Source organism: Triturus cristatus, chromosome 12 (assembly GCF_964204655.1).
Source record: "Triturus cristatus chromosome 12, aTriCri1.1, whole genome shotgun sequence".
Classification (NCBI taxonomy): domain Eukaryota; kingdom Metazoa; phylum Chordata; class Amphibia; order Caudata; family Salamandridae; genus Triturus; species Triturus cristatus.
Genome location: NC_140595.1, coordinates 50003038 through 50291395, shown reverse-complemented (window position 1 = coordinate 50291395; position 288358 = coordinate 50003038). Strand labels below are relative to the sequence as shown.

The 288358-nt window shown below is 44.9% G+C and overlaps 3 protein-coding genes and 1 long non-coding RNA gene across 4 annotated transcripts in view; 2 read left to right on the top strand and 2 right to left on the bottom strand.

Moving 5' to 3' along the window:
- The window catches only part of ZFR2 (zinc finger RNA binding protein 2), a 701383-nt gene extending 614747 nt beyond the window's left edge, over positions 1-86636 (bottom strand). Inside the window, exon 1 of the mRNA XM_085639486.1 lies at positions 86430-86636. Within this exon, the coding sequence (XP_085495612.1) occupies positions 86430-86485 (56 nt within the window). The 5' untranslated portion in view covers positions 86486-86636. The remainder of the gene's footprint in view (positions 1-86429) is intronic.
- A 17957-nt stretch (positions 86637-104593) lies between these two features.
- On the top strand, positions 104594-256005 carry ATCAY (ATCAY kinesin light chain interacting caytaxin). The gene is made up of 12 exons (XM_085639488.1): positions 104594-104957; positions 111760-111926; positions 152096-152160; positions 179698-179922; positions 185366-185551; positions 188806-188908; positions 191520-191651; positions 194440-194526; positions 197867-197965; positions 238063-238098; positions 241182-241217; positions 251520-256005. The coding sequence occupies exons 2-12, from the start codon at positions 111844-111846 to the stop codon at positions 251533-251535; spliced, it is 1068 nt and encodes a 355-aa protein (XP_085495614.1). The 5' UTR covers positions 104594-104957; positions 111760-111843; the 3' UTR covers positions 251536-256005.
- Positions 194420-280305, bottom strand: LOC146772422 (uncharacterized). Its single transcript, XR_014972351.1, has 3 exons — positions 280217-280305; positions 271745-271790; positions 194420-194576 (listed from the first exon to the last, which is right to left on the bottom strand). It is a non-coding gene; the product is annotated as an uncharacterized LOC146772422 (long non-coding RNA).
- Positions 279121-286043, top strand: NMRK2 (nicotinamide riboside kinase 2). The gene is made up of 8 exons (XM_085639491.1): positions 279121-279269; positions 281487-281577; positions 283531-283579; positions 283791-283962; positions 284304-284375; positions 284761-284867; positions 285574-285681; positions 285767-286043. Exons 1-7 carry the CDS (start codon positions 279244-279246, stop codon positions 285678-285680), a joined length of 624 nt encoding a protein of 207 aa, XP_085495617.1. The 5' UTR covers positions 279121-279243; the 3' UTR covers position 285681; positions 285767-286043.
- Positions 286044-288358: the final 2315 nt, after the last annotated feature.

Sequence of the window (288358 nt, the reverse complement as noted above, 5' to 3'; positions counted from 1 at the left end):
ACCCCGACTCGAGCCCTGCCTAAGGTCAGCACGATATTAGAAAGATACCACTTTGAAAGAAGAGTACAACATGCACAGGAGTCAGTTGAGACCTACATTAAACACTTAAGGAATGTGGCATCCACTTGCAAATTTGAGGGTAGTGTGGAAGAATGAATCAGGGACCAATTTATGCTGGGGTGTAGCATAGAGAGGTTAAGAGTTGAAATATGGCAAATGGATGAGCACAAGTTAGACGAAGTAATACTCATTGCGAAGAAGATAGAACATTCATTAGCATGAGTGGACATAATTAAGATAGATAACCACAAGGAAGAGGTCCACACACCAAGGGAACTGGTACACAGTAATGTAAAAAACAAAAAATAAGAGCGCTCTTAAGAAAAGGTTCATGGAAAAATGCTTCTGGGGTGGGGCGGTTAGTCACATGGCCAATAACAGGAAGTGTCCTGCTTTGGGGGTTGTGTGCAAGTCATGTGGAGTCCAAGGCTGTTACACCAAGGTGTGTAGGTCAAAAAACGGGAAGGAGGCGGGCATTGACAAGGAAAATCTTGACAAATTAAAAGTATGATGAGTTGCAGGTAGGAGAAATCATTCTGCAAGTGAGTGAGAAGAGTAAAGGGTGTGGCCCAGAGGACACAGAATATGTCAATGGTCAAGTAGTGAAAATGTTATTTGACTCCGGGACAAAGATTACGTTGATCACTAAAGGATTCTTCAATAAGAAGTAGTTGGGAAAGGTCAAGCTATACTAACAAGACATTAGGCCGTTAGCGTACGGGAGCCAACCCACTAAGTTGGTAGGTTATTTTGTAGGAGACCTAGAATCCAAAGGAAGGTTCACAGCGGGTAAAATCTATGTGTCTTACAGAGGAGACAGTATAATCAGTTAACAGCAACAGGCAGATTTAGAAGAAAAGTTGGATCTCCAATTCTGTTAAAGGAAAGAAGAAACCAGAACTCACAGAAAGGAGGTGAGAAAGTTCCAGAGGAACTTAGCACAGTGGAGGTAGAATTGGAAGATGACAAGGGGAAAAGAGGAAACAGGTGGCGGAAAGAGTTTTCGGAGGTATTTAGTGATCGGTTAGCACGCCTCATACAGTATACGCATGATTGTTTTTTTTTAAAGATGCCAAACCTGTTGGAAGCAAGGTGTGGAGAGTCCCTTGTACTATGAGACAACCCATGAAGGATGAGCTGGAGAGATTAAGAAAAGAGGGGATAATTGAAGAAGCAGAAGTATCAGAGTGGGTGTTTCCAGTAGTCTTAGCAAAGAAGGCGTCGGTGAGATTAGGTTTTGTGTGGAGCTGAGGGGGTTGAATAGAGGTTGTGGTGGATATACTCCCCTTGTTCAACCTTACAGATATGCTTACACAACTCAATGGAGAAAAAATATTCTCCACCTTAGATCTGCTGGCGGCGTACCTCCAAAAAGAACTGGCAGAACAATTCAAAGATGTTACAACCTTTACCACACCATTTGGCCTATTTAGGTTTACCAGGATACAATTTGGTTTGATTTCAGCAGCTTTGTTTTTTTCAAAGAATAAAGAAGAGTGTGTTGGAAGGGCTAGAAGGAGTAAAGATTTATCAAGATGATGTGTTGGTCTATGGTGGTACCAAAGAGGAAAATTATTTACGTCTATGGGATGTATTTGAAAGATTTAGACAGAGAGGTCTTATTCTGAAGGAATGTAAATGAAAGATTGGAAGTGAAAAATACATTTTTTGTGACATAGATTGACTACAGATGGCGTTTCCCCAACAAGAAATTAGTAAACATCATAGGAAACTTTGCCATTCCTGAGAAGAAGGAGAATTTAATCACGTTCCTAGGCATGGTAGAATATTAACATTAATTTATGCCCCAGTTTGCATCAGGGGCTTATAAAATGGGGAAATTATTGAAAAGTGGGGTGAAGTAAGAGTGGACAAATCTATGTAATGAGGAATTTAACGATCTCAAGTAGGCTCTGTCAAGAGCGCTGTCCTTAGGTAGTTTTAACACAAAGGGTACACCAGTACTGATCATAGACACCAGTGCTAAAGGACTATATGCAGTCTTAAAACAGGGCAAAGAAAGTGAGGCACGATACTATAACGTTTGTATCACAGAGCTTGAGGGGATCAGAGAATCGTCATTCGGTGATCAAAAGGGTAGCCTTAGGCAAAGTTTGGGCCATTAAAAAACTAAAAGATTTCCTGTGGCGAATCGAGTTCCAGTCAGAACAGATCATATAATATCATAAACCTCTACGAGACGTTTTTGGGGGAAACGGTTTGGATGCAATATCCAGCAGGATCTGCAAGTGGGTTATTTCTCTAAAAAACAATTTCAAGGTAAAATAAACCCCACGTGTGGGAAATAGGATACTTGACTATCAAGGTTGGTGGAGAAAAAAATAGTGTCAAGGGAGTTAGAAACTCAACAGGAAATGATGGCTGGATTTAAAGTTTGTGAAATCACAGAAGGTATGGTGAGTAAAGATGAATGGAAGAAACAGAGTGAAGATAAGGAATTAACAGAGGTCAGCAAACTGATCAAGGATAGTTGGGTTGAACACAAAATATTGGATTCATCATACCAAGGGTACTTGAATATTCAGTATACAATGGCCTGGTGAGCAGAGGTTCAAAATTGATTCCCCCGGTAAGCCTGATGGGTAAGGTGATGGAATTAGTACACCAAGGGAATTTGGGTATTACCAAAACAAAGGAAAGGATTTGGTTACACTTCTGGTGGCTAGGTTTAGACACTCAGGTTGAGCGGGTGATCAGAGAATGTTTGGAGTGTAAGAATAGTGATAACGTGTGCAAGACAAGGACGCAGCCTATGAAAATAAGAGAACCAGCAGAGAAACCATGGGAACAGTAGCATTAGATATTTTGGGACCTGTAAGCATTAAGGCTGGACAATTCTATGTTGTAGCTTTGATTAACCTGTACTCCAGGTGGCCTGAGATTAGGATCACCCTGGTAGTGGAAACTAAAAGTGGTGAGATTCCTTGAGGAGGTTTTTTCCAGGGAAGGCATACAGGAAGGAGTCATTGTTAACAGACAATGCAGTAGTTATTATCGCAAGAGCTGGAAGAATTTCTAGCATTTGGAGGCATACTTTATTTTTATTTGCAGTTACCTAAACCGTTGCAATATAGTAAACAGCCAATAAAACCAATAATACACACAATAAAATGCAGAACGCATGCATATCTGAAAATGGCACCTTGCAGACGTGAAGCAGCTAAAAGGTATATCAGCATAAACCATCTTGTGGTTGCTTAGATTTGATTAAAAAAGAACCGCATTACAGGTAAAAACCAGACTCTGCACATTCAGCCTAGTGACAGATCGGTTACAAGGTGCTCGCTGTGCAGAAAGTGCTTAAAATGTTTTTAAAGTGCAAATCTCGGTTTCTCCCCCAGCATGATTTGCTCAGCCTAGGTGAAGTCAGTCGAAGCTGGGTGTAGTGTTTGGGGCTGCCACCCACTAAAGTGCAAACTGACCAGTAAATAGATTAGGTAAAGTAGTAAAATAGATTTGAAGCATGATTAGTAGAACCCAGCGTCTTTTAAACAAACAATTAAAACCATAAAAGTACGTGAGGTTGAAATTTGCATGTTTGAAATATCGGTTAGGACATCTTACTTGTTAGGTGAAGGGTGCGGAGTTCACAAGTACAAGTGTGTGCTGCTATTAGGCCTTGGATCGAATTTTGAGTAGGTTCAGTTTCCAAAGTCCCCGCAGTAGTTGGCCTAACGTGGTTTTGGCTAGCGACCAGGCTTCTTCAACGGTCGGAGACTAGTTGCATTTTTTGTTCAGCCAGCATAAGGAATCTTATCAATCTATAGTTCAGTTGTGGGTCCACCGGATCAAAGCAGGCCAGCACTGCTTGCCTGCGTGAGCAAATTCCCCTCTGATTAAAGGGAGCCTTTAGAAGTTGTCTCCTTTCCTTCAGCAGCTCCTTGCAGATACAAAGTAAATGCAAAATGTCTTCTGTTCCATTGTCGCAGAGGCGGCAAGATGTTTGAGTCAGCACCCTCAGCCAGGGTAGAAGGTTCAGGGCGCACGGAAGTAGACCCAGGCGGTGCCTCAAGAATTTTGTTTTTACTGACTTGGGATAGCCCTGGTTAAAATATATTTGTGGTGCAAGTGATTTGTAATTGTTCAAGGTCATACAGGCATGAGCTCTAGCTGAGAAAGAGGCTTTGTCCTCCCCAGTGAAAGTTGTTTTAGTAATTTCCAAACCAGTTTCTTAAAGGTTGAGTGGGGAATCTGGGTGTTCCAGAGTTCAGATAGCCCGGTAATCGCCAAGGAATCCTGAAGATAGCTTCTTGCAGGAGGTGTATCTCTCTGCTAGAGTTCTTGCCATAGTAGTTGGTTTAAGATATTTGGAATGGCGGTCCTAATATTATTCCAGCAGATGATGTAGACGCCGTGCCTGGCCAGAGATTGTTTTAATAGGCCGAAATCCAGCATCGAGGCATACATCATAAGAAATGGGCACTCTATCACCCTAAATCAAATGGAGTGGTAGAAAGATTTACCAGGGTACTTAAACCATACAAATTGCCAAACAACAGTCAAGGGACTGGAGAGAGGAAATTCGCCTTACACCAATTGCAATCACGGGAAGGGTTCCTTTTGAGCTATTTAGAGGGAGGGAACCCAATTCATTGTTCTGTCTAGCTTGGATCAATCATTTTAAAGATGGGACCAAGAAGGTGAACGAAAATTGGAGGGCTAAACAATAACGAAGGGTAAATCAAATGAAGGAAAGATATGATGGAAGAATATTTGTAAGGTGAATGGTGGTTGCAGTAGATAATTGGGTCCAACTGGACTGGTACGATTCTTCAAGAATGGATATCCACAAAAAGTCATTAAAGACCCGTATCATATTTCAATGAAGTGAATTTGTGTAAAATGCTACAAATCATCACTACCATTGTTGAGAATAAAAGTTAAGTATGTTCTTATTTTTCTGTATTTTCTTGTGATAGCTGTGAATGTGAAGCTCTAGCTTAAGTTAAAAGTTAGAAAGTAAAACCTATTCTTGCACTTTACAGACTACCAATGATCATGGATGCATAAAAGAAAACTGTTGCTGGTTCACATTAAAAGGAGCGACCAACTCCATTCAGTTCATTTGCCTTTTACATTGATAATGGCCGCTACGTTTTCAAGCCGAGGTACAGATCAGATTAAGTGCATTCTCCTTTAAGCCTTGTGTTGTGACATAGTGTGTGACTATTTAACTTTATATAAATATATCAATTTTAACAATAATTATATTAGATATTAAATAATTAGGTAACGGGTAGTGCATAGCAAAACAGCAGTAAATTATGGGGTACAGGTGAAACCATTTTCTCCAGTTGTGCAGTAGTTTTCTCGCATAGAAACCAAAGCCTACATTCTAAAAATCACTTTGTGGCACCTTTAAGAGTGTGCCTCGCTTACTAAACAGAACACAAACAAAAACAGGGCAGGTAATGGAATTAAAGAGGAACGCTTCACCAGTTAAATTGCAGACAGCAAGGAGCAGTGAGAGACAGCATGGCCCTTAGGCATATTCTTAGCCCAAATCCAAAGGGGAAAACATCCCTAATCCCACATGAAGCAAAGTGTCTGTGTTAAGAGGCGCATGCTAAGTATATCTACAGAACTCTGCATTCAGGAACTCAATCTCAAAAGTATACAACTTTCTATACATCTGCATTCATTAAAGCCGAACACCTACGTTGGATTGGCTCAATCCTTGAAATGGGGTGGGATTTACATCATTACGTCAGCAATATCATATTTGGACTTTTCTGAGCGGGAGACACCATGTTTTGTCTCGGAAAAGTAATGTAGCTAACAGTGACCAATTATTTAAATTGCTCCCAGCAGAGGATTTAAATAAGACGATAGGCTCTCTACTTTTTTAACATGGACTCACCATTCCATCAGAAGTTTCCGCACACTTTTGCCCCTTCCAGGGTAACAAATTGGCTAGACATGATTCTAAAATCTAAGAGGTGGAAACAGTCGTTGCTAGTAAGCAATCATTTCTGAGTTGAAAGTCAGTGAAAGTTTACAAAGGATCAGGAAGCTTCTCCCATTACAACCGCTGTATGGAAAGGTTGGGTGCAGGAGGAAGTTTACACTGTGCACCACAATGGCTTCTTCAACAGCACTGGCATGAAAGCAGAACTGAAGCATGAATGCCAAGGAGATCTAATGTTTGACTGAGTGAGCTGAGAGAGAATGAAACAAAGGAGTTGAATGTGCCAGTGCTTCTGATTGCTGCCAGTTACAGTTGTGAGTAGAGTGACTAGCTCAGCAGCATGAGGAAGCATTTGTGCAGACTTCTGTATGAGCAGGCTAATGCCACAGTAAAAGGTTTCTGGAAAATAATGAACTCTGTGTTTAACTCACAGCCAGTCACTGAATGCGAAAAGGCTTCTGGATGTTCAGTGGTCACGGAGAGGCACTAATACAAACATTAGGGGTAAACAAGACATAAGGAACCTATTTCCATCAATTTACCGCTGCATGAAAAGAGAGGGCAACAATTCGGTGTCATCCCCATCCACCAGGGTGCTCTTCTTGCATCTGCATCAGTGGTGGGGTGTGGGGTGAGAGGGGTTCAGAAAATAATCATCCAGCTAAACACAATAATTGGCTAGACTTTACCTTTAACGATGGAAGAGACACCATAAAAGGCAGAGTCAAAAAGGCATCAAAACAACACATAACCTGAAGCACAGCAAACCAGAGGTGGCCATGGAGCAAGAGCAGTCTTACCGATTCTACCTGATCTCCCCTTTCCTGGATGGGTAGTAAGAACGGATTTTTGTGACATCACTTGTTACCGGGGAGCGGACAGACAACTATTCACATCCTTCTGGAGACATCTCCAGGACAACTCTGTCAGACCACCTCACTCTCTGAAACTCAACAAACTCATAACAGCCCTGGTCAATAAACCTATTGGGATCCCACCTAATGGCTGAATAGATTCCTGTGCAAGCAAGAACCAAAGCGTAATGTTTATATTGCCTCCTCCTACAAGTGTACCAAGCTAATCAATGACCCATAGAAACTCTTTCCCAAACTAACAGTATGACTGCAAACATCAACACATTGTAATGACAGGAATTGCCCTCACAACTGGAATACAGCTTTCAGCTAAGAGTACGATAGTCTTTTTACCATTACACACATTACAATAACCCTCCCAGGGATACCTTTGAGGCTGTTGCAAGGATGTAATTCTGCAAAGCTGGCATCAAGAGAGTGATACTCTGACAATATGACCTGCATGAGCTCTAAAATGGCAATCAGGTGTTTAGAGAAGAGGGGCTAAAAAATACAAATTAGCTCCGAAGAAGTTGAATAGACAAATTCTTCTACTCAAAGGTGCACCAAAGTTATGGGATATAAAGAAAAACAATTTAAGCTAAAAGTCATCGAGATGCAGCCATAAACCAAACTTCCTTTGGTTCTAATGTCGCTCTTTAGAACAGTTTCCAAGAATAACTGACCTTGACTTGGTTAGCAAACAAGGACCACTGTGAAATGTGATGCTGCTAATGAGGAAAAACATGTTTTGTTCTCTACTACCATATATTATCCAAATAATTATGCAAATTCTATCACCAAATTAAAGCTCTACAATTATACACAGGGGGTAGCATACGACTAATTGTTACTGATCCAAGTTCTAAATAATTCAAAAGAAATGTGATTGGCATTAAATATGAGCAATGTCATTTTATATAGAGCCACTTGCATCTACAATGTGAAGTTGAGACAATGGTATGGGGCATTCTAGTATATGCAGTTCATGCAAAAGTCAAATTACCTGAACAAATCTTTGACACTAGGAATTCCTAGGGGTAGCATTGTATTCCATCATTTTGTTTACCTTGTCAAAGCAATTCTATAAAAATGTGAGCAATAAGATTTGGCCCTGCTACAAAAAAAAACCATTCTAAACTGCCAGGTTGAAATCCATCTCGAGTTTAATGTGTTGCTGTTCAGAGGACACTTGGATTAGCAGTTTCAGATGGGCCTTCCCTTTTGAGAAGGATCTAAGATTGCTTTGAAAACTTTGCTTCTGATTGCGGCTGGCCCCGACTGGGCAGTACTGGATGTACTGGCCCTTTTGGATTCAGCATAAGTTTGAATTTAAGCACTCCAAAATTTCGGGGTCAATGGTGGGAATACTTTGGGATAGACATTACTCAATCATAGGTCAAAACAAAGACAGCAACCTTTCAACCACACACCCTACACGGTGTACTGTGCTACTTATGTAGGCAAGCACTTCGGCACCCCACATAGGGGTAATTAAGCGCTATATAAATGCTACAATACAATACAATCTCCAATGACTTGAAATGTGTGCTTTATTTTGTTTCAACTGTTTATGTTATGTATCAGAACCACACTAACAATGGGGTTACGCTACAATAAATATACAGGTTGTTTATATCTCATGTACAAAAAAAAGTGTTTATAAAGAAAAAGACTGAATTTCATATTCAGCACTCCAAAGGCACAGTCAAGCTACTTTCATCAATCACTTTATCATGTTAGTGTCAGGAGCATGATCAAGATGTGCGTTTCTTAAAGTCATTCAGAGCAAACTTTGTCCAATCAAATGTGTCAGTAAGGCTCATATAAAGCCTTGCGATCCAAAAACGCAGCATAGGCTATTGTGCATCAATACGCAACAACAGAAGAGGTGAGTAGCTCCAGTGAAAATCTCAGAGCCCTACCATTGGTCACTGATTTTATCTATATAACAAATACCTATCGTGAGCTAAAGTCAATGTCATTAAAACCATCCACCTCATATCACACACTTTTTAATTCCACACACAAGCTCAGAAAACATGTTGTACCCAAAACGGGTATCATACCACTACCCTTCAGAAAAATGTATTTAAATCCATTAAAGAACACTTACAAATTCAACTTCCTTCCAAGATGGTTTCTTAAAAGAACAACATGCACTGCTAAATATCTAGGCTAAATCTAAGAATCTTTGTCTCAAACTCAATATTCTAGATGTTTCTCTTGAAAAATATAACCCCCTAAAGCAAGTGGATGAGTTCAAGTCTGCTCTATAGTACGGCTTTACAAATGACAAATAAAAAAATAATATTTTAGCTGGGCTAGGCATTGTTAATCCTTCAGTCTGGTTTAACTACTGAGCCTGAAGAATGGACAATGTAGCCACAACATCAAATATGTAGAGAGAGCTGTTGATGGCAAGATGGAGCTTTGAAGACGATAACAGTAACCAGAGCTAGCAAATAATTCCATACGCAGGCACACTGAGTCAGGGTAGTTGTGAATATATCAACTGGGGAAAAAATTATAACACCTATCTGATATTATTACTTTAAAAGGTTACTGACTGGCTGAGCTCCCACTGTTGAGAGGTATGCCTTAAGTGACATTGACAATCACTGCCCTGTCTTTCCCCAGATGTTGTAGTCACTGACCAAAATGGCAATCATAGGCATTTTGAGACAAATAACCAATCTCTGAGAGGGTGCGAAGCAGAATACATGTTGTTGCCTAAATAATTCTGATGGGTGACAAAAGGATCCATGGACATCAGTATACTGATCCCACTTACTAATTTGGATTTGTCCTGAAGTCGAATGCAGGAGAATATCTTGTGTTACACCTCTGCCCTGCATTTGCTGTTGATTATGTCTGAATGCATATTAAGAGACAAGAAACAGCTTGACGAATGGCTAAGCTGGTGAGAATGATCTTATTTCTATCAGCTGCCATGAGGAGCATGCTACACAGAAAGCATGGTAGTAAGCATCAATGGAGTGGTATACATGAAGTGGACAACCTATAAAAAACTAAACATTACATGAAGTAAAGAAACTAGAAATCCCAGGACCTGATCCTGCATGAACAGTAAAAAGGGCAAAAAAACGTACTTAGTTTAAAGACTAAGAACCCAAAAGCTTTCAGGTGACGTGTTCATTCCCAAAATGATAAGAGATCAAGATACGACCTCATGAGCTCCATCACACCCGGCCTTGCGATTTATTCACCTGCTCAGTTCCAACACCATTAAAAAAATATTTATCAGCAATTTTCTGCTTAGTTCTCAAAAACCCGACACCCTGGCCCATCTTAGCCCTACAAACGTTCAAGTCTTCTTTTCCAACACAGAAGAACCAATTGTGTTTGATCAAAGTTCCCACTTTATCTCCACATATAAACTACTAAAGCCAGTAAAATCAAGCCTTGTCATTTTGAAATCACCATCACAAATGTATCTCACTCGATCACCTCTGGTCACCCTAAACCTTATTAATCCATATATTCCATATATTCTTTAGCCTCCCTGAGCACAGTCAAAATACTGCTTTCACCTCTCGTTGCTCTTGCCAGCGCTCTATGCTAAACTCATCTGAAAAAAAAAACATTTATCCCAGTACGTGATATGTGCTGGATTGGAACTGTTTCATTAAATTAATCAATCAGTATTTCATAGGCTTATGTACCTCCTTTCTGCGGCAATGGGTGTGATGTTAATTAAAGACTTCCTCACTAGGTTTGTTTAGCAGTTAATGTAACTGTATTGCTATTATTTAAAACACTGATGAGATTTCAGCTGGCAGCTCTGATTTCAGATGTTGGTAACTTCAATGGCCAAAGAGCCCACCTCCTCCCCTAACTAGGAGAATCACCCTTAGTTCTTAGTGCTGATATTTGTTTAAGTACTTCTCTTCCCAATAGCTACTTTATTTGTTATTTTTGGGTTTCAAAATTCCTCTTCATGTCCTATATCTCAACCCATTCCTTTTTTACCACCCTTCCTCCACTTCCTGTTTACATCTTCATTTCCTAAATCCAGCTTCCTTCAACCTTCAGCCACACCCGCCAAGTTTCCTCATTTGTTCAGTTCTCATCAAATCTGCATTTAGCACTGAGTTTCCCTTAGACACTTTCCTAATAAATTATTCATTTGATTTCTTCTGAAGGGTCGTCTAGTGTCAGCCATCCTATTTATTCTTAGCACCAGATTAAATTTTGGCAGGTTTCTGCCAAACAACTTCTCACCCAATATGCTTGAAATGCTTTGGAATACTTCCTTTAATTTCTTCTCCATTTTTCATGTTCTTTGTCCGTCATTTCTAGTTATTAATGCTCCTATTATTGTCTCCAGAAAACTTGGTCTTATTTTGCACTGAACCATTTGCTTTAAAATGAATCTGAAGTTTACTAAAATAGCCCTCAGTCTTCTCTCTTTTGATTTTCTTCTTGAAAGGCAACACATGGGCCCTGTTTATCACTTACATCTAGTACTAGTCTAATATATATTTGAGTGTTTCGCTAAAGCGTGACGCCATACATGCGGCACGATCTATACCTTTTTCTCCAACTCTTATGCTAACCACTTTCAAATTATCGCAGGAGAGATTTTCGCTTCTGTTTTTGCCCAGTTGTGATATTACCAATTCACAGTTCTGGAATCTTTAAGCAGTTCTGACCACCGTTTTTGCTATCTATTTTGGACTCTTCTCCAATGTAGTTTGTTGTGTCAACATCAGGAGTTGTCAGTCTAGTTCCGCTATAGCATTCATTCTTTGTTTAAACTTTCTTTTGGTTTAACTACTTTCCTCAGTGACGACTGATGAATAGCTAATGGAAAACTGGGCTCGCACATGGGCTTCTGGCTCAATTTTGTATCCATTTTCAACCACCATGCCTCTTTCCTCTTCAAGTACAGTACATATGTTGGAAAGCCTAACATATGGAGGTATCCCTTGTTGAAAATCATTATTTTGACTTATTTCTGCCTGGTAGATTTCCTGAGGTTGTAGTAGTCCTTCGGAGTAGTTGGATAGCTCCCGTGTTGTCATTTTATTTTGCACACAGCGAGGGCCAGCTGGAAAATCATTCACATTTTTGGGGGTTTGAAGTACAAAGCACATATTTGGTCTTATGTATTCCCTCCACCTTGGAAAGCCACACACCGCAACTTCTCAAACAAAATCAATGTAGAAGAAGTGTTCTGATGGAATAGCTCTTATCTTCGTTCACCCAGCTCTTGGCCAGGTTCTCACTCCTCCATTTCAATTAATTGGGGAGCATGACCTGCAGCATTTAAGAGTAAGAGTTTCAGCATTTAGTGGGTCTCTTTTGTCATAGGATAGCATCGTAAGTAACCGTGCTTGTAGATAGTCATCTCCCTCCTCAGATAAAACTCGATTTTATCGATTTTCAATGCAATGCAATGCATGGGCAATTTAAAAACTTATATTTTTGCACGCCTAATTTTTAGCATTGTTAATATTGAACATGTACTCACTTATGGTGTTTTTGCCAAGCCTACGTATGTATGTATAAAAACCCAACTCTGACATTTCATCTGCAGTAAATCTCTGAAAATGCCTCTCAGTCTTGCTCTCCTCAGAAATGAAGCAGCATGCAAATAAACAGAAAAAGGTGAGGCACAGCTAGAATTGGATACAGTTGGACCTATACATTTCTCAACATATGACAACGTACCACACTACAAAAAGGGCTTTCAACGTATTGTCTAAAAATTGATTTAGGGCTCTGCAGTGCATTTGCGGAAAGGTAAAAATGTTCTTGGATAGAAAAGGCTTCTGGTGTGGCCTAACCATGCAATATTATAGTGGTGTGCAGAGTGACTAGTTTTGTGCTGTATAATGTTGTTGCTGCTGTGACTCGGAGTTATTTGAGAAAGGTGGGTAGTGCTTATATAAGCAATGAATTCCACATTTGTACTATTTCTGCACTTACAATGGTGCCTTGAGTCTACAATGTGAGTCTACCTATTAAAATCCATTGAATATTTAATTTGTGATGGGAATACAGAATAAATAGAATACCTTTCTGAAGGATGTTGGCAATTCAAGATGTTTCTTGCCATCAGACCTTTAGGAATAAAGCCAACTTTTTGCATTTTCAGTAATAGTTTGTGGAAAACACAATTGCAAACCCATCGCTGGTGTGGCCTTAGTGGGTCAAATAGTCTCTGTGAAGATATTAAAAAAATATCAGAGAAAATTTGAGGAAACCAAGTTGCTGAACAGCAAATGATGTATTATGCAGCATGTAATCTCTCCTGTTCCACCTCTAGGAGATGATGAGAAAGACCAGCTACATTCCAGCTTAACAAGTCATGACAACTACCAGAGACAATCCATAAAATGTTTATAAATCAGTAGATGTAATACTGAAGTCTGCCATCTGAAGTTTCAAAGATAAAACTGGGAAATACAAAAAAAACCTCAGAATAAATTGAACTATTCATTTTCATTCTACTAAGTGTGCCAAAATTGGCTTTGCAACTAATGTAGTTTATGTGTGTAAATTGAAATGAGGAGAGTATCATGATACAAGGCACCATTACCTTTAAATACTTGCCTTGGCGGACAGGGTTCTGCTCTGCAACAAAATAGTCCTTCTAAATATTTAGTCAAACATTCATATATCAAATCATTGATTCCTGAAGAACAAAGCACATCTCCAAACTGGTTAATGAGAACGTATGTGATGCCTGTAATGTATCTAATGAACTGCCATTACAGAAAGTTCTAAATGACTACCTCCATTTCCAGACGTCTGTACCCTAAACATATCTGCATGTGAACGCACATTCAAACTAGGTATGCAATGTACTCTGTCTAATACCTTAGAACAATTTAAGGGAATTCATTATTTTGTTAAAAAACAGGTCATGGAGTATTAGCAGGAAACAATCAATTTCAATGGTCACTTTAACAATGGAGGAGTATTTCCTCAATAACAGTGCATCTATGGTGTTATGATCAGTATTTATTTGCTTTACTACCAAAGTCTTCTATGATAGGGTCATTGACAAGAATTGGGATTCGATATACTGACTTGAGAAATTACTCTACAACTATTTATTAATACAAATTAAATCCTCTAGATTCCCATCAGTTCTGCTCCTTTCAAGATTCCAAATGGTACTATGGACTGTGACCATGATTAACCTTTAAATGGAGTCACTAGAAATAGGACTCAGCCAACAATACACACAAAACTCCAATAAAGGGATAGCAACTTAACTACACCTTAGTCTGTCATCACCAACAGCATCCTTAAACTCAGAACTCAAATGACATTCATTCAAACCTGGATTCCTCTAGTGTATTTAAAATTCAAAAAAATAAAGATTTGATTTCTCCTCAGAAAATTAGGACATGCAAAAAAAGTTGAAGAAATGTGACACAATAAATTCATTTTCTTGAAAAAGTCTCACCAATCATAATGGCTCTGTGCTTCCATCCTGCTGAAAAGACTGTCTTTTGAGTAGAAACCAGAGCATTTGCAAAAATTCCATAGATGGTTAAAGTAGAAGTTTTTTTATATAAACCACTTTTCCTCCATTACCGATCTCAGTAAGTCTCTCGCTCTTATTAACTTGCAGAGGAAATATGCATGTATACTTGAAACACAAAGATATGCAAAGCAGCAGAGAGAGAGCGAAAGAGAGGTGGCCAGTCAGCAAGATATACAGATAGATAAATAAAAATCTTCTTTTGGTACAACAAAATCATGCTACCTAGATTTGCCATTGTAAAATTAGGGCATGTCCCGTGGAAGGGCACAGAGAGAAAATATGTTTTTTTCAAGAAATACAAAAATGTAGAAATTCTGGAGAACTTGTTTCTGGAGATAATCTCCAGCAGTAATTCCTAAAGGATTGTACAAAGTTGTAAGAACTCACAGCCGTCATGGAAAGTAAAAATAAAGAATTTTAAAAAACACCCACAATCGCAGGTAAAAAACACACCTCTATCTGAAAGGAGGTGATAGAAGGAAAAAAATTAGAATAGAACCTCTTGACCCTTAGACAGGGGCAAAACAGAAGAGTGTTGGCCAGTCTTACCATGGGCTCAAGATGCTGGAGAAAAGAAAGTTGAAAACTTGTCATGGTTGAAATCTCAGAAAACACGCAAGCAGTGGGCTATCATTAATATAGGTACGCCCTAAAATTGTTGAAAATAATAAAAAATGCTTTCCCATAGTTTTTGTAGTTTGAGCTCCAATACCTAATAATCAAGACATGCCTAATATATGACCGGACATTGGAGAAAACAAATTACTGTCAAAGGTTTACACAATTTTATAATAACAGAGGTGCTGATTCTGCGTGTAATCTAGACTGTCTGAATTGATGAAACACATACATATGGTGTATTAATGTCCTCTTAGGCTTATAAGATTCACATGAAGATCCAAAAATACTGAAATTAGCAAATGCAATAGCTGAAATGAACTCTTATTATGTGATCTGCCCCATTCAGTCATGACTTAAGAGCCCCTATCCCTGGACCAACATGCTGCAGAGGCTCTGCTCCAATATGGGAAAGGTTTCAGAGGCCCAAAAGTGGGCTAGAAAATACCCAAGACCAACAAAGGCATTCAACATGTTCCCCTCACTGACGACTTGAATGAAACCTTGCAAAAAAGAACCTTCTCAATACTGCAATAATAAGGCCCAAAAACGTTGCTGACTGTCGATTTTCCACAATATTCGACTTATTGTCAAAAAAGGCTTACTGGACTGTAAACAGGCTATAAAAAAAATACAGACATACATATATTTTAGGTGACAAGAAAGGAATTGTGGTGGAACTTTTGAGAGAAATAAAAAAACAAAAAATATGCTTAAGAAAAAATATTCACAGCATACTAATAAGTAAAGATAATAATGCCAATTACAAAAATGAAGACTGCAGAGTTCAGGTAAAAAGGGGAGGATTGTCATTTGCAACACAGAATGGAAATATTAACTTTATACAATGGATACTGTTGTGAGTGAAGATTGTCAGATCATAACATGAACATGGGTAATACTCCTTACTCCTCTTTACTGAGACTGCTATTTTCTTGCCTGCATTTTTCAATTAAAAAGAAAAGATGTAAAGAGAAATTGTCATGACTTACGACATTTTTATTTCGATTTGAATAATCTTTTGCTGAAATTTCACCAATTTAGAGATGTTCTGTGTTTACATATATTAATAAGGAAAAAAATACAGTGAACTGGCGTGAGGGGACTTTTTGACGGGTGTTTTGCCCATCGGGCGGTTCCCCCACCTGATAGGCCTCTGAACGGCATTAAAAAGCAGGTCTACAGATCTGGGGGGCCCTGTGCCTGTGGGACTATCCGAGCACAGCACAGGCCAAAGACTGGCATGCTGAGCAAAAAAAAGGCACTTAATAGTCCTCGAGAGCTGGTTATCTTTCAAAGATTCTGATGCTTGAATATTTCACATCATCAGACAGGCGAGGCCCCAGCAGTTAATGTTAGCGCAGAAGGCTCTATATGCACTTAAATAGTATTGAAGCTCGCATGACATTGATGGAGTGAACCCTTATTGTTTCGGAGACACATGTTGGTCTTGGCAAGGCATAAGTGGAGGCATGCCATGAAGGATTTGGCAATACCTTGCTACAAAAGTCGACAGCCTTTATTGGAACTGCAGAAAGAAATGAAGAGTTGATTTCACTTACGAAAGTCAACTGTCTCGCACACTTGCCGCCCTGGACTAATCCCTTATGCGGGTGTGTACAACTCATCTATCAAACCCCTTGATTTGAACCGTTTTTGAGAAAGAATTTATCCACCTACCAAGTGAGTTTATCAGTTTATCTTCGTTAATGCGATCATTTTGACAGCCATTTCAGGGCCATGTCTTACAAAGTCTCATTCTCTCGAATAGATTCCTAGCCAGGCCGTACAGGATACAACTGCTCCTGTTTGCCTATCTTTGCACACCGCCCCACAAATTACATTGGGCCTCCTTTTGGTGAGTCTTCACCTTGCATGCACCAATTTATACGGCATTCAGTTTCTTGAACGCACCTGACCATATTCCTTACTATTTCATAGGCTGTCACTCCCTGTCCTGATGAAGACCCGTATTGACTAGCGAATAACGCTACCTTGGGTTGAAACGTCGACATTTGTTCAAGGATCAGTTGGGAATACTCTGCATAAAAGACTCATTCAATCCATCTGCAGACTGTTTCAAATATTCGTTTAACTGGCCTCTGTAAATTATCAATACCTCCATAAGTCACACTGTATATATTACGCACTTTTCACCACAGCACTGAGCACTATATGTCACTTTGTCACAAATATGTTTCACATTTAATTTTCGACAGCCATTGCAAATGGTTATCTATGAATGATGCAATTCGTAAAGCCGTTTTGAAAACTATTTATGGTCTCTATGTGTGTTCGTATAAGCAAACAAATGAAGGTTTTTTCTAGAAGTAATATTGTTTACCCGACAGAACCGTTTGTATCATTTTGATAATCTGCCCAGGTTCTGAGGGATACTGGGTTACCCCATTGTGATATTATTAAGTGGGACTATCCGAGCACAGCACAGGCCAAAGACTGGCATGCTGAGCAAAAAAAAGGCACGTAATAGTCCTCGAGAGCTGGTTATCTTTCAAAGATTCTGATGCTTGAATATTTCACATCATCAGACAGGCGAGGCCCCAGCAGTTAATGTTAGTGCAGAAGGCTCTATATGCACTTAAATAGTATTGAAGCTCGCATGACATTGATGGAGTGAACCCTTATTGTTTCGGAGACACATGTTGGTCTTGGCAAGGCATAAGTGGAGGCATGCCATGAAGGATTTGGCAATACCTTGCTACAAAAGTCGACAGCCTTTATTGGAACTGCAGAAAGAAATGAAGAGTTGATTTCACTTACGAAAGTCAACTGTCTCGTTGTAGAACTGGACGCACCAAATAATGTGAAAAGAATATAGCATTCTCTCTGCTACAGAAGAGTGTTGAGAAAAGAAAATTAGTTTTGGATATGAAAGGAAGTTAGATGCAGGATTACCCTGTTCCGCTCAAACCTAATCTAAGGAAACTAAATGGAAACCACTTATTCTATTTATTTGCTAGTTTTATATAGCGCAAACTTGACCCCTGCGCGTATCAGAGCACTTTACAAATTTACAGAGAGCAGCATAGTGACAACAATAAAATCATACAGGAAGGAGAAAGATACAGGATATAGGTAGCATCCATACAAAGCAGGGTAAGGTTTACAAAGATCCATGGTAGAGGCGATAATTCAATAAAAGCCAATAAATCATAGACAATAAAACTTTCAGATCCGGAGTGATAAGAAACTGGAGGGTAGAGTCAGGAGCGCTAAGTTTAGAACACTATAGTTGCCGACGAGAGTATTCATGACTGTGAATGAAGGAAGAAGGGCATCAGAGTATCTAGGGAAGAAATGTGTTCATAAGGAGTGCTTTGACTTCATTCTTGAAAAAAATAGTTGAGGGATTCATTCGGACTTTAGTGGGCAAGGTGCTCCAAATTCTTGGGACCATCACAGAGAAAGAGCGGTTTTAAGTTTCCTTCTTGTAGAATCTTTGTGGTTTCAGAAGAAGGGTGTTGGAGCGTCTTGAAGTACAGGCGCCACCAGAAAATTTGAGGTTCTCAGCAAGATACCTAGGGGTTTTGAAGTAGAGGGCTTTATGTGTCAGCCAGGAAATATTTTGCTGGATTCTTGCTTCATATGGGAGCCAGTTGAGGGATTTCAGATTGGGGTGATGTGGTTATTTCTTTACGAGCCGGTGATAAGCCTTGTAGAAGCGTTGAGCGAAGCCCTTAAAGGAGCCAATTTGGATCTGGGCAATCAAGAGAGTTGCACTTCCATAGTCCAACATGGGAATGATATGGGCTTGCACTGCGTGGGGTGGGGGGGGAGGGTTTTACTTATTTACGTATCTAGCTGAGGTTATGTCAAGAAGAAAGGCTGCCTTCCAGGATAGCCCCCAGAGAGAAGCTTTATGAATAGGTTCAAAAGGGCTTTCATTGAGGATACTTACAACGATGTTGAGCTGGAGGACTTGCGACTGAGGATAGGTAAAAAAAAAAAGTCCTCTCAAATGTTTTCACCGCTATTTTAGCAAATAAAGAAGTCAAGCGAGGTGTTCTTGGGCATCGTGAGACATCAGCCACATGAAGACAAACTGAAGAATATCTAATGTCAGATTCTTCCAGATCTTGTATGTAAGGACATGTTTTACATAGATACACAGCCTGTAGATCTATGTGGTGGTCAGTCTCCTAGAAGCAAAAATGATTCCACTTCAGTGAAACGTCTTAATTGTAAATGTTACTGCTGCTGCGAGCAGGATCTCTTGACATGCTTCAAACTGTAAGTTTGAAGCATTGCGACAGTTAAGTGTAGAGACTGCCACATCATGGAGCAGAACTTGCCCAAGGCTTTGCGTGTGATGACAGGCCTCCACTTTGAAACAAATCAGTGTGTTCACTTGATAGATCTCAGTGATAGTTTACCAGCACTGTTCTGGCAAGGCTGATGATATGAGGATCAGCTTGTCTGACTCCCTCAAGTTTGCACAGGACCCTTGGAATTGGTGGAAGGCTTGAAAAAGCGAAGGCATACATATTTGACCAGCAAATCACACATGCTTCCTCCCACACCACACCCTTTACCCGTCCCACAAGTCTGCGGACACCTCCAGCTGCTTGTTGGTTTTCTGCTATATAACATTTCTGTTCTTACCTGCCTTTCATACCTGGAGAAACGGTGCTAACATTTGCAAATCTTAATGGATGTAAAAGAAACGTACAAAACAGTTTTCCCAAGATTTCTAGCCAACTGCCATCAAGAACAGTAGAAATCAAACATACGGATGCTGGATGCCAAGACTTCCTCTGCACAATATCAGACAGGGGACTTTTTTTGCCTTAACTGACAAAACAGCAAAGGCATACCCTTCACTGAGCCAGCATCTGGAGAATCAGCATTGAAGTCTCAAACAAGCCAAACTGTCATTAGCAAACTGAAAGTGTGGCAAATGCCAGAGTTCTAAGCTATATGGACAGCTTTATGTAGGCAATAAATATTTTATGTAAGGATCTTCTAAGCAGATCCTCTTGGCCCCACATAAGGGATGGGCCTGAAGAGAGATCTTAATAGGGTCTCACAACTCAGCCACACCAATGTATGAAAAAGTTGAGAAACTGCTTCCCCCCCTGCACCTTGATGGGAGAAATGCACCAGATAATTCTACTGAAGACCAGAGCTCTGAATGCTCATTTTAATCAGCTTGATGTGCAGCTGAAAATCTGACATATGGTACTTCTCTGGACAAGTTGGACATGTAATAAGGTTGATATTCAATCTATTAGTGTTTCAATGCGGAGTATTGGTATACACCGTGTTAGCATTGGCTATTGAGGGGGTCATAATCTGATAACAGTGATATATTCAAAGATGTGATTCTATAAAAGATTCAGTGCTGGAGAAGTGAGGGAGCACAATGACTAGTTGAGTGTGTGCCTAAAAGCAGATCCCACTCGTTTGCAGTATCACAATAATTTAGGCTCCTTAATGTTGATGTGGGCATCTTTCATTATATCTGGAGACAAAACAAATTTTACATCATTCCCAGACTGGCTTTAGACCAAGAAGCAACACAGAAACGGCCTTACATGCACATACGGAGGAACTAAGAGCTTTTTTGGATCAAGACGGATCTGCGGCCCTAATTCTATTGAATCTAAGAGCTGTCTCGGATACCGTCTCCCACCGGGTACTGGTTAAAATGCCGGAAGAAGCAGACATTGCTGGGACAGTGTTCAAATGGCTTACCTCCTTCCTCCAAAAGAGAACTTTTCAAGTGTGTGAATGGGCCACACAGTCCAAAATTCACTCGCTAAAATGCGGGGTTCATCATTAAGTCCCACTCTGTTCATTTTGGTATGTCCTTCCGTTAGCAGAGATTGTTAAGGCATACAGTTTTTCTACTATATCCTACACTGATGATACACAAATTGTAATCTCCCTCTCTCATCAAACAGAAACCACGCCCATCCAACTCAATAACTACTTAAAGCATATAGTAGATTGGATGGCTGCAAGCAGTCTGAAATTAAATGGGAGAAATACAGAAATGCTAGTGGTAGGAAACAACCATGCCAGGTGGATGAAGTTGAATTGGCCAGACTTTCTTGGCATTCAACCTACCCCTGAATTGGAGGACAAGAGTTTGGGCTTTTGGCTTGATAGCAAGCTTTCGATGGAAGTCCATGACAAGAAATGTGCATCGAACTGTTTCACCCTTCTCAGGACACCGAGAAAGCTACCGAGATGGCTGCCTCAATCCTCACGTAGAGTGGTGATGCAAGGTTTAGTTATCTCACGAGTAGACTATGAAAACTCCCAAAATTTAGGGAGTCCCAAGTCTGTTGTAAAAAGACTCCACGTAATACAAAATGCCTCAGCCCGAATTTTATTAAACATTCCTAAGCATCAACGGACTACTGTGGCCCTGACAACCTTGCACTGGCTCCCAGTGCCTAAAATAATTCAGTTTAAGTCATTATGCCTTGCTCATCGAGCAAAGTACAAAAAAGGACCCAGGCTGATACAAAGATTGCTAACGTCATGCACTCCTATAAGAACATTGCGCTCCACAAACCACCAACTGTTCACAGTCCCCAGAATAAAGAAAACTAGGGGTTTAGTAAGCTCATTCACCTTCCTTGCTCCCATGCTCTGGAATGCTTTTCCACCAGAACTAAGAAGAACCGAGTCTGAATTCAAATTCTGAAAATTGTTAAAAACTGCCCTTTTCAGCTAGTGTGTTTACCCTAGGCTATGTAACCTGAATGCTGTCTTAGCGCAGGAAGACCCTTCTGGGTAGCCATGCACTTTAGAAATCTACATGAATAGAATAGGTTCATAAAACAAAGGCATAGAGCAGAGTGGTCTAGCAGTAAAAACCTCTTAATATGTTGATCTGTAACCCCATGTGTAAAAGAAAAACTGCAAATGAACTCTGGGAAACTTATGACAACTTCCTTTATATAAAAGTAAGCTGCAATGATACACATTCATGCAGGATTCATAAAAGGGGCTTGCAGTAACCTGTGAAAATAGTTGCAAATGGAAAAGTGTGCAATACTGTCCGGCACCTGGATCTCAAGTACAGGTCATGGTGAAACACAAACTAAAAACAGACACATACAAAACGCATTGTTTAGTTTTACTTTATAAAATTATTTTCCTACCCACTGAAGGAAACTTCTTGCATGACAAATTACTTGTCAAAACCAGATTATGTGGAATATAATGAAGAAGTGCCAATACATTCTACAAATACTCCATTATCAGTTATTTTCCTGCACATTCCCACAGGCTGACAATATCAAGTTTAGGTTTTATACGTTTGCTAACTCAATTTGAGTCTCTTCTTAAGAACTTAGGGCCAGATGTATAAACATTAAGACTACAGATTTCCTAATAGCAATTCTCTCCGAATCGCAATTAGGGAATAGGTATTCCTAATGCGTGAAACTCACTGAGTTTCATTTAGGGATTCCTGGTAGGTGGCAAATCGACCTACCTCATGAATATTAATATGATAGGTCGCAGTTTGCGACCCATTATTAGGAATCACAGCAATCACAGGGATGTTAGGTGGCCTGCTTAGACAGACCACTAAGTCTGTGATTGCTTTTTAATAAAGTAACTTTTTTTTTTTTTTTTAAATGCAGCCCGTTTTCCTTAAAGGTATTCAGGAAGCGTTATGAACCTTCAAGTTTCAGTTGTTAAGATTAGGCAGTTGTCTGTGGGACCACTGCCAGCTCTTAAATATTATTCTCTACATTCTCATAGGAGAAGCGGTCCCTCTGGAACCCCTTCCTTCCCCCTTTGTGAATGGGTTACCACCAGTTTTAAACTGGTGGTAAAATATTACAGTTTGCGACCGGAATTCGGTCTCAAAACAGTAATACATACCATACCGATTCATTATTTGGAGAAGGGACGCCCTAAACACATCCCTTCTAAATATCAAATTGCAAATGCAAAATGTGATTCGGTAACAAGTTCCCAAATAGCATTTTGTACATTTGAAACAAAAACTTTCTGATGCAAAAGGCCCGGATTCTGTGAATTAGGTCTTTTTAACCAGAAAAATGCTTTGTACATCTGGCCCATAATTTCTTTACATTCCCTATCCGGAATGTAAAAACAGTACATTTTCAGTGTTCAAATTCCTTTGTCAGACGTGATGACAGTCTTTATTTTTGAGCAAAGCTGCACTTTAACTAAAAGTTTGAACAAACAAATAACATTTTAGTTTCTATCAGCTTAGGTTGTTTTTGGAAAGTAAGAAAGTAGCAATCCAATTGGTCAAATTGAAAAGCTAATTTCTAACTGTAACGCCCAGGGTCTGTGCAGTGATGTTTGGGGAACGAAAGGACATCACAACACATTTCAGAAAGGTTAACGCTTCCTAATAGAGCCACAGTTGCTGCCTTTCCTCTAGCAGATGCGGTCTTTACAAGTAAACAGTTACTGTTTAATATTAGAAAACTGCAATAACGTATCTGGCTATGACTTTTTGGACACAGAAACCTGCAGTAGACTCCTAAGACAGTGAGATCTACTGAAGTGAGCTTGGATAATGGTAGACGGTGGGGGAGGCAAACAACAAGTTTATTCCTTTAAGGACAAACATCAAACAGAGGGCACTGGAGAAAATTGTTCCAGTAACTCAACATTTCAGAATCTATTCCTCAAAACATATTAGCTACAGAATGCTAAAACAGATGACGGATACATAAAGTAAACAACCCAACACAATTTCACAATTTTTTAATGCAATTTTTAATCTAAATAATACCATAGTGTAGTATGCAATTAATAAATGCAGGAATTGTTCTGCTGAGAGCTTATGGGTTAGAAAAGAAAGCAGGCAAATGAACATCCTCAGTAGGAAAGACAAAATGAAATAAACCCTATAATGTTCATCCCTAGAAAAACCTGTATGTCACAGACTGTCCTAGCATGGCTTCTTAGTTAATAATACCAAGCACTGGCAAAGCCAATTGTCCAGTCTTTGGGACCTACTGGCCTTGGCGTGCTGTGCAGCATTGCTAAAGAAAAAGGTTTGTTACGGCCCGCATTGTCACTGTAGGCGCGTGCGCCACACATGCCTAAAAAATGACGCAGCCATTTTTTCCTTCTTTTTAGGTGAATATACAAAAAAAAGAAAAACACGTAAGCAGATGAGGAGACTGGATGGAAACAACATGGGAGGATGCAAAAGTAACGGGGATGGAAGCAACATGGGGGCATGGGTGAGAACGGAAGCAACACAGGGGCATGGGTATAAGGCAGAAACAAACCAGGGGACACGAGTGGGGGAAGCAAAACAAGTGTGTGGGTGGGGAAAAACAACATGGAAGTTGCAGGTGGAGGAGTAAAAGGGTGAAAGAGCAACATGAAGCTGGCAAAGAAAATCACACGGGCGGGAAAGCAAAACGGGCTAGAGTCAGGAAGAATGATAAATTTTCTAGCTTTCGTAATGGAAAGTTTCAATTATATTAAAGACTCGGAGGCGAGGATTAGGCTTTTCTTTCTTCTATTTTATTCACCAGCAGCCTTAGAAAACATTCATAAACAATAGGACTTCATTTCCCATGAAGTCTAAGACAAAATGTAACACTGTTATGTAATAGTCCATTGTCTAATCAGGTACCTCCTGGTACGATAACAGCCCATGAACCCTGCTGGAAGTCCTTTTTCTTCCTCCGACAAAGCAGGCCGTTATAATTCTTAGTCTTGTTTCGACGACTCTGTCCCTGCAGGTAGAAAATAAAGGAGTCGTAAGCTCTGCTAGAACCTAAGTTTAATCAGCATCTAAGTAAAGCCACAGTCACAACCTAACAGGAAAACGCTTTACTTACCCCAGACACCACATCCTGATCAACCCGGGAGGGTCCAGGAGTATCCTGAGGGCGGACTAATCCTCGCCTCCGAGTCCTTAATAGAATTGAAACTTTCCGTTACGAAAGCTAGGAAATTTTTCATTCTATGTCAGGACCTGGAGGATTAAGCTAGTTCAAAGCTTATCCACCACTAGACGCTATGGAGGTGACTGGTTTAAAGTAAAACATCTTAAAGGTTGAATCAGAAGACCATTCTGCTGCATTCAAGATATCCTCCAAGCGAGCTCCCAGCATGAAAGCCTTGGATGCCATAGCACCTCTTGCGGAGTGTGCTCCAAATATTTTAGTATCAATACCGGCCTCAACCATCACCCATCGTGCAATCGTCGGGGAGGAGACCGCTCTAAAAGGCTTCCGTAAAGCAATCAGGAGCTGATGCTCCCCATGCGGGCGAACGTCCTCGGTCATGGCTTTGTAAGCATTGATGCATCTGACCACACAGAGTTTGGGACAGTCAGGAAAGGATGGATAAGAAATAATCCAAGACTGGGTTTTGGTGCGACGAGACACAAGGAAGGTGGCCCCATCCGGAGTAAAGGATCTCCCGGAAACATCCAGAGCTCGTACATCCGAGAATCGTCTACAAGACACTAAGCACAACAACATTGCAAGTTTTGACGACAACTGCTTCTGCGTCAGGTATTTATTGCTCGGCCATTCTTTTAGCAAGTTTAAGACCTTATTGACATCCCAGAGCACCGAGTATCTCGGCTCTAGAGGAAGGGAAAGACGAATACCTCGTAGAAGCTTCCTTACTAGGAGGTGGTCGCCCACAGGATGATCCGCCACCACCAAGTGTCCCGCCGAGATGGCAGAATGGAAGGTGTTAATCGTTCTGTAGGAGAAGCCTTCCGAAGCTAGAGAGGCTAGGAAATTCAGACTGTGAACGACATCTGCCCCCACAGGATCCAGACACCGTTGCAGGCACCAACCCATCCATTGAGACCAGGCTGACCGGTAGCACTTGACTGTACCGCCTGCCCATGCCTTCGAAAGGAGCTTGGCACCGTGGCTCCAAAGCCCCGGGACCTGCCATCAAGACCTGTATTCCGCCATGCCATCAGCGGAAGTGACTTGTTCACTATCAGGGGATGAGGGGTGCCCAATGGATTGAGAAGGCGATGAGGGAGACGGGGTAGTCGGATTGGAAAAGCCCAGGAACGTTCTATCAGAACTGGAAACCAGGCTTGCGCTCTCCAGACCGGGGTAATCACCACCAGATCCGACCCTTGCTGATGGACCTGCGTCGTCAGCCGCATTATCATGGCGAAGGGGGGGAAAGGCATAACCCTTCTCTAAAGTCCAATCCTAAAGGAATGCATCGGTGGCCGTTGCCCCGGGATCCGGCCTCCAGCTGAAGTACCTGGGAAGCTGGTGATCCAGACGAGAGGCAAAGAGGTCGACAGAAAAAGGACCCTACTGTTCCTGCAACCTCAGGAATACCGGAGGAAACAGTTTCCAGAGGCTCGAGTCCCGAAGGTGTCTGAATTGCCAATCGGCCACCTGGTTGGCCTCTCCCGGAAGATGTTCCGCAATCACTGACACCTGATGGGACAGGCAGTACTCCCAAAAGTCCTTGGCTACATCCGCCAAGGCCTTGGAGCTTGTCCCTCCCAGATGATTGATGTAGCGCACTGCCACCACATTGTCCATCTTGAGCAGGACGCACGAGCGAGCCTTGTCTCTGGTCCAACAACGGACCGTGAACGAGCTCCGCCATGAGCTCTAAGCAGTTGATGCGGAGGATACGTTCCGTGGCAGACCAACCTCCTCCTGTGGTGAACTCTCCACAACGCGCACCCCAACCTGAGCCGCTGGCATCGGACTCTATCACCATGTCCGGAAGGGAACCAAAAATGGCTCGACCGTTCCACGCCTCCATGTGGGAGAGCCACCACTGAAGTTCGTCCCTGACCTCTTCGGACAGAGGAACTGACTGGGCATAAGACAAGCCCCTGCGCAAATGGAACGCTTTGAGTCTCTGAAGCGCTCTGAAATGTAGCGGACCAGGAAAAATGGCTTGGATCGAGGCTGACAACAGGCCAACCACTCTGGAGATACTTCTCAGGGACGTCAGCCGCTTCCGAAGCAGTTGTCGAATCTCGTGACGAATCTTCGCCATTTTCCTGGAAGGGAGACTCAGGGTCGCTTCCACCGAGTTGATCACAAAGTCCAGGAACGTGATCGAACGAGAGGGGTGGAGACAAGACTTCGCTTGGTCTATAACAAAACCCAAGGACTGAAGGAGAAGCACCGCCGATCACAGCTGGTTCGTCAAAGTCTGGGGACACTGATGCATAAAGAGCATGTCGTCTAGGTAGACAATCATTCTCATACCCTGTGCCTGCAGAGCCTCCACCACCGGATGCAAGACCTTGGTAAAACACCAGGGGGCCGATGACAGGCCAAAGGGAAGGGAGGTGAACTCGAAGGTTTGGCCTTCCCATTGGAACTGTAGGAACGGGGTGGAAAGATTGGGACCGTCAGGTAGGCGTCCTTGAGGTCCAAACGGACCATCCAATCGTTGGAACGCAACAGGTCTCGAAGGGGGTGAATCCCCTCCATTTTGAAGTGCCGGTAGACAAGCCAATTGTTGAATTCTAGAAGGTTTATCACCGGACGTTGGCCGCCATCTTGTTTCTGGACCAGAAAAATGTTGCTTAGAAAGGACCCGGGATGGGGCCTAGCATGGCACATCGCCCCTTTTCCCAGGAGTTCCTGGACCTCGTGGTGTACCAAGGCCGCCTCCCTGCCTGAGAATCGTATTGGAGCTGGAGGAGAGACCTGGACTGGGAAACCAAAGAAACCCCTGCACCGTCTGAAGCACCCAAGCGTCGGATGTCAGGGACCTCCAATTGTCTACAAAAAGGACTAGCCTGCCCCTCCAAGCAATGACATGATACGATGATAGAACTCACCATGATTGGGGGGGGGGGGGGGGGGGGCACCACCGCCTCTTCCTCCATTACACTGGCCTCGGAGACGGGAGCGACATCTGGTAGGGTAGTACCCCCCGAAGCGGGAGGAATTCTGATATTGTCCTCTCTGGGAGGGTTGTCCTCTGCTGGAGGCTGTCTGAGAACTGGCCAGCTGAGCGCCCCCTGCCACGACCGGCCTGCCGAAAACCTGTGCGTTAAAAATGCACTTTACAGTAGACTGCGCCTTGTTCAAGGAATTGAAGGTGGACGCGAACTTGTCCAGTTCTTTAACAAATGGATTGCCGAAAAGGCCGCCCTGAGCCACCTGGCCTGCCTCAGAAGTGGCCAGTTCGCCCAATTTCGGGTCCAACTTAATGAGAAGCAACCTGCGCCTCTCAGTCAAGATGGTGCAGTTCGCATTCCCTAAACAAGTGATGGCGCGCTGGACCCAACTAGAACGGACCTCAGGGGAGATGAGGGCCCCCAACGCTTTGGCATCTTCGGCCATATCAAACATTTTTATCAAAGGACCAGTGATGTCAAGTAGCTTGTCCTGGCAAGCTCTCCAGGACCTATCGATGCCCTTCTTCGGGCATCGATAGGCCGCTAACTGACGCCATCTCCGCCTGCGTCTCTCTGAGGAAACCAACGCGCCTGGAACGGAGAAAGGGAGGCACGCCCTCTAGCGGCCGGCGGACCGCCGCGTACTCCCACCGGCAACACAACAAAATACACGGCCATGTAGGAGCGGGCAGAACGTTCCCACGGCCGCTCCCAAAACAGAAATGAAACAACTGGTGCCCTGGAAAGGGAAAAAACACGAAGCACACAACAGGGAGCGGACGCTCCGAAGCACAATATTACACCAGATTAATATCGTGAAAAACAGCTAAGGACACTGAAACCAATGCAAATACAATCCCACAGTAAACCGGGGCATAGAAACACGAGTACAGTGCTAATGAAACAAAGACAATAAGATAAACAGTCCCAAAACCACCCAGCCAAGACGGAAGGAAGAGGAACACTTAACTGAAGGAGGCTGCTTGCACCAAAGAAAGAGGACTTCCAGCAGGGTTCATGGGCTGCTATCGTACCAGGAGACGCCTGATTGGACAATGGACTATTACATAACAACGTTACCTTTTGTCTTAGGCTTCATGGGAAATGAAGTCCTATTGTTGTATATGGTTGTTTTCTAAGGCTGCTGGTGAATAAAATAGAAGAAGGAATATGCTACTTACCAGTATGCATCTGTTCTTGGCATGTAGAGCTGCAGAGTTGTACACTTAGCATAGATCGCCATCTGGTGTTGGGCCCGGATGTTTGCAGTTTGTTTTTGTTCTTTGGACAGTCTTTGGAAGTCACGAGTTCGGTGACTCCTCCTTCGGTCCGTACTGCGCATGGGCTTCGGCTCCATCCTCAGATTGTTTTTCGCCAACAGGGAAATGATGGAGCGTAGTAATAACAGTGAGAAACCCATGTGTTGTTGTATCTAAATAAGATGGACTGGAACGGATACAGGTAGCCGGGGAGGCGGGTGGGCGTGTACAACTCTGCAGCTCTACATGCCAAGAACAGATGCATACTGGTAAGTAGCATATTCCGTTCGAGGCATGTGAGCTGCAGATTGTACACTTAGCATAGATTATATAGCAGTACCCAACCTTAGCGGCGACCACCGGTATCCGTTGCAGTGGTTTGAAAAAGTGTCTTTAGTACAGCCTGGCCCACACTAGCTTGCTGCTTGGAATGCACATCTACACAGTAATGTTTTGTGAAGGTGTGCGGTGTTGACCATGTGGCTGCTTTGCAGATGTCATCTAAGGGTATGTTACCTAGAAAAGCCGTAGAAGCCCCTAACTTTCTAGTAGAGTGGGCTTTAGGTGGAACAGATAATGTTCTTTTTGCCTTTTGATAGCAAATTTGTATACACTTTACAATCCACCTAGCTATCCCTGATTTAGAGATGGGGTTGCCTTTATGTGGTGGAGAGAAGGAAACGAACAATTGTTTAGTCTTCCTGAAGGGTTGCGTTCTTTGCATGTAGTACAGCAAAGCCCTTTTAACATCGAGTGTGTGTAAGGCCCTCTCTGCAACAGATTGAGGTTGCGAGAAAAAAACAGGTAATTCCACCGATTGATTGAGATGGAAGGGGGAAATGACCTTGGGCAGAAACTTCGGATTTGTGCGAAGTATGACCTTGCTGTGGTGTATTTGTAGGAAGGGTTCCTGTATAGTGAACGCTTGTATTTCACCAACCCTTCTAAGGGAAGTGATAGCTACGAGGAAAGCTGTTTTCCAGGTGAGGAACTGTAGCTCACATTTATGCATTGGTTCAAAGGGTGGACCCATTAGCCGTGTAAGAACTACATTTAGATTCCATACAGGGGAAGGTGGTGCCCTGGGAGGAATTACTCGTTTAAGGCCTTCCATAAAGGCCTTAATAGCGGGCACTCTGAAGAGTGATAAATGCTGTCTGTTTTGTAGATAAGCAGCAATCGCTGCCAGGTGTAGGCGTATGGATGAATATGCCAGGTTACACCTGTGAAGATGGAGCAGATAGCATATGATGTGCTGTATGGATGCATCTAAAGGGTTGATTGTATTGTTACGGCAGTAAATTACAAATCTTTTCCACTTTGCGGCATAGCATGCTCTAATGGTAGGACGTCTGGCTTCCATGATAATGTTCATACAATCAGGGGGAAGGTTAAGGTAACCAAATTCTAAGATTTCAGGAGCCAGATCGCAAGGTTGAGCTGAGCTGGGTCCGGGTGCCTGATTTCTCCATGGTTCTGGGTTAGGAGGCATGGGGACAGGTGCAGTTTTTGATGTGGTACCACTGATAGCTGTAGTAGTGTGGTGTACCACGGTTGCCTGGCCCATGTTGGGGCTACCAGAATGAGTGTGAGGGAGTGCTGCTGTAGCTTCCTTACCACTAATGGAATTAGTGGGAGAGGTGGAAAGGCGTATGCAAATCTGCCTGACCAGTTCATCCATATCGCATTGCCTTTGGACAATGGGTGTGGGTATCTGGCGGCGAAGCTTGGGCATTTTATGTTTTCGTGGGTGGCGAAGAGGTCTATCTGAGGATGACCCCACATTTGGAAGAATGGGTGAAGAACTTGTGGATGCAGTTCCCATTCGTGTAGTTGTTGCGTTTGTCTGCTGAGCAGATCTGCCATGGTGTTTTGTACGCCTGGAACGTGCTGCGCCAGGAGAAAGATGTTTTGGGGAATTGCCCATCTCCATATGCTCTGGGCTAAGCGGGAGAGCTGGGGAGAGTGTGTCCCCCCCTGTTTTTGGATACAATACATTGCAGTCATGTTGTCTGTGCGAATGAGAACTGCTTTGCCTGAAATCTGTTTTTGAAAAGATTTTAGGGCTAGAAAGATCGCCAAGAGCTCCAGATGGTTGATGTGGAGCGATTTTTGCTGTGGCGTCCATAGACCTTGCATTGTGAGGTGTAAGAGGTGCGCTCCCCAGCCGGAGAGCGATGCGTCCGCTGTTAGAATCACCTGAGGAACCGGGTCCAGGAACGGCCGCCCTTTGGAAAGGTTTGTGGTGTTCCACCACTGCAGAGAGTGATGGGTGCGGCCGTCCACCAACACCAGATCCGTCAGCTGACCCTGGGCCTGGTTCCACTGTCGTGCTAGGCACTCTTGAAGTGGACGCATGTGGAGTCTTGCATGGGGCACTATAAAAATGCAGGACGCCATCATTCCTATGAGCTTCATAAACACTCTTGCTGGAAGAGAGTGTTGAGGAAGGAATGTTTTGCGCAAGGCTTGCATGCTTGCGATTCTGGCTGAGTTTGGATAGGCAATACCTTTGGAGGTGTCTATAGTGGCCCCGAGATATTGCTTTGTGTGAGATGGTAGGAGGTGGGACTTTTGGTAGTTCACCGTGAAGCCTAGCTGGTGGAGCAGTTGAATGGTGCTGTTGGTATGTTGCACACATTGGTTGTAGGACGCGGCTTTTATGAGCCAGTCGTCTAAGTAAGGGAAGACGTGAATATGTTGACGTCTGAGGTGTGCTGCTACAACTGCTAGGCATTTGGTAAACACCCGTGGTGCGGTGGTGACCCCGAAGGGGAGAACTGTGAACTGGTAATGTTGACCGTCCACCACAAACCTGAGGTACTTTCTGTGAGAAGGGTGTATTGGAATGTGAAAGTATGCGTCTTTCAGATCCAAGGTAGTAAGAAAGTCTCCCTGACAAAGGAGCGGGAGGACTTGTTGTAGGGTGACCATGTGGAAATGGTCTGAATGTATGTATGCATTTAGAGGCCGGAGGTCCAGAATGGGCCTCAAGGTCCCGTCTTTTTTCGGTATTAGGAAATTCAGAGAGTAGACCCCTAGATTCTGCTGATTGACGGGGACCTGCTCTATAGCGTGTTTTTGGAGGAGGGAGAGCACCTCCTGTTTGAGCAATGTTGAATATTCTTGAGACATTGGACGGTGCCTTGGTGGGATATTGGGTGGGGTAGATGTTAACTCGAGACAGTACCCTGACCGAATAATTTTGGTCACCCATTTGTCCGATGTTATGGACTCCCATGCGTGTATAAAGTTTTGTAGTCTGCCCCCGACTGGAGTGGAATGGTCTGGGGGGAGCGAAGGGAAGTCATTGTGCGGGCGGGGTGGCAGAACGGGTGGTGTTAGTTTTGCCCCTGCCCTTATTGTTGTTGCCTCTGTAACCACCCCTTTGGTTGCCCTTTGAAAAGGTATTTTGAGGAGGGGACTTGTAGGAGGTAGAGGCGCTATCAGTGGAGTAGCCTCTGCCTGTGCTACGAAAGGATGAGCGTCGAAAGGAGCGTTTGGGGGCTTGTGATTGTAGTGCCCCCATAGACTTTGCTGTGTCTGTGTCCTTTTTCATCTTTTCTAATGCTTCGTCCACCTTTGGCCCAAAGAGAGTTTGTTGGTCAAAGGGGTGATTTAGTATGGACGCCTGGACTTCAGGCTTGAACCCTGAGATCCTGAGCCAGGCATGACGACGAAGCAGGACACTAGTGTTTATGGCTCTAGAAGCAGTGTCAGCTGCATCGAGGGCACACTTAATAGAGGTGTTAGTAATTAGTTTACCCTCCTGTATTAGGTCATGAGCCTTGCGTTTGTGTTTTTCGGGGAGGTGCTGCATAAGAGCCTCAAGCTCGTCGTAGTGTGCTCTGTCATAGCGCGCAAGTAGCGCTTGTGTATTTGCAATGCGCCACATGTTTGCAGCTTGGGAGGCGGTGCGTTTGCCAGACGCGTCTAGAAGTTTGGATTCTTTATCTGGCGGTGGGGCTTCTCCTGAGGACTGGGAGTTAGCCCGCTTTCTAGCTGTGGACACAACTAGGGAATCTAAGGGAGCAGGGCCCTTGATGTATGCAGGGTCTGTGGGTGCCGCCTTGTACTTTTTTTCTATTCTAGGGTTCAATACCCTGGGCCTGACAGGGTCTTTGAACACTTCTGCAGCATGCTTGGTGACGCCTTTAAGCATGGGCAAGATAGACGTGGACTTGTCCTGAATGTCAAATGTGTCCAGTAGGAAGTCGTCTTCCACTGGTTCACTATGCATTTGCACCCCATGGTAGTGTGCTGCTCTCTGCAGTAAGTGGTGAAAACCTAAGGAGTCCTCTGGAGGAGACGGCCTGGATGGGTATAGGTCGTCCTGAGGCATATCAGGTATGTCAGGGTTATGGTAGTCTTCCCATGGGTCTGGGGTCCCCGGTGGAGTGGGGTCCATTGGGGTGTCCGCTGGGTCATAATGTGGATCCCCGAAATCCGGATCTGGGGACGGGGTCGGGGAGTGATAAGGTAAGGGTGGCGGAGACCTGGGAGGGGGAGGGGGTGGAGGAGGTGGAGGAGGAGGTAGTGGGGAGGGCACTCTGAGAGGAGAAGTAGCAGAGTCCTTCCGCTTGGGCGGTGGAGGAGGAGCCGGGGTGTCAAGTCGTCTTTTCTTGACAACTAAAGTCAATAGCCCAGTCTTTGGATCTTTAAATAGAGTCTTTTGCAAAGGGTCTGGTGTAAAGAGATCCAGTGGCGCCGAATCGTCCGCTGGCGCCGATGTTTTCGGAGCCGAGGGTTTCGACGGTTTCTGTGCGCCATGCTTTTTTGGAACCTCCGGTTTTTTCGGAGTCTAAGGAGTTTTCGGTGCCGGAGCGTCGGTGCCGACAGATTTGTGTTTGTGTTTGTGTTTTGTCGGCACCGAGAGTCCAGGCTTCGGAGTCGAGCTGGGTATCACTTTCTTCGGTGCCGGATGGCGTTTTTCGGCACCAGGCGTCGGCTGGCTCGAGCCCGAGCTGCCGTGAGACTTCTGAGGCTTCGACACCGGGCCCGAAGGTGGGGTGATAGAAGCTGTGTGCTTGGTTTTGCCCAGGCCTGCAGGCGAGGGTGTAACCGGAGTCTCTTTGGTTTTGGGCGCGGGGGTGGGAGGGGGTACAGTACTCACGACCCGCTGCGCCGGTGTGATGTCCTCCACGTCGGAGTCGTCGGCCTCGGAAGCGCTGACGACGTCGTCCTCCTGCTCGGTGTGTAGTTGCCCCGAAGCTTCGGCGTCGTCTCCGAAGATGTCCGGTGGAGCTGCGGACGATGAGTGCGCCATGGTGCGTCGAGCTCTTCGATCCCGGATGGTCTTCTTTGATCGAAAAGACTTACAGGCGGGGCAGTCTCTAGCCTCGTGTTCTGGAGAGAGGCAAAGGTTACACACCTGATGGAGGTCGGTGTGGGGAAATTTAGACCCACATTTTGGGCACTTTTTGAACGGAGTCCTTTCCATCGGCTGGGACCGGAGTCGAGGAGGGCCCGAAGGCTGGTGCCGATGTACGGGATGGAGAAAAGTGCTGCTTCGTGAGATGAAGATGATGATGAAGAAACTCGAAGAAACAAGGATTTTCCGTCGAGGCTGGAACCGTAGAAGTTCGAAGCCGGAGCACGAAGTATCACATCCGAGCCCAATGGCGGAAAAAAACAATCTGAGGATGGAGCCGAAGCCCATGCGCAGTACGGACCGAAGGAGGAGTCACCGAACTCGTGACTTCCAAAGACTGTCCAAAGAACAAAAACAAACTGCAAACATCCGGGCCCAACACCAGATGGCGATCTATGCTAAGTGTACAATCTGCAGCTCATATGCCTCGAACAGTAAAGCCTAATCCTCGCCTCCGGGTCCTGACATAGAATCACAAAGGCAAGAAAGAGGAAAGCAATGTGCAGCATAGTGAAAGAGAAGTACAGGAGGAAGATAAATGGAAAACACATGAACTCTCATGGAGTGCTTAAACAAAAAGAAAAAAAGCAGCACCTGAAATGTGAGCAGTGGAAGAACACAAGTAATGCATCCATGCTCAAGGGGAGGGGGAAACGCACAAAGAGGCAGGATAATCAAACAATCATGCAAATAAGAAGTAAGCTAATAAGAGCGACAATAAAGACAACTAATAGTAATCAATAAGCATACTATAAGCCCACAGTAAGCTAACAACATGTCTCACAACAGACAGCACATGCACTGTCTAGGAGGAGAGATTTAAAAAAAGGCTTTATTCCTTATAAGACACAATGTTCTGCACTCTTTTCAAAACCCATGTATAAATGTAATTAGAGGGCTAGAACAAGAGAGAGAAACTCCTCCTATTGAAGGTCTAAAGTTTCAAATATAACAGTTCATTTGGAGATGCAGAAACCAGAACATTGAGCAAGTCCATAGCACTTCTAGTAAAATCGGCAAAAAAATGTGACACATCATTAGGCAGTGAAGGTCTCAGTGGACTTTGATCCTCACAGGAGGAGGCATAGAAAAAAGATTCCAAGTCAGTCTAAACGGAAGAGCCGAGACTTGTTGAAATAGAGTTATCAGTACCTACTGTGTTAGCATCAAGTTCATAGACCTGGCCAGGACCCTCGCGAAATGACAAATAGCCATGAACTGTTGAGCTTCTTCTGCCTCTGAGATGGAGCAGTGACGAATGCACCCATAAAAACATGCTACGGCAGAGTCGGACGCAAACCCTCACCTTCCTGGCACCACATCCACAATGATAATCAACATACTTAGTGGCCATCAACCCGAATTCTGAGGACAAGGCACCCTAAAGGGACACTTCTGAAAACCAATTTGGCAAAGATGGAGCAACTATACTTCATGCATGTATGTCTGGCACTCGTTTTATGTCTTTTCACACAGCAGAGCGCAATCATTGATCTCGTAGTGCACCATAAATCTTCTGCTGTAGTCATGTTGCTCCAACTCTGCTGAGACACGAGATTGTATATGTCTGTACACACCTCCACGGAGCGAGATGACTATTTTGCGGAGATTGCGATGGTATAAATGGATAAATATATGCAAGACTTCCTTGCTGAGCCATTCTCAAAGGACGAAATAGTTGACGCGATCGATGCATTAAACGGTGCATCCGCCCCTGGCCTAGATGGCTTCACGGGTGATATCTATAAAAGATACAAAGATATACTGGCTCCTAAGCTCCTGGAAGTCTATCATGAATCCCTGGAACGGAATCAGTTGCCACCAACTTTGAGAGAAGCGGTGATCGTTTTACTACCCAAACCTGGCAAGGATCCCTTACAATGTGCGTCGTAAGGACCGCTATCACTGTTAAATTTTGATTATAAAATGTTGGCGAAAACGATCTCAGTTCGCCTTGCCCTGCTACTAGATAAAATAATATCCCCAGTTCAGTCGGGGTTCGTACCCCATAGATCTACCTCCCTAAACCTGCGCACTCTCTTCACAGTCCTGCACCGAATTGATCCGGCCGCAGCGGCAGTGTTGTTGGACGCGGAGAAAGCATTTGATTCTTTTGAGTGGCCATTTCTATGGACATTTATGCGAGGGCTAGGCATGCCCTTTGGGTTCGTCAATCTCACTGCACTGCTGTATTTGGCCCCCACTGCTAGGCCGCGCTTAAATGACACGCTTTCCCGCTTTTATACTAACCCGAGGATCGAGACAGGGCTGTCCCTTGTCTCCACTGCTATTTATTCAAGCAATGGATACACTCATTAGACACTTTCAGGAACGTCATCTACACAGGGGGATCCAATTTAACACTGGGCCATTACTGGTGTCACTCTACGCAGATGACATTATGATGCTTGGGAGTCCCTAATTTTCAGTTATATTATTTAATCGCGCAGTGCAGTTATGCTCACTCCTGGTTCCATCCTGATGCCAGAATCCCCTATCTGATACCTGAGGCAGATTTGGTCCTGCCGGACACATTGAGCACGGTGTTGCCGTTGGGCTACCTACCCGACCCTCTAGACATCCAGACGGTCTCCACCACCAGCTGGGCCTGGCAAAATTAGATCAGGGTGCTGGGATCGCCAATTATGTATTCCCCAAGCTTACCGCTTCCCAACCAACGCTGGATACCAATAACTGGGGAAAGAATAGTGCAGGGCACTCTTACTCGGTTTGGCATGACCAAAATAGGGGACCTTTACATAGAGGGCCGGGCCTTCGCAGTCTCCGATGGGGACAATTTTGAAGAGGCATCTTTTATGGACAAATTTGTGCTTACCCGTCTGCGAGCAGACTTAAGAGCTAAGTTTCCTGGCTTTCCAGTTGAACCGGACCCTCTCATCCCTTTATCCACAGTTCTAGATAGCAACACGGGGGACCATTTGGTTTCGAAGTTGTACAGGGCCTGTGTGGAGATAATTCCAGTCCAAGACGCCAAAATACAGGCCGCTTGGGAGGCAGATCTAGGTCACCCTATAACTGATGAACAGTGGGCTGCATGCTGTTTACAAACTAAGGAGGGTTCATTGAACAGCCGCCATAAGCTTCTGCACTTCAAATTGTTACGTAGAATTTACATTACACCAGAGATGTCAACATAATAGACCCGGATAGACCGCACTGCTGCCTCAAATGCAAGGCCCCACATGCAGATTTTGCGCATCTTGCTTGGACTTGTCAAAAGATTGGCAGATTTTGGACTGACATATTTCATACACTGGGGGCCATGATTGAATCGGACACAGACCCTACATCTGCCATAGCTCTGTTGGGGTACGTGAACAACATCCCCAAATCGGTTCGGAAATTCACGGCCTTGGGGTTGCTGTTGGCAAAAAGGGAGATTGCACTCAAATGGGGGCGGAGGGCAGTGCCGCAGTGCAAAGACTGGTTAAATAGTCTGGCATATTGCAACCTCAACTATGATTTATACGCTACCACGCTGCCCAGTACATCCCGACCGCAGGATATTTGGGGCCCTTTTAAATGATACACGGCTACAACACAATCACAACTTAACCCACAGTGCAATAATGGGCTAATGCCTGCGGGTATTGGCTGACTTCGGCAACACTGATTTATGAGCTCACTACTTGGATATTACAATTTAGCATGTGCATGTTTCTAGCACTATGATTTGACGGTGGTACAGAAGTTCATTGTTAGAAACGAAATTCGTTCGGGATTTGCATTATGTAAGTGAAACTCTGTTTGTCACAGGCGCACACAGTTAAGTGGAGCCAGATACCATGCACTGCAGTTACATCTGTAATACAACAAGAAATGTCGTATTGTATTTGTATTGGAGCTGGAAATGTAAATATGTTAATTCTGAAACTGGTAATTAAAGTTAATTAAAAAAAAGATAGGTCATCAGTCGATGCCACAGCAAAAATACCCACCAGGATGCATTGACCCTAGGATTTGTCTAATCATAAAGTGGCCCTTTAAAAGCTTTCACATTAAAGTTCAGTGTCTTTACAAGATAATTTAGGTCAGTATTCAGTACCGCCAGTGCTTAATTTGAGCCGGAGCTTTCCGGTGCTGAGCACCGGCACTTAATTGGTTTCCGGTGCTCGGCACCGGGACCTAATTGTCAACACCACATTTAGGGCAGTCTGCCACAAGGTGGTGCTGCTCATGTAATTTAGAGATCAGCAGATTAACAGTTGTTTAGGAAAACAATATACATAAAGAAATTACTAATACCTGCCTCCCCAGCCATTCCTTTAGCTTTGGGGACCTAGAATAATCTCAACTGTCGCATTTACATGCGAGAGAGATGGTTAGTGGTTGTTTTGGCAGCGATGACAGGGGTCATGGGTGGTGCAAGCTGCTGTGGCCTCCTGGTCAGAGCCCTGGCACTTAATATTTTACAAATTAAGCACTGAGTACCGCAAATAATAAAAATAATGTTGATAATGGCTACCAAGTTAATGCCAGCATGCTCTACTCCAGAAAGTGAGTGATGGAAGCATTCTGCTCAACATATAGCATATAAAGAGTAAAACATGTATTCCCGCATTCTAGTGTCTCATGAAAGGATTTATGACAGAATTTATATTTACAGAGTACCACGCTCATGATAACATGTTGGTTGTACTCAATGAGGTGAAGTTATTTTGGAACAAAATAACGTAATGCTGAGAGTGAAAAAAGTAACTATAATTGTGGCATTTCGCGTGGCAACAGTTTGCCCAAGATTTCGGACACCTTATTGGAGAATGTCTCACAGTCATTGGAGATTTCTGAACAAAGTGTTTCCCACTCCGTGCTGCATCTATGAGATGTTATGACCTTCGGGTTTGGGGAAAAGCTATACCAGGATTGTCTCTAAGAGGCCAAGAACAGCCTGTTCCTTTGTAAATGGTTCTATAATGAAAAGGCCCAACCTTACGTTTGTAATTAGTCTTGATCAGGACTTTGCAGTATGAATGGCATAAACTACCATTTAAACCATCACGTAAGCATACTCAGTACCTGTTCGAAAAGTTCCTTGAGAACTCACAATTGTTTTTTCTCTGTCATTAGGAGAAAATGAAGAGAATAAAGATAGGCTATAATCACTAGCGATAACTTAAATTTTATCAGAAAACAGAATCCAGCAGCTGCTATGCCACTACTGCCAATAAGGATTTAACGCATACTCTTCAAAAGACAGGGTGACATCTTCCCAAACGCACATCCTTCAGGCAGAGGTCGATATGGTAGCTATTTGCTACCTGCAATGTAGCTGTTTGCACCCATATGGAATGCTTTGAAAACCATGTAATTTAACCAATCTGGACTATGAGACTTTTAGTCCAAGGACAAAGGATAAAGTGTGGCACATCATGTGATGTCTTTGGGGGTCAAAAAGCAGGTGATGTCACCTCTGCTACCTATAGGATTTTGACAGAATTAAACAAATTCTCCCTAACTAGTAACTGTGCCATACTTTGAATGGAAAAAGGTTTTCGGAATACATAAGAACGGATGGCAATGACAGTACAGATGGGTTTTATGTATCTGTACAATCATTTGACCTCTGCATATGGTGGAATTTTGAATATCCGTTGGATTATATTCTATTTTAATTGTAAGAGGAACTATTTATTACCACCTCAGAATGGTTATTTTTGCTAGGGTCCGTTTGGAGCATAAATAATTAATTACCGTGAAGATTCTGACCCCAGGACTCGTGCAAGGTTTGGCAGTGCAGTCCTTCAGAATCACTCAGCTGTGTTGTCTTCCTCCTCAGCACACCATCACGCAGGAACCTATGGGAGACAGTCAAAATAGATAAACCCTATTTGAAGAACAGAATGAATATGATCAAGTTACATGTACCTGTATGTTAGATCTCAGAGCTCTGTTCTTCTTCTAAGGTTCCGTCATGCCCTCTGAGCCATCTCTTTGCTTTAGTCACCAAGTGATAGCAAATGAGGAAGTTGTAGCAGATTCTGCAAACGAAATCGCCTTAAGGCTGTCCATTTCAAGGGCACAAGTCATGAGAAATGGGTTCCGTTGATCGATATGGCATACTAGGAAGGGGCTTTGGGGGATTTTTGCTTTCCACGCCGAGGGCTCTTTTGAAGTTAGGGGGAAATTAAAAGTGATAGTGGCAGAATTGGTAAAAAAAAACAGAATGTGGTGATCTAACATTACAGGTACGCAACTTCTTTCTGAATTCACGTTTTAAAAAGTTAAAAAGACGAGAAGGAAAATGCTGTGAGAGAGGACAAAGGCATGCAAACTGCTACCTTCCGGTATTATTAACAGTATCCAGGATGTATTTTCTGCATTTTATAATGCCCCTCTATAGCTAGCATTACTTTGACTCGCTACTTAGAATATTCTATAGCCTACGTTGTTTATTGCCACTTTAACCGGTGACAAGTGAATCTGCATTGGCTCTATCATGTCAAGCTAGGTAAAGATTAGAGTACACCTGCCAGAGTAAAGGAGAATATCTTTAATATATATCCTAATCCACAAAATTTAGGCCCGCACCAGCATAAACATGAATGTAACTTGTGTGTTAATTTTACTCAAGTTCAGCAGGAGAAGCATTTACATAAGACAGCGGCCAAATTAATTTTAGGAATTGAAGATGTATCTTGACTCTATTTGCTGGGTTCACAAGGGTCCTAGGAATACTATGCATAGATGCAAAGCTTTCACAATAAGGACTACTAAGCAACTGTCGTTGAAAACCAATTTACAGAGGGATTAGCTTCACACTGAGGAAACTAACTCGCAACACATGCTCCAGTGCTTCAGATTTTAGAGGGTGACTGCAAGGCTGAAGAATCTGGAACCAGGAAGCTCAGTAAAGCAAATATGTTAACAAATAATAAACATTGCAGCCAGGTCTAGCACTGATCAGATTATCTCAAAGACAACATGATAATATGTGGGCGGAAGAACGGCTGACTATGAACAGTCGCAATAGCTTTGCACTGACTGAGAAAATACAAATAAAAGTAAAATCTGTACTTATGGAAAAAAACTAAGAGGGACTACGGTGGCCACTACGTCCCATTTTGGTCTGCAGTTGCAAGAACATGCTACTGTGTGGCAAACGGAAAAAGATAACATTTCGTCTGGTGACACTAGTATTCTGAATGAAATACTGGCCAGGTATCAAAACTGGCAAACTAGTTCCAATTGTTAAGCAACTTCTCCAAAACCATTTTCAGTAACAAACAATCAGTGAACCTAGAGGCAATCTTATTACCCCTTGCTGGACTGTAAAAACATTTATCCTATATGCCATTATTTTTCCTATTACAGCGTTTCAGTGGATCGAGTCATCCTGTCAGAGGGTAAACATCTTCTTGTGATCTTAAAATGGCTAGAGCACCTTGACACAATTACTTCATTGCTACAATTCACGGGCATAGGTCAGTAAGTAGCCAAAAAAGATTAAAGCGGTTTTAAAACAATTGCAGAAAATGTGAAAGACTTTAAAATAACCAGGACCATAAGAATGATAATTTTTGCAAAGAAGCAATAGCTTGCCATCCATATAAGAAGGCATGGATAACACAAATAATCTTTCATCTGTTCTGGCAATTTATTTACACAATTCATATTTAGTTAGCTTTGGGGCTCTGGATATATCTACTAAAATGTCAGGCAAGGAGTTATTTTTCAGGAAGAGGGTGTAACTGATACCAACAATTAATTGTTAACAATTTCACCAGAAATACCTTAAATATTCAGTTGCCTCTCTCTCTAGTACAGCAATTGTGTTGACTCATGCATAAACACAATTACACACTTTGAAAAAGTTTAGACTTTCCTAATTGAAGTCACACTAAACTCTTTTTAGTCCCAATCATAGACAATTCAGCCTCAACAAAAGATAAGGGCTCAAAATTCAGTAACAATGTCTTCAAACCTATTGAAGCTTACAATATTCATACGCGTTGACATATCATCAGGAGTACACTATGCGTTATTAGATTTTCTTAAACCCATCCACTGTATTAAAACAATTGCCTCTATGGGTCTATCCACACCAATTTTAGCTCCTAATCTGGAATTTTTTATGGACTCTACTCGCCCTTTCTTAGGCTACCTTGTGTGAGCATATTTTGAACCATTATGTTAATATTCAGAACAGAAAGTGTACTACTTTAAGTGTTATTACCATAAAGGCAATCCAAATCTTGCATTAAAGGAATTCTAAAACCAACATAAGATTTACTTTGTACCCAAATAAATCTGTATGACAATTTTATCTTAGGCATCCAGCCAAGCTAAGATAAATATACAACACCATGCTCCTATGTATTATATAAAGCAACACAGCAAAACAATTTGAGAGATAATATAATATAAGCTACACTGGCAGGCAAAAGTATTGTTTTACGATAATCAATAATGAGGTTGGTCTAATTAAGGTTTCACATAAATCAGGTATTTACTATAGGTCATTGGACACAGTTTAAAAGATTGAAAAATACAAGCTGTGCCACCTCAAACGTTTAAAATTGATTGAAGCATATTCATGTGAGAAAAAAAGATCGCTGCTCATTGAATTCCTGGAACTAGAAGCAGTGAGCAGTTATTTGCAAATTTTAGCCATTCAAAGTAGGTAAGTGCAACTCATATCAAATTTACCTACTTATAAGTTATAAGTAAATATAGGTTACTTTGAGGCAGGCTCCTAAGAGAATATAGACTGCTTCTAGACATAGAGACGCTCAATAGTTATGCTGACATTTGAGCACAGAAAGTAGAGTTTTTAAGCATGGGTCACAACATAATACACAAATTTAATAACATTAAGAAAATATTAGAATGCCCGGGGCTTGTCCATAACCACCAATTATATTACATTGCGTTAAACCCAAGACTGCATCAAGTGTAAAGATGGCAAACATAGTCATTGCTTCACCCGCATTATGAGAAACAACAACAGAATGAAAAAGAGCTCCACAAATGGGAAATATTAAACTTCAAGGCTTTTGGCAATTAAATCAGGAGGGGGGGGGGGGGGGGCAGGTGTATCTGACAAGTTTTATGCGTAGATGACAAAAACATGAAGGTTGAAGTCTGCAATTTGCGGGATTTTCAAGGTAAACATTTGGGGTTGTTTGATGAGAAACTTGAGGGGCTTGAGCAAGCTATAAACATGAAAGAGGGAAACATTCCAGTAACACAGAAATTTAGGTGCATACTAATGAGCATTAAAGAGAGGCTGGACAAACTACTTAGTTTACTGTGTAATGTGGGCGTGATCAAACTTGTAGAGTCATCTTAGTTGTTGTCCCCTATAGTTGTTGCAAAGAAGAATTGAGCTCAGAATGTGCATTGACCTCAGAAGTCTTAATAATGCCATTTAAGTAGATGGTTCTCCACTACCCAAAATTGAAGAAATGATTGTCACCGTACCTGGAGCCAACTACCTTTCTTGATATGCGCTCAGCGTACCATCAAGTATTTTTGGCGAAAGACTGAAGGCACCTGACTGCTTTCGTTACACCAAGTGGAATATTTCAATTCTGTCTTTTGGGCTCACTTCGGCAGCCGCTGTGTTTCAGCATGTAAAGACTGATGTTTTGCATGGGCTATGTAGAAAACTTGTGATCCAAGACAACATTTTGTTCTACAGAGGAGTTATAAAGAACATCTAGAGAGGTTGGAAGCAGTTCTTAAAGCCCTTAGTTGGAAAGGTTTGAAGTGAATTTGGAGTGCATGAGGTAGAGTATCTGGGACATATAGTGTTGAGTAGAAGCATTGGCACACTACCTGGATTACTGAAGTCCACTGAAGAAGTGCCTGGCCCCAAGAATCGCTAACAACTTCAAACATTCTTAGGAATGTGAAAAGGTTGTCACTGAGGCAGAACTTCTCCATGGAGAACTGTAGAAGAATGTAATATTTTACTAGGGACAAGCCCAAGAACTAGCCTTTAATGAAAAAAGACATATATTTCCTATAAGCTCCTATAATTAAAAGTCCTCAAAAAAATCATTAAACTTTTACTAGGCCTGCAGGTCTAGTAACTTAAATAATCTACTCGACCTAACTGTAATGTACTTGACCCATAAACTGGTCTCATTATATCATCCTAAGCAAATATTTTATTTTGCAGAGCCACCTTTCTTCATTATCACATATGAGAGCACCTTCCAATATTTGAGTTCAGCATTCTTGCTGTACAAAAAAAACTATTTTGTTTCATTTAATAGACTAAACGTTTGCTTCATGCATAATAAAAATCTAGCCAACATCCAAGGTGCCTCTTAGTTCACTAATTCCATTGCCATCGGAGCAGGAATGTTTTTCAGTTCATCTCTAAAAACTTACTTTTAATAAATATAGCACTGTCATTAACAGACAGCACATTTTCAATTTAAATAGCCAAAAACGTTCCCATAAAGATGAAGTTTTACTATATTGTGTATAAACAATAATCTGAGGAATTTGGGTTTTAGTAAACATATTTCTCATTTGCACCTAACAACGTAAAGTGCTCTGATTTGTTTTCATCCAATTAAAATATTGTTTTCCATCACACAGAATTACAAAACAAGGGCTTTATAACTACTGACATTTATTTTGAAATGTTTGTACAGTTCACCTTTTAGCTATTTAAATGTGTTAAGAGTAAATTATGACATCCTACAGCCTGCCATTTCACACTTTTTGCACAGCACGTTTGTCATACAGTTCTCTTTACAAGATCCTCAAACTTTGCAGTCAGAGAAAGCAAAGTAAATGTAGACATGAACTGACTTATGACCTCTGAACACAGAATAAATGTAATGAGATAAAAATAAGATCTTTAATGCTCATTTACTTTGTAAATGAACAAAACACGTGTTGTTTGTCAGTTCGCCAGAAGGGGTGAGTAGGCCCTACATATAGCTCGCCCTGTTAAAATCTGACTCGCTATAGCAAGTGGGCGAGTAGATTTGTCAGAGGCCTGTTTAGCCCTTGCATACCTGGTAAACCACTGTTTATGCCAGTGGAGTGAGTATTAGGACTGTCCTTTCCTAGGGCAGTGGTGAATATGAACGCTTTGTTGCGTTCGCGTCTTGCACTATGAGGCCACAGGAACAATCTTATTCTGTCACTGAGCAAGAAACGTGTGCCTGCACCAGGGCTGTTGAATGATTCAATGCGTCTGTTTAGGGAACAAAGTTTTTTTTACGAATGGATAACAACCCTCTTGTTCTTATTCTGTGCGGAACCAACGTCCATTCATCTAAGGCTACAGACAAGTTAATAGGGTTGAGTGTCAAACTTTTAGAATATCAGTTTGATGGGGAGTATTTGCCAGGTTGCAAAAATAAAGAGGCTGACTGTCTTGATACCTTTATTTCAAGGTGTGAATTTATGCATAATCACTAGGGCCCATTTCAGTAAATGGGACAGACATGTTAACACCAAAATTGAGCTTGAAGATTCAGCTTGGATCAGAGTAGATATGTTCTGTGGTTTGGTGTAAAACGGCATATCAGCAAAATGTATTTTATATGCATCAGCGGTACAGTTTAACTAAATTTTCTAAAGGAAAAAATACATCCAAATCGTAAACAAGTTATGAGGGTCGGGACTCCCCTCTGCGTTCCAAATGATTTGGACTGGCCAAAGGCGCTGCTAAGGATTTCTGTACCAACCACCATTATATAAGTGTTCACAGGAAACTGAAATTGGGTCTGTGCAGCCAGTTCTCCAAACACTTTGACAGTTGGGACCAGGCTTAAGATGTCTAAGCCCCAAATGAAATGCAGTTCCCCTGAGAAGAGCGTAAAATGTCCTCATTACCTATAAAAAATAAATACTCAACGAAACAGCACTTAGTCCACAAATTTGCCAACCCAAGTTCACCAATCATGTATAGTGGGCTATACAAATGGTAATTAACAATAAGCGAACTGCCGCAGAGAAATGGAGACTCGATGGGTCCACCTAATAAATGGGGTGGAGGGTACCCTGTATGCCACCGAAAGGCAGACAGCGGAGGAATTTGCTAAATTTTACGAGACCCTTTATAAAGACCGCCCCCTAGCGGACTGTGTCCAGATAGAAGGCTACGTAACTGACATAAACTTACCGACTCCCTCTAGTAACGACTGCATGGCCTTGGAAACTGATATCATCCTTGCTGAAGTCCAGGCCGCAATATCCCACATAAACGCGGGCAAAACTCTGGGACCCAACAGTCTACCGGCCGAATTCTTTAAAAAGCAGGCAGACATCCTGGCTCCTCACTTGTTAAGCTCTACCTAGCAGCTCAAGAAAATGGCATCCTCCCACCTGACTTGTGCAGAGCCACAATCGTGGTCATACATAAGACCAGAAAGCCACCTACCGACTGCAGTTCTTACCGGCGGATTCCATTAATCAATACAGAAACAAAGGTATTGACCACCAGCATGACTACTAGACTTATAGGTGTTATTTCTCCCTTGGTCCACAAAGACCAGTCTAGCTTTATGCCCACATGTTCCACCATAGGAAATGTTCGAAGACTTTCATAATCGGATGGCGGAAGTCCAGTCTAGACAAGATCCCCACGTGTTTGTTTCCCTCAATGCCGAAAAGGCCTGTGAGGTCATACACTGGCCTTTTATGACACATACTCTGAGGAAAATGAGGTTTGGACCACAGTTCATGGACTGGGTCAGTCTTCCCTACAAGGAGAATTTATGTCACTTTCAGCAAGCTATGCCTGTATTTGCTTGTTTTTCCTCAATACTTTTGGACAAATTAGCTCACTTGCACCACCAATAACAGTATAACAGCTCTTATGAAAAATGTATCTGAGACCTGATTTAATTCTCCCTTTTCCCCTTGTTACCTCTACAGGTGTTACCTTGAGATAATTTCTGTATATGAGTTATGCAATGAGGCATATAATTCTGTTGTCCTGATTATTATGATCATGGTTTAACAAATGGATTAAAACGTCGACCTAAAAAACACTCTGACCTTTTTCAATTTGTATATATGACTCTTCGGTGCAGTAGTGTTTTGCTCTGCAAATAAGTGACCTTTTATTGTGTACATTATTGATGGTCAGTTAATGTTCTTTGCCTGTTTGCTCCATGGTTTAAACACTTGTTGAGGATTACCCCAGTGGGGTTGATCTCCCATATTTTATTGTTAAATTGGGAATAAAATGTTTGCTAAATATCAAATTGGATAATTCCTGGGCACTGCTCGCATTGTCAAGCAAGATTTATTCAGGAAGAGCTATTTTTAGGGACTACTAGCCCTTTCTGGCAAGTTGAAAATCCTCTAACTTCAAAGAAGACATACTGACTTTTGACCTCTGTCACTGAAAGCAGAGCAAATGTGACAAGAGAACAAGATTTAAAGGCATCTTTATTGCTTACAAAGTGACAGAGTAATAAAAATACCATTTAATCTTGTTATCTTGTCACATTTGCTGGCTTTCAGAGACAGAGGTCAAAAGTCAGTTTATCTTAATACATTTATTTTTAGGTCTCGGCTGTCCAAAGCAGCGCACGAGCTGCTCTCGGCATTCAAGAGCTTCTTGGAATCAATACAGATTCCGAAGCTCTCGGAGGCGGAGTTGAAGCCCCGCCCATCTTTGTTATTGGCCAGCGTCATCTTTAATGCGAAACGCTGGCTTTTGATTGTAAAGGAGGCTTCTTAGTCCCTCCTTGTTGCCGCCTTGTCTCCTTTTGGCCACGCCCACTGGGATTTGATCTTTTACCGGCGGCGTGACACTCTCCCCTTTATTACTCCCGACGCACTTTTTTTTTTGCATCCCGCTTTGGGAAAGTCAGCCGCGAGTTTACTTTCGCATCGCGCCCCCCCCCCCCCTCCCTGCTCGCTACCAGATCTTGGTGAAATCTAGGACACTGGCTGGAGAATCGGCCTACCAGCTCTCCATGTCCCCGGTATTTCACACTCTGGGGATCGCGGAATCGGAGCCGGCGTGGCTTGCAGTGTGGCCAATGAAGGATGAGGCAGCTGCGCCTCTGTGGCTGTGCCTGGTGCTACTTCTTGCCCTGAAGCCCCCCATTCCTAAAATGATGTCCTGTTGCCGGCGCAGGACCTGGTGCGCCGCTTGTGCCCCTGCTGAGACCCATCAAGAGTTGATATCTGCTGCCTAGGAAGTGCCTGAACCCAGAACGAACTGTCTGCGCTGGTGATACGTTGGTGAGCTCAGGAAAACAGTAAGCGATGAGTGCCTACTTTCTATTTTCACATCGCCCTGAAACATGACTTGGCGCTATTTGATCTCCAGGTTTACTGTTGCATACTGTCGAAAAGCTGTTGTCGAATTAAGTTAAATCCATTTGCTTTGCTATACAATACCATTAGCAAAGCAAATGGCTTTAACTTAATGAAAGGCGAGACCTATTACATTTTCAATGCTTGTTCTTTCTGTGACGTAAGTTAGAGGATTTTGTAAAATGAACTGTGTGACAATTAAACTGTGCTACAATGAAACTGTGCAAAGCATGTTAAATTAAAGGATGTAAGATGTCAGGCTTTTCTTTAAACACAACACTGAAATAGCTACGTGAATTGTTCAAACATTTCAAATATATTTCACTAGTTATGAAGAGCCATTTTTGTAATTCTGCAGTGGAAAAAATATTTTTATAGGATCAAAACAAATTAGAACACTTTACTTGGTGATATGCAAATTCTAAATATTTTTGCTGAAACCCAATTTCCAATAATTGTTTATGCGCTATGATCAGTAAAACTACATTACCACTTCATGCTTTGGTAATATATTTATGAAAAGTGAGTTTTTAAACATGTACTGGGAATTATTACTGCTCCTGCCCATATGACGGTGCTATTAGTGAACTGAGAGGCAAGCCAGGAATCATGTGTACCCTATATATAGGATCGATTCTGGTTATACATGGAGCAAACATTTAGTCTAGTAAATAAAAATAGTTTTTTGTATAGCAGAAATAGTAAATTTGTATATTTGAAAGTGCTCTCTTATGTGAGAATAAAGAAAAAGGCGGCTCCATAAGACAAAATATCTGCCTAGGATCAAACAATTTGAGACCAGTTCACGGGTCAAGTACATTACAGTTAGGTTGAGTAGATTATTAAAGTTACTAGACCTGCAGGTCTAGTAAATGTTTTCTGTTTTTTTAAGCCCTGATTGGTTCTTATCTATTTACTTAGGGACCTTTGTTCCAAGGAGCCCACAGCAGCCTTAAGAGTCAATGGAATGTTGTGGTCAGAGTTTCCTATCAGAAGAGGGACTCATCAGGGCTGCCCCCTGTCTCCCCTCCTGTTTGCCTTGACTCTGGAACCACTGGCAAGAAGAGTTCACGCACACCGAAACATCAGGGGTTTTGAACTGAATGGTTCCTTGATCAAAGAAGAAAAGATATCACTATATGCAGGCAATATCCTGCTATATCTGACCCAACCGGCCGAGTCCATTCGAATAATCCTACAGACCTTTGAGCATTATGGGGCCCACTCCAGGTAAACAATAAACTGCCACAAATCCATTCTCTTCCCAGTCTGAGGGTACCTAGACTTGACAGATCTTTCTGGGAGGTTACCGGTGAATCAGGAGGGATTCTATTCTCTAAGGATTCATGCCACAATCAAACAGGAGAGGTGCATAGAACGTAATGTCAGGAAGGTGCTTGTCGAATTTAATACAAACGCTGAACCCGGAAAGAAACTTGCCCTAACGATAATAGGCAGGGCAGCAATGTTTAAAATGATCACTCTCACAAATTTTTTTATAGGCCCTACAAAACACATATTACAAAATCCCTATCGACGTTTTCATCAAAATTGACGGTGAACTTAGGAAACTACAGTGGAATAACAGGCACCTTAGAATAGCTCTCTGAACTCTACAACACAATCCATTCAATGGAGGACTAGCTCTTCCAGATATCCCGGCTTACTACTAGGCATCCCATGAATAGCCATATATGACTGGAGACATATAGAAGGCGATCATCCCACCAACAGGTTGGAAAGGATCCAATTTTAAACTCGCTCCTAACACCGTTATCTTTATGGGGGGAAGGATCAAGAGGCCTACAACTGCCTACCTTAGTGATTCTTGAAGCATGATGCGGAGCTAGTAAATGTCTGGGATGGATACCACATATCACCTGGGAAACTCCACTACGGGTGGGACGATATCTTAAAGAAATTGGTAAGCTGAAGGGGTTTGAAGCCTGTGACCATATTGGTATCTCCAAGGTGGGTGGCCTGATTGAAAGGGGTGCCATGATGCCCTTTCCCTCCCTCCAGAGGGAATGTCAACTTCATGATAGGCAAAACTATAAATATTTGCAGCTCGCCCATGCCTGGAAAGCGGAAAACATCCCCACAGATCTCCCAGAGCATGCACCCCTAGAAGATATGCTTCTGATGAGAGAGATACAAGAGAAAGAAGTCTCTTCCATATATAAAACCATTAACAATAATAAGCCCGACAACCTATCGAACTAAGAACCAAATGGGAAATCATTGTTGGTGAATTAGATTGTCTAAATTGGGAAGCAGCGCTAATGGTACCATGGGAGGTATCAATTGAATCGAGACTGAAGCTCAGCCAGCTCAAAATCCTACATAGAACCTACTATGATAGAGTTTACCTCCAGAAAATAAGTAGAACAGCCACTCCGAAGTACCTGAGATGCGGGGGCAACGAGGGGACTTTATCCATACTATGGACATGCCCAGCCACTCACTCATTTTGGCAAAACATACTCCTGGAACTTCACTACCTGAAGACCCTAAATATGTACTTTTAGGCATACAGAATGACCCAGACCTCCCACGGATGAAACTAATATTGTGTAATTTGGACTTAGTGATAGCAGAAAGAGACATGGCCAAACACTGGGGGGGCCCTGGCACACCTATCATGGCTGAATGGAAAAGGGGAATGTACCTGTATATGGCAGCGGAAAGAGTAACATACAAGAGTATGGGATGTCTGGTACGTTTCACAAAGTGTGGGGATGCTGGTTCCACCACAATGGACTAGATATACAAGATGACGCTGATGCTGTGCCTTTATCCCAAAACCTTTCAAGTGGATAATTTGATTTGCCATGCCTGCCAATTTGTTGATACGCCAATATTTTTTCCTTCACTGTCCTCATTCATTATTGTGGAAATACCGGATGTACTGATGTCCTGCCAATTTGTATATTTGATCGTAATGGGCACCCGTTTGTGCCCCTCTTGCTGTGATCTCCAAAACCTAATAAAAATGTTTGTTTTTTTAAACAATAGGCGAAATGCAAGTTATGAAAAAATGCACAAGGGACAAAAGCCAGAAAAACTGAGTGAACAAAATGCACATTAACAGACATTATGATAGCAACTAAAGCCCATTTACACTGCGGGAATAATGACAATAACCCTGAATGGCCAATCTGAGTTTGTCTTGTTTTTTTTTTGTCTCATCCGTAAAAAGCTTCATGTAATATTTTTCATACACACACAGACGTTTAGTAAAGAGTGCGTTCAAGGTTCCATAAAATATGTTACAAAGTCTAATTAAAGACTATGAATAATGTAACTGCTAGACCAACAGTGCATCTCCTGTGAAATATTTTTAGATGCAAACATAAAATTTTAAGGAAACACCTACAGCATAGGTCTGATAACGATTTCCACAATGGTATAACAAGACTCGCCTCTTCCTAACTGTCCTCTTTATTAACTACGGATATGGTTGAAAGTTGGACTCTGCTCTGCATGATCTGAGCTTTTCATTGATTGGCACAACTTGGCTCCTCAAGCAAAGTAGGCATTTCGAGACGCAGAAATCCTCGGTCTAAAACTGCCTCCTTAAAAGAAACCTGGAATGAAATGTTCCATTTTGTCAGACCTTCATTATCAAGGGACACTTATGAAACAACTGGCACTAGCTTCTCCAAACCGAGAGGTACAATATACCCAGTTACAAATGGCAGACAAATAAGGCACACAGTAGAATTGGGGCAGACTCTGCGTTCTGCAACAGGTAATGTTGCTAAATTATCTGACGCCCAAAAGTGTGTTTCTGCACAACAATGTGGCACAGGCTAGAAAAAGGCACAGTATACTAACAATCTGCATTTATGCAGCAACTTCTGCTGCCCATTCCACCATGCTTTTTGCTAAAGAAGACCAAGACCAAACTGATCAAAAGTGCTAGAGGCTGGAACCCAAGAACTCACAGAAAACTTCCATTTGAATATCTACATTAGCTCCTAAGACAACTGGATATCTTTTAAGCTAGTTCATATCTCAAAGACCTAGATCATGGTCACCTGGTCTTTGTAATAAACTGGGAGGGGGGGGGGGGCGCTAAGATTTCTGCAGGAGCACTAAGTGCATGGAGAAGCCACGTCCAACAAGATTAAACTAAAACATCCATAGACTACATAAATTGACTATTGAGTGAGTCAACCACATACCAAAAATACAAAAAAGCACAAAGTTATTCACAGCTATCATGAACATCAACCTACTGAGACCCCAAACATCCATGTGCTGAAAAAGCACTGTGTGTGCCGCAAAATATACTTAAAAAAAAAAAAGAACTTTACTCTGGACGGTCTTCTATTTTTCCTAACCAGGTTCCACTTTTTGCTAGATTTGCTAGATTAGGGAGGAAATGCTAAGTAGAAATTAAAAAAAAATTTTTTAACCATGCTCCAAACTCGTAGTGTTATCCAAGCCCTTTAACCGGGGATCATTCTATTACCCAACTGGATTGATCCAAGAGTGAAAGACCTGTCCACCTAACTAGAGTAAACCTGTCATATTTAAATTAGAATTAAGAAGAAGGCATATTAACCCAAGGCGCTCATTCAATTGCGATTCAAATACTTGACTTCAGGAGGCGTTATGCCAGTGACTGCTTCATATCGTGGATGTTACAGGTCGATAAAGGTGTGGCATCTACGGGTAAGCAAGTCCAGTTGAAATCAATTCAGTACTATGGAACATGTCAACCAAACTTTCAAAACCCCAAAAAAACCTCCCAAGAGTAATACAATAGACTACTACAACCACAAAGCACAGTACAATATGATGAATGGGTCGTAGTACATAGATAATTTTTCTGAAAATTACTCTAATTGCTTTAGAGTGCGAAATAGGCTGGGAGATGTTAGACAAGCATTCATTTTGACAGCATTTCATAAAAAAATTGGAAAAACAGTTTTAATATTAGTTTGTGACATATAATAACTAGAGGTTTTACATTGTATTCCGATCTGCTTTGTATAGCGTGCAAATTACTAATTGCTAATCTCAATATATTTTGGCCTTTTGGACACAGATGCTCTACATGGCCACTTTAGCATTCACACATTTTCCACAATGGGCTCTGGTTAAAATAAAAGGACCTTTGTTAGAAACACTAGTACAACAAAAACCTCAAATGTTCACATGCTAAAGTCAGAAGAGAACTTGTTTTCAGCAACACCTCTGTCTCAGGATACTACAAACACATAGTATATCATTTATTGGAATTTGAGTGAGTTCTATGCAACAAACAAGCAAGCACTGCCAAACCTTGGGTCATGACTAAAACATCAAAAACACCCCATAGCAAAAAAATGGAAAAAAAGATTGCTTTCTGTATACAATACATCTTTAAGATACATAATTTAATTTGTGATTAGTTAATGTACTTTTGAGATTTCAAATAGTCCCTCTTGCATTGCAACGCAGGAATTCCGTAGAAGGTGGAATGATACACCAAACAGATAAAAGCATTAGGTGAAATAGAAATATGCCTCTGGACAGAAATAAAGCACACTTTGTGTATATTTTAAAGAATTGGCAAAAAGGTCAGAGTTCCCTGTCAATACAATAGACTAAAAGTCACCAAGGACCATGAGGAGAGACTACAAATAACCAACAAAAAAATACATTGGCAAATCTCATAGTTCTCACCTCTTGGATTGGCAGCAGTCCAGCATGATCACGTAAAACAAGAGTATGTATCATCACACATACACCAGCAGTTATCATGGGGCAGCCGTTATTTTGCTTTTTTTTATTTTTAATTTGCCAGTTTAAGTTTGCGGACAGCCATCATGGAGAGGCTTTTTTTTTTTAAATGTGGGAAAACACATTTTCTCAAAGGAGTAGCACAGTAGCCAACTGCAGCTGCTAAGCCAGCCTCATAAGTTATAAAAAACTAAATATATAAAATAAATGAGGCTGGATAGAAGAACAGGGGCGGAATATCAAGTAAGCGCCCAAACGACAGAGTGGTAGCATTAGTGAGCAGGGAGGTGGGGGGTTATTGAAAAAATTAGTCGATCTGGAAGGGGAGGAATATGAAAGCAACAGAGTGTGGAGGTGGAGACCAACATGGACAGCACAGTGAAGCAGAGGTGTGAAGGGGGCTGCAGCATACAGGCAGGAGGCCAGAGTAAGAAAACTCATGTACTCCCATTGAGTACTAAATGTAAGCAGATATATAGATCCCTATCCATTAATGTAGGCAGTGAACATGCTATCCATCAAGAAGGATGCAAAAGAAGCGAAGCTACAGGACAAGGGACCAATAACAAACAGGAAGGAAAGCCATCAAATAAGAAGCAAGCAAAACAGATGTATCAGAAAGACAACCAATTAGAAGCAATAGGCTGACCCAAAGCCCTCAATATGAATTGATATTGTGCACAATAGGTCTTTCGACAACAGGCAGCTAAAGCTTTCTGAAAGCAAAGATGTACCTTAGAATAGTCTGATCTTCAAGGCACATAAAGTAAACACAGCAGCAGAAAGACAATAGTTCAAAACTGTGACAAAACAAGTAACTAAACATGATTGCAAATTATATAATTTTAACATCAGCTGATGAAAAAAAATGATATTACAACAAAAGAGCAGTCCAGAGAGTCTGAAACAAAGATAATTCAATCACTGCTCCTTTCTGTGAATTTAGAGGAAGAATGTAAGTTATATAACTGAATGTAACTTCTAGGAGATATTCAATGATCATCGGGTGCTTGTTTACTCGCCATCACACTCCAAAATGCCCAGAAATATTTGGGGAGTTCAATCACTAAGAGCTAAGGGTGTTACTCTCCCACCAGAAAAGCTGACAAAAGTCCTTAGTAAAACCCATCTGGGGGGGGGAATGTGAAGACTGGCTTAACCCCATTTTGTAGATCGGGTTGAATTAGGCCTGTAGTAGAGGAACACGTCACATGGAAATAAAAATTATAATAAACAGATTTTAGAGGGTGCAACGTAAAAGCTGGCAAATATTATTTTTTTCCTTTCTGGGCAGGGCGTAGGCAGACTAAAGACAAAAGAAGAGAACTAATTTAATATTGATTAGGAAAATCAGGGGACTTGTTTGAACATGCAAGGAATGTAGAGGTAACCAGACAGCCGCATTCTGGATAATTTCAAGGGTGAGCAAATAGATAAGTTCTGTGCATAATACCCAAGAGGATGGCTGTCTTGTCTATGCAGCCACTGCAGGGAATTGCTTTGGTGTGTGCACTAGTCACTCCCTCAGCTAACCCATTCTGGCATGAAGAGGAAGACCTTCCACTGTCATCCAGGGCCACTCCAAGTGTAATCCCATGACGTTAGACTGCAAAGTGGGTGCCAAAGTCAAGTGGGACACACTGCTTATACTACATACACAAGCAGCATGCCCGTTCTGGCAGAACCCCTGCTTGCAGATGGGCCTGCAGCAGGAGGATCGATGCTGAGGGCAGGCACTGGAGGAGAGTTAATTGTTGTCCCAGTGCCTCTCCAATGTGGATTCATGCTGACGATTGTGTGATCTTCCAACAAGAATCCACAGTAGACACCAGGGACTGGCAGAATATCATGGAAGCAGACCCCCCCCCCCCCCCAAGGAACAGGGCCACCTAGTACCCCTAATTAGAAATTGACTAGACACCAGGGATTGTTTTTTTCATGGCTGTATCAATATTTTGATTAGAATTCTATGTCACGGCCTGAGGCAAGGATTATGTTCATCTTTCTCCACTTACTGCATTCAGCAGCCTTAAAACAAACCTTTCCCAGAAGACCATAAGGAAAAGAGAAAACATCAAAACCAATCAGTCTATGTATTATAGTCCATTGTCACTGTTAATGCCCTCAATTTCTTTGCTACTCAGCAGCCATAAGTCAAGTATTTTCATCGTCTCCTAGTATTGAGGTGCATATTTAATGTGTTTTTTCATGGTTTATATGTTGTTTTTGATGTTTTCATGGTAATTCTGTCATCTAGTACTTTTGCACACTTAAAGCTGGTTTCTTTTGCTTGTTGCAACAGGAGCGTTTTCAGCGCTCCTCACACAGCTAAGATTAGCGTTTATGGGGCTCGTATGCTAGCGGTTCCACAGGCCAGCCACTAGAGGACGCTCGTAAAAGAAAACGCGCCACTCCTCTGGCTCCACGAGCATCGCACGCAGTTTCTGCAGTTGCAGTGCCGCCGCCTCGCATAGCGCAGCCTTGGCCCATAAGCGCGTGCTCTCAACAGCCTGTAAACCTCTAGCCCTCGCAAGTTGAATTGTGCACCACCACGCCCGCGGGGTCGGATCTGTACAAAAAGTTAATCCCACGCTGCCTGAGAATTACCATGGAGGTTCTACCAGAGTCAATTTGACAGGCCCAGTAGCAATAGTTTTGGGCTTGTTGATTCATTGGGGGCCAGATCTTAACCTTGCAGGCAGTGCTGTCCACTCAGGGCTGATAAGCCCATTTGGAGTTTCTATTGGTGTTCTGGGCCAGAGGCCTGTTGCGGCCTACTGTTAAGCCACTAAGCCCCTATCCGGCACCGCATAGCCCGGCCCAGACTGTCTGCCCTTTGTATCTTATAGGGTGTGGTCCCATTTGTCACTGAGTCCTTGACTCTCCATACCAGCTTGGTTCCCTAGGGCAACAGTGATTCCTAGCATGCAAGAATCGGAAGCTGAGTTGTCGGAGGAGATATCTGCCTCTCCCCTGCCTCTAGATAAGGAGTTTTGTCAGGAAGTGGATGCCTCAATACAACATGCTGTGTCCCTAGACTTAGCAACCTCAGAAGAAAAGATTGAGAGGGTGGCACAGGTGCACCAAAAACCCAGTGTGGGGACAGGGCGTCCGACAACCCCGCAAAACGCACCCTGGGTGTCGATTAAGAAGCTTTTGAGTGCCTCAAGAAGGCCTTCCTGCAAGCCCAGCCACAGGTGTCAGTGCCTGAAAACCCCCGCCCCATGGACTGTCCCCATGGCCCCACAGAGGATGACGATTCCCAAGGAGATTCCGATGGTGACCCGGGCCCTTCTAGGTCATGGTGCCCCTCTTCAGACGAGGCTCCCCTGCCTCGCTCCATTCCAGCCACCTCGCTGGATACTTTGGTTGCGAACATGCTAGACCCAGACGATTTGCTTAAACCGAAGGTCCTCCATGTGGTCTCAGAGAGAGAAAGTAGCCACCTACACGGCTGGGAGGCGTCTCAAGCCACTAGAAAAAGAAGCTAGTGCCTGTTTGCTGGCTGAGTGTCAACACTCATCTATGGAGGCCAAGGTGGCCCTCACTACCGAGATAGACGAACACATGGCTACATTTTTGACTAAGTATGTTAGGGATACCAAAAAGGACATTAACCGCTTCTGGTGGTCATGCCAGGACAAGCTTTCGGACATTATGGGACCACATACAAAAACTTTAGATATGGCCGAGGAGGCCAAGCAGTCTGTGGCCTTCATATCTCCTGAAATCCTATCTAGATGGGCCCTGAGAGTGGTCACACTGCTGGGTAATGCAAATTGTGCGCTCTCAGCGGAGAGGAGGGGTTCCCTTTTAATTAAGGTGGACCTAAAACTAGGGACCTGGCAGCTTCAGAAGCAGGCCCCACAGCACAAGGGGGGTTGTTTTGGGACCCCTTTATAAAAGACCTTAGCAAATTTGTTGCCAAATTCAACTCACTTGATAAGGCAGAGACCTCTATCAAGAAAATGTTCTCACCCAAGACTTGTGTCGGGCCGGATATGGCAGGGAGCGCTTATTTGGCAGCTCCCAAAAAAAACAAGGCTCCTGCCAAGGGCAATATCAAGACTGCGAGGTTTGACATCTTTTACCCCTCCCGCTGTTTCTAGCACACCCGTGGGGGCAAAAGAGATGGATGTGGCCGTGCCCAAGGATTTGCCCATGGTAAGGACTTTCCTTTCTTTCCAGTTAAAAGTGGGAGGCTCTATTCAAAGAGAATTGGAGGGAGGTCACGTCTGACGCTTGGGTTCTACAGACAATCCAGGGTTTCCGGTTAGAATTCTTGGGGACTCCCATTCAGAGTTCCAAACCACGTCCTTTAGTTTTTACCAAGTCAATCTTCCCTCATCAGTCAAGAGGTAACCGAGCTGGTGAGGAAAGGGGCGATCGTGCCTTCAATACTCCACCCATCCGGATTTGTGAGCAACATCTTTCTGGTGGAGAAGAGGGATGGGGGCCAGCGTCTCGTGATCAACCTCAAAGAATTCAACGAATGGCTGGTATATCGGCATTTCAAAATAGAGGGGATCCATCCCCTTCCGGACCTTCTACGTCTAGGGGATTGGTTGGTACTGTCTTCCCGACTCACTGCAATTTTATTGGGGTCATCAGGTGTTCGAGTTTCGGACCTTACACTTCGGTCTGTCGTTCGCTCCTTGGTGTTTCACCAAGGTACTCAAATCGATGGTAGAGTTCCTCTGCGTCAGGGGAGAATGATTAATTGTTTATCACAACGATATTCTGTTGATGGATCAATACCCTCGTAAAATGCCCACTCATCTCCAAGTGACTGTAGATTTGCTGGAACATCTGGGATTTGCGATAAACCAACGGAAATCCTTAATGGTCCTTTCTCAGCAGACAACCTTTTTGGGTTTTGTAATCAACTCTCGGGAGTCCACTTTGTCTGTCCTCAAAGAAAATGGCGAAGATTTGTCACAAACTCAGAAAGACCATGGCCAGGTCACACACGTGCCGCAGGTCCGGTGACAGAAGGTGAATCTGGTGGTGATCACAATGCTTTAGAGATCGTAAGCATGGTTTCCAGTGATGATGGAACTTTCTAGGGATTTTCCAATCAGTCTATCCCAGAGAAAAGACCCTCTGAAGAATCCTTACCATCTAGTCTAGGAGAGGAAACTGTCCCTTATGGTGTGGAGGATTACAGGTCTAGGTGGAGAGTCAGAGGACTTGGGAGGACAGAACCAATAGGAGATACAAGTCTGTCTAGGGCAGATGGTTGCGTTGGTGTGTGCAGAGGGATGCTGATCCAGTGGAATCAGGAGTTGTTCCTATAGTAACATTTTTATCCTCCTTTTGCCAATGATGGTATGGTTTACAGGTCAGTAAATACTTTCTGCTCAGCCATTTCGGAAGGTCAATGGCCAACAGAAGGTTTCCAGGTGGGTGACCCATTAGTTAGGAAATTGATGAGGGGAGTGAGATAGTCATTTCCTCCTGCGCACGGGTACTCCACCCTGTGGATGTTAATACGGTCCTCACCTTGTTTCTCTCTTGGCCAAGCAATGGATATCTCTATAGGAAATCAGTTATCAGGTAAGTTGGCCATGTTATTGACTTTAATCTCTTGTAAAAGTTTCAGATGTACGAGCCCTGGATATCACAGGTAGGTTATTCACCCTGGAAAGGGTTAACTTTCATATCTCACAACAAACTAAATGTAATTCCAGGATTGTTTCTTATCCATCGATTTGTGGGTGTCCCAAAATTGTGTACGCCACTGCCTTAAGGCATACGAAGCATCGATAGAAGTTTGCCCGGCTTGAAAACGTCATTTTCTGATTGCTCTAGTTACGTAAACTGTTCAAGGCAGTTTCTTCCCCCATCATAGCACGATGGCTGAGGGGTGTCATGCAAGAGGCAGGAATTGACACTTCTGTGTATGTCACACACTCGGTGAGAGGTGCTATGGCATCTAAAGCTTTTTCTTTAGGGGAAGACATATTGAATACGGCCAATTTGTCGTCAGATTTTATGTTTAAGTCGCTCTACTTTAAACCGGTAGTAGATATGCCTACCCTTGTAGTGAATCAGTTTTGAACAAGCATAATCTTCGCCTCCGGTCCTAACACAGAATATAACATTTCCTAACTGTCATAACAGAAAGTTTCAATACTATTAAGGACGCGGAGGTGAGGATTATACCCAACCGTATCAAGGCGGATTGTTCACTCCCTTGAGAGTCTGCATCATTGTAAAGTTCCAGATTTAGCAGGGTATAGGTATACTTAAGGTTTTGTTGTGATGAAGAAGTTATATCGATAATAAAAGGGTATGGTGTACTGTTGTATAAACATGATGTAGTATATGATTTTCATGATAATGTTTCATGCAAATTGGCTTTTTGTGCTGTCTCATAAGGTATGGTATCTTAATAAATTTAGTGGAAAGGAGTTACAAGATCGTTTATTCTTTTAGGAAATTAAGCCTCCAAACAAGATTGAGCCAATGTTAGAAAGGTAGAATCTTTACGTTGTGAAGCAGCTCTTGCATGACGAGGGACCATAAACTGGGACAAGGGACCATAATACATGGACTAACTGGTTCTGATGTTTTCTCTTTCCCTTATGGTTTTTTAGGAAAGGTAGTCTGTTTTATGGCTGGTCTATGCAATAAAGTAGAGAAGAGGATCATAATCCTCACCTCTACATCCTTATTAGAATTGAAACTTTCCATTATGACAGCTGGGAAATTTTATATTTCACACTGAATGCTTCGTGAAAGCATGGACCACGTGCATGGAGTCTAGTTCCCACTATCCCAATTAGAAATTGGCTCCCCTGGGCAGATCACAGACTTCCCCAGTAGACACCAGGAATTTTTTTTTTATGGTTGAGTTGACTATTGAACGGAATTGGACTCTGAATGCTTTGAGGGCGCAGACCACATACCCCCAGGCATGGGGCCTAGCTCCCACTGCCCCCAATTTAAAATAGGCTCTCCTGGGGGCAGATCACCTCAATCTGCCTCCCAGGGGAGCCAATTTCCCCGCAAAACACCAGGGATTGGCAGTACCTCGAAGAAGGTCCCGACCCAGGCATGGGGGCTCGAAAAATAAAAAATAAAGCACTAGACCTGGTCTAGTAACTTAAAAAAATCTACTCGACCTAACTGAAATGCACTTGACCTTTGTGAGCAAATGTGACAAGTTAACAAGTATTAAAGGCATTTTTATTGCTCATTCACTTTGTGAGCAATAAAGATACCTTTAGATCTTGCTATCTTGTCACCTTTGCTATGCTTTCAGAGACAGTGGACAAAAGTCAGTTTGTCTTCCTACTCGCCAGAAAGGGCGAGTAGGACCTGATAATTCCTTGCCCTAATTAAATCTGACTCGCAAATATGAGCAGGCAAGTGGATTTTTTCAGCTCCGAGCTCCCACTTCTCCCAATAAAATATCACCTAACTGGGTTGGTGGGGGGGGGGGGGGGTCAGAGCACACCGATCTTCTCCCTAAGTGAGCGGATTACACCTCCCACTCCTTAGACGAATCACACTAGTCTGCCTCCCCATGAGATCCAATTGAAGCACTAGGCACCAGGGATTGTTTTGTTGGCTAAATACTTTGTGGGGCAGGCCAACATAATGCTCCCATTAGCCCCAATGTATAAGTCCGCTCCTCTGGATGTAGATCACATCGATTTGCCCCAAGGGGGATTTAAAAATAAAGCACTGGCCAGTGGCTCACCAGGTTGAATGTTGGTATGAGCATTATGGAATTTTTAAGTCTAAATTTATAGGGCTAATTGACATTCTAACAATGAGGAGTTGGTATCCTCTAACAAATCTACGTGATTAGGTTTTGTTGAATATTCTATGATTGTTTCCTTGTTTGCGAAGATCTCAGGGACGTGCCTCCCAAAAGAGATTTCTGTGACAAAATGGGTATAGCTGTCCTGCATACCTAATGATCACATTTCAGATGCAATGCTGTAACAGCTAGACTACACGAGAATAAAAGGAAGAAAGAGTATTTTTCAATGTACCAATCAGGATTCAAATTAGTTTCCTTTCGATCAGTCTAGTGTTTTCTTAGAGTCCCATTGGAGCTGACTGGTATCATCTAGCCGAAGTTCTGAACCCTGGGGAATTAAAATAGCAACAAGAGCTCCAGTATTTATTATTTTGCATATATTTATTCAACTGTGTGTGGCAGGTGGGAAAGGTCTCCACCCTCACAGGAGCTCACCCCCATTTGTGCAAATAGCCACAAATTGTATATGTTCCCAAAAAAAAAAGGTTTGTCTCTTTTGGAGGCATATTGTTTGGGTTTTTCCATCATTTTGTCATTTGGTGTGGTAAATGATTGATATGTGGGCTTTTTATCAGGAAATCTTTCACTGTGTGGCTTGTATGGATTGTTGCATGAGAATTCTAACATCCTCAATTATTTTCTCTCTCTCCTCTGAAATTCAATGTGGTTTTTGAAAGTGCTATTGTTGGTTGGTCTTGGCAAGAAATGTCTTCTGTGGATTTTTTGTGGAAGGTAAGAGCTTCTATTTTTATCGTATTTTATGGTAAATGTGTGCTGTGTGTTGGTGGGACCTGTCTGTTACTGGTATTTGACCACTGCTCTATTTGATGGCCAAGGGAGCCTACAGAGGCATAGTGATTGCTCTTTAGCTGTCTCCAGTGAGTGGAATGTACATTTCCACTGGCACATTTTTTTTCTGCTAATGCCTTTGTAAGAATTGTTTTGTTTACATTTTTCTCTTTGTCATGTAGGTCTCTGTAACTGTGGTGGTGTTAATGCCTGGATTTCTTTCAGTGTCTGTCTACTTTTTATTGCATGCAAGTCATTTGTGTGTGCAGTTTGTTTTAAACTATGGCAATAGTGTAATTTCACAAATGTATTCGCAGAATGTGCGTGGATGCACCCATTGGCTTTCCCGGTGATCGTGGGATGGTGCTAGATAGACATATTTTTACCGATGGTGGTTTCATGATCTAGTTCTACACTGGTCATGATCATTTTCTACTGTCAGCTGTCCTCAATCAAAGAGGAAATGTTTGGGTTTTTACTTGGCTTCAATGTTGTATTCCTATGGATAATATTTGCTGGCTTCTTTCTCATAGATGTTTGCTGATTTGTTTACTGTAGCGATACTTCACGGTTACAGGCAAGCCCGAGCTCGCCACCACCCTTATCAGGCGACTTCCAACCAAGAAATAGACGGGAGCGGGGCACAACCCAAAACTACAACTCCCAGAACACCATGGGGCCTGGCCGGGAAACGCGCGGGAACAGGAAACAACCCGCCCCTATATAAGCTCCACCTCAAGTCAAGGTGAGTGCTGGACAATCCTACCGGAACCTGAGACTGCCCGAGGCTTCGCGGCAGTTGACCCTCGTACGTCTATCCGCGGTGCGCGGACGCTTGCCTTCCCGCTAGGACCCACCGGAGATCCATAACATCCCCGACGCCTCCGCGGTGCGCGGACGCTTGCCTTCCCGCTTGGATCTGCCCCAGAGCCCTGTTTCAACCCCGACGCCTCCTCAGAGCGCGGACGCTTTCTTTCCCGCTGGAGCTGCAGGGGGCGTGACCATGGTATTCAGAGGGCGGACGCTTTCCTTCCCGCCTCAGAATACGGATCAGGTAAGGGGCGCGCGGAGAGCGTGATACATAACGCTCTTTCAGACGCTCACCATCTTGTTACTTTACAAACCCCCCGTTGCACGTTGTGCGCTGTACTTTTGTATCATCAGAGATACAACTCCGTGACTTATAGGTGGTGGTTGGGTACACGCGGATCGAACAATCGCTTCCCATTCATCGGCTGTGCATGAACAAAACGATGGTCTACCTTATATCACGCCTGAACTACAGTCTCACACCGTGGCGCTCAAGTCATCCCTGACATTTGGCGCATGCAAACCAGAGAGGGATTGGAACCCCCTACGCCCAAGTGATTCCATACTTAGGCCTTGTGAGTAGTTTGGGAACAACCCTATCAGAGATGTCTTGGTCTAGTACATGCCCTGTTCGGTATTAATGCTTATGTTCTCACCCTTCTGCAGCCTACTCCAAGCCGTGTGGGACGGAACCATCGCCCTGCACACACATCAGCTATTCCCGATCGGATACTCTCTTCCCTGTTCCCCGAGGTGCTTCCCTCCATACCAGATTACATTGCTGGGTGGGAGGCAGTGACTGGGCGAATAGGGAGGTCTCTCTACACTGCTGTCGTCCCTGCTGGCTGTTTCATAAGGTTAGTGGCTCGCCTGTTTACCTTGTGCTGCTGACACCCTGACAGATTGTCAAGCCCAAGTTAAAAGACCGGCCTGGACGATGGACACCAATGTGGTCTTGTCCTCTCTGCTGGAGAGTCTAACGGCACTCCAGCAAGAAGTACATACCTCCCGGTTAGAAAACCAGGAACTGAGAAAGGAAATGAATACATTGCGGAGAGAGGTGGCAGGACTGTCTCGTAAGGGCCCTGGGATAGGTTCCTATATTCGTGAGGCCACCCTTCCTCCACCAGGGGCGGTGCCCCCCCCCCCCCCCCCAGTGACAACCACTGCGAGTGAGGGTGGGTTTTTTGTGGTACCTCCTGTCTCATCCACCTCCTCAGGCCCAAACCCTACGGTGCACGTGATACAAAATACCGGGATTCCACTGGCACCTCCCGAACGCTTCCATGGAGACCCGAAGAAATTTGAAACCTTCCTCAATCAATGCAGGCTCCATTTCCTATGCAAACCCGCAGTCTTTCAAACTGATGTAGCGAAAACAGCATTTATGATGTCGTACATGGGAGGCAATGCGGCCAGTTGGACCATACCGTTAATGGAAAGAAATGATCCAGTGCTGCATTTCTTCCCTGACTTTTGTGTGGCAATGAGGAAATTGTTTGATCGCAAATCGCACATGTTATCCCTGGACCGGGAATTGCTGACCCTGCGACAAGGATCGCAGGATTTACTGTCCTATATTACATCCTTTAATAGATTGATAGTGGAAACAGATTGGCCGCTAGAGAAAAGGACCACTCTGTTCTATCAGGGTTTGAGAGGGGAACTAAAGGACGTACTGGCACAGGTGGTGCAGCTCCCTGACACCTGTGAGGAAATGATTGACCTCACCGTCCAGTTGGACCATCGATTGCAGGAAAGAAGAGGAGATAAGGGTAGAAGTGATCCCCGAGGTTGGTACCCTAAACCTAAACAAAACACGGAAGACCAGCCTAAGGCAGGGGATGGAACTGAACCCATGCAGATAGGAGGCATTGGTGGGCCCCTCACCACCGAAGAGAAGGAAAAGAGACGCAAGATGAAGTTGTGTCTTTACTGTGGGAAAGGGGGACACTTCATCCGGGAATGTAGAGCCAGAGCCCAGCTGCCCGAAAGGGCGTCCACTCGCCGACAACAATCCGTGATGGGGATACAAGACCCGGCGGAAAACTGAAGAGCCCGAGCCAGAGGGAGATCGCTGGTTCGTGTGAACGCCGGAATTCGATCTCTTCAGTTATAGCTAATACCTTGCAGCCAGCGGTTGCTCATATCTGTGTCAATGTTACCTTGTGGGTCTCCCTTGACGAGCCCCGTGAGGTGGATGCACTATTGGATTCGGGTGCAACAGGCAATTACATGGATCAAGGGTATGCCTTGAGCATTGGAGTACCATGGGAGACGAAGAAAAAACCCGAATTCGTGAAGGCGGTCGACGGATCCGCGCTGACTTCAGGACCAGTGACATCACATACTGTACCCCTACTAATGCATTTTAACGCCTGGCACCAAGAATACATTCAGTTTGATCTCATAGACGCACCACAATTCCGCCTCATCCTTGGCATGCCATGGTTGACTCTCCATGATCCCACAGTGAGATGGGGGGAAAGAACAGTGACCCTGGTCTCTGCGTACTGCGCCAAGAACTGCCATGAAAACCCAACCTCGGGGACCAGGTCCACCGATACCCAAGCCTGCCTGCTGGCTATAGCCAACACCCAAGATCGGATCTCTGTCACCCGAACATTGCCACAGGAGTATGAAGAATACCGATCTCTCTTCGATAAGCAGACAGCTACACGGCTTCCGCCCCACAGGGAATACGATTGCCGTATTGACTTAATACCAGGAGCACACATCCCTTGTAGTAGAGTGTATGCTCTTACAGAACCAGAGACACTGTATCTAAAAAATTACCTGGAGGAGAACCTGGCTTCCGGATTCATCGTCCCTTCCTCTTCCCCAACTTCTTCCCCACTTTTTTTTATACCGAAGAAGGACTGTGACGAGCTGAGACCCTGCATAGACTACCGAGCGATCAATAGCATAACAGTGAAGAACAGATACCCGCTACCTTTGATTCCTGTTTTGCTGGATCAGCTCAAGGGAGCTCGTTACTTTACAAAGTTAGATCTCCGTGGCGCATATCATTTAGTCAGAGTCAAAAGTGGGGATGAGTGGAAGACAGCCTTCCGAACGAAGTTTGGACTCTTCGAGTATAAAGTAATGCCCTTTGGGCTATGTAACACCCCGGCAGCCTTCCAATATTTTATGGACGAAGTGCTGAGGGGATTGCTGGATACTATTTGTGTGGTCTACATAGATGACATTCTCATTTATTCTACTTGTCTCCAAGATCACGTGAACCATGTGAAAAAAGTCCTCAACAGACTGCGTCATCACGAGCTCTATGCAAAATTGGAGAAATGCTTTTTTCATGTGCAAGAGGTAGCCTTTTTAGGGTATATCATCAACGCCCAGGGCTTCCAAATGGAAACGGGAAAGATCGAGGCCATCACTCAGTGGCAAACCCCCCAACATGTCAAATCAGTGCAAAGCTTTTTGGGGTTTGCAAATTACTACCGTCGGTTCATTAAAGATTTCTCCAAGATAATACATCCAATTTCCTGTCTTTTGAGAAAAAATACGCCATTCAACTGGAGCGAGGAGGCAGAAACGGCCTTCCAACTGCTTAAGGCTCGATTCACACAAGCCCCCATCCTTAGACACCCAGACCCGCAACACCCATTCATAGTGGAAACCGATGCATCCCATCACGCACTAGGAGGGGTGTTGTCCCAGAGACATCCACAAACCGGACACATACATCCTGTGGCGTATTTCTCGAAAAAACTCACCCCCAGTGAGGTAAATTACGCCATAACAGACAAAGAATTACTGGCGATAAAAAGGGCGTGCGAGGAATGGAGGCACTATCTGTTAGGGGCCCATCATACAGTCGCAATTTACACAGATCACAGAAACCTGCTGTTCTTGAAAACCGCCAAGGCCCTCACCCCACGCCAGTTGCGATGGACGCTCTTCTTCGCGGATTATGACTTTGTAATAAAGTACCGCCCAGGGCCGCAAAATGGCAAGGCCGATGCCCTTTCACGAAGTATGAACACAGAGAGCGAAACACCTACGAACGGCCCCGAGACACCTTTGATTTTGGCGGAAGGAGTGTTCAGGCAACAGTCCCTCGCCCTGCTAACAACGACCGACTTTGTAGACAAAATTAGATCCGCTGTAAAAGACATAGACGAACAAGACTGGCTTAAAGAAAACCCCAATCATAGGACCATGAACCTTGGACTACTATACCACTTCGATGCCTTATACGTACCCATCCCTGACCTACAGCTCCAGGTATTGCAGTGGGCACACGATTCCAGCCTTGGAGGACATCAGAGATACAACTCCGTGACTTATAGGTGGTGGTTGGGTACACGCGGATCGAACAATCACTTCCCATTCATCGGCTGTGCATGAACAGAACGATGGTCTACCTTATATCACGCCTGAACTACAGTCTCACACCGCGGCGCTCAAGTCACCCCTGACATTTGGCGCATGCAAACCAGGGAGGGATTGGAACCCCCTACGCCCAAGTGATTCCATACTTAGGCCTTGTGAGTAGTTTGGGAACAACCCTATCAGAGATGTCTTGGTCTAGTACATGCCCTGTTCGGTATTAATGCTTATGTTCTCACCCTTCTGCAGCCTACTCCAAGCCGTGTGGGACGGAACCATCGCCCTGCACACACATCAGCTATTCCCGATCGGATACTCTCTTCCCTGTTCCCCGAGGTGCTTCCCTCCATACCAGATTACATTGCTGGGTGGGAGGCAGTGACTAAGCGAATAGGGAGGTCTCTCTACACTGCTGTCGTCCCTGCTGGCTGTTTCATAAGGTTAGTGGCTCGCCTGTTTACCTTGTGCTGCTGACACCCTGACATTTACATGGTCTTTAGGAGTTCCAATTGTGATGTGCTCATTTTCCCCTTCCACATGGTTACTGACACCTCCAGTATTAGTCACTCTGAGTGGGTTAGGACTGTAGTTGCATTATGAGGATGTTTACAATGGTGCTCATAGAAGGAGTAAAACACTTTTTAAAACTTGTAATTATTTTGTTTGTGGGCTTTCCTCCAGGGTCGTTTTTTTTTCATGGAGCCAATTTAATTTGGAGTCTGGAGATTGTTTTTTCATATACGTTGATTGTGAGGAGGCATTACTGGTTGGTGGGCTCACCAGGAAAAGGTTTTTACTGGTGGAAACCATTTGCAAATATAATGGCTCTGTTTGAGGGTGATTTTTCATGGATGGTAGAGTCTATTTGGTGGCTACCTCTTGGTTTTTCAGGTTGTTAAATTATACAGTGTAATGGTATCAGAAGGAGTTTGTGGGGAAGATGTACATACTTCGTGTTTTTAAATTTCAAGATGTTAGAATTTTTTATTCCAGATATGTCAGCTGACAGCTGAGCTCCGTGTGTTGTGCTGGAGCTTTGTTACTGGTGGGATTAGTTACACTTTATTGCAGACTCCTTTACTATAGTGTTCTGATACGGTATGACTGCTGCTGAGATGGCCAGCATGCTATGGGAGTCCTCCTCAGATGCTGAGTCTGACACAGAGCCTGCATCAGAAGTAGGTGATCTTACAAAAGATTCCAAAGTGACTATATTGTACACAAATAACCTTCTGATGGGGTGTCTACTTCAAGTGCAAAGGAAGTAGCTCACGTACAGCAAGTGTCTCCAATTAGTGTTCAGATGTAAGAAGGTGCTGTGATGCTAACCGTTCAGGGACCACATCAGTAGGCCAGCATGCCAGGTCTTGTGGTTCTGCCACCCATTGTGACAGATGAAGGCTAGCTTGCCCCAATACATTCCAGCCTGTGCTACCACTGCATATTGGTGCTACATGCACACCAAACACAGACAATTCTTTGCCCGTACAGTTTTTTGAGCTTTTCATGTATGATGTTTTCCTAGAAGAAACAGTTCAGCAGACCGGTTTGTATGCTGAACAATTTTTGAGAGATCACAGTGCTAACCTAGATCCACATTTTCAAGCTGCTTGATGGACTCCAACAATGATGTTGAGATGAAAAATATGTTGCATTTTTCCTTTCCTGAAGAAGCGATCCCTGGCTTCATATTGCCACAGAAAATCCAAAACGTTATACTGTATTTTACAAGCATTATGTCAAGAAACCATTTTCAGCTCCTACAGAAAATGCTGCATTTCACTGACAACAAAGCACATTGCCCAGAGACCACCCAGATCATAATAGGCTCTTTAAAATTCGGCCACTGCTGAATCACTTAATTGAGCATTTTTCTACCACATATATTCCTTGGCAGAATATATCTGTGGAAGAGTTTATGGTGATGTATAGGGGTGACTGATAATTTGACAGTATCTACCCAGCAAAAGGGATCTATATGATATTAAACTGTGCATGCTATGTGACAATACCATTGGATACACTTATAAATTCAGAGTGTACACTGAAAAGATTATAACATCAAACAAGCATTGGCATAGCCAATAGGTCTCGCCTTTGTGACCTTATAAGTGTTAGCCATGCAGCACATTATCCTGGTTACTGTGCCACCTGGTATTGAGAGCTGTGCAATAGAACATACCTGCTGGCATCTGTGGTCATAACATGGTCTAGATTGTGGCATGTTGCTGATGCGTCCATTTACGCTGATGCTCCGGTTCCCGTAGTGCGTGTTTACGCTATGGTACACAGTGTGACCCTTACAGGAACATGCTGGAGAAGCGTTCCTGGTGCTATATGTTCCTGACATATGCAGAAAGAGGATGGGTATTCACATTCATATATTAGAATGTGCCAGACACAGCAGCTCCGAGTGCTATGTGTGCTTGTGGGCGGGGGATCCTATGCATTAGTCCATGTAAGATATAACAGTTAGACCTAACCGACCCCCCACCACACACCCCACCCAAATGGAGATCAGGAGTTCAAGAGAACATACAATACCAGGGCTTTGGGGAGAGGAACATTGTCTTGCGTGGTGCTGTGCATTTCTGCCGCTTGGGCTCTCTGTGTCCTAGGGAAAGTGGCATCCCTGTCTGAAATCAGGTGCTGGAATTAGACAAGCAACCTGGTGATCAGAACCTAGAGAGCTCAGGCAGGACAAATGGGTGAGGCGGGGATGAGGGGGCAGCATAGAATAGGCGCTGGCAAGAGAGAGCAGAGTCCAGTGACTGCGAGAAAACAACACAAGGAGAATGGGAGCGCTTGTATAGTACCTCACACCTTTGAGGCGATGGAGCGCTCCAAGTCAATGGGGCACAGTGCAACTGTTAAGCTGATTCGGAAAATGGCGACAGATCTTCCAGCCAGAGGTGCACGGTGCAGCCGATCAAGCACCATATAGGACAGGATCAGCATCACCATCGGGTGCCCTAGCCAGGGGAATGGGGGCAGTGAGAGCCACGCTCAACACCGGACCAAATGAGCAGGCACAGTGCAGCGTGGCAACACTGAACGTCTGTGTAGGACACAGTGTTGGACTGCAGCCAGCAACGGAAATCGAGCCACAAGACGCAGGGCGTGCCATATAGCGCCGTAATTACTAGAAGTCACATCCGCTATCTTAAAAAACTAAAGAATTACACGCCCGCACGTAGGCTTGGGTGAGCCACTGTACTCCTGGAGGCAACCGGGACGAGAAGGGAGAAATTAACACTTCAGCCTGCCGCACCACAGGCAAGTGAGCAACCCAAGGCCCTCCGACCCTGTACTCACCGCAAGCAGGCTTCTCGCAACACTCCAATGGACTGCCACAAATACTTTTTTTTTTAAAACAGCCCCCGAACATTCCTAAAGCCGGGAGACAGGGCTATGCAACCACCAGTCCCGCTGGGGCAGTGAAGGGGGCGCAAAATGGTGGAGCACGACGCCTGCCCAAGGGTTTGAATCACACGGCGCAGCGTTCGTGAATAGGGGCCACGCTCACCTTGAAAGTAAAAAAAAAAAAAGCACGCGCAGCGCTAATTACAAACAGATGGTCCCTGCTCGTAACCGCAAGCATAGGCCGTGGGCAGATACATGCAGACGCCTCTGACCAATTGCGTGATGTCTTTTTCAGAAAGACAAAGACGTATAGACCAATGGAAAAAAAAACACACGCACGAGTGTGTAGAAGGCCCAGAGCGATTCCATGAAGTCATTTTCCTAGTGCAGCTCATGCGCACTGCATTAGGCTCGACCTAAAAACCTGATTGCCAACCATTTAAAGGAGTGTCTGAGAAAATTGTGTGGGAATTAGATGATCTCTTTTTCACCCAGGTCACCCTTTGTAATGGGACAATTTTTACAGTGTACTGCAGTTGTTCAAGGAATTAATTATGCAGAGATGAAACTGTGGCTTGCAGTACCATAAGAAGCAACTGTAAAGTATTTCCCAGACAACGTATTTGCAAAATACCGTGCAACTGTTGAATACATTGCCCTGCTGTGAAAGAGCTGCTTGCTCTCAAATAACATAACTCACATGATGGCCTTATGCTCGCCACTATACATGATGAGAGTATGTCACCTATTACTGTTTGGTGTCATGTTGATGAAGTCTACAAACTAACTTGGATCTTGGACTACAACAAGTACATGGGGGTGCAGCCAGGGTGGATCAAAGGCTGCAGCCTTACAATGCTGCATGTAGGGCTACTATGTGATATAAAACGTTGGTGATGCACTTGATGCATTTCGCTACTAAACACTTCTGTGATGTACCAAGTCAATTCTCCAGAGAACAAGCTGTGTTTCCTAAATTTGAACTGTCTTTGATAGAAAGCCTTACTGCTGTTGATGCACGTGTGTCTGAGCAGAGCACTGATGTTTTAGGTTTGTTAGATTGTGTGACGAGCTCTTGGCAGACTGTGTTCCTCCAACACCTAAAAAGGCATTTCCAACTCAGAGATGCCAAGTATGAGCACAAACCGTGGTACATAAGAAGAGTCGATATTGCTGTCTGGAGTGTACCTCAAAGGCAGGCCTGTGTCTCTGGCCTTGTTATAGGTTGTACCATACATTGTTGTTTTATTGGGAACAGCCTTCAATGCTATCTGGCTTTCTTTTTGCCCATGGTTTGGTGGACAAAAGGAGAATGTAAGTAAAATGTGTGTTTTAAGCCTAAAGTTTGAGGTTTGTAAAGGCTTCTGGGTTTGTGAGGTCTACACAAGTCACACCACCGCAGACTCCCCAGGGTGTCTAGTTTCTAGAAATGTCTGGATTCTGTAGGTTTCCCTGGGTGCCAGCTGAGCTAGTGCACACCCACTAACATCCCCAAAAAATGTTTAACCAGAAGATGTGTGGAAACACAAAATAGAAAATATTTGTCATTAACGTTTGGAATTTTTGCAATGCTGTTTTGTAAAATGACCTCTGAATCATGATAGAATGGGTAACCACAAATTCAGAGGTGTGCAAATAACCACTATTCCCAAACTCCGTATATTCTATACATTTCAGAAACACGCACATTTACTTCACATCCATTTTTTATTCCTTATATTTTACTATATGAATTGAAGTAGAGTTGATAGACAATGAAATATAGTTGTAAGGCGCAGCTTAGTTGACAGTATTTTCAAGTAGAGGATATCCCCTTTGTGAAAGCATGATGTAATATTAAGTTTTGCTTTTGTTGTGAATGAATATGATGGGATTGGCATGTGTGACTAGAGGCCTGTGAGAAAGAGCATAAACCTGGATACTGTGTGTCTGGGTAGGCTGGTATGAAGTGTTGCAGCTTTTTGTGAATGAGTGTGATGGGAATGGCATGCGTGACTCGAGGAATGTGAAAATGAGCATAGAACTGGGTGCTGTGATAGTGCAGTAAAAATACAAGTGATTGCGAAGATCTGTGGTGACTGGTCGCAAGAGAGAATGTTCTTTATAGATGGGAGAGTTGAGTGTATGTAGATTGCGATGGTGAATACATTTTAGATGAAGTTGTTGTTTGCCTGCATAGGAGTGTATTCGTTTCCTGTGGATACTAGTCTGACAAGCGAGTTTCACTGCAAATGACTGATGCTAGAGATTGTGGAGTCTTGCTAAATGATATGGTTGTGCAATGAGTGGACAGGGAAACGGTTGGTGCCTTGACGTGGCTTCACTGTTCACAGCTAAGTGTTGATACCCTACTTTTCTCATCATGTATTCCATTTCCAATTTCCTTAATAAATGCTGGTCTTTTCAGTTTGGGGAGAGCCAAGGTATACAGTAGCCATTTTTACTATCCTCTTTCTTCATGTCGGATCATGCATCATAAGTACTTTTTAACTTTTATGACCAGAGAGTTCCTGTTTTTTATTTTTTTTAAGTACGCTTGACCCCATCTTCTCCGCAAGCCCCCACATCTCCTTCATCCACACCACCGAACTCCACTGGACCGAACATCGCTGTCTCCAATTCACCTTCCGGAAACCGACCACGCACCACCGCACCCAACAGATCCCTCGCCGCTGCTGGAGCAAAGTCACCGAAAACCAGCTAACCACCACCATCGCCCGGAGCCCACCCGCCGACCCAACCGACCCCGCCGCCCGCAACCTCAGACGGGTCGGGTTGAACGATTGTATTGAGTGGAACAGAATCTCTGCATGAAATGGACAGCTGTCCCTTTGTGTCAAGCAAGTGTTTGGGAGTTTCTGAATAGAAGTATTTTACCTGAGAGGAAACCATGGATGGTGGGGTACCATGAAGGGCAACATACACTGTGAAATACCAATTGGATTCAAAGTATGCTTAGCGGGATAGACGTCCTGTATAATGTTAGAGACAACGTTTGTGATCAACTGAGGTATAAGTGTCTCAAGGAAATTGCCCTCGAGTTGTTCTGAAAAGTTGAAAGCAAAATGGCGAAATGCAGGTTAGGGGCTGGTCTTTACCAACTCATAGTAATAGATGGGAGTCTTGTTTTCCCGATTTTTCTTTCTCCCCCTCCGTTTTTATAAAACTGGGTTAATTGTTGACAGGAATAAACACTAGTCGTGTTTTTGTAAATGCCTATTAGAGATATGAAATTTGTTACCCGTTTTTTTTAGAAAAACAGGTTGAATTGGGATGATATAAGTTGAAAGGCAATGAGTTGTTGCCCGTTTAAAGATGGCGCTGATGCTCTTTCGGGTGTCACGTGACATGGAAGAAAACGTGACCCGCATAAGAGCTAGCCTTTAAATATCCGGGCGCGTGGAAGGCGCTGCGCGGTTGAGACAAAGCTTGGGACGCGACTGATATGCGGTAAGATCTGGGAAATTAAGGATGGTGGTGTAGGAGTAAATATTTTCGCACTTTATATGAAGTTGGGTCTGAGCCGGCAGGTTTGTGAGCCGAGCAGCTGCGAAGCTCTGGCTGAAGACCGAGGCAGTTGGGTGCTCGCTATGGCCAGTGAGGTGCCGACTTATATTGTAAATATTCACGAGTGAAATTTGAGAAAAGGAAAAAAAAGGGGGTTCAAAGAATGACTCGTAGTAAAGTACAATAATAGATTTTAACACTCAATAGAAGATTTAAACAACTCATAGAAGTAAAGGGTTGTGGAATGGTGGAAATGATCACTTTGTAATCAACATACGAAGTCATCTCGATGATAGTGCTATTTGGGTAAACTTTGATTTGAATTGTTTCCCTGCAGAACGATCATATTGCAAAGGTTTTGAGAGACAGGATCACTGAAAGATTACAGTGCCTGTGTGACGCGGCGTCGAGCTGGTAAGAGAGACCTTGGCTGACATCGGGTAATAATGGAGTTTTAGGTATTTTCAATTTAAGAGAGAATGAATGCAGTGTTTGTTGGTGCACCAAACACCCTCGCCCTGTTCAAGAAACCCTCCAACAGCCACACCAGCAAGAAAGCGAGCTGGTTCACGGAGGACCTCCAGACCTCCAAGCAAACCTGCCGAAAGCTAGAGAAGAACTGGCACCGTGAACGAACACCAGACAGCTACGCAGCCCACAAGAACGCCACCCGCAGACACCATCACCTCATCAGATCCGCCAAAAGGGTCTCCTTCAAAGACCGCCAAGACAACAACGCACACAAGAGCAAAGAGCTCTTCAACATCGTGAAGGAACTCTCCAACCCCAGCTCCAACACCAACGACATCCCACCTTCGCAAGACCTGTGCAACTCGCTTGCCACCTTTTCCATCGCAAGATCGCAGACATCCATGACAGCTTCAACGCCACAACCGCCCTTACAACCACTGAGACCCCTGCCCCCACGACCACCATCTGCACCAACCGCCTGCTCTCCTGGACCAACATAAACGACGAAAACACCATCAAAATCATGAACACCATCCACTCCGGATCTCTGTCAGACCTATGCCCACACCACATCTTCAACAAAGCCAGCACCGCCATCGCACCCCATCTCCGGAAAGCCGTCAACATTTCCTTCGAGACAGCAACCTTCCCGGAGAGCTGGAAGCACGCAGAGATCAACGCCATACTCAAGAAACCCAAGGCGGTCGCCAAGGACCTCAAGAACTTCCAGCCCATCTCCCTGCTCCCGTTCCCGGCAAAGGTCATCGAGAAGACCGTCAACAAACAACTGACCCGCTACCTCGAGGAGAACAGCATCCTTGACCCGTCCCAGTTTGCGTTCCACAGCAACCACAGCACCGAGACTGCCCTCATCGCCACCACCGATGACATCAGGGCCCTGCAGGACAACAGAGAAAACGCGGCCCTCATCCTCCTGGACCAATCAGCTGCCTTTGACACGGTCTGCCACCACACACTACGCACACGCCTACACGACGCCGGGATCCAAGAGAAGGCCCTGGACTGGACCACCTCCTTCCTCTCCGGCAGAACACAGAGCGTCCGCCTTCCCACCTTCCATTCGAAAGCCACCGAGATCATCTGCGGCGTACCCCAGGGCTCATCCCTCAGCCCAACATTGTTCAACATCTACATGGCACCGCTCGCCCATGTCACCCGACTGCACGACCTCAACATCATCTCTTACGCCGATGACACCCAGCTGATCCTCTCTCTCACCAAGGACCCCCACACCGCCAAAACCTACCTCCACGAAGGAATGAAAGCAGTCGCCGAGTGGATGAAGAACAGCCGTCTGAAGCTGAACTCACTCAAGACAGAGGTTCTCATCCTCGGATCCACCCCCTCGGCCTGGGACAACTCCTGGTGGCCGACCGTACTGGGAACAGCTCCAACACCCACCGACCATGTACGCAACCTAGGGGTCATCCTGAACTACACCCTCTCCAACCTCTCCATGACAAAACAGGTCAATGCCATCTCTTCCTCCTGCTTCAACACCCTCCGAATGCTCCGCAAGATCTACAAGTGGACCTACACCGAAAAGAGAAGAACGGTCAGGCCCTCGTCAGCAGCCGGTTGGACTACGGAAACGCCCTCTACGCAGGAGCCTCGGCCAAACACCTGAGACGACGTCAACGCAATTCAGAACGCCTCTGCACGCCTGATCCTCGACATCCCCCGCCGCAGCCACATCACACCCCACCTGAGAGACCTAAACTGTCTCACCGTCAACAAGAGGATAACTTTCAAGCTCCTCACCCACGCACACAAGGCACTCCACAACACCGGACCAGCGTACCTCAACAGACGACTCTACACCCCCACCCGCCAGTTTCGCTCCGCCGACCTCGCCACAGTCCCCCGCATCCGAAGAGTGACCTCCGGCAGCAGATCGTTCTCCCACCTCGCCGCCAAGACCTGAACACCCTCCCCATCCACCTACGGCAGGCCCAAGACCTGCTGACCTTCAGAAGACTCCTCAAGACCTGGCTTTTTGAGCAGTAGCAGCTTCCCCCCCCCCCCCCAGCGCCTTGAGACCCTCACGGGTATGTAGTGTGCTTTACAAATGCGATTGATTGATTGAAGTACTCTTTTTGTCAGGCTCCACCCGTTACTGCAACGGTGTTGTGTGGAACTCATTATGGTCACTTGCTTTCATATTTTGGAACCAACATCTTCCCTTGAGCAAAACTATCCTGTATGAATGTAACTGTTGCATGTCATTGCGTAATTTACTTGTTTGTGCCTGATGAGTCTTTCAAATGTGAGATCGCTGTTGACTGGTATAAATTTTTGGAGTATACTCGCAGATCCTGTAATTTTCTAGCACAGAAAATGGCTGCAATTGAATGTTTATAGTCAAAGACTGAGGTTTGCAGGGCAAGATCATAACAAAATTTCATGGGATCCACAGAAGTCACACCCCTCTAAAATCCCCTTGGTGTCTAGTTTTCAGAAATATTTGAGTTTGGTAGGTTTCCCTAGGTGGCAGTCACACTCAGCCGAACTACGCACGTGGGATACCATTTTTGTTCAGAACGTGGGAACAGGGATGGTAGAATTTTGTGGAACTCCGCATATTCCAGAACTTTCCCTTACATAAATGTGAAGGAAATGCTTATTTTCAGCTAAAGTTGGAGGTTTCCAATGCCTTGCCATGCCTTCTGACGGTTGGAGAAAACTGGATTATTATTTGGGCTGGGTGGCGACCCACCTCATGGAATATTCACAACCTTTGTCAGGGTCAACCCTCAAAGTCACTAAATTAACATGAGCAAATCCCCCTGCTAGTTATGGCACAAAGAGGACAAGCTTAACTTATAGCAATGTTTAAGTATTTATGGAGTTTCAAAACACAAATTAAGTTAAAATGCAAAACAATATAAACCCCAAACCCAATTAGAAAGGAAGAGTAAAATGTGATAAACAAAATGACAAAAATACGATGAGAGTAACCGCAAATATCAATGTTTAAAGTTTTAAGTAGGAATGGTGCCAAAAAGCACAACGTCAATGGTCACAGTAGACCGGAACCAAGGCACAATTTGAGGCTGACCATGAGTGGGATACACCAACCAGGTTCTTCCAGGCCAAAGATTTTACTTTCTGACTTTAGTCCTTTAAGTCCCAATCCACCACAGGAGTACCCTTGTAAAAGCTTCCCAGGACCTCAGGAGAGGCACTTAGAGACTCATAGGGTGTCAGGCAGAGGCCAACAGTAGGGTCCAGCTCAGATTCATTTACCACTGGGCAGTTGCAGGAAAGGCCTCTTTGCTGCTGGTTGTGTCCCTGTAGCTTTAACTCTTAGTCAAACTTATGACCCTTGGAGTCCATTTCTTTGTCCGGGGTACAAGATGGAGTAGGTTCAGTGCTTCAGGGTTGTTCTCTGGTCACAGACAGCAGGTCCAGTCCTCTTCCATTCTTCCTCTGTCCAGTAGTGGTCTTAGGGTTTTCCTAGGTGGTAGCTGAGCATGGGCCAAAACTCCACAACTATACACACTGAAATTAGACATCTCCATGTTGTGATTTGGGACGTTTCCTTTTGTAAGCACTAGGTCCACCCACACAAGTGAGGTAACATTTTTACCTATTGGGAGTTGTGTGGTAGGAAACTTGTGAATCCTCGCAGATTTAGGAACTTTCTCTTACAGAAATATAAGGAAAATATGTGTTTTAGCCAAAGATTGAGGTTTGCAAGGGCTTTTTGGTAAAACAAAGCAAAAAACAATTGTGATATCCACACCAGTCACACCACTTTTGACTACCCAGGGTGTCTAGTTTTCAAAAAAGTCTGGGATTTATAGGTTCATGTTGCGTTTTGGGGCTTTTCCTGTTGCGTGCACTAGGCCCACCCACACAAGTGGGGTCATGTTGTTTTAATCAGAAGATATGCAGGTACACAGAATAGTAGAATATTATTATTTCCACGTGGATTTATCTGCATTGCATTTCATAGCTTACAAATGACAGCCAGTTTGCGAAAAAAGAAGATAATTTGCAAAATGCCCTCTGAATCACAACGTGTGAAACCACAAATTCAGAAGTGTGCAAATAACTACTGTTCCTAAACTCAGTATCTTGTGTACACTTCAGAAATACATAGGTTTATTTCATATCCATTTGTAATTCCTTCTGTTTTACCATATGGATTGCTGTATAGTCTGTAGATAATAATTGTAAGTTGCAGCTCCTTGATGGCTCTGGGTAGCCAATGTTTTTTTTGAGAACCCACAAGCCATATATATCCCCATAATCGGAAAGGATTATTACAGGAAAAAGTAAATTGGGTTTGTAGATCAGCCATTGTGGCAAAAATTACTAGCGAAAACGGCGTCACAGATGGCTTTTTTCTTACTCACTTTCTTGAGTTTTTATTTCAACAGTTAATTTCTTCGAGATAACTTGAGGAATTTACACAAACAATCCCCTCTTGAATTCACGTTTGTCTACTTTTCAGAAAAGTATAACTTTCATAAATCACATTTGGGGTTGGCACGTGTCTAACACAAATTCAAAGTAGGCTGAAACTACAAAAATTAGGAAAAAGGGACCACCATTTTGAAAAATGCAAAACATCGTCATAAATTGTTTTTAATATAACTCTTCGTTTTGCTGACAGCAGCAAAGATGGTGATCCTAGCACAACAAACCTTTTATTGAAGCTATTTTTAGAAGAAAAAAAACCATAGGCTTTCTTACACACAACTTTTTCCCACATTTTCCCACCAAACAAAACCCAACAAAATGTGGCTATAGTTTTTTAGGTCTCGCCTGACCCAGCGCATGCGCTGGTCTGGCGAGACTTATTGAGAGGGCTCCAAAAAGTGCTACCAGGCCAGCCTAGAGCTACAGTGCATGTGCGCGGGCGCGCGCGCCACACTTTACCGCAATTACTTACACTTTCACGGCTGCTTTGACGTTTGATCGTGATCGCGGTCACTTTCACTTTCGCGGCCGCTTTGCATAGCCAATAGGTCTCGCTTTTGGTACCTTATAAGTATTTAGTTATGCAACTGTTGCATGGCTACACTTATAAGGTCCCAAATGCGAGACCTATTGGCTATGCCAATGCTTGTTTTTTTACTCAGTTTGTTCCACTGGAATCCACAAACCCTGAACACCTTTAGAATCCCCAGGATGTTGGCAAAAAAAGTATGCAAGTTTGGTGGGTACCTTACGTGGAAAAAAAGTTATGAAGACTTAAGCACAAAGTGCCCCAAACATTAAAAAAAACTGCTTAGCACTGAAGTGAAACAGGCCTGGCAGTCAAGTGGTTAAAAGGCAATAGTGGAATAGATTTCAGATTTAAATCAGACTAATAGGATTTCTTCACCCCCCCCCCAGACTTTATTTATTTTAAACGTTAACAGTTTTTGCTTAAGTAGTACTACACTTAAGGAATACATGTAAAAAGAGATCCGTTGCAGTCTTACACTCAACACCACCCATCTCAAGTATACTGTTGTCTCAAAGCAGACTTGAGTCAAGCAACACAATACCAAAGGAGAGCTAATCGTTCTCCTTCAATCAAGGGCTTGGTGTTAGCGGGAGGTAATTTAACTATTATCACTGTACACAATACTTCACCAAATTTAAACCAGGGTCTCCAAATTTTGACAACTTTCTTTAGGCAACACCAGCTAGTATCTATGGAGTTCGATGCCGCCATACATCAATGTGATAAAAATCCATGAACCTAACAGAATTATTTTAGTGTTAGTTCCTATAGCAATAGTGTTTAATTAGGAGAAAATTAACTTTCACCCAGTTCCATAACAGCTGAATCTTACATGCATGGTGATGTGACAAAATTGCCCATCTGACCAGTGCCGCTCAAGCACTAATCATTCTGTTTTCCCAAACTGCATCTACTCTGTATGGGTATAATAGATCCCATGCAAAGCATTAAATGTCACTTATCTGAAACTCAGGCCTGACTGGCCCCTCCCTATGAATTTGATGTACCTCTTCCCATTTCATATCATCTTATCCAGGTCACTAGATAAGTTACATCAGACTATTGAACTTACCCAGTTGGATCTCAGACAGTCCAACAACTCTGCAGTATTGTTATTTACATTTTATAAATTAGGGGCATTGAATTTTTGATAAACAGAGCAGTCAGTACTCTATTCTCCACTGGATAACAGTCCTTGATTGATTTACTTAGTCAAAGTGCTTAGTCAAAACATTAATCGTTGTAATATATAAAATCTTTAGTTTTAACTAGTGCAACCAAGAGTGTAATTGTACAAATGTCTTTACAACCTCCTGACCCCACACATTATCCAGTTTGGAGATTCCTCCCCCATCCCTTTTACCCAACTCCTTGACATGTTTCAGTTCTAGCAAACTGTCACAGGTCCAAATGAAGGTAGCACTGGTCAAAATACCTTTACAACCCAGTTTTTTTTTTGCCGGATTTTCCAAGCTTTAATTACTGGTTGAAGGGCTATGGCAGTTTGTGTGAAACACCTCCTTGTAAAAAAGAAATACTAGGGTAACCCCCAACCACTGAGCATGGAGGTTGGTCTTTAAAGAAGGTTCCAGTTACAACAAGCAATCACTCAGTCACTAGCACCATTTACGTAGGTATGAGAGATAATATATTAGTCATTAAGGTAGCACTTCTCAACCCTGAAAGGTCAGAGAGCTTTAAAACTGATGGTTCAGAGTAGGGGCAGATATATTATTTCACAAAGCTAACAGTGGATATAACACAATTTATTTACAACAGTACAGAAACAAATAAGATGTCTACAACTGTGGTCAGGAAGATAATTAATGGAGAGTGTATACAAAGAGATGTAATAGAGTTCAGAAAAAAGAAAAATCATCTCATATTTTCAGATCAGAGACAAAAGAATCAAATATGATTATACAACGTTTCTCGAGAAAATCATTATTGCTTATGCTGCACTCACTTTGAATAGTTGGAAAATATCTGTGTATTTACACTTAAGGCAAAGCAGGGTCAGGACATTCATCCATTTATAAGCAAGTCGTGCGATTTTAAAGACTACCCGGTCTCCCACTGGAAGAAAATGAAGGGGTTTTCTAATATCAAAACCACTATCAAATATGTTAGGGCGGCGTTAGCTCGGACTGCCACAAATGTATTTTTTTACAATGTGGTTGAGGTGGAATCATGTAAAAAAATACAGTAGTCAGTCCTTGGGCTGTATTCTGATCACTATTTCCCCTTATCGATTTCAAGAAGTGTAGGGGTTCTACATGTATATAGTTATCAGTGTCTATGGTGAACTGTTACCAAAAAAGTGTTGACAGTTATACTCAACGACTCCTATTTCAGATTTTAATATGCTTTATTACCCATGACCAGGCCACATTATTGCCTTCATCCGTTAGAGAGATGGATTATACGTATAAGCAGGACTACATCTTCCTATCTGCATTTGAATCTGAATCTCAAAATAGTGCTTTTTTATCAGAAAACTTAGTTGTACAGTCCTTTACATGTACCTACTACTCTTCTGGTACAGGATGAAGATTTTATGTTCTTGCAAAACCACTTCAGGGCTCTGGTAGAGACATTTTCAACAAGTTCTGATAGTCTCCTGTGAAACCTGCTGTTGTCCGTGTGAGTAGGTTCTGTATGGCTTCATGCCCCTCATCTGCTGAGTTTCATCTCACATCCACACTATTGCTGTTGCAGCATCTGTTTTAGTACTAGAATATATTTTCTCTATGCAAGTATATAATGGATTTAGAGCGACTTTTTCCAGTAATTCTGCTATAATAAAGCTTTAGGAATAAGCCTATAGATCAAGTTCCGAAGAGTGTATTAAGAGGGTAATCTAATCCATTTTTCCTGTTACTTGGTACAAGGAGTAATTGATTACTGCTGTTCAGAGTCTGATGGGTGTATAAACGACATCTTTAATTGAAGAATTTGGTGAAAAACAGCAGAAAAAAAATTGGATAACGAAATGAAAAATCTAATGGGTTAAAGAAGAGAGTCAACAATGAACCTACATTAAGAACTTTTAAAAATGTAGCTAATATAAGAGGAGTAAGAGAAAGCCCTAGTTAACAGGAAGATACAAATGCAAGGCAAACTGTTGAATTTCGATTTCCTGTGATTGCAGCAGCAACAGACTGTCACCCAAGCCTAAAGTTCTGAGAATAAGAAACAATAAATTAATTAAAGGAGCCAAATGACCTAAAAAAGCAAGGCTCCGTGGGATTGAGCAATAAGCGTTTATAACAGCTTCAACTTATCAAAGTGAAGAACAAAATAAATTAAGGGAAGAAGAAAAAGCCTTAAAGAAGTGAGCCAAGTGTGTACTGATTCAGCAGAGACACAAAATGCAAAGGGAAATGAGATGATGTTTAGGAAGAATATCGCACAATGAAAACAGAATCGTCTGTAGACACACACAAAAAGCGTATTTCATTTGAATATCAAGGTGCTGAACCCTTCCTAAACAGGTATGGAGACTGAAGCCCTGACAACATCGGGTTCATAAATAACGATGTACTGTTTACTCACACTCTAAAAAAACGGCAAAAGGAGTTGAAACTTACAAAGAGGAGTATAAACCCCCTTGAAGGTATGCATTAAGCACTTGATACGAATTGCCCAGCCCCTATGTGCTCTAGGCAAGGAAAGCAGCATTAGATTAAATCCAAAATGACTCACAGGGTATGCAGTCTCACTCAGGAGCTGTCAATTGTTTCCTCTGAGGAGCAGGGTAACCCAGATACTGACTGCCATGGGACGGGATTATTTCTATATGATAACATTTCTCTTCTCGGATCCCAGAGTGGCAAAGGGACACTTTGGACCAGGCATCTCCAACGATTAGCTTCTGAGCTACCAGTAGCTCTCCAGCTACATGTGAGTTGCTCTCCTGCATGCAGCCTACTAATATAGAAGCTTTTGCTTGGCTGAATTATTATTTGTATACAAAAACTAAAAACCATGTATTCGAGATGAAATTATGTAGATTTTTAGAACTCATAAACTGATGTTTAGGAAATTTTCAAAATGTATTTAAAGCTATTATTTGAATTGGAGAGATGTATTAATCATACTATTACATTGGTGCCAGGGGGCTGCAGCTATGATAGTTATGTATTGCCCATGTAGATGCATTCAAAATTGATAGTACTTTTGTATCTTTACTGCTGGCAACCCCGCCTAATGCACTGATATGATCAATATTGACAATCCTGGATGGGGTGGTCACCATCACATCACTAACAGTAGTTCGGAATGATTTTTATTGAACCCAAGTAGCCCTTATTACAGAAACGGTTGGAGACCCCTGCTTTGGACTGCTGAGGTGGGCTGGGGGGCACCAGGTTCTGCCTGAATTATCCTGCTCCCATAAGAGGGGTTCTAAGTTAATACTGGGCCCCGTGGATACTGCCTCATCACCATGAAGTTGAGTACACCTTTGGATGACCACAACAAGAAATGAATAGTTAGTGCCATCTGTCTATGCACCAAAGCAGGCCATTAAGCCCTTGAGGTGCTGATTCCACAGAAGTATGCTCATATCCCCAAGGTCGAGTACGTTAGAGGCACATTATAAACTCAGAACTTATTCCACAAGTCAGCATCCACTATATTTGAGAGTACTGGGATCAATGAGGAAGTAAAGTCGGCAAAAGGTTTCTGGAACACCATCCCTTCACAAGTGTACTGTGTGACTATCAATGCCCCCCGAACAGTGTCTAAGATTCGTAATGTTATGCTTAGGTGCTGAACCAACCACTGAATGAGCCAGTTCATGCCCTAGGCGTTTCCCATGTTATATTTGCTTTGGCGACCTCCAAGTTGCCAACATCTTTGAATGACTTAATGACCCTACAGGTGATGAGCTGTAATGTGAACGTAGTGATTTCCCCCCCCCCCCCCCCGGTGCTAACGTTCACAGTTAGACTCAGTGGCCCTTAGAAGCTGCTACTATATGACACATTGTGAGGCTAAGTGGGAAACCAATAAAGGATTCTCTATAATCTCCTACATTTTAGGCCCCCCAAACAGGGCATTAATGCATCCAAGGTACGTGCAGTATAAAGTTACCGATTACTTCTGTTTACTGAGACAACTCGTCTACAACGCTTTATATAATTTAACAAATGACCGCATACTTGGTGTGGTGGTCTGAGTTCAGATCACCGAATGAATGGAATGAACACTTAATAATAGTTAAAAGAGAGCCCAGGATGCAAAAGTTGTATTCCAAGGACAATGAATTTTCTAGAAATCCCAATTCAGTGAAGACTAAGCACCAACTATCCTTTAAATGGACAGGTACTCAGGTACTGAGTACCTGCACTTCACTAATTTGAAAGGTAAAGTGCCTGCACTTGTGGAATACTTTTAATGAGACTACCAGCACTTCTACGTAGCAAGCAGGTACTGAGATGTGAGGACTACCTGCACATTTAGATTTCCGTTTATTGAACTAGCCATCTAGAATGAAACTCAGTGCCCCCTTGATTGAAGTGGTGAGACCCCTACTACTTGTGCTGGGTCGTTCCTAGCAGCACATACGGGAGGGTAGGATCATCATGACATGTAAGGCTCTCCCCGAGAAGGTTAGAGTCCAAAGTACTAACCCCACAGGCTACACTCAGTGACCATCGCTACCACCCTCTCTTCTTGCATATGGTCGGGGTAATGATTGATAACTGAACCCCGCCGCCATTTTACAACTGCCAGTCGGGTCCGCACCGACTGTCACAGCCCCTTCATTCACTCCATTAAGGCCCCCTCCTCCCTTCTAAATCCGCTATCTCCAAAATCCAGACTGCCAACGGAGGAGGCTTTAGAACTGTGCAGCCCCTCCCTCCCAGGGGCGGACACCACCAAGGGAAACGCCCCCGCTCTGCTCGCCAGCCGGTACCTGTACGGTGGTGCCACGGCGGCATGCGGGAAACCGTAATAATTACTCGCCGCCATCTTGGTGTCTTCTCAAAACCAAACCCGGCCGGTGAAAAAGGAGGGAGGAGCTCCGAGCAGGTCACGTGCCGGACTGACGGCCGGCACGAGAGCGGAGCAGACACCGGCGTCGCTTGTCAAACCCCCTAAGCGCGCGCCGAATCTCGGAAACACTGCGCATGCTCAGTGTGCAGTAAAGTGAGAGCGAAGCTCTTGGCTCGTGCCTGTTTTGGGGCGCATGCGCTTTGTCTGGGTGGCAAGGTACCGATAACACAGCCACGACACGTACCTATACATTTGAGGAAGAACACGTGTTTTTTAAAAACATTTTTTTTAATTGTTTCGCCTTTGTTATAAGTAATGTATTTAAGTGGGAATTTTGAAAATGCATTTTTTTCTTGTGTCCCTATCATGGACCTTTTATTCATTGCTGTACTTTAAGATCTGTTGACAGTTAATGTCTCACCGAAGGGTCTCATATCTGCCAAGGGTTCAGGTTTATTATGTGTGACATTTTCACAGTTTCAGTGTACTTATGAGCGACATTCAATGATTAAATGTGTGTCACTTACAGTGACTCATTCTGGCGACCAACAACAATATGCAATGAATTCCATGGAACATACAAATATCAGAAATTACACCCATTTGAGCAACGAGCAACTATAAGGAACACAACAACAGGTGCTTTGAAACCAATTATTTCTATATTCACAGCAACACTGAGCTATCTACATAAACTACAGTTCTGTGATATGCTAGTACACTTTCTTTGCAGCAGGCATATTAACCTTCTGCACTGCTTTATGGTGAGAGTCAAAATTGCCAGTAGACAAAACTCTGACCCCTCTCTAGCAGGCACATCAATCACCAGCGTTATCTTTGACTTACCAAGTCTCACACTGCTGGGAAAATAAAACCTGCTGCTTCAGACTGCCACTGTCGCTGAACTGCCTGTGGACTCACACTCACTGACTGCAAACAGCTGCTAAGACAGTGTCGCTGTGATGTGGAGACAGAAGTCAGTTGCCGGTTCGGAGAGGGCAGCCTGGCACAGTGACAGATAACACTACCCTCTGCAGACTGTACAGCACTGTGTTCATCTGCCATAAATTGAAGTCACGGTGTGAGCCTATGGCATGGCACCGGTGTCTTGAAAGCTGTGCAGTATGCCTTTTAAGGACACGCTGTTCCTTCTCTCACTGTGACTGGACACAAGGGAGGACACGTCTTGTCCTATAATTTAACTCCCTTGGGCAGCAGCAGCAATTCCTGAGGGCCTTGACCGGCAGGACCTGAGAGGTGCCAGTGGCCCCACGGTTGCCAAAGATGGAAAAATAGATCATGCCCATTAATCTGCATCAGAAGGTCCACGGCCACTAAAAGGTCAGTGTCAGTGACACTATACCTGTGGAGTTGTGCAAGTTTGCCAAAAAAACAACAGGCAATGTGCCATCCCCTGGATTCACCTAGAGGCTGGGCACTGCTGATATAGATAGCAGGATGTAACTACAGGCCACGTGGAATCATGGTACCATCTCTGAGGTAGCCAAGGTGGGGTCTCAGCTGTTTGCTAATCAGTACAGGAAGACAAAAGAGGTATGGTGTTCCTGGGTGGCAAGTTGGCCACCTGGTGAGTACTCAGAGTGGTGGGGAGGTGGGAAATACCTCTTTTCGGAACTAGGACCCTCACACACCCAGCAGGCTAGGTGTCATGCTTCATCATATGGGTCTGCTCCTCGTCGAGCTGCCGCTGCAATGCTCGACGGGCACCCATAAAGGGGCTCTTTATCGGAGATCTTTTGTTCCTTGCCGTATAGGTGCCGTGGGTGTGAGGGGCCTGGTAAGATGTAGATGTGGTGTGTGGGTTAAAACAGGTAAGGGAATCCTCTATAATTATTTTTATTCTGGAGAGGTCACAACCTGATTAAAAAGTAAAAAGAAGAAGGAGGGCGACTATTTTGTTTTAATCTGACAAAAATTACGCTCTACCCCTTAGTGGTCAACATGTTTCTTGCCTATAAAATGTCTCTAATAGATCAGTTGGCAATTCCTCAGGACCTAGTGACTAAATGAAAACTATCTACAGTGTGTGGTGTGGTTCTACATACCACTTCTTCTCTCTGTAGGATGTTGCCACGGAGAAAAGCAGCCAACCTCTTAAGGATTCAAGTGCTGCTTCATCAGACCGCAGCAGAGTATATGGACACTCAACGTAGTGTCGCTGCTCCCGCTCAGAGCAATCCGGCTCACCTACCCGCTCCGCTGCATCAGGATCAGTAATCCTGCTGCTAATCAGTACAGTCAGCTGAGCCCAGCCTTCGGAACTCCACCCGAGGTGAGAGCAGTTGCAGGCTACTTAAATAAATTAATGTTCAATGTCAGTCAATTTATTAATTCTACTGACACACGGGACCTGACTGAGGTGAGTATGAGTCTCGCAGCACAGTCTGAACAGCACTCGTTGCACATGGACGTCATTTAGGGGTCATCCAGGGGTCGCAGCTACGACGGCTGGCTTGCCTCGTGCTACTCCTGGCACTGCTTTTGCGACCCCTGGCCTCAGAGGTGGCAAAATCAGTGTCTGGAATGCAGGGGCAGCTCTTAATAATTGGACACTGTTTGGAACTCCACTTGCCTGGATTCCTGTCAATGTCCTTATTATACAAATAGTGAATAATATTATTCACTATTAGTGTAATACAAAATGGAGCATATTAGCTGTAATATGACTATCTGGCAGCTAAGGTAAGTAAAAAATGCTCTTAAATGTATGTTGTATTCATGCTTGCTGGTGAGAGTGTGTTTATGTGCACAATAGTGAGTGAATGTCTAAGCATATGTGTGAGTCAAAGTAAGGATCAAATGGCATGAGATGTAATTTCAGCTACCCCAGGCAATTTGGTGAATTGACGTGGGTGAGCCAGATAATTAAGAGGGCGAGCCAAGTGTCTGGCTTGGCTCTTAGAGCCTGTGCACAAGCTCTGAAAATGTTTGCCATATAAATCATACACAAATATCATATAAAATATGATGAAGTCCCTTCAAGAGTAAAAAAAACAGTATTTCTTTAACACATGGAAGCACTGACATTAAATGTCACATTATAGCACTGTACTGAAAAGTACTTATTAAAAGTGATAGTTTTTAAACATCAAGTTTAGAATCATTTCTGTTCCCAACTCCACCCTGACATCAGAGCTATTAAAGAGTTAGGAGGCAAGACTGTTGTCATGTGAACCCTGTATGTAGCCCAGATTTGTTATAGATAACATAGCATTATAGTCTATTAATTTAAACCCAATAGGTTTTTGCACAGCTGATATTCTGAACACAGCTATTTGAAGGTACTTTCATATGCAATAGTGAAAAAAAGGAGGATCGTTAAAATAAAGAACACCAACAGTGGTTAAGCAGAGAAGTGGCAATTAATGCAGATTTTCTGGTTTCACTTTGTATAAATCAGCCTCTAAATGGGTATCTGTTTATCTCTCCTTTTTATTTCAAACATTAATGCTTTGTTTTTACCTCTTTGTGCATGATGGTAGAGCAAGGGTAGCGGGCAGAAGCCATATGAAAGCTTGGCTCGTTATGGCTTGAGGTCTCAACATGTCTCAAGCTGAGCCTGGTGTGAGCTTCCAATGGCTCCCGCACCTCTACTACCCAAGGCGGTGGTGTGGGTTAGAAATACTGATATAAATAACCAGGCTTGTAATTATTAATACTTTTGGGTCTAGACAGTGCTTTGACTTAAGCAAAAGTGCTTTCATCTCTATATACAGAAAATAACTACATACAAAGACTAATATCAGACTCTAGACAGTGGCATTGCTGAATGATTAGTACTTGGTATTTGTGCAGGAACGTCTTAATTGTCCTAGCAGGGTTTTTGTGGATTGTTTTCTACACTTAAGGACTGGCACAGTGCAGCTTTTAGTCACTCATGCACATTTATCTTGAGTTTTCAGTTAGTTCTCACAATGAGTTACTGTGCTACCTTCTGCGGCCTTCAGCAGCTCTTGGGAGCTATGCCCAGTCTTTGCATCTGCAAATTCAGCTGCCCTTGGAGGTAGCTGTAACAAAGAAGAGGAGAGGGCTTAAACCTTGTTTTTGGGTGATGACAAGTTCACCTAATGGAGTGTTAGGTGGGGCAATCATGGCCAGAACTCTAAACCAGCTAGTAATATAGGCAGCAAGAGTTACTCTTGCCACACCTGCGCCCTATCCTCCCCAGCCTCATATACAACCCTCCTGACACCTGCCCCTACTATCTCCACTCCCTACCATGTCCGCCCCAATACTCTCCCATGCAAGGCTGTTCTCACTCAGTTCTCCCTACACACCTACATTATCCAGCCATCCGCATATTCATCTTTGGATACTTATCAGATGCCTCTTAGGGTGCTAAATCTCCTCACCGATCACTGCTCCTCGTTGCTTTTGAGATCCCTGGGAGAGAAATCGGGGTTAAAGGAAAGCGGAGGACTGTAATAGGTCCTCGCCCTGCAACAGACTCCCTCACCAAAATCCACTACAGGCCATGTGGTTAATTCACAATAAAACAAAAGTTCAACTCACACATCAATTGCGGTTCTCTTAGTTCCAGGAAGTGAGCTGGTCAGACTGCTTTTGAGGATTTATTTTTAGATATCTCATTACTTAGTTTCTGGCCAGGTTATATTGTCTAAGCATGTTGTTTAGGGACACTTTGTGGCAGTTCGGGTTAGCATTTTGGCTATCCATGGCACATTAGTGGCTCATACTTTTATTTTTTAGCCAGAGATAAAGAGCGTACAATCAAATACATTATAATGACACAGACATAAGAAGATAGGAACATACCTTTGAGAATAAATACGTAACATCATCCATAAATTTCATATGTGGTTATATGATAAAAGGTTGGGTATAGAAGGTCAGCATAAATGTACAAATGTATATAATAACCCTATGTTTCATATCTAAACCCGTAGCTACAGAGATATTGGGTATAACAAATAAAAAAGGAGAGAGGCTAAACTCCTCACTTAAATAATAGAGCATATAAATATTTAAGAGCTAATAAGAACTGAAGGCGAGCCAATCAGGTCGCCACTCAACCAATCTGACATAGGGGACCAGATCTTTAGTCCCCACTCCCTATCCTGTCTACCCTCACAATTATATAAAGTTCTTTCTTGGTTGTATATGCCTATCAATCGACCAAGGCACACCTGGAACGAGGGGGGTTGTGGATTTTTCCATCTTGCTGCGACCGATATGAAGACAAAATTAATGAGTTGTGTCTAATCTGCTGTTATTATACCGAAGTAACATCATAAGTGGGCTGAGACAGATCTTTCTCCCAAATAATTTCTCCCAAAATGTCTCTAGCCCATTTTTCATGGGTAGTAGCTTATTGCAGCTGTGAAACATATGAACCAAATCAGCAGGGCCAACACCACACCTAGGACACTTATCATCTTCCCTTTTCCCCACCCAAAAAGCTTAGCTGAGGTGAAGTATAAATTAAATAGTGTCTTATAATGTTGAGCCTTCAAATTGGCTGAGAAGAAGATCTCTGAAGCTAATCCAAGTGACATACCTAGGTCGGGTCTGCCACCTCCACTTTCCTAGCCCAGTTTGTTTTAGTCTTCTCAAGATCATCTGAGATACCTACCAATAATATATAGTAAATATGTCTTATTTTACAGTCAGTATAGTTGATTGCCTCCAGCAGGGGAATTTTATCCAAATAAAGATCCACCCTATGTTGATTGAAGTATTCCTTTACTTGTAGATACTTAAAGTAGGAACCATCAGGTATATCAAGTCCTGCTGTAGGTCTTAAAATGCGTTACAACAAACAAATGATGGACGGAATGCTGACAATGCAGACATTCTCCCCCAGTCAAGAGATCTGGGTTAAATCCATCGTTCTTTTGCCCACTACGCCACCCCAGTTCAGACATGGCCATATGCAAATCAGTCTTGACCCTATGCCTCATGGGAACAGTCCAGCCCGAACTGCCAAGCCATGTCTTCCCTGGACCGGAATCAAGCATCCTAGGACCGGTTTCTGGCTATCAGCCGTCATCAGCCAGGTTAGCTTGACTCCAGTAGCGTAGTGAGCACGGGTCCCACGTCTGGGAATACCCATCCCACTTAGGGCAAAAAGCGTTACAACAAACAAATGATGGACGGAATGCTGACAATGCAGACATTCTCCCCCAGTCAAGAGATCTGGGTTAAATCCATCGTTCTTTTGCCCACTACACCACCCCAGTTCAGACATGGCCATATGCAAATCAGTCTTGACCCTGTGCCTCATGGGAACAGTCCAGCCCGAACTGCCAAGCCATGTCTTCCCTGGACCGGAATCAAGCATCCTAGGACCGGTTTCTGGCTATCAGCCATCATCAGCCAGGATAGCTTGACTCCAGTAGCGTAGTGAGCACGGGTCCCACGTCTGGGAATACCCATCCCACTTAGGGCGAAAAGCGTTACAACAAACAAATGATGGACGGAATGCTGACAATGCAGACATTCTCCCCCAGTCAAGAGATCTGGGTTAAATCCATCGTTCTTTTGCCCACTACGCCACCCCAGTTCAGACATGGCCATATGCAAATCAGTCTTGACCCTGTGCCTCATGGGAACAGTCCATCCCGAACTGCCAAGCCATGTCTTCCCTGGACCGGAATCAAGCATCCTAGGACCGGTTTCTGGCTATCAGCCGTCATCAGCCAGGATAGCTTGACTCCAGTAGCGTAGTGAGCACGGGTCCCACGTCTGGGAATACCCATCCCACTTAGGGCGAAAAGCGTTACAACAAACAAATGATGGACGGAATGCTGACAATGCAGACATTCTCCCCCAGTCAAGAGATCTGGGTTAAATCCATCGTTCTTTTGCCCACTACGCCACCCCAGTTCAGACATGGCCATATGCAAATCAGTCTTGACCCTGTGCCTCATGGGAACAGTCCAGCCCGAACTGCCAAGCCATATCTTCCCTGGACCGGAATCAAGCATCCTAGGACCGGTTTCTGGCTATCAGCCGTCATCAGCCAGGATAGCTTGACTCCAGTAGCGTAGTGAGCACGGGTCCCACGTCTGGGAATACCCATCCCACTTAGGGTGAAAAGCGTTACAACAAACAAATGATGGACGGAATGCTGACAATGCAGACATTCTCCCCCAGTCAAGAGATCTGGGTTAAATCCATCGTTCTTTTGCCCACTATGCCACCCCAGTTCAGACATGGCCATATGCAAATCAGTCTTGACCCTGTGCCTCATGGGAACAGTCCAGCCCGAACTGCCAAGCCATGTCTTCCCTGGACCGGAATCAAGCATCCTAGGACCGGTTTCTGGCTATCAGCCGTCATCAGCCAGGATAGCTTGACTCCAGTAGCGTAGTGAGCACGGGTCCCACGTCTGGGAATACCCATCCCACTTAGGGCGAAAAGCGTTACAACAAACAAATGATGGACGGAATGCTGACAATGCAGCATTCCGTCCATCAATTGTTTGTTGTAACGCTTTTCGCCCTAAGTGGGATGGGTATTCCCAGACGTGGGACCCGTGCTCACTACTCCACTGGAGTCAAGCTATCCTGGCTGATGACGGCTGATAGCCAGAAACCGGTCCTAGGATGCTTGATTCCGGTCCAGGGAAGACATGGCTTGGCAGTTCGGGCTGGACTGTTCCCATGAGGCACAGGGTCAAGACTGATTTGCATATGGCCATGTCTAAACTGGGGTGGTGTAGTGGGCAAAAGAACGATGGATTTAACCCAGATCTCTTGACTGGGGGAGAATGTCTGCATTGTCAGCATTCCGTCCATCAATTGTTTGTTGTAACGCTTTTCGCCCTAAGTGGGATGGGTATTCCCAGACGTGGGACCCGTGCTCACTACTCCACTGGAGTCAAGCTATCCTGGCTGATAACGGCTGATAGCCAGAAACCGGTCCTAGGATGCTTGATTCCGGTCCAGGGAAGACATGGCTTGGCAGTTCGGGCTGGACTGTTCCCATGAGGCACAGGGTCAAGACTGATTTGCATATGGCCATGTCTAAACTGGGGTGGTGTAGTGGGCAAAAGAACGATGGATTTAACCCAGATCTCTTGACTGGGGGAGAATGTCTGCATTGTCAGCATTCCGTCCATCAATTGTTTGTTGTAACGCTTTTCTCCCTAAGTGGGATGGGTATTCCCAGACGTGGGACCCGTGCTCACTACTCCACTGGAGTCAAGCTATCCTGGCTGATGACGGCTGATAGCCAGAAACCGGTCCTAGGATGCTTGATTCCGGTCCAGGGAAGACATGGCTTGGCAGTTCGGGCTGGACTGTTCCCATGAGGCACAGGGTCAAGACTGATTTGCATATGGCCATGTCTAAACTGGGGTGGTGTAGTGGGCAAAAGAACGATGGATTTAACCCAGATCTCTTGACTGGGGGAGAATGTCTGCATTGTCAGCATTCCGTCCATCAATTGTTTGTTGTAACGCTTTTCTCCCTAAGTGGGATGGGTATTCCCAGACGTGGGACCCGTGCTCACTACTCCACTGGAGTCAAGCTATCTTGGCTGATGACGGCTGATAGCCAGAAACCGGTCCTAGGATGCTTGATTCCGGTCCAGGGAAGACATGGCTTGGCAGTTCGGGCTGGACTTTTCCCATGAGGCACAGGGTCAAGACTGATTTACATATGGCCATGTCTAAACTGGGGTGGTGTAGTGGGCAAAAGAACGATGGATTTAACCCAGATCTCTTGACTGGGGGAGAATGTCTGCATTGTCAGCATTCCGTCCATCAATTGTTTGTTGTAACGCTTTTCGCCCTAAGTGGGATGGGTATTCCCAGACGTGGGACCCGTGCTCACTACTCCACTGGAGTCAAGCTATCCTGGCTGATGACGGCTGATAGCCAGAAACCGGTCCTAGGATGCTTGATTCCGGTCCAGGGAAGACATGGCTTGGCAGTTCGGGCTGGACTGTTCCCATGAGGCACAGGGTCAAGACTGATTTGCATATGGCCATGTCTAAACTGGGGTGGTGTAGTGGGCAAAAGAACGATGGATTTAACCCAGATCTCTTGACTGGGGGAGAATGTCTGCATTGTCAGCATTCCGTCCATCAATTGTTTGTTGTAACGCTTTTCTCCCTAAGTGGGATGGGTATTCCCAGACGTGGGACCCGTGCTCACTACTCCACTGGAGTCAAGCTATCCTGGCTGATGACGGCTGATAGCCAGAAACCGGTCCTAGGATGCTTGATTCCGGTCCAGGGAAGACATGGCTTGGCAGTTCGGGCTGGACTGTTCCCATGAGGCACAGGGTCAAGACTGATTTGCATATGGCCATGTCTAAACTGGGGTGGTGTAGTGGGCAAAAGAACGATGGATTTAACCCAGATCTCTTGACTGGGGGAGAATGTCTGCATTGTCAGCATTCCGTCCATCAATTGTTTGTTGTAACGCTTTTCTCCCTAAGTGGGATGGGTATTCCCAGACGTGGGACCCGTGCTCACTACTCCACTGGAGTCAAGCTATCCTGGCTGATGACGGCTGATAGCCAGAAACCGGTCCTAGGATGCTTGATTCCGGTCCAGGGAAGACATGGCTTGGCAGTTCGGGCTGGACTGTTCCCATGAGGCACAGGGTCAAGACTGATTTGCATATGGCCATGTCTAAACTGGGGTGGTGTAGTGGGCAAAAGAACGATGGATTTAACCCAGATCTCTTGACTGGGGGAGAATGTCTGCATTGTCAGCATTCCGTCCATCAATTGTTTGTTGTAACGCTTTTCGCCCTAAGTGGGATGGGTATTCCCAGACGTGGGACCCGTGCTCACTACTCCACTGGAGTCAAGCTATCCTGGCTGATGACGGCTGATAGCCAGAAACCGGTCCTAGGATGCTTGATTCCGGTCCAGGGAAGACATGGCTTGGCAGTTCGGGCTGGACTGTTCCCATGAGGCACAGGGTCAAGACTGATTTGCATATGGCCATGTCTAAACTGGGGTGGTGTAGTGGGCAAAAGAACGATGGATTTAACCCAGATCTCTTGACTGGGGGAGAATGTCTGCATTGTCAGCATTCCGTCCATCAATTGTTTGTTGTAACGCTTTTCGCCCTAAGTGGGATGGGTATTCCCAGACGTGGGACCCGTGCTCACTACTCCACTGGAGTCAAGCTATCCTGGCTGATGACAGCTGATAGCCAGAAACCGGTCCTAGGATGCTTGATTCCGGTCCAGGGAAGACATGGCTTGGCAGTTCGGGTTGGACTGTTCCCATGAGGCACAGGGTCAAGACTGATTTGCATATGGCCATGTCTAAACTGGGGTGGTGTAGTGGGCAAAAGAACGATGGATTTAACCCAGATCTCTTGACTGGGGGAGAATATCTGCATTGTCAGCATTCCATCCATCAATTGTTTGTTGTAACGCTTTTCGCCCTAAGTGGGATGGGTATTCACAGACGTGGGACCCGTGCTCACTACTCCACTGGAGTCAAGCTATCCTGGCTGATGACGGCTGATAGCCAGAAACCGATCCTAGGATGCTTGATTCCGGTCCAGGGAAGACATGGCTTGGCAGTTCGGGCTGGACTGTTCCCATGAGGCACAGGGTCAAGACTGATTTGCATATGGCCATGTCTAAACTGGGGTGGTGTAGTGGGCAAAAGAACGATGGATTTAACCCAGATCTCTTGACTGGGGGAGAATGTCTGCATTGTCAGCATTCCGTCCATCAATTGTTTGTTGTAACGTAGGTCTTAAAATGAGCACTGTAGGAAAGTAGGATCTGCTTTCATGGTTACCCCCAATTTTTTGCCTGGTGTTATGCTGTTTCTGACTAGTCTGACTGGGATCCTGTTAATCAGGCTCACAGTCTCTGCACTGTCTCCCCTAAATTGGTTATGGTGAGTACTTAGGCACATCCCAGATTGGCTACTGGTGTACCCTTGTAAGTCCCTAGTACATGGTACTGAGGTACCCAAGGCATAGATACACCAGGGGTCGCCCATGGGCTGAAGCTTGTATTATGCCAACGATGGGAGACCACTCAAACTGTTACTACAGACCTGACATTGCAGTCTGTGTAAGCTGGTGTTAGCACTACTTACAACAGATATAAGTTTGCCTATATGTAAGGTCACTGCACTTAAAATCTATAAGTCACCCCTAAGGCAGGCCTTTCAATCCTGAAGGCAGGGTGCTCGGTTCTAAGTGTGAGGATGCCCCTACATGAGCGGGACCTCCCTACAACCTTCGGAGTACAATCTCCTGGGTTGTAAGTGCATCAGCCATTACAACATACAGAGTGGCCATGCGTCATTACGCGATGACCATCTCTAATCTGGCTAGAAACACCTTGTTGTGTTTGGTATCAAACATGACAGTGTGGGAGGTATGATTCCATGCACTGTAAAGGTCCTCCGGGAGGCCCTCAGTGCTCCTGGTATCAGACCTTCTAGACCCGAACAGCAAACCATGGCTGCTGCCGACCAGAGACATGATTCTGCCCTGCTGCTGCCGAGCCAAGCTCATTCAGAGGAAGGCAGGACAATAGGTATCCTGTCACAGGGAGTTGTGACCAGCTCCCAGATAGGACATAGTGTATTAGGACCAGAGGGGGTGCTTGCAAGCACCACTCAGTCTGCTTGAAGGGCACATTTTGTACCCTTTTCGTATACTCATGTTCAAACCAGCTCAGGGAGCTGTTGGCTCCCGCTCTGGCATGAAACTGGACAAAGGACATGGGAGTATACCATCCACTGTCCAGCCCCTCCTCTGGGAGAAACCCCTGAATCGTCCCAACCCTTTCTTTAGGGTACTTAAGGTCTTACCTGTGGGTGGGTCCCTAGATTCGTTGTGGGACAAGATTCATATGAAGACACCACTTCATGTTCAACCGTCTGGGCAGTCTGGACTTCGCTGGACTTTGCTCTGGGCACCAAGACTGCAACTGGGAAGACTCCTGCTGCTCCTGGTCTCGTCATCCTGCAAGTCTGCTGCAACATCTGTGCCTGTGCTCCATACAGGATCCTTCCAAGGCCCGTGGACATCCTAGACACCTGAAGGAATCTCCCTTGAAGTGAAGGAGTCACTTCCCTCCATCTGCAGGCACCGCAACGCACCTGACCAGTCTGCTGATCCTGGGCTCCCACGGACTCTGAAAGGCTCAGCAACACAGGTGGGGGTTCTTCAACTCCCCCGAGGCCTGCACTGTCTTCTCACCGAGTTTGAGGCCAGTATCCCTCGTCGGAACCGCAGGAACCGAACCCCTGTGCACAGCGTCGACTTGCTGTTGCAAAGGCTTGTTGGCTAGCTTCCTCAGAGATCTTCATGCTTCAAGTAGCCCCAACCTCAAGCATCTCCTGTGCCTAAGATCTTTGTCCTCACCGCATCTCTTGCATCATGAGCCCGCATCTTTGGAGGGCTGCTCGAGGTCCTCTTGCGACCCCTGTGCCTCCGGCCTGTGGGTCCTCTTGAGGGTCTTCTTTTACTTCAGTGGACTCCCCTAATCACTCGAGGCCTGTTCTGACTCCCCTGCTTGTGGTGAGTCACCTGGACTTTGTTGGTCCCGACACTGCACCTTTTTTGCTTGCCACGTTGTTTGCAGTTGCCAAGGCTTGTTGGTGTTCCCGGCAGACACTGACCCCTCAACTCTCAACATCCAACATGGGACAGCTTGTGAAGGGCTTCTAGTCTTCCACAGCATCGCCTGGTTCACACAGCTGCAGCTCCAAGGTCACGTCAACTCTACTGCAACACCTGACATTGGTGGGCATTCATCTTCTGTGCCTTCTGGTCACTCCTGAGTGGCATAGACTCCGTCCCCTCTGCTTGCAGGTACTTCTCATCTTGAATCCACCTTTGGGTTCCACCGGACACTTTTCTCTTCTTCACCAGCCGCGTCTTTCTGAAGTCCTTCATTGAGTGCGATGGCGGTTTCCGACACCACTTCACACCTATGAACCCGGCTTCCCTGGTGTAGGTATCCTGGTTTCTAGGGTATCCTCGGGTGGCTCTCCAACCTTCTGTCTTCCACTGGGTTTCTTCAGGGACAAAAGGGAAGGGTCCTTCTTCTTTAAAATTGCAACCGCGACTTACCCATTGACTTGAATTGAGGTCGTATTCCCACTCTGCACACGACCTCTGTGGAGTTCCTTGTTACTTACCTCAGGTGGTTCCTTGGGTCCCCAGCACTTCGACATCTCCTGGGTATTGTCTTGACTTGATTCGTGGTTCGCACCCCACTATTTTAGTATATATTTTTGGTTTGGTCTCCGCCTGGCGACCACTGTGTATTTGTGCTACTTATCTGTTTTCTTTGCAAAGTATTGTGTGCATTGTGTGTATCTCCGGGTAGGAGATATTTGAATGTGTTAGTGAGTGTCTTATAATAAACAGATATTTTTATAACTACACTGTGTGGTTCTTTTTCACTAAATCTATACCAATAAGATTACGTTCTGGTAAAAAAGCTGCTCACACTTCTTCTGGATTAACCGGAAGGCTGCTCTCCACAGCTACCACTTAGAGAGCTTTCTAAGGTTGTCTAAGACCACTAAAATCACCATAAGGGTTGTCTGGATTAATGCAGGGTGCTACGCTTACATAAGTGAGCACCAAATACTAAGCCAGCCTCCTACAAGCACAATTGCCCTGATAAAAACATATCGCCAGTCCTAGTGAGGCCATTTTGCTCCTATTGCCTTCCAATTACATCATAGAAGAGAGGAGGAAAGAATGGAGATCGCCACAAAGGTGTGTATTTGTTATAATTTGGAATCTTCATTAATGTTCAAACCTTACTCCAAACTTTCCAGGCGTTAATTATGCTCTTAAATCGTACTTTCTTAAAATAACTCGCCTCCAGGTGTCGGAGCAGCATGCCACACGCCGCTCTCCCAACTGCGAGTTCATAGATAGTTGGTGCAACCATGGTGCACCCTTGATCTTCCCTATCCTTATTCTCAGCTGAGAACAATATACCCATCTGCTGTAGAAGAGCCGACCAGTAATAGAATAGGCTGGGAGCTGCCCAGCCACCACGTTTCTGCCGGAGAATGAAGAATTTCAGAGAGCACCTACCTTTGCCGTATTGCCATATGAAGTTTATAAAAATGGAATCCAATTTCTTCAGGATGGATCCATCATTCTCGAAGGGGATAGATCTAAACAAGTGTAGTATCTTTGGTAACATTACCATCTTAAGAATATTACTTCTACCGATTATTGACAGGTGTAGCCCATTCATATGCCTTAAGTCGGTAGATATTTTATGACCAAAGGGTTAAAGTTAATCTAACTGATTGTATCTACCTTAGGATTGATCCTGACCCGAGATACGTGGCAGTATCCACTCGTTGAATGTCAGAATAGCCGAAATTCTCTGTACAAATTATCTGCGTCTTCTCCTTATTTAATAAGTACCCTGAACCTTGACCATATTCCCCGGCCACAGCTTCAACCTCCTTCATTGTGCTCCCAAGATCAATTTGAACTATAGCGATGTTGTCTGCATATGCCAGTACCTTCATTCATAACCATTTGTAATAACCGGTTTTATTGCCTGATTTTGTAAGATTTGCTCAACAAATGGGTTAATGTAGAGGGCGAATAAGATTGGAGAGCAGGGACACCCCAGTCTTGTCCACTCTAGCCACCTCTATTCTTCCAGATTCATCACCCATTAATTTAAGTCAGGCATATGGATCTACGTACATTGCCTTGATAGTGGTGATCATTTGGGGGGGCAAATCCCTTTACCTCTAATACACCCCATGCATTTTTCCATGCCACCCGATCAATTGCTTTTTCAGTATAGCCATCTGGCTCCTGGTCACTTCAGAAATATCAAAAAAAGATATGACATGCCTTATATGATCAGTTGTTCCCCTTCCTGGTATAAAACTATGCTGCCATGGTATGACCAGATGAGCTATGATCCTCCCTAAGTGTACCGCCAAGATTTTAGAATACAATTTGGCATCCAAATTTATAAAGGATATTGGTTGGTACGAGGTGGGGTTTTCTGAGGGTTTTCCCTTTTTAGGAAAGATAGCGATGTCCGTACCTTTTCAAGATTCCGGAGAAAGCCCACTCTGTTGTACTCCTGGGAACAAATCTAAGAGAAGGGGAGCTAATTCAATTTGAAGCACCTTGTATAGCTCCAGCGGTACTTTGCCAGGGCCCGACGATTTCCCTGAAGCAAGTTGGTGTAGTGCATTTAATACCTCTTCGAGTGAGATATCCGCTTCCAATTCCTGCCTGGCAGCTTGATCTATTTTTCCACCCAGGTCCACCCCCTGAACTAGCCAAGCGCAGCCGCCTGACAATCATCCTTATATAGATCTTGATAAAATTCTTCAAATATACATACAATATCGCTGACATCAGTTGCAATTGACCCATCATTTCTTTTAATTGAGGCAATATTATTCCTAGTTGCTTTCTGTATGTATGTAGAGCTAGGCGTTTCCCGACTAACTCACCATATTCATAGCTCTCATTCTTATAAGTCTGATTTCCTACCGCAACTTTCTGAGTATAGTAGCTATTTATCTCTGCTTTTACCATTGTGACTTTAAGCTGAGTTTGTACTACGTCTAACCCTGACTGATCCTTACCACGAGCTCTTTTTCCAATTCAGCTAGCTTTTCTAACAGACTCCTACTCTCAGCCTCCTGCTGTTTCCTGCTATGCACCACAAAGCTGATGATCTCTCCCCTCAACCCTGCTTTAAAAGCATCCCATACAATACCCCATGGGGCACTATACCTATTAATGTCAAAAAAGCTGACTACCCAACTTCTTATATGCTCTATGAATACTGCATTTACCAGTAGTTTTCTATCGAAGGTCCATTTATAATAGCGCAAATTCCCTTGGACCACACATCAAGAATCAAGGGATTATGATCTGACATAATCTTTGGCAGTTTCCTAATCCCTACTTTATCCAACATTCTACCAGAAACCAAAATATAATCCAACCTGGCATACTTTTTATGTGGGCAAGAAAAATATGTGTAGCCAGGGTCAGAAGCGTATTTAGTGTTCCAAAAATCAGCTAGGCCGTGGCTGGCCATGAGTGAGGTCAATGCCCTGCAAAATCATGTTTTTTTCTCTGATAGTTACTCGTTTGGAACCTATCCACTGCCTGTTGTATATTCGGATCCCCACAAATGTTATCAGTGAATCTAACCAGGACGCTAATTCCATCCGCCAAGGCTTCCAGCACTTTAGGATCATCCTGGTTTGAGCCATAGATAGTACATACTGTCAATCCCATATCCAGCTCAACCAATGCCCATCTACCATATTTGTCCACCAGATTACGTCTCACCTGCCCCATTTTATTCTTAGCTATTGTGTCTCAAATCCTGATGTATTGATCATTTAAGGGTCCAACTTTTCATAATATAATAAGCATACCTTGAGTATTCTTGGCAACATTTTGGGCATCTGTAGCATAATAGTGGTCCTTCGTTGACATATTGTGGATGAGTTTTCTTATATTCTGCGTGTCTTTATCCTAATCGTGGCCCATCCTTGGCATATTGTGGTAGTTCCTGGTTATATTTGGTGGTCCATGACATAGCTGTATCTCCTACATCAGGCCCAAATCCTGATGATCACAATAAACACATTGGAATCAGCAAAGACCATTTGAACATTTATTCCCAAAAATAACTATACATTTTAGGTACAGCCTGTCTACTCTAACTCGCTTGTGGGTTATTTGGTGGAATCTAGGGGCGTATCCACCCTATAGACTGTCCAACCTTGGATCAACACAAAAAGGTCCTGTCTTATGTATGTAAAAAAACAAACTGAGCTTCACCCCTACTTACAATGAAACTATAGTTCTGCATCTGCCTGCCTAGCTACCCTGCATCTGTTGCCCATGCGGCAAAGAGCAAAGTTGAAACTTCTCTGCCATGCGCACAAAGCACTTTAGAAAAACAGGTCCAAAAATACTACAAGCTAGAGTAAAATTCTATACTCCTGCACGTGATCTGAGATCAGGCAACCTTGCACTGGCTAAAACAAGGCAAATTAAATAAGTCAGAGCAGGGGGACGTTCGTATTCTATCTGGCGGCTGTTCAGTGGAGCATGCTAAACCGGCCCCCAGTGACTAAACCAGCCACCACGGCCACAAAACTGGCTACCACCCCTCCGCCCCACCGAGGAAACGCACAGTGCCTGTCTACAGCCAGTCCGGCCCTGCTACCATTAGATCTCTGCCTCACTGAAGAAAATCTTAGTTTCAGGGAAAAATGAAAAACCTGGTTGTTTAGGACTTTAGGATTTTTTTGTATGATCCAGTGAACCTCCACAACGATAGGGAGTAACTCAGCGCCGTGATATCCACTTGGGGATGATTGTCGCGCTCTACAAAAACCATAAATAAATATTTCTTCAACGAGGTGATCATTGCATTTCCTGACCTGTGAAATAGAAGACAGACAAGACATTTTGCGCTATGTATATTAGATTTAATAGCGTGTGGGAAAAATAAGTGTTCTTCCAGGGTGAGAAAAAAGCGTTTGGGGGGGGAAATTCTTCTAAGTCTTGCCCCAACTTCCGTCACTCTTACTTCCACCACAACCTCTCTCCTGGCCCCTTTCGCCTCTGTCTCCTTTGCAGCATAACATACAATAATGCTGTCTGAAGAAGAGACGTGTGGTCTGAAAAATCCGTGCTGCGGCGCTAGTTTTTCATGCCAGTCTGAGCAACTATATTTATTTTCTTCTCCAGACCGCCTGTAAAAAAAAAAAAAGAAGGCTACTGTGTAGAACTGCTGTCTTTTCACTTGGTTTCAGGGTTCCAATATGCTCTACACCTGCATGTTAGAACGAAATAAAAGATGACTCCCTTCTGTGCAGTAAAATCAGGATTGCCGCCGATGGAGAAACAGAATGCTCCCGCGGTTTCTGGCTCAGATAGCCCGATCCATCGACCCTTCCCTCCCCATCAGCATCTCTGAATCTGAGCAGACTTTGGATAAATGCTTCCAGTCCCCCATCCAATGGGGTGAGGCGCAGCAGCAGCAGGTGGGGGGGGGGGGGGCAAAGGAGGGGCTCTCATATGTGATGGATGCTCCCTCCCAGCGCACACACACATACACAACACACAAGCAGCGCCATTGGCTGTCTGAGCAGGGCTAAGCCTCGGCCAGCTGTGAGCCGGAGAAGCCCTGGTACCCCCGAAGGAGGCTGGCATCGCAGGCGGGGCTAGAGTCCATCCGAAGGGGATGCTGAGGAGCTGCGCGTACACAGAGGGAAATGGGCATGGATGGGCACCGGGGCGCTACGACCAGGCGGCGCTGAGGGGCTTCACCCACAAAGCCTGCGGCGCCAATGCCAGAGTGGCGCTGCTCCTGTGAATGGTGTGTCGGTGGCAAGGGCCCTGCCAGGGCGAAGGATGCTCCGCGGGCAGGAGGCAGGGGCACCCACCTGTGAGTCGCCCTAGGACGAAGGGGCAGGCGGGCAGCACGGTGAGTACCGGGGTCTTGATTATTTACAGCACGAGCAGGGCGCTTTCATCCTCGTTCAGCATGACACCTTATAATTCACACGGATGACGTCATCCAATTGTCTAACGATGTCTAACCCCCCAGAGGGGGAGTTCTAGCCCGGAAGAGTGTACGCCAAAAAAAATGCAGTTGATGATTAATATAAAACACCTGTAATTGCTAATTAAAATGCCACGAACTGAATAGGGCACCTGACATTGCTGCCAAGAGGGAGACAAGAAAAAAACGCAAAAGACTTTTGTACACTTGCGTGCTCGTCGACTTGTTGACAGTGAGTAAATGCAAGGGTCGGTATCTCGAGTGAGTATGCTATTAGTAAGTTACATAAGGGACGCATAGCGTTAAACCCTCTTGGGCCTGGTGGACTCTCTCCCTGTGTGGGGTACAAGAGGGAAGAGTCTCACCTGGTGTGTGAGATGCTGGCTGTTTAGAAGCAGGTGCGTTGTTTCCTTACATACAAGGCATCTTTGTGGCGCTGCCTAAGGATGAGCGGGAGACTGGACACTGAGACATGATTGGCGCAGAGGGATTGGTCTTGCGATTGGAGGGAGTTGGTCATGGCCGAAGGGCATGGGGCTCTTCTCCAGACAGCCACTGTTTTAAGCATTATAAAGCAAACTGATGGGGGCCCCCCGTGCAGGTTATGAAGAGTGGCCCCCGAGTCTCCCATATCTCAAATATATTCATCGGTCCTGTGGCTGAATGGGCCCCCTGAAGAGTTGGGGGCCCTGAAGGGTTGCCCTCCCCCTGCAGGAGCAGGCCTTGCACCCCAGATTGTGTTCGGTTAAGGCAATCAAAGTTTTCACAGATCCTGATAAGTAGGTTCTTAAGGTTTCTACGAGGCCAGCGAGTGAAAATGGTCCATTCCTATACCACCAACACCCCTGCCCATGAAAGCTCCACAACGGCTCCTTTTAATGGTGTCTGGCTAGTTTTTCTGGGGCCCTGTATTGTGGTTTGCTAGATGAGATCACTCTGACGCAGTAACTCAGTAGATGATACCTGTTATGATATCTTTCACTTCCTGGGATGTATTATAGCACAATTCACACAATGCGATATATTATGACATCGTTCAAGGTAAGAGACATATATTGACACCATTCCCAGGACAAGAAAAATAGTGACATCATTGATTGAATGAGAGCTATTGTGATACCGTTCAACGGATGATACTCTTTTGTGACATTATCCACCAGAGAAGATCTACTGTGACATCATTCACTTGAATGAGACTCATCGTGACATCATTCATTGGATGAAACCTTTTGTGGCTTCATTCACTTTAGTTGACTAATTGTGACATCAATCACTGGATGAAGTCCATTGACATATCATTCACTAGATGATCTCTACTGTATTATAAGGACTCGTTAGAAATCCAAACGGTGGAAAATACCTTTTTTCGCAAACTGCTGTCTCTTCCCCCATCTGCTCCAACTTTTAATATGCATGAAGATCTGGGGGCAGGTTACCTTATTGACGAAATTACTGTGGCGCCTTTATTGGGCTGGCTTAGACTGTGGGCTCAGCAACCTCCAAACCTGAGCCAGATTATTGCACAGGACTGCTTATCCCTTGATGAAGCTTTGTCTATCCCATGGCTTCGTTATATTAAAAATAACCTGAAGTCACTTGGCTGTTCTGAAATGTTTGATAGACCTTGTGCTTTAAGTAAAACAAAAATAAAGGCCTTTAAAAATCAATTTCTGAGTAAAGCCATGTCACTGAGGGAAGAAGTAGAATTGAATAAACCGGCAGTCAGGAGGTTTGTCATGTTAAGCACAGGCAGCAGGATTCAGTTTTACCTGACCCTTATAAACAAACCATTTCACTTGTTTTTGTTGATAAGGTTTAAACACGGCATGCTGCCCTGGCTTCTGGCTTACCCCAAGGGATTCTTCAAAGAGGGAACCCTGGGTCCATGCCCATGCGATAACACTTCCGAACAAGATATGTTGCACATGGTTTTCTTTTGTAAATTTTATTCTTTGCTTCGGAGAAAATATATCGTGCCTATTGTCAAACCGCATAATTTTGTGCAAGTGAGGCCTGCACTGGTCTACCTGCAAATGCTTGAGACGCCATTGGTATGCTTTGGGGTGGCAAGTTTCATCACTGGGGCGATTAGGCGCAGAAATAAGGTTTAATATTATCATCAGTAATCCCCCAGCCACCATGTATTTAATCTTTTAAGCAGTGAAGCATGGAAATGTTGAAATAGTAATGGTTTTATGGATGAGTAATTGATTAGCACTTTTATACTGACATACTTTTATTGTGTCTATATGCCAATGTATTGTATTATACTTTTTGTGAATTCTTTGTATCTATCTGTACCATGAATTATTGGATTGTGCTTTGATGGTTTTAAATTTTAACCGAATAAAGCAAACTTTTGACTTTGACTTTGACACTTGAATGAGACGCATCGTGACATCATTTATTGGATGAAACCTTTTGTGGCTTCATTCACTTTAGTTGACTAATTGTGACATCAATCACTGGATGAAGTCCATTGACATATCATTCACTAGATGATCTCTACTGTAGCACCCTTCACCATTGAGACATTGTTCTCTGGAGACACCGACTGTGGAATCATTTATTGGAGGAGACCTTTGATTACATAATTCGTCAGAGGATTCATAGATTGACATCAGTTTGTTGATGTGAGCAGTTGTGATATTTTTCACTGTATGGGGCATATTGTGAAATCATTTATTCATTGACCTATTGGGATATTATTTACCAGCTGTGATCAACATTTGTCATTGTTGAGACCTATGGTGACATCATTCACCAGATGAGTTATAGTATGACATCATGTTATCGAATAAGACTTACACAACATCATTTCATCAGATAAAACCTATTACAACATCATTCATTGTTGAGTCCTACGGTACAATATTGAATGGATGAAACCCATTGTGACTTCATTCACCAGATCAGACCCACTGTTGTATCACTCACTGGATATGATCTATTCTGAGCATCTTTCACTGAATGAGATCAATTGTGACATCATCACCAGCTGAAGCATACTGCTCCATCATTCACTGGATCAGATCAATTGTGACATCATCACCAGCTGAAGCATACTGCTCCATCATTCACTGGATCAGATCTATTGTGACATCATCACCAGCTGAAGCATACTGCTCCATCATTCACTGGATCAGATCTATTGTGACATCATCACCAGCTGAAGCATACTGCTCCATCATTCACTGGATCAGATCTATTGTGACATCATCACCAGCTGAAGCATACTGCTCCATCATTCACCGAATCAGATCTTTAGAGATAATATTATTTTATGGAGACATATTTTGACATGATTCACTAGGTGAGACCTGATGTGGCATCATTCAGTTGATGAAATCGATTATGAATTCATTCATTGGCTGGTCAGTTGGAGATACTCTGGATATTAGTTTTTAGCACAAACATAAACAGACAGATCCATGGTAAAACCTCCATCACTTCTCAAGAATCCAATATCCCTGAAATTCTATCATGGGTGGTTCAGAGTAACTCGCGCCAGGACATGAAAAAGAGCGTTTTAGACGGTGAGTATAACAGATACAGATGTGAGAAACTGGCACACAGAGTTACTAAACATGACACGCAAGTGGTGAGAAAATAGGAGAGGAAGAGAAAGGTTCTTTCATGTTTCTGTTTCTTTCTGTGCTCTTGGGGGCTACACTACAGGCATTTGTCATTGAAATAAACAGTACAGTACAAGTTAATGTGTACAACTTTTCTGTTTGTGTAATACAGAATGGAGCAAAGCAGGCAAGATTTGGATCAGGGCATGAGGGCAATACTGTCAAAGACTCATTTCGCACCACTTTTGTGTTTTTTACATCATGAAAAGAGGAAAATCCATTCATTCCACTTTTAAAATTTGAAAGACAACATCGAGACATTTATTTGTTCCGTTTAAAAGCATAATTAGCAAACATCATGCATTAATAAGTGGGGTCTAGTTTTTGAAGTGGTAACCGTGTGGTAGGATTTCCTTGTTAGAATCTGCCTGCAGCATTTTGTATTACTGAAGTAGTAAACATTGGGTCAATTGAGTTGCATGTTTAATTTCACCAGTTCACATTTTCTTTAATACGGCTTTTAGTGCTTTTCACACAGTGGTGCTGACGCATCTTTGATTGCATATTATAGAGATACAGTTTATTAAAACATCACATTTTCTCATAGCAAAAAATGACATTCAGTGTTTTGTATTCATTTTTCATTTTCACACTCAAATATGAAGAATGGGGAACATCCTTAACATCGCGGTTAGTACACCGCGATGCAGTTACATCGCAATCGTTACAACGACTGCATGTTACCACGCCATGCCATTACAACGCAAGTCTTTACATCGACTTGCGCTAGATGGCGTGCTAACATTACAAATAGTGTAGTTTACTATCCCAACACCTTCCCTACTGTTAAGTGGACTGGAGTTGGAATAGTAAATTACGCTTTTCTAATGTTAGCACGCCATCTAGTGCAAGTCGATGTAAAGACTTGCGTTGTAAAGGCATGGCATGGTAACATCGCAGTCATTGTAACGACCGCGATGTAACGGTACGCGTTGTAAAAACTCGCGTTGTAACATCGTACATCCATGAAGAATGGGTGGGAAAGTAATGGGAGGGGGCAACTGGTGCAGATTGGGGTGTACAAATTGTCCCTACTTCCACGGATAGAGTAAATTCACAGATACACGCACATACACTCATCATACGCTTGGGCCCATTTCACTAACATACACTCAGATTACTCTAACAGCACTGAACCTGTGGAAAAAAACCTTCTAAACACCCTGCATCTACACTATGGTCGATAAGACCTAATTGACACTGTCTTGAGTCATGATTTAACCAATAATAATCAACAATAATCAAAATAGAGTACTCAATAATTGACAAGAAATAACCACCAACACAGTATTTCAAATAATGGTAATTTATCTAAAATTAGTTCAAAGAAAATCAATTCAAAAGCAAAATCATTATTCTCATAATTACCTATTCTAGCTAAATGTCATAAACGAGTCAGGACAGGTCTCTCGATAGAAGTCTCTTAGGTCCTCACCAACGCAAGTTCGGAAAGAAGTGGCCTCAAAATCCAAAATGCAATGACCAAACCCTCTCTAAGCTAACAATATTTATAATAAATTTAACAAAAGAAGGCAACATAAAATGTTTTAGATATCCGCTGAACCGCTGAGCAAAGCGAGCAGGAAAGGATGTAGCATCGCTACATTTGGAAAAATCTCCGCTCAGAAAAAACCACAAAAATAAAAAGACGGAAGACGGAACTAAATCTTGAAAATGTTTCTTTTTCATGTTCATATTTCCTCGGAACCAGCATGGTGATCACAATTTCATTGTGGCTCCTTTGTCTTCCAAGGACATTTGGATGTCCGCCCAGAGCTGCTGTCCTCACGGAAAACTTTTAACCAGGCGAAGACTGTGGTCAGATGACTCTCGACCATGTTCAGCAAGGCCTTCTCATCAAAATCTCAGCACTCGAATGTAGGCTTTAAACGGTAGCCATTTTTCACTAGGCCAAAACGTACCATCTTAATTAAAAGAGACAAAAACAACGTTACCACAGCATAGTGATTAAACAGTGTTAACCCCACTAATACCCTTATGTGTATGTAATTATCTAGCCTTTGCAACACAAGAAAAGCATTAGTACACGACATTTCAAAAGCGTTTTTGTGCTTTAAAATAAACAGCACTCAGCAACATTTATTAATAAAACATGCACATTATTAGTAAGCAACACAAACGCATCCCCACGTGTAGTTTCTATTGTTAATTCGTATTGGTTAATCAGAACATTTACACAAAACATAATAATTAGTAATTATAAATTAATAATTTTAATTTCTTTCGACAATAGACAAACCAGAGCTTTAAAAACCCAATAGATTTTCAACAGAAACTCTGCTACAGCACAACAAGGAAGATATTGGTGATAAAAGGGTTTTCCCCATTAAAAACATTGTACTTTAAGCAGTAGTTAGAGGCGTTTTTATTACGTGGGGGAGCATCGAGGAGAGAGAGGGTCGACTGGAGTGGGCGTGGAGACAAGGAATATCCCCAGTAAAGTGAAAAACCAAATCTGATATGTTTTAGAAGTTTTGGACATTGCTGTTTTCTGCAATAGGCATCTTGGGTATGGGCTGGGAATATCAAAGCCATAAAATCAATGGGTCACAACATCGTGACCAGAATATCAAGGGACGCCATATCGAAAGGTACATTTGTATAGATGTTATATATATAATACACATATTTGTACCTTGGTGACATATATACGTTCAAGGTACGTAGATATAGAGTTAATAATAGTACATCCATACCTCCTTCTCTGCACTTAGCTTTTAGATATTTTATCCCCCAATAATCTGGTAACGATATGGTGATCTATCGATATTTCGGCCTGGATATTCCTACACAAATCCCATTTTGGGATTACCTATTTTGGGAGAAATCTTTGAGCAGTCAGGCAACTGTATTCAAGGAATGGGCACGTGATGTAGAAATATCACTGTCAGGGTCTGACCCTAAGAGAGGTATCTCTGAACAATCTTGGGGGACAGTTTAGTGAATATAAACACCCCTTTCTGACTAAAGTACTAAGAGGAGAAGAAAGATAGATTCTGTGATAATTCTAGTGATGTTTGAACATTCGTCCACCTCGACCTTAACATGTGTCGTGTTTTCAACTCCAGGAGAAGCTGCTGCTCCTCAGAAGACTGTACACTCAGCTGCCCACGCTGGTTCAGGCCCTGTACAGTACCGCACTCTGAGTACCAATGGGGACCACGGAGGCCACGTTGCGAATGGAGAACGTGGATGTGGAAGTGAAAGAAGAATGGCAGGACGAGGATTTCCCCAAGTACGTTCTACTCAATTTTGTAGCGTTGCAAGGGCATCAGACTACGAGCATGCAAAGGGCCATGCAACTTCTCCTTCATTGCAACATTTTTATTAGGATTAAAGTTAAAAATTACTGTCTATCCAAATTTCCCAAACTGTTTAATGGGTTCCAAAGCTTTGTAAGATATCTTTTTGTATGTTCAGCTAATTAAGCAGGCAGGTCGTAAAGAGAGAAAATGTGCAGAATGCGGGCGCAGTACATTTTTTATAAAATCTTTCATTTTGATCTGAAAAAAAAGGTTTGACAAAGATTGCAAGCGTCTTTTTTACAATCTTAACCTGGTCATAACTTCGACTTCCTCAATCGCTTTATTTTTCATTGATTCCATTGAGCAGATTTACTATCTAACCCCAGTCCTTGTAAATTTGAACGCTAAAATCAATTTGAGATTATGCAAATTGTTGCAGAACTTTTTTTAAAGTAAATGTTTTTTAACTACAGCTTCAAATGAAATGCTTTTCAATCTAAATCTTTCAAAAATGTTTCTATATACCATCTGGCAGGCTGGCAGTGGTCCCTTTTTAGGTCGAGCCTAGAGTCAGTGCGCATGCGCTGCTCTGCGAGACTTGGAGTGGAGTATGGAATAGAAGCCCTGCCCTCTCTCCGCCCATATTTGTCATTAGCTTGTGTCATTATCCTTCGTAAATGCTGACTTCTGATTCGTAAATAGACTTGTTAGTCCCTCCTTGGTATCGCCTTGTCTTCATTTGTAACCTGCCATGGCGTCTGGCCCTTTTACTTCAGTTGTTACACTGTACATGTTCTTAAGTCTGTAAGCCCTATTTTCTTTATTGAGTTTCTCTTACTGCAAGCACAACTTGCTTTGCTTACATTCAGCGTGCCATGCACACTTTCTCTTTTCAAGCAGCCGGGACAATCTCGGCCACTTATTTCCAATGCCAGAGGTCTCGCATTTAAATGCGAGACCTATTGCATAGCAAATATTTTTTTATTAAGAGGGGCATCCTCGAGCAGTGTGTGGTGTAGGCTTGTGTTGAGAGAGCTTGTGATTTTTTTCCATTTTATTTATAAATCTGTTTCTGAACAGTTCTGTTTGTGTGGTGTTCAAGCAGTAACCACTGGGATCTGAAAGGGGGCTCTGCGCTCCGCGTTAGGGCCTTGTTTCTGCTCGCAGTGACTCAACACAACACGCTGATGCCGCAGCGTCATCTGTTGTCCGTCTTCACAGGCCTTCAACATACTTAAAGAGCCTGTTACCGATGGCGGCCCTCCCATTCCACGAAAAGCGAGGACCCATCTCGCTATATGTAGACAGCTGGCTGCTGAGCTTTCCGGTGCACGCTACAATGCATCATATTCCGCGGTCCGGTAAAAACACCTGTCCTCTGCAGTCCAACTCCTTTTCAGCCATTGGATGGGCATGTATTTCCATGCTAAAGCGCCAAAAGAACTTTTTCCGTATAAACATGACTTTCCCCTTCCCCTTCACAGCCGGGTTTGCGCTCACCTGCACGAGCCTTGGCAGTACATGCCATCAAGTTAAGTTTATTTTATTTAGCACAGTTACTTAAAACCATTGCTACAAAATGTCTCATTACATATCATCAATTTATAAAATATTAAAACCAGTTAAAAGTCAATACAACTAATTGATGTTTGCAATACATTGAGAATAAAAGAAGAAAATAAGCAGTTATTTAGCAATGTCCAACCTTTCCTTATCAGCTGCATTGATGTTCTGTCTAGGCATTTTCTTCTCCACTATTTTCAAAACTTTTACAAAGCGGCAATTAAGCTGCGTGTCCTCGGGTGCAAAACACGCCAGCATAGCCTGTCTCCGTGTGCGGATACCTCTCTGATTAAAAAATGGTTTTAAAAGCTGTTTCCTTTCCTTTGTTAGTTCTTTGCATGTACAGATAAGGTGCGGCATATCTTCTTGCGATATACCGCATAGGCGACAGGTAAAGTCAGCCACCATATACAACTAGATTTTTTAGCACGAGTTCTTAAAGTACCATTGTTACCTTCCACGTTAAGAAGAGCTGCATCAGCTTTTTAATTCTAGTTCACAATTGGTTTACTTCAAGGCCCTTTATTCTCAAGAACCACTGCTTGGAGTTACAGAATATATCTCACACACATTCCTTTTCTGTTTCAAGTTCTCCAAGTTTGTTTTTCATGTGCCGGGGTACTTTTTACATTTTTCAGATAACTTATATTTTTTTCCCTCAAGAAACATCCCAGCAATATTCATCAGAATGTAGGCATCCAAGACATGTTTTTTTACCCTGGTCTGGCATTTAGAAAGACCTTTCTGCTTTGACTGATATAGACTTATATTTATAAGTTATTATAATAGTTTTACTTACAATGTCTATCAGTCAGACCTCGTCATTCGTTGGTTTGTGGTCATTCACATTTTCTTCTGCCCACTACAGTATGGGGCAATGAGTCAGCACACTTGAGCCACTGGCTAACTGCAGTGTAAGTGACCCCATTCTGCCTTCTTATAAGGCGCACATGCAAAATTTCCTTAAGCGCCAGTGACTGTTATGGGAAAGTGTACGTTTTCATACCAAAAACATGTTAGCCTTTTTTATTTTAAGATTGACATGGATCTGACAACCAAAGTCAAAATATATTCATTTCAGTTCCAAAAAAAACATTACATTTTCTACATGGATGCTAGAGTTGAAATGTTAAACATCATTAACAAATATTGAAAAAGGAACATCATGTTATTTCAGCCATACTTCTAGATTAAAGTGCAAGGTATTAGTGCAAATTTTGCTAAAAAGTGCAATACAGTAAAATTGTAAACTAGTCCAAGCAAGATCTCCACATCCATATAGCCTTGTTTGCTTGGTCAGCAGTAGTAAAGATGAACAATTGTTACTTACCTGTAAACAGGTGGTTCTCCAGTATTGGTGTCTTTCATAGATTCACATGCTTGAATATTCCCCGTCGTCGGAGTGGGAGTCCCACGGTAAATAATATAGCAATATATACAGCCATAATATATATATATATATACATAAGTAATCATATAAAACAGAGATATAAGTAAGTAATAACATCAAGAATGTCCCTATATGAAATTTCCATAGAGATACATGGAAAGAGAAAAAAAGACATTCGTAGTCTATCTCTGTCATTATGTTAGTCCGAACTCCGGCCAATCAGGCGCCAGCTCCTCTCTAGAACCTTCTCCTCAGAGCTCCTCACCTCAGATTTTCGTAGCACCATAGTGACTCAGAGTGTATGAGGAGAAGAGAGCCTCTGAAGGGAGGAGGGAGGGTCGCATGTGAATCTATGAAAGACACCAATACTGGAGAACCACCTGTTTACAGGTAAGTAACAATTGTTCTTCTCCAGTATTGGGGTGTCTTTCATAGATTCACATGCTTGAATATAGAATAGCTAGCAGTAACAATATCATTGTTTCCATGATCACACAGCTTCGAAATTGTAATGACAATCAATCTTCTTATGCATATGACAGTACTGAATAACTGTAACAGTATAAATGCATCATTATGTCAATTATAAATGGAAACAATATGGAGGAGGGAAGGAAGAGGCTCATCTTATTTAAAAAGATTGCGAAGCACTGCCTGCCCAACTGCAGCATCCTCCTCGTTTAAAGTTGTCAAGCAATAGTGTCTTGTAAACGTGTGTCTGCTCGACCACGTAGCTGCTCTGCAGCTCTGATGCAAAGGCACTCCAGCAAATAAAGCAGTTGAGGAAGACATTGCTCTGGTGGAGTGAGCCCTCACTGGTGACTGCAATGGCTTGTTTGCCTTTTGATGGCAGAAGACGATGGCAGCTGAAACTTAACGTGCAATAGTTGGTTTCGTCACTGGACGACCTTTGTGAAAGCGTCCATAAACTATGAATAGTTGATCAATCCTTCGTAAAGCAGCCGTTCTGCTGATGTAGAATGTTAAACCTAGTTTCACATCCAGGGAATGTAATCTCTGCTCCGTAGGAGTTTGCGGATAGCAAAGAAAGTTCTTAAAATCACTGGTTCGTTAATATGAACGTCTGAAGGCACCTTCAGCAAGAAATTTGGATCTGTACGCACTACTACAGAATCTGGTTTGAACTGTAGGAAAAAGGTGGATTTATTGTAAATGCATGAATGTCACGGACGCGACGTGAAGACGTTAGCGCCCGAAGAAAAGCCACCTTCCATGTTAGATACTACAACTCGACCTTGTGAATCGGTTCGTACGGTGGTCTCATTAGTTGAGCCAATACGATGTTCAGATGCCACAATGGAGGAGATTTACAAAATAACCCCTAGACGAATTGATGGATAATCCTTGAAGAAACAAAAGGGAAGTTGAACCATCCTGACGGAAACGGAAAATTGCCGCCAGAAAAAACCCCTAAAGGTTGCATGAGAGAAACCCGGAGTTAGCTAAATGCAAGAAGAACGGTAAAAATTGTTCTGGTGTGGAGTGAAAACGGGTGCACCCCATTAGATGCACACCAGTGGGGAACACTTTTCCACTTTAATTTGTACGTTTTCACCGTAGAAGGAGCCCTCGCCTGAGCTAAAATGTCTCTACAGTCCTGTGGAGTATCCAAATGGGCAAATTCACAGTGCTCAGGTTCCAAGCTGATAAGCTCAGTGAGGAGGGATTCGGATGACCAATTTTCCCCTTGTCCATCGTGAGTAGATCTGCACGAGGCTGTAGAATGATTGGTTCGGATTGAGACAATAGGAGTAGTTCTGAGAACCATGCCTGCCGAGGCCAACGGGGGGCTATAGAAGTAGATGGCAAGGTTGCCTCCGCATCTACCACAGAAACTCGAGGTACGAGTGGGATTGGGGAAAGAAAAAACGTAGTCAAACAGATCGTACCAGTCCATCAAAAGGCATTGCCCAGAGATCTTTTGTGGGGAAGCCAGCTTGCGTAATCACGGCATTTCCGGTTCTCTAGTGTGGCAAAGAGATCCAGCTGTGGGCGACCCCATCGTTGAAATATCCTCTCTAGAGTTGGTTGATGCAACTCCCATTCATGGGTCGATGAGGAGGACCCGCTCAGGGAATCCGCCAGGATATTGGATACCCCCGGTCGATTAACTGCTGCATATCGTGATGCGATGGTTGATAGACCAATCCCAAATCGACTGAGCTAGTCGAGACAGTTTCGGAGATTTTATCCTGCCCTGCTTGTTTATATAGTGCATGCAGGTTGTATAGTCTGTCTGTATCAGGACTGATTCTCCTTGGATTAAAGGATGAAAAGCTTTGAGAGCCAGCAATATATAGCCATGAGATCCAACCTGTAGAAGTGCCAGGTTTTTTTTTTTTTTTTTTTTTTTGACATATTGACCATTTTCCTTTTATTGATAAAAACCTCCAAATGAGCACCCCATCCTTCCAGAGAGGCGTCTGTTATTGTCATGTCTGGTACCATTGTCAGAAGAGAAATGCCTTCCGTTAGATTTAACAGTTGCGTCCACCACCTTTGCGCCAACTTCATCCGATCTGTGACGTTTACAACATCGTTCAAAGAACCTGTAACCTGGCGTTCTTGGACATCCAGTACTCCTTGGATGGGGCGTGTCTGTAATCTGTAATGAGGGATCAATGCAATGCATGATGACGCCATTTTCAGAAAGGACTTCAATATTCTTACAGAAACGGGTCTTTTTGATCTGATAAGGGTTACCAGTCGGAGAATTTTTTGAAGACGGTCTTGGGAGAGAAGTGCCCTTGCTGACACTGTGTCTAAAGTTGCTCCCAGAAAATCCGTGCGATGAGAAGGCAGTAGATGGGACTTTGTGGTATTTATGGAGAGCCCTAAGGCGCGAAACCACCGCCTGTCAAAGATGTGTGTGTTGTAGAAGTTGAACTTTCGATTGTGATTTTAGGAGATAGTCGTCCAGAAATGGAAAGATCTGAACACCCTGGAACGTAGGACGCTACCACAGGGGCTAGCACCCTTGTAAACCCTCGAGGGGCCGAGCGCAGTCCGAATGGTAAACTTTGAACTGGAAAATCCCCTCGACCCACTCGAAAACGAAGAAATTTCCGATGTTGTCGTAGTATGGAGATATGTAAATATGCATCTTGGAGGTTGATTGTTTCCATGAAATCTCCTTGTGAAAATAATCGCAAGATCTCTACATGCGTTCGCCTACGAAAAGAATGTTTCTTTAGATACCTGCTGAGAGCCCTCCGATCTAGAATGGGCTTCCATTCCCCCTTCCTTTTGGTGATAAGGAAGAATCGGGAATAAATCCTTTCCCTCTTTTGAAATCTTGGTACTACTCCTATGGCTCCCTTGTGTTATAGAAATTGAACTTGTAACAGTTCTTTGATATGAGCCGGTGGCAGTCCGGTAGGTGGTGTGGGTGGAGGGAATTCGATGAACTCCAAAGTGTGACCTCTTGCTATAATTTCCAAAACCCAACGGTTCCTTGTATGGAGGACCATTGAAAATAGTACCGATAGATTCGATCTCCAATTTTCTGGGACTGATGGAAGTCATGTCTCTTAGGAGTGTAACCCTTGTAAGAGGATTTTCCTCTGTAAGTCTTGGAAGACTGCTGTCGAGAAGTTTGCTGTTGGTTAGAGGAATATCGGTTTGAACCCTGGTTATAAGGTCGATATTGATTGATTCCTCTTCGAAAATAGAGGTGCCGCGTCCGCGTGCACCCCGAAAGGGTTGTTATCAAAATTGCAATGTGCCCAGAGAGCGAGCAGTATCTGTATCTTTCTTTATCGATTGGAGAGCTTCATCCACCTGATCTCCGAATAAAACCTCTTCTTCGTCATATGCCATGGTCTTTGACGGTTCCGGCAGTTGCTCAACTAGTGTTGACATATCCGCCCATACTTGACGGTCCTAACGACCCAGGATGGCCAAAGCATTAGCCGCTCTCACCATGGTGGAAGCCATCGAAGAGAATTTTCACCCTATGGCATCCAAACGACGTCGACCACGATCAGGTGGTGCAGTGATCGTAGATGCAGGGTTTCTAGCCCGGCGTTGCTCTGCCTGTGTGACTACAGAATCTGGCTTCGCTTGACCAGTGAGGCACGCTGGTGCTCCTAATGGTGATTTGTACCTTTTTCTCCAATCAAGGCACCCGTGCTGGAAGACTATGAGGCCTCCATAATCTTTTTGCCTTCCTCCCCAATAAATTCGATTATAGGGATTGTATGTGTTTGTTTAACAGGCTGATCTTTGAAATCGTACAGGAAATAATCCTTCGTTAATTTGAACGTTAGTGCTGTCCTATCCCTTAACTGGTGGAACTTGCATATCAACAGGTGGTGAGTCACCAGGTAGCACCGGAGAGGGAGATGGTGTTTGGGCATGATAGTTATCCCACTCCGCCATACCATCATCATCATCATCAGCATCGCCACCATCATCGAGAATCTCACCATCCTCCCTGTCCTGAGGAATTTCTTCTTCTTCTTCAGTATCATGAGGAGGTACTGTCCGAGTTGAAGAATGTCTCAGCGGTACTGTAGGTATTACCACAGAAAGTATTGGAGCCGGTACCGGTTCCGATATAGTTGTTGGCACCACTGGAGTAAGCGGAACCACAGACACTTGTGGTGATAAAGGAAAAACCGCCGATTATAGTTGTCACAACCGATTCAGCTAAACCTTCTTCTGAATCTTGATCTGAGTCAGTGGTAAAACAATGGTTAAGGAAGGCGGGAATCCTCCACCGATATAACTTCACCCGACCTTTGTCAAGTACTCGGTGGTAATGGTAATAAAGGAACAGCAGCAAAGGACGAAGTAGTCGCTGTATATGTCGAAGAGATTTGGATTTTTAATGACCTCTGTGCAGAAGTCGTCTTTTTTAAACCCTTATTTTTACCGATGAGACTGCAGTCAACGGGCTCTGAGGCATAGAAGGCTATTGAAGAGATCTTTGTAGACGGAATCGTCTACGGAACCATCGTCGACGGAAACCACCATCGAAAGATTCATTGCCGATGGAACCATAGTCGACGGAACCATCGTCGACGGAATCACCGTAGACGGAATCACCGTAGACGGAACCACCGTAGACGGAACCACCGTAGACGGAACCACCGTAGACGGAACCACCGTAGACGGAACCACCGTAGACGGAATCACCGTAGACGGAATCACCGTAGACGGAATCATCGTAGACGGAATCATCGTAGACGGAGCCACCGTCGACGGAGCCATCGTCGACGGAGCCATCGTCGACGGAGCCATCGTCGACGGAGCCATCGTCGACGGAGCCATCGTCGACGGAGCCATCGTCGACGGAACCACCGTAGACGGAACCACCGTCGACGGAGCCCTCGTAGACGGAGCCCCCGTCGACGGAGCCCCCGTCGACGGAGCCCTCGTAGACGGAGCCCTCGTAGACGGAGCCCTCGTAGACGGAGCCCTCGTAGACGGAGCCCTCGTAGACGGAGCCCTCGTAGACGGAGCCCTCGTAGACGGAGCCATCGTAGACGGAGCCCTCGTAGACGGAGCCCTCGTAGACGGAGCCCTCGTAGACGGAGCCATCGTAGACGGAGCCATCGTAGACGGAGCCATCGTAGACGGAGCCATCGTAGACGATGAAGCCATCTTTGAAAAAACTGGAAAGTTGAAAACCTCACTAGCCTGAGAACTATGTCTCGTGGGCGACACAGCAGTATTCAAAGAAGAAGAAGTGGCAGATGTCATAGTCAGAGACATTTTCTTCTTTTAAGGAAGGAGTAGGTAACTCCTGTACACTACTGCGTTTTGAGGCTGTGTGGGAACGGCCAGAAGTAAAGTTTTCTACCTCAGAAAATTACTTCATATTTATCCTTAAGTCTCTGGAGCCACAACAAGAGACGGCCTTCCCTGTCTTTCAGAGTTTTTGTAGAAAAAATTCTACAGAATTTATATTCACCCACTTCATGGTAGGGTAAAGACAGTAAATACACTTACTGTGTGGATCTTCTGAGAATAACGTAGCTTTCCACAAAAGAACAAGGTCTAAACAAAGACTTCTTACTTGAAGTCATCCTGAAGAGAAAAAACTGAGCAGAGCTCAGGGAGACTCCCTTTCACACGACGTGCGGTAGAAAATCTGAGGTGAGGAGCTCTGAGGAGAAGGTTCTAGAGAGGAGCTGGCGCCTGATTGGCCGGAGTTCGGACTAACATAATGACAGAGATAGACTACGAATGTCTTTTTTTCTCTTTCCATGTATCTCTATGGAAATTTCATATAGGGACATTCTTGATGTTATTACTTACTTATATCTCTGTTTTATATGATTACTTATGTATATATATATATATATTATGGCTGTATATATTGCTATATTATTTACCGTGGGACTCCCACTCCGACGACGGGGAATATTCAAGCATGTGAATCTATGAAAGACACCCCAATACTGGAGAAACAAATATTTGTGCAAATTTCGCTAGCGAGTGCAAAAGCAGTAAAATTATACAGTAATGGAGATAATATCATTGTCTCTCATAATGCCTCGAGTTATTACAGCCATGTTCTCGAATTAAAGTGCAAAGCTGTTAGTGCAAATCTCGCTGAAAGTGCAGTAAAGCTGCAAACATAATACAAATAAAATCTCTACGTCAAAATGTTCTTGTTTCCTTCAGTCAACCAAAGTAAGGGATAGGGATAATAGTGCAAATGTCACTAAAAGTGTGGCATTAAAATCGTAAACATGTACAGATAGTATCGCCACATCCATATGTTCTTTATAGAGTGAACAATGATACAGCCTCATTAATGTAGCTTGCAATATTTATTGTGCCTGTTGTGCCAATAACCTGTCCGCAATTGTGATAAATTTGATAAAGGCTACAATCGCTTGAGGAAATTCGCCCTTCAAACAAAAAATAAGTGCAACAAACCCTTGTGTTCAGTTAGCAGCATGGGCAGATCGGAATGTTAATCAAGCTTTCTTCTTGTAAATGACAAAGCCGGCAGCCATTTAGAACGGTCAATTGTTTGACACAAGCTAAAGCGCAAGTAGTGCAGCTTATTTTTAGGTCAAGCCTGAGCAGCACATGCGCTGCTCTGCGTGGCATGTTGTATTTGAGTAGGGATATGAAGCTCTGCCTACTCTCCCTCCATATTTTTCATTGGCTTGTGTCATTGTCCTTTGTAAATGCTGGCTTCTGATTCGTTAATAGGCTTGTTAGTCACTCCTTAGTACCGCCTTGTCTTTATATGTAACCTCCCATGAGGACTGGCCCTTTTACTTCTGTTGATAGTATGTCTTGTTTAGTCTGTCAGCACTATTTTCTTTATTAAGTTTCTCCAACGGCAGGCATGACATGCTTTCCTGTAACATTTAGTGCGTCATGCGTGCTTTCCCTTTCCAAACAGCCCGGGACTATGGCGGCCGCTCCCCTGAAATGAAATGGGTCTCGCATTTACAAGAATTTCAGCTATTGGCATTGTAAATGACAATGCCTTTTATTTATGTGTTAATTATCAAAACAGATAAATAAAATATGTTGTAATTTACAATGCCAATGGCCTAAACTCTCTTAAATGCAAAACCTATTGCATTGCAAATGCTTGATTACACTAGTCACTTGTTTCTAATTAGTCAGATTTCTAATGGCTGAGCATTCGTGCTTTGAGGCCAGTGTTTGTCGAACAAAGAAAAAAAGAGGTTTTATAGGTGAGTTAATGTCAGCCGGTGATTTGTGGCCTCTATCTTGGTAGATGTCCTTATTTATAAAGACTCCGTCCCCCAGAACTCTCACACTCGCAACCACACATTCTGTGAAAACACAGCCATCTGTTTACTAGCTACAGTTTCCCTGAAGCCCAAACAAGATTTCTCAAGTTCAGGCCTTTTTATCATGGCTTCTTGAGTGGCCAACCAGTGGCTTTAACCAATGGACAACTGTTTAGCAAATTCCCTTTCTCAGTGGTTGTGAAAGAAAGAGCACTTCAGCATCTGATAGCATTGTGGTGTAAAGATGAATATACAGTCAACAGAATGTGTCTACCACAATGTCTTGCCTTACTTAGGACATGTAAGTAAGAAGAAAATACAAGAAATGTACATAGATTAAGCACAGGATTCTCTGAGAAAATAGTCTTCGAAACTGTTTAAAGACACTGCTGTTATTTATAGGTGGTCTGCAATAGACAGAAATGAAAGAAAAAAGGACCGAGTATTCAAAAGTAATCGCTGACTATATATTGGCTAGACAAACACAGTTGTTTGCTCCTGTGAAACTTTGCGAAAAGGCTCAAATGTTCTGGATTAGAAAGGACACGCCAAGTAAGCCAAAACTTTTTTGATATGCTGGTCTAGTGATTTGGTTCGTCTATGTGAACTGGATCTGGTCAGAGTACACGTGTTCCTTGTTTCGTTCTCAATCTTCATTTAACATTACAATACTGATCAGTTTGTAAAAGAGTTAATCTTTCAGTTAGTAAAGTTTAGTTTTCAGCATTCAAAGTCAGCGCCGCCTTCCAAGGTACTTCACCTGAAGACCTTTGACGGCATCAGAACGACGCAATGTCAGGAGATTTTCTTGGTGAGATTGGAACTGTTCTGATTGTTCAAGTGAAAGGGCAACTGACTAGAGTTTTACTGCTAAATGAAAATAGAAAACCTTCTCAACCACCTGCAGAATATATTGGGATGCTGACTGGGACAAAGGTGCCTGGATGAGACCAGCATTGACAAAAGGAACAAGTGATGGACAGAATGCAGAAGAATGTCATACATTCACTCCAGTACAGAGATCTAGGCCTAAATCCATCGTTTATTTGCTCACCATGCCATTCCAGTTTGGACCCAGACATATGCAAATCAGTCTTAACCCTGCACCCAGTGGGAACAGTCCAGCCCGGACTGCCAAGCCAGGTCCTCCCTGGACTGGAAACAAGCATACTAGGACCGGTTTCGGGCTTTCAGCCCTCATCAGCCAGGATATCTTGACTCCAGTGGCATGGAGAGCACGGGACCCATGTCTGGGCATGCCCGTCCCACTCGGGGTGACAAATGCAAAAAGAACGATTGATGAACAGAATGCAGAACAATGTCATACATTCACCCCAGTACAGAGATCTGGGCTAAATCCATCGTTTTTGTGCTCACCATGCCATTCCAGTTTGGACCCAGCCACATGCAAATCAGTCTTGACCCTGTGCCCCATGGGAACAGTCCAGCCCGAACTGCCAGGCCAGGTCCTCCCTGGACTGGAAACAAGCATCCTAGGACCGGTTTCGGGCTTTCTGCCCTCATCAGCCAGGATAGCTTGACTCCAGTGGCATGGAGAGCACGGGACCCACGTCTGAGCACCTGTCCCACTCGGGGTGACAAATGCAAAAAGAACATTAGGGCACAGCATCTTGACTATCATGAGGATCCACGTATCAGTGGTTACCTGGCTTCCGGGATGGTAGTCTTAAGGGCACCTTTCCCCACAACAGTGTAGTGAGACTTCTAAAATGATGCCAAGGAGGGCAGAAGATTCCCTTAGTAAATTAATAGGAATTTATTTGCCACTGTTGAGACTGGGGGATAGGCTTGTTCGGTCCTTGAGGCATCTTCTCCTTGACTGCTGGTTAGAATCTGAGGAGGAGGCTTCTGCAGGAGCTTTGGGGCTAAAGATGTTCATGAAAAGCTTTCATCGACTCAGAGGGAGGTTTGGTATTGCTTGGATGTGCACTAAGGGATTTGGCTGTTACTGCGTCCATTGTTAGTTGAAGGATTAAGAAACTTCTTCTTGTGAAAGGGAAGTTTAATTACTTTTTGACATGCCCGTGGATTGTTGTTGATCTAAGATTCTTGTCACGTGTAACAACTAGAATCCATGTTCCTCGTAGCAGCACTGATGAGGTATCAGGACAGCATCAGTTCCAGTTCTGCTGCCTTCCTGTCCCGGAACGCATTAACGTTTACTTCTCCCGGACATATTTGGGGAGCAAGGAGGTACAACCTTCAAACTCGGCCCGTATCAGACCATAATGGAGTTGGCATTGGTCTCTTCAAAGGAAAGACCATGAGATTTGAACATTTTCAAGACATTTGACCTTCTTGTCCATGTGAGGATTATGCTTCGTCCTTGAGGGAAGTGACCATCACATACTGATCTTCATCGTTCCAAAGATGACAATTTCATGATTTTGGGGACCAGTACTTGATGTACATAGACGTTGCCAAAACTAGCTAGGAGAAAAGCTTCATCCGGATCTCCTGAGAGCCTTGGTTTTACTTGGTGTGAGGGAGTGGGATTTTGGCCACCACCGAGCCATAAATGTCTTTTCTCATGTGTAATCGCCAGAGATTTAGTCATATATGCTAACAGTTGGGAATACCTGGGAAGGAAATTTAGAGGCATACATGGGGGAAGGGAAAGGTTTGATTTCTCCATAAACGTGCATTGGAGTGGATGAAGTTTTAGGTAGGAGAAAACTAAACATAACATCATTTTTTTGCTTAAAATCTGAATTTGGGAGCATTGACATCTATGCTTTAATGGTTAGTAATTGAGCCTTGGCAAGGATTTGCAAGCATCACCTATCACTGATGGTCCATCAAGAGTGGTCAGGAGCGGGTCAGATACCAGTTACTGTGTCGGGCTTGGCGGCACCATTACAGACAAGAATCTGCAGCTTGAGTTTGTCCCTGGGAGATACACAGAAGTTGCTGGGAACTGCACTAGTAATGCCAGGAGCTGATCAAGTTTAAGGGGAGCTGTTCTCTGCTAGGAGTTGAGTAGAAGAGAGTCATCCCTGACTTTCATCTTGACAATAGCATCAAAAAGAACGTTCATGCTGAGGATGGAGGACAGCGCTGAAGCAAAGCTTGCTCTTTGATAAGAGAGTGGTAAAAGGGAGGGGTTTAGTATGCCCAATCCAGCTCCTTCTGGTTGGATGGGCCAGGCACACCTGACCTGTCTGTCAGGTCAGCTCAAGTGAAAGGCGGCCAGCTATGGAAGAATGCTGAGGATACGGTCCACCAGTACTGACGGAGATGCCTGAGAGTCTTGAGTCTGTGGTTGACAGGGGAGACTGGTGCCAGGTTCTTCTGTTAAAAGATCGAGCGGACCCTCAGTATGTCAGCGATGGAGACTACCCCTTCTCCGATTTACTCCTCCATCGGCCAGATGGAGAAATGGCCTTCAGAGGTTTGGCCATTTGACTACCTGGCCGATTTAGAGTGGATGGTCAAATGGGCAGTTTTTACTTTCCCATACCGACATCAAAAATGTGGCGGGGAAACTTTTTAATGACCCCCAAACCATGGGAGAAAACTTCTATTGTGAGTGCCTCATTCGTTTTTGTTTATTTTCAAAACGAAAATCCCACTTTGGGAAAAACATATTGGACGTGGACCAGACGGCAATGACATGTTGATGGAGCAGTACGGCACACTTTCTATACACTGACAGGAAACACCATGACGATGGTTCCAGCCTATTGTGAGGGATGTCCGCTGGGCCAGCGAACATCTCTTCATTCGGAGAGCGGTAACTCCATCAGGTCAATGGAGTTTTTTACTCCGCCGCCTTGATGTAGTAGGGACTGTACTCAGACCACTAAATCAGGTCATAGTGTAGCATAGCACCACACATCTGCATTCCCTAAAACTTGTACTCCTTTGGAGTTTTGCTGAAGAGTTCACAAGTCAAAGACTTGTGCGAATGCTGTCTCTGTATTCTCAGCATTCAGTTACACATGATAAGACCCTGTTTTTCTGGCCTTACATGTCCTAGCGGTAACACCCTTTATGTTTACTGATCAGGTGACGCTTCAGGGAACCCCAAATGACTAGAAACACCCCTTTGACTAATTATGCGGGGGCAAGTAATCAGACATGCACATATACTTTTGTCAGCACAACAGAAGAAACAAATGTCATTTTTCGGTCTCGGCTAGCGAAGGCTGCGCTTGCGCAGTCTCGCTCGCGAGATTTAATGTTTTCTAGTACGGGGCTTGAACCCGCCCCTCTTCTCCATTGGCTGGCTTCCTAAACGGAGGCCAGCCATTGGAGGAGAGGGGCGTCTGTCCGTTTAAGCCCCGTCTTTTTCGGATTCGGGGGCGTGTTTTTTACTTTCTTTCTCTCCTCTGGAATGTAAACATTCCAGCCAATGGGAAGAGGAGAGAAAGAAAAACACGCCCCCGAATCCGAACATGACGCTGCGTTTCTCTGAGGCATTTCTGCTTGACCTCGGAGAAAGACGTCACTATCTCCCTTTCCTCCCCGCCATGTTTCCCCACGGACGTTCTGCAGAGCGCGCTTCTGCCGCGTCAGTTTCATTATGCCGTCAGTCTTCGAGCTGTGACCTTTCCAACGGCCGCCCTCCTCTGTATATCTGGAGCTGTGGCTCTGGGTTACGAGTGAATTATTCCTCATTATCTGTCGCCGCCAAAGCCTCTAATTGTTTGCATGTAAGGTCGTTCCCCATTCTCAGCCCTCTGCTGTGAGTCTTTCTGTGGAGGCATTCCTCATTCCCGACAGCACTTCCGTTATCGCAGCTAGTAGGAAGTTGCTGCGATCCGGCGGAGGAGGAGCGCTTCCTGGACGCTTTTATTTTTATTGCTCCCTCAGGCCGACTGCTGTGCTCTCGGTTCTGCTCTCAGTGCCGCTGGCCCCCGACCTCCAAACCTTCCTGCCTATGACACTTCCACGTGTCTGCCTGCTATGATGAAGATCCCCACGCCTCTTCTGTGCCGAGTACGGGCTGCAGATTACTGCACCAGCCACTGCTTTGTGTCAGCAGCAGTGATGCACAATAGCTCATTCAGTTTTTAGCAGCACCATAGCTGGCAAATTCATGTGTCCTGGTTAATACAGCTTCAGCGCTGTAGCTGGCATGAGGCATCGCAGCCCCTCCCACTCCTCCTTCTGCTTGGTTTTATTCAGTGGGCCTTCATGGCTGCCTCTGATGCATACATGGCAGCGCACACTATGAACTAGCCTTGCACATGGCCATAATATCGGCAATGTCCCTGTTCCACTGGATATTGCAACGTGTTGGCAGTAATGAATTTCAGCGATATGGATGTTCTCGCCTGTAAGTACCTTTATTGAACTTGCACTGCGTGTTACGTCACAGGTCTGAATAATTGGGCGCGCTTGTTGCACTTTTTCAGTGCAGCGGTAATAATGATTGACGGGTAGATGTTGGTAAACAGTGTGCATAAGTGAATTGATTGATTACGTTTCGATTGCCTTGCGCTTTTTAGTTATACTAGAATCCCCCCCCCCCCCCTTTTCTTCATAATAATTATGCACATGTTGTACTGGATATCTTTTGAAATAGTTCGCATCTAGAAGCCTTAATTCTGTAAACTATGACCCCACCACAATTTTGAAAGTCATTTAAAACTGGCCTAGTGTCTAGCAAATGCAGGTGTGTGTGTGTGTAAATTATTTACTCCTTCTTTAGTCCACACTTGCCCTATCCACATTTCTTAATCCAGTTGAAGCATCGTGCGGGAGGGCCCTAGGCATGCATGATGCTTTGGCCAGACGCCCGTGTTAAACGGTTTCCTTTTGGTAGCTGTTTCTGGACCAATGTTGCCTCTGTGTTCAGCACGAGGCGGAGCAGGTATCTGGTGCCCTAATCTCAAAATTTTTGACACAGTGTTTAGCAACTTTGTTTGTTAAAACTCTTTAAAAACTGTAGCAGAAGGTTAGTCCGGCAACAGATTTGGAAACTTTTAAGAAAGAGAAGGAAAGGTATTTTCTTTGCTTGCTGAATGTATGAAAATGCTTCCTTTTTTTCAAATTCGGTGATTGGTGGCCTAAAACTACTCCTTTGCTATTTTCGAACGTTTAGGTGATTTGTCATTAGGAGAAAGTACTGAGTATACATAGGGTGTTGTTATAGTTGAGTGATCACTTCTATTTTAGACCTTTCACCGTTATACATTAGAGACAGTAGTATTTCAGACCACAGTTGCTTGATGCATTGCCATACCATACCATAAGTCTGCTTGTGCCACCTGGCATCGTTGGCTAGCATTAGATGCACTTCGATATATACAGGTGATCTTGGTAGGAGACAAGTGAGTGTAGGGCAAATAAATTATGTATATTTAAATGTGTGTGTGTAGGTGGTTCTGTGTGGGTGGCTCTATTTGTATGTGGGTTGCTCTATGTGAATAACTGTGTAGGTGGCTCTGTGTGTGTGGGTGGCTTTGTGTGTGTGTGGCTGTGTGTGGGTGCAAATGCAATAGGTCTTGCATTTGAGAGAGATTAAGCTATTGACATCGTAAATAACAATGCCGTTTTTTTAACCCCTTGTGTGCTCAGGACGGAACCACGCCGTCATGAGCAACGGCGGCGGGTGCTCATGACAGCGTGGTTCCGTCATGCTGCGGCCGTTGGCGGCCGCTCCTCCCACGCGGCACTAATTCCCCGCCTGTGCGGGCGAAATAGAGAGTGGGCGGAGTCGTGACAGGAACCACGCCGTCATGAGCACAGCTCGCCCGTGACTCATGATGGCGTGGTTCCGTCATGAGCATGGCGGCGCTGCGCTCACCCCTCACCCCCCCAGCGCTGCGGCGGAATTCGCGCCGCAGCGAAGGGGTTAAATGTTTTAAAAACAAAAACATAAATAAAAATAATGTCATGAGAAATGCCAATAGCTCTAACTTTAACAATGCCGAGACCATTGCATTGTAAATGCTTGTTTTGTCTAGCGCCCTTCTGTCAGCTGATATGGCTTCTGTGCGTCTTTGAAAATGGGAGCTGGACGCAGAGGTTAGGGTCAGGTGCATGATGCAGATGGGGTGGGGTGGGGGGAGGCTGTGATGCAGCTGCGGTGGAACCCACCCTTCCACGCACGAGCTCCACAGACCTCCTGTGTGTCTCCGGCCCAGAAAGGTCGCTGTGCGCCGGATTCTCGGCCTTGCCAAGGGGGGCCATGCCTGTGCTGTTTCTATCACGCCTTTGTTCGCTTTCTACACATCACGGAAGCCCGGCCTGCCAGATGCACCGTAAAAGGGGCCCTCACTGCCATCTGCCCGCCCCGCTCTTCCAGATGAACCGCCTGCCGCGTGCGCGCAGGGCTCTGCAGCCTGACGTCATGAACTCAAATGTCACTGCGCCTCGAAGTACCCACTGGACAGATTAAAAACCCATTACATAGCTTTAAAATCTATTGTAATTGTTTTATATTATAGCGCTTACTACCCCTCAAGAGGAGTCGGAGCGCTTTTGCGGCGAGTAGAGCACCTGTTATGTACACAACCCTCTGCCAAGTACAGACGTTTACCCGGGGGGAAGGGGGTGAACGTTTTGTGGTCCGTCCTAGTGTCAGCTGGGGGTTAGCAGTTCCTTAGCCACCATTGGCGCTGTACTGTGGGCTGCCATTTTAATTGTAAGTAATAGAGCATAAAAATGGCCCGAAGGTGGCTGGCGCATGGAAGCTTTTGTGGTGGTGTGCGGCGCTATTAATTTGAGTGATAGGTTGGTCATGTGAATCCTTCCTATAAATCCCTTTCCAAATCAATAGGGTTGAATGAAGAAAACCTTTAAAGGTATGCACGTGAAAGCCTTAGTTTTATCATACTTGGTAATTACTGGGTGCAATAAAGTCCAAACCGCGGAATCCTATTTCAGCAGGTCAAACTTGTCAGAGTTTAACTCTGGAAAAAGGGCCGGTAATTACTAGAAAATGTGGATTTAGTTGTGGTAAGCACCAAAATCCGCATGCCAGTCCTCTAGTATTAGGTGAGAATTATCACACCTGATAAATGCTGAACCCTACCAAGCAAGTACTGGCACACTTGTCACCAGGGCTTGTTGCTGCACTTGCCGGAATTTATTTAGGAACTTTTACTGAAGAGAAGCTCTTACATTGAAACAGAGACGTTTTAAGGCTTGGGCAAAGAGGGCAACTGCCCAGGGTCCCCATCTTCAAAGCCCCCCCCCCCCGGGGAAAGGGGAAAGTGATCTTAAGTTTCTAACTCCAATCTGTCTGTTTCTTCTTCTCAGCCTTTAACATATTATTCAATATTGTTTACCATCATGGAGTTTGAATTAGCAGAAAATATAAATTAAAATACAAACTTGTTGCAAACAGGGGCCCTTAAAGTATGTCCTGCCCAGGGCCCCCACAAACCTTAACACAACACTGCATTGAAACAACGGGGGATGTTGCAGAACTGAGGACACCCTTAAGTGTAAGATGCACTCAGGGAAGGAACAAGACAGCCAGACTGACGAGTAAGGTTGACATAGTGCTCCGCAAGATTCTCGCTGTGCACAGGCATAGTTCTTCTGAAAACCCCCGAGGGTAGCCGGTAATCCTTTTAAAAGAACTCTTAAGGGAAGTGAACAAGCTTTTCCAGATGCAGTGAGAGGAATTAGCATTGTTCTAAATAAATCACTTGAGAGATAAAGGTCCTGTTTCCATCCATCCATGGGGGATGCTGTTAAAAAGTTTCAGATGATTCTCAAATTATCTTGGTATAGCTCTGTAGGAAATTCTCTCAGAGTACATTTCAGCAGACGACCCTTCAGGGGTGCGGAATGCCCGTCCACAAGGTCCCCACAGCTTCTGTATATCCTTTTGCACGGGGTCCCTCTAGAGACAGCCCCTTTGGAAAGTTGATCTAATTGTACAGAACATCACCGCATTTTGCTGCCAAATTTTTTAACAAGATCATTAAGAGTTTTAGGTATAGTTCCACGCAAGACCACCAAGTGATGCTCATGGACATATCTCCAAGATCATCAATCGATTCTGGTCTACATATCAGATCAGACCCAGTACAGGTGCTGAAAGTTTTAGTTTACAGATGATTAACAGGTGACGGGATGATGCCACAGATGATCCTCTGATGATGTGTACAAGACATCTATACAGTTCCTCCGGAGAGCCTGAAATTGTGTTGTTATAGTTCTTCTGTAGACGAGCTAGCGACGCTGGAAGTTCTTCTTTAGACATATGGTTCCATACCGCTCCTGGATTATCCAGTGAGCTTACATTAGTTGTGAATAAGTCAAACAGAGTCTGTCAAATAAGAGCCTGTATTGTATCCTGCCTTTTGGCATGTATTTACATTTTTGCCAGTAGGATTGTGGTTTATTACAGGAACTGGTCTGCCCACTGATGGTCCGGCTGTTTTCTATCAAGTAGTAGCTTGGGTAGTAACGTCCCATATTACCCTTAAACTCTCCTTGATCAGTGATAAGGAGTAGTTTCCAGTTATCCTAGTTATGTGTCACTGGTATTCTCTTTTAATCCATAAACAGTAGAATATCTCTGACCAGTGCTTTAAATGGGAAAAAATAAGTGCAGGTACTCATTAAAATAGAGGCGTGGCAGGTGGGCGGGGCGAAGGGCAAGATATGTTCATACCTAATGACTTCTGTACCAGTTGCAGCACATGTCAAAACACAAGAGAAATGCGTTTATGGAAATAAAACAGATTAGCACATTACACGTAATTACATGCTCCTCGGAAGCAGTGCGGAATCTGCCCTGCACTGGAGGAGAAACCTAACCTGCGCCTGCCGTGCTGAGGATCAGGGCACCGGTACTCTCCCTAGGCTACAGGGAAGTGCCGGTACTGACGGCAAAAAAAATCTGAAAGTGCCGGTACTCAGTACCGGTGAGTACCGGCCCATTTAAAGCACTGTCTCTGACCCCAGAACACCATTTTTTCAAAAGTTTTTAAGTACACAAAACATGCGTCTAGGTGGCAACATTTTCGACATTTTATTTTTTTCTGCTTTAAAAAGAATTTCAATTAGCTTAATTCAATATATAGCGTATTTGGATAAATCACCACTGAGGTTAACAGTTTTAAAAACCTTAGGTAAAGGCAAAAAGGATAGGCTGAGTACATATAATGCTAACTTGACTGCATCTTTAAGGAACTATAAGGCTGCCAACCTTCCCATCATGCAGTGCAGGGTCAGTGAAACACTTCATTTTGGAGGAAATACAGAGAAAGGCTCGTCATTTACAGACTTTTCACCAAGGGGAAAAGCCTGAGAGGCGGCCACATTGTTTATAGATACAGAAAGAGTCCCCATAGCTGAGAAATAGCTAAGTTACTTTTCCTTGTATGTCACGGGATTCATTCCGACATCCATAAATAGTAGAATAGAATAGCAAGCCACAATAAGCACAACCCTGGGGGTGGTTTGCAAAGGCTCAGAGCCAAAAATACATTTCCTAGGCAAATAAATTGCGTAAGAAGCCTGACTTACCCGGGTATCAGTACTAGAAACAGAGTCAATGTAGTAATGTTTGGTGAAAGTATGTTCTGCTTTCCAGGTTGCTGTTTTGCAAATTCCTGGAAGTACTATATTTCGCCTCAAGACAGCTTTCCTCTATCTATAATGCTCTTTAGGTGTGCCGGAAGGCGTAGGTTAGCCTTTTAGTTCCACAATATCATGCAGGACACTCTGCATCTAGCTGGGGTTTGCTTAGAGGAAGCTAGCTGCCCCAGTATGGACCACTCCATCATTTACAAACAAATCTTTTGTTTTCTAATTATTTTGCTTTTGTCGAAGTAGTATTTTAAAGCCCTCTTCACATTTAGGGTATGGAGAGATATTATGTCGGAGAGACATGATTCGGAAAGAAAGTTGGAAGTCAGATTGTCTGGTTGATATAAAAATCTAATATTGCCTTGGGTTGGATCGAGGGGAGGTTCCATAGGGATGAAGGTCATGTTAAAATCAGGAAGGATTGACTTTGAGGTTATAAGGTGTGGAGGTGAGCGGCATATGGAGTGCATTAGGGGTCACAAGGCTGCTGAGTACTTCACTAACACCCTAGTTCTAGGCAATGAAGAAAGACTGTTATGGCAAAGCACCTTCCGCCTTGGATTTTGGAAAGGAGCAGCTCTCTTTCCACAATAGTGAAATAGCAGTTTCCGTAAAAGAAGAAAGTCTGTCTCCATCACACCATGGTGTACCTTTGACATGCATGCAAATGTAGCTGTTTAGTAAATGTTTTGAAATGCATCACTCAGCTAGAGCCGTCTCAAAGCACAAAGAGGGACAGAGGAGGGAAGACTGCGGACACAAGCGATGCCTGTGGACGGATGAGGCGGGAGTCTGTTCATTTCGGTGAGACGGCAATTCTCCAGTCTGCCGCAGTAGCTAGGACGGTAAATGCTTGTAAGTCATCCTGAAAATGTGCACCAAGCATGGGATGGGCACTGATTGTATTCCTATAGCCCATTTCCAGTGGTGGAAGCGTTTCCATCCACCATCACTACGCCAACATTTCAAAGGGAATGACAGGAACGTTTAAACCTTTTTAACTCTCCCCAACCCTGGATGGCAGTGTCTTTTCATCTCTATTGTAAATTGTTTTTCACCTGCAGCAGAATACTCTTCACAAATTCAGGGAAGAAAAGGAAATGAATGAATAGGTACAAAGCGGGGGCATGGAGGGAATGCTTCTGCTGGCTTCCTTCCGCCGGATATAAATAGTTCCTTGTGGTTCTTTGACTAGAGATTGACAGCCAGGGGGGACGTGGTGCTAAGTGGAGCAGGGAGAGAGCCCTTTAGCCCGCCCCTCCTCCCCATCTGAGCCCAGGCTGTCGTTCCTTGCAAATGGGTTGTCTGTGGGTGTTTCTGCGGCAAGGTCTTTTCTCCATGAGCTTACAGGTCGCTCCAGCAATGTGAGTGTGCATCAATGTGAGTGTGCATCAATGTGAGTGTGCATCAATGTGAGTGTGCATCAATGTGAATATGCATCAATGTGAATATGCATCAATGTGAGTGTGCCAGCAATGTGAGTGTTCATCAATGTGAGTGTGCCAGCAATGTGAGTGTGCATCAATGTGAGTGTGCATCAATGTGAGTGTGCATCAATGTGAATATGCATCAATGTGAGTGTGCCAGCAATGTGAGTGTGCATCAATGTGAGTGTGCCAGCTATGTGAGTGTGCATCAATGTGAGTGTGCATCAATGTGAGTGTGCATCAATGTGAATATGCATCAATGTGAATATGCATCAATGTGAGTGTGCCAGCAATGTGAGTGTGCATCAATGTGAGTGTGCCAGCAATGTGAGTGTGCATCAACTGTGAGTGTGCATCAATGTGAGTGTGCATCAATGTGAGTGTGCATCAATGTGAATATGCATCAATGTGAGTGTGCTAGCAATGTGAGTGTGCATCAATGTGAGTGTGCATCAATGTGAGTGTGCATCAATGTGAATATGCATCAATGTGAGTGTGCCAGCAATGTGAGTGTGCATCAATGTGAGTGTGCATCAATGTGAGTGTGCATCAATGTGAGTGTGCATCAATGTGAGTGTGCATCAATGTGAGTATGCATCAATGTGAGTGTGCCAGCAATGTGAGTATGCATCAATGTGAGTGTGCCGGCAATGTGAGTGGGTCAGCAATGTGAGTGTGTCAGCAATGTGAGTGTGTCAGCAATGTGAGTGTGCATCAATGTGAGTGTGCATCAATGTGAGTGTGCATCAATGTGAGTATGCATCAATGTGAGTATGCATCAATGTGAGTGTGCCAGCAATGTGAGTATGCATCAATGTGAGTGTGCCGGCAATGTGAGTGTGTCAGCAATGTGAGTGTGTCAGCAATGTGAGTGTGCCAGCAATGTGAGTGTGCATCTGTGAGCTGCCTCTTTTGTTTTATAGATATCTGAGCCTTGTCCCATGGCCTTGTCTCTACATGCCTGTTTACCTGCCTCTCGGGTCCTTGGAGTGCCTTAGCCCGGTATGTACATCTGCTTAGCTGCGAGAATGAACAAGGCAGTGTGGTTGTCCTGTCCCTCATAGCTTCCCCCCTTCCCAGGCCTGTGCACATCGTCTGTAGTACACATATATCTGCCCCATGTGTGTTTGTCTGTTTACCTGCCTCTCGTCCTTCATGGATGTTTCATCCCTGATGCGAGTCTGTGTTGCTGACTGCTGCCCTTTGGTTGTGATGGGTAAATACTTCATTGGGTGGGCCCCTCTTGCCCACTGCAGTTCACACAAATAACATGCACACTTTCAACCTTATTTACTAGTGAAAGAGGATTCTTATTGGAAGTGCTTAAATTTTAAAAGAAATAAGTGTCAGGGCTCTCGTTAGGAGGTCTCTCCAGCTTACACCACCCATTGCCATCGCCGGTGTTGCCAGCGACAGTACCTACAATACTACTAAACAGCACACTGCTACAAGTGTGACAATTCAGACTATTCATGCCCCCCAAACCTATCAAGATAGCTGGGGCAGCAGTTATTAGTTGTTTTAATATATACTGACTGAATGAACAATTGCTGTTCTGTTCATCTTTAAACTATGCAAACAGCACCACCATGTGGCAGCTGTCATAAGTGCCAGCGTTGACAATTAAGTGCTGGTGCACCAGAAACCACCGGCTCAAATTAAGCACTGCTTATTGGTTTAAGAGTGATGTATGAGTATACATTGGCCTCTATCGATCAAGTCAGAATGTTCTAAAGAACATTTGATGACCTGGAGTTATATACATCCAACTAAATTACGCACATTGTTGGGATAACAACACCTACCTTCATTCTCCACCCAGGTACCATTGGCCAGTTTGCCCTGACTTGTTCAGTTCAAGGGAACTGATTCTCTGCTCTGCATATAACTAGACCGCCCATATGGAACCACCTAGCTCTTTCTAGTTTGCCCACACAAGAACTAATAATATGGTATGAATTAATATTATATATGGAGGTGAGCAGGATTCGACAAGTGTGCAGAACGTTCCCAAGCAGTGGAAAAGGCCTAATGCTGCGTTTAGATGTTCGCCGAGTATTGATATTGTTGGAGTTGTCCATGATGTATCTGTCTGGTTAGCCCCTCTTCTAGCCTGTCGAACTGTGGATGGTTAAGCACATGCATCAGTCTGCTGTATTCTCCCATTCCCTCTTCTTCTCCACTAGGTAGTTTTGGAAGCTTGGATGTCGTTAGCTGCTTCTCCTATTGTTAGTCCAAGGAACGGGCTGTATGGGGGTATGCGTAGCTGTTTTACCATCCTCTTGTGTTCCATGATTTTGTCAGCCCTATACATCTCTTTAGCCATCTCTCTATTCACAAAAGTCCCAGTGCATTGGCGAACCGCCCGTCAGCGTAGGCCCTGCCCTGCACTCAAATGGCAGAGGACAGCCTTCCATAATTAACCACCTCTGCATTCTTGGTGTGGGCTTCTGTGATTAAAATGTATTCACTAGTACTAATACAGCGGATGATCTTTTCTAACTGCTAAAGCCGAGCAGACCATCATGTTTTTGGCTTGTTCTGCATTTTTAGGTCTCGGCTAGCGAAGGCTGCGTTTGCGCAGTCTCGCTCGCGAGATGTAATGACTTGGAGAAGAGGGGCTTGAACCCGCCTCTCTTCTCTCCTCTTCTCCATTGGCTGGCCTCTTAAATGCTGGTCAGCCATTGGAGAAGAGGCTTGTCGCTCCAAACAATCCCCGTCTTTTTGCGATTCGGGGGTGCGTTTTTTCGATTCTTTCTCTGGGCGTGTTTGAGAAAGAAAAACACGCCCCCGAATCCCAAAACGACGCTGCCTTTCTCTGAGGCATTAACCTCGGAGAAAGGCAGTGGTGTGCTCGTCCTCTCCACCTGCTCTCGGCTCCCGTGTTCGCGATTAACATTTTCCAGAATGTTGTTTTCCGATTTGGAAGAAATATATAAGCCATTCTGACAAACCAAAGGTGCAAAAAAACAAGGACTGGCCCTTTAACGTGCATGTGCCGTAGGGGCTACATTTCCCATGGTGCCCACGCTAGGCGCATGCTCAGTGAGGCGCCCGCTGAGTGGCAAGTTGTTTGTTGCACTGAAACAGCAGCTGCTTTCTGCACTCTGGAGCCTGCTCTGCCTCTGAACTCAGCTCTCACCCCTGTCCCCTATCTCCTGACCTCTCTGCAGCTGTCCGCTGGCAGCCCCCTGTCTTGATCCGCAGACACGATCCTCCGTAAAAAATATAATATCCCACGCAGATGATCTCCAAATGAGAAAAAAGAAAAAAATGGAGCTGCACATATTAGAACACAGGCTAAAAGTCGCGAGCATAGCCAAGGAAAACTTCCAGCTGTTTACCTATGGATTAATAAAACTTGCCTTCCTTTCATCGAAAACCCGGTAAGTGCACGGGGCGAATGGAACGCGGTGGGGGCAGGAGGAGGCGCGAGCCCATGTCATCACTTGCACCGGTTGATTCCATTGCAGGGGCGAGGAAAAACAACTTCTCATTGCATGTCACCTCCTCGCCTGTTAGGTTCGCGATGTAACCTGACATTTCAGTGTGGATTTAAAACCGGCCGGCTGGGGAGTTTGCAAAGAATGCATGCACGGGATTCTGCAGAAAAAGGGGGAACACAAAGATGATAAACAGTCTCCGGCCGAACAAAGGCACAGGGAGCCGGAGCAGCAGAGTGACAAACTGCAGTAATTTTTAATAAGAGAATGCGCTTTTCTTTTCTTTTTTGTCAATGGATGTTTACTTCGCCCTGCGCACAGGAACCCCCGGGCACTGTGGCAGTGTTTTTCTACTTTCGTGTTTGTCGATCTGTAATAATAATAATGTATGGATGTCGGGCTGGAACGGTTCCCGGTGGATGCTGTGGGGAGGGAGGCGGGATTCAGTTCTGTTTGAGTGGTTTTGGCTTGCAGAAACAAATCTTTGGGAACGGGAAGACAGCTAAAAAATGTAAAAGAGGTCGCCTTAAGAGGCAGAGCGTTGAGCTCCGGGGGCTCAGTCACACAATTCTCTGGGTGCCTTCACAGTGTCATCCACTCTGCTGTTGTGGAGTTTCTTTTTTCTTCCTATTGACATTGTTTTGTGCACAATTCAGACCCACACCCACCGCCGAAGGTGTGTGTTTATTTGGGGTGTCTTCGAGGCCGACGTTGGGAGATCTCCTGCTGAGAAAATACAAAACCCCAGCGGAGTGCAAACACCGGCTGGTTGAGAGTCTTTTGGGGGGTGGGGGCGTTTACACACAATGGACAGATATGGCCGGACAGGGCAGTGTGTTTGCATAGTCCATGCTCCCTGCTGTGCCTCGAAAAGTTTATTTATTTGACGTTTTCCTCGGATGTGTTGGCTTTCGATGGCTCAGCAGTGCCATGTTTGCAGAGCAATTTATTCGCAGCCTCGTGTTTACTTTGTATCTGAGCACCTGGAGGAGGGTGGTGGGGGCGAGGCTGTCCCCTTGCTGTCTTGTTGAGTGATGATAAAAGTGAGGTATTGTGAATAGGCTTACCTCTTTCTTTTCTAAGTGGCTCCTTGGTACTTTCCATAGGTTAGGCGTGCACCAGTACTACTCGAATGGGGTTTTAGGAGACAAGGGTACCCCGATATGTGAACCTGGGGTGATAATGAAGAGTTAAGAACAATGGTTCAAGTATGGCCCAAAAGGGTTTTGCGATTTAATTATAATTGAATTTGACTCTCTGGTGGTTGTGAAGAATTATAACAGATGGGAAGTCTCATCTTAGCTGATTTAACTCTAACTTCACTTCCATTATTTCTGATCCAACCCAGCGCTCTGAAGTAAATATAAGCCAACAAACAGAGCTCTACCAAACTCCTTAATAAAGACATATGTCTGGTGCTCAAGCATCGGTGTATGTGCCTCTATTCTGTAGGTTTGTGTACGGTTTCTGAACCAAGTGGAGTCACAGATGTATATATCCCTGATTTCCATTCGTCATTTGGGTCCCAGTGTGGTTGTACCCTTCATTCACATGTAAATCTCGTACACACATCCCACGAAGGAAAAGTCCTGTAAGCCATGCACAGGTGATCATTAGCGGGCTACAAGTTTCCCATATGAGTGAGGAATGGAGGTACTTGTAACTAGGATGGACCAAACGCACTGACTGACCTGATCCCTTCGCTGTGCCCGCGACTGGGATGCTCAAAAGATGCTGCCGAAACCCTGCTGCGTTTCGTCTGAAGCGCAGGCTTCACCTGTGAAGTTCCCTGCGCCTGTAACTGGATTGCAGAGCGCTATCTTCATTCACTACGAGTAACTAAGCGGCTCACAAGAAACTGGTCTCTCCTTGCACAAGCCTGAAGTGACAGCCAACCCGCGTGGGGATGGGGAGGTCTTTTCCGGGGTAGCCGAATAATCATTTCCAGGGCGGATGTTTCTCCCCCCCCCCCTCCACCCCCAACCTATTGTAATTCATATTTCGACTCCCTTACCCGTCAATCACGGTACAATTAGCGTTCCCGTCGAGCAGGGAGTCTGGGGGACGCAGGTGACCGCATGCCAGGTATGTACCCATCTTGATGTCCTCGCTTCGGAGTAGGAGCCAATAGCTCCAGACCCAGCCGCACAAGAGGTCCAGTCTGCCTGGGCCGACGCCCCCAGCAGTCCTCGGGCCCAGAGAGTGCCAGTCAGCCTGGTAGAGCCCAAATCCCTCCAGGTTTCTCTCAAGGCACCAGGTACTCAGCATGAGTCACAGTTCAATGTCCCAGGGGGCTGCCACGATGCCCGAGCAGTCTTCTTCAGGACTGCGTGTACCATAATCTCCACAGGGGGCCTGTGTCCCTCCGGCCTTGTCAGTTGAGGGGCCCTCCAAGCCCCACATGGTACTCAGGCAGTCTACCACCCCGTGGTCCTCAGCAGGGGCTGCAGGTTGTGCGCCAAGGCCACGGTGTGGATGTCAGGCTGCCCAGCTCCACAGGCACCAGGGCCCACCTCTGCGCTGCTCCCCGTCTTCAACTACTCACCATGTGGAACAGTTTTTCCAGGTGTCACTCTGCACGTTTTGTCTGGAGCTCGTTTTTTGGCGATAGGGCAGGTCCGGAGCACAGCACCCGTCAGGCTCCCCAGTTCGCTGCTCCTCCCGGCTCCCAGTGCAGCCGTTGGAACCAGCAGGGTCGCCAGGCTCTCTCTCATTGCTCCCGACCTCGCCCGATGCCCCATCTGCCCTGGTGACATCCATGTTGTCAGGATTCAAAGATCTTAACGCCTTCAAATGTTACCAATATAAACTACTTCCATGTAAAGGTTAACATGGAAGTAACTGTGTATTCTGGTCTGTACGAGATCAGTTTGAAAGGACTACAAGTTCCATGATGCTTAGGGAGGACATGGGTAGTTAAGAAGGATCATGGGGGGCCTGCACGCCGTTCGGTGTGCATAATTTATTTGTGATATGGTTGCGGAGGATGATACTTTTGAGAGAGACACATTTGTCTCTCATTTGGATTTCGCAGCTGTTATTTGGAAACGCTGTCTTTTGGAAAGATAAAGAAGGTATTCGAAGTATATGTAACAAGCATTTACAATGCAACGGTCTCGGCATTGTTAAAGTTAAAGCTATTGGCATTGCTCATGACATTATTTTTGTTTATGTTTTTGTTTTTAAAACATTTAAAGAAACAGCATTGTTATTTACAATGTCAATAGCTTAATCACTCTCAAATTAGTATGGACACTCCCTTGAACAAAAAATGTGCAGAAAGAGCCCATTTTGGAACTGCCCAAGACCCGAATGTGTATTTGTCCGAAGAAATATGGTTTGGATTTGGTAGTAAACATCTGATGCCAATATGCAGTCTGAGTTCAAAATGTACAACTGGCAGGCAGTGGCGGGCATTTGTGAAATCACTCAGCTTTTATGCGTCAGATTGAGCATCCATGAATCCGATGACTACATCAGAATGCTTGATAATATGCCGCCTCTTTTTTTGGTAAAACGCACAATAATTCTCTCTTTGCAGATTTTTCGTGTATACACAAACCTGCATATGCACAGACACGCACCCCAACGGTACGCACATGTATGCATCACGCACACACTGCTCAAGCTCTACGAAACGTTGGAGGGTACTTCAGCGCTCCAGCTCTGGGGCCAGAGAGTATCTGAATTAGGAGGGAGGGGAAAACAAAAACAAACAAAAATAATGTCATGAGCAATGCCAATAGCTCTAACTTTAACAATGCCGAGACCGTTGCATTGTAAATGCTTGTTTATTATTTTTCAGAAAATGAACCCAGTAGAAAAACTAAATGCCCCTAACACACAGGGTATTTTCTTCTTGTGCATCAGGGCCAACCGCCCAGGTCTCAAGCAGGGAATTCAGTAACAGGCACCCCTCAAAGTCTGCAGGCTCTATGGGTTCCTTTGCAGGATTTTGCTGAACCGGTTGTCGGAAAGACGCCTTTTCAGGATCTATATTTATTGGGTTTGCTTGCTTCCTTTGTCTCATTCGTCACCACCTGCTACGGGGATCAAGGCTTCAGTCTCATGAAACAGCACTTGTAGAATTCTCAGTAAGGAGCATGTTGCAGTATCACATTTAATGTAAAAAAAAAAATCGTAAGCACTAGATCTAACAAATACAGGGGTGTCCTTCTTCCCTGTGATTTATTGGCCCCAGTGGTTGCACCCTGTTCTTTCCTTAAGAGCTGTGGGGAAGGTCTTGTCCTTCCTGTTTGGACAGAAGGTCCTGGTGATTACTGAAGGTGATTTGTGGGTGGGCTTCAAGGCAGGCGTAAGAAGTCTGGGTGCTACCACTGGCTCTTTCACCCTGGGGCAGTTAGGACGACCTTAGACACTTCTGCCTTGATTTCTCAGGGATGAGTGAAAAGCAAAGGCAGATGTCGCATACCAATTCATCAAAAGATATATCCCTTCGTTCCGGGTTGCCACTGCCTTCTTCAAAGAACCAGCATTTCTTGCTCTCCTTTCTTGCAACCATATCCAGTTTTCTTTCTCCTTAGCCCTGAAAACCCTTTTGTAGCTGGCGAGGATGTGATTCTTTTATTGAAATGTCCTCTTTGCCCATGCTCTCAATCCATTCCCTGTTTGCACCTGTTCCACTAATAGTCTGATATTGCGGGTGGAGATTCAGTATCAGAGTGTCTGAGCTCTCTCTGAAAGTATGAAATACCTTGTCCCCCCCTGACCTTGATCCGAAGAGGAGAAGGAGTCTGCACCCCCTGGAGTAAGGCTCTTAGTTCTAGCCTGCAGATGTGCAAGGCTTTCTTCTTTGCTAACCATAAACTTCAGGATGGCCACTTTCCCAGATGTGCGCCCCATCCTTCAGAGGGGGAGTCATTTGTCATGACAAACAGGGGCACCGGTTGCCTGAATTTAATACCTTCTGTGATATTATACAGTCGCTGTACCCACTGCAGCACTTTTTTTCAAAACTCAAATCACCTTCATACGGTTTCATCCAAAGACCTCATAACTTCCTGAACCAGATGCACCTGTGGTCAACAGAATGGTATCTTGGGAGTGTTTGATTCATAAGAGGAACTTGAACAGATGGAGCATGAATCTTCTATGTTTGTTCGTCCCTCGAGTGGAAATTCTCTGACCAGGAATTTCAGTGAGTGGTTGAAGTTGGTGATGAGTTGTCTTGATTTAACTTAAGACCTAGAATAATAAACAATGAAAGACATGCTGTGTTTGAATTTCCCCTCTGCAAGTCAACTAGGCAGCTATAGAATCACTTTAAGACTCTGTCTTTTTAAGTGGGTTGCCATTAGTAGTAGGGAATTTGTGAAATTTCTGAGGCTGGATTTGAATGCAAAGGGTAGGCCTTTGAATTGATACTGTTAGCCAGCCACTGAGAAATGTGTGATGTCTTAGGTGAATAGGACTATGGAAATATACACCCTGGAGGTATAATGAGGTCATGAACTCTACCTCTTGGAGAATAACAGCTTCAGAAACTACTTTGGCATTTTTCAGCAGTTTTGCAAGACTTTCTTGCTGGTGCTTTGTGAGGTGTGAAAGTTTCTCTGCTGTTGATTGAACTTTTCGAGGCTTTTCAATAAAATTGGGACAAGGCTGGTTTGGATCAACTCTTGACCCAGTGGCCTGTTTTACCACTTTTGGAGGTAATTCAAAATGTTCCCACCTACTAGGCTCCTGCGGTTGGTGAAGGGGGTTTCTCTTTGTGAAAAGTGATGTCTTCGTGGTTGTCCTATGAGTCTTTATTGTAGAGCCACCCCTGCACCGGAGTGGTGCTCTGGAGACAGAGCCTACATGGTGTGACGTGAACGTTGAATACCCCTGTGAGGTGTAGGACTGGGATTAGACATACTACTGAGATTACGATTATGGATACCTTTCTTGAGATGTGTATTGACTGCTTCCTCTTAAACCTCGAAAAGTCGAAGGATGATACCACTGCAGCAAACCTAAGAATCGGGCGATCTTCAAGTCTGCTTTATGTTCTAAAGTGCTAAAGCAATACGTCTACTGCAGCGTTCCCAATCATCAGTGGGCACATCCAAAACTCTGTTTTGAACCCTGGGTGTAAAGAGGTGCTACTCAGCTATCCCAAGACCGCTTCATCTGCATATTGAATAAATTAATAAAACCTGTATTTGAGACTTTCATGGCAGAATCTACCACTGCAGCATAAGTGATCGCACCTTCTACAGGATAGCTCTGGCTTTAGCATGCGTTTCCTCTAGCGTAAGGTAGTGAGATGGTGAAACCTCATGACCCATCTGTCTATCATATCAAATCAATATGACTAGTGGGCTGGAAGCCTTAACTGGTGTCTGGAGGATGCCGGATTCCTGACTTAAGATGTGCATGAGACTAGAAGGGTGTCACTGAGTCTATGTTCTTATTCACGAGCCAGGCCCTACTGCCGGGGCAGTGGCTGTTATCTGCATCAGGGTATTTCCTTCTTCCAAGATGTTGTTAATTGAAATCGTGTAAGAAGAGCTTCTACTTTGTGAAATGTTTGAGGCTCTTTCTAATAAACCTGGGCAATGGGCGATGTCATTTGGAGATGGATCTGGCAGCAGCAAAGCCTTCTGACCTTGGGCTGGAGCCACATATGAATGCCACTCCTCTTCCTCCTTCTTTTCTAGCACTTCCCATTCTTCATCTCCTCCATTTTTAGGTCACGGCCTGACGAAAGCAGTGCATGCGCTGCCCTCGCCATGCGAGGGCTTCTTGGAATCAATACGGATTCCGAAGCCGTGTCTCCGCTCCGCCTGCAGTTTTCATTTGTGCGCGTCGTTTGGCATCACAAATTATGCAAAAGTCAGTGCAATGATTGCACCGGAGGCATTTCAATCCCTCCTGGTTGCCACCCTGTCCCCTTTTGGCCCCGCCCAGCAGGATTGGATCTCTCACTTGCGGCGTTACACACTGTCCTTCCTTAGCTGGGACGTACTATGTTTTTCACACAACGCAGACAGCTTTTTTAAAATGCACCTCGGCGTGCTCCTGTTGCCACCTCCTTTGGGCCAAAGCTCGTCATTTTTAATGCAGATTTTTATAGCGTGAACTCTACCTGAAGGTATTGGAGCGCTTTACATGAGCTCCGCTTACATTACACAAGGGCACATTCAGGCAGGGGGAGATTATGTGATCGGCAGGCAGGGCTGCTCGGGAGGAGCGCTTGAGGCAGGCTGGCACTGGGCTTTTTTTAATGCAGATTTCTATAGCGCGAACTCTACCTGAAGGTATTGGAGCGCTTTACATGAGCTCCGGTTACGATACACCAGGGCACATTCAGGCACGGGGAGATTATGTGATTGGCAGGCAGGGCTGCTCGGGAAGAGCGCTTGAGGCAGGCTGCAACTGTGTTTTTTTTAATGCAGATTTCTATAGCGCAAACTCTACCTGAAGGTATTGGCACGCTTTACATGAGCTCTGGTTACGTTACACAAGGGCACATTCAGGCACGGGGAGATTATGTGATCGGCAGGCAGGGCTGCTCCGGAGGAGCACTTGAGGCAGGCTGGCACGGTGTTTTTTTTAATGCAGATTTCTATAGTGCGAACTCTAGCTGAAGGTATTGGAGCGCTTTACCTGAGCTCCGGTTACGTTACACAAGGGCATATTCAGGCACGGGGAGATTATGTGATCGGCAGGCAGAGCTGCTCGGGAGGAGTGCTTGAGGCAGGCTGGCACGGTGTTTTTTTAAAAAAAATATATGGCGCCGCCCCTAACTCCTTTAGAAACAAATCAGGTGTTTGTTAAGCGCGACTTCTCACCCGTAAGGGACTCAAGGCGGGCGCTGGAGGGGTGTGGGGGGGTTCGCAGATTCCAGTCCATCAAGGAGGGGGTCTGTCGAAGAGCCAGGTTTTGAGGTTTCTTGCGAAGATGGGGAGCGATGTTATCTGTCTGAGGTGGAGCGGAAGGTCGTTCCAGGCTCTGGACGAGCAGAAGGAGAAGGAGAGGCCTCCCAATCTGGTCTTTCTGGTGCTGGAGACCACGGCGTAGGAGAGCTGAGCTGATCGTAGGGCCCTTTGGGGTGCGTGGAATTTGAGTCGGTTATTCAGGTATGCTGGTCCGGTGTCGTGGAGGGCCTTGTGAGGGTGGGTTAGCATCTTGAAGATGACTCTAGCTTCGATGAGGAGCCAGTGGAGTGTGCGCAGGTGCTGGGAGATGTGGCAGTGTCTTGGCAGGTTGAGGACCAGTCTTGCAGTGGCGTTTTGGATGTTCTGTAGCTTGTGGGTGAGGTTTTTTATTCCAGCATAGAGTGTGATGCCGTAGTCGATACCTCATCTCCAGACCTTATTCGTGACAGTGGAATCCCCTCTAATTCTCAGACGTGAACAGCATGGGACTTGCCTCAATTTAGGACCTTCATACCACAGCTTTAGATCATCAGCGCGCAACTTAGCCTCCCCAAGTTGATGTGCTTAAACTTTTTTTATTCATTGCTTCTCTTTTCGACCTCGTTGTTCGCGTCTCACGTTCCTGAGTTATATTTGAAAACTTGAGTTGTGTGTCCCGTATATCGTGTAGAATCTGCGTTCAGGACCTGGACACTGTAACCGTGACCAATAGGAACAAGCATTAAAAATGCAATAGGTCTCGCCTTTCATTAAATTAAAGCCATTTGCGTTGCTATACAATACCATTAGCAAAGCAAATGGCTTTAACTTAATAAAAGGCAAGAGCTATTGCATTTTCAATGCTTGTTCCTCTTGCCAAGCTGCCAGTAAAGTCCTTTTTTGTTTTCTAAAGTGTGACCGGGCCTTGACCTTTACCATGAGTGATGAGTGTTACAGACTGCGTGTACATTCCTGACCTAAACTATCTACTAGAGAAAATACTCACTATTCAAGCCCCTCCCAAGGAAAGTCAACTACAGGAAGGTACTTCAACCATCTGCAGAACAACAGTACTCAGGACCGGGTGACAGTGAACACCCAGCTAGGACACAACCCTGTGTCTATAAGCTGCTCCAAGAGAGAGAGACTGGGAGTGTGCTGTTTAGGTCTCGGCTCGAAGGCTGCGCTTGCGCAGTCTCGATCCGAGATTTAATGACTTGGAGAAGAGGGGCTTGAACCCGCCCCTCTACTCCCCTGTTCTCCATTGGCTGGCCTCTTCAATGCTGGCCAGCCATTGGAGAAGAGGTCCCGTCACTCCGATCAGGCCCCGTCCTTTTCGGATCGGGGGGCGTGTTTTTTGCAGAAAGTCTAATTATCTCCTCCAGCCAATGGCAAGAGGAGATAACAGCAAAACACGCCCCCGAATCTGGAAACGCCGCTGCCTTTCTCCGAGGCATTTCTGCTTCGCCTCGGAGAAAGGCGGCGGCGGAATGCTATGACACTGCAACGGTTCCCATATTTTGTTTAATGCACTTAGACCACTGTGGCTGGGGCCATAGGCGTCGCTGCACTGAGCCTTGAATTTGGCAAACTCGAAAAAGCAACGAATCTTGCTACCTTTTTAGTCACATAAATAAATGCGGAGTGAGTACGGGCCATGCGTGTGGGTGTGCGCGTGTTTGTGTCCGCGTTTTCGTGTGTCTTCCACACAAGGACACTAAAGACATTGCTCTGCCGCCAGACTTTGAAGTGCGCCTCTTCTCTTTGAACTTGCCACTTCTGCCTGGAGCCGGATTTCGGAAACTGCCCACATAGCGCCAAACAACACCCCTGTGCTGCTTAGCTCCATTGGTTCCTGCCGGGGATCAGAGCTGCTTTCTGACGGCGAAAATCAGCGTCCCTAATTTCGTGTACATAGTAAAAACGAACTGTAATAGTTCTACCTTAAAATATAACTGCCTATCCGAAACACAATGCCATATGCAGTTTTTGATTTTGCAATGACTAATGTGGTGCTAAATTATTAGCAGAATCCAAATTGTTTATTTAATCCGGCCGTTTAATCATTCCCCTCTTTGACGTGGATGCTTTTTATACGAGCAGATTAGTTCTGGCGCAACAGGAACCTTAACTCCCTAATCGACATGTGTGATCCTCCTCACCATTTTATTTAAAGAACATTTAATTCGATTTTCTCCATTTCGTTCAGCTGTAAATGTCCCATCGAAAAGCGTGGGAGGGAGGGGATGGGGGGCAGGGGGTGAGCTTCAGATTTCCCAACAACCATGAGGGTTAAAATACATTTTACGAGAAACAGGCCAGGAAGGGTGAGGGTGGGGTCTTAACGAGCTGTAGGAAGGGAGAGGAGTGCGGATTGTGAGTGGAATTTATAAGTCAATATTTTATAAAATGGCAATTTGAAAAACTTTAAACCAAAAACGAGTGTGTGTGTTTCTTTCGGATGCGTGTATATGCCAAAATCCCAAGTGAAAAGCAATTGAGTTTTCTCCTTATTACCTCTTTGTTTCTTTACATTGGTCTCTGAGGCGAAATGTGGGGCAGGCGGAGAGCCCTCAGTGCTTTGAAGAGGCCCCTGAGGGTGTTGTGGCCCCTTTAACCTAGAGGTGACCTCTCAGATTGCTAACATAACTTTGGCGGCGTGCTTCCTTTCATGCACAGCATGTCTGTAGGGATGACCCCTGCCTTGTGCACATGACAGTCACAGCCATACATGCCAGCATTCCAGAGCAGATCGTACTGCAAACCTTCTGAAGCCGCCTTCCACTGAAATCTCGAGGGGGGGGGGGGGGGGGGGTGGGGGTAGGGGGGAGGAGTGAAGGTTCTTCTGCAGTTCTTGGCTCCAGGGCATAGAATCGCCGTCCTATTACTCTGCCTTCCAGCCAATCCGAAGCATCTTTTAAACAAGCATTTACAATGCAACGGTCTCGGCATTGTTAAAGTTAGAGCTATTGGCATTGCTCATGACATTATTTTTGTTTATGTTTTTGTTTTTAAAACATGTAGAGAAACGGCATTGTTGTTTACAATGTCAATAGCTTAATCAGTGTGTGTGTAGGTGGCTCTGTGTGTGGGTGCAATTGCAATAGGTCTCGCATTTGAGAGTGATTAAGCTATTGACATTGTAAATAACAATGCCGTTTCTTTAAATGTTTTAAAAACAAAAACATAAACAAAAATAATGTCATGAGCAATGCCAATAGCTCTAACTTTACCAATGCCGAGACCATTGCATTGTAAATGCTTGTTTTCCTGTCTCTTCTGCCTCATTGCTGGTCCAGCCCTCTTCCAGCTGCCCCCGTGTCCTGATTGGTCCTGGGCCGTGTGTGCGTCTGCTCTCTAGCGTCTCTCCTGTCCTGTCAGTGGCTCGGCTCCAGGTGTGCGTTTGTTTTCTGCCTCTGCCGTTCTGTGAATGGCTCAGTCCGTGATTGTTCAGCTTGACTCTTGATCTGTGATGCTGCTACAGAAAATGCCCAGGGGGAGGATGCATGACGCATGCGCAGTGCGTCCACAGCATCCATCCGTGATGGGAAAGGCTAAACCATTCCTTTGCTAGGAGCAGGGGCCGCAGACGTCAGATCTTGGCATCGCATAGTCCTCACAGCACAACACGGGGACGTGAGTGCCATCTAAAGAGCTCTTTCACTCCGGAAGTCTCAAGAGACGGAGAGTTACTTACTCCTGTCCTGTAAACAACGCCTCGCCTCGAGTCGTGGGGATAAGGAACTATATGCTACGGTAATTTCCAGACCAAGGTATGTGGCTTCTGGGCGCTTGAAATTCACAAACACACAATGAGTGTACAGATTCGGTGGAGACCGATTACCCTCAGAGTTCCGACGTCCTGGTACAGTTTCCCCTGTGAAGGAGCGGGAGGGGGAGTTAGGGAGACAACGATACTGTAGTTGCTTTTCCCTGAATGAGAATTTCAATTGTGCCAAAAAGTATTTTCTGTAAAATATTGTCACTATAGTCGTGCGTTTCAAATGATCACCCTACCTATAGCTCAGTGGGTAGAGTGCCGGCTGCAGAGATCTGTCAGCTGGGCAATTTTAAAACCCATTGCAGTATAGCAGAGTGAACTTGGCATTGTCTTTCAGATGTTTATAACACGAGCACAAGTTCCGCTGAGTTGGGTAATTAAAATATGGATGATAACTCTCCAAGGATTGCTAATATTGGCTCAGCCAGAAATAATTCGTTAAAGGAGACATTATTTACTGCTGTTTCTCTGGATTTTAAGTCCACTGAAAGTGCGGAGAAGGGACATAAACCGGTCATGGGCAGTGGACGTGTAAGACTGCATGTTGGGGAGGGGACTGGATTTGGGGAGACGTGCTTATAGAGATTCAGGGGAAGAGGAGGCAGCAAATAGACACCCGCAACTGAGCCCTCTTGCCCACATGCTGCCAGGCTTTAATGTCTACTAATTGCACTTTCCCTAATGTTATGCCTTACCCATGGCCTGGTCCATTAATTGCAGAGTGGGCCATTAATAGCTGGTAATTCACTCAGCAAAGTGCACTGACTCCTGTTTTTAGCCACCGCGAGGCCATTCCGTTCACAGCAGCAAAATTCCCCTTTACCCTGATGCTGGTACTCAGACTGCGGTGGAATTCTCGCCCCTCATGCCTGGGCTGCATAAAGGTCCCTTGTATGGTTTCACTGGCACCCGTACCAGGGTTGTCTGGAGCCCTCAGGAGCAATGAGCATCATTTTGCTTTGGAGCTCTTCAGCTTCACCAGTGTTAAAGATATTAGTGGGATTGGGGTGAAAGTGTGCAGAAATGTCCCTGAACAATTCACAGAAAGGATGTTCACCATGAAGCCTGGTTTTCGGAATATGGACTCGTAACTTGAGCATTTTGGGTTGTAGAAAATCCATCTATTTGAGGAAACTCCTGTTCTGAAAAGAGGTCACGCAGAATGCCCTTTCGGACAACCTTTCACGGTTCTCTTCCTCTACTCAGCTGAGAGCATCTGCTTGTGAGGTAGGGACCATGTGAGGTGTGCTACCCGAGGTATATGGGATGAAACAGAGCCTCTGATAAATTATAGACAGAGAGAGGGTATTTCATAGAATACAATTGTTAAATGTTACTGGAGCAGCGTTAGTACCACTGCGAGTATGTCCGAGACTAGGGCAAACCACTCCTACTGCCCCTCGAAAATAGGTTTCAATATGATTTGTAAAAAAAAAAGAAATTTTAAAAGGTGCTGTAACATTTGGTACAGTTGATTAGCATGTCTCATAAACAACAGAATCTCAAAGAAGGCTGAAAAAAAATATATACTATAATACATTACATCATACCACATTTTTGTTTCTTCTGTTGCTCTGCAAAAATGGCTCACATTTTAGACCAGCAGCTTCCTCCCTCTTTTATGAATTTATTGACCCTACAAAGGTGCATAGAAAAAGGAGTTATTTGTCCTATGTACAGTTGAAAAGGGGAAGTCCAATCCAAGAAAGAGGCTCCCTTTAGTAAGATTGTCTACTTTCATTTAAATCTGGCTAATGTATCATGCATTTAGAATTTCCATATCAAAAACACACCACCAGAGTAAGCTAGTGCTATGTTTTCAATTCTGAATAAGAGAGCACAACATTGTATTTGGGTTGTAAGGTCAGAATGCCACGCATTATATGGAATGCATTGCATATCACAGTTAAAATCGGTCCTAGAACTGCCTAGTGGTGTATAATAGTTAGGCATCACAACACAGCATGTAACTTAAAAGCAAAGCACTGTCAGATCTTACAAACATTTTGCAAGTATTTTACAACTTTCGCTTTGTGTACATGAAGATAACACAAATCACTTAGAAATAGTAAATCACAGCTGCTCCACAAAAGCGAATGCATTTTTCCTACTCAACAAGATGTGTTAAGAAGAGGGACTGGTAAACATACACAAGGTACCATTAAGAAGTAACATGCAATGCAAAACAGGGTATTAAATTGTATATATCAGCAACAAAACAGTACAAATTAACATTATACATGGGTAGAAGCAATTTTTTCCATATATTCACTATTCGTATTAAAGTGCCAGATATCTCATTGGTGTCTTATTGCCTGCTTGAATTACAGTTGTTCTTGTATCCGTGCTAACTGTTTCACTCTTGTCTCTTTGCTCTCTTCCTGGAATATACTATGACTGCGGATTGGTGTATATTTGCAGACCCCTCCCGGAAGACACCGGCATGGACTCACTCTGTAGTTTAACTGACGATGATAATCTATCGTGTAAGTACAACCCCTTGATTTCAGCAAGGAAAGTAAAGATTTCCTATTTCGTAACTCCAGACAAGACTGTCAATGTATGTAGATGTGGAGTTAAGAATTGTAAATCTACCCTTACCTATGTATACTTACCGTGAAAATTTAGTAGCAGTGGATATTCTACAGTGAATCTTCCTATAGGTTGGTATTAAAAAAGATCAGAGTTGGGGCAGCAGGGTTGGAACCACACTAGGGTCTACCGAGAACCACAGGAAATGCATTTCTTTTCTATGTACATAAACAAAGCACATTTCCATAATCGGCGGTAACCTGATATCTGGAAAGGATTTGGCCCCTCTAGACCTACTTTAGGCACCTTGGATGAAACAGTCCTATCAAGTAGTTCCAGATATAGATAATTCTGTTAGACATTCCCCCCCCCCCCAAAAAAACCAGGAAACCCTTGGAGGACACTGACCTCTAAACATTTTTAAAAAGTCATATGGAATTCCTTAGAGAGTGCGTAAAATATACTAAAAAGCTCTTAAACTACTACCACCACACTTTTTGGTTTCCACAGCTGTTCTATTTTTCAATATTTATGTGTTTATTAATTAATATGTATGTGTTTATTAATTAACTAACACATACAATGCCAGAATTACAGAAGGTGGATAACAGTGACCAGATTGTAAATTAAATTAAATTAAATGAGCGGATGGGCCATGTATACCATCATTCAAGGACTAACTCTGTTCTTTCTCAATGGACCCTATGGAGAGTTTGCATCAAAATATTAAAGTGCTCTTTGCCACCATAAATTTGAACAATTTAAACTAGACCTAGTCTACTTAACTAGACCAATAGTTATTAAAACAAACCAACTCGCTGTTCGAAAACACATAATTAAGTATAATTTGAAATCATTCCTCATTGCATCTTTAATCCCCTTACTTCTCCTGCCTCTTCCCTCTACATTCTGTTGTTCTGACATAATTAAGGATCGATGCCTGCTGTATAACACTGGAATTCATTTTTGGCTACAACTACCTTAGGCTGAACTATATGGTTTCCTACAATTACAGCTGTCTCTGAACAATCTGCAAACAAGTTCACTCTTGTCCGTCAACCCCTTACTTCTCCCATCTCCCGGAAGCTTCCATTCTTAAATGGTCATTTTTCTCCTAGCTATTTATCAACTAGTTATACTGATAATTCAACCCATTCCCACTACCTAGTTTTCTTTTTCACAGCACTGAACTTAAGTTGTGTCCTACCGATCTAGGTAGGATCACCTGTCAACCTCAAGCGTCCCCTGCTCAAGCCTGCTCTGATTTTCCTCCTGCTCTCATACCTGTTGTTTCCATAAAGCTACTTTGACACAAGATCACTACCCCTCTATCTAACTTGCTGTCCAAATTAAGCCCTGACCTACCAGCCCCTGTAGAATAGCCAGCTCGATCCCCTGACCCTCTCTCAGTACGACCACATCCCTCTTCCTGCCATGCCTTGCTGTTTCCCACATGCCAACACCACTGTCCCATCACTTAACTCCACCGCCAGGGTCGCCGTCATTATATCATGGCCTTTAATAACTCTAACACCTTTTCCAAGTCTGGACCTTATACATACAAAATCATCTATCCTCTGAATATATCTACGAATGGGGTTAACACCTTCAAACATAAGATCCTTCATGATTTCCCTGAAAAGCTGTTCCTAGAACAATACACTAGTGCTGGACATGGTTCGCTGAAAACAAACCTCCAGTTTTTCACTTACAACACCTCCACGTGGATACACTTTAAGATTCCTACACCCCAATGACATACTAGACACAAATGCAGCCACCCGTCTTTTCACTAATACAATTATTGTTATTATGGACAAGGTCACCCCCACTAAGAGAGAAACAAGTCCGGACCAAGAGTACCTACTCTTGGTACACAAAAAGTCCTCAATGCTAGAAACAACACCCCAGACTTATTAAGCACTCCTGATGCCAACACTCCTCCAGGTCCAAACTTGTACTCCTTTGCAGCCCTACACGCACTTACATAACCCATGTCTTCAACACCAAATCGGAATATATTAGCGTCCAGATAGATAGCGCCAGAAATAGACACAAAAACTCTTTTTGAGGTGGTTGAGGCACCAAGCAAGCCTATGGCCCGCCTGGTTTACTGGATCCCAACAAGAAGGTTGAAGAGTTTTTTCACTTCTTTGACACCAAGATCAAAAATATTGAGGCTTCAATCCTCCTGACTTCCACCATTCTATACAGTACTCACACCTGTAAATCACCCAACAACTGGGCTCCTTTCAGAGACATCTATAAGCCTGAGTTCTTCGCATCCTCTCCAACTCAATCAATCAAATCACTGGATAGACTTCCTTCCTGCTGACCTGGTCAAATAGATGTGAAATATCCTTTTACCTCATTGGGCTAGCCTCATTAATATGTCTATACACCAAGGATCTTTTCCTCATTGCTTAAAAACTGGACAACTATCCCCACTACTAACAAAAGAACCCACTAACAATACGGACATCCTCAACAACTATTGCCCAATCTCAGGACTCCTCTTCCTGGACAAAATCCTCGAAAGATGTGCCAAATTAAAACTAAACAAGTTCTTCAAGGATAAGAACAATTGTTACTTACCTGTAAACAGGTGGTTCTCCAGTATTGGTGTCTTTCATAGATTCACATGCTTGAATATTCCCCGTCGTCGGAGTGGGAGTCCCACGGTAAATAATATAGCAATAAATAAAATATACATATATATATGGTCATAATATATAGCCATAATATATATATATATATATATATATATATATATATATATATATATATATATATATAAGTAATCATCTAAGACAGAGATATAAATAGGTAATAACATCAAGAATGTCCCTATATGAAATCTGTATAGAGATGCATAGAAAGAGAAAAAAGACATTCGCAGTCTAGCTCTGTCATTATGTTAGTCCAAACTACGGCCAATCAGGCGCCAGCTCCTCTCCAGAACCTTCTCCTCAGAGCTCCTCACCTCAGATTTTTGTAGCACCAAAGTGACTTTTAGAGTGTATGAGGAGAAGAGAGCCTCTGAAGGGAGGAGGGAGGGTCGCATGTGAATCTATGAAAGACACCAATACTGGAGAACCACCTGTTTACAGGTAAGTAACAATTGTTCTTCTCCAGTATTGGGGTGTCTTTCATAGATTCACATGCTTGAATATAGAATAGCTAGCAGTAGCAACTATCATTGTTTCCATAATCACAAAGAGCTTAAATTGTAATGACAATCAATATCCTATGTATATGATATTACTGAATATCTATATCAGCGTAAATGAACCATTTTTTCAACGGTAAATGGAAACAATATGGAGGAGGAAAGGAAGAGGCTCACCTTATTTAAAAAGATTGCGAAGCACTGCCTGCCCAACTGCAGCATCCTCTTCGTTTAAAGTTGCCAAGCAATAGTGTCTTGTAAACGTATGTCTGCTCGACCACGTAGCTGCTCTGCAGATCTGATGTAAAGGCACTCCAGCAAATAAGGCGGTTGAAGATGACATTGCTCTAGTGGAGTGAGCCCTCACTGGTGACTGCAATGGCTTGTTTGCCTTTTGATGGCAGAAAACGATGGCTGCTGAAACCCAACGTGCAATAGTTGGTTTAGTAACTGGACGTCCCTTGTGAAAGCGTCCATAAGCTATGAAGAGCTGATCAGATTTTCGAAAAGAAGCTGTTCTGTTGATGTAGAACTTTAAACATCGTTTCACATCCAGGGAATGTAATCTTTGCTCCGCAGGAGTTTGAGGATTAGCAAAGAAGGTTTTTAAAATCACTGGTTCGTTAATATGAAAGTCTGAAGGCACCTTTGGTAAGAATGTTGGATTTGTGCGCAATACTACAGAATCTGGTTTGAACTGTAGGAAAGGTGGATTTATTGTAAATGCATGAATGTCACTGACGCGATGTGAAGACGTTAGCGCCAAAAGAAGAGCCACCTTCCATGTTAGATACTTCAATTCAACTTTGTGAATAGGTTCGAACGGTGGTCTCATTAGTTGTGCCAAAACGATGTTAAGATGCCACATCGGAGGAGGGCATCTAACAGGAGGAAATTTGCGAAACAACCCTTTGAAGAATTGATGGATAATCCTTGAAGAACAAAGTGAAGTCGAACCATCCTGACGGAAACGGGAAATTGCCGCCAGAAAAACTCTCAAGGTTTCATGAGATAGTCCGGAGTTAGCTAAATGCAAGAAGAATGGTAACAATTGTTCTGGTGTAGAGTGAAACGGGTGAACCCCATTAGATGCACACCAGTGGCAGAATCTTCTCCACTTTAACTTGTACGTTTTTACCGTAGAAGGAGCCCTCGCCTGAGCCAAGATGTCTCTACAGTCCTGTGGTATGTCTAGATGGGCAAATTCACAGTGCTCAGGTTCCAAGCTGATAAGCTCAGTGAGGAGGGATTCGGATGACAAATTTTCCCTTTGCTCATTGTGAGTAGATCTGCACGAGGATGTAGAAGGATTGGTTCGCATTGGGACAGTAGGAGTAATTCTGAGAACCATGCCTGCCGAGGCCAACGGGGGGCTATTAGAAGTAGATGGCAAGGTTGCCTCCGCATCTTCCACAGGACACGAGGTATGAGAGGGATTGGGGGAAAAGCGTAGGCAAACAGATTGTACCAGTTCATCAAAAGGGCATTGCCCCGTGAGCCTTGGTGGGGATGCCAGCTTGCATAGTCTCGGCATTTCCGGTTCTCTGGTGTGGCAAAGAGATCCAGCTGAGGGCGACCCCATCGTCGAAATACCATCTCTAGAGTTGGTTGATGTAACTCCCATTCGTGGGTCAATGAGGAGGACCTGCTCAGGGAATCCGCCAGGATATTGGATACCCCCGGTAGATGAACTGCTGCAATCGTGATGTGATGGTCGAGAGACCAATCCCAGATTGACTGAGCTAGTCGAGACAGTTTCGGAGATTTTGTTCCGCCCTGCTTGTTTATATAGTGCATGCAGGTTGTGTTGTCTGTCTGTATAGGTGCCGCGTCCGCGTGCACCCCGAAAGGGCTGTTTTCGAAATTGCAATGTGCCCAGAGAGCGAGCAGTGTCTGTATCCTTCTTTATCGATTGGAGAGCTTCATCCACATGATCTCCGAATAAAGCCTCTCCGTCATATGCCATGTCTAATATCCGTGCCTGCACTTCCTGACGAAAGGATGTTGAGCGCAACCAACCTTGCCTGCGCAGTACCGCTGCTCCAGCAAGTTGACGGAAACCCGTACAGGCGATATCAACTGCACAGTCTATTATCTCCGCAGATGTGCTCTCTCCCTCTTGGCGTAGCTTCACGGCTTCACTTTTCGACGGTTCAGGCAGTTGTTCAACTAGCGCTGATATATCCGCCCATACTTGACGGTCGTAACGACCTAAGATGGCTAAGGCGTTAGCCGCTCTCACAATGGAAGAAGCCATCGAAGAAAATTTTCACCCTATAGCATCCAAACGACGTCCATCACGATCAGGTGGTGCAGTGATCGTAGATGCAGGGTTTCTAGCCGGACGTTGCGCTGCCTGTGTGATTACAGAATCTGGCTTTGATTGACCAGTGAGGCACGCTGGCGCTCCTAATGGTGACTTGTACTTTTTCTCTAATCTAGGCACCTGTGCCCGAAGGCTATTTGGTGTCTTCATAATCTTTTTGCCTTCCTCCCAAATGAATTCGATAATAGGGATTGTATGTGTTTGCTTAAAAGGCTGATTTTTAAAATCGTACAGGAAACAATCCTCTTCCTTGTGTTCCGTTGTTAATTTGAACCTTTGGGCTGCCCTATCCATTAACTGGTGAAAACTTGCAATGTCAACAGGTGGTGAGTCACCAGGTATCACCGGAGAGGGAGATGGTGTTTGGGCATGGTAGTCATCCCACTCCGCCATACCATCATCCTCATCATCATCATCGCCACCATCATCCATAATCTCACCATCTTCCCTGTCCTGAGGAACTTCTTCTTCAGTATCATGAGGAGGTACTGTCCGAGTTGAAGAATGTCGCAGCGGTACTGAAGGTAGTACAATAGAAGGTATTGGAACCGGCACTGGTTCCGATATAGTTGTTGGCACCACTGGAGTAGGCGGAACCACAGACTCTTGTGGTGATAAAGGAAAACGCCGATTATAATCGTCCAACATGAGTTGAAGATTTGTTATAAGCGACAATGGTAGCGTCGCAGTTTGTCCTTCCGTAGGAATTTCTTCCTGATAAAATCGTTCCTCATCCTCACTAGTATCTCCTTGGCATTTTATTATTAAATCCGATGGACTGTGTGCCGTCCCAAATGATTCAGGTAAACCTTCTTCTGAATCTTGATCCGAATCAGTGGCAAACAATGGTGAAGGAAGGTGGGAATCATCCAAAGATATAACCTCACCTGACATATCTTGTCGAGTACTCGGTGGCAAAGGTAACAAAGGAACAGCGGCAAAGGACGCAGTAGACGCTGAAGGCGTGGAAGAAATTTGGTTTTTTAATGACCTCTGCGCAGAAGTCGTCCTTTTAATCTTTATTTTCACCGATGAGACCGCAGCCGACGGGATCTGAGGCATAGAGGCTACTGAAGACATCTTCGTAGACGGAATCGTTGATGGAACTATCGTCGACGGAACCATCGTCGACGGAACCATCGTCGACGGAACCATCGTCGACGGGACCATCGTCGACGGGACCATCGTCGACGGGATCGGCGTCGCCGGAAACGGCGTCGTCGGAGTCGTCGTCGACGGGAACGACGACAACGTCTTCTTCTTCTTCGTCGACGGAGCACTCGTCGACGGGTCAATCGACGGCGTAATCGTCGACGAGGCAGATTTTACCAGCTTCGACGACGACGATGGTAACGTCGACGAGATCTTTTCCTTCTTCGACGACGACGATGCAATAGGCAATATAGATGATACAGTCTTTATAGTACTGATGATCATCGTCGACGACGACAACAACGTCGACGGAACCGTCGTCGACGATCCTGATGCTGAAGTCGTCGTCAGAGTCACCGTCGACGAGCAGGAAACTGCGGATTTCGTCGTCGGAAGCCTCGTCGACGATGAAGCCAGTTTTTTGCCAGAAAACTGGGAAGTTGAAGCCTCAGCAGCCTGAGAACTATGTCTCGTGGGCGACAACGCAGTAGCCAATGAAGAAGACGTGGCAGCTGTCATAGACAGACACATTTTTTTCTTTTTAAGAAAAGGCGAAGGTAAATCATGTACACTACTGCGTTTTGAGGCTGTGTGGGAACGGCCAGAAGTAAAGCTTTCTACTTCAGAAACCACTTCATCTTTATCTTTCAGTCTCTGGAGCCACAACAAGAGACGGCCTTCCCTGTCTTTCAGAGTTTTTGTAGAAAAGGTTCTACAGAATTTACATTTACCCACTTCATGGTCAGGGTAAAGACAGTAAATACACTTACTGTGTGGATCTTCTGAGAATAAACGTAGTTTTCCACAAGAGGAACAAGGTCTAAACAAAGACTTCTTACTTGAAGACATGCTGAAGAGAAAAAACTGAGCAGAGCTCAGGGAGACTCCCTGTCACACGACGTGCGGTAGAAAATCTGAGGTGATGAGCTCTGAGGAGAAGGTTCTGGAGAGGAGCTGGCGCCTGTTTGGCCGTAGTTTGGACTAACATAATGACAGAGATAGACTGCGAATGTCTTTTTTCTCTTTCTATGTATCTCTATACAGATTTCATATAGGGACATTCTTGATGTTATTACCTATTTATATCTCTGTCTTAGATGATTACATATATATATATATATGTAGGAGAGTAGGGTCTGCTTTCTATGTTCACCCCCACTTTTTGCTTTTGCTTTACTGGTTTTCGACTTAGATGTGGCTGTGGGCCTGCTAATCAGACCCACAGCCCTGCTGTTCTCTCTCTAAATTAATACTATGTACTTTAGGTGCATAACCCATTTGGATAGGATCACCTAATTGGCCCCTGTACAGTGTACCCTAGGTACCCAGGGCATAGGTGTACCCTAGGCCTACCAGGGGCTGCAGCATGTATTATGCCACCCCTGGCCTGGCCTTCCATTTTGACACAACTGGCTGATCACTCAGCTGGGGCAAGGTCGTGTAATCACCCCTTGCTTAGGTGTAGTATTCCTATACCTAACTTACATATAGACACATGTGTACCTATCAGTCACTCCTATGGCAGGCCTTGACAATCCTGGAGGCAGAGTGCTTGGTAATATGTGAGATGGTGCTCTAGCATGAGCTGAGCCTGTCTGCAGCTTTCGGAACCTTGTCCTTATAGCTGTTCTATGATATAGCCTACCATATACTCTTAAAGTGCCTTATAATCTTAGACGGTTATGGTAACTATGGTTTGGCTTTATCGAAACATGTCGTGTAAGGTGTCTAACACTGTGGAATAATACCCCCATGCCATTTCTGGACATGAGAATATTATTCCCCCCTTCTAGAGGGAAAGACATGTTAAAATCATACTTCAACTGTTAGCCTCTGACCAAAGCCTCAGCATCACAAAATGGATGCTGCTGCCACGACACAAGTCTGACCTCCTGCAGCTGGGAGTGATCCCAGCCAGGGAGGCCTGGACAATAGGTTTCCTGCTTGGGGAGGTGCTAGCACCTCCCCAGACAGCCTTTAGTGTATTGGGGCAGGGTGGGCTGAAAGGAATGAGACATGCCTGGGGCACACAAGGTGTTCCTTGCATAGTCCAGTTCAAACCGGCGCTGGGGCACTCCAGCCCCAGCTCTGGCGCGAAACTGGACAAAGGGAAGTGGGTGTAACCACCCCCTCCCAGGTCCCACCCATAAGGCGTGACCTAGCAGGTATCACAGCCCCCCAGATTAGTATAAGAGTGGGAGTTGGGCCTCAAGACTTTAGATTATCCTGAACCTGCAAAACTGAACAGAAACTCTGGACCTTCGACATTCGACGAAAGAAGAAGACTGAAGAATCTCCCTTGTAGCCAAGGAGTGGCTACCCTGTGCAAACAGGCACAATCAAGAGACTACCCTTTGCTTTGCCCACGTTCTACGAGGAACCGACTGCAGAGCCCGACCAGAGCCTTGACTTCCAGACTTCTCCGACCCTCATCCACATCGACAGCAAAGCTGAGATCCGTGGAGGCGACGAGGGACGTGGGACCGGCTACCCTGAAAAAGTGGCTAGTAACTTAAAGCGCAGCTTCTGAGGTACCCTCGAAGTTGTGCACCGGGGATTGAGAAGCCCCAACCCCAAGCACCATCTGCACCGAAGATCAGCCCCCCACACTCCACGAGTCCTGCGTGGGGCCCTTCTGCATTTTCCTACTTGCCGCGTCTGTCCAGTTGCTTGCCCGCTGGCTAGTGGCCTTTGTGACGACGCACCCTGAAATCTTCTGCGCTGGTTTGGCTCCTCCAGACTGGCTCCCGCTTCTCTGCAAAGAAAAAGCACCCCAGACCTTCCTGGTCTGCACCAGAAGCAAGTCCTTCGTTCTTCGTGGGTTCCGCTTGCCAAGGCTTGGTGAGTCCTAGTCCAACTTCGACGCCGCCGACAGCAAGAGCCTTCGTGGGACAGCTCGCCTCCTGGTCCTGGTCGTCCTCGACGCTTCCTGGTCCTCCTGGCTGCAGCGACAAGCTTCACCTTCACCTGCAATCTTCACGACATCGCCTGGTTCCTTCCTGGTTCCACGTGGTCACTGGCTAGTGACCTTGACTCTGTCCCTTCTGCTTGCAGGTTTCCTCTCTTCTTGATCCCAGCCTTGGGATCCACCGGACACTCTTCACTGACTGCCTGTCAGCATCTTTCTTCAGGCATCCATAGGAGTCGACGACGAAAACGACGCATCTTCACCTCTATGCACCCGCAGCCTGTAGGCTAGGTAACTTGGGTACTCCGGTGCTCATCAGGATAGTGACTATCCTAGTGTCTAGTTTTCAAGTCTCAACTTCCTAGCTACTCCGGAAGTGTCCTAAATCTACCGTTTTCTAAACTGTACTATTGCTATTGACTTTTACGCATTACGCGTGAGTGTTTCCACTCTGCACACGAATCCCGTGGGCCTCCCACTTCCTAACTAACGCTAGTGTAGTGTAGCCCCAGCGATTCCCTAGGCCTAGGCCTATTCTATTTCCGTGACAGTGGTCCTTATACCACTTACTTAGTATATGGTGTGCGTGGCCCCTAGGGCCTAACTGTATTACTTACCTGTGTGACTTAATGTATGCTTAAATAAGACTGTGTTGTACTTACCTCTAATCTCATAAAGAGTGCTGAGGGTTTGACTAAGAATAAATACATTTTATTTTATATATATATCTGTTGTGGTGTCCTTTCATTTGGTATTCAAGGGATTATATATGGTATCACAGCTGGCTTCACATGCCATTCAGAGTTTAGCCTAAGACTGCTCTTGTCCATGCTACCACTAGGATAGCTGGTCTATAAGGTTGACTTTACAACCAATCACCATAAGGGTATTTGGACTGATATAAGGTGTACACTAGAACTAGTGACATCATACATCAGGCCAACTTCTCACATTGGTGGCAGCGGTGGGATCTGAGCTTGCTGTTGTAATACCATTGTAATCTTGAGATACTAAATTGAAAGATCACACAGATATTGTCTAGGTACATATAACATAGATTATAATACTTAAGTCCTACTGGACTTTGTAGTGTAGGTTGAAGGGAGTAACACACCCTGACTACAACTACTAGAGAGGTTTAGTAGATACAACTAGTGTAGGTAGGTGCACACACCACACCCTCACTAGATAATGTCTCTGAGAGGAGATCAAGTAGATGCTCCCTCAGGAGGATCAGGTCTGCAAAAGACCCCCTCTAGATATGATACCTTAACATTCCAGGAGATGAGACACTTGTGTACCTCCAGAGGAATAAAACAGGGTGCAAACCCTACCCTCCTTAAGTTAAGACAACTCCTAGAGGAGTATGACATTATTAGGGCATCTCAGGCAGGTACCCTAGGTACAGAGGAGGGTCTACCCACCACAGAGGAGTCAGAGGAGACTTCAGATGAAGAGTTAGACAGCCAGGGCCAAGTAGGAAGACTTAGCCAGGCTAACCTAAGCTTACATGGGAGTTTGCATGGGGTCCCCCCTTACAGACCCCCAAGTAGGCTTACACAGAGAAGCAGGAGGGACAGATCCCCTTCAAGGGAATCCATCCACTCCCATGTCTCTAACATCTCTAATGCTTCCTCTCACAGGGGAATGACTTCCCCTGAGAGAAAGGAGCATGAAGCCAGAATGAGGGAAGCTAATCTGAGGATTCAGAGGGAAGAACTTGCCCTTGCCAAAGAGAAGCTTGCTCTGGCTAGAGAACAAAAATTGAGTGGGTCAGAACCCACTGGTGGCAGCAATATCCCTAAGGATAGAGACAGGCACTATGATAATAGAAACCTGAGCAAGATTGTCCCTCCCTACAAGTGTGGGGATGACATCCACAAATGGATAACTGCTTTGGAGAGAGCTTGCAAAGTACAGCAGGTACCCCAAAGTCAGTGGGCAGCTATCTTGTGGCTCTCCTTCTCTATGAAAGGAAGAGACAAGCTCCTCACAGTTAGTGATGAGGATGCAGATAATTACACTGTCCTGAAGAGTGCTCTGATTGATGGGTTTGGCCTAACCACTGAACAATACAGGTTGTTGTTCAGGGATACCCAGAAGACACAGACTCAGGACTGGACTGACTTTGTAGATTGTGCCACTAAGGCTCTGGAAGGCTGGCTAATGGGAAGTAAGGTTAAGGACTATACAGGATTGTATAATTTGATCATGAGAGAGCAAATACTTAACAACTGTCAAAACCAGCTATTGCATCAACACCTGATTGATTCTGATCTGACTTCTCCCCAAGAATTGGGAAAGAAGGCAGATAGATGGGTCAGGACTAGAGTTAAGCAGAAAAACCAGAACCAGGGCGGTGATCAGAAAAAGGCAGACCAGAAGGGTAATGAGCAGAAACAAAAAGACCAGAAGTCTTCACCAGGCCCCCAAAAGGCTCAGGGGGAGGGTGGTCCCAAAAAGGATAAAAAGAAAGATGGCCAAAAGAAACCATGGTGCAACTATTGTAAGTCCAACTCACATTGGTTTAGTGAGTGCACCAAAAAGGATAAGCCCCCAGCCACCATTGCCCCTAAGGCAACTGTACCCCCTAGTTCAGCTGTAAGTGGTGGTTCCCAGCAAAAGGGTGTAGTAGGGTTAACCCTGGGAACTGAGGAGGATTCTGGCCTAGTCAGAGTACCTACTCAGGCTGTTCTGATCTGTGATGGGGACTTAGCTTTGTCCTCTACTGTAGGCCCCAGTAACCTGGGCAAGTACAGACAGACTCCTTTTATCAACCAAAGAATGGCTCAGGCCTACAGGGACACTGGAGCTAGTGTCACAATGGTGACACCTGCTTTTGTGGACCCTGGACAGATCATACTAGGTGAGAATTACCTAGTGACCAACGCTAGCAATGCCACTACCTCCCATAGTGTGGCTATTGTTAACTTCTCCTGGGGAGGGGTAACTGGCCTCAAGAAAGTTGTTGTTAGTTCAGACCTTCCTGTAGAGTGTTTACTGGGCAATGATCTTGAAACTTCAGTTTGGTCTGAAGTGGAGTATAGGACCCATGCAGAAATGCTGGGGATAGATGCACATGTCCTTGCTGTGACCAGGTCACAGGCCAAAAAGTGCACCACTGAACAAGTGCTGGATCCTGAAACTATGGACCAGTCACAACCCAAGAGAAAGAGCAGTAGGGTTAAGGCTGTGCCTTCCCCCCTGCCTCAGGTGGTGGATCAGCCCTCCCAGGAGGATGATTCTGAGAGCCCTGAAGGAACTGTCCTAGAAGAACTTGAACCTGATCAGGTTGAGTTTCTTGGGACAGGGGGACCTTCAAGGGCAGATCTGAGGCAGGCTCAATTAGACTGCCCCTCTCTTGAACCCCTCAGACAGCTGGCTGCTGCTGAGGCTGCAGGGAATGCTCAAGGTACCCATAGAGTGTATTGGGATGAAGGGCTACTGTATTCAGAGGCTAGAGACCCCAAGCCTGGTGCATCCAGGAGGTTGGTCATACCACTGAAGTTCAGAGGCTTCCTTCTAACCTTGGCCCATGATATTCCCCTTGCAGGACATCTAGGCCAGAACAAGACTTGGGACAGGCCTGTCCCTCACTTTCACTGGCCCCACATGTCAGAAGATACTAAGGAGTTTTGTCGCTCCTGTGTCACCTGCCAAGCCAGTGGCAAATCAGGTGGCACCACAAAGGCCCCCCTCATACCACTACCTGTGGTGGGGGTCCCCTTTGAAAGAGTGGGCATAGATATTGTAGGACCAATGGACCCACAAACAGCATCTGGGCACAGATTCATACTGGTGATAGTGGACCATGCCACCAGGTACCCAGAAGCAATTCCCCTGAGGACCACAACAGCTCCTGTTGTGGCAAGGGCCCTGCTTGGAGTATTCTCCAGAGTGGGCTTTCCAAAGGAGGTCATTTCTGACAGAGGTACCAACTTCATGTCAGGATACTTGACTGCAATGTGGAAGGAGTGTGGTGTTAACTATAAGTTCACCACACCCTATCACCCAAAGTGCAATGGGCTTGTTGAGAGATTCAACAAGACCCTAAAGGGAATGATAACAGGATTACCAGACAAGCTTAGGCGAAGATGGGACATCCTTTTACCCTGCCTTCTGTTTGCTTACAGAGAGGTCCCACAAAAGGGGGTTGGCTACAGCCCTTTTGAGCTTTTGTTTGGGCATCCTGTAAGAGGACCCCTGTGTTTGGTGAAGGAAGGATGGGAGAGACCTCTCAGACAACCCAAACTAGACATAGTGGATTATGTACTTGGTCTCCGCTCCAGGATGGCAGAGTATATGAAGAAGGCTTCTAAAAACCTTGAGGCAAGCCAAGAACTCCAAAAAGCTTGGCATGACCAAAAGGCTGTACTGACTGTTTACCAGCCAGGACAGAAAGTGTGGGTGTTGGAGCCAGTGGCCCCAGCAGCACTCCAAGACAAATGGTCTGGACCCCACACTATTGTTGATAAAAAGGGAGAAGTCACCAACTTGGTGGACCTTGGGACTCCCAGAAGCCCCCACAGGGTGCTTCATGTCAACAGATTGAAGGCATATGTTGACAGGGCAGACATGGGGCTACTCATGGCTACAGATGAGGGGCAGGAGGAAGAGAGTGACCCTCTCCCAGACCTGTTGACTCAGAACCCTGATGATGGCTCAGTTGATGGTGTGGTCTTTTCTGACAGCCTCACTGTCCATCAGCAACAGGACTGCAGACAAGTTCTGCAATCCTACCGACATATGTTCTCTCTGACCCCAAATCAGACAAACTGGTGCACCCATGAGGTGGACACTGGTGACAGTCTGCCTGTGAAGAGTAAAATCTACAGGCAACCTGACCATGTCAGGGACTGCATAAAAGTTGAGGTACAAAAGATGTTGGAGCTGGGAGTCATTGAACCTTCAGAGAGCCCTTGGGCTAGTCCTGTAGTTCTTGTGCCAAAACCTCACACCCAAGATGGTAAGAGAGAGATGAGGTTTTGCGTGGATTACAGAGGTCTCAATGCTGTCACTAGGACAGATGCCCACCCAATACCTAGGGCAGATGAGCTCATTGACAGACTGGCAGCTGCTAAGTTTTTGAGCACATTTGACCTAACAGCAGGCTACTGGCAAATCAGACTAGCTGAGAGTGCAAAGGCCAAAACTGCTTTCTCGACCCCAGGAGGACATTATCAATTTGTGGTAATGCCCTTTGGTTTGAAGAATGCACCTGCCACTTTCCAAAGGTTGGTGAATCAAGTCCTTACTGGGTTGGATGATTATTGTGCAGCTTATCTCGATGATATTGCTGTCTTTAGCTCCACCTGGGAGGATCACCTGGTCCACCTGAGGAATGTTTTAGAGGCCCTGCAAAAGGCAGGCCTCACTATCAAGGCCACTAAGTGCCAGATAGGGCAGAGCAAGGTTGTATACCTGGGCCACCTAGTTGGTGGGGGTCAGGTTCAACCACTGGAGAGCAAGATCCAGACCATAAAGGACTGGGCTCCTCCAACTACCCAGACTCAGGTCAGAGCTTTCTTGGGCCTGACTGGGTACTACAGAAAGTTTGTTAAGAATTATGGGTCCATAGTGACACCACTTAATGACTTGACCTCCAAGAAGATGCCAAAGAAAGTTCAGTGGACAGTAAGCTGTCAAAAAGCATTTGATGACCTGAAGCAGGCCATGTGCAGTGCACCTATTCTGAAAAGTCCAGACTACTCCAAAGAGTTCATTGTCCAGACAGATGCTTCTGAGTTAGGTGTGGGAGCTGTTCTTTCACAACTGAATGTAGATGGTCAAGACCAGCCCATTGCTTTTATAAGTAGAAGGCTGACCCCTAGAGAGAAACGTTGGTCAGCTATTGAGAGGGAGGCCTTTGCTGTGGTTTGGGCCCTGAAGAAGCTGAGGCCATACTTGTTTGGCACTCACTGTCGCAGTCCAACGTCCTCAGGGTCGCACGATGCTGTAAGGGGTCCACCTCCCGATAACCCCTTGGTCTGGTATATGTATGACAGACACAGAAGGGTGATCAGGCGAGGGAAGGAAAGGAAGGGAACTGCGGGGAGGGAGATCTGAAAGAGAAAGCACAAGCGTTTGGTTAGGACAACCCCTAAACCCCCACTACTCCAGGCGATCCCTATATTTCCCCTGCTGTACCTGTAAATTAAAGAGGACACTCTTGCCTGGCGGACCCGGAGAGCCGAGGATCAGACTGTTCAGAACCTAGAGAAAGGGACACGGTTTAGCCAGCGATTACCCCCTCTAGGCACCAGCCCTCTGGTCCTCTCCCGGAACAAACTAACATACCACAATTCTGGAACCTCGGGTATAACAGGGGGAGGGGATGGAGGTATGCCAGGAGTCTCCTCTCCGCCCCTGTTTTTAAGACAAAGAAACAATTGAGGTGCAGCTAAGCGTCAGACCATAGTGCTGCCTGCCGCGATCTCCACGGTTTCTGCACAAACTCAGAGCGCTAATCCCATACACCTGGGAGGGCGCTAGCCAAAGGCAAAATTCCCTCAGCTTCTCGGGGAGGCAATTCCTCCGATAATCCAGCGGGCGTGCGTTGCACTGTTCCCCTGGAAAAGGTTCTCGCTGTTGCCTTAACAAGGAGCGACTCTGACCCTGAGAGCCGCTACGTACAACAGAACATGACCATGAACAAAAGTTTACACCGCCACAGCGGTTCCGCAATGCCTAGGCGGCGTCCAACGGAACAGCCGCGGTATAGTCTCAAATTTGCACTTCGCAAGGACCGGAATCAAAACAAATCGTACTAGGTAACACTACAGCGCAATTGCAAGGTTGGTGCCGAGCACCCCTACCAGTACGCCAATCGTCCTCTCTCGAACACGTCCTCTCGGGAACCTGGAACCAAAATAACCGGCACCCGTCCGATGCCGGATGTTCCCTTTTCTGCATCTTCGCTACGTGCGTGATGACGTTGGAGCGTCCTCACGCAATGCGCACCGGGATTTGTAGTTCTTTCTCTCCCGTGTGCCTCGGGCTGTCAGTGCTCTCCTGTGAGCCACAACAGTACATCCCTCCCCCGAAGAGCACTGACACAAACAAGCCTTTGTGGGATGTTTTTTGTGGAACAGGGCAACAAGCCTAGGCGCGTGGACCTGGGATGCAGGTTCCCAGGAGTTTTCTTCCTCACCGTATCCCTCCCAAGCAAGGAGATACCATAGCCTGTTGCGGTATATCTTGGAGTCAAGCACCCTTCGCACCTCATACTCTGCCTCGCCTTGCACTACCACTGGGGCTGGTTTACGCGTGGGCCCCACTAGAGCAGGTTTCACCAGGGAGACATGAAATGCAGGATGTATGCGTAGCGTAGAGGGTAAGGATAGCTTCACCACCACCGGGTTCACCAGTTTAAGCACCCGATAGGGACCTATGAACTTGGGATTGAAAATGCTGAAACGTTTAAAACGTATGTGCTTTGTGGACAACCACACGTAATCCCCCACTTTATAAACAGGCCCTGACCTCCTGTGTTTGTCTGCGAATGCCTTGTAGCTGCGTTTTGCGGCCCTCAGATTGCTCTTTGCTATTCGTAGATTTGTCTGTATGCGGTCTATCCTACTCTGCGCCTCAGGTACCCTTGCAACGTGTGCTGGGTTCAGGAAGGGGGAAAACCAAGGATGAAACCCAAAAGAGCAAAAAAAAGGTGTAAGTTTGGTGGACGCGTGCGTAGCGCTGTTATATGCCACCTCCGCTAACCATAGGAAATCCACCCACTCGTTATCCGAGGCGTTGGAGTAACACCTCAGGTATTGCTTGAGGGTTTGGTTAACCCGCTCTGTTTGTCCATCCGTCTGCGGGTGGAAGCTGGTGGATATGTTGGATTCGATTCCCAAGGCTGAACACCAGGCCTTCCAGAAATGGGCTGTGAACTGTCCGCCTCTATCGGAGACAATCTTCCTTGGCAATCCGTGTAAGCGTACCACGTTCTCCAGGAGCAAGTGTGCCAGCTGACCTGACGAGGGCATCGTCTTACAAGCGACGAAGTGCGCCATTTTAGTTAAGTAATCCACCACCACCGTGATCATGGTGCATCCTTTATTCCGTGGCATGCCTACTATAAAGTCTACTGAGATGTTCTCCCAAGGGAGGTCAGGCGTGGGGAGAGGTTGCAGTAAGCCAGCTTGTTTGGTGTGGGTTGCCTTCATTTGATTGCACACTCCGCATTCCTGGACCCATGTGAACACGTCTTTCCTTACCGAAGGCCACCAGAACTGTCGTAGGATCCAGTCAAGGGTTTTGTCCCGGCCATTGTGTCCAGCACAGGGCAGGTGATGGCACCATTTGAACGCTTGCAGCCTTAATGATCTGATGGGAAGGAGCAGTTGTTTTCCTCGTAGCGGGAGACCCTGTACCCGTTTCCACTCTGGATTGTCGTGCAGCCAGTTCTTCCATTTAGTTGTTCGACAGTTCAATGCTACACTCCGTAAGAATGGATCCGTGCACGTAGCCCCTATTACATGATCGGGGCTAATGATGGTCCCTGTTGTACCCGCTACGGTGCTGTCCTGGGATGCTTGCCGGGTTAACGCGTCTGCTTTCCTGTTATCCTTTCCGGGTCTGTAAGTGACAACAAAATTGTACCCTGCAAAAAAGAGGGTCCATCTCAGTTGACGGGGGGTGAGGTGTCTGGCCGCCGTCATGAACTGTAAATTCCTGTGGTCGGTGTAAACCGTAACCACATGTCTGGCCCCCATCAAGTGATGCCTCCATTCACTGAAGGCGTTCTTGATGGCTAGCAACTCCTTTTCTGCAATATTGTAGTTGCATTCAGCGGGGTTCAATTTTCGGGACATGTAAGCCACCGGATGTAGGCGTCCTGTTTCGCAATGTCTTTGTGACAAGACGGCTCCCACCGCTGTATCGGACGCGTCTGCCTCCACTATGAAGGGGTATTCCGGATGAGCATGAGCCAACACAGGGGCGGTCGCAAAGGCTTCCTTTAGCTCTTCGAACCCCTTTTGAGCCTTGGCATTCCACTGAAACGCCGACTGTTTACGCAGGAGCAAAGTAAGAGGGGTCGCCAGGTCTGAGAAGTGATCAATAAACCGGCGATAAAAATTAGCAAACCCCAGGAAACATTGTACATCCCTAAGATTCCGGGGGATTGGCCATTCTTTTACCGCCAGCACCTTCCTTTCCGACATTTCCTGGCCCCAGGGGGTGAGGTTTACTCCTAGGAACTCCACCGTTGTTACCCCAAATTCGCACTTGCTGATTTTGCAGAATAAGTGATGTCGTCTCAGGGTCTGGAGAATGGTCTTGACGTGGTGCGTATGAGTTTGAGTATTCGTAGAGTAAATCAAGATATCGTCTATATAACATATGACGAAGTGGTCCAGGTATTCCCGTAGAACATCGTTCAAGAAGAACTGAAAGGCCGCGGGGGCGTTGCACAGCCCGAACGGCATCACTAAGTATTCATAGAGACCGAAGCGTGTTTTAAATGCGGTCTTCCACTCGTCTCCTCTCCTCATACGGACCAGATGATACGCCCCTTTTAGGTCAAGACGCGTGTATATCACCGCCTCCTTTACCTGCTCCAGCAGGACATTGATTAAGGGAAGGGGGTACCTGTTCTTCACTGTTACGGCGTTTAAGGCCCGGTAGTCCACGCACGCGCGCAGCTCGCCGTTTGCCTTAGGAATAAAGAAAAGAGGCGACGCCGCGGGAGATTTTGACACTCGTATAAAGCCCAAGCTCAAGTATTTCTCCAGATACTCCTTGAGATGTTTATGTTCGGGCTCCGTCAGGGCATAGACTCGTCCAGCGGGAATCACTGCTCCGGGAAGTAAATCGATTTGACAATCGTACGATCGATGCGGCGGTAAGACCTCTGCCTTGTCTTCATCAAAGACGTCCTCGTATTCTTTGTATGCCTGTGGCAAGGTAACAGCATGTTCCACTGCAGTTGCCACCTGATAACAGATAGCCAAGGAGGTGGCTGGATTCGAAGGTGAGACGTAGCACTTGGATAAGCAATAGGCTGAGGAGTATAACAGGGTCTTCTCCTGCCAGTTGATGATCGGGTTGTGGAGACATAGCCACGGCAGTCCCAGAATCAGTCCGTAATGGGGTGCGGGTATGACATTGAAGGAAAGAAGTTCCTGATGCGCAGTCCCCTGTCTCATCGTTAAAGGCCCCGTATGGTATCTTACTGGGCCGGAATCCAACATCTTCCCATCCACTGCGAAAACCATCTCAGGCTTGCTTTTCTCCTGCAAAGTGATTCCGAGTCTTCCTACCTGGGCTTGATCCATAAAACACCCCGTGGCCCCTGAATCCACCAATGCGTTAACCGGGATCCACTCGTCGTCCACCAGGAGGTGCACTTCGACGAAGAAATGGTGTTTGTTGTGCAATTGTACGTCTTCCAAAGAAGGGATATGCATGACGCTCAAAGGACTCCCTTCTTCTTCCCTTAAGCCACGTCGTTTCCCGCAGGGAAGCCTTGTGATCTGGTTACCGCGGCCTTTTGTTCTGGTCGGGAGACCTTTGGCCTTAGGCTACACTCCCATATGAAGTGTCCTTTTCGCCCACAATACAGGCACAGCCCTCGCTTCCTCCGGTAGTCTCTTTCTTCCGCTGAGAGTGGGGATCGCACAGCGCCTATTTCCATGGGTTCTGTTTTGTTCGGCATCGCAGAGTTTGTTGATTTGGAGTGTTCTGCAATCTGCACGGGTTTCTCCCGTCTTCGGTGTTCCCCTTTCCTTTCGCTCATGCGATGATCCAATCTTAGGACTAAACTAATGAGGGCTTCACAGGAGGCGGGTTGTGGGTCGATCTGCGCCAACACATCCTTCATGTCCTCACTCAAACCCTGGTGAAATATGGCTGCATGTTTCTCTTCCGGCCACTCAGTTTCTGTGATCAGTCTCCGAAAGTCGTTGAGATAGGAGATGACATCCCTATTACCCTGTCTCAACTCCAGGAGATCTCTATCGGCCGAGAGCGTGGCCGCTCGTCGATTAAAGGTCTTCTCGAATTCAAACAAGAAGGCATTCCAGTCATATAAGAGTTGGTCGTCTCTCCTCACCAAGGGAACGGCCCATTGTGCAGCGTCTCCCGACAAATAAGACAACAAGAAGGCGACTTTCGCATGGTTAGTGTTGAAAGCCCTGGCCTTGCAAGTGAAATGCAGCATCACCTGTGTGAGAAAGACCTGTAATTTCCCGCTGTCCCCACTATACCTTTCGGGGGTGGCTAGTGGAACAGGCGTGGGGATTTCCACCACCACAGGGGCGGCTGGGGTTGAGCGGGTGGGGCCCGCATCAAAAGGATTACGCTCCAAGCGGTTGACCTGCGCCTGTAGTGTGGCAGTTTCTGTTCTCGAGGCGACTACCTCGGCCTGTACTAGGGCCAAAGCAGCCAACACGTCCTCTAAGGTGGCCATCCCACCGTGCGACTGGGAGGACTACTATTCGTGGGCCGGTTATTTTGTCGCAGTCCAACGTCCTCAGGGTCGCACGATGCTGTAAGGGGTCCACCTCCCGATAACCCCTTGGTCTGGTATATGTATGACAGACACAGAAGGGTGATCAGGCGAGGGAAGGAAAGGAAGGGAACTGCGGGGAGGGAGATCTGAAAGAGAAAGCACAAGCGTTTGGTTAGGACAACCCCTAAACCCCCACTACTCCAGGCGATCCCTATATTTCCCCTGCTGTACCTGTAAATTAAAGAGGACACTCTTGCCTGGCGGACCCGGAGAGCCGAGGATCAGACTGTTCAGAACCTAGAGAAAGGGACACGGTTTAGCCAGCGATTACCCCCTCTAGGCACCAGCCCTCTGGTCCTCTCCCGGAACAAACTAACATACCACAATTCTGGAACCTCGGGTATAACAGGGGGAGGGGATGGAGGTATGCCAGGAGTCTCCTCTCCGCCCCTGTTTTTAAGACAAAGAAACAATTGAGGTGCAGCTAAGCGTCAGACCATAGTGCTGCCTGCCGCGATCTCCACGGTTTCTGCACGAACTCAGAGCGCTAATCCCATACACCTGGGAGGGCGCTAGCCAAAGGCAAAATTCCCTCAGCTTCTCGGGGAGGCAATTCCTCCGATAATCCAGCGGGCGTGCGTTGCACTGTTCCCCTGGAAAAGGTTCTCGCTGTTGCCTTAACAAGGAGCGACTCTGACCCTGAGAGCCGCTACGTACAACAGAACATGACCATGAACAAAAGTTTACACCGCCACAGCGGTTCCGCAATGCCTAGGCGGCGTCCAACGGAACAGCCACGGTATAGTCTCAAATTTGCACTTCGCAAGGACCGGAATCAAAACAAATCGTACTAGGTAACACTACAGCGCAATTGCAAGGTTGGTGCCGAGCACCCCTACCAGTACGCCAATCGTCCTCTCTCGAACACGTCCTCTCGGGAACCTGGAACCAAAATAACCGGCACCCGTCCGATGCCGGATGTTCCCTTTTCTGCATCTTCGCTACGTGCGTGATGACGTTGGAGCGTCCTCACGCAATGCGCACCGGGATTTGTAGTTCTTTCTCTCCCGTGTGCCTCGGGCTGTCAGTGCTCTCCTGTGAGCCACAACACTCACTTCAAGATTCAGACAGACCATAAGCCCCTCTTGTGGCTAAATCAGATGAAGGGTGAAAATCCCAAACTTCTTAGGTGGTCCATTTCCCTACAGGGGATGGACTTCACAGTGGAACATAGACCTGGGACTGACCATGCCAATGCAGATGGACTCTCCAGATATTTCCACTTAGAACATGAAGACTCAACTGGTCAAGGTTAGTTTAATGTCCCTAAGTTTGGGGGGGGGGGTTGTGTAGGAGAGTAGGGTCTGCTTTCTATGTTCACCCCCACTTTTTGCTTTTGCTTTACTGGTTTTCGACTTAGATGTGGCTGTGGGCCTGCTAATCAGACCCACAGCCCTGCTGTTCTCTCTCTAAATTAATACTATGTACTTTAGGTGCATAACCCATTTGGATAGGATCACCTAATTGGCCCCTGTACAGTGTACCATAGGTACCCAGGGCATAGGTGTACCCTAGGCCTACCAGGGGCTGCAGCATGTATTATGCCACCCCTGGCCTGGCCTTCCATTTTGACACAACTGGCTGATCACTCAGCTGGGGCAAGGTCGTGTAATCACCCCTTGCTTAGGTGTAGTATTCCTATACCTAACTTACATATAGACACATGTGTACCTATCAGTCACTCCTATGGCAGGCCTTGACAATCCTGGAGGCAGAGTGCTTGGTAACATGTGAGATGGTGCTCTAGCATGAGCTGAGCCTGTCTGCAGCTTTCGGAACCTTGTCCTTATAGCTGTTCTATGATATAGCCTACCATATACTCTTAAAGTGCCTTATAATCTTAGACGGTTATGGTAACTATGGTTTGGCTTTATCGAAACATGTCGTGTAAGGTGTCTAACACTGTGGAATAATACCCCCATGCCATTTCTGGACATGAGAATATTATTCCCCCTTCTAGAGGGAAAGACATGTTAAAATCATACTTCAACTGTTAGCCTCTGACCAAAGCCTCAGCATCACAAAATGGATGCTGCTGCCACGACACAAGTCTGACCTCCTGCAGCTGGGAGTGATCCCAGCCAGGGAGGCCTGGACAATAGGTTTCCTGCTTGGGGAGGTGCTAGCACCTCCCCAGACAGCCTTTAGTGTATTGGGGCAGGGTGGGCTGAAAGGAATGAGACATGCCTGGGGCACACAAGGTGTTCCTTGCATAGTCCAGTTCAAACCGGCGCTGGGGCACTCCAGCCCCAGCTCTGGCGCGAAACTGGACAAAGGGAAGTGGGTGTAACCACCCCCTCCCAGGTCCCACCCATAAGGCGTGACCTAGCAGGTATCCCAGCCCCCCAGATTAGTATAAGAGTGGGAGTTGGGCCTCAAGACTTTAGATTATCCTGAACCTGCAAAACTGAACAGAAACTCTGGACCTTCGACATTCGACGAAAGAAGAAGACTGAAGAATCTCCCTTGTAGCCAAGGAGTGGCTACCCTGTGCAAACAGGCACCATCAAGAGACTACCCTTTGCTTTGCCCACGTTCTACGAGGAACCGACTGCAGAGCCCGACCAGAGCCTTGACTTCCAGACTTCTCCGACCCTGATCCACATCGACAGCAAAGCTGAGATCCGTGGAGGCGACGAGCGACGTGGGACCGGCTACCCGGAAAAAGTGGCTAGTAACTTAAAGCGCAGCTTCTGAGGTACCCTCGAAGTTGTGCACCAGGGATTGAGAAGCCCCAACCCCAAGCACCATCTGCACCGAAGATCAGCCCCCCACACTCCACGAGTCCTGCGTGGGGCCCTTCTGCATTTTCCTGCTTGCCGCGTCTGTCCGGTTGCTTGCCCGCTGGCTAGTGGCCTTTGTGACGACGCACCCTGAAATCTTCTGCGCTGGCTTGGCTCCTCCAGACTGGCTCCCGCTTCTCTGCAAAGAAGAAGCACCCCAGACCTTCCTGGTCTGCACCAGAAGCAAGTCCTTCGTTCTTCGTGGGTTCCGCTTGCCAAGGCTTGGTGAGTCCTAGTCCAACTTCGACGCCGCCGACAGCAAGAGCCTTCGTGGGACAGCTCGCCTCCTGGTCCTGGTCGTCCTCGACGCTTCCTGGTCCTCCTGGCTGCAGCGACAAGCTTCACCTTCACCTGCAATCTTCACGACATCGCCTGGTTCCTTCCTGGCTCCACGTGGTCACTGGCTAGTGACCTTGACTCTGTCCCTTCTGCTTGCAGGTTTCCTCTCTTCTTGATCCCAGCCTTGGGATCCACCGGACACTCTTCACTGACTGCCTGTCAGCATCTTTCTTCAGGCATCCATAGGAGTCGACGACGAAAACGACGCATCTTCACCTCTATGCACCCGCAGCCTGTGGGCTAGGTAACTTGGGTACTCCGGTGCTCATCAGGATAGTGACTATCCTAGTGTCTAGTTTTCAAGTCTCAACTTCCTAGCTACTCCGGAAGTGTCCTAAATCTACCGTTTTCTAAACTGTACTATTGCTATTGACTTTTACGCATTACACGTGAGTGTTTCCACTCTGCACACGATTCCCGTGGGCCTCCCACTTCCTAACTAACGCTAGTGTAGTGTAGCCCCAGCGATTCCCTAGGCCTAGGCCTATTCTATTTCCGTGACAGTGGTCCTTATACCACTTACTTAGTATATGGTTTGCGTGGCCCCTAGGGCCTAACTGTATTACTTACCTGTGTGACTTAATGTATGCTTAAATAAGACTGTGTTGTACTTACCTCTAATCTCATAAAGAGTGCTGAGGGTTTGACTAAGAATAAATACACTTTATTTTATATATATATCTGTTGTGGTGTCCTTTCATTTGGTATTCAAGGGATTATATATGGTATCACAGCTGGCTTCACATGCCATTCAGAGTTTAGCCTAAGACTGCTCTTGTCCATGCTACCACTAGGATAGCTGGTCTATAAGGTTGACTTTACAACCAATCACCATAAGGGTATTTGGACTGATATAAGGTGTACACTAGAACTAGTGACATCATACATCAGGCCAACTTCTCACAATATATATATATATATATTTATATATTATGGCTATATATTATGACCATATATATATGTATATTTTATTTATTGCTATATTATTTACCGTGGGACTCCCACTCCGACGACGGGGAATATTCAAGCATGTGAATCTATGAAAGACACCCCAATACTGGAGAACAATCTGCCCAATAAGTTTTAATCAGCTTTTAGTCCCCATCGCATTACAGAAACTGCAATCCTACAAATATTCTATGATGGATTCAGGATCCTGGAGAATGGCGACTCTTGCTTCCTTGTTCTTCTTAATCTCCCACTAGCTTGTGATACTGTGAACCACAAAATCCTTATCCACATTCCAAAAGACTGCAGGGTTTTCAGAGGCCCTGTTCTGAATTGGTTTACCTCCTACCTTAAAAATCGCTCACACCTGGAGAAGGTTGAAAATGCTCTGTCACAACCTATAGCCATGCCCCAAGGTGTTCCACGAGGATCTGTGCTTGCTCCCTCTCTATTCACGGTCTACCTCGAACCACGAGCCTTTCTGCTAAAGGACTGTAGCTTATACTACCTTTACTCTCAAAAGTTTCTTCCTCCGCGACAAATCTCACTTGACCACTACTATCATCAAAATCCTACCCTGGATGACTTCACATTAGATTAAGCCACACAAAACATAGCACCTTCCATTCTCACCAAAGTCTCTCTCTCCGTCTATTCGAAAGTGGGTATGCCCTACTGTCATTCTCGATTGCTCCTTATCAATTTCAAGAACATCACATCCCACTTTTCAACCCCGACAGCAAAGTATCAACTCAAACTCATCCGTGGGACAAAACACTTCCTTTGTGATGAAGACCTCAAAGGAGTCAACCAAGCTTTGGTTCTCTTGAGACTTGATTACAAGAATGCCAGTCTTCCTGGTATTCTGAAATCTCGCCAAGCCACTGTCAGAACATCCTTGAACGCTGCTGGTCGTCTTGCCACAGTATGATGCCACTTCGATCACATCATCTCTATACTGTCATCGCTAGGCAGAGCTCCCTATTGAATGCTGATCCAGAAACAAAATTGCCTGCATAGTTCACAAGATTTTACACATGACCAATCACATTATTTGGGCAGCACCCATCAAATCAGGAGCATTGACTATGTTTTTCTTAAAGTCCTCACATTCAAGAAAATACACACTCTGAATCAGTGCGTCTCAGAATATGCCCCAAAACCTGAAACTCTCTTCTGCTTCACATGTAAACCTTGCCCATTCAATCTCCTCTCAAGAAACGATTGAAAGACGTTCTCCTGATTAATATGTTCCCATAGCCGCTTGCTCTTAGATACGGACAGAAGCTGCAGCTGGTTATATACCACAGGGCATACTCGTTATACGACTGAGCTTGCTTGCTCATCTACATTTCATTTGATTTTCTCTTGTTTTACTGACGTCTTGTAATTTGTCACCTAACAAGCTATTATCTCTCCCCTCTTTTCTCACTGTATTTCTCACCTAGTCTTATTTGCTTCCTCTTTCCTTTGTATATATATTTTTCTTTCTTTGGATGTTCATATATATTTTTTTATATTGTTTTATCAATTGTAAAGTTCTTTGATGTTTTTGGGCCTTGTATACTCGATGCAAAAATCAGAATGAATAAACAAAGAACCTAATAAACAAACAAATAGATAGATCGTGCAAGATAGCGAAAGACAGAGCAGGAGAAAAAATGAGAAGCAGAGAAAGACAGGGAACGAAAGATCGTGTGCGCGATGGAGAGTGGGGGGGAGAGAGAGAGAGAGAGAGAGAGAGAGAGAGAGAGAGAGAGAGAGAGAGAGAGAGAGACACTGAGGCGAGCAAAGGGGACAGTGCAGTGCTTCATTTATGCCGGGGTTTGCCAGTGCTCAACACCAGGAGTTATTTGTATTCACCTGCAATTATTTGACTGCCTACTGCATGGTGGCGTTGTCTGCCTGTTTTTGAACATAACAAATCTGTAGAGCTTTTAACAATTAAATATAATTAAAAATAATAATAAAACCAGCAAGTCCATTCCGTCATTCTAACAGACGTTGCCCTAGATTAGTACAAAATGTCCCATTTGTGTGATTGGGTTGGGTAATAGGTATCACCGACACTGATATTCAGGCAGCGCTGGCATGGGCCAGCCATAGAAGTTTCATGAAAATTGTTGTGGACCCTGGAACTTATTTATTTATAAATAAATCACTGAGCCTGAGTATAATAGTGAGATAAATAGAGTAAGAGAGGGAGAAGGATAGAGAGAGAGGGGCACAGGGATCAATGAATACATGTGTGACATAAGAGACAAAGTGGCCAGGGTAATTTTTATAAAACAGTGTGATATGTGAAGAAGAGGAAGGCAGAGTAGAATTTGATGATTTCCTATTTTACCTTGCAGCAGCACCGCCAAATACGCTAAACATAAATGGCTCTCATCGCAAGAAAAAGACTCTGATAGCCCCGGAAATCAACATTTCCCTGGACCAAAGCGAGGGGTCCGTGCTGTCGGATGACTTCCTTGACACTCCTGATGATCTTGACATTAACGTGGACGACATCGAGACCCCGGATGAGACAGACTCGCTTGAATTTTTGGGAAATGGCAACGAGCTTGAGTGGGAAGGTATGGTGACATTAAATATGAGTGCTTGTTACAGCAGGGTGAACACGTTGGGAAGTTCATGATCCTGATTCACTGATCTGGCTATTGGCATGGACGGGTTGGGAAAGTATGGAAATTTAAAAGCAGCATAAGCAATGAGATGTATGACATTAGTGGTTTTTTTCATATGACATAAGGACTTTTCTGCTTTTCCTTGCTTTGTTACATAAATTTATATGAAAGTTTATGGAGCTCACCAATGCCATAAAGATTCCTAACTTCCAGACATTACCAAGGAAGGTGAGGGTGTAGAACACAAAGAGATTAGGTACCCATCATCAGCCAAGTTTCCATTCTCTTTAAAAATAAATACCACTTTTAATTTGAGTTAAAGGGAGTGAAAATGAAGAAGGTGCTTCCTCCAAGACCCTTGCATCTTCATACCTTTTATTAGGAAATGAGATTTCGCGCAAGGTGTCTTTAAGATGTTAATTATTTTCCAACTACACTGTCAAGACGTAAACCATAAATGGCTTGGTGGACCACCTTTAAGGCCTTAAACATATCATTAGCCTCTGTGGGCAACCATAGGATGTATAGAATGGTCATATTAATAGCATTTTATTTTTAAACACCAAGCATGTGTTTGGACACTGAATTATGGATAGTCTACACCTTTTCCAGGAGGTATCTTTGCGGAACAACGTTGAGTCTAAATTGGCTTCTACAAAAGCAATTTTACAACCTTACAGTGTTCGACATCGTATTACGGAGGCTGAAAGTTCTGATGTTCTAAGAAAGCAATAGTCGAGAGGTATCCTGGAATTCTTAAACTTCAACTTCTTCCAACTATGGAAATGAAGAAAAAAACAGGCTGTTGCACTGACTGACTTAACTTGAAGGCTGAACTTTCCATAAGAAGAAAGGTGTTAAATTGGCCCAGCACCCCTTTATATTTATAGACTTACCTAATATATCAATAATGACCCTTTTAATTGAAGCCTGGAGAAATTTAAACTTAGTATAACTGATTAAGGTAGGTAGGTTATAGGCACGCGGCTGTTCTTGGAGTACCATTTCTGCACTGTATCCAAAGGATCATACTGCTCCAGACACTTGCAGTGTATTTGCACCGCCAATAAAACAGAGCTCCAAAATACTCGCAATAGCCCTCAAACACAAAGTTGTTAAGAATTCATTTTTGCAGGTTGGATAAGGCGCAAGTGGCATTCTTAAATGTGGGCAGAGATGCTGTGATTTGCAGAAACCTTACAGAACCCTCAGCATATTTTGTCCCAGTCCACTCTGAGATCCACATGAAAGGCTACTTGAGAATCAGCAATGTAGAGAGTAAGTATCAAAAGGCTCTGGGTTGTGACAGGTGAATCAGTTGTCTTAAGCATGCTGTGTGCGCACACACATTCTAGCGTACTAAAACTCACATAAAAGAAGACTATGGGACAACTATTTAATCTTATGGGGAGCAGGTGACTCTATTTGAACAGGTCTGAACTATCGATTTTCACAGAAAGCACACAGGCAATAATCTGAAGGGAAAATATCGACCAGGGAACCCAGGGTTGTATGCAGACACTTAGGGTCAGGTAGCTCATAGACAGGGAGGTAAAGGAGGTGCAGAAGCTCAGAAAACCATAAGCACAGGGGATAAAGAGAACAGACAAACACATTTAGGCAAAAGGCGCCAGGGCACACATATGCAACAAAAAACATGTATTTCAAACTCATACGAATTAAAACTTAATAGTAAAAAACACCATACACTGTTCTGCACAGTGATATTCCCTTTGCAAAGGTTATTTGGTCACTTCTCAGTTGCTGTTTTCGAATATTGAACTCATACTAATGAAGTTAAACCTTAGCCCACATAGTATTAATGTGCGTTTAGAAATATAAAAGAGTGAAATAATACTGCGACACAATGTGCCATGTTATGCTCCAAAATTTTCAATTCTTCTGTCACATTCAACCAGCAGCCCCAAATGCAGGCTATTATTTGCAATAATAATGCTATAGTTGTCCCCTTGTGGCAAGCAAAGTGTCACTATGGCAAAATAGCTAAAACCTCATAGACAACTGTTAAACTACTTCTTGTCTGAAGAGTTGACATGTGTGTTCTAAAAGAGTCAAACTGTGTACCTGACGATGTGATTTTTTCATGTAAATTTACATCAATACAGGTCCTTAGTTCCTTTCAAAAGTCCACGCCTTTCTGGTAGATGGTTCCTTGACCTCAGAAAAAGAACTTGCAAAAACTGATTACTCGGTCTCTTGAAAACAAGTTCCAAAAATGCAAACCGCCTCACTGCAAGTAGAGAGCCAGGGCTGCTTCGGAAGCTCCTTGCAAAACTTTGCTGGTGAAATCGGAGACACCGGCTGAAGGTTTGTGAAATTGAGCTTTATTTCACAAGCAGAAATTACAGTACTACCGTGGTCTCTCCATCCTAATCTTCTTGAACACCCCAGGAAGCATGACATAGTTTCAGTCCTGCAGTAGACTATGCAACAAAAGTCTAGACTTTCCCTGAAGACAAGTGTAAGGTGTTCAAGGAGCCACAGAGAGGGCAGTGAAGATGGAGCACAGACACCTTGATTCCACACAAGAAATTAATCATTGTTCACAATTATTTACTTGACCTTGAAACATCTCAATTATCCTCTTTTGTGTTCCATTGTTTTCCTCTGGTAGGTTCATGCTTGGAAAGATTTAAATCTTGGAACCCCCAAGAGTTTACCTATGCTCTAGTACAATCCTTACTAGATTTACAATGCTTTACATTCTGATGATTCTTGTAATACAGGATATAATCTTTGATGTTGTATTGATTAACCTCATTCTGGTACGCCTTTCACCAAAGAACCTTAGCTTTGTTGCACAGAAGCCACATTTTACTCCTACCTATTTATTGATCCTAAATGGTGCATGGTATTGCTTTTAAAACAAATACGTGGCACAGGAATTTTTTTTAAAGTCAAGGCACGTGGCCATGAACTGAGCAATGATCTGTAGGTTTAGCTATTGCTTAGACCAAAGACTTCTGATGAATGGTTTTCAAGGCAGGCTCCCCAGTTAAACTAGAAACGTATTGTCATAACCAGTTTATGTGGTTTGGAGAAAAGCACCATGACCTGGAAGAAGTGTCCTCATCACTGAATAGAAGAGAATAGGTGTAAGGAACTCATCAATTCTGTAGTGTGAAAATCTGACCTTTCACTCTCACCTCTCTCACCTCTAATCGGTGCACACTCAATCAGACCTGAGCCTCTAAGTGAATGAAGAAGACTCCAAGGGATCTGGGGTACCGATAGATTCTTGGTGGGAGGGTATCTTGTAGAGCGATTCGGTGCATAAACACATATAGAAAGACTGCAGCCTGACTTCTAAATAGAAGACTCTGACAAGTAAAGTGTCTAGAAAGGTTCCTTTAACTGTCACAATGTGTAGCGAGACTAGATAACTTCTTCTGGTTCACTAGCACTATAAAGTGTGAGCCACATTCAATTTGTCTTGAGATTACTGACGTGGAACTTCACTTCTTCCAGATGTAGAAGCATTCAAGGTAATATTCTTCTGGCCCATGAAGAACTAGTGGCATGGACATGGAAACGAACTATCAAGTTGTTCTATAATCAATTTAAAATGGAGCAACTGGTGTTTTCCCCACACACATACAAGTAATAACTTGCAATATTACTTAAAAGTTTCAATTGGCAGGAGGAGGGCTCATGAGCACATATTCAATTCAGCTCTCTTAGAATAGCAATAATTTGTTCAGGAATAATGAATCACATCTTCTTCATTAGTTTGTCAAATTGTTTGAGGAACTATATTTCTTGGTCTTTTTTGGAACAGGACATAATGGTAAATTGATCATTTCTCCTCCTGCTCCACGTTAGCCACTTTCAGAGTTCTAGAAATCGGAATCAGTAAATATCTCTGCTTGTTTCAGGTGTTTTCTGTACTAGCAGACATGACTCCTTTTGGAAACTTCAGGGCACTCTTGCTTGGTTGGTCAAACTATAGGTAGGTACCTCTGAGTAAATTAAATGATGCCTTAAGATAATAAAAGTAGCTTATAAAGATACACATTTGTATCACCCACAAATGGTATATTTTAAAACATTCTGTAAATGTGACTAAATAGCCTGCAATTCAATTGTGGAAGCAAAAATATTTACTGATTCTGAATTCTAGCACTCTGAACTAAAGTGCATCAAACAGACATTAGTGTGGACGAGGAGGTCTGTCGACAAACTGGTGGACTTTTATCGACAATTATGTTTTTTGTCATAAACAAAGGGGTTACAGATTTGACTTTTGTTCAGAGATCTGATTTTAGAGCAACGTTTCTTGACACCTAACTCAAATTCCCGAATTTGAATCTGTAACTCTGGTGTGGGCCAAGCAACCTAGCTCAGATTTCAAGTAAGTACAATAACTGCTATAATCCTTTTATCAGTGTCAGAAAGAGCCACCCTTAGACTTAATATTACCAGCTTGCTCCTGAATACTACAGGACCAGTCCTCTCTGAGGTGATTTATTGAAAGTCGCAAGTAGTGTTTGTTATAAGCAATGGCAGAACATATGTTGGCAAAGAAGGGCCAAAGACCCCTTCCAAAATATATTTTAATGCAATGGGATTATAATGTCTGGTTCTCCTTTCCTGGGGACAAGAACAGGGCAAATTTGGTCTCTGCTTTGGCAGCACTCATAACTATGTTTGCAGGGCCTGAAATAGGTAGCACATAGATACCATGTGGATTTTCATTCAGTTTCTTCTTTATAATGCATGGGATGGATGGCAATCCCAGCTCTTAACACCAATGCCACAACCAGATCCAGCACAGGAGACCTTGAATCAGCTGGCTTGCCCTGCTTCTTGGTCCTTCTGAGTAGGCTGCTCCTGCTGGAGGCAAAGCTGGCAGACCACTCCTCGTGTCAGACACAGGTAGGTCAACGACAGAGCATGAGACTCCTACACTTGAACTGTGCCATGCAATCCTTTCATGCTTCATCTGGGATTTCAGAGGTCCTGGGACCTTCTAAGGAACAGGAAAAACAAATCAAATGCCTACTCTAGCACAAGACAGTCCATACTGTAGGACAGTGATGGGAAAAATTGGTGGAAATCACTGCGTGGGCTCTTGATGACAGATATTAACCAACAAACCACATATGGTGTTATTTAAAGTACAATGCGATGTAAATGCAGTTACTTGTTGGTCGATTGATTGTATGGAAGAACATTAACCATGATTTACTTAACTTTTGCCAGTTTGCACCACTTAGAATGCTTTACAAATACACATAACAATCACCCCAGAGGGCCTCCTGGCGCTAGGAGACTGAAAGAGTGGAAACCATATGGGTAAAGGCGATCCAACCAGTCCTAGGCTGTATGTTCATTCAGGCTCAACCCCGGCTGTCACGTTTTGTCATTGCAGATGACACACCTGTGGCCACTGCCAAAAACATGCCTGGGGACAGCGCTGACCTTTTTGGAGATGGGGCGACAGGAGAGAGCAGTGCCACCAATGGACGCCTTTGGCGGACAGTGATTATTGGAGAACAAGAACACCGCATCGACCTGCAGATGATTAAACCATACATGAAGGTGGTGACGCATGGAGGTGAGGCACTGCCAGTATTCATGAAATTATTCTCATAAATGAAGAGACCCGTACAATTAGATCTTTCAGGTATTGTTGATATAGAAAAGCTCAAACATTTTTAATTCCAACAAATACATATGAGAATTTCTTCCTAAACACTGCACACCAATAAAGACAGTTCTATATGTGGCGTCCCATTATGTCCTGGGCACAGAAGATTTGATGACATCACTCCCATTCTAATAACGCTCCAATAGCTTCCCAACAAAATTAAACTGATCTGTAAGATGGACTATATCATCTATAAAGTCTTACTCTCAAGCACTCCTCTTTACTCGACCAGAGGGTTGAACATTTCTGGAGGAAAACAATAATGCACTATAGCTCAATTGTGCTTGGGCTAAACCTAAAACTGCTCCCAGGAACATAATCCTTGTTGATGGATGACTAAATGACTTCTGATGATTCAGACCCAAGGTAATAATGCCAGACAAGTCGTTGTGGCACTCGACGCTTGATGGGCAGTCGGTGCTTTTACCAGGTAGTGGTCACGGTATGGGAATACCTGGAAACCCTTCTGTAGTAGCGAGGCCAGCCAGATATTTTGTAACGGTGTGGGGGGCTGAAGTGAGCCCAAAGGGGAGGACTTTGAACCGATAGTGATTGCCGGCTACCCTGAATGTTTCAGATGAATGGGAATATGAAAATAAGCATCTTGTAGATCTACGGTTGTCATGTAATCTCCATGGTGGAGGAGATGTAAGAAGTCTTGACGGGTTACCAGGCAAAAAGATGGTTTCCTCAGGTATTTGTTTAGCTTTTGGAGATCCGAAATGGCTCGCCATTCCCCTGATTTCTTTTTTATTAGTACAAAAACAGGAGTGGAAACCCATTCCTTTTTGGGAGTGGGGTACCTTTTCTATTGCTCCTTTGTCTAGCATGGTGAGGACTTCTTTTTGGATAACTTAAGTGAGGTAGGTGCACTCCTTTTGGCGGAGTGTTTTGTGGCATTTGTATTCATTCTAAAGTATGACCATAGGTGATCAGGTCTAACACCCATCTGTCGGATGTTATTGGCTGCCCCTGCTGGGAGAAGTTGGACATTTTTTCTCCCACAGCTGGTGGTTTGCAAAGGGTAGAACTGGAACTTCTATAGTACCACTGCTATCTGCCATTGTCTCTTGCTTGCGAGGTTTGTTTTCTTCTAGGTGTCTGCTTTATGTAAGTTGGTGGTGGTGGTGATCTAAACGGCTGTTGATAGGAAGGCCGATATTGCTGCTGAAAGGGCTGATACTGTTGGCACTTCTGGTAACCCCCTCTATATGAAAACGAGCCTCTTCCTCCTTGAAAAGGCGTCTTCCTCATTTGCAAGGTGTCCAAGGATCATGCAGTGTCTGTATCCACCTTATTTGCTTATACGGCACCATCTACATGTTTGCCGAATAATGCCTCTCCAAATGGACTGATATCATCTGAATCATCCTCATCAAGAAGGTGACTTGGCGGGAGAGGAGAGACCTTGTTTAGCGATGTATGCTTCAGAAGAAAACATTCTTGAGATTGTATATCCCTCGATGATGGGACAGTCGTCGAAGTCATCGTCAACTCTGTGGTTGTGTTAACCAACGCTGGAAGCTTCTTTGCTGGTTTTAATGTTGATGACGATGTTTTCGTCGATTGTACTTTTATTGACGGGATCGTCAACGGAGTCGTCGTCGACGATGCCCTTGCCGACGAGATCCACGTAGTCATCGATATGATTATCGTTGACAGTGTCGCCGTGGATGTCTATGTTACCAATGTCATTGTTGGTATTTGACAGCGATTATGTCGTTAAAGACATTTTTAAAGCCAGTTTAGCCTTTGTCATCGGCGGTTCTGAGGAGGATTTTCCTAAGCGTACTGCCAAGTATAGAGGGGTAGGCTTTGACTTCGCAGTTTCGGAGGAGATTTTTTTTCTTTTTTTCTCCCTGTGAGAACTGTCTCCTGTAGACTCATGATGAGTCTTTAAGGCCTTCGTAGACCCCTTTGATTATTTTTGGTCACACAACCTTTCTCTTTTCCGTGACCTTTCTCGAGTGTAAATTGAATCCTCACTATCCTCCCGCTCAGAAAGAACAGACTTTGAGTTCAATTTCTGCAGCCATAAAAGAAGCCTTCCTTCCCCGATCATGAAGAGTTTTAGAGGAAAAAGTGCGGCAGATTTTACAGTCCTTCACCTTGTGAGCAGGGTGTAGGAAGTAGATACACTCCATGTGTGGGTCTTCAGAATGAAGTCTCTTATTCCCACAGGTTTCACAGGGTTAGAAAAGGCCTTTCATTGATGGCTCTGACATGTTCATAATCAGTATCTGATAGCCGTAGGTTAAAGTTGCTCTTTAGATGACAAAAAAAAGGTTCAGATGAATAATGTCGAAGAACTGAGCAGAGCTCAGGGAGAATCCCTTTACATGACGTGTGGTAGAAAATCTGTGGGAATAAACCGTCTGTGGGGAGTGTTCTAGAAGGTGCTGTCACCTGATTGGTTGAAGTTTGGTTCCTTTTAAATGATGAGGATAAGCTATTAGAGTGAATGTTTCATTACCATTACAGGCTATGTGTAGTATACTATACTATTGTACTGTGGGACTCCCACTTCGATGACGGAGAAAGATTCAAGCATGTGAATTTACAAAATATCCGAATACTGGAGAAAGTACAGTGCTTGCTCTCAACCATCTGTTGACCTCAAAGTAAAACTGCAATTTATTTATGACAAACGAAGCTTCCATTTGTTTCCGGAAAGAATCATTTTCACATACTTCTGCAGAGAAAAGCTATAAAAATAGTTTTCACCGAAATCTTAATTGCATTTAGAAAAAATAGGTGTTGTTTGTTATGAATGTCTCACACAGTAACATTTAGTCCGTACAATAATTTCTGTGGCCTTTGTGTACCAGACACATTGATTTTGCAGAATTTTCACATACTAATATGCTTATGGAAATTGTGCATATTTCATGAATTTTATCCTTGGTTCGGAAATACAAAGTCTCAGATATATGCATCTTACACCTTTCCTTCTCGGATTATTCTTAAGGGTAAAGCAGAGGTCTTCTTTTGCAGAAAGCTTGATAGTGTTCGTCCGGTCCCTATGACATGTTCATGGTGATTACTCTGTTGCCCTTATTCTTTCTCATATTCGCTTACCTCAACTGTTTTTCCTATACTCATTGTTTCCCCTCTCCTCTGCTCCTTTCTTTCCCTTGCTCCATCCCTCCTCCACTCTCCAGGGTACTATGGTGAGGGTCTGAATGCCATCATTGTCTTTGCTGCCTGCTGCCTTCCAGACAGCAACTGTGCGGATTATCACTACATCATGGAGAACCTTTTCCTGTAAGTGAGCGAACCAAGACAAGTTATTCAGTGCGTGCATTTGGGATGCAGAGTTCCTGGGGAGAGTTTGAAGGGAGGGAATGAAGTTCTGAAGACACATAGCTAGAGGGGGATTTCAAGGATTATAATACTGGATCACCTTAATGTGAGTAAACAATCTAAGCAGGCCAGGTGTCAAGCAATGAGTGTGGGCACTGATCAGAAGTAAAGAAAAGGTCCTACTTACTAGTCCGTCCATCCTTCGGATGTCCTCATCTTGGGTTTTTTGTTCCATTCTAAAGGCAACAACTTCAGATGCAAAGAGTCCAGAGAGCAGCACCAAATACGGTGCATGGTGTAATTCCATGAGGAGATTTTTAATAATCTATAAGTGAACCCAGTGTAGAAAAAGGAAGCAGGGGGCCAGGGAACATCCATTTGGAAAAAATAATAATTGCAAGTGAGAAGTTTCTTTTAGTGGCAGACCAAGGCTTTAATTAGGAGAGAGAGCTTAAGTCTAGGAGCAATGTAAAAAACATCTACACTGAATAGTTCTGACAAACAGGGCGGAAAAAACAGTAAAAGGACTGAAGACGGTGCGGGGTAGGCACAATAATGGCAGTCTGCAAAGAAGGGTACATGAGTAGACCAAGCAGAAAACCAACATAAAAGATCCTGGTGCACTCTGTGCACTCTGACTTAGCTGGCAACGATCATCCTTTGGCCCTCCATTTGCAGAGGAGAGTGAGATCCACAAGAATAAACTGCATATTTTTGCACAGGTGGGGTATTCTAGGCTTGGTTTCATCTAGAATGCGATTTCTTATACTACATTCAGCATTTGCAGCTCTAGTTCAGGATCTAGGCACCGACCTATTCTCATGGAACCACTCTGCGTAAGTCCACCGCAGCAGATGAATACAGGAGCATATCATAAAGTATGTTAAATTGAAATAAAAACTTTGGAAGTTAATTGCACATTTTGAGGAGGTAAAGCAGTTAAACAAAACACAAAAAATAGCATTGTCTGTAGAAACCACACAGCAAACAGTGTATTGCCAAAAGCTGGTCATATTTTAGGCTTAGAAATGTTCCCACTGTTCAGTGTTGCAGAATGTCCAGTAATTTGATTTCTTTATGCGACACAGACTTCCTGTATTTGAAAAAGCCCATTTATTCAACAGCATTGAAAATTGTAACCTTTTTTCCACTAAAGTCTCATTGGTGCCCAGAATAATGTGTTTTATTTTATGTAGCCCTTCATACCTCGCGTTTTGATTCTTGTAAATAAGAGGTATTACGCTCACCAACATTATTGCTGCTCGAATTGCATGCCCCATAAAGAACAAGAGTGCCTGTTCCGGATGCAAACATTGTAAGTGTATCATGATGTGGATATTAAAATAGCTGAAAATGGTGAGCCACCGAGCATCCTCCAGGTCCTTGTGGATATAGTTTCCAGTCCTGAACTTTTGTGTTACAACTTAATGTATTTTGGATGTTGTAGTCTTGCTTTGTTTCCACTGAACTAATGCACCCGAGTACAATGATTTGTAGTTTGAGAGTTCAGCACTGTAGATAGGGTCTGTAAAGATCTGGAGTAAGGTGGTCACCCTAGACAAGCATAAACTAATTAAACTATCTGGCCGGCGTACACCAATCTCTGTCTATATATAACTGGATGAGAGCAGAAAATACAAAATGTTTCATACTTCAACAGCGGTTCACAGTCTAATATCATGACTTCACACCAAGGCCACATTTGCCCCAACACACTAACCTGTAGCTGAAACTGTGGTCTTAGGACTATAGGAAGATGTAAACCCAATGGAAGGTAGCTGTTCCTAAAGGAAGAGAAGGAAACTCTAAAACCGAATATGGTTAAGAAGTTGCCCCTAGAATAAACTTATAGTGGTTCCGGTTAGACAATTTTAGCATCACATTCACTCACCTTCACGAAGCCCCCACACCCGCATGCACAACTGCGGCACCTCCTAAAAAGATCTCTGATAAAGAGCCCTCTCGCGGGGCCCGTGAGGGACTGCAGCGCCACCCCCACGAGGAGCACAGCCCGATGATGAAGCACGACACTCGCAAGGGTGTGTGAGGGCACAAAATTTAAAAGGAGGAATTCACCCATTCCTATTTTTGACCTCACCATTACATCTTCTTGGAGACACCACTTCTTAACCATATTCGGTTTTAGAGTTTCCTTCTCTTCCTCCTCTTCCTTTAGGAACAGCTACCTTCCATTGGGTTTACATGGATTCTTGGGAGCATAGGTACTGGACCTTGTCCTTTTCTTCGTAATTGCTCCCCGTCCCTCCCTCTTGATATTGTTTGACTATAGGAAGATATCTGTACACATACTTAAAAAATATACATTTACTTTATTATGCGAGGTGGCTGTTTTTTCATGAGGTATATATTATTCTGTTTAAATACTTTGAAATTATTAGATTGCTGAAAGTTACGATTTGCATTTGAGGAGTGTAGTCGGGGTGGGTGGATGTTTACAGGAGGGGGGGCGGGGGAAGTAGTTTAGATGACATAGATCCACAATCCTAGGGTCTCCTGCCTTGGATTTTCTTGAATCTCAATGTGAAAGGTTTGTGCTCTCCTTTTCCCTCAGGTATGTGATCAGCAGCCTGGAACTTCTGGTGGCTGAAGATTACATGATAGTGTACCTCAATGGTGCTACGCCTCGCAGGAGGATGCCTGGGCTGGGCTGGCTGAAGAAATGCTACCAGATGATTGACAGGCGGTGAGTAATGGTGTAAAGGCCCCTCTTCCTGAAGGTGTCATGGCCTGCATGCAGAAGTCAAAGGCCAACTTATTCTGTTGAAAAAGAAATCTATTCCCATTCAACCTTTGTCCTATCCTTCCTCTCTGACTCATCCCAAACGTTTCTGACTACTATGAACTCCCAAACATCCTTCATAAACGTCCTCCTCCTTTTGAGGCAATTCACCCATCTAACATGTGCACATGTCCACTACCCCAAATAACAACTTACATCTTCCCTTCTCTAATCCACTTCCATCATTCTATCCCTCCTCAAAACACTACTAAGCACATGAGAACCGAAGAGCACAAATATTTACCACAAATAATGCACAAGGGTAAAAAAATAACACTTATTACTAATGTACTATTTAACTAACACTCATCTTGAGCTCCGAAGTAGCATGATACTCGCTGCAAAGTGCTTCGGCGCCTCATCAGGGGTAGTAAGCATTATAAATACAAATTTACAATTGCAATTATGGCCGTAGGTTACCATCAGCCGCTACAATAAATAAAAGTCCTCAATCTCTTCAGGTGTGTGACCGATAGGACCTCCAGCAGTACTTTAGTAATCCAGCAGAGGGCGATGCATCCCAAGTCTGCAAGGCATGTCTTTCCCTCCATGGTGTGATTTATGTGACAGCTTAGATCGTTCTAACAGTAGAAACTACTACAGTGCGATTTCCTGAGCAATAACCGTTTGGAGCGTGAATTTAGAGCCCGCAGGAAATACTTTGTTTTAGAATGAATCCCCAACATACTGTAGATGCAGTAAAATATTGACGAGATGGATACCATGGGCAGCAAGATGTTATTTAAAACTTGCCTGACATACAAGGTATAGCCGCTCTTCTCAAAACTTGCATGGGGTGGGGTGTGGGAGTCACGGGGTACTGTGATCGCCCCATGCAGATCTTCAACAGAGACTGCACTACACAGCCTTACCAAACCACCCCATACCAGGCACCAGTATTTCTATCCACAGCTCTGATGAACCACAGGCCAGCACTGGTGCAATAAATAGGACAACAGTCCCTTTTACTGTCAACCGGTGTTCGTCGGTATTACATTCTGTAATTCCTTTTGCGCAGGTGTACTATTCTCGCTGTAACATGTATCTACTGAACAGAGTAGGTAATGGAAAATAATATGGGCTCATAGCTCTTTACTTTGCTTCCAGACTTAAATAGACCTACAAATGTGATCAATAAACTGAGGCAGTGCTTTCCTACAAGGACTACGTGCAGCGCCGGCTTCTCTGCTATGGCGGAAAAGCCTCGCCCCACCTACCAGCAGCCAAAACAATGAAGGAAAACCCTGGTTTATTATCGTTTTATTTTTTCTCTCGGTGCCAAGGCTTGGGCGTGGGGCCAGGAGATGATAGGCTGCTGGAGGTGGTTGCGTTGCTATTCAGTGTGCATGATGGTCCGCCCAGCCATCTCAGGACAGCCAAATCGTCATGAGTACTGAAGCTCTCTCCAACCCGAGCTGCGCTGTTGGGTTGGAGATAGCAGGTATCAAGGTAGAAATGAGAGGGACCCCTTTAACCAACCAGGGGAATAGGGTACTACTGTCTGGTAGAAATAGAATTCCCGTGGTTCAATGTAGAAGAAATCTCAAATGTATAGAGGAGCTAAATTGTTATATTCAAATACACAAACATAAGCCCATGTGATAGAATATATCCAATTAGTATAAATCATACCACTTTAAAATTTACTAAAAAGATCATATTTTATTTTGAGAAAAACCATTAAAAACAAACATAGACAGTCTATGGTCATATCACAAATGCATCTATTGCTAAAACATGAAAATATCATATAAGCTTTAAAAAAAAACTATTTTATTCGGAAATACAACTTATACACAATATAGAATAGAAGAGTTTATTTACACAAAGTAACCAAAGCAGCTTTGGTTACTTTGTGTAAATAAACTCTTCTATTTTTTATTGGAGATAGCAGGCACAGGATCTCAGTCTAACTGGGAGCACAAATCATCGGTGCTCAGGCCAATCCTGACGCTGCTTTCAGCAGCATGAAAGCAGTGTCGGGATTGGCCGCAGTGGACTCTGGGAGGCTGTGCCTGCAGTGGAGTGGAGTGTGATGCGGCAGGTCAGTGTTTTTTTGTCTCATCGCCTGTCTGTCTGTCTGTCCCCCCTCCGTCCCTCTACCGACACACCAGCTGCTACGGACTACGTGATCTTTCCACACTCTCTCCAAGCGGTTCCCTCCACTGAAAAGTGCATTTTGACACCACAAAGCTCTACCTATACTTGCAGAGCACCCTTGCAGCCAGCATCCTTATCTTGACTAGTCATGAATGACTGAAAGTTGTTCAGAAAAGGAACACTCCAAATAATCTTTTAATGTTCTTAGGCGGTTAATAGTAGCAATGGCGTTACTGTGCTCTACATATGGTGACAAAACTGAACATCATTTTCTCTTCTTCAGTTCCCCTGTGTTTGTTTCCATGCTATTCTATTCCTCCCCTTACTGGCAGGTATAAATTAGTCATTGCCAAGCCTACAAGGACAAAAACACGCCTGTCTTGTCGGGGCATCGGTGAAGCTCGAGCACCAAGTGACATAACATCCAACATGAAAAATGTAATGTCTAGCAATATATGGATAATGTACCTAACATGTTTGTGCCTTAAATGCAAATATAATAAAAAGTTATTAATTTGATATTTTTTTTAATGTTATACATTCTGTATTTAAGCTGGAAAGTCATACCTGTTTCCATCCAATGTTTCTGCAGGTTGAGGAAAAACCTCAAGTCGTTGATCATCGTGCACCCATCCTGGTTTATTCGGACAGTGCTGGCTATCTCCAGGCCCTTCATAAGGTCAGCAGGGTGCACCACTCCCTTAATGACACTGTTTACTTTTTGCTTTGCTGTGGAGAAATGCATGTCAAGTTCAAAGCATGTTCAAATATATGGCTGCAAAAGAAAACATGAAAAATGGAAAGAAACAATGAATCGCATACATGGAATTACTTTTGAGGATATGTTATTTAAAAAAAAAAAAGAAAATAGGGTCGGATATACAAAGCGCCTTTGCCATCGCAAACCGTGCGATCTACAAACTTACAGGGCTTGCAACCCGCAAACGAGCTTTCATCAATGCGCAAAAGTTCTTTTAAATGTAAAAAAAGTATTTCTGGTTCATATAGTGGGTTTTGCGATCCTTTCCGAATTACAAATAGGAGGGGTGTTAAAGGGACATCTGTCTCCTATTTACAAATTTGAGAGGAATATATATCAACGGTTTGTCACAGCAACTGCAGCTACATACCTCCGACCTAGGTTTATTATTCCTTGCAAGGCCACCAACTCTCCGTTTTTCGCCCATCTGTAGAAATCTACAGCCATGCTAGTACAGTCTCATAAGAACTCCACAATTTGCTGGAGCCTTTTGCCTTGTAATGCTTTATTTTATCCTTACAACAATCAAAGAAACCCTTATGTATGGCATTCTGAATATCTTTAAAATGTATTCATTTTTAGTCTCAGAGCAGTTTAGAACTGAAAAAAATCCAGTAGGATGCAACATTACTGGTCTTTTCAAATATATGTTTATTATAACTAATTAGTTAAAATCATATATGGCTCATTGAAAACATGAATTTCCCAAAAACGTGACAGAAAAAATAAGACAGGAAATGAGATTTCTTGAAATGGTATGCGTTCAGAGTAAAATTGAACCTTTAAGCATTCCTGAAGTTGTACCTGTCCCATCATGCACAGCAATTCCTGTGAGGCAGTTTGTTTTTTAATGTCAGTTTGAAGACTGTGCTTTGAAGATCTCTGTACAACCTGTAATCCTTGCCTCGAAAAAAGAAGCTGGGATGTTTATAAATACTGGGAGAATACCTATGACACTGAACTCAATTTTAAAGTCAGTAACTTTTCCATCATGATGTGACCCTCGCCTGTGTTCATAAACAAACAAGTGAAGCATACATAACCCATATCAACTTAAAGACCAGAAACAGAAAGCCCTTTATGGATGTAGGTAAAGCAGGAATGTTGCCCCACTACAGTGTCTATTCTAGAGTGCGAATCAATGGAGTAATTATTGGCAAATGCATGAACCAACCTCCAAGTGGTGGGTCTGCAAATATCTGGAATAGGGGAATTAACTTTTCAATTAGTGGGATAAGCTTGGGGTTTTCACTCAGGAGCCTGTAAACCTTTGGTAACATGTTGTGATGTACAAGGCAATGCCTTCAGTCTATGGTATTTGTAGAGGATGGCAGCCCCATAATTAACAAATACCTGTTTAGCCTTACATATGTCTTTGGTCTTGCCAAAATAATGAATCCTTTTGACATCTATTGTATCAATCGCTATCTCTGCCAGTAAGGATGTATTTGGGAAGAAAGTTGAAAGGAATGCTGCCAGTAACGGAAATTCGAAATTACATTTATGGGGAAAAGTGAGCGAGCCTGAAAGGAAAACTTTTTATGATAGAAAACTGTGTGACATTCCTTAATACTAGGAGCCTGAAACACCCCATTCACCCCTGTGGTTGAGGGCATGGCCAATAAAATGGCAAACTTAAAACTGTTATTTTAGAGATCCACTCTGTGTGTAGACTGGAACGTTGGCGCTATATACTTTCATATCTCTATTTAATTTCTACTGCACTACTTCGCCAAGTGGTATTAGAGTGCTTTAAAATGTAACAACATTTACGCATTACTGGAAACATAATATGTGTACAAGTAGCGTAGATTTTATCAGTACAATAAACGTTAAAACCAGAGGGGAGAAAAAAAGTTAGGTCACCTTAATGGGGAAAAAACCTTTCTAAAGCTTAATAGGAAATATTTAATAACAAATATTTTGAAATGCCCCAGAATGGCTTTTATTGCAAACGCTATAAACAACCAAATGTATGGAAACATTGTAAGCAGTGCTGAAATGGGGAATCTCTGTGGTGACAACATTTGGATTCAAGGAGTGGCATCAGAAAGGGTGAAGATGGAGATATGAGGAGTAGAATCTGCAATCAACTTACACCTGTATTATTTTTTAACTCTGCCCCACAGAAACCTTCAGCAAGGACAAGTGTGAAACTGATCTAGCTTACCTAATTGGTCACAGGGAGACTGCAATTTTAAAATATCTTATGGGGTTAAGGCACCAGCTGTAGATATCTTTGTATACCCTGCCAGTTCTAGAGCTGTGATAGTGGTAAGATAACTCTGGTGGTTAATGCGTTTTCAGGAGAGATATGTGTGCAGTCTATTCATAAATTTGACTCGTAAAATAGCATAGAGGGTTAATGTGGCTGTAGCAATGCACAGAGTGTAACATGTAGGTCACATATTTGAATTTTGATGCAGATAGCTTAATGGGTTATTGCTTTTGATGCAGAGATTCTTCTGTATAATTATTGTAACAGAGGAGTAAACTATGAATTAGCATCAAAGTAGCTGCATGCAGACTGGAAATTATCAGATGAAAACCTTACTGTTCCTTTTCTGGTTCCCTCATTCTGAGGATGATGTTAATAAGGCTTATAGACAGATTAATCCAGCACATGCATAACCCTTACCTACAAAGACTGAAAAGTCAAAACACTACCACCAAATTAGTTTACCTATTAATCACTTGTGAAGTGGCAACAAGTCTATTTACTTGATGGCATTGACTTCAAGGTCTTACATTCTAGCTAGCTCCCTGTCAATGAAGCTTATGGGTTGCCTAATATCAGGCTGCAAGGTTATACATTGGATTGCTCCCTTAAGGCCTACTGCAACCTGGCATGAAATGCCCCTCCACTGGACCAATTGGGGCTTGCTGGTATCAGGTTTCAAAGTGCCACCTGTATACACAATGAGTATCTCCAACCTCCCCTATTCTAGGATTGGTTACACTTTTATGGAGAACAATTTTGATAATTTACAATGATTCTTTTAAACACTACAACCCATGTCACCACTACCTTAGTGCATTGAAGCTGGGGTAATACATCAAAGCCTCTGTTATTTGTCTTGGTTTCTGAGCCAATATGCAAGTGGATGTATATGCGACATACCTCCATTAGCACAACATATTGTCGCCATCATTTAATGCTGTGCATATTGTTCTGCAAGTGAAAGAAACTATGCAAGTTGTTTGAAAGGTCTCGTGCTCATGAAGGTCTTGATGCTTTGTCATTCTGTGTGTTTTGCAGTGTGAAGTTTATGAATAAGATCCAGTATGTGCACAGTCTCGAGGAACTGGAACAGACAATCCCCATGGAGCACGTCCAGATTCCAGAATGCATACTGCAGTAAGTGATTAGCTTCTTATTCATATGGTGAGCATCCAAACTGCATCCTACAGTAATTGAACAACAATATTCATTGGTCGGACGTAGAGTTTCATCCTACAAGGGACAGACATGGCAGTGTAGAAATTCAACAGCCAAACCTTATACTGCATACTTCAGTAACAGGCATATCCATTCTTGCAGTAAGCACCAAACTCTATCTTGCAGTAAGTGAACAATATGGCAATGTATAGGTTAAACATACTGAGCCCAGAGATCATCACGCCACGAGTGACAGAAATGGATATCCATGCAGTGAGCATACTGACCACATCTAACATCACATGGCAACGTAAATGGTAGCCATCATGCCCCAGACCACATTCCAGAGGAAGTGACCAGCATAACAATCTATCTGGTGATGATCTAGACAATAGGTTGCACGATGTTGGACAAGTCCTCAGTAATTAGAAATAGCATACAACAAGAAGTAAATGAAAGACAGAGCAATTTATAGGGTAAACATCCATGACCCAGAGAACATTGTGATGTAAGTGACATAAAGTAGTCTGAAGGGTCACCATTCATATCTCAAACCACATGCTAGAGTAAGAAAAGTGCTCAACAATCTTTAGGGTGATCATCCATACCTCAGAGTGCATAATGTATGGTAAGTAACAAATCCAGAGAGTCAACAAAAAGAGCACAAACTGGGTTATGTAACATGGTTTTACTTGGCCTCCAAGCATGATTCTTACAGATGTTTGTATCTGTAGTTGTTATTATCATCAGTAGTGGCCCATCCCCTGCCAAAGTGGCAGGCTGGAGGAGGGAGGGGTTCGTGGCCAAAAAAACAAAAACTAAAAAAAACTTACCTGAACGCCGCCGCCATCAACACCGTAGTCGCCCACCGCATCGCGCTCTTCTTTCTTCTGGGCACAGTCTCCCACACTGCACTGCGGCCAATCATGGGGCTGCATGAAATCAGCGTTATGATAGGCCTGAGCGCTGGCAATTTGCGCTTCCAGGCAGAGGGGAAGCCTGTGTCTGCTCTGTCCAGCTCAGCAACACAGAGAGAGCTTCACCGCGCATGAGGGTTTGGGTGGTCTGAGACGGCCAGCCAAATCCTCATGTGCAGTGATGTGATTGCACTATGACTTCTCACCAGCAGTGTCATCCCCTGGACCCACCCCCAAGACTTGTCAGAGTCCTAGGGCGGGTTCAGGGGATTAATAAAACAATAATAAAATGGGTTTAAAACATGTTTTATAATCGTTTTATTTGAGGGTGGTGGCATAGGAGGGCCGCGCTCCTCCGTCCTAATGGAGGGGCTGCCGCTGGTTATATAGATTAAATAATTGCCTTCAAGAGGCACATTGCAAATGAAAGAGAGCCGGGTGGACTTTTCCCATCTTGGTCAATGTTGGGCACAGAATGCAGCACATCTGCATTAATTAACATAATGGACGTAGAATTCTCAGACACATCTCTACACCATTTTGCATTATACTCTTCCCCACCTGCTTACCCACCACCCTATAGGTATTCCTCGCTCTGGGCGAAGATTTTATTTTTTCCCATTTTCCTAACTTCTGCAAACTTTACTTTCCAAATGTAGACTCGGGGCTATCACACATTGCTGCTCCAACGGTTCTCATTTCTTTCCATCATGAAGATGATCCTTTGATTGTTCAGTTTGGTTTGAAACATCAACGCTAACAAATCGACCAGGATAAAGATAATTGATGCTGTTTGGATGTTCCGTGTTGGACTCTTATATATTTCTGATTTCCTAGCATTTGCATTTGTCTACAATTTACCTAAACAAATATGATTGTGCTTTTTTGGGGTGTGACAACACAAACACTGAACTGAAAAACTCACTATTATTCAAGGTGTTCCAAAATTATTTTATGATATGGAACAATAAATGTATGTATTATACATCATAGGTGGCACTTCAGTAACAAATCACACAGGAACAATATTATATGTAAGTAGGGCTTAAATGGCAATAAATACTTTGTACTTACACACACTTTTGGGACAGTCTGGCATCTCTTCACGTAGTTAAAACAAAATATTAGCTAGTAAGTCCATTGTTCCTTACACTTACTAATCCGGGTCCAACTTAGCATATTGGGTTAACCTATATAGTACATATTGTACATCAAGGCATGTCAGTCATGTCACTTACTGTAGCACAATTTAGGCCATAATTTGAAAGCACTGGATTAGGAGTGATAGTTTCACCCAAGAACCAATGAAAATACTTATCTCTGTATTTTATTACATTATTTACACTATTTACTGCATTGATGGAGGGGATCATGTTAGTTAACATTTAGAAATACATGAGATGCAATTGGTTTGCAACTGGTTAGGGTGAATTAGAATGTCACTAGTGACAGTCTTTTGTTTGGAAAGAAGCACCGGGTTACCATCATATGCCTCTTGGAATGCGAAACCCTAGAACTTGCATCGTTTGTGGCATGTCAAGGGAGTGCTCTTGTTCCCTCTTCTCACTGAGCTGTGCTGGCTTCCTGTGACTTACTGTATCCAATTCCAAATGTTAGCAGCTGGGCTCATAGCAATGTGTGGTATGGAACCATAAATACCTCCAGGATCACGTGTGTCAATGCCCTGTAACACGCAAGCAAGATGACGAGGCATGGGGCTTCTGCTGTCTGGCAGTGGCGATAACCTTACCCTGCAGAGATTGCCAGTAATTTATTTCCCTCCCAGGAATCCAATCCCAGCCAACCCCATTCTGTCATGAACAGAAAGCTTTGTTGATCACACAATACTTATCTTTGTTACAAATGCTTCATACATTTTGTTTGCAATCTAGAATAACCTTGTAGTTTGACTACTTTTGGAATTATTAAGAGTAACACTTGGACTACAATTGGATATAGAATCTCCTGCTGCTGGTGAGAGCTATGGTTTTACATCAGGTTTGCTAATGAACAAGTTACTTACTTTTGGTAACGCCTTATCTGGGAAAGACTATCTAGCAGCAGATTCATTACCATACAATATTCCCCAGGCATCAGACTGGATCCAGAAGTTTATAAGCACTACCCCTGCACGCCAGTATGTTGCATCATTCAGCTTTCCATCAGTGTCGGCGGTATCCGCGCTGGAAATTATGTGAGTGGTACCTATATATGCGACACCCCGGCGCACTGACGTCAGTTACTTTTGTGACTTTCCACACCAGGAGCACGGAGCCAACATGAGAACTGACAACTGGTGTTAAAACCTAAAGCACTTACAAAGGTGTCCCTTATACTGCAATAAACTCACAGAGCGGCCAGGATGTGAGGGCCTGTAATAAATCTGCAACTACATAGAATCTCTACATATAAGGCGTTACCAAAGGTAAGTAACTTGTTAATCTGATAGAGACTTATAGCCGCAGATCTCTTACCTAAGAATAAATACTCAAGCAATGCTTCCCCGAAGGTGGGTCTGCAAAGCTAATTTAAACCAGAAAGTCCTGCAGTCCAAAACGGTTAAGTGCCCGTTGCAACAGACCTGACTGTCTGGCAATAGCGCTTGGTAAACAGGTTCAAAGACGCCCACGTTGCTGCCTGACAGATATCCAAGACAGGGACCCCATGGACTAATACAGTGGTAACAGCCTTGGCTCTGGTGAAATGAGCATGTAAGCCCTCAGGGGGTTGCTTCTTGGCCAATGCTTAGCAGATCTTGATTCAAAGTACTATCCATTCTGAGATGGTCTGTTTCTGCACAGCCATACCGTTCTCTGGAACTCTTTTGTGCAATCAAGGCAGAACAACAATGCTTTTTGGGTCCAGACGGTGAAGTCTCTCCTCCTTTTTGGAGGGGGAGGCAGAGCAGATAGGCAGGGTGATATTCTGGCCTTGGAAAGGAGTTAAAACCTTTGGAAGGAAGGAGGCATGTGTCAGAAGTACCAGCTTTTCCGGATAGGTGTTGGTGAAGGGAGGCCAGTTTTGCAGGAACGTGGAAGAGACACAATTTCGGTCACGGGCGCTTGTGAGAATACTCAGTGAGATCCCCTTGTGGGTTTTTTGGACCAGAAAGAAATGTTAGTAGCCTTATTTTTTATTGGAACTTGTCCTTGATTTATCGGTTTAAGTGACTACCATATTTATGAACTGATGAAGACCCCAGAGGATTTGTCCTGCTAATGGGTCGAAAAGTGTGTCTCTACTTGAGCCCACCCTTTTCATTCATTGCTGGATACCCAAACTCTAATATTCTCAACATTGTGTTCATCATATATTTTTTTCCAGGAGCATGTGTGATTTGTACATATTGTAAATATGCATTCCAGTGTGTATTGTTTTCATTTCATTTGCAATGGCTCACTGATTTTCACTATTTCACTGTGCTGCCACTTGGAGCACCTATTTGTTTGTGTACATCATGATGATCAGTCCCTTGCAAGAATGAATTAAAATACAAGACTAACATCTGCACTATTGTTGAAAATAATTTATGGGCTAAAAATGTGTCTTTTGCTTGAAAAGTTTTGCTGAGAGTACAAATTGGGTCAATGTAAAATCCATGACTATAGAAAAAGTTATTTTATTGAAGTATAATCCTGGTAGAACACTAGTTTGTTATGGCTCAATTACCCTTGTTCTAGGGACTACAGGGCGCCCCATTTTCTTGGCCACATGGAAAGGAGTCACAACCTTTGGAAGGAAGGAGGCTCATGTCCAGAGTACCAACTTTTCCGGTTAGATGGTGGTGTAGGGAGGGTGCACCTTCTGGCTGATGTAAAGGCAGTTTTGATGGTCTCTAGCCTAAGGGGGCAATTGTGCACGGGTTCAAAAGGTGCACATGTTAAAAAAAAAGTCAGAACAAGATTTATATCCCTCAGGGGCATGATGAATGGCCTGAGGGGTAAATGTGTTGCATGCCTTTGAGAAACCTAGCCACAACACATGATTTTAATAAAGAAGGTTGGTCCAGCAACCGCAAAAGTGGTAAAATGGCTGATAAGGATCTTCGAAGTGCCGACTGAGTGCGTCTGCTCGCACGTTTTGCTCTTCTGGAAGGTGCACTGCTGTGATGGAGAGGTCTCGAGCCCGAAGCCAGTGCCAAATCGCTTGAGATTCCAGGGAGAGTGGGCAAGAGCGTGTACCACCCTGTCTGTTGAGGTAATACATTGTGGTCATGTTGTCTGTTTGTATTAGAATCGAGTTGGATTTTATCGATGGCTGAAAAGCTTTTAGAGCTAGATGGACTGCTCGCAGCTCTAACATGTTTATATGGTAGGACTGCTCCTTGCTGGACCACCGGCCTTGTGTCTGCAGGCCACCCATGTGCGCCCCCCATCCTTGCAGGGATGCATCCGTGATCAAGGACTGCTCCGGAACTGGTTGATGGAAAGGGACTCCCACCAAGAGGTTCTTCGGTCGAGTCCACCAAAGAATGGACGACTTTGCTGCTTGGGAGAGCAAAATCCGATCTTCCCAGTGACCTGACGATTGATCCCATTTGTCCTCCAGATCCTGTTGCAAAGGTCTCATTCTCAGTCTGGAGTTGGGAATGAGAAATATGCAAGACGCCATCGACTCCAGCAGAGATGAAACTTGCCGGACCGTTGACTGATCTGTATGGAGGAGAGGACTGCATTTCTGTTTCATCGATAAAAGTCTCTCCTCCGAAGGAAACGCTTTTCCTATGTTTTAGTTCAGAGTGGAGCCCAAATAATGGATCGTCTGAGTAGGCCGGTGAACCGATTCCTCCATGTTCACATGAAGGCCCAACCGGTGGAGCAGATTCAAACAAATTTGAAAATCGTTCCTTACCACCCGAGGGGATGGGCCCTTCAAGAGCCAATCGTCTAAGTACGGGTAAACAAACATACCCTTTTGATGCAAAGCTGCCGCTCCCACTGCCATGCATTTGGTAAAGACTCGGGATGCAGATTTCAGACCTAAGGGTAAGACCTTGAATTGGTAATGTTTGTTGCCGGCCAAGAATCGCAGGTACTTGCGATGACGTTGAACAATGGGTATGTGGAAGTACGCATCTTGTAGATCCATCGAAAACATCCAATCTCCTTTTTGTAGATGTGGAAATATTTGATGAAGCGCCAACATGCAAAACTTCTCCTTCAAGATGACTTTGTTCAGCGATCGAAGGTCCAGGGTAGGCCTGAATTTGTGCTCTTGATCTTTTTTTGGCACAAGGAAGTATCTGGAATATACTCCCTTCCCTCGCTGAGCCGTGGGAACCTCTTCTACAGCCTTTTTCTTAGAAGAGTTGACACTTCTTGAAGCAGCAACTTTAGCTGGTGAGGACGTGTTCTTTTTGGAGGAATGTCCTTTGGAGGTACCCGAAAACATAGTGCGTATCCATTGCGCAGTATACTGAGCACCCACCGATCTTTTGTTATGTTGCACCACTCTTTTAGATGAATTGATACACTTCCTCCCACTGGAGTGGGCAACGGTGCTAGAGGAAGCTCGCACTCATTGCTTCCCTGCGGATCTAGCCATGTTGGAGGATTGTTGTTGTTGACCTCCTCTGCCTCTGGATGATTTTCGGCCGTGGTACTGCGACTTGCTTTGATTCTTGCTTTGAGACCACTGAGGGGTTTGAACCCTCTGCTGGTAGCTTTTGTGCTGGTTGGGCCTGTATCTTCGCTTGAATTATTTTTTCTTTTCTAAGCCCACCGCTTTGAGAGTGTCTAATTCGGTTTTCATTCTTGCCATCTCCTCATCAGCGTGGCTACCAAACAGAGAATGGCAGATTAAGGATCCGTTGCTGGGCATCCGGTTTTAACGCCGTTAATCTCAACCAAGCAGATCTTCTTGCGCAAATCCCATGTGCATAGAAATGCGCCGACAGCGTAGCACCATCTGCCGCTGTGCTGATCACCTGGTTGGCTACCAGAGATCCTTCTTTGATTATTTCCTCAAAGTCTCTTTGGTCCTCCTTCGGGAGCTTTTCTCTAAAACGGTCCAGGGAGTCCCATAAAGCCCTGTCATAGCAGCCTAACAAGGCTGCAGCGCTCAAGACCTTCAGCGAGGACGCCGCAGATCCACATACCTTCCTTCCCCAGGAGTCTTGGGCTTTACTTTCCTTGTCCGGTGGGACTGAGGAAGATGCGGTTACTGCATGTGTTTTTCTTGCCGCCGCTACGATCACAGAGTCCGCAGGTGGATCTGCTTTCAAGAAAGGAGGGTCCTTTTCTGCCGGCTTATATTTCTTTTGGATTCTGGCCGGTGCAGCCTTAATTGAAGATGGAGCAAGAAAAATGTCCATTCTAGGTTCCAAAAGTCCAGGAACCAGGGGGAGCAGAGGTCGTGAAGCTGATCTTTGAGGGAGTGTCTCAAAAATAACTGTTGTCGCAACCTGAGGAGCCGACATTTCAATGTTCAACTTCTGTGCTCACCTTTGAAGAACGTCTTGATAGGTATTGATGTCGTCAATTGGAGATACCCTTGATTGAGGGCTACCTGACAGAGTGGGAGAATAGTCTCTCTTAGACGAACGAGTAGAAGAGGATGACCATGTAGGGGATCTTCTCCTCTTGCGTTGAGAAGCCCCAGGTCTGCGATCTTGAGATCTGCCTGCGCGGTCCCTATGCTTGGCAGATGAAGACTTATCCACCTCTCTCACCAATCGCTGCAGAGGGGATCTGTGAAGCGGACTGGAACACTCTTCCCGCCTCACTGCTCCCGTGGGATTTTTGCTCCAATGATGTAATGGAAGGAGCCATCTCGGTGATAAATGCACAGACGGAGAGTCACCCCTACGCTGTGAAGGAGACCTACGTTGTGACCTGTCGGAATGTCTCTCTGGGGACATTAAGTGTGAGTGCTCTGATGAACGACGGCTTGAGGAGTGGTGAGATGAATGTCTCGACGCTGACTCCGTCACCAACACCACAGAGCCTTCTCCAGATCTCACCGATTCAGGCCTCGACGTTGGGCGTATGATTTGTGCCGACGGAGCTCCTCTCGACGTCGAATGAGAACACCTTCTCAACGCCGACCTCAAAGGGTCTGGTCTCGACGTCGGCTCCTTATTTTTTTACGCCGATCATCGATGTGTTGACGACGGCGAATTGCCTCTGTTCCTCGATGCCGATCGTCTTGGAACAGACGACGGCGGAGGACTTCCGCTCCTCGACGCCGATCGTCGTCGAGCTGACGATGGCGGAGGGCTTTTGTTCCTCGACGCCAATCATCGCCGGGTTGACGACGGCGGAGGGCTTCCGATCCTCGATGCCGCTCGTCGCCGGGTTGACGACGGCGCAGGGCTTCTGATCCTCGACGCCCATCGTCGCCGGGTTGACGACAGCGGAGGGCTCCTGCTCCTCGACGCCGATCGTCGCCGGGTTGACGGCGACGGAGGGCTTGTAACTCTCGACGCCGCTCATCGCCGGGTTGACGACGGCGGAGGGCTTCTGATCATCGACGCCGATCGTCGCCGGGTTGACAACGGCGGAGGGCTTCTGATCCTCGACGCCCATCATCGCCGGGTTGACAACAGCGGAGGGCTTCTGATCCTCGACGCCCATCGTCGCCAGGTTGATGACAGCGGAGGGCTCCTGCTCCTCGACGCCGATCGTCGCCGGGTTGACGACGGCGGAGGGCTTGTAACTCTCGACGCCGATCCTTGCCGGGTTGACGACTGCAAATGATGTGACGCACCTGAATGTCTCGACAACTGGTGTTCTTTTGACGGCGAGCCCGCCGTCGATGGTCTTCTTGTAGACGAATGTCCTGCCGGTGGAAGTTTTTTCAGCGCCGAGCCCGACGCTGAAGGAGAGCGGAGTGGGCTCTTGTTTCTGGAAGAAGATCTGGCCCTCTTAGAACATCTTCCAGAGGCAGGTCTCTGGTGAGAAAGAGCTCTATCTCTTTCAGCCAGTCCATAGAGACGAATTCTTTCTCTGTCCTTTAGTGTTCTTTTAGACAAAGACTGGAAATGCTGGCAAGTCTTGGGGACATGATCTTGAGGAAGACAAAGTATACAGACTGAATGAGAGTCTGATTTGGCCTTCTTTTTTCCACAAGAAGGGCAAGAGTCAAATAGAGATGGCATTTCTGAGGTGAAAAACAATGCCAAATTCTGTCAAAAAAAAGACAGCACCTAACTTCTAAAGTTGAAAAACGTTGAAGTAAGTAGAGGTTTCTCAAAAAATTGGAGATTATTTCTGACAAAAAGCCAGAAAAAGAAGAGCTGTGTAACCAGGGTCCTGAACTAAAGGAGCCGGAAAGAACAACTGACCTAACTGTCACCCCTGAGGCAGGATGGGAAGCTAGGGGTCATGGCTGCCTTAAAGGCACGGTGCCAGTTTATTTCTATGTTGCTATGGGTTAGCTTTTCAGCTTTTCTATGCTATGTTTCTACAATGCAGCATGTGAGCTGTCAATGCTTTCAGTCCTTTTTACAGGATTGCACTAAATGCTAAGCATTAAAACAGTTTTCAAACATGCTTTGCTGTTTGTTTTTTCCCCTGTTTTTTAATGCATTGTTTCTGGTATACAGGGGAAGTCCTTACAACAGTATTCAGCTCTTGATGTATGGAAGGCTGCATTTGCGTTTTATTATGTGTGTGTGTATATATATATAGAATGGGAGCTTTTGAAAGAGAACGACAATATCTGGCAACATGCCTGTGAACTCATATTTCCGTGACTGATGTACCATTCATTTGTATTTTATGCACCGGCACAATGCGAAGAGCAAGTTATCTACTGCCTTAAACAACGTGAATTTTTCCTTGTATTACCAGCAGCCAGTCAAGTGTTTCGGATGCATTATGGGATCTGTATTTCTCAGTCACGTGATGTAATGACATTTTAAAAAAGCGTGCACACATGCACTTGGCGTTCAGCTTCCAGTCCGTGACCAAGGCTATCCGCCGAAACATGTTGGAACAATGGAAGCCTAACTGTGCAGCATGTCTCTAAATAAAGCTGTTATTTCCAGAGACGGGCCTCTATTTTGTGCTCAGTGGCGTGGTGAATCGGCAGGCTGCTCCGTGCCTGTCTCCAGAGGCCGCCCTGAAGGGTCGAGGGCTCCTTAATCGGAGGTTTTTCTTGTGGATTTAATAAAGGAGCATGGCCCACTCGCTGTAGTCTGGACCTACGAAAGGTAATGCAAATGTGCAAATCTAACTACAGCGTTGGAAGGGATTTGATGAGGAGGACATCCAACATCAATCGCTCTGAAAATGGGAGCTTTTGAAAGAGAACGACAATATCTGGCAACATGCCTGTGAACTCATATTTCCGTGACTGATGTACCATTCATTTGTATTTTATGCACCGGCACAATGCGAAGAGCAAGTTATCTACTGCCTTAAACAACGTGAATTTTTCCTTGTATTACCAGCAGCCAGTCAAGTGTTTCGGATGCATTATGGGATCTGTATTTTTCAGTCACGTGATGTAATGACATTTTAAAAAAGCGTGCACACATGCACTTGGCGTTCAGCTTCCAGTCCGTGACCAAGGCTATCCGCCGAAACATGTTGGAACAATGGAAGCCTAACTGTGCAGCATGTCTCTAAATAAAGCTGTTATTTCCAGAGACGGGCCTCTATTTTGTGCTCAGTGGCGTGGTGAATCGGCAGGCTGCTCCGTGCCTGTCTCCAGAGGCCGCCCTGAAGGGTCGAGGGCTCCTTAATCGGAGGTTTTTCTTGTGGATATATATATATATATATATATATATATATATATATATATATATATATATATATATATATATATAGATAGAGAGAGATGCATATATGTTTTTTCACATATATGATTGTGTGTTCGGGGTCCCATGCATGGGCGGGAATATTCAGGTGCTTATGACTATTGATGAGGATCCCCTGGAAGAGAAAGAACCTTTTTACTGTGCCCAGAGCAGAACCCTGTTGGGCCAAAGAGAGAACAAACAGAAGAACCATAGAAAGAGGTTCAGAAAGAGTGTCAATGTTTCCAGAAGTACACCATGCCACAAATGTATGCCAGCGGCAGGCATATGCCGACTTGGCGAAGGAATGCCTGGCTGCCAGAATAACATCACAGACTTCAGGTGGAAAATCGAAAGCTGTCAACTGTTGCCGCTCAATTTCCATGCATGAAGGTGGAGGGTGTGCTGGTTCGGGTGAAGGACTGTCCCCTGTTGCTACAACAGAAATATCCCAAAGGGGCAGCCTGATCGGGGGAGCAGTGTTCAAGCTCAGGACACCAGACTCTCTGTGCCCAATCAGGAGCCACATAAATAACTTGGGCCTGGTTGGTCCTGATATTCTTGAGCACTCTGGGAGTAGTGGTATAGCAGAAAGGTGTACAGGAGACTATAGCTCCAAGATGAAAAGCGTCTTCAAGCGAGAGTCACCTTGGTAACTCCAGTGCGCACAACTGCTGTCATTGCGTGTTCTCTGCAGAGGGGAACAGATATAACCAAAGATCCCCCCACTGTTGTAAGAGACCGTGAACCACCTCTGGATGGAGACGCCATTCATGATCCGCTTGGCATCTTTGCATTAGTTTGTCCACCCAGGTGTTTTGAGAGCCCACCAGGTGTTGAAACACCGGGGTGATGCCCTGGCACTCCAGCCATGTCCATACATGTAGAGCCTCTTGACAAAGGGTCCATGACCTTGCTCCGCCCTGTTTGTTGCAGTGCCACATGGCAGTGATGTTGTCCATGAACACCTGCACCTGCTGTCCCTTGATCAAGGAAGAAAGGCTTTCAATGCCAAACAAATCGCCTGAAGCTCCAGCAGTTTGATGTGGAGCCCTGACTCCACCAGGGACCAGAGTCCTCTGACCTCCACCTCTCCCAGATGTCCACCCCAGCCCAGGAGTGATGCAGTGGGCAGCTGAAGGTCTAGGGCCTCACTCGCCCTTCTCACCACCCTAGTGAATGAGGCTCACTCCTCTGTAGCCACGGCAGGAGGAGAAACCAAACCAATATCTATGGAGCTGTCCACTCCACTGGCACACCAGTTGTCCTCTGTGATATCTAGGGGCTGGTATTCATCCCTTAGATTCATCCCCTAGATTGGCCCCTCCTAAAAATCTCCAGGTCCTAACCCAAAGGAATACAGCATAGGCTCTGGCCTGGGTGGTCTGCGCCGAGTCAGCGCCGGAGTCAGATGCTGCACATCTGGCTCCATGTTGGAGTCAGGGATGAGTATGGAGACTGCACCACCAGTGGCGTCGGGGACGGAAGCAGTGGAGCCAGCTCCAGGGAAGGTCTAGGTGGCTTGGCCTGTGCCGCTCCCGATCCACCCATGGATCTGAGGTGCCCGACTAGTGCGGGGGCCAACCCACCGGCAGAAGACCAATAGGGGCCCAATGGCGCTCCAGCATCCAGCAGGGATGGACCACCCAAATGTGAGGTGCATGGCCTCATGAAATTCACAAAGTTGGACGGGGCTCACTCCGGCTCCAGGAAACTCGGGGAGGTGCGGAGCCGGCCCAGGCGCAGGCTCAACCATGGAGCCAGGCCTTGAATGCAGACGCTCCCTCGTCTCGTCGTATGACTTTAAGGGACAGGGCGAAGGTGAAGTCCTCTTCTTATTCTTCTTCCATTTGTGGGATTTACCCAAAAGCCTGATGACTTCAACTGTGACGACGATCGCCTGGAGTAGCCTTGTTACCAATCCCGCAACCTTCCTCTTGACCGGGATCAAGACCTTGAGGATTTGCACATCAAGGAGCAAGAAGATTAAGGGATCGCTCCTTTAAGGCCTTGGGATGCATGGCACAACAATAGGTGCTGGTCTTGGTGTCGTGGTTGCACTATGAGGCACCAAAGACCTATGAGGTATGGGTCCTTCATCGACATTAGTCAGTGACAGGTGCCACAGGGCTTGAAACCAGCCTTCCTTATGGATATCCCTGCCACACCACGAGACAAATTCTCATAAAAAGTTGTTGATAAAAGGTCAAAAAAGAGTTTGTCAAAAAAGACTGGGGGTAGCTCTTCTCCGGATCTGCACTGACCGGCGCAGAAAGAAAAGAACTGACGTCAGCGCGCTGGGGTGGTGCCTATATAGGAACTGCGCACGTTACTACTTCTGCAAACATCGCAGACTATGCCACGCAGAACCAAACGACGCCTTTTGCCGGCACGCAGGGGTACTGCTCCGAAAGAACTTCGGGATCCAGTCTGAGGCATAGAGATTATTCTAAAGTAAGAAATCTGCGGCTAGAGGTCTCTACCAGATATGTCTTTTCAGGCTAATAAAAGGATAACATTGGTCAACATTAATATAATTCCATGTTTTAAAATGTAGCAAATGTAATAGTGAAAAGTACATCTTCTCCACACTTCTTTTCTTAAAAAAGGAAAGGAATAGTAGGGCACTGTTAGCAGATAGTCTGTCAGAGATATAGGGTGTAAATTCATTCATTTTGGGAGATAGGAGAGTTGCTTAGTACTTTAATGAGTATTCCCCAGCCGGGGGACTCTGATTACATGCAAGTATCTTTTTCTTTTCCTTTAGGGATCATCAGTGGTCATCAGCATGCCCATCCCATATTAACAAGATGGTGGGATAAAAAAAAATTAAAAATCACACTCCCATTTTTCAAAAAGATTTCTCAAGGAAGTCTATTGTCTCAGGGCATCTCTCCTGGAGTACGAATCAAGACACCAGTATCATGTAAATGTATGGGCAGACTTCCAAGTGGCGGTTTTACATATTTGTGATAAAGATACATTTTACAAACGAGCTGCTGTAGCAGGTTTCTCTCTAGTAGGATGGGCTTTAGGTCTGCTAGGAATGTATCTGTTTATCAATTGGTAATAAAGTAAAAATACAAGAAACTATCCATTTAGACAAGGATCATTTCGTAATGGCTACACAACTCGATCAGGACCGTTTAATTTAAAAATGAATATTCAGAATTTCTAAGCTTACATTTTGTCCAAATAGAATTTTAAAATGGTCTTTACATCTAAGGTGTTAAGGGCTGCTTTCACTGGTGATGGTGGTTTTAGAAAGAAAGTTGACAAACAGATGGTCTGATTGATGTGAAAGACTAAACCCACATTATGTAGGAAACTCAGATTAGTGCTCATTACCACTCTCTTCTTCTAGAATACAGTGGATGGTTCATGACTGCACAATGCCTGAATCTTGCTGAACCTACAAGCTGAAGTTATTGCTAGCAGAAAAACAGCCTTCCAAGTCAGATGTTTTAAAGATACCTCATGTATAGACTCATGTTGTTGTAAAGATACCTTATGAGTAGGCCCAAAGTTGAACCCATGAGTTCTCACTAGATATGAGAGTACCCCCTCTTCCTAACATAAGGAAGGGTTATAGTTGTTATTAATACAGAAACGGAACCTCTTTGACTTGAAAGCAAACAGTGTTCTGGTGAAAGGATGGTTTGCCTCCTTCAGAATGTCTTTATAGTCTTGTGGCAAATTCAAAGGTGTGTACTGTAGGTGTTCAGGGTCTGAATGTTAATTTCAACAAGAGAAGGTTGGGAAGTAGGATCTAGCCTCTGAACTTGTGAAGGTGATCTGGTCTGCACTGCAGCCCCCTGTGTGGTCGCTCTGTAAGGTGTGGTAGGTCTATAACCCACTATTGGTGAGGCCACTCCGGAGACATGAGAATCATTCCAACTTTGAAGTGGGACAGCTTGATTAGCACTGTTGGAATCAACGGGATTGGCTGAAAATGCATACAGAAACATCCTTGACCAGTCTATAAAAAGGGCGTTCCCTTTCGACCCTGGTTGATAGCACCTAGAGGAGAAGTCTGAGCATTTTTTGCTTCCTGCATCTATGAAAAGATCAAACCATTGAAAGTCCCGAACTCGAAAGATTCTTTGCAGTACTTTGTAGTAGAGAACCCAGTTGTGATTTCCCTGCTGAGTAAGTCTGCCTCTGCATTCTGAACACCTGGAACATGAAGAACAATTGTTACGTACCTGTAAACAGGTGGTTCTCCAGTATTGGTGTCTTTCATAGATTCACATGCTTGAATATATTCCCCGTCGTCGGAGTGGGAGTCCCACGGTAAATAAAATAGCAATATATATAGCAAAATATATACATAAATAATCACATAATTAGCGTTATACAGGTGTAAAAACACCCATAGTGTACCTATATGAGAAACTCCATAGGAATACAATGGAGAGAGACAAAAGACTTTTGTAGTCTATCTCTGTCATTATGTAAGTCCGAACTCCAGCCAATCAGGCGTCAGCCCCTCTCTAGAACCTTCTCCTCAGAGCTTCTCACCTCAGATTTTCGTAGCACAAGAGTGACTGTAGAGTGTATGAGGAGAAGAGAGCCTCTGAAGGGAGGAGGGAGGGTCGCATGTGAATCTATGAAAGACACCAATACTGGAGAACCACCTGTTTACAGGTAAGTAACAATTGTTCTTCTCCAGTATTAGGGTGTCTTTCATAGATTCACATGCTTGAATATAGAATAGCTAGCAGTAACAATCACCATTGTTTCCATGCCAAAATAGATTCAAAAATATAAAGATAATCAATCTTCTTATGCATAAAAACAGTATTGAACAACTGTAACATTGTAAATGCATAATATATATGGAAACAATATGGAGGTGGGAGGAAGAGGCTCACCTTACTTAAAAAGATTGCGCAGCACTGCCTGTCCCACTGCAGCATCCTCCTCGCTTAAAGTTGCCAAGCAGTAGTGCTTAGTAAACGTGTGTCTGGTCGACCACGTAGCTGCTCTGCAGATGTGTTGCAAAGATACTCCAGCAAATAAGGCAGTAGATGATGATACTCCCCTAGTGGAGTGTGCCCTCACTGGAGACTGCAGAGGTTTACTTGCCCTTTGGTGGCAGAAGACAATAGCTGCCGAGATCCAGCGTGCAATCGTTGGTTTAGTAACCTGACGTCCTTTATGACAGCGTCCATATGCTATAAAAAGTTGATCGGATTTTCGGAACGAAGCTGTCTTACTGATGTAGAACTTTAGACACCGCTTCACGTCCAAAGAATGCAATCTTTGCTCTGCAGGTGTCTGAGGATTGGCAAAAAAGGTCTTTAATATTACTGGCTCATTAATATGAAAGTCAGTAGGCACCTTGGGTAGAAATGATGGATTGGTGCGTAACACTACAGCATCCGGTTTGAACTGCAGGAAAGGAGGTTTGATGGTAAAAGCATGAATGTCACTGACACGACGTGAAGACGTTAGTGCCAGAAGTAGGGCTACTTTCCAAGTTAGATATTTTAGGTCGGCCTTGTGAATGGGCTCGAACGGAGGTCTCATCAATTGCGCTAACACAACGTTGAGGTGCCACAACGGAGGAGGACGCCGAACTGGCGGAAATTTTCGGAATAAGCCTTTAAAGAATTGGCGGATTATTCTTGAGGAACAAAGGGAACTTGATCCACCTTGCCGGAAACGGGAAATAGCTGCTAGAAAAACCCGTAAGGTTGCATGAGACAGTCCAGAACTAGCTAGGTGCAAGAAGAATGGCAGCAATTGCTCTGCCGTGGAATGTATTGGATGGACTCCGTTAGCAGCACACCAGTGGCAGAATCTTTTCCATTTGAACTTGTACGTTCTGACTGTAGAGGGTGCCCTTGCTTGGGCCAAAATATCCCTACAATCCTGCGGGATGTCTAGGTGGGCGAACTCATGGTGTTCAGGTTCCAGGCCGATAAGCTCAGTGAGGAGGGATTTGGATGACAAATTCTCCCTTCGCTCATAGTGAGCAGATCCGTCCGATGTTGCAGGAGGATTGGTTGGCATTGGGACAGCAGGAGCAGTTCTGAGAACCACGCTTGTCGTGGCCAGCGCGGGGCTATTAGAATCAGGTGGCAAGGTTGTCTCCTCATCTTCCAAAGAACCCGAGGTATGAGGGGTATTGGAGGAAAGGCGTACGCAAATAGATTGCACCAGTTTATCAAAAGGGCATTGCCCTGCGACTCCTTGTGGGGATGCCAGCTTGCGTAATTTCGGCATTTCCGGTTCTCCGGCGTAGCAAAGAGATCCAGTTGCGGACGACCCCATAGTTGGAATATCCTCTCTAGAGTGGGTTGGTGTAACTCCCACTCGTGGGTCGACGAGGAGGACCTGCTTAGGGAATCCGCTAGGACATTGGATACTCCTGGTAGATGTACTGCCGTAATCATGATATGATGGCTGAGAGACCAGTCCCAAATTCTTTGAGCTAACCTGGAGAGACTTGGGGATTTTGTTCCGCCCTGTTTGTTCACATAGTGCATACAGGTTGTGTTGTCTGTCTGTATTAGCACTGACTCTCCTTGGAGCAAAGGTAGAAATGATTTTAGAGCCAGAAAAATCGCCATCAGCTCCAACCTGTTGATGTGCCAAGATCTCTGATGTGTTGACCATCTTCCCTTCACAGAGAGATCCTCCAAATGTGCGCCCCATCCCTCCAATGAGGCGTCTGTCGTGATTGTCCTGTCCGGCGGCGCCGACAGAAATGACATGCCTTCCGTCAAGTTGGCTGGAATTGTCCACCATGCGAGTGCTGACTTCATTTGATCTGTGACACATATCATACGTGGAAAGATCCCGTTACCTGACGCCACTGAGCATCCAGAGCTTCCTGGATAGGACGTGTCCTCAGCCGGCAATGAGGGATCAAGGCAATGGATGATGACGCCATTCCCAGAAACGATTTTAACAGTCTCACAGAAACTGACTCTTTTGATCTGATCAGAGACACCAGTCGCAGCATCTTTTGTAGACGCTCCTGGGAGAGAAACGCCTTTGCTGATACAGTTTCCAGAGTTGCTCCCAGAAAATCTCTTTGTTGGTACGGATGAAGTTGGGATTTTTCTGCATTTACGGACAGACCCAATGAGCGAAACACGTCCTGGCACAGAAGAGTGTGTTGTCGCAGGCGAGTGCTTGACTGAGATTTCAGGAGAAAATCGTCCAGGTATGGAAATATTTGCACTCCCTGGAGTCGCAAATACGCTATTACTGGAGCTAGTACCTTCGTGAACACTCGAGGGGCCGAGCGCAGGCCAAATGGTAACACTTTGAATTGGTAATCGTGTTGACCCACTCGAAAACGCAGGAACTTCCGATGCCGCTGTAATATAGGGATATGAAAATAGGCATCTTGGAGATCTATCGTTGCCAGAAAATCTTCCTGCAAGAGTAAGCGCAAGATGTCTACTAGCGTCAACATACGGAAGGATTGGCTCTTTATGTATTTGTTTAGTGCCCTCAGATCGAGGATGGGCCTCCACTCTCTGTTTTTCTTTGTGATCAGAAAGAACCGGGAATAAAAGCCTTTTCCCTTTTGAGACACTGGCACCAATTCTATAGCTCCTTTTTGCCTTAAAAGTCGAACTTGATGCAACAGTTCTTTCATGTGAGCTGGTGGCGGTCCGGAGGGTGGTGTGGGAGGAGGGAATTTGGTGAATTCTAAGGCGTGTCCCTTTTTTACAATGTCCAAAACCCAACGGTCCCTTGAGATGGAGGACCATTGGGAAAAGAACAGAGATTCGACCTCCAACCTTGTCCGTCTGGTAAGAGTCACTGTCTCTTTGACGCGGTTCCTCTGTATGAGGATTTTCCTCTATATGACTTGGAGGTTTGCTGTCGTGATGCTTGCTGTTGCTGGCCATAAGAGTAACGGTTGGATCCTTGATTGTAAGGTTTGTATTGTTTATTGTCCCTTCGAAAACTTGAGGAGGTGCCGCGTCCGCGTGCACCACGAAAATTGCTCCTTTGAAATTGAAGGTTTCCTAAAGATCTCGGCGTCTCAGTATCCTTCTTAATGGACTGTAGAGCTTCATCGACGTGGCTTCCAAATAACGCCTCGCCGTCATACGCCATGTTAAGGATCATGGACTGTACCTCCTGACGAAAGGATGTCGATCGTAACCATCCTTGCCTACGCAGAACAGCCGCTCCGGCAAGCTGACGGAACCCCATGCAGGCGATGTCTACTGCACAATCGATTATTTCCGCCGATGCCGCTTCTCCCTCTTGGAGCAATGTGAGAAGTTGGCCTGATGTATGATGTCACTAGTTCTAGTGTACACCTTATATCAGTCCAAATACCCTTATGGTGATTGGTTGTAAAGTCAACCTTATAGACCAGCTATCCTAGTGGTAGCATGGACAAGAGCAGTCTTAGGCTAAACTCTGAATGGCATGTGAAGCCAGCTGTGATACCATATATAATCCCTTGAATACCAAATGAAAGGACACCACAACAGATATATATATAAAATAAAGTGTATTTATTCTAGTCAAACCCTCAGCACTCTTTATGAGATTAGAGGTAAGTACAACACAGTCTTATTTAAGCATACATTAAGTCACACAGGTAAGTAATACAGTTAGGCCCTAGGGGCCACGCAAACCATATACTAAGTAAGTGGTATAAGAACCACTGTCACGGAAACAGAATAGGCCTAGGCCTAGGGAATCGCTGGGGCTACACTACACTAGCGTTAGTTAGGAAGTGGGAGGCCCACGGGATTCGTGTGCAGAGTGGAAACACTCACGCGTAATGCGTAAAAGTCAATAGCAATAGTACAGTTTAGAAAACGGTAGATTTAGGACACTTCCGGAGTAGCTAGGAAGTTGAGACTTGAAAACTAGACACTAGGATAGTCACTATCCTGATGAGCACCGGAGTACCCAAGTTACCTAGCCCACAGGCTGCGGGTGCATAGGGGTGAAGATGCGTCGTTTTCGTCGTCGACTCCTATGGATGCCTGAAGAAAGATGCTGACAGGCAGTCAGTGAAGAGTGTCCAGTGGATCCCAAGGCTGGGATCAAGAAGAGAAGAAACCTGCAAGCAGAAGGGACAGAGTCAAGGTCACTAGCCAGTGACCACGTGGAACCAGGAAGGAACCAGGCGATGTCGTGAAGATTGCAGGTGAAGGTGAAGCTTGTCGCTGCAGCCAGGAGGACCAGGAAGCGTCGAGGACGACCAGGACCAGGAGGCGAGCTGTCCCACGAAGGCTCTTGCTGTCGGCGGCGTCGAAGTTGGACTAGGACTCACCAAGCCTTGGCAAGCGGAACCCACGAAGAACGAAGGACTTGCTTCTGGTGCAGACCAGGAAGGTCTGGGGTGCTTCTTCTTTGCAGAGAAGCGGGAGCCAGTCTGGAGGAGCCAAACCAGCGCAGAAGATTTCAGGGTGCGTCGTCACAAAGGCCACTAGCCAGCGGGCAAGCAACCGGACAGACGCGGCAAGCAGGAAAATGCTGAAGGGCCCCACGCAGGACTCGTGGAGTGTGGGGGGCTGATCTTCGGTGCAGATGGTGCTTGGGGTTGGGGCTTCTCAATCCCCGGTGCACAACTTCGAGGGTACCTCAGAAGCTGCGCTTTAAGTTACTAGCCACTTTTTCCAGGTAGCCGGTCCCACGTCGCTCGTCGCCTCCACGGATCTCAGCTCTGCTGTAGATGTGGATTAGGGTCGGAGAAGTCTGGAAGTCAAGGCTCTGGTCAGGCTCTGCAGTCGGTTCCTCGTAGAACGTGGGCAAAGCAAAGGGTAGTCTCTTGATGGTGCCTGTTTGCACAGGGTAGCCACTCCTTGGCTACAAGGGAGATTCTTCAGTCTTCTTCTTTCGTCGAATGTCGAAGGTCCAGAGTTTCTGTTCAGTTTTGCAGGTTCAGGATAATCTAAAGTCTTGAGGCCCAACTCCCACTCTTATACTAATCTGGGGGGCTGGGATACCTGCTAGGTCACGCCTTATGGGTGGGACCTGGGAGGGGGTGGTTACACCCACTTCCCTTTGTCCAGTTTCACGCCAGAGCTGGGGCTGGAGTGCCCCAGCGCCGGTTTGAACTGGACTATGCAAGGAACACCTTGTGTGCCCCAGGCATGTCTCATTCCTTTCAGCCCACCCTGCCCCAATACACTAAAGGCTGTCTGGGGAGGTGCTAGCACCTCCCCAAGCAGGAAACCTATTGTCCAGGCCTCCCTGGCTGGGATCACTCCCAGCTGCAGGAGGTCAGACTTGTGTCGTGGCAGCAGCATCCATTTTGTGATGCTGAGGCTTTGGTCAGAGGCTAACAGTTGAAGTATGATTTTAACATGTCTTTCCCTCTAGAAGGGGGGAATAATATTCTCATGTCCAGAAATGGCATGGGGGTATTATTCCACAGTGTTAGACACCTTACACGACATGTTTCGATAAAGCCAAACCATAGTTACCATAACCGTCTAAGATTATAAGGCACTTTAAGAGTATATGGTAGGCTATATCATAGAACAGCTATAAGGATAAGGTTCCGAAAGCTGCAGACAGGCTCAGCTCATGCTAGAGCACCATCTCACATGTTACCAAGCACTCTGCCTCCAGGATTGTCAAGGCCTGCCATAGGAGTGACTGATAGGTACACATGTGTCTATATGTAAGTTAGGTATAGGAATACTACACCTAAGCAAGGGGTGATTACACGACCTTGCCCCAGCTGAGTGATCAGCCAGTTGTGTCAAAATGGAAGGCCAGGCCAGGGGTGGCATAATACATGCTGCAGCCCCTGGTAGGCCTAGGGTACACCTATGCCCTGGGTACCTAGGGTACACTGTACAGGGGCCAATAAGGTGATCCTAGCCAAATGGGGTATGCACCTAAAGTACATAGTATTAATTTAGAGAGAGAACAGCAGGGCTGTGGGTCTGATTAGCAGGCCCACAGCCACATCTAAGGCGAAAACCAGTAAAGCAAAAGCAAAAAGTGGGGGTGAACATAGAAAGCAGACCCTACTCTCCTACACAACCCCCCCCCCAAACTTAGGGACATTAAACTAACCTTGACCAGTTGAGTCTTCATGTTCTAAGTGGAAATATCTGGAGAGTCCATCTGCATTGGCATGGTCAGTCCCAGGTCTATGTTCCACTGTGAAGTCCATCCCCTGTAGGGAAATGGACCACCTAAGAAGTTTGGGATTTTCACCCTTCATCTGATTTAGCCACAAGAGGGGCTTATGGTCTGTCTGAATCTTGAAGTGAGTGCCAAACAAGTATGGCCTCAGCTTCTTCAGGGCCCAAACCACAGCAAAGGCCTCCCTCTCAATAGCTGACCAACGTTTCTCTCTAGGGGTCAGCCTTCTACTTATAAAAGCAATGGGCTGGTCTTGACCATCTACATTCAGTTGTGAAAGAACAGCTCCCACACCTAACTCAGAAGCATCTGTCTGGACAATGAACTCTTTGGAGTAGTCTGGACTTTTCAGAATAGGTGCACTGCACATGGCCTGCTTCAGGTCATCAAATGCTTTTTGACAGCTTACCGTCCACTGAACTTTCTTTGGCATCTTCTTGGAGGTCAAGTCATTAAGTGGTGTCACTATGGACCCATAGTTCTTAACAAACTTTCTGTAGTACCCAGTCAGGCCCAAGAAAGCTCTGACCTGAGTCTGGGTAGTTGGAGGAGCCCAGTCCTTTATGGTCTGGATCTTGCTCTCCAGTGGTTGAACCTGACCCCCACCAACTAGGTGGCCCAGGTATACAACCTTGCTCTGCCCTATCTGGCACTTAGTGGCCTTGATAGTGAGGCCTGCCTTTTGCAGGACCTCTAAAACATTCCTCAGGTGGACCAGGTGATCCTCCCAGGTGGAGCTAAAGACAGCAATATCATCAAGATAAGCTGCACAATCATCATCCAACCCAGTAAGGACTTGATTCACCAACCTTTGGAAAGTGGCAGGTGCATTCTTCAAACCAAAGGGCATTACCACAAATTGGTAATGTCCTCCTGGGGTCGAGAAAGCAGTTTTGGCCTTTGCACTCTCAGCTAGTCTGATTTGCCAGTAGCCTGCTGTTAGGTCAAATGTGCTCAAAAACTTAGCAGCTGCCAGTCTGTCAATGAGCTCATCTGCCCTAGGTATTGGGTGGGCATCTGTCCTAGTGACAGCATTGAGACCTCTGTAATCCACGCAAAACCTCATCTCTCTCTTACCATCTTGGGTGTGAGGTTTTGGCACAAGAACTACAGGACTAGCCCAAGGGCTCTCTGAAGGTTCAATGACTCCCAGTTCCAACATCTTTTGTACCTCAACTTTTATGCAGTCCCTGACATGGTCAGGTTGCCTGTAGATTTTACTCTTCACAGGCAGACTGTCACCAGTGTCCACCTCATGGGTGCACCAGTTTGTCTGACTTGGGGTCAGAGAGAACATATGTCTGTAGGATTGCAGAACCTGTCTGCAGTCCTGTTGCTGATGGACAGTGAGGCTGTCAGAAAAGACCACACCATCAACTGAGCCATCATCAGGGTTCTGAGTCAACAGGTCTGGGAGAGGGTCACTCTCTTCCTCCTGCCCCTCATCTGTAGCCATGAGTAGCCCCATGTCTGCCCTGTCAACATATGCCTTCAATCTGTTGACATGAAGCACCCTGTGGGGGCTTCTGGGAGTCCCAAGGTCCACCAAGTAGGTGACTTCTCCCTTTTTCTCAACAATAGTGTGGGGTCCAGACCATTTGTCTTGGAGTGCTGCTGGGGCCACTGGCTCCAACACCCACACTTTCTGCCCTGGCTGGTAAACAGTCAGTACAGCCTTTTGGTCATGCCAAGCTTTTTGGAGTTCTTGGCTTGCCTCAAGGTTTTTAGAAGCCTTCTTCATATACTCTGCCATCCTGGAGCGGAGACCAAGTACATAATCCACTATGTCTAGTTTGGGTTGTCTGAGAGGTCTCTCCCATCCTTCCTTCACCAAACACAGGGGTCCTCTTACAGGATGCCCAAACAAAAGCTCAAAAGGGCTGTAGCCAACCCCCTTTTGTGGGACCTCTCTGTAAGCAAACAGAAGGCAGGGTAAAAGGATGTCCCATCTTCGCCTAAGCTTGTCTGGTAATCCTTTTATCATTCCCTTTAGGGTCTTGTTGAATCTCTCAACAAGCCCATTGCACTGTGGGTGATAGGGTGTGGTGAACTTGTAGTTAACACCACACTCCTTCCACATTGCAGTCAAGTATCCTGACATGAAGTTAGTACCTCTGTCAGAAATGACCTCCTTTGGAAAGCCCACTCTGGAGAATACTCCAAGCAGGGCCCTTGCCACAACAGGAGCTGTTGTGGTCCTCAGGGGAATTGCTTCTGGGTACCTGGTGGCATGGTCCACTATCACCAGTATGAATCTGTGCCCAGATGCGGGTTGTGGGTCCATTGGTCCTACAATATCTATGTCCACTCTTTCAAAGGGGACCCCCACCACAGGTAGTGGTATGAGGGGGGCCTTTGTGGTGCCACCTGATTTGCCACTGGCTTGGCAGGTGACACAGGAGCGACAAAACTCCTTAGTATCTTCTGACATATGGGGCCAGTGAAAGTGAGGGACAAGCCTGTCCCAAGTCTTGTTCTGGCCTAAATGTCCTGCAAGGGGAATATCATGGGCCAAGGTTAGAAGGAAGCCTCTGAACTTCAGTGGTATGACCAACCTCCTGGATGCACCAGGCTTGGGGTCTCTAGCCTCTGAATACAGTAGCCCTTCATCCCAATACACTCTATGGGTACCTTGAGCATTCCCTGCAGCCTCAGCAGCAGCCAGCTGTCTGAGGGGTTCAAGAGAGGGGCAGTCTAATTGAGCCTGCATCAGATCTGCCCTTGAAGGTCCCCCTGTCCCAAGAAACTCAACCTGATCAGGTTCAAGTTCTTCTAGGACAGTTCCTTCAGGGCTCTCAGAATCATCCTCCTGGGAGGGCTGATCCACCACCTGAGGCAGGGGGGAAGGCACAGCCTTAACCCTACTGCTCTTTCTCTTGGGTTGTGACTGGTCCATAGTTTCAGGATCCAGCACTTGTTCAGTGGTGCACTTTTTGGCCTGTGACCTGGTCACAGCAAGGTTATGTGCATCTATCCCCAGCATTTCTGCATGGGTCCTATACTCCACTTCAGACCAAACTGAAGTTTCAAGATCATTGCCCAGTAAACACTCTACAGGAAGGTCTGAACTAACAACAACTTTCTTGAGGCCAGTTACCCCTCCCCAGGAGAAGTTAACAATAGCCACACTATGGGAGGTAGTGGCATTGCTAGCGGTGGTCACTAGGTAATTCTCACCTAGTATGATCTGTCCAGGGTCCACAAAAGCAGGTGTCACCATTGTGACACTAGCTCCAGTGTCCCTGTAGGCCTGAGCCATTCTTTGGTTGATAAAAGGTGTCTGTCTGTACTTGCCCAGGTTACTGGGGCCTACAGTAGAGGACAAAGCTAAGTCCCCATCACAGATCAGAACAGCCTGAGTAGGTACTCTGACTAGGCCAGAATCCTCCTCAGTTCCCAGGGTTAACCCTACTACACCCTTTTGCTGGGAACCACCACTTACAGCTGAACTAGGGGGTACAGTTGCCTTAGGGGCAATGGTGGCTGGGGGCTTATCCTTTTTGGTGCACTCACTAAACCAATGTGAGTTGGACTTACAATAGTTGCACCATGGTTTCTTTTGGCCATCTTTCTTTTTATCCTTTTTGGGACCACCCTCCCCCTGAGCCTTTTGGGGGCCTGGTGAAGACTTCTGGTCTTTTTGTTTCTGCTCATTACCCTTCTGGTCTGCCTTTTTCTGATCACCGCCCTGGTTCTGGTTTTTCTGCTTAACTCTAGTCCTGACCCATCTATCTGCCTTCTTTCCCAATTCTTGGGGAGAAGTCAGATCAGAATCAATCAGGTGTTGATGCAATAGCTGGTTTTGACAGTTGTTAAGTATTTGCTCTCTCATGATCAAATTATACAATCCTGTATAGTCCTTAACCTTACTTCCCATTAGCCAGCCACCAATGTGAGAAGTTGGCCTGATGTATGATGTCACTAGTTCTAGTGTACACCTTATATCAGTCCAAATACCCTTATGGTGATTGGTTGTAAAGTCAACCTTATAGACCAGCTATCCTAGTGGTAGCATGGACAAGAGCAGTCTTAGGCTAAACTCTGAATGGCATGTGAAGCCAGCTGTGATACCATATATAATCCCTTGAATACCAAATGAAAGGACACCACAACAGATATATATATATAAAATAAAGTGTATTTATTCTAGTCAAACCCTCAGCACTCTTTATGAGATTAGAGGTAAGTACAACACAGTCTTATTTAAGCATACATTAAGTCACACAGGTAAGTAATACAGTTAGGCCCTAGGGGCCACGCAAACCATATACTAAGTAAGTGGTATAAGAACCACTGTCACGGAAACAGAATAGGCCTAGGCCTAGGGAATCGCTGGGGCTACACTACTCTAGCGTTAGTTAGGAAGTGGGAGGCCCACGGGATTCGTGTGCAGAGTGGAAACACTCACGCGTAATGCGTAAAAGTCAATAGCAATAGTACAGTTTAGAAAACGGTAGATTTAGGACACTTCCGGAGTAGCTAGGAAGTTGAGACTTGAAAACTAGACACTAGGATAGTCACTATCCTGATGAGCACCGGAGTACCCAAGTTACCTAGCCCACAGGCTGCGGGTGCATAGGGGTGAAGATGCGTCATTTTCGTCGTCGACTCCTATGGATGCCTGAAGAAAGATGCTGACAGGCAGTCAGTGAAGAGTGTCCGGTGGATCCCAAGGCTGGGATCAAGAAGAGAAGAAACCTGCAAGCAGAAGGGACAGAGTCAAGGTCACTAGCCAGTGACCACGTGGAACCAGGAAGGAACCAGGCGATGTCGTGAAGATTGCAGGTGAAGGGGAAGCTTGTCGCTGCAGCCAGGAGGACCAGGAAGCGTCGAGGACGACCAGGACCAGGAGGCGAGCTGTCCCACAAAGGCTCTTGCTGTCGGCGGCGTCGAAGTTGGACTAGGACTCACCAAGCCTTGGCAAGCGGAACCCACGAAGAACGAAGGACTTGCTTCTGGTGCAGACCAGGAAGGTCTGGGGTGCTTCTTCTTTGCAGAGAAGCGGGAGCCAGTCTGGAGGAGCCAAACCAGCGCAGAAGATTTCAGGGTGCGTCGTCACAAAGGCCACTAGCCAGCGGGCAAGCAACCGGACAGACGCGGCAAGCAGGAAAATGCTGAAGGGCCCCACGCAGGACTCGTGGAGTGTGGGGGGCTGATCTTCGGTGCAGATGGTGCTTGGGGTTGGGGCTTCTCAATCCCCGGTGCACAACTTCGAGGGTACCTCAGAAGCTGCGCTTTAAGTTACTAGCCACTTTTTCCAGGTAGCCGGTCCCACGTCGCTCGTCGCCTCCACGGATCTCAGCTCTGCTGTAGATGTGGATTAGGGTCGGAGAAGTCTGGAAGTCAAGGCTCTGGTCAGGCTCTGCAGTCGGTTCCTCGTAGAACGTGGGCAAAGCAAAGGGTAGTCTCTTGATGGTGCCTGTTTGCACAGGGTAGCCACTCCTTGGCTACAAGGGAGATTCTTCAGTCTTCTTCTTTCGTCGAATGTCGAAGGTCCAGAGTTTCTGTTCAGTTTTGCAGGTTCAGGATAATCTAAAGTCTTGAGGCCCAACTCCCACTCTTATACTAATCTGGGGGGCTGGGATACCTGCTAGGTCACGCCTTATGGGTGGGACCTGGGAGGGGGTGGTTACACCCACTTCCCTTTGTCCAGTTTCACGCCAGAGCTGGGGCTGGAGTGCCCCAGCGCCGGTTTGAACTGGACTATGCAAGGAACACCTTGTGTGCCCCAGGCATGTCTCATTCCTTTCAGCCCACCCTGCCCCAATACACTAAAGGCTGTCTGGGGAGGTGCTAGCACCTCCCCAAGCAGGAAACCTATTGTCCAGGCCTCCCTGGCTGGGATCACTCCCAGCTGCAGGAGGTCAGACTTGTGTCGTGGCAGCAGCATCCATTTTGTGATGCTGAGGCTTTGGTCAGAGGCTAACAGTTGAAGTATGATTTTAACATGTCTTTCCCTCTAGAAGGGGGGAATAATATTCTCATGTCCAGAAATGGCATGGGGGTATTATTCCACAGTGTTAGACACCTTACACGACATGTTTCGATAAAGCCAAACCATAGTTACCATAACCGTCTAAGATTATAAGGCACTTTAAGAGTATATGGTAGGCTATATCATAGAACAGCTATAAGGATAAGGTTCCGAAAGCTGCAGACAGGCTCAGCTCATGCTAGAGCACCATCTCACATGTTACCAAGCACTCTGCCTCCAGGATTGTCAAGGCCTGCCATAGGAGTGACTGATAGGTACACATGTGTCTATATGTAAGTTAGGTATAGGAATACTACACCTAAGCAAGGGGTGATTACACGACCTTGCCCCAGCTGAGTGATCAGCCAGTTGTGTCAAAATGGAAGGCCAGGCCAGGGGTGGCATAATACATGCTGTAGCCCCTGGTAGGCCTAGGGTACACCTATGCCCTGGGTACCTAGGGTACACTGTACAGGGGCCAATAAGGTGATCCTAGCCAAATGGGTTATGCACCTAAAGTACATAGTATTAATTTAGAGAGAGAACAGCAGGGCTGTGGGTCTGATTAGCAGGCCCACAGCCACATCTAAGTCGAAAACCAGTAAAGCAAAAGCAAAAAGTGGGGGTGAACATAGAAAGCAGACCCTACTCTCCTACACAACCCCCCCCCCCCCCAAACTTAGGGACATTAAACTAACCTTGACCAGTTGAGTCTTCATGTTCTAAGTGGAAATATCTGGAGAGTCCATCTGCATTGGCATGGTCAGTCCCAGGTCTATGTTCCACTGTGAAGTCCATCCCCTGTAGGGAAATGGACCACCTAAGAAGTTTGGGATTTTCACCCTTCATCTGATTTAGCCACAAGAGGGGCTTATGGTCTGTCTGAATCTTGAAGTGAGTGCCAAACAAGTATGGCCTCAGCTTCTTCAGGGCCCAAACCACAGTACATAGTATTAATTTAGAGAGAGAACAGCAGGGCTGTGGGTCTGATTAGCAGGCCCACAGCCACATCTAAGTCGAAAACCAGTAAAGCAAAAGCAAAAAGTGGGGGTGAACATAGAAGCAACTTCATTGCCTCCACCTTAGATGGCTCTGGCAACTCCTGAACCACATCCGAAATATCAGCCCATACTTGTCTGTCATATCGTCCCAAGATGGCCAAGGCATTAGCTGCTCTAACCACAGTAGAGGCCATAGAAGAGAATTTACGCCCTATGGCATCCCTCCGACGTCCATCACGATCCGGAGGTGTGGTGATAGTAGATGCAGGATTTTTCGCCTTACGTTGCGCTGCCTGCGTAATGACTGACTCAGGTTTAGCCTGACCCGTGAGGCATGCTGGGGTTCCTATTGGTGCCTTATATTTCTTTTCCAATCGAGGCACCTGTGCTGGCAAGGTATTCGGTGTCTGCATTAATTTCTTGCCTTCTTCCCAAATAAACTCCACAATGGGAATAGCATGCGTCTGTTTATAAGGTTGATTCTTGAAATCATAAAGGAAGCAATCTTCCTCTCTGCGCTCCGTTGTTAGTTTAAAACGGTGTGCTGCCCTTTCCATCAGTTGGTGAAAATTGGCTATGTCCACTGGAGGTGAATCCCCTGTTACTATCTGTGAGGGGTATGGTGTTTGTGCCTGGTAATTGTCCCACTCCGCCATATCATCGTCATTGTCATCCACATCCCCATCATCATCTGGGATTTCACCCTCTTCTGTGTCCTGAGGGCCTTCCTCTACAGGCTCATAGTGAGGCAACAACCTTTCTGGAACCTGTCTTGGAGGTGCAGGCGGTATCTGAGGAGCAGGATTTACAATAGGTACCGGTGGAATATTTGCCGGAATCACCGGGGCTGACGGAACCTCTGAACGTTGAGGGGATAGAGGGAACCGTTGGTTGTAATCGTCCAACATGCGTTGGAGATTAGTTATGAGCGACAAAGGAAGAGTCGCCGTTTTATGCTTCGGAGGGACCTGCTGTATGTAAACTGGATCTTCATCCTCACTGCTGACATCCTGGCATTTAATAACTAAGTCGGACGGGCTTTGTGCCGTTCCAAAAGACTCCGGTAACCCCTCGGACTCCTGATTAGAATCCGTGGCGAATAATGGTGAGGGAGGCTGTGCATCTCCCACAGGAATATTGTCTTCCTGGCTATCCAGGCCAACACTAGGAGGTAATGGTGTCCAAGAAAACCCGGTTAAAGATGAAACCGACGCTGAAGTTAGCTGAGGTAGTTGTTCCCTCTTTGTCTTCTGGGCAGACGAAACGCTGCTTACTCTTATCTTTACAAATGTCCCTGCCGTCGACTGCTGCAAGGTATGTTCTGCAGACGCCTTTGGAGAGGCCCTCGTCGACGGAGCCGTCGTCGACGGAATGATGGTCGACGGAACTATCGTCGACAGAGTCTGTGGCAACAAAATCGATGTCGACGGAGCCGCCATCGACGGAGCCGCCGTCGACAGAGCCACCGTCGACAGAGCCACCGTCGACGGGGCCGTCGTCGATGCTTTCGTCGACGGAACCACCGTCGACGGTGTCGTCGACGGGATCTTCTTTTTCTTCGTCGACGGAGTGGGCGTCGACGAGCTCGACGACGTCTTCGTCGACGACACAATCTTCGTCGACGGAACCTTTACCTTCTTCGTCGACGATGAAGTAATGGGCAAAATAGAGGTCACTGCCCTCGAGGTACTGATGGTAATCGTCGACGAGGATAACGTCGACAGAACGCTCGTCGACGACGAAGCAGCTGATGTCGTCGTCAGAGTCACCGTCGAGCTAGAAACAGCAGATTTCGTCGACGGGAGAAATGTCGACGAGGCGGACAATCTTTCCCCAGAGGAATGGGAAGTAGACGCCTCAGCAGCCTGAGAACAGTGTCCCTTAGGCGACAAAACAGTAGGTGAGACAGCAGAAGTGGCAGCTGCCAGAGTCAAAGATAGTTTCTTTTTCTTGAGGAAAGGAGATGGTAACTCCTGCACACTACTGCGCTTAGAGGCTGGTTGAGAACGGCCAGAAAGAAGACTTTCAACATCAGAGAGTGGGTTATCCTTATCCTTCAGTCTCTGTAGCCATATTAACAGGCGGCCTTCTCTGTCCTTTAAAGTTTTTGTAGAAAAGGTTCTACAAAATTTACATTTTGCCACTTCATGGTCTGGGTATAAACAGTAAATGCACTTACTGTGTGGGTCCTCAGAAAATAAACGCAGCTTTCCACACGAAGAACATGGTCTAAACAAAGATTTCTTACTAGAAGACATCCTGACTGACAAAAACTGAGCAGAGCTCAGGGAGATTCCCTGTCACACGACGTGCGGTAGAAAATCTGAGGTGAGAAGCTCTGAGGAGAAGGTTCTAGAGAGGGGCTGACGCCTGATTGGCTGGAGTTCGGACTTACATAATGACAGAGATAGACTACAAAGGTCTTTTGTCTCTCTCCATTGTATTCCTATGGAGTTTCTCATATAGGTACACTATGGGTGTTTTTACACCTGTATAACGCTAATTATGTGATTATTTATGTATATATATTGCTATTTTATTTACCGTGGGACTCCCACTCCGACGACGGGGAATATATTCAAGCATGTGAATCTATGAAAGACACCCTAATACTGGAGAAAAGCCGTTTTCTGCAAGTCTCTCGCTGTGAACCATTTCCAGATCATTTGTGCTTCCAGGGAGAGAGGTTTAAAAAGTGTCCCTTCTGGTTTGTTCACTTAGTACATTGTTGTATAACTGTCCGTCTACACAAGTAGGGATTTCATCTTGAAGGATGAAGGGGAAAACTTCAGAGCTACACAGACTTCTCTTAATTTCAGGTAAGTTAATGTGGTAAGACATCTCCTTTACTGACCATGTTTCCTGAGCTTGAAGATGCCACATGTGAGCTCCCCTTCACAGAAGGTAGGTGTCTGTGACAATTCTCTGTTTTGGGATCTCCTTATGAAATGTACCTCCTTCCACAGAGTTCAAGACTAGCACTACCAAGGGATATGATCAATTGCAGACTGGGGATAGAGTGAATTTCTCTTCCCAGAGAGGTCTGTCCTTCAGCACCATTGTTTTTCCAGGCATGGCTGCAGGGGATTCGTGTGGAGGCTGGAATAAGTCCCTATCAGAAGTAAATAATTTGTAATATAATAAAGTTCAGGCAGGCCAGAAGAGAAGAACCAATGCAAGTGAACATACTTTGCAGCAATTATAGTGTACATGCTTGGCTAACCTCCCCAAAACGCTAGACAACGGTCTTTGCCGTTAGCCAGGTTTTGTCATGAGAGTTGGACAAAGCGAAACTTATTGCATTTGCAAATTTAGTTTAAATATTGATGTAGCACAAAAATATCTTCAATGAGCAGAGGAGTGCTTTATAGAGAACATTTTTGTAGTAGGGAGATCTCAAACATGATGTGCTGTAAATAGACTATGTTATGGAACCCTGTTGATAACAGTACATAGAAACCACATTCCTCTCCTACCAAGCCCGTAGTCCTGTGCTATACCCGCCTTTTTAAGAGAGTGTGGCACCCATCCCATGAAGAAAACTGTGCACCGTGGAGGACGCTCTCTCCCAGTGGGAGAAACTGACACAATGAGTAATACTCACAGCGATTAGGGAGGCTGCCATCCAAAATAGTTAGACACAAAAGAATGAGTGCGACTGCACCAAACTGTGTGACTCCCATTATTTGAGTGAGGATATGCTCCAGAAGTGAGACCATCAACGAGGTTGTGCTCATAGAAGGGACATTTTCAAGCAATGAATGAGACTGTGTTTTAAGAAGTTACATTTACACTCTGTGAGGGAGACTGTCAAAGTGCAAGACTATAGGTCATACATTAGCCTAGCACCAAGTAACAGCGCTGTACTCGCTCCCCTCTATCTGTCTGTGGTGCACTCTTAACAGGTCTTGATTTTCCACGTTTTGAGGAACTTACATTATATACTCAGCATTGTAATCAGATGGCAGGACAGATTGGCACTTTAAGAACAAAAGCAGTATTCAAGTAAGGAATCAGGGACATGGCCATTGCTTTTTGTTCACACTGGAGTGAGCAATTAACTATATAGGCTAAAATAAACAAAATTAATAGAAGCTGCCACTAAAAAGAAGCCATTGGCTGGCAGGCACAACCAGGTAGTGCTGCCTGTTTGACTCTCGACTCTGAGAAAAAAAGTCACATACCAAGACACAACCATGAAATGGTTGCTTCTCCACCCATTCTAGGCCCAAAGTCCCCGATTAAATTACTACTCCTTTTCGTTATTAGTGACTTCATGGGAGGTGGAATGGAGAGCACGGCCACTAGTTACACAGACAGATTAGAAGGATCCTTTCTTTAAACCATGCCTAAAACCAACTTAACTGCACCAACTCTTAGCGTCATGACCTGGCAAGTCTCAACAGCACTGCAAGAAAGTCTGATGTGAACCACCTGCTTGAGACAAATGACAGACATCCTCAATGTGTGCTCTCGAACATACCGAAACATGACGATTTGGAAGGGAAAGACACTTTCGTAAAACTCTACCGGTGCCCAATTGCCTAGTAGCAGAAAAGGTTCTACATGGTCTTTAAATTGGAATTGCAATTAGACGACACCAGCTCCTCATGCTTGGCAAACAAGAGGTCATCCGAGACTGGCAGTCAAACTAGAGTATTCTGCAGAAGCGATAAAAGGAATGATAATGTTATAGCAATTTATACATCGAAAATGGGGAAAGAATCTCAAATTACAGCCATCTGCACAACAGCTGTAATATTCAGCTAGATGTGCTCTGTGGCAAAGCAGTGAAAGATTTAATTGCTGTCGGACAAGTACAGAAGTTAATATCGTCAAATGTCAATGCTATACGAGTTCAGGAGTAGCGTGTTACTCACTGAAAAAAACGTTTCAACACCCCATCAGGGGTAACAAGCGCTATATAAATGCAAACCTTTTTCCCTCTTCTATCCCTCCGCTATCCTTCTGAATTCAAATAACTGACTAACCTATCCACCACTCAAATTACTTTCATATTTCACTATACTAATTCAACACTAATCCTTTATGGGTTCCAGAGTAGCGTGCTATTCGCTGAGAAAGCGATTTGACGCCTCGCCAGGGAGAGTAAGCGCTATATAAATGCAATTACAATACAATACAATTTTGGATAAACATCCAAGGTTTTTAGCAACCATAGGGTCCATTTAACATGCTGTCATAGGGATTGAGACAAATATGTCTACAAAGATGGCCTGTCTGTACTTTTCTTTGCCTTACCTCTCACTCTCTTTCTCGGATCCCCGCTTTTTTCTGTTTGTCTGTCTCTCATGACGTCTCCATCTCTCTTGCTCAGTTTCTTTCTTCCATCGTCTAGATTAATTGTTTAATTGAAAGGTGAAGGAAGAACGGCAGACTGGAGTCAGATAAAAGCCGAAAGGGATCGATAGTAATAGGGAACAAGAAAGCGTGATATGGAGTGCGAAAACAGTGACAACAGAAAAATCCAACAGGCCAACCGAGAGACAGAGAAATACAGTGGGAAAGAGAGGGCAGTGTTTATGGAGTCGTGGTATGGACACAATAAAAATAGCCTAGATTAGAGAAAACAGCAATGCTGATAAGAAACATTTCTAGTCAAGGTGAAGGTCACACACAATGAATGTCACAGACTCAATGATGAGAAATTATGTTGAACAGCTTTCTTGGGGTAAAGGAGACTCCTCCCATTTGCCCAGGGACCACATAGTACGGTCTGTGGTGTGACCGAGGGCCGCACGGATGCCAGCCAGGTGGCAGTAGGGGGTCTGGGTGGGTCAGGGATTGTGTAAGGAGGTCTAAAAAAAAAAAGTTAAATAAACGGGCAAGCATTTATTTGCAGCTTAATTAATGCTTACCTGTTTATTTAACATTTTCTTCTGGATATTAGTGCTCAGCAACTAAACAGCAGCTAGTGCTTCTGTTCACCAAGGGGCCACATGTAAAGGTCAAGAGGGCCGCAAGTGGCCCCCGGGCCGTACTTTGAGAATCACCGATCTAGAACTTGTACAGGACACCATGTTTTTATATGGATTTAAACAGGAACGGACATCGCAAGAAAACCATTCTACTTTCTTGCATTGGTATAGGTTTCCATGGATTCATTACGATCTTAGAAACAGCTGATTAAAAGGTTTGCCTATGCATCCTTCTTGAAAGTATTGATTAGGCTTACTAAGAAGCCCAAGTTAGAAACCATTGTTCCTCATTGTACTTTCCAGTCCTGCTGCCGCCCGACGTTCCATACAACTCACAGAACACAACCTCCCCCATGTGACCATGAGCACGGAAACGCAAGTGCAGTCAGTGCGTCAGAAAAGCCTGAGTCCAGTATTCAGGTTTACGTGGTCCCATTGCATGGGAAGCGCGCACCTGATAAGCTTTTAACCCTCTGTCCATTCTTGGTACAGATGTAAAAATGGACTGCCATGTATCACTCTTGTTAAATCAATGACATCAAAGACCTATGACATACTCAATCCGAACTGAATATCAATCAATCAATCAATCAATCAGGGGGCTTGTAAAGCGCTACTACTCAGCCGTAAGGGTCTCAAGGCACTGGGGAGCGGGGGGAACTGCTAGTCCGTCAAAAGCACTGTGGTTCATTTGAAGAGCCAGGTCTTGAGGTCCTTCCTGAATTTGAGGCAGTGACAGTGATTGCCTGGGGTGGAGAGGGAGGGTGTTCCAGGTCTTCGCTGTGAGGTGGGAGATGGCTCTTCCTCCGGCCATGGTCTTATGGATACGTGGGATGGTAACCAGGGCCAGTTGGGTAGAGCGGAGGTCTCTGGTGGGTGCGTGGAATGCGAGGCAATGCTTAAGGTACGCAGGTCCAGCATCGTGTAGGGCTTTGTAGGCATCTGTGAGGAGCTTGAAGGTGATTCTTTTGTTGACTGGGAGCCAGTGGAGGTCTCTCACGTGGCCGATGATGTGGCTGCGGCGGGGAATGTTGAGGATAAGTCTGCCAGAAGTGTTCTGAATGTTATGCAGTTTCTTGAGGAGTTTCTGGGTGATGCCAGCGTAGAGTGCGTTACTGTAGTTGATTCTGCTACTGCTGAGTGTGTGGGTGACCGTCTTTGTAGACTCAGTGGAGATCCACTTGAAGATCTTTCAGAGCAGGCATAGGGTGTGGAAACAGGATGATGAGACAGCATTGATCTGACGACTCATGGTGAGCGAGGAGTCCAGGATGATGCAGAGGTTTTGTGCGTGGTCTGTGGGTGGGTTCCAAGTGCTGCGGGGCACCTGTAGTCATCCTAGACAGTGGGGGTGGAGCCCATGAGGAGGACACTGGCTTCTCGGAGCTGAACTTGAGGCAGCTGTTCTACATCCAGGTGGTGACAGCCTTCATCCCGTCGTGGAAGATGTAGATGTTGGAGAGAGTGGGGCTCAGTGAGGAGCCCCGATGCACTCCACAGCTGATATCTGCGGGGTCAGAGTGGAACGGTGGTAGTCTGACTCTCTGTGTTTGGCCGGTGAGGAAGGAGCAGATCCATTCCAGGGATCTGCCACAGATGCCGGCGTCGTGGAGTTTTGTGCATAGGGTGTGGTGAGAGACTGTATCGAAGGTGAGCGAGAGGTCCAGGAGGATGAGAGCTGCAGTTAAGCCTTGGTTGAGGAGGGTGTATGTGGCGGCGAGCAAGGCAATCTCGGTGCTGTAGTTGCTTCAAATGCTGGATTGGGAGAGGTCAAGGATGTGGTTAACTTACATGAACTCGGAGAGTTGGGCATTGATAGCCTTCTCGATGACCTTGGCTGGGATGAGGAGAAGAGAGATAGGCCAGAAGTTCATGAGGTCCGTCAGGTCGGCAGAGGGTTTCTTAAGCAAGGGGTTGATCTCTGCGTGTTTCCAGTATTCTAGGAAGGTAGCAGGGATGATGGAGCAGTTCATGGTGCAGCAGAGTTCGGAGGTGATGGTACTGCTGGCTCTGTTGAAGATGTGGTGCGGGCAGGGGTCCAAGGGTGCTCCAGAGTGAATGCTCTTCATGATCTTGAAGGTGTCGTCAGCGGTGAGGGTTGTCCGGCTGTAGGATCTGTTGGGGTCAGGTGTCATTGGGTGTGATGGTTGCGGGTGGGTCTTGGATATTGAGGCTGTCAAAGCTGTCATATCTCCTTAATCTTGTGGTGGAATAAGGTGCCGAGGTTGTTGCAGTGGTCTTGTTTGGGTGGGATGTCTGCTGTCTCTGTGCTGGGTCTGGGGAATTCTTTGACCATGGCGAAGGGTTCTTTACTATTAAGTGCGTTGGAGTTGATCCTTTCTTGTAGGGCTGCCTTCTTTGTTGTTCTAATGAGGTGGTGGTGTGCGGTATCAGCAGTCTTAAAGGCTGAGCGGTCTTCCAGTGTCTTGCTGCTCCTCCATCTCTTTTTGAGCCATCTACAGGTGTATCTGGACTCATTATGGGTGGGAGAGAACCAGCTGGCTTTCTTGGAGTATCATTTGCCTGGGGTTTTCTTCAGGGAAGCTGGCGTGTCGGCACAGTTTGAGATCCATCGGTGGAGGTTGGGTGCTGAGATATTAGCGTCCGTAGATGTTGGTGGGTAGGTTTTGCTGAGGGAGGTGGTGAGCTGTTCTTCTGTGACCTCATTCCAACTTCTACATGGGTAGCTGTGGGCGTGGTGGTGCACAGTGGGTTTGGTGAAGGAGAAGTGGATACATCAGTGGTAGGTCCACAGGAGCTCGGTGGTGTGGCTGAAGGTGACATCGCTGGCGGAGATGATGGGGGTCGAGCATGTGTCCTGTGCGGGTTGGGGAGGTGACCAGTTGTTTGAGTCCAACAGTGGCGAGGTTCTCCACCAGGGATGAGGTGTTTTTGTCGTTGGAGATATCCAGCTCAAATATCCAGCTCAAACACTCCCACTTGGAACAAACACTAGTTAGTTTCAACACCAACCACATTATTGAACAGATCCATTATCTCAAACACTGCACACAATGAAGATACCTTTATACTATGATTGCGTCCAATGAGACACACCGGAACTTTTCAGAAAAGCACTCTAAGAATGACGAAAATTCTACAATGTTTACAAATACCTGCAATATACTGTTTGATAACATATCAAAACTTGCATGCATGTACTAAGCAAATGCAACCTGCTCAGTGCACTGGAGAAGTGCGGGTAGCAAACTAGCATTGAGAGATGCATTGTATATTTTAGGATTCTCTTCCACACTGCCTTGCCATTGACATTCTTAGTTTATTTTAGGGAATGGCCAGGAAATTAGTCCACTTACAGAATTGGGACCTTCACCCATGGCAAAGTCAGGGGAAGAATCCCACCTTCATTTTCAGCACCTACCCCGGCAGCGGTGAAGATAACCTGTTGCAGGAGGCTGATAAGCAGGACATCTAAGAGCTTGGAATTGTACTGCAAGCATCCGTAATCCCAATTCTCCCAGGTCATGAAGTCAACAGGGTGAAGGAAGGGGATTGTCAGCCTTGGCCCGATTAATTCCTCAGGATCGGTTCGTTGCTCAATAAGGTCCACCTCTCGACAGCCCCAATTCTGTGGCTATGATAGCGCAGAATTTTGGGGTGATCAAGTGAGGGAAGGGGACAGCGGGGAAGGAGACCTATAATGGAAAGCATACCATCAGAATTCCTGTACCACCTTATCTCGTATATTTTTATACATAGCGTTGCTTCAACTATTTTACCTGTAAATGACAATATCATGCTTGAATCAGTGAAGTATCACATGTACCATTTTTATTCCTTTCATGCTCTAGACAGAATGCTTTGCTGCACAAGCTAGAATAGGACATTATGAAATGGGAACCTAATAAGTATTACACATTTTACTAGACACTGTAAACCCTTTACTCATATAATACCCACCCAACATATGAAAACACCTTGTTTCACAGGTCGAGAATCAAAATTCCGAAAACCCCTGTTAAAAGGCAAAAATTTGAGAAACAAATTAATATTCTCAAAGAATTTGTATTTTTATCATAGCGCTTTATATTCTCTTAACAGTTCTTACTTCCAGTTGCTGCATTTATTTACAATCAAAGCACGCAGAGGTTTTGTGTTAGAGTTGTGAGCATAGAGCATTTTGTAACACAAAATATAGTGAATTCCAAAATGTAGGTAGCCACTGTTATCAACACAGTGTGCTGGTAATACACATAGAAGACTTCGAAGGCCCAGGTAAATTCCAGAGGTAACAGAAACAGTCAGTACTGTTTAGGGCATAGCACACTGAATAAAATGAGAACAAATAAAGTCACGGTTCTTTAAAAGATTTCCAGAAGCTGCATTCCTGGGAGGACAAAACCCCTAATCAACAACACTACTGGCTGAGGCCCTAAATCATGCACAGTAACATCCCCATAATAGAGATAAAATCTTGCACATGAAGTACCGACTACTTGTCCACAAGACTGCATGTAGAAATTCCAAAAATTAGAACAGACGAATACTGCCTGGAATAGCCAAAAACAAAACAGGCACAATTAACGGGGACTTGTTGGTGTGTGAACACCCTTACCACACCGGCATGAACTCTCCCCTGTGGTCAGAGGGATGCTCTGAATACTCCAAGAATAATCGGCCCCGTGATTAAAGAGGAAGAGACTTTTATAGTCTTGCCTGTTCCATGTCACTACAGTAATGTTCTATGGACTACACACTCACTACTCTTCATGGAAATTGTAGTTTGTCTCCGTATGTCGCTTCTCCATATCGTTGGAAGCCCTTAATATCCATGGGTGTTTGTTGACTCGCAGATCTGAACCCACCACCCTGTTAATTGTTTAAACAGATTTATGTCATTTCTTTTAGAATATCTTTATTTATGCCTCTTGTGCATGATGCTGCCGCATGTCTGACAGCGTTCACTGTGGTGGACTTAAGGGATCTTTTCCAAGATGTAACAGATAGAGAGAGGTGCAACAGTAAAGGGAATAGTGTGAGTGGCAGGGTTAGGATGGCCCGATGATCACAACTTTTCCATTTCTCAGATCATGGGACAGTGATGGCCGGTACCCAGCACCAGTTTTTCCTCTGCTATACAAGTCCACCACTAAATCCCCTTATTAAACATAAACTTAAAAACTTGTGATTTTGAAAAATATTTTAAAAAGTTTTACTAAGTCGTGAATCTAGAAATTTAGCAACTTTGCACATTCATAGTTGAGACAGGTTGAAAGCTCAATGGGACAAGGAACACACAAATATAATATGAAGTAGGAAAGAACAATAAAAGATCGGTGAGGTAATTCAGTATCATGTTACAAGCATCCTTGCATTGAAAAAAGTAAAAATATATGCATATATATGGAATACCTAATTATAAATAAAGATTTTTTTTTTCTTTCATAGGTATGAAGAAGAGAGAATCAAGGCCAGAAAAGAACGGTAACTTGTTTGTTTGCTTCTTCTCTGAAATAACCTACCTCCTGGCTGTGCACGGGTGTAACTTGTGACACAGCTGTACTGTGCATGGACGTTGTCAAAGAGTGAAGCATACTGATTTTTTTTGCATGTCTGGAAGAATGAAAGAGTGGACGAGAAGATATGGAGTATCACTATCTCCCTCTATTGAGTGTAGAGGCGACCCAACTTTACCAAACATAACATGCCCGTCAACCCTTCATTCATTGCTCCTAGCTGATCACGGCCATAAACCTTACTATAGCAAGTGCTGGTGGTTTCATTCATGTTTGAACTATATTTGATGAGGGGTTTCCACCACCTCATCTTAAGTCCACAGCGAGATAGGATAGTGCCTTGTGTGTGTGGTGGCTGTCACTGATAAGCAGACTGGAAGTGAGCAATTAAAGTTCTCATTACTTAAGACTTAGAGGATTAAACAACAAGCGTTGGCATAGCCAATAGGTCTGCCTTTGGAACCTTATAAGTGTTTAGCCATTCAACACTTGATGTTGTTGCACCAAGGATATTGTGCTGGATAACTAAACACTTATAAGGTCCCAAAGGCGAGACCTATTGGCTATGCCAATGCTTCTTTTACTTTGCCAAAGCTTTTTTGGCTTTGCCAGTGCTTGTCGATGCACTGGCAAAGTCAAAATATGAGCGAGCCAATGCTTATTTTATTGTACCTAGAAGAATGAAAGTTCAACAAAAGAGTTGAATGTTGCCTCAGGCTCAGCACTTCAGAAACATTGGCCACGTACACATCCTTTTAGCTGTATCTTGAAGTAAAGTGCATCTATCCGCCAGTAAGATGGTATGGAGCATCAAGGCAACTTTCACAGATCTGCAAATAATCTACTGACTACAGATATGAATGACCATAAAATATTTTAGAAGGTTTAATGTGTGTGCTACAGAGCAGTGCGTGTAACCTGATTATCGTATGTGAAAATCCCCAAAATATAGCGTAGTGGGTTTCAGTGTAGCTTAAAATATCCTTGTGTAACCTGTAAATCATGGGGTGAGTAGTTCAGTGGGTTATGGGCCTGCTACAAATACCTGCATGTAACCACTTGGAAGGGGCATTCTTTCATTGAATGAATTTAAATATTTGTTACACAACTGCTTTTCTAATCTAAGGCAGAATTATGCTATGAAGTCGAATATAAAAGGGACTGCATCTCCTGTTCCCAGGACTTCACAATAAACATGGAGTTCCAAGACAGCATTGTTTGCATACTGCAAACTGATGCTTGCTCCAACAACACCCACTTACATCACATTTGCAGCCTTATGTTTCCTATCCATTGGGTTAATGAACCCTCTCATCAGTAAAATAGTGGACAAAAATCTTTAGTTATCTTTAATTACTACTGTCACAAACAGATGACCTGTGGTCATCATTGAAGTAGTCTAAGAAATTAGTGTAGTGCTCTTTGCTGTGTTGCTTACGAGACCTATAGTTGAACAGTGGCAGAGAGCAGTTGTGAAAAAACAAGCTTTAGCAAATCACTAGGTCTCACCAGTGACACCTATTGGCTTTGCATAACGAGACATTAAATTGTAAATCCAAACAAAACAAAAAACAAGATTACCTCAATATATTTGGAATCATTTTAATGCTTTAAGAAAAAATATGTTTCCACGGTGGCTGCCATACGTACATATGTGTTAGCTACCTTATTTTTTTCAGTTTTTTTCAGTTTTTTTTTTTTTAATTTATCATTCCAAGATGGCAAATGGGCATCTTGCTCGGAAGAGTAAATTTAAAACAAACAAAAATGTAGGTACGTGTGGCGGACTAATAGGGGGTTATTAGTAGCCGGTTAGCAGAGTAGCTGCCAGGGCCTTGCAAAAAAGTAATTAATATAAACACTTGAAAAGTGTGAAGCAGGGGAGCCAGTGGGCCATCAGTGATTATAGCGCAGGGAACGGGGCCCAAAAGCAAGCGGCCCTGTGGCAGTTTGCAGTTGCCAGGCCCATTCAAAAATAAAATGTTAATAATAAAATAAAGTAGCCATGGGGGGGGCAGAAAGTGATGCACTCCTATAGTCAATGGGTGTGATACACACAAGAATATGGAATAACGGCTTTGAATAAGGAGAGGGGAATTGAGATAGGCAAGAAAGCCATCCAATCAGGAGCAAGGGCTGACCTAAAGTCCACTCTTTGTATACTGTATTGTAGACAGTAAGTTTTGACAACAGACAACTAAAACTTGTCTATAGGTCAAAACCTAACAATAAGGGAGCAGTCGTAAGGACTACATTGGTGTTTTTGAAACTGATAAGTGGGACTATAAATCTAATCGCAGTCTTGAATTCTCTATATAATTTCAAGAGTTTTTAAATCGAGAGGAGACCCATCTGTATCCCAAGATAAATATTTTCTCTGTAAAGTGCTGGCCTATTAATGAGCAAAGATATTTTCCAACTCTTTCATGAAATCTTAAACAGTCAAAGGAGAAGTCAAAGAGGCTTAATCACATTTGTTGTGGTACATCAAAGCAGCTCGAATTTCAGAACCTCATCTTCTTAAGACTTAGAGGGGGTGATGTTCCCTTAATGACTATCCTGACTGTTTTTCTTGGGAGAATGTTGTGAGATTACTGTTTACAGTTATTTGAACGGTAGATCAACGATTACAAACACCCAGCTTTGTTTCTAATCAGTGGGGATGGTTTCTTGCTAAAAAATAAAAACCTGCCTGTTGGTACCTTACAGGAGATCATTTCAAATGATGAAACACCTTAACTAGGGAGTGGTTCGGGATTTTCAGACACATGCTTCAAAGCTAGTCTTGGTGAACTGCTTGGTCAATTGTTCATTTGATTTAAACTTCCCTTCAGTCAGGCCTCCAATGGCTCCTTTCTAGAGTATCGCACGTTAAGAATTTTTGTCTTACTTCCATGCAAAATACACCATTGTGTCCAGTTCTTCTGATACAGTCTACTATGATTAGTCTTGAATGTTAAAGTTAGATGTGGAGCTGGACTTCTGGAGTACAATCAAAATGTATTATTGTCTGATCTTAAACAAACAACTAAAATTTGCTTTGTGCTACAGGGTAGAAGAAAAGACAGAAGATGGAGAGAGCGCAAGGTAAATACACATTTTTGATTTTTCATCTAAGGGCTGTCTAATTTATTTCTTCACAAATAGCATGTTTCCATCAATGGATGTTGTTCTCGAATTCATCATATTCCTCGAAAAACAGTACCTCTTCACGAAGCTAGAGAAACAATCAGAAACCTCAAGTAGGCAAATTAAATGGTTACATTAGTAAAGCATATCTGCAAGACAAAGGGGTGGTTTGTATCAGCTCATCTGCTGCAGGGTGTTTGCAGGCCAGTTCCTTTATTAGGGCCCATTTTTACAGACAGTTAGGGTGAAATGAATATATTTTACATCTGCACCAGAATGTTTTCAGGCATGCTTGTGAGCCCACCAATGCAGGATGGAAAGTTGTTAATTATGGTATTTCATGAGCAAATCACCATGATTCCTCAATAAAGGCATTTAGAGTATACCCACAAAGGTCTGTCTTATATGTTGAAATATTGATCTGACTGGTCTGTTACAGATTTTTAAGCTCTGAGTATTTGCTCCACAGAGGCCGAAGAAAATATTAAAGCCCATGAAACATCACTTAAGATAGCAATCCAGGCAAATAGAATATCATACCTGTTGGCTGGAATTCCCTTTTAAAAGACTCCTCCGGATGCCTGTCAGGCACTGAGTAGTGCTTTGACATGTTCGGGAGGATTTATTCAAGCATCATTCAAGGCATATCAAAGAAAACTTCAAGAACACCCCACAAAGATACTACTGTCATTAAGAAATCCTGGGCAGTTTTGGATCTACAAGATTATAAAATGATGACCAATGCATTGCCCGTGCTATAAAAATACAATCAAAAGAAGAATAGGCCTTCCAGGTTCGGGCATAGCCTTGAAAAAACTGTTGAAGTTACTCAGTATACCAGATGTCACTTTTTAAAGAAATATTGCCAAACTCCATTGTAAGAAATTGGATTATTATTTGGAGTGGGGCGACTACCTCAAGGAATAATCACAATCATTGTCCGGGTGAACCATCAAAGTCAGTAAATTAATCTGCGATCAACCCCATGGTTGCTATGGCACAAAGTACACAGGCTTAACTTAAGGTGATGTATATAAAGTACTTATGCAGTACCAAAACACTATAAAAGTGGAAATGAAAAACAATAATAAAAAAATAATAATAATTAGAAACATAGAGTAACGTTTAATTTTTAAAAAATGACACCAGAATGCCAAAAATCCTATAAGGGGAACCAGAGATATATATTTTTTAAGTTTTAAGTAGAATCATAAAGTGCCCATGATAATGAGTTGTTGCGGCAGTTTTGGACCTTGGTGCAATTTTACGCTGACTGCGATGGGGCATAGGTCAAATACACCGACCAGGTTCGTCCTGGTCAAAGAGTTTACATCCCGACCTTAGTCTTTAAGTCCCAATCCACCACAGAACTACACTTCTACAGACCCCTAGGACCTCAGAGAGGCACTTAGCAACTCACAGGTTGCCAGGCAGAGGCCACACAGAAGGGTCCAATTGCCAATAGTAAGCTGGGCAGTTGCAGGAAAAGCCCCCTTGTAGCTTTGGTTTGTCCCTGTAGCTTTAACAGGAGTTGTAGCTTTGGTTTGTCCCTGTAGCTTTAACAGGAGTTGTAGCTTTGGTTTGTCCCTGTAGCTTTAACAGGAGGACAGCCTTATGACCACTTCTTTTCCTCAGTACAGGAGGGAGCTGGTCCAGGCCTCCAGTGCTCTTCTCGGGTCACAAACAGCAGGTTTGGTTCTCTTCTGATCTTCCTCAGGCCCAGGAGTGTTTAGAAAAGGATGCCTGGAGATGCCACATTTATGCCTGGCACAAATTATTGGGTGGGAATGACTCCGGTGCACACCCTAACCATGGGTAAACGTTCCTCGGGCTAACTTTACCCACTTTGGGCATTTTCAAGATGGAGAAGTTTGCAACCACACTAAACTTGGGCTCTGAGGGCTGGGGATGTGAGTGGGGAATAGACTATGGTAATCCTCGTGTCCTTCCACATCTACACAAAAATAGAGTTTGGGGCAGTCACAGTACCTAAAAGAACCCCAGACACAGAATTATGGTAGGACAAAGCAGGGTTTCCAGAAACCAGACAGAGGATACACAAAAATTGTCTTGCATACATTTCTCATCCTTAGTGTTGTATGTAAAACCCCAGCAAATCTGTATTGCAGGATTTGACACTCCTGCAGGATTTATCACTGTACTGTCAAAAAGAGGCCCACTGTGATTGGATCCTGCTTAGCAGGGATGACCAAGGAAAGGCCCTGCCAGGTGTCAGCAAGCATTTGCCTGTGAAAGAGGAGGCCTCTTTCAAGTACACTCCAAGTGATATATGTAAAACCCCAGCAGACCTATCATGCAGGATTTGACACTAATGTCAAAAAGGAAGCTCACAGCGCCATCCTGCACATTCTGTCAGGTTTAGAGGCCCATTCAAATCAACCTATTTGCTCCCAGGAGGCATTTCACACCCATTCTACCCTAATTCAAATGCTAATTACTGGCTAGCAGAAGTTGGAGAGCAAATGCAGATGGGCCTCTTGAGGCTTCAGGCAGCAAAAAGGTAGCTTTCCAAAAGTACATTTTCCATAGTATTTATAAAAACTCCGACTTCACCATTGAATTGGATTTTTAATAGTCATTAAAATAATTGCAGAATTATTTATCTAGCGGGTTCCCAACTGACTGTAGCATTATTAAATGTAATACTGTAACTCCCTGTTTTATTATGGAACAGCCAGCCTTTCTACAGTGAAAATAATGTTTGTGATTTTTCACTGTTAGGGCATACTTACATTTCTACATGTCCTACTTTTAAATACCATGTACCCTGCCTTATAAGCAATTAGGCCGACATGGGGGTGACTTATAAATATGTAAAAGGAAGGCTTTGACCTGTCAAAGGGGGGTATTTTAACAGGTCGAAATTACCAGTTTAAAACTGGAACATCCATTCTGAAAATAGTAGGCCTGCAGTCATGGTTGCATTTTCACTGTAGTGAGTGGCATAAGAAACGCGTTACTTACCTGTAACAGCAGTTATCCAGTATTGGTGTCTTTCATAGATTCACATGCCTGAATCATTCCCCGTCGTCGAGACGGGAGCCTCCGGTACATAAAAAAGTAATGTCCTATAGACATACATAGAGAAAAATAGGCCTAAGGGCCTCCCCTTAGTAGCCTATCCTTGTCCTTATGTAAAAAGGACCAAACTCTTAGAGCCAGCCAATCAGCTATCACCTCCCTCTAGAACCTTCCTGACAGGAGCCTCAGTCCCTCAGATTTTCGTACGCACCAAGCTAGGTAGGCGTAATACAGTTAGAGAGAGATGTGAGTCCTTCCAGGGGAGGCGGGATGGTTGCATGTGAATCTATGAAAGACACCAATACTGGATAACTGCTGTTACAGGTAAGTAACGCGTTTCTTATCCAGTATTAGGGGTGTCTTTCATAGATTCACATGCCTGAATCAGAGTAGTCAGCAATACATTATGCACATTTCTGATGTAATCATGCCATATAGTCATTTTAGATAATACACATATTACCATGCGACTTTGAAACATTGGCATACATCAATATATCATAGCAGCAAGAGATGTGCATACCAGGATGGCGGGATGTTGGAAGGCTCACCTCACTGGAATAGATGGCGAAGCACCGCCTGGCCCACTGCTGCATCCTTCATAAGTTCAGCATCCAGGCAGTGGTGTCTGGAGAAGGTGTGCGGTGACTTCCACGTCGCCGCTCTACATATGTCCAAAATCGGCACTCCAGCGAACAGCGCTGCTGATGTGGACATCGCTCTGGTGGAATGCGCTTCCACCCTAGCTCCCAAAGGCCGTCCGGCCCCGTCATGGCAGAATGCTATCGCTGAGGAGATCCACCTTGAGATGCTCTGTTTCGTTAGAGGCATACCCATCCTTGGCCTACTGTAGGCCACAAATAGCTGTGATGACTTCCTGAAGCTCTTTGTTTTGTCTATGTAAAACTTTAGACACCTTTTGAGGTCCAAGGAGTGTAGCGTCCTTTCTGCTGCGGTGGTAGGGTTTGCAAAGAAGGAACGTAGAACCATCGGTTCATTAAGGTGAAAGTCTGAAGGCACTTTCGGTATGAACTTGGGATTTGTCCTCAGCACCACCCTGTCCTGTTTGAACTGCATGAAGGGTTCCTGAATGGATAGAGCCTGTAGCTCGCTGACTCTCCTGGCAGATGTTAGAGCGAGCAGCAGAGCCGTTTTCCATGAGATGTACTTGATGGATGCTCGATGAATGGGCTCAAAAGGGTGCTTCATGAGTTGGTTAAGGACTAAATTGAGGTGCCATGTCGGTGGGACCCGTCTAGGTCTTGGGAAGGATCTATATAGTCCCTTTAGGAACTGCTTGATAAGCCTATTGGACCAGAGAGACGGTCCTTTGTAAGTCCTGGTGAATCGTGAAATGGCCGCCAGATGCACCTTTATGGATGCGTGCGCCAATCCTGACTGTGCCAAGTGTAGTAGATATGGCAATATCTGTGCGGGTGTGATATGGAGTGGTCTCAGGCCTTTCTCTAAACACCATGTGCAGAATCGTTTCCATTTTAGAGAGTAGGTTTTGTTGGTACTGTCCGCTCTTGCTTTTGCCAGCACGTCCCTGCATTCCTGCGGGATGTTTAAATGACAGAACTCTCTGTGCTCAGGAGCCAGGCCGATAACCTGAGCGATTGCAGGTTCGGGTATTGCACCTGCCCGTTGGACATTGTCAGCAGGTTCGGGTGCTGCTTCAGACGAATCGGTGTCCTGATGGAGAGGCGATGAAGATCCAAGAACCAGTGCTGCTTCGGCCAGAACGGGGCAATTAGGATCAGGGTACAGGGCTCCGCCTTCATCTTCCTGAGAACCCTGGAAATCATCGGAAACGGTGGAAAAGCGTACGCAAATACGCTGAACCAACCTATGGAAAAGGCATTTCCGAGTGACCTTGGTTGGGGACGCTAACTTGCGTAGTTTGGGCATTTGGCGTTCTCCTTGGTGGCAAACAGGTCGATTCCTGGGACTCCCCATTCTGAGAATATGTGATCCAGCGTACTCTTGTTGAGCTCCCATTCGTGGGAGAGGGATTTCTGTCTGCTTAGGGCGTCCGCAATGGTGTTGTCCTTGCCCGGGACATAGTCCACCCTGAGCGTGATCCCATGGAGTACAAGCCAGTTCCAGACCTTTTGCGATTCGCGTGATAGAGTGAGCGAACGCGTTCCTCCCTGTTTGTTGAGATAGTGCATCGTCGTGGTGTTGTCCGTTCTGACGAGCACCTGGGAGTTCTGGATGCGTGGTAAAAAGGCTTGTAGCGCCAGATACACAGCCCTCAGTTCCAGAAGATTGATATGGAGTTGCTTCTCCTGATTTGTCTATTTGCCGCTTACTTGGAGGTCCTGTAGGACGGCTCCCCAGCCTTCCAGGGATGCATCTGTGGTGATCACCAGAGGTGCTGCTGGAAGTAGGAATGGCAGTCCTATAGACAAATTCTTGTGATTTCTCCACCATTCCAGGCTCTTGGATATTTGCGGTGTTATCTTCACAATGTCTTCGAACGAACCTGTACTCTGTGTCCATTGGTTCGTGAGGGCTTCTTGCAATGGACGCATCCTGAGTCTGCAGTGAGGGATGAGGAGTATACAAGAAGACATCATTCCTAGGAGTGATTTGTAGGTTCGAACTCTTAGGGACTTCTTTGATGCCACAGCCGTGGCCAGAGATATTATTTTGTTTTTCCTTTCCTTTGAAGGAAATGCCCTTGCGCATTCCATGTTCATGGTCGCCCCGAGGAAGGTGATGTTTCTTGTTGGGGACATGCAGGATTTCTCGTGATTGAGAGTCAATCCTAGGTGTTGAAAAAGATTGGTGCAGGCGTTGGAGGATTCGGTCGCGCCTGCAGCTGAAGGCGACTTTACCAGCCGGTCGTCGAGGTAGGGGAAGACTTGGTGACCCATTTGACGCAGGAAAGCTGCCACAGGTGAAAGGCACTTGGTGAAAATCCACGGTGTGGATTTGAGGCCAAACGGTAGGACTTTGAATTGGTAGTGCTGTCCTGCGACCTCGAATCTCAGGAATTTTCTGTGCCCCTTGAGTATCGGGATGTGGTAGTAGGCATCCTGGAGATCCAAAGATGTCATAAAATCTCCTTTTTCTAGAATGCCTAGTATTTCTTGGATCGTCACCATCCTGAACGACTGACTCTTCAGGAAAGAGTTGAGAGCCCTGAGGTCTAGTATGGGCCTCCACTTTTTCTCCTTCTTGCGTATAAGAAAGAAGCGGGAATAGAATCCTCTCCCTCTTTGAGACGATGGAACTCGCTCGATCGCTCCTTTCTTCAACATCGCAGATATTTCTTGGAGCAGCAGTCGTAGATGTTTGTGCGGAAGCCTGCGGGGAGGGGTTGCAGGTGGGATGGTGGTGAATTCCAGGGAATGGCCGAATCTTATTAATTGGAGTACCCAGCGATCTGTGGTGATGAGATGCCAATTTTCTAGGAAATGGGTCAATTTTCCTCCAATCTTTAAGGAGGGATATAGTTGCTGGACTGGCTGGAGTAATTGGTCACTGGCGTCCGCTAGTGCCCCTCTTCTGGTTTTTGCCCCTGAAGTTTGATCTCCCATAAGAAGTCTGACGACCTTGTTGCTGCTTCTGTTGGTACTGGGATTTATTCTGGTAGGAATACGAGGACCTATTTTGATAGGATCCCCTGTAGGAGGACTGGCCCCTGGATTTGTTGCCTCGAAAGGACTGACTCCTTGCCTGCAAAGTACCAAGTGCTCTAGCACTATCAGTGTCTTTCTTGATCGCTTGGAGCGCCTCGTCAATCTTGTCCCCGAAAAGGTGTTGGCCGTCGAAGGGCATGTCCAGCACCTTCGTCTGCACCTCTTGCCTGAATGATGTTGCCTTAAGCCATCCCTGACGGCGCAGGACTGCTGCCCCAGCTAGTTGTCGAAAGCCCGTCATGGCTACATCTATGGCACAATCAATGATCTCAGCTGCCGAGGTTTGACCCTCCGTAAGCAGTGCCTTGACCTCCTCCTGAACTGTGTCAGGCAGTTCCGCTATATATGGGGCTATAACTTCCCAAAGCTGGCGGTTATAACGCCCTAACAGGGCTATGGAGTTGGCCACCTTGATGGTCATGGCCGATGTCGTAGTAAACCTTTTACCGATTGTGTCCAACTTCCTGCCTTCCCTGTCCGGTGGGGCTGACAGAGGAGAGGAAGGGTTGCGAGAATTCTTTTGGGCCGCCTGGGTTACGACCGAATCCGGTTTCGGGTGCCCATTAAGGCAAGCTGGCGCTGTGGTTGGAGCCTTGTATTTTTTATCCAGGCGTGGAACAACCGCAGGTACAGAGGACGGCGTCAGCATCAGTTTCTTTCCCTGGTCCCAGAGAAAGTCTATTATTGGGATCGACTTCGTTGTCTTCTTTGTTTGCTCCTTGAAGTCATGTAAGAAGCACTCGGTCTCAGTCGATTCCATCACCATATGAAATCACTTTGCTGCTCTTTCCACTATTCTATGGAAACCACCAATGTCCACTGGCGGTGAATCTGCTTGGCGCGGTTGGGGTGAAGCTGGGGAAGATGCCACATACTCTTCCTCCTCATCGTGATCCGTCTGGTCCTCTTGGACTTCCCCCTCTTCCATTTCTTCCGCCTCCTCATCTGATGATTCTATCACCTGAGGTGGCACTTTCTCATGGCGGACCTGAGTAGTTGGCCGTGTCTGTTTTGGGGCTGCCGCTGGTGTATTTGTAGTAGGCGTCGGGCCCCCTGTCCCAGTTGCCGGTGATTCCGGGAAACGCGGTTTGTAGTTCTGGATAAGGTATTTAAGGTCATTTACAATCGAAACGGGAAGGCATACCATCGGGGTGACCTCCGTGCGAACCTGAGCTCGGAAAGAGTGTTCCTGGTAGCTCATCTCCTCCTGTTCTTCGTCCGTGCTCTGACATTTCACGTGAAGGTCTGAAGGGGAAGTAGCCTGATCCAGGAGTTCTTCTTCAGATTCCTCACTCTGGAGAATCTCCGTAGGCGAATGAGTTTGCACCCTACTTGGTGACGTTGTTTCTGGTGTAATCTGCTTCTTGGTCAGTTTGCCAGACACAGAACCTTTTGCAGGAGCCCCTGCCGTCGTCATTGGCGTTGTCGACGGTGGTAGGGTCATAGACGACGTTTCTATCAGCTTGGATTTCTTCCATGGCTCAGTAATGACCAATGTCGACGACGATCCCTCCGTCGACGGTACCCTCGTCGACGGCATGACCTTCGTCGACGGTGCCTCCGTACACGATATTTTCTTCGTCGACGATGCTTTCGTCGACGATGCGCTAGTCGACGATGCGCTCGTCGACGACGCCTTCGTCGTTAACACTCCCGTCGACGGGGGGCTCTTCATCGATGATGTCGTCGTCGACGAGGCAATCTTCGTCATCGACGAACTTTTGGACGTCGACGACGGCTTCAGCAGTATTATAGATGGAATAGGTTTACCTGCTGACGACGATGAAGGAGTGGTCGTCGTCGACGAGAAGACCGACGACACTGTCGTCGTTGACACAGTCGTCGTCGCTGTGGAGACATAAACTGGCGCCACAACCCTTTTTTGCGCTGAGGAAGATGTCGCAAGTTTGCTGGACGACTGGGTAGGCTTCTTAAAAGCATGAGAATCCTTTTCAGACACTGAAGATTTTGTCGATCTTGCCTCTGAAGACTTCTTTTGTGCCTTCATAGGAGGAGTGTCTGAGGGGCCAGGGAACGCCACTCTTGGCCTCTTCAGGGAGACTTCAGAGGTCCTTGAAAAGCTTCCCTCTGAGGATACCGCATTTTCCCTCTCCTTAAGCCTGTCCAGCCAGATGAGACCTACATATCTTACAGTCTTTAGGTATGTGGTCAGGATAAAGGCAATATAGGCAGAGGTCATGCTTGTCATCCACATGTAGCCTTTTCTTCCCACATGAAGAGCAGGCCCTGAAAAAGGGCTTTCTTCTGGGATTCCGACATGCCAGAATTTTGAAGAAATAAATCACTTACTGCAGTGATAAGTGGCTTGAAGTAATCCTGTTCAAGTTCTTGAAGAAAGAACTCACTTTTAAAAGTGAACAAGTTGGTATTGAAGAGATCCTGAGGAGAACTCAGGCTGGAGACTCCCTAGCACAACGTGCGGTAGAAAATCTGAGGGACTGAGGCTCCTGTCAGAAAGGTTCTAGAGGGAGGTGATAGCTGATTGGCTGGCTCTAAGAGTTTGGTCCTTTTTACATAAGGACAAGGATAGGCTACTAAGGGGAGGCCCTTAGGCCTATTTTTCTCTATGTATGTCTATAGGACATTACTTTTCTATGTACCGGAGGCTCCCGTCTCGACGACGGGGAATGATTCAGGCATGTGAATCTATGAAAGACACCCCTAATACTGGATAATAGGTGATGCAATCCACTAGTGACAATTAACTTACAGGACGCGGGTACATTTTGTTTCATATACTGGGAACTTATAGGTAAGTTAAATATGCCAATTATGAGAAAACTCTTTTCACCATGTTGAAAGGGGAAGCACAGGCACTTTACCACTGATTAGCATGGGTAAGCCACACAGAGTTCTACAGCCAACAAAAATATAGGGTGCTGCAAAAGAAAAAACATCCTGGGTGAACCTGCAGAAAGGGCAAATTTCCTACATCTATCTTTTCAATTATACCTTTGCATAATCCTCAATTGTTGTAACCAGTTACCATACTTGTCGGTAGTTGAGACTTCCTCTCCATGCTCTAATGCTTGTACACTAATGCTGCTTTCTATACTACAATGTCCCACTCTCACACGTAATCATAGAATAGTTCCCTGTAATTGCTTCAGATGGGCAGTGGGTGTTTTGTAGTTTGTTCTTATGCATTATTAAACCCATTTGATAAAAATTGATACACACAATGGGATGGTGGTGAGTGTGAACTTTTCCCCCCCAATTTTAAACAATTGCCTGATTACTAATTGCTCATATGTGTGACATCTAAAACTTCTGGCTTCTCAGTTTTAGAGGTGGGCAAAACATATAATGAAAACTGCCCCAAAATGGTTTTGATTCATAATATAGGACTCAGTGTATACATTATTTTCTATTGGTTGAAAAGACCTTGAGGAAAAGCCTACTTATTACAGAATGTCAGTGGGCAGAATCTGCACCTCCAAGACTCTGTCAATAAATGTAAGTGTACATTTGTTAACATGTGGATTGTCTGAACAATTTTAATGTCCACTGGCATAATACACAATTTAACTAGATTTTTTCTCTTCAGTGTTAGCACGTCATGAGGAATCATCGTGCCGAACTAATGATAATCAGAAGCAATGAAAGTGACCCCAAAATATCACAAACTAGTGGAATGCCCAACTATATGAACCTGGAACAGAACTTTCTGGCTAAGGAACTCCCAGATCTTTACCTGGAAACATGGTTACCTTGCAGACATTCCCTGTTGTGAGAAGCGCTGTAGGAGACAAGCTCTTAGAAGACAGGACTCAATCCCCACTGTTAAATACACTTGAAGATGCAGCTGCAGAAGAGAAATGTCCTTCCCCATTGCAGGAATCACTTCTAGGTACACTTCCAGAGGAGTAAAGTCTTCAATTTTTTATGAGGACCATTACTGGATTTACCGACACAAGAAAATTTCACATTCTACTACAAGAACTACTGCTGTAGAAAATCTCCTGAGACGAAAGATCCATACCCAACTAAATGAACTACCCCTGATGACAGACCCACGAGAGGAGTACAACCTCTATATGAACTGCTTCTGAAAATATAACCACAGAAGAGTCCACTACCATCCTAGAAGTGACTTCCAAAGATATAACCAGATGAGATAAGTCCACTCCCACTGTAAGATTTACTCCTGCACACGTTTTCTGAAGAGAAAGGTCAACCTCCTCTATAAGACACCTTCTTGAAAACCTCCTCTAGGAAAGTCCAACATATTCTTTCAACAATTCCTGAAGATGCCTCCTGAAGAGGGAAGTTCAGTATTACTATGTGAAAGACTCCTGCATGCACCTGCGAGAAGAGAAGAAACCATAGTACGCTAAAACTATATCTCCTGCCCTGCCTACTTGGTTCTGTAGAGACACTCTTCAAGTTTACTATCCTGCTGTAGGAAATGTGCTTTGGTTGTCCTTTACACAAGTCATGTTTCCCCAAAAAAGAACTACTCCTGGATCAACAGTTGAACTATGTCTCCTTCCTAGCACGGAACAACTTATGGAATAGCATTTGTGTAGGGCAAACTCCTCCCCTGGAAGTATTACTCATGTAGAGACAATTTCACTAGCTTCGGTGTTCCATTTTAACTACTGCATCTGGGGTGAAATTTAAGTAGTAAGCCTCTTTAACTGTTGAAACTGCTCCTGGAGTGCACACACCCACATAGCAGACTTTCCCTGATACATAAGAACACACGAGTCTAGTGCCAGAATGATACTCTCCCCTAGGAAAGATTACCCATAGATACACCATGTGGAAAGTGTAACAGTGGTACATTTATTGATTCAAATAGATACCAAAAGAGGCTGATTGTACATTTTGTTGACAGTCTTTTGTTTCCAAGTGTCTAAATTCACAATAGAAAAACACAGATTTGGGAATGAAGAACTGAGTGGTTAAAGGTGATGGAGCCAGTTCTTCAGTGATTATGCGACAATCAGTAGCTAGAGGAACAGTGATCACTTGGCCAGAAGGCCCCTTTTTCTCCTGGAGAGAGGCTGAAGTCGCTAAGATGGGCCTTGGGTAGCCAATCATATCAACTTAAAATGTCCTAACATTTGTTATTATACCATTTGGTGACATGTAGCTGCATTTGCTCTGGTTATACTGCATACTAATACAGTTATACAGTCTATGAAAACACAACATTGAGTTTGTGTATCTTTTGCACTGAAGGATGCTGAAACACAATCCAACATTAGATAAGAAATGTACTCATGCCCTTCAACACAATTTCATGCATTTGAAAGTTCAATTGTCCTACTAACTCTTCTGCCAGAAATAATGTGATTTAAAGGGCCACTTTCAAGGATAAGAACCTAAGTTTGCCCTTTGGATAGGCTCATGGCATTTAACTCGCACAGAATGTAAGAAACCCTGTACACCGTAATACCGGTTGATTTAATTTTTATGGGTGGAGTTGCCCTTACTCCCACAATCACTCCGGGGAGGAGTACTTAAAAACATCTAATCATGGGGCACCTTTATTCTTCAACAGTGACTTGCTCCAAGAAGGTGGAACTTCTTGTGATGGCATATCAGTGGGAGAATACATTGGATAAACACATGCCAGCCTGCTATCAGGCGCCCACACCCGAGTTAAGAATAAAGAGCCGGGTGGTCATAAGACATATACTGACCTGATGGCTCCAAATGATCTTGTGTTTTCTTCAGTTTTGACAGCACATTCATATAGAATTGCCTCTAGTACCCAATTGCAAGCTCCCTACAGATGAGACACGGCAGAGAGTCCTTCTCCCTCGGCGGGTTGTGCTCTTATGCAGAATTAAGGGTGCCGTGGGGTTCTTGTATTGTTTCTTCCTTCCAATAGTGGAGTTCTCTCTCTGTGGACTGCTCAATGTTCCTACTGGAATTCCCTACATGAGCCCTTCGCTGAAATAGTTTTCTTACCTGTAGGGTAAGTGGCAGCCTGGTCTCTTTAATAACTTGCACATGAACCTCAAACTGTTTTCATCTCAGACTAATTTAACCTCTTGACTATCCATGTGTCTAAATACCTCTCTGCAAGATACTTTGTTGGTGTTTTCACAAACACTGGAGGGGCATTTCCTTAACATCCTTAGCTTGCGCCCATGACATATATAGGTCATAAGTGCGTACTGGGTATTCCTTTTTATGACATACATATAGACACGTCAACAGGACAATAAAAGTGATGAGCATTAAAACAGTTAGACCATTTTGGACGATCTTCAGCTTAACATCATCCATAAACAGAGGGAAACAAAATGATAAACCTCCTCATTCACTGAGAAAGTATTGATATCCGTGAAAATAATGTACACATTTGATATCAAAAGAAAACAGCCAGCGAGCTTCTAATGTTCAGTTTGCTCTGAATATGCAGCTGTGACACTTTCACCCACTTTTTCTGCAGGATTTGCCCAGAAGTTCATGCCCATATTGAACATTAAAACATGTACACCGCTCTAAAATGCGTAGAGCCCCCCCATCCCATAGTCCACATATGACAAGCCATGCCAATGTGACATATAGATCACCTTGACAAGTATCTATCTACTTTGCCAAGCACCCAGTAGCCTGTTATAAGATGGTGTAGGTAAGAAAAATGCTGTAATTTGATGGTAGGGAATGGTGAGAACATTTCCATAAAGTAGTCCTTTAACTGCACTCAATTCAAAGGAAGGAACGAAGAGTAGCTATACGGATATGGCAATTTTAAAAAAGCAGGAGTGATGCCACACATAAAAATAAGAAAACAAATCAACTTGATGCACTGCAGCCATGTTATTTGTCGGAACACCTTCAGATACTGTTTCCCAGGCACACTACTTATCGCAGTTAGAAACAGTGAAGAATTCATTGACAGAAAACATTAGTGGAGCTAGGTAAGCGTCGAAGGCAAAATGGTACAAGGGCCATTGGGTATCTTCTCATTGAGAATCTACAATCAACCATAATGTGCTATACTGCTGCACCTTGAGGGTGTGAATATACAGGTCATGTGTGATAAAGCCTTGTAAGAGTTTCACTTATAATGGTATGAATAGCACATTCCGACATACTCCAATATTTCTATTTTCTGACATGACTCATACATCCTATCTGTTTTTTTAGGGGAGCCTACAGTTGCAGTATGTACACATTAGTTTACTAGAAGCCCTTTTACGCAAATACGAAAAATATCCAGATGGTCAGGTTGATTAGTGTAAAGAGCCAAACGTTTCTTAGTGTAGTGTTGTGAACAAAACTACAACACACAAAAAACATGAAGATGCTTGCCGCTGAGAAGCTTCCTGGTGCATCCTGTTACAGGACAGTTATTTAACCTCAAAAAGGTCCTACACAGTAAAGAAAAAGGGCTTCTTCTAAGAGAGCCTGAGTTGAACCAACTAGATTAGCCAACTCATTTCGTTGGTGTATCTGCCTCACAATCATCTCACTTGAAAAGCAATGGCTATGTGTTAGTCAAGAGGTCTGGACGTCATTTAGGAGCCCACTATGCACTGGTTCGAGGAGTCACCACGCTTCCTCACTATAGCCGTCTATATGCACAGATTGCCTGAACGTTAAACCTTTGCTGATATAACTACGGCATTAGGTTTACCTACATGGACAAGATATTTTCTTGCTTATTTTTCCAGAAGGAGCAACAATCCTTGAACTTGACACACCTGTGACATCATCAGCTGTGCCAGAGATATGCACAACTTTATCAAATGTTGGTGTTTTGCAACGGCTTTTAAAAATGTAAATATAAATGTGCTGAATAATGTTAATGAACAACAGGTCAACAAGTTCTTTTGTGAATTGGTCGGTAAAAGCAAGGGCATGGGTCCACACATAACGCACCTTACCATGTGTCCCAATTTGCAATCTAGTACCTAAGCAGTCTGCACAATTGAAAAAGTATGTGACTTGCAATTTTTCTAAAGTGTTTGATTTTAATGGTTTATGCTAGAAGATTATTAGGTGTTTCTTGCTTTGTATAATGCTTTAAACCGAACAGACATGTTATTAAAAGGATGTTCGACCCTGAACCATTGTACGTAATGTGCTTTACTTTCCAGTGACTTCCTTGATACAGTCAAATGCATTTTCAGATTTCGTTGGTTCTAACTGCATTATACCATATAACTACCTCAAGTAATTATTTTTCATTGGTCTGCATAGTGGCAACACATCAGCTTTTGACAACTTAACAGCGTCCTGGAGGAGCAGTAGAAGGGACAAAAGAGGTACCAAATTAAAGATTTCGAGATTCTGGGGGTCAAAAAAGAGAAAGAGAAATAAAAACAAGAGGTGTGAAGGGTTATGAAGAAAGGGAATAGAATATAGTTAGTTGTGATTGTTATTGTTACTTGAAATGTGTATAATTTACGGATGCCATTTGTACAGCCTCGTAGTGCTCACCCTAGTCTGTTTCGTTGCAATAATGAGCTTTTACGCAGGATTGGGAAAAAAAGTGCTTGTGTGCTGGCTTAGAGACAAGATTTAGGTTCCCATGCCTGTGTAAGGAGTGCTTCAAATAGTAAACTTTGATGCTGCACTCAGGAGTACTAATACGGAAAGATGTGTAAGGAAAGAGTAGCGCAATCAAACATACTTTCATCCGAAGCATTGATACTGACCTCTGCATTTTTCTAATGGACAAGTTTCAATCCCTAAAGTCAGTTTTTTTAATGCAATCTTAAAAACATGCCATTAATGGAGAGTGGCACGGCATTGGACAGGTTGAGACCGAAGGTTTATGCTACAGACTCCTCTGTGGGTGGACCGCTGGATGGCCTGAGTGGTGAGCCTCGAAGAATTTTGAGAGTGGGACCTAGTTGGCATTTCATGCCTGGGAGATGTTTGGAACAGGGATCACACTCGATCCTTTCAGTACCTCCAGACTGAATTCCACGTGCATAAATCCCAATTTTTTCGATACTTACAACTCAAGCACGTTGTTTCTGAATCTCAAGAAGAACTCGGGGATGTCCAATAGCACAGCCCTCTCGAGGTACGAGAAACTTGTGGATTCCTTCAAGGAAAGTAGAATTTCACAAATCTATAACACCCTAGTTACACGATCTCTTGGCCTGATGGGCACCTTGAGAGCAAAATGGGAGGAGTGGGTGGGCCCCCACGATGAAATGGACTGGCACAATGCCTCTTGGGAGCCCTACACTTTGGCAATCTCTGCACGGCTTAGGCTCATTCAGTTTAAATATCTCCACCAAGTGTATCTCACACCTTACCTCCTCCGGAAGGCCCAGGTATATCCATCACCTAGATGCCTTATATGTTCGGGCCCAGAAGGGATTACTACCACACTATATGGGCCTGCCGTATCATACAACTTCACCCGTCATGCATATTCTCCACACTCCAAGGCGGTGGAATTGCATATCAAGGCAAATCCCAGACTTGCTTATACTGGGCATTCTAGAGGATATGAGGGGACCCTGAGGGGATAGGACACTGGTGGGGATGGTTATGTTGCTGGCCAAGAGAGAGATAGCCAAACACTGGAGCTCTCCTAATGCTCCCTCCATTGCGGCCTGGAGGACAGGTATGGACTGGTGTGTAAAGCTGGAAGAGAGAATATATCCTGCACAAAGGAATCCCCCCCCCCCCCCCCCAAGTACGACAAGGTTTGGAGCAAGTGCTGGGCTTACCATGGTCTAGAAGGTCATAGCTGATATGGGTGGGTAGCAGCTCCATATTTTACACCTGGGGACTAACGGAGAAGGCGAGTAGTATCGGTCTGAAACTCTGTATACATTGTGCTTGTCTTGTGAGAGCTACAACGATTATATTGAAAATCAATAAAAGAGTTCTTATAAAAAAAAACATTTTAAAAACATGTCTTTGACTACACACGCCTGCATTGGTTGGTGTGCTTGGTCTCAAATGTTTGCATTCACTCGGGTACTTGGGATTAAAATCAAGTACACTTTCAAGCATCAGACACTCACAGCATTTCATTTGTATTAGTTGAGTATTGTTGAATAGGTTGGCAGGTGTTGCAGCCCAAAATGTTATGTAATTTGAAGTGCAATTTATTCATGTTGTGCTGTGATAAGTATGAAATAACAGAGCAACTACACTGTTATTCTGCTTGGGCTACATGGTGAAAAGAGTAGTCCCTTGGTAATGGACGCAGACCTGCGGGATGGTAAACAGATGATGCGGCCTGAGCAGATTTGTATGGGGAGAGTGCCCGTTGGCTGGGAGAACCAGTGGGCAGAGATCAAAGATAAACACTGCATTTCAGATCAGGACTATTTGCAGATGTTATTCATGGTAAATAGAGTAGGTGAAGAACCAGTCTTTGGCTCCAATGTTGTATTTGCAATAGATAGAGATGTCCTAAGATTGATATCAAATTGTCAGTTGGGAGAGGTTGGCTTTCGGGTTCTTGGACTAATTTTGGGTGCAATTCTGAGCTCAGCTATGGTGAAGAAAGATAAACAAATAGACTGTTCCCACAAGGCAAAACAGTGTTTGGGTTTCCCAGTTTTGAATGATGGCAATCCATGGTCCATTCTAGATAACAGGAGTTGTTGCACGGGCAAGTGTTGTACGTTCTTGGCTAGAGAATAAAAGTCTAGGTTAGAATGCAGGGGCCTGTGCTAGGTGTCATCGGCAGTGATGGATAAAGGTCAGTTCAATGTTTTTCATTAAGCCATAGGAGGGATTATTTTCAGCATGGATCTGATACGAAGGCAGAGGAAAAATACAGGTTTTCTGGGCTTTTATAATTAGAAAGCAGTGAATGGAAGCCACAAAGGATCCAGATAGGGGGGATTACATTGCAGGCATGAGTTTTCCCAGGCTATCGGCGGCCAATAGAGCTAAGCTAGGGGAATAATTCAGAAAAGAGAAGATCCTAGGGACTATCAAGAGCCTCAAATATCTAAAGTTCATGGTCCAGATGGCTTTACTGCATCCTTATATAAAGAAAATGGAAACTTGGTACCTTTGCTCTTGAAAGTTTTGCAAACGATATTTCAACAGGGACAGGTTACACCCACGGCTTTGAAAGCTACAATTTCTGACAGACCACGTTCAGGTGGGCCATGGGGCAGCCAGGGTCTAATGGACAACAGCCCTTGGTAATGGGGTAGTTTGCCTCTGCTGTCCTAGGAAACGTCCTACTATTGCTATGAAAACTGGGTCAAGTACAGCCATTTTAGCACTTAACGTTCAGTGGTAAAAATGGTGAGAAATCAGACTTCTCAGGAAGTTTACTGTGGGGTGGTACATAGTCTCAGCCCTCAACGCCACACCATCCAGCTCAATAATATCATTGTGAACCCAGTGCTACTCTTTTGAAAAATAATAGTACTTTATTTTATATAAAGGCACAATATTGTGCACTACAACAATGTGTTGGATAATCAATGATCAGATAAGAGTCCCATATGCTTCAAAGGGAGGCCTCTTGCAGGTGCTCTAATGCCGCCTTCTTCCTCTGCTCATTGGGCTTAGGATTCTAGTGCCATAGTCTCTAAATCAGATACAGCGCACCCTCCCCTCTCTTAGCACACAGTCACGTCATGGGGTTAGATAATCCATATAGTCCCTCACCCATTACTCTCCTGGCGGAGTACAGCAACAAGAACAAATGTTACTTACCTGTAAACTGTGGTTCTCCAGTATTGGTGTCTTTCATAGATTCACATGCTTGAATATTCCCCGTCGTCGAAGTGGGAGTCCCACGGTATATATAAAAAGCAATAAGTATCATGTATATATACATATACACATACATAACCACATAAGAGTATATACATACCCAAATAAACATATATATATAGTTCAAATAACATATCAAGTTAAAAATACCATAGGATAGCATTGAGACATAGGAAAGCATTGAGAAAAAGAATCACTTTGCTAACATATCACTGTCACTTTATAGTCCAAACTCCAGCCAATCAGGCGCTAGCACCCTCTAGAACCTTCTCCTCAGAGGCTCAGGCCCTCAGATTTTCGAGCACGAGAGTGACCATAGAGCCGAAAGAGGAGAAGAGAGCCTCTGAGGGGAGGAGGGTGGGTCGCATGTGAATCTATGAAAGACACCAATACTGGAGAACCACAGTTTACAGGTAAGTAACATTTGTTCTTCTCCAGTATTTGGGGTGTCTTTCATAGATTCACATGCTTGAATAGAATAGTAAGCAGTAAACAGTATTCGGCTGACCAAGCCGTATTGATATTGCATGTAATACAAACAATGTATTTAAAGCGCAATAATAATAATAATACCCCAGGAGGAGGGAAGTAGCAGAGGCTCACCTTATTTAAACAGATTTCGTAGAACTGCCTGTCCCACAGCCGTGTCTGCTTCGTTAATGGATTCCAGACAGTAGTGCTTCGTAAACGTGTGCCTGCTGGACCACGTAGCTGCCCGGCATATTTGATGGATGGGCACACCAGCGAACAGGGCAGTGGAAGATGACATAGCCCTCGTTGAATGGGCTCTCACTCCCGAAGACAGAGGCTTACCAGCCTTTTGATGGCAAAAAGAGATTGCTGATGAAACCCAACGGGCAATAGTAGGTTTGGTGACAGAATGTCCTTTGCAAGCACGCCCGTAGGCCACAAACAACTGGTCAGATTTGCGAAAGGATTGAGTCCTGCTAATGTAGAATTTTAGACATCTCTTCAAGTCCAGAGAGTGTAAGCTTTGCTCCGCCGGGGTTTGTGGATGCGGGAAAAAAGTCTTTAAGAGCACTGGTTCGTTAAGATGGAAATCGGATGGCACTTTAGGTATAAAAACCGGATTAGTGCGGAGGATGACACAATCCGATCTGAATTGAAGGAACGGAGGCTTTATTGTAAAAGCGTGAATGTCACTGACTCTGCGGGAAGAGGTCAGAGCAAGGAGGAGGGCCACTTTCCAAGTTAAAAATTTGACATCCGCTGAGTGGATAGGTTCGAAGGGCGCCTTCATAAGCTGAGCCAGCACGATGTTCAGGCGCCACGTGGGTGGAGGACGCCGAATGGGCGGGAACATGCGGAAGAGACCCTTGAAAAATTGTTGTATGACTCTGGATGAATAGAGAGAGGACGAGCCATCTTGTCGGAAGCGAGATATTGCCGCTAGAAAGACCTTTAAGGTAGAGTGCGATAATCCAGACTGCGCTAGTTGTAGGAAGAACGGCAGAATGTGTTCTGGAGGAGCGTGCACAGGATGAATGTGGGCGGAAGCACACCAATGACAAAATCGCTTCCATTTGAGCTTATACGTTTTCACTGTGGATGGAGCTCTTGCCTTAGCTAACACCTCCCTGCAGGCTGGAGGAATGTTCAAATGAGCAAATTCAAGGTGCTCAGGTTCCAAGCCGACAAGCTGAGAGATCTGGGATTCGGATGGCATATCCGACCATCGTTCATTGTGAGCAGATCCGGCTTCAGGTGGAGAAGGATGGGCTCGCGTTGGGATAGGAGAAGCAACTCCGAAAACCATGCCTGCCGAGGCCACCGTGGAGCTATTAGAAGTACATGGCACGGTTGTTGTCTCATCTTCCGCAGCACTCGTGGAATCAACGGAATCGGCGGAAAAGCGTACGCAAATATCCCGTACCAATTGATCGAAAGGGCATTTCCGCACGACCCTTCGTGGGGAAACCAGCTTGCGTAGGACTGGCATTTTGCATTCTGCGGGGTTGCGAAGAGGTCGATTGTCGGGTGACCCCAAAGGTTGAAGACGAATTCCAGCGTCGGTTGATGTAACTCCCACTCGTGGGTTGATGATGCTGACCGACTGAGTGCATCCGCCAGAGTATTGGAAATGCCGGGCAGATGAATTGCTTGTAACGTCATCTGATGGAGTATGGCCCAACTCCAAATCCTCTGCGCCAGACGGGAGAGCAGTGGAGATCTTGTCCCGCCCTGTTTGTTCAGGTAGTGCATGCACGTGGTGTTGTCCGTCTGAATGAGGACTGACTTCCCTTGGAACTGCAGGCGGAAGGATTTCAACGCCAAGAAAATGGCCATCAGTTCCAGTCTGTTGATGTGGCAGCAACGCTGAGCCGCTGACCATAGGCCCTTGACGGATAGATCTTGAAAATGTGCGCCCCAACCCTCCATGGATGCGTCCGTGGTAAGGACGAGTTCTGGGGTGGACGACAGAAAGGATGTTCCTGCTGCGATGTTGGCAGGACAAGTCCACCAATGCAGCGCTTGAGCCATGCGGGGTGACACCACGACCTGATCGTTGAAGGAACCGGAAACCTGGCGCCACTGCTTGTCTAACTCCTCTTGGATGATGCGACTTTTTAGTCTGCAGAGAGGGATCAAAGCGATGCATGAGGACGCCATTCCCAGAAAGGATTTTAATATGCGGACTGAAACTGACTGCTTTGCTGCGATGGAGCTCGCAAGCTGTTGAATCCGTTCCTGATGTTCTGCTGAAGCGAAGGCCATGGTTGTGCTCGTATTGATACAAGCGCCGAGAAAAGTCTTGCACGTAGTCGGCGTGAGTTGAGATTTTTGTACATTGATCGACAACCCCAGGGACTGAAACAGATCGAGACAGCGCTGGGTATCGAGGGCCGCCCGGTGGGAGGATTGAGCTTTGATGAGGCAATCGTCCAGGTAGGGGTATATCTGAATACCCTCTTGTCGTAAGTGAGCCACCACCGGGGCTAGGAATTTTGTAAAGACCCGCGGGGCTGAGCAAAGTCCGAAGGGTAGGACTTTGAATTGGTAGTCCCTGTGGCCCACTCGAAACCGTAGGTATTTCCTGTGGCGTGGTAGAATGGGCACATGGAAATATGCGTCCTGCAGATCGATCGTTGTCATGTAATCCTCCTGAGAAAAGAATTGGAGGATGTCCTTCAATGTGAGCATCCGAAAGGACTGTCTTGAGAAATTTGTTGAGCAATCTGAGATCGAGGATCGGACGCCATTCCCCTGATTTCTTTAGTATGAGGAAAAAACGGGAATAGAATCCCAACCCTCTTTGATATTTCGGAACCACTTCGATGGCACCCTTGTTTAACATTATTTGGATTTGTTTGAAAAGTTCTCTGAGATGGGCGGGTGGTGGCCCGGATGGAGGTGTGCGTGGAGGAACCTTCACAAACTCTAGGGCGTGGCCCCTTGAAATTATATCCAGGACCCAGCGGTCCGAAGTGATTAAGGACCAGGTTGAAAAGAACTGGGAGATTTTTCCTCCAACAAGAACTAGAGGACAACTGGGAAAAGGAAGTTCTTTCCGTACAGAGTCACTGCTTCTTGGTTGAATTTCCTCTGTAATTCGACTTTCCTCTGTATGACTTGCTAGTTTGCTGTCTGTAGGACTGCTGCGGTTGTGAATAGTACCGCTGTTGCCCCTGATTGTACGAGCGGTATTGGGACGAGGAGCCACGAAAGGATGATGATGAGGAGGTGCCGCGGCCGCGCGCACCTCGAAAGGGCTGCTTCTTAAACTGTAGAGTGCCGAGGGAACGAGCCGTATCCGTATCCTTTTTAATGGTTTGCAAGGCATCTTCTACATGCTGGCCGAATAATGACTCCCCGTCATATGGCATGTCCAAAATCTTAGCCTGGACCTCTTGCCGAAAAGAGGTTGACCGAAGCCAGCCCTGTCTTCTTAGGACGGCTGCTCCCGCCAATTGGCGAAAACCGGTGGATGCGATGTCAACAGAGCAGTCAATGATCTCGGATGACGCCCTTTCTCCCTCTTGCAGGATTTTCTGAGCTTCCGCTCTTGAATCCTCCGGTATAAGTTTGACCAATGCAGCCATGTCCGACCACATCTGTCTATCATAACGGCCGAGGATAGCCAAGGAATTCGCAGCCCGGACCGTTGTTGACGCCATGGTTGAAAACTTCTTGCCTATAGCATCCAGGCGACGGCCGTCGCGGTCCGGAGGCGCCGACATTGGAGATGATGGGTTCTTGGAGCGGCGCTGTGCCGCTTGTGTGATCACTGAGTCCGGCTTAGGTTGAGACACCAAGCAGGCTGGGGAAGAATCCGGAGCTTTATATTTTTTCTCCAGGCGTGGGAGCACCGCCGGAATAGAATTAGGTGTCTTCATTAATTTTAGGCCTTCATTCCATATGAAGTCTATGATTGGCACAGCTCGTACTTGTTTCTGAGGCTGGGACTTGAAGTCATATAAGAAACAGTCCTCTTCCCTAACCACCATGGGAAGGTGAAAGCGTTGTGCTGCTCTCTCCATCAGCTGATGGAACCCTGTTATGTCGACAGGTGGCGAGTTGACTGGTGACCTTGGCGGTGATGCGGGCGAATTGATTTGGTAATCATCCCAGTCCGCCATAGTGTCGTCCTCTGGGAGCTCGCCCTCTTCCGTATCCGGATTGTCCATATTATCATCCTCTGCATTGAAAGGCAGTGCAGGTGTGGAGGGCGTGGGTATCGTTGGCAATATAGGAGGTGGAACCTCAGATGGCGCTTCACGTGGAGTATTTTGAGGGGATGCTGGAAAACGACGATTATAGTCTTCCAACATATATTGGAGGTTGGAAACAAGCTGCACAGGAAGCTGCATCATAGGAACCGGAGCAGAGGTATTTTGCTCTTCTTCCTGTTCATAAAATTCATCCTCCTCAGACTCTTGGCATTTTATATGGAGCTCCGAAGGACTATGAGCATCCCGAAAAAGAGACTGATCGCCTTCATCCGAATCGTCCTCATCCCCTGAGGGAAATAGTTGACGAGGTGGCCGTGGTCCAGGTGGTAACATAACTGGGTCTAGCACGGCCTTACGACGAAGCATTAAGGAGCTGTCCACAGACCCCGGTGCTGGTGTTGACATTGGCACCAATGGCATTGTCGCAAAATTTGACCCTACCGTCGTCGAGGCGACCGTCGACGAAGCAATCGTCGACGGAGCTGCCGTCGACGAGGTTGCTGCCGTCGACGGGGTGGCTGTCGTCGACGGTGTGGCTGTCGTCGACGGTGTGGCTGTCGTCGACGGTGTGGCTGTCGTCGACGGTGTGGCTGTCGTCGACGAGGCTGTCGTCGACGAGGAAGATTTCCTCTTCTTCTTTTTACCCATCGTCGACGGAGTTGTGGACGTCGACGGAAGCGCCAGCTTCCCAGTCGTCGACGAAGAAGTGAGTGGTATCGTCGACGAGACAGTTCTAAGAGACACACATACTATCGTCGACGGAGAAGACGTCGACGAAGTCAGTGTCGTCGACGAAGGATATCTACTCGATACCGTCGTCACCGTCGTCGACGAGGCTGATGAAGTAGCCAATCTCGTCGACGGAGGGGCCGTCGACGGGCCCGTCGACGGTTTTGAAAGTTTCTGACTGGAAACATGTGCTGACGGAGTCACAGACGCCTGAGAGCTACGTCTCGGGGGCGCAGACGTGGAGACAGAGACTTTGCCTGTAGACACTTCCTCAAGGTGAAGTCTCTTCTTTTTCAGAAAAGGAGATGGCAAGTCCTGGACACTTCCACGCTTTGAGGAGACTCCTGTTTTGACAGAGGCTACACTTTCCACCTCAGAAAGTGGGTTGTCTGTGTCCTTTAGTTTTTGAAGCCATATTAAAAGGCGACCTTCTCTATCCTTCAAAGTTTTGTGAGAGAAAGTTCTGCAGATCTTACAATTAGCCACCTTATGATCAGGATACAGACAATAAATACATTTCTCATGGGGATCCTCAGAGAAAAGTCTTGACTTTCCGCAAGATGAACAAGGACGGAAAAGAGATTTCTTACTTGCAGACATGATGAGAGATAAAAAACCTCAAACCAGATGAAGAACTGAGCAGAGCTCAGGGAGACTCCCTTCACACGACGTGCGGTAGAAAATCTGAGGGCCTGAGCCTCTGAGGAGAAGGTTCTAGAGGGTGCTAGCGCCTGATTGGCTGGAGTTTGGACTATAAAGTGACAGTGATATGTTAGCAAAGTGATTCTTTTTCTCAATGCTTTCCTATGTCTCAATGCTATCCTATGGTATTTTTAACTTGATATGTTATTTGAACTATATATATATGTTTATTTGGGTATGTATATACTCTTATGTGGTTATGTATGTGTATATGTATATATACATGATACTTATTGCTTTTTATATATACCGTGGGACTCCCACTTCGACGACGGGGAATATTCAAGCATGTGAATCTATGAAAGACACCCCAAATACTGGAGAATGAGCCTTCTGCAGGAGGGTGAGTTCACCAGTGGCGGACAGGACAAAATGCATGGCATCGCGAGGTGTGTCCAGGTGGGGCATTTGCAGGCATCACAATGAGTCTTCAGAGGGCAGAAGCAGCTTCGGGCCACCTTTTGCACTCCATATACCTCAGCGCAGATAGGTTTGATCCTTTGGCCAGCACACTGTCTGCCACACTGGGGCCTCCACAGTTGAAAGCAGTTTAGCAGTCCTCTGCTCTGGGTGCAGGCTTCCACAGCCCTGGGGCACTTATAGGCATTGCTTGGTCACAATGACAGCAGTTCAAAATTGTGATGGGGTCTTCAGCACCTTGTTTGCCAGGCCATTCTTCCGCATGTAGTGCCTTGAGGTGACTCTTTGTTCCTTAGAATACCATAGTCCACTTGGAGAGCCAGTATCGGGCTAGGATGGGTGCCAAAGACAGGTATGCCCAGACGTGGGTCCTGTGCACACTGAGTACAAGTGGCTGAGATTAACTTGAGGATTCCATCCATCACTTTTATGTACACCTTAATATGTCGCCCTAAGTGGGACGGGTATGCCCAGGCGGGGGGCCATGCATGCTATCACTGTAACCAAGCTATACCCGGCCGATGAGCCCATAACTAGGACGAAACCGTACCTGGGTTGCTTATGTTCCGGTTCAGAGAGGACCTGGCTTGGTAGTTTGGGCTGCACTGTTCCAACTGGAGTTGGGTCAAGAATGATTTGCATGTAGCTGGGTCGAAACTGAGGTGGCATAGTGTGCAAAATAACAATGGACTGGGATGTGGCCCAGAGTAATTACCAGTGGCAGACATTAATTCAAGCATTTCATCCATCACTATTTTGCATACAACGGTGTTTAAAGCAGGTTTAATATTGTTGTGCAATTTAAGATAGATAGTTTGTAGATGTATATTCAAGATGCCTTGCTGGGATGGAAGGTACGGAGTCCTTATAACCCACTACTTGTCTTTTCATTTGTTTACTATTGTGATAGGGGAATCAAAATAAAATATACTTCACTAAGCCTCCAATACCCTTTAGATGTTGGAATACAAGTGTTCCTGAGATAGGTTAACCAGTCTGAATTGCTTATGTTATGTCATTAGAAATATAGAATTGCACCAAACTTCAAGGGTTGGGTGACAGTGGGAATGGTACATGCAGCTTAATGTTCATTGGGTTAACATCGTGTAATTTGCCAGGATTGATATATTGGATATGTTGAGAACTGAGACACACAATGACATTCTCAGACTGGTGGTAACACTTCCGAAAACACCCTCTCTTCAGTTTGTCAGACAGTTCAGGTTGCCCTATCAGAAATACACGCCGTATTTAAAAAGTGTTGATCGACACTCTCGAGACTTATTGCAATGTAATTAGAATAGTGTTGAGAAGTTACGTTATGTTCAGTTTCTAAGAATATTATTGTGCAGAAAAACATTCGGGGGCTGGTATTGTGAGTTTACTTAAAAATATAATGGAATGCCTTCAAGAAAAACTGTAATTGTAAATTGGATTTATATAGCGCTTACTACACCGACGAGGAATGGAAATCCTGCAACAGGAATACATATTTTGCATCACAGCAGAGACGTAAGCCCCCGGGTGAAAGAAACACGCTGTCCCAAGCGGTGACTAAACAACTCTGGTAAAAAACAAAATACAAAAGAACGCAGGACTGCAGCCAACATAAAACCAGGTATTTTTCCACGATGGACAGCAGCAGGCGGCTGAGGCGGATGCTTCGGTTTGGATGAGGCATCTTTGTAATCCATCCCACCGCGCCGTATACTGTAGAGATCTTGTGCTCGCCAGTGAGGTACGCGCTACTTCAGAAAACATTTTCTTTGAATTATAGAAGTTTAAAATAGATTTGTTTAATGTTCTCTTTCTGAATTTCGTTATGAACAGGTCTCCTGAAGATCGAAACTTCAAAAATGCCATGCGTTGGGAGATTTTCCGACATGTCTATCGATCTACTGTGAAAGTAGATGGGGCTGTAGCAGCATGCTGAACTTCTTTGCACAGACAAATACATTTGAAGCCTTGCACTTTCTTGCTGAATTTTGGAACTGAAGCAGATTCTCTGAATGACGATGCTCTGCTCTTCAGGAGAGCCCCTGCAGTCCCGGTGTTGGCATAGCTGCCAAGTTTCCTTGGTCCATACGTGAAGATCTGCTTCAGTCTAAGTTTTTTCCTTTTAATTCTGGGATTTGCAGTCCTGGTTTTATATTAGAATAAGCAAGAATAAAAACCCCAAAATTAAAATCAAAACCTGAACTGAAGCAGCTAGTCATGCATGGACCAGGGAAACTCGGCAGGGCTGTGATGGGATGGAAAAGATCACTTGTCTGGCTCCAGGTAGCATGAAGCCCGGCTTCATGTTTCCCACTAAGTTTCGGCAGGCTTTTTTGACCCAACAGTCATTCATGTGTACAGATAGCTGCTTGTAATATAAACAAAAGGGTTCCCCCAGAACAAACGGATATTGGAGCGGGACAGGTAAAATGAAACACAGAAACCCACCTCTGAAAATATGCTCTGTAAATAGAGTCAAAAATCAAATCTTACAACATAACAATATATTATATTGGAATTTTCTCTGTTTCTTTTAATTACCTAAAGTTCAGAAACATTATTTAAAAACAATAATTTAAGCATTGATACATAAAGAAAAAGAACTGTCATACTATGGCAATATAAATACTCACACAAACAGACTTCTCCCATACCCTACACATCATTCTCAAACAATAGAAGGTATTAAAACTCTTATACGGTCAGCCTTACAGACAGAACACCGCTCTACGTGCTCCAAATCTCACCAGGCGGCTGCGCTTGCAGGTGCAGTTCTTGCTATCCCGTCCTGTGCAGCTTTCAAACAGTTATGAGCATCGCACGGGGCCTACACGCGGCTCAGGGGAAGTTTGGACCTCGGACTTCGCCTGATATGGTCTGCGCCATCCAAACACCTCATTTTTACAGCCCACTATCGTCCGCATTTACTTTGTGCCTCACAACTGTAGGCGTTTTGGGCAGTGCTTGAAAAGGAAAAATAGAAGTGCAGGGACTCGGTAAGAGAATACCTGCTTGTTTCAGAGAAGTGCCGGTACTCTCCAGTTAAACATATTACATTTCTCTTGAAAAGTGCAGGTACTCCTTCTCAAAATAAAAAAGTGTCGGTACTCGATAACGGGCAGTACCGCCCCATTTACAGCACAGGTTTCGGGTCAATATCTGTTTTCCCCTCGACTCTCCTACCACGTGAACCATTGACTGGGAATATGGCTGGATGCCTATCTGTAGACAATTTTAGGAAACACAAGTTTCTTGTAGACGAGTTGCTGACCTCTGGCCAATTCACCAAATACTTTATTGGGGCTCTCGTTCCCATTCTGATTGTACTTGGTACAACACCCTCTCCTCTACCCCTAATACTTGTAGGGTGTATTTGACCTTTTACCTCAGCCATGGAACAATCTGGCTCTGCCCAAGACCAATAAGAGCCATATGCTTCAGATGAGTCCCACTGGGGGGAAGGATTTCCTGAAGCCCTTGATATCTCTGTCAAACACTCAGTTAGCAAGGCCCTCGCCCTAGCACTGGAACCCTTCACTTGCCCACTGCAGCTCATTACCGAACGAGTTCCTCTTCCCTCTCTTCCCATTCCGGATTATCTCTCTGCCCCTGTCCTGGGCCCACAAACCCCCTAACAAGAGGGAAAATGACCCCAGTCGGAAACTTTTGCCCACCTCGCTCACTCATCTATGATAGATCACATTTACAGCACCCCCTTGTGGTCAGCACTCCCACCCACCTCTTCAGCCCCTCACTCTGACCAACATAATGATGACACCCTCGGCCCCCTCCGGAACAGTCCTCTTACTCTAACCCCAGCCCTGTTCACCCAACAAACGACAGGCTGCTCTGACCCCTCTCCTTCCTAGAACATGTCTCAAGTGGACCTCTTTGGTTTTGATCCGGATGAGATCCACCCCAGATGCAGAGACTGGACCCCTTGACCTGAAGTAGCTCAATATATGCAGACACATCTGCACAATGGTTTCAACAAGGATGTGTGTGCGAGGCTTTGCACAGAATGGCCTTGTCCAATATGAAAGGGCAAAATGGCAGACACCCCTGAGATGGATCCAAACATGACCACTTTCCTAAAAATATTCTCGAAGAAGGGCATTGACAGGGCCCGGTGGTTGTACCAAGACTGTTAACTGGACGTTACTGGGCTCTTGGCTATTTGGATGCCAAAGAGTCTGGGACCTCATGACCCTGAGGTCCTGGCTCCATCTGTCAGGTCAGCAGTGCCAACTGCGCTCGCTCCTCTGAGTGCAGAAAATCCATCCTAATGTGCATTGATACGAAGCTGTCAGAGTTGGCCTCAGCTTCTGTGTTAGTGGATCAACTTTGAACAAGCAAATCTGAGCCTCTATTGTAGACATACACTGAAACATTTTCAAGCATTCACATCAAGATTTTTAAATTATATTATGGACATGGGGCTCTGCATCTCTGGACATGGCTGGAACACCAGGACATTTTCCTGGCGGTTCAACACCAGGCAGGCTCTCCAAACGCCAGGATGGACAAACTGAGCCGAAGATGTCTAGGGGATCAAGAATGGCGTCTCCATCCGGAGGTGGTGCAAAGTCTCTTTCAGCAGTGGGGAGAGCCTTAGCTAGATCCTTTCGCCACCACAGAGAACGCGCAATGTCAGCAGTTTTGTGCACTGGTGTTTCCAAGGCGACTCTCACTCAGAAATGCTTTTTGCCTTGAGTGGAGCTCCAGCCTCCTGCCTTTCTGCCTATACCACTCCTGCCCAGAACTCTCAAGAAGATCAGGAACGACCGGGCCCAGGTTATTCTTGTGTCTCTGGATTGGGCACAGAGAGTCTGGTGTCCTGAGCTTTTTGAGCATGGCCATCGGTCCTTCGATCAGGCTGCCTCTTCTAGATGATTTTCTGTACCTGAACCTGCGCACCCTTCACATTCATGCGTGGATATTTAGCGGTGACAGTGGAGAGCTATTACTCTCCTCCTGAAGTATGTGATGTATTTCTGGCAGCTAGGCGTTCCTTCACCAAGTCGGCATACACCTGCCATTGGGATAAGTTTGGGACATGTTGGATTCTAAAAAACATTGACTCTCTTTCTGCAACTTTCTCTAAGGTCCTTCTGTTTGCTCTATTTTTGGACCAACAGGGCTCTGTTCTGGGCACAGTTAAAGGCCGTCCTATCAGCCATTTCGGCATTTTTGCAGTTGCTGGACCAACCTTCTTTATTCAAGTCACCTGTTGTAGCTACATTTCTAAAGGCTTGCAGCAAGTTTCCCGCAGGCCATTCATCATGCCCCAGTGGGATATAAATCTTGTTCTAACTTTCTTAATGCATACACCTTTAGATCCTCTGCACAAGTGCACTCTTTGGCTACTGACCATCAAAACTGCCTTTCTAGTGGTCATTACATCAGGCAGGAGGGTCAGCGAAATGCAGGCACTCTCGCCACACCCTCCCAACAACACCTTCTACCTGAACAAGCTGGTCCTCTGAACATGTGCCTCCTTCCTTCGAAAGGTTGTAACTCTTTTCCATGTAGGCCAGAACATCACACTGCCTACCTCTTCTGCTCCGCCTCACCACTCAGAGGAGTAGAGACTCCACCGTCTGGAACAAAAAGGACATTGTCATTTCACCTTGGTCGTACAAAAGAGTATCTACCAGATAGGGCGTTACCAAAGGTAAATAACCTGTTAAAAGTGGGCGAACCATTGAAAGCTTGAGCCAGGCTCGAGCTTGAAGCCTAGCTTACCTTGAGGTCTTACTGGAACCTCGAATGCATTATGAGGCAAGCTTTCATGTGCCTTCTGCCTACTTCCCTACATGTGCATTGGTGCTGCATTACAACCAGAGCTGCGGAATTTGGAACAGGGGAGCCAGGTTTGAGTCTCAGCGTTAGTTCAACATCCTGTGATTCTGGGACAATCACTTGACCTCCCCATCCCTATGAACAATGAAAGGTGGCCTTGAGTAATGTAGGTGGTGCTAATGGAAAGTGCGCTAAAATCGGAGGGTCAAGTTGTTGCTAAATAGAAACAGCAAAAAAATGCAGTGGTAAAACCAAAGCCTAATAGCAAAGAAAGACAAGTAACCATTTACTAACGGTTTAGTACAACGTTTGGTACAATGTGTGGTACAACGTGAAATCAGAAAACGTGATAAATTGCAGCTTCCCCTCTTAAATTGTGAGATCTTAGGAAATATTTTATTTCCCCAAAAGTCTTTTTCCTTCATTAACGCATATGAAAGCACTTTCAAATATGTTAGTTCAAAATGCCACTGTACAAAAACCTATTCTGATTGATTTAATATACTATAATGTTGCTTTATAATAATGGCCTTGTCCAGGGTTTATATGACAAGTGTCTTGCCTCTTAGATCACTAATGGTTCATGTTTAAAAACGATCACTTAAATAAGTACTTCTTAGTGCAGTGCTATAATGTGACGTATTAATGTCAAAGCTTCTCCATGTTAAAGAATTACGCTTTTTGGGATTTTGAAGAGTTTTTATAATATTTTACAGGATGGTGTACACAAACTTTTTCAGGGCTAGGCTTTTGCATGGGCTTGACGATCCAAGCCAGACCCTTGGCTCAGTTCTAACTGTTAATTTGTTGGCTCACCCACCTCTATAACTTGTTTACTAACACCCTTAGAAGCAGTGCTTTATATAGGCTGGTACTGAGTACCGGCACTTCTCAGAGTTCTCCCCTAGACTACCAAACTTCTCCTTGTGTTAGGAGAGTACCGTTATTCCTAGTGACAGCAGGGATCAGGCTTTGAGTGGAGCGTGTCACTGAGGCGCCTTGACAGTCAATGGCGAGTGCATTCCGGTGCTGAATGGCTGCTGCAGTCTAACAGTCTAATTGACAGTGTGACAGGAATGAAATGTGGCCTGGTGGCTAGAGCTCCCAACATTGGAACTCTTGCGCTGTCAGTTAGATTATAAGGCTGCAGAAGCAGCAAGTTAGCACTGGAATACACTCGCCATTGACTGTCATAGTGCCTAAAGTACTTCGGCACAAGTTCTACATAAAAGCATACCTTTCTGTCTTAATGGCATGGGGAGGTCAAATCCTGTTAATGGCTCAACATCCTGTGATTCTGGGCAAATCACTCAATTTCCCTGTGCCATAATAACAATAAAGTATGCTTTCATGTAAAACATCCGCTTCTTATGTAGAGTGATTTAATGCCCTCGTGCCAAGTTAGCTCTATATAAAACTGCAAAAAATACAATTTTCGCACATATGAGCCAAACATGGCCGAAAGGGCATTCGGGCACTTTGCATGTCTGGCCACACAATACTTGGCATGTACATTTGGAATTTGGTTGTGTTGTGAGCGTGGCCAGGGTGAACCAAGAGGCAAAGAGCTGAGGCACAACATACTTATGGGAAACTCCAGTCGCATGTATAAAAAAAGTATTGAGTTCCAGCACGTGTGTGTATGTGCTCACCCATGCTGTCACAGATCCACATACAGTGACTGACCTGGAAGAGACAAGCCAGCAGTTACTCTCTCATGCTCCATTTATTATTATTATTATGTTTCTTATATAGCGCCTGAATCGACCCCCGAAGGGGTATCTCCGCACTTGCCTTGGGAACCCGTCCTGGCTTTTCCCTGTGAGATAGCCCCTACAGGGCATCCCCAAGGTGAAAGCCAGGCATCCCGCCGCGGGGGGCCGTTGTGGAGATTAAGCAAGCTTAATGCCCAGAGTTGCAGAGTGTGAACCCATGATTAGGTCAGGCACCGAAGCGAGAATTATCGAGTCCATGGACATTTGAGCTCAAGACCCTGCCGCGTCGGGAATTGAACCCTGGTCCCGGGTCTGACCTCTGCTTCAGGGTCTGCCTGCTCTAACCAGTGAGCCACACTTCTCCACTTCAGTAGGCTGGGGCGCCCCTGCGGTGTCACTGACGGCCTGCCACCCTTGAAGAATATTTTTAAACAAAAACTGTTTGCAGGTAGTAGGTGTCGGGGTCTGGGTTGGGGGAAGCAGTTCGATTTCAAAGTTTTTTGTGTGTGTGGGAGACGGTTTACATGCATGTTCGAAAGAGTGCAGGATCGGGTGTTCGCTTTCCATTCCTGCTGGCAAGAAAGCTCAGTTGATCTGCGCACCTGCTGCAGAGATCTGTCAGCCATTCAGTAAAAATCCTGATAAGATAGCTTTAGCCTTGAATTTGACCCACTTTGATTAAATCCTTTCAGTTAAGATCCAATGTAGTAAAATGTATTGCTCATTAGAGCCCTGAGAAACATTAAGGCCATCACAAAATGCACTAGTCTAAAAAATGAGTGTGTGATTACCGTTTTAATATGCTTTGGTTTTCACATACTCTGCAAAATGTCATGTACCGAACTAGACCCGAAGGTATCAGAGCACTTTACATGAGCGCCAGTTGCGTTACAGACAGACACACTCATTTTTGTTAACCACGGGGAGATTAAGTGATTTGCCCAGAATCACAGGATGTTGAGCATCCCTGCCAAGACTACAACCCGGTTCTCCAGCTTCGAGGTTGACCGCCCTTCTTTTTTTAGGACTTGTGCCCTGATATTTGATATATATAAACCCATCAATACACAGATGATCGTGACATTCACACAAATGCTGGTAATTAATTTGTCGTCCTCCAGTGGATGATAGGCTGAAACTACAATTCTGTCACACACAGAGATCTCCGAATGGGGTTACTCCGCTTATGATGCATCATCTTCGCAGCCTAATGAAGCAGACGGCCACAGTCCAAGGGTCTAAGATGTGGATAATAAAGGCTACTCAGTACCAGTGTCGGGTGGGGAAAGGCAAGAGTACTGGCAGACTGTGACAGAAGCTCATTTTTAGTTGTCGCCTCGGCAGCGCGCATGCGCTGCTCTAGGAGGGCCTTTAGTCATCGGCCTGCTCATTTTGAAGCACACTTGTGCTTGTGGCGGCATCCACCTTGCGGGAGCGAGCAGCGGCGCGCGTGCCAATTGGCCGCTGCTCGCTCCCGCAAGGCGGATGCCGCCACAAGCATGAGTGTGCTACAAAACAGCTGAGCACAAGTACAACCTTGAAAAGAAGGTAAACGCTGTACATGCACGATGGACTTTCACGGTTGTTTTCATTATGAGCGCTTTTCACCAAACACACATGAGCCAGCCCATTACATGCTGCATGACACTGTCCCACTTAGTAAGCACTTCAATGTAATCAAGCACTTCGGACGCCTCACTTGTAATTTATGCACATGTGCGCCGTGTTCACCAAAGAAAGCCGTGGAGCCTCTTACTAACACGCACCTTTGTTCCTCAATCCATACCGTTTATGTTTGTTTGATTTAAGCTTGCTCGTGTCGTCAATCTACAGCTCCGACGGCATGGCATAGAAATCTTTGCCTTTTATTTTCTCAAGACGCGCCGCGCTTCATGTTTCAGCGCACCTTTTATTTTATCCTTTTATTTTATCTGCACGGTATTACAATAGTAGCTGTTCCACGATCACTTACTGGATATCGTTTACATGTACAGGTCCTTGTGCTTAATGTAACTACGCTTATCAATAGACGTAGACATCGCCCACATGAATATGTGCAGTTAGCGGCAATGTTTAAGTAGGGCTGTGATCGCCAGCATCCCAACACCACCCATTCTCCCACTGGAAGATGATTTGTGTACATGCAACTAAGGAACACAACAAGACCTTCCTGGTGGACGAGTCGTCCAGCATGGGCTACGCCAACTTCGTGAACTAGCTGAAATTCGTGAAGAAGCTGCTGTCAGACTTCCCCGTGGTGCCCTCTGCCACCAGAGTGGCCATAGTGACGTTCTCTTCCAAGAACAACATAAAGTCCCGCGTGGACTACATCTCCGCGAGCCAGTCCCACCAGTACAAGTGCTCCCTGCTGAACAAGGAGATCCCGGCCATCACCTACAAAGGAGGAGGAACGTACACGAAGGGGGCTTTCCAGCAAGCAGCGGTAAGGCTATGACTGTAACCTGTTCGCGCGCCAATTGCCCTTTATAACTCCCTCCACAGAGAGCAGTGGCACCACGCACTTAACATGAAGTAATTCCACGTGCACGTCAAACTGTAATTTACGGTGAAGTCATACGTGCGCCCTGTCCTGAATGCTATTTTTTTATGTGATAAACAAAGTGCTTGAATTGCAAATTTAGAAGTGCAAGTGCTCATTATCTATGTGTACCAGTTTGATTAATAGAAGTGCTGGTAACCTCCTATTAAATTGGACATATGCTGATAATTGCTGACACTCTCCCCATAACATTTAAGAAGTACAGGTACTGAGTGCATAACGGTATAGGCTGCCCATTTTCAAGCAATGCATCATTACTCCACCAATGCCCACCTGCCCTCCCACCGGCCACCTACTAATAATCCCACCACGTGACCCAGCCACTGCAGGGAACCTCACACGATGTATCCCTGTACTGCACAACCACATGTCCTCCCCTTGTACACTAGACAATCCCCCCTGACGCCCCACCTGCTCACCAACCACCATCTTCAGCTATGTTTCACATAAAGCATTCTTCCACCACCCAGCCTCACAAACCCTCCTATCAGACACCACACACCACTTTCCCCGTTTGTCTTTTGTTGTCTCTTTCCCAATCACTTTGTTTGCACCTTCCCCTCTTCACCCTCCTCCCATCATTTAAAGGAGTCATCTAAAGGAGCGTTCCCCGCCGTCCTCTCATTTACTCGTTGAGAGGCTCCTGCGTTTCCTTCTCCTTGATTTGAGACCCCCGCTTTGCTGTCCCATTTCAGGGGTGGTCCCCAATCACGGCTTTCATTTATTTGGACAGAGGCTTTTTTTCTATCTTTGGATTATTTGAGGAGTGGTCTCAGCTCAGTCCTAATTTATTTGCAGAATGATCCTGGCTCACTTATTTTGCTCCCTTCTTGGTGTTCCCTTGCTGGTGTCCCTCTGCTCACTGCTCTCTTGCACCAAATTGATGAGTTGTCTCTTCTTTCTGGCCCTCACCCCACTCTAACTTCCACTGGCTCTTATTTGAGAGGCTTCCCAGCTGTCATTCCCTCTTGCTTGCACCCATTTAAATAGTTGTTTGTGTTCCATTGAACCCACACTTCATTTCCCCCTCCCCATTAGCCACCCTCTCCACCTCCTCCGCTCTCTCCTTCCCTGCTTTCCCACCCCCGATTGTTTGCCCCTACCCCCTCCTCCTGCTGCCCTGCTCCACCGTCATAATGCCTCCTAAATACTGCTCCTCTCCTCTCTTCCCCCCTCCTCCCCTACCCTTCCTCCTCCATCTTCTTCTTCCTCCTCTTCTCTTCTACCCCACTGCTACCATGCCGTCTCCACTCCTGCCCCACTTCTGCCCTTCACTCTCCTCTCCCCTGGTAAACTGCCCCTAAGATCCCTCCCCATCTGCCCGGATGTTACTATGTCCTCAGATATCTCTTCTCCTGACTTGCTCCCCTGTTCTCCCTCCCTGTCCTGCTCCACTGATGCACTGCTCCCTCCTCTCCTTTTGCCTGGTTATTTGCTCTCTCACTCTCCCTCTCACTAACTAACTTACTCTTTCACTAACTATCTCAATCCCTATCACTAACTCTCTCACTATCTAACTCTCTTTAAAAACACTAATTCAAACTATATTTCTCTCACAATCTCTCTCCAAACTAACTCTCCAACTATCTCTCTCTCCCACTAAATAACTCTTTCTCTCTCTCACTAACTAACTCTCTCATTAACAAACTAACTAACTCACTAACTATCACACTAACTGTTACACAGGTACTATTTCCAAAGCTTCAGCCTCCTGTTGTTTATGCCCCCCATAACAAAAGAAGCATTGGCATAGCCAATAGGTCTCGCCTATGGGACCTTATAAGTGTTTAGTTATCCAGCACAATATCCTTGGTGCAACAACATCAACGGTTGCATAGCTAAACACTTAGAAGGTTCCAAAGGCAAGACCTATTGGCTATGCCAATGCTGATTCTAAATGTGGCTAAAAACACACAAGATTGGCGTCATTAGGCAACTAGGATTAGAATGTGGGTGTCCTGGTGGCAAGTTTACCATCATCACGAGACTACATCCTCATTGAAATGCTCTTTATCGTTTTGTAGTGCTAGATGTTTGCACGGTACCCTTTCAAAAACGATTCCATTTGTTTGAAAATTTAGTAAAATGTTGCTGTAAAATACACTACTTGCCTTAAGGATCAGCACCCTCTTAAAGACACTAAGAAAATGCTGATTTGTTAAATGCCCGCCTCGCAGACGAGCTCCTACTGGACCCTCAAGGCGCACGACCTATCAATTTGGTGAGTACCGGCACTTCTTTTTTTCCCCCCCATTTAAAGCACTGCTTAGAAGACCAGGATAAGAGTTAAACTCTCAATGATTCAAAATTCTAGCCTAGTGCAGCTGTTTATATTGGTGCCTAACCTATTGCTCTGTTTTTCCAGGATTGGAGCAGGTCAGCTTGTGACTCTTGCATTACACAATATAATCTCTGCCACTAAAGCATAAACCCAGAAATAAATTGCTTTCAATTCAGTCCTTTGACCTTAAAGCCACGTGTAGTAGGTGCTCTGTAGCAGACACACGATACCACCCACTTTGCCAGTTTCCACAGTCTCAAGCGGGCGAATTCTCACAGTATCCAAGGATTTCCTGGAGACGGAGTACTATAAAATGGGGGGGGGGGGGGGCCTGCAAGCAAGCGGGGTCTTCTGTCAGCTCCCCCATCCGGTGCAGAAGGGGGGCGGTGGGAGGGAGTTTCACCTTCTAATCGCGACAGCTAATTTAGGTAAAGAAGGCAGCAGCAGTAGTTGTATTAATAGCTTCCCCTTTGAGGCAGAACACAGGTGCAAGCAGAGCGCGCGTGCTCCAGCGGCTGACGTGCGGGGGTGTTGCCGGTGGTGGGGGCGGACGTACGGTGACATCAGGCGTTGGGCTGGGTCAGGAGCGCGGGGAGTATAAATGAGGAGGTCCGGCGCCCTTTTTTTGAATGAAATAGTAAAGCGCTTCTGAAGGAGCTTCTAAGCGGGAGACGAGACCAGAACCGAGCGCTGCGATGAAGTACATCATAGGGATCGGAGGGTGAGTGCTGCCGCTGTGTGTGTGTAGATATAAATGTATATGCATTTATATTGAGTGGGAAAGAAGGGGTTATATGTACGCACGGATTTAAACACCAAGTAAAACTCACTATAGTCAGCAATCCCGCTCCGATTAGAGTCTTAATCAAATAACCCCTAGAGCAGAAGGCTTAAAACTTGAATGCTGCGTCCCCCAAGTAAAGTTATAAGTCATCGGGACCCCCTCAGATTTTTCACAAGTATTCTATTTAACTGGCAGAGTTGAAATGTCTCGACTTCTTAAACAGAAACGAGACATATTTAAACAGTAGAGTTAAATTATGTGACCATTTTGCGCAGCTAGGATATAAATGACAAAAAGCTAGTAGATGGCCCATTACAGAGCGGCTTAGTGCTGCTCATTTTTCCAACCACCTAAAACGAAGCACTGCTATCGGCTTAATGCTTTTTTGACCAGAGCCTGGCGCCCACCCACCCAGTTTGAATATCCCTGCCCTAGAGTATGGGCACTAGTTAGAGAAAATAGCAACCGATACGAGATGGCGCCACAAACTATATACTTAAGGGATCTAATTGGTCAGTGGTTGGAAACTGCTTAACACCCGGCCTCGTGAAGTATGGAGACTTGGTTCAGTAAAGGTTGGGGGGGTTACTATTGGTGGGGGCATTGTATATGTTAAAGAGCACGAGGATCCAATGGACATGGGTTTCAATGGAGTTGCCGATGGCGCCAGCTTCGTGGCCTGCTGTTTAGTTATTAATCATAAGGGTGTTTGTAACACTACCCAGTGACGCCAACGTTGAGGAAAGCCAGCCCTTCTATCGGCTCCGGCGCTATTGTTGCCTCTCCTCTCTCCATCCCTACCCATGAACGTGTCTGCGGCTGTTATCTCGGTGACCTCTTCAAACCTGTCTGACCCTGACCGACCATCTCGTCATGCCGCCCACCTGTCAGCCCGCGCGCGGCCGTCGGACTCGGCCGCGCTCCCTCCTCTCGGCCGTTGCCGCTTTTTGTCGCGTGCTTCCCTCGTCCTGCTATTTAAAGGGTGTGCCAGCGCGCGCCCGCCGGCGAGAAGTTCCTCTGTACGAACTCGCGCCCTCCCAGCGGTTGTCGCGCTGTCACTGCAGCGACTCGTGCGCGCGCCGCAGTGACTTGGCTCGCGAGGGGAGCGGGAAATTTAAAAGCGCGCGCGGGTTTCCGTTGTGGCTGCTGCCTCCCCAGCAACCTTAGATTTCTAGTTTGAAATCTCGAACTGCGTTACTAAATTACAATTAAACTGCCATCCTTCTGGATTTACATAGTTTTGACTGAAATAGTTTAACATTATTTTTGACACTAGTTCTTTCTGCGCTACCAATGACGTTATTTTACATTTGAATACACCAACTTTTATACAGCTTCGTCATAATTTTTTCATTTGTTTTCGTACTTTTACCGTAAGTTATAGTCGGAGCCTAGCTAGGAAGTATTGTAGAGGTGTCCAATATTACGTATGTTTGTATTGTATATCCATGTTCAATTTTTCCTCTTGTATTTTGCTTACACTTAAACCTGTTACAAATTAATTTTTAGTAAAGTTAATCACAAAACATTGCACATGTTATCCAACCAGCTGTAGTTTAATTACTATTAAATGTGTTTTTTCATATTCAGTAAAATGGGTCCAAGATGAAACATTAAGTTTAATATAGTGTTTAATTTAGAAATTTATTCGTATCTGAGAGTGAGTTTTCTAATATCTTGCTTACATTATAATTCTCCCAAGGTGGAGCCTGGTAGACTGAATATATATATATATATATATATATATATATATATATATATCCATATTGTGACAGTACTGTATGATTATTATTTTTGTGTCCGACTAAACATATTAGATCTCCCTCTCCCAAGGATCTGTGAGTCAGAAGTAGGCCTACACCAGTCTCCTTGGGGGTAAAAATGGAAACAGTGCACTCAACACCTACCCCTTTATTGCAGTGCTTTACGAATAAATACATACATAATTTAATGTTGATCCATAATGGAATATACGTTGGTATATCTTAGCATTTTTCTGTTTGTATACAATGTGAAGGAGCATTTCTGAGGCCGGCAATTGAAATACAAACCCTAATTTAATCTAAAATAGCGTTGCTTCTAACAGTAAGATGTTTTGTCAGAGGCACAGAGAACTATTTCTGATTACACTTATTTTGTTTCCTTTCCTGCTAGTGTGACCAATGGTGGGAAGACCACTCTGACCAACAGGCTTGTTAAAAACTTGCCAAACTGTTGTGTTGTGCATCAGGATGATTTTTACAAGGTAAGCTGGGATTCTTGAACTGCAAACTACTGCTCATACATGTAGTTGTACATCTTTGAAGGTTTGTCCTGTAGATAAAGCAGAAGTCTACGTGATACATTTTATTGCTTCCATGAAATGATGTTATCCTGTAATGAACAATATATAATGAGCACTGCTGCCAAGTGGGCCTTTCTTGTGACATCTCAGCCTGGCACTTAAGCATGTCTAAGAAACGAATTACCAAAACACAAAAAACATCACAACATGCCATGTAAAGGTGTGCTGTTGTGTGTATTGGCACTTGGCAGTATTGCATTATTACTACGGAGTTTTTGTGTTATGCAATAGAATGTGCTTATTTTATATGGTTGATTTTGGGGCAGGGTTTAGGCTTGTTTTACTTATTGACCAAATGACTTCTTCTTTGTCAGTACTGTATTTACCCACCGCCCACAGAGGGCTTCTCCAATGCTGGTTCCAGCTTAGTATTGTACTGGATTGAGTGTGGGTGTACTGTAACTGGAAGGCCCACGCCCTTTAATGAAAAAAATGAAAGCGCATAAACACTTTTTTTTTAGCAAATAACTGGTTTAAAAAAATGGGGGTGGGGGTTACCGGTCTAGGTGAAGGATCTCCTTGTAGATTAAGGGATCTGACTAGACTGAGAAGTGGGTGATGTTTGTTCTGCATTTGAGTGTCATTGGTAGGTAAATCAGATATATTGTATTGAGAAATAGTTTTCCTTTTTACAGCTTATTTGCACCGTAGTTTCTAGAGACATGGCTTGACTATTTTAAATGATCTTCAGACCTTAATTATGTTTCAGAATACATTTAGAGAACTTGTTAGCATGACCAGTTTCTAGTTGTGCTCGGACAGGATTGTGTTGACTAAGTTGATTCCATTAATTACCTCACCAAGGTTAATTGATCCTTTAAAGTGCTTTGGTGCAGGCGCCATGCAGATCCTGAAATTGATCGCAGATGGGTGTCCGCGAGGTATCCTAGTTTGCAGTAACAAGTAGTCTTTTTAGGTGTCCCTGTGGATGCCATCACATGGAGTATCTTTCCATGGTTTACATTTATTGTTTGGGGGAGGCTTAATGAGCAATATTTACATTATTTGAGTTCATGAGATGGAACAAACTTTTAGGATACAGCAAATGTATCTTCAGGGCATCCTCTGGTTTTGACTCTGGGCAGGTGATATCTTTGTTTGCCACACACTTTTCCCTCTTAGTGAACAAGACCTGTGGTTTTATCAGTGAAGTCATACAGGCTGTGGCCAATAGACTTCTCTGGACATGGCCCTAGTGGCTCTGTTCCTAGAGATTTCAGTTTTTGTGCTACCTGTAACATTGGCTAACATACTACTGGTGGCCAATGTTCGTATTGCCATGCCGCATACAATCTTAGATGATTACTCAGAAGTAAAAGCTGAGCTGGCTACATTTTCAGATTTTTGAAGTGGGAGATCACCTTGTTGCCCAGAAAAGTATAAATGTTGGGGTGGCATCAACATCCTAAAATTAGCCCTGGTGAGGCTGCAATGGTTGTAATTTACCCCAAAAATTAAAAGCATACCCCATCACCGGATGTAAAAAATACTCATTTGACATCAAATTTATTGGCAACTCTAACTATTCTTAGAATATGTGCTCTTCTGGTCATGTTAACGACAACTGTCACTTAACCCTGCCCCAGAAATGTGGTGCAACTATAACATTTCCTGTAAAGTCTGGTGTCTGCTCTTAAACTGACATGCAGCTTTGTATAAAGTTTTATACGGCCAGCTTCTTGGGTGGTAACACTACCCGTGAGCTTGCGGTATAAATGTGCATTACAAACAGTGGAAATGTGGTGTGGGTTTTGTTAAGTGCACACTTACTGTCGTAGATCACGGTCAGGTAGTGATCAGATCTACAGATGACCCTGCGTTTGCAGCAATGTTTTATTGCTCACTATATTTCAGCCACAAGATCAGATAGAAGTCGGGGAAGACGGCTTTAAACAGTGGGATGGTAAGCTCGGTGCTCCCTGTAGGAAGCAGTAATGTATATCATAAGTACTCTTTTCATTTCTATTCTCCTTAATGCTATGCTAATGTTAACTCTATACTCTGTTATAAATTGATAGTCTTATTTCAGATTTCTTTATCTCTTTATTATTTCTATTCTCTGCTTGCTGGTGTGTCCCCTAGTAATTGTATCCATTCCTCTTTTCCCTTGGCAGCGATAACGTCTATAGACATGGAGGCCATGGTAAACACGGTGAAGGCGTGGATCGAGAATCCCACAAAGTTTGCTCGGTCTCATGGCGTGCCTGTGTCGCCAGATGCTGGGCTGGTGGGGTCTGAAGATGTCCATGTCTTAATTGTTGAAGGCTTCCTGCTCTACAACTACAAGTAACTTGGTGCATTAGTTTTTTTTGTTAGCTCTTTCCATTTTCCTCCTTTTGTTTCAATATTAATTTCCATACTGTTCAAAGATTAGTGGCTCCCAATGACTAGCATTGTGCTACATTTGGTACTTAGCTATTTCTCTAACTGCTGCATTGTACTATTTCGATGGGACACGTGTCTGTTTATACTTAACTACTTTTTGGTAGCCAAGCAGCAAAAATGACACTGACTTTTTAACTTGCTCCGTCTTATCAATAGCTTTGTGTACATCTCTGCATTGGCAGTGAAGTTTTATTGGGTTACACCATGAAATCACTAGGGCTAATGATCTTGTTTGCCCCTAGGCCATTCATTGACCTCTGTACCCGGAAGTATTATCTAGCTGTTCCATATGATGAGTGCAAGAGGCGAAGGAGGTAAGTATCTCAAGGCACCTGCCAGTCACTCTAAGTTCTAGATGGTTGCATTTGGTTGTGGTTGATGCTAAAGCACCTTTTCGCTGGGTTTAGTCCTTTATTAATGCCCTAATATGTGTGCTATCCCATATTGAATCACTCCCCTAGGAACTTGACTAACTTGAGTTTTCAAAAACAGTAAGAAGTGGAGGCGGTTTAAGGTGTGCACCCTCAAAACTGAGTACTTGTGTCTACAGGCCGAATTAATACTCGGTTCGATATTTTAAAGGACTTTTTCTCCATGGCTAAATGTGCCCTGAGGGATTGTCTGTGTAGCATTTAGCAAAGTATTTTAGAGCCAAAAGCTTGATTGGATTTTCATTCCATGAACTTAATTTTTCAACAGTACAAGGAACTACACAGTACCTGACCCACCTGGACTGTTTGACGGCCATGTTTGGCCCATGTATCTGAAGCACAGACGTGAAATGGAGGAGAATGGAGTGGATGTTGGTAAGTTTGGTCACAGGGCACTTTTGCACCTAAAGGCAAACCGTGTTCTGGTTTTCCATCCTCACAATCTGGCCGCATCCTAACAAATGTCCACTGACCCACCTAACCTCCGCAGGCAAATTAAAATACATTTTAGACTGTGTGTGATTCACATTGGGAAAACTGGGTAGAATGTATGGTAGAACGTGGTTTTGTCTGTGCTGACTGGATGGCATGAGGCATTTTTCCTTCTGACTATAATTGAACCATATTAGTAGCGCTGTCATTGGAATTAAATTGGATTTGTCTGTTAGGTATTCAGCAGCCATGTTGTGAAAAGAGTTTTTGGAAATTGGGTGCATTGAGAATAGTTTAATTCTGCCACTGAAGTCAGAACCCTTGGTTGTCCTGTTTAAGGGGGGTGGAGTGATGTGTGCAATATCTGTCCACGACCTCCCACCCAAACAGGTCGGATGTAAACTTTAGATTAATAGGGTCTCTGACCACTTTAACAAAAGACTTGGACATCTGTGCTTTGATGATCTCTTTGGAGGGGACTTGAGATTAATACCTGGCTATACTGCAGCTTCTAGAAGTACTATATTGCAAAGAATCACATCCTGATCGGCCATCTTTAGTGTATCACGGGTTGTATTTTGTTTACTGCATTCACACAGTGGGCTGTTGGGGTAGACTAACCTGAAGCGTCATTTGCGCCTTGTTTCAGCTTGGGTTGACGGTTTGAAGACCAGAGATGACCTGTATAATCAAGTGTACGAAGAGATCCAAAGCCAGCTCTTAAACGGCCAGAACCAGCTGTTGAATGGCTCCTAGGGTAAATATGCAACATTGGAGGCTACTGGGAGGGGATGCCCTGGGACGGTCTCAGAAACGACTAACTTGTGTTTCTCTTGTTGCAGGGTTTGGACTACTTGATTGTACAGAAGCTGTAAATAGACGCGCCGTCATGTGGTTAATATCTAATTTTAAGACTTTGTATATATTTGTATTGTGGGCCGCATTTTAATGTGAATCTGCTGTGAAGAGGGCACATAGTGCACTGTTATAGTAATATTTATTTATAACTGCACATTTCGTCGTGTGCTTTAAAGGATGCACAACCGAGTACATCGACTTTTGGGAGGGGGGGGGGGATTTTTTTTATACTAAAGCTAATAAACACAATGGCCTTTCTTATTTTCTTTCTCATTTAAAAAAACAATGATGAATGTTGGGGCTTTCGTAAGCTGCTTGCTTGTGTTACTCTTCCGTTGCAGGTTTCTCTTTTCATTATAACAGTGGGTTAAACCCAGGGTGTCAACATGACATGGTGTTGTGCTGGCTGTTGGGATGTGAAAATGCAGGATATGCAAGAGTGATGACAGAGCAACAGACCACAGAACATCTGAGGTCAAAGGCCGAGCTTCTTAAATGTCTGCCCTGTTGAATGTTATGAGCAGGAGTAAAAAAAGGCATACGTGTTGACAGCACCTCTGCAAACTCCCTTTCCCTGGCTCGAGGCGTAATACCTGCAAATGCAGATTATGCAAACCTGGGCGGGGGGTAGCTGAGCCCTACTCTGGAATAGTGCAATCTGCCATTGAAGTGGTATCTCGTGAGACCACACACCTCCAGCGGTCCATCATGCACCTCCAAGAATGGCGCTAAATATCATATTACACTATAGATAATTTCTGCCATGGTGTTGCGTTTATGAACAAATGTCATTTAACCAGATCCTGGGCAAGAGGCTTTAAGGCTGGGGTGTGAGCCCAGCTTTTTCCTTTTTGTATTGTAACATGGAATCTGCCAGACATTTAAGATTTGACTTCTCAAGCGAGTAAATCTTTGATCTCGTAAGAACATTGATCTTTTTAAAATTATACTTGCACTCCTGATTAATGTATAGATGCAAGAGTATTAGTAAGACCTTTTTATATTTCTACATTTAGTCTAAAAAATCCATTTGGCTCAGGTGTTCTGAGTTTATTGGTGCAGTGAATAGTACTGGTATTGAGTTTTTGACTAGGGCATATCAGGAATTCGGTGCGTATGGCACCAAAATCTGCAAATTCTGCTAACTAACTACTGAACTGTTTATTACTAGTCACATTTTGGCAGGTTTGGGCTACCAAAATTTCAACTGGCGGTATGGCAATTTCAGCTCATAATTATCAGGTGTAATAAATAGTACACACTACTAGTAAATCCACCCCCTGCTGTTTTCCTGCCATCTTGTAGTGTTTGTGGGAGCCAACATCCAGGTACCTGATCATAGCAGGACACAGATGATGCACTGAAACTAGCTGAAGTTTACCTATGTACTTTACGTAGGGTAGGTTGCAGTTGGCGGCAGACACCTTGAAAGTGTTATGTCATCACAGTAACAAGACACAACTTCATGCAGAGGGGTCATAGGTACTGTTCACACCTGAAGCGCTGCTGGCCAGTGTGGGAATAGGATTGCTTCTCATTTATTCAGTAGCCCGTCAAGCCGGGGAGACTTCAAGTCAGGGGATAACAATGGTGATACTTTAACTACATAAAAGATGGCACAACCATCCTTCGTTTCGGGGAGGACATACAAACTTTAGGCTGAAAGTAGATAAACGTCACAAGAAGCTTCCCTTTTCAAGTAGAGGGGGCTAGTAAAGGCTTAGTGGCTGGTGACGTTGAAGACCCTGGTAGGCCATACTGTAGTTTTGAGTACATGGTAAAAAATCCATGTAGCTGTCCTTGGTAAGCAGATCAGGTAGGACACTGGGAAGTACAACAAATAGACACTTCCTTCAGGGTACAGGTATTTTAGGGGTGCTCCAGCAGCTGTTGGATCCGCTCCTTGTTTCAAAACTAGTGCTCCGTGAGAACCTCAACTTGGGCATAGACAGCGAACTGACTGCGCATGTCATATTTCCACAACTAGGTCGCTTTTTATGTGAATGGGCACTGCCTCACAACAGCCCAGTAGACAAGCATTGTCTTGGCAACGTTCTTAGCTGCTTTTTGCAAGTTACTAATGATGAATGCTACCCAATTCAGGTTGAGGGGAGTTACCTAAATCAACATGGCCTTGTAGTGGTTATGCACATTTTGCATAGTGCAGTCTTGAAATGGCTTTTCGAATCGGAGCGTCCATTACGATTCTGTGGCTCTCTGACTAGGCTATGTAGTCACAACTGCACAGTGATTTGGCAGATAGGCTCAGCCTCTGGATTGCGTGTCAAATCTATCTGGCCACTCCTTGACTGGCACTACACCCAGTAAAACTTGTCCTCAAGATGTAGAATTTTCACTGGTCTACATGTTAGCTCAGATTAAACAAAGGAACATAAAATTGGGATATCAAATCAAGAAATTGCCCAACTCGATCTGCCATATTATTTATATAACTGTAAAAGAAGGTTAATTGAATATTGAACCAGTTCAGCTTTTAGTGGTATATGTCTATCTGAGCATTTTTGTGCTTTCTTTGTGCTCCCACGTGGATTAATAACTGATATAGTAGGAAGGCA

Bases quoted from the DNA above. Each gene is read 5' to 3' on its own strand.
- ATCAY (XM_085639488.1), top strand. From the start codon at position 111,844: ATGGGGACCACGGAGGCCACGTTGCGAATGGAGAACGTGGATGTGGAA. The intron at 191,652-194,439 runs GTGAGTAATGGT...ATGTTTCTGCAG, and splicing joins TACCAGATGATTGACAGGCG to GTTGAGGAAAAACCTCAAGT. The intron at 238,099-241,181 runs GTAACTTGTTTG...TTTGTGCTACAG, and splicing joins ATCAAGGCCAGAAAAGAACG to GGTAGAAGAAAAGACAGAAG.
- NMRK2 (XM_085639491.1), top strand. From the start codon at position 279,244: ATGAAGTACATCATAGGGATCGGAGG. The intron at 279,270-281,486 runs GTGAGTGCTGCC...CTTTCCTGCTAG, and splicing joins TACATCATAGGGATCGGAGG to TGTGACCAATGGTGGGAAGA. The intron at 283,963-284,303 runs GTAACTTGGTGC...GTTTGCCCCTAG, and splicing joins TTCCTGCTCTACAACTACAA to GCCATTCATTGACCTCTGTA.